This window comes from Phyllobates terribilis, unplaced genomic scaffold, assembly GCF_046119375.1.
Source record: "Phyllobates terribilis strain yellow unplaced genomic scaffold, ASM4611937v1 Scaffold_2__4_contigs__length_985480577, whole genome shotgun sequence".
Lineage (NCBI taxonomy): Eukaryota > Metazoa > Chordata > Amphibia > Anura > Dendrobatidae > Phyllobates > Phyllobates terribilis.
The window spans coordinates 300,522,800-300,771,393 of NW_027362762.1; the positions used below are offsets into that span (position 1 = coordinate 300,522,800).

General features: G+C 45.4%; 2 protein-coding genes across 4 annotated transcripts; one reads left to right on the forward strand and one right to left on the reverse strand.

Annotated features, from left to right (window-relative positions):
- The first annotated feature begins 207 nt into the window (after window positions 1-207).
- RMP64 (ribonuclease MRP subunit p64) lies at window positions 208-35,306 on the forward strand. 2 transcript variants are annotated; one of them, XM_073664232.1, is made up of 9 exons: window positions 208-466; window positions 17,502-17,656; window positions 23,659-23,735; window positions 24,748-24,879; window positions 27,348-27,425; window positions 28,028-28,374; window positions 30,305-30,366; window positions 31,097-31,347; window positions 32,732-35,306. In XM_073664232.1, the coding sequence occupies exons 1-9, from the start codon at window positions 382-384 to the stop codon at window positions 33,069-33,071; spliced, it is 1,527 nt and encodes a 508-aa protein (XP_073520333.1). In that variant the 5' UTR covers window positions 208-381; the 3' UTR covers window positions 33,072-35,306. The 2 variants fall into 2 exon arrangements, with proteins under 2 accessions (XP_073520333.1, XP_073520334.1); XM_073664233.1 differs by lacking the exon at window positions 208-466 and adding an exon at window positions 543-669.
- A 1,573-nt stretch (window positions 35,307-36,879) lies between these two features.
- Window positions 36,880-121,293, reverse strand: LOC141206697 (ileal sodium/bile acid cotransporter-like). Of its 2 annotated transcripts, XM_073664234.1 has the most exons (6): window positions 120,797-121,291; window positions 91,595-91,713; window positions 52,543-52,631; window positions 49,437-49,612; window positions 42,148-42,305; window positions 36,884-40,426 (listed from the first exon to the last, which is right to left on the reverse strand). In XM_073664234.1, exons 1-6 carry the CDS (start codon window positions 121,192-121,194, stop codon window positions 40,293-40,295), a joined length of 1,074 nt encoding a protein of 357 aa, XP_073520335.1. In that variant the 5' UTR covers window positions 121,195-121,291; the 3' UTR covers window positions 36,884-40,292. The 2 variants fall into 2 exon arrangements, with proteins under 2 accessions (XP_073520336.1, XP_073520335.1); XM_073664235.1 differs by lacking the exon at window positions 52,543-52,631 and having other exon boundaries at window positions 36,880-40,426; window positions 120,797-121,293.
- Between the last annotated feature and the right edge of the window lie 127,301 nt (window positions 121,294-248,594).

Consider the following 248,594-nt stretch of genomic DNA (forward strand, 5'->3'; position numbering starts at 1 on the left):
TTTCTGTGAAAGCCGCAGCCCCATAAGCAGCCTTATACAAGTAGCAGAACCATTTCCCTGTGCAACCCTCCAACATGCAGCCCCCATACAGTACTATCATCCATACTTGTTTGCATCCAAAATTCCTCCTCAGCCCGGCACTCACACAGCCCTGTGTCCTCATTCCCATCTGCACACAGCTCCATGGTACAGCCTCTCCGGCCTCTTCAACCTCTTCCCTTCTGCAGCCTCAGCAAAACGCTGTTTCCTACTATGGGGTCTTCACTGGACTGAAGGAGGCCCCGCCCCTTCCGGTGACATCTTTCCCTCAAAAAAAAAAAAAATCAACTCCGATCTAGTCGCTACCCTGTAGCCAGTGCCGGGAGGCTTCGGTCTTGCAGTATGGCTGCTGAGCCCTGGAATCTGCTCCATATCCCCCGACCTGCCATTCAGTGCCAGCTCTCCGTGCCCCTCGGAGACAACACAGGTGAGAGAAGAAGTCACACTGGCTGGGCCGGGTTGCAGAGGGGCAAAGGCCCCCCAGGCAGGTCGTCCAGCAGAGGTTTTGGGCCTCCGGGCCGTCAGCCATTGCCTCAATACAGCCGCGGCCACGCTACTCTGCACGCGCCCTGACGTCAGAGAAGAGAGGCCGCGGCGCTAGTGAAAGGGGGATGGCCGGTGGGCCCACAGGTAAATAGGGATCAGTACGGAGCGCTCTGCGGGGGGCCGTGTATACAGTGCGGAGCGCTCTGCGGGGGGCCGTGTATACAGTACGGAGCGCTGTGCGGGGCCGTGTATACAGTGCGGAGCGCTGTGCGGGGCCGTGTATACAGTGCGGAGCGCTGTGCGGGGCCGTGTATACAGTATGGAGCGCTGTGCGGGGCCGTGTACATAGTATGGAGCGCCGTGCGCGGCCGTGTATATAGTACGGAGCGCTATGCGGGGCCGTGTATATAGTACGGAGCACTATGGGGGCCGTGTATATAGTACGGAGCGCTATGCGGGGCCGTGTATATAGTACGGAGCGCTATGCGGGGCCGTGTATATAGTACGGAGCGCTATGCGGGGCCGTGTATACAGTACGGAGCGCTATGCGGGGCCGTGTATATAGTACGGAGCGCTATGCGGGGCCGTGTATATAGTACGGAGCGCTATGCGGGGCCGTGTATATAGTACGGAGCGCTATGCGGGGCCGTGTATATAGTACGGAGCGCTGTGCGGGGCCGTGTATACAGTATGGAGCGCCGTGCGGGGCCGTGTATATAGTATGGAGCGCCGTGCGCGGCCGTGTATATAGTACGGAGCGCTATGCGGGGCCGTGTATATAGTACAGAGCACTATGGGGGCCGTGTATATAGTACGGAGCGCTATGCGGGGCCGTGTATATAGTACGGAGCGCTATGCGGGGCCGTGTATATAGTACGGAGCGCTATGCGGGGCCGTGTATATAGTACGGAGCGCTATGCGGGGCCGTGTATACAGTACGGAGCGCTATGCGGGGCCGTGTATATAGTACGGAGCGCTATGCGGGGCCGTGTATATAGTACGGAGCGCTATGCGGGGCCGTGTATATAGTACGGAGCGCTATGCGGGGCCGTGTATATAGTACGGAGCGCTGTGCGGGGCCGTGTATATAGTATGGAGCGCCGTGCGGGGCCGTGTATATAGTATGGAGCGCCGTGCGCGGCCGTGTATATAGTACGGAGCGCTATGCGGGGCCGTGTATATAGTACAGAGCACTATGGGGGCCGTGTATATAGTACGGAGCGCTATGCGGGGCCGTGTATATAGTACGGAGCGCTATGCGGGGCCGTGTATATAGTACGGAGCGCTATGCGGGGCCGTGTATATAGTACGGAGCGCTATGCGGGGCCGTGTATATAGTACGGAGCGCTATGCGGGGCCGTGTATATAGTACGGAGCGCTATGCGGGGCCGTGTATATAGTACGGAGCGCTATGCGGGGCCGTGTATACAGTACGGAGCGCTATGCGGGGCCGTGTATACAGTACGGAGCGCTATGCGGGGCCGTGTATACAGTACGGAGCGCTATGCGGGGCCGTGTATACAGTACGGAGCGCTATGCGGGGCCGTGTATACAGTACGGAGCGCTATGCGGGGCCGTGTATACAGTACGGAGCGCTATGCGGGGCCGTGTATACAGTACGGAGCGCTATGCGGGGCCGTGTATACAGTACGGAGCGCTATGCGGGGCCGTGTATACAGTACGGAGCGCTATGCGGGGCCGTGTATACAGTACGGAGCGCTATGCGGGGCCGTGTATACAGTACGGAGCGGGGGGCCGTGCGGAGGGCCATTGTACGCAGTGCGGGGCCCATTGTACTGTATGGAGGACTCTTTGTGGCCCATTATACTGTATGGAGGGCTGTGTGGGGCATCCAGTTGAAGAATCATACTGTGATGGGGGTCACCATTCTTTCTTGGGGGATTGAGGGAGACGGGTACAGTAGGGTCATCATACTGTGAGTGTGGAGGAATTCACTGTGGGGGTATCATACTGTGTTTGGGGGCACTTTTTTTTCATCATACATTATCTGTTTCATTCAAGGATTTTTATCCTCTGTTAAATTACATACTTAAGCCATTGGGCCATATGCTTTTTACATAACATTATAATCCACTATAATTTTTAATTTAAATATTTGATAAAGAAAAACTTCAATTGTAGACATTTTTTTAAGAAGTATCAAGGTTGGCCTGTGACTTTGTCCAAGCTTTGACCTTTGGCCCTCTGTGTATTGGAGTTTGACATTCCTGGCTTTAAAGGGAACCTGTCACGGCCTATCTACTATCTACACTGCTCCCATTGCGGCGTTAGTGGAGCAATGTGCATCACTAACACGCTTTTTTCATTAAAATTGGTGGTAGTATAATGATTTTTATAACTTTATATACATTTTGTCCTATCTGCTCGTATTCAGTCTTAGGGGTGTAATCCTGCTATTCAGTCAGGGGCGGGCGCTGCATTCAGTCACTGCTGGCGTCACCCAGCTGATATTGTGGGGCACATGCACATTTCTACATGTCCCACGCGTGCACAGTGAGGCTGTGACGCTGTTCATGGGCCACTGCTGTATGCTTGCCCCCTAGGCCAAAATTTGCCAGCCCCTGACTAGCAATATGGTAGTGATGGTTAGTCCGGCTCTTTTTGGTGATCTGGCTCATTCGGTACTTCTCACCAAAAAAGAGCCCGCTCTTTTTGGCTCAAAAAGCGTCTCTTCTTGAAAATAGTGCTACTTTTCCCACTGTTATCACTTCCAGTCCTTTGATTGTAAAGTCGTGCCTCATTACACACCTGTATGGCATGTATTGAATCTGTACAGACTGCTTTTCGCCATGTCCTCAGGGTCAGCTACTGCACAGGTTATTGCTGACCTGTGTTACTGTTTAGTGTCTGATATTGTTTGTACACGTCTTTTCTGCATCAGTCAGTACTGTGATAGCTGCTGGCGCTGGAGAAGATTCTGATTCTTAAGAATAAATTCTTGGAGACGCGTTACAGGCTCTTACAGAGTAACTGTGATCTGTGCACCACACACGCAGTGTAAGGCCACGGCCCCATTATCAGTATTTTTTTCCTCAGGAGTGGGAGCTGAAACCAGTAGTGGGTGATAAATGCAGAATTGGTGACTTGTCTCTATTATACCTTTTCTCTGATTGTTCCTCACCTGGTTTTGGCACCCACTCCTGAGAAAAAATACTGATAGTGGGGCCATGGCCTAAGGCCAGTTTCACACGTCCGGATATTTTCGGTACCGGAGATATCCTTGTCAGTGTGCACCTGTGTGGCATGCGTGTGCCGCATCAGGATCACACATACCAGCGCTTGGAAATCAGTGTAGAGTTAGTGCTGTTCCCAAGCGCTGGGTGCTGAACCCTGCTTTCATCATTGTCCCCTGGTTGCGCTGCGATCAGCACAGGAAAGGGACAGTGATGAGTAGTAGTCTGCTCCCGCTGTGTCCTGGTGTAAAAATAAGAATAAAATAAAAAAAAAAATTATACTCGCCTGTCTGAAGATGTCCCTCACTGTAACCCATCTGACACGCCAGGGAGAATGCACCAGCAAGCGGGCTCTGATGCTGCGCTCAGCGAGTGGTGTCCTGTCACTCACTGAACTCAGCGCATGTCACACTGACACTGCGTACAGGAGGTCAGGGGCCTAAGCTGACCCTAAGCTGGGGCCCTGACTAATCCCTCTACCTGAAGGTACTGTTAAAGGTACAGAGGTCCAGGCCGCCAGCTTATCCCCTACCTCCTGAGGATCCCTGCACCTCAGTAATCTAGTCCTGAGAAGGACCCCGATCACAACAATAGGGGACAGGAAATAATATGCCAACACACAGTACTTAGACCAGGGGTCTCAAACTCGGCTGGGTATATGGGCCGCACATGGAAAAAATTTGAATTTGGGGGGCCGCATTCTTTGTTCAATGTGACATTTTTAGTGATACCATTTTTTTTGTATACACCTTTTGAACATTTTTTCCGTGTTTATTTTTTTATGGCTTGGGTCGTTATGGATGTGGCGATAATAAACGTGCACTTTTTTGTGTTTACTTTAGTTTACATATAAAACAGCATTTTTAGCGCCCAATATTTTTTCATGCTTTATTTTTATTTTTTTGATTTTTACAATTTTGTTTCCCCCAATTGGCCACATTCAGTAATATTGTCTTACAATTAGCATCATATAGTAATAATGGCAAACATCTTGTAGTAATGTTCCCCATCCAAGTCCCCATCTTGTACTAATGTGCCCCATCCAGGTCCCCATCCTGTGGCTATGTGCCCCATCCAGGTCCCCATCCTGTGGCTATGTGCCCCATCCAGGTCCCCATCCTGTGGCTATGTGCCCCATCCAGGTCCCCATCCTGTGGCTATGTGCCCCATCCAGGTCCCCATCCTGTGGCTATGTGCCCCATCCAGGTCCCCATCCTGTGGCTATGTGCCCCATCCAGGTCCCCATCTTGTGGCTATGTGCCCCATCCAGGTCCCCATCCTGTGGCTATGTACCCCATCCAGGTCCCCATCCTGTGGCTATGTGCCCCATCCAGGTCCCCATCCTGTGGCTATGTGCCCCATCCAGGTCCCCATCCTGTGGCTATGTGCCCCATCCAGGTCCCCATCTTGTGGCTATGTGCCCCATCCAGGTCCCCATCTTGTGGCTATGTGCCCCATCCAGGTCCCCATCTTGTGGCTATGTGCCCCATCCAGGTCCCCATCCTGTGGCTATGTACCCCATCCAGGTCCCCTCTTGTGGCTATGTACCCCATCCAGGTCCCCTCTTGTGGCTCTGTGCCCCATCCAGGTCCCCATCCTGTGGCTATGTGCCCCATCCAGGTCCCCATCCTGTGGCTATGTACCCCATCCAGGTCCCCTCTTGTGGCTATGTACCCCATCCAGGTCCCCTCTTGTGGCTATGTACCCCATCCAGGTCCCCATCTTGTGGCTATGTGCCCCATCCAGGTCCCCATCTTGTGGCTATGTGCCCCATCCAGGTCCCCATCCTGTGGCTATGTACCCCATCCAGGTCCCCATCCTGTGGCTATGTACCCCATCCAGGTCCCCATCCTGTGGCTATGTGCCCCATCCAGGTCCCCATCCTGTGGCTATGTGCCCCATCCAGGTCCCCATCCTGTGGCTATGTGCCCCATCCAGGTCCCCATCCTGTGGCTATGTGCCCCATCCAGGTCCCCATCCTGTGGCTATGTGCCCCATCCAGGTCCCCATCCTGTGGCTATGTGCCCCATCCAGGTCCCCATCCTGTGGCTATGTACCCCATCCAGGTCCCCTCTTGTGGCTATGTACCCCATCCAGGTCCCCTCTTGTGGCTCTGTGCCCCATCCAGGTCCCCATCCTGTGGCTCTGTGCCCCATCCAGGTCCCCATCCTGTGGCTATGTACCCCATCCAGGTCCCCTCTTGTGGCTATGTACCCCATCCAGGTCCCCTCTTGTGGCTATGTACCCCATCCAGGTCCCCATCTTGTGGCTATGTGCCCCATCCAGGTCCCCATCTTGTGGCTATGTGCCCCATCCAGGTCCCCTCTTGTGGCTATGTGCTCCATCCAGGTCCCCTCTTGTGGCTATGTGCTCCATCCAGGTCCCCATCCTGTGGCTATGTACCCCATCCAGGTCCCCTCTTGTGGCTATGTGCTCCATCCAGGTCCCCTCTTGTGGCTATGTGCTCCATCCAGGTCCCCTCTTGTGGCTATGTGCCCCATCCAGGTCCCCATCCTGTGGCTATGTGCCCCATCCAGGTCCCCTCTTGTGGCTATGTGCCCCATCCAGGTCCCCTCTTGTGGCTATGTGCCCCATCCAGGTCCCCTCTTGTGGCTATGTGCCCCATCCAGGTCCCCTCTTGTGGCTATGTGCCCCATCCAGGTCCCCTCTTGTGGCTATGTGCCCCATCCAGGTCCCCTCTTGTGGCTATGTGCCCCATCCAGGTCCCCTCTTGTGGCTATGTGCCCCATCCAGGTCCCCTCTTGTGGCTATGTGCCCCATCCAGGTCCCCATCCTGTGGCTATGTGCCCCATCCAGGTCCCCATCCTGTGGCTATGCTTTCCCTGTGCTGTTCTTCACACACATAAAAAAAAAAAGATGATTCTCACCTGTCCTCCGTTCCCTCGGCGTCCTTCCTGCAGATGTGGCCCGCAGGCACCACAGAGTCAGACCCCTTGACGATCCCGACCTGGTCCAGGAGGAGCCGCCGACAGCAGCGCTGCATTGCCGCACAGAGACTGTCTCCCAGCATAGCATTTTCAATGTCAGCCGCCGGCCAATCAGAGGCCAGCAGCTGACATCTGCATATGGCAATGACGTCATACTCGCTGCGCCGACACGCAGATATCAGCTGCTGGCCTCTGATTGGCCGGCGGCTGGCATTGGAAATGCAGTGCTGGGAAACAGTCTCTGTGCGGCAATGCAGCGCTGCTGTCGGCGGCTCCTCCTGGACCTGGTCGGGATCATCAAGGGGTCTGTGCCTGCGGGCCGCATAAAGCAGCCTCAGGGGCCGCATGCGGCCCGCGGGCCGCGTGTTTGAGACCCCTGACTTAGACGAACGAGACAGTACAAGGGTCAAACCAAAAACCACCTTGCATACAAAAACTACACCACAACTACAGAGGGAACACCAACGGGAAAGGAGATAAATGATAAAGCGAGGAAGGGAAAAACCACACCAAATACACTTAGCTCAGAACTCCAAAATACCATGATCCGCTCTGTTTGTATGAAATGCTTTCACCGACACTTCCCTAACAGACCGGCAGGCATTTGAAGGAGTCCCACTACTGCAGCATTGATTGCAGCTGGGCGAGGTGTCTAGCACAGAGAGAGTTAACTCCCTCACTGCCGAAAAACACCAAAAACTCAGCTGCGAGAAGTCAGGCTGTGTAATCGTGATGATCTTCGTGGCGACACACCCGTGACAGTACCCCCCGTTCTACGAGGGGCCTCCGGACCCTCAGGGCCAGGTTTATCCGGGTGAGTCGTGTGGAAGGCCCGAACTAATCGGTCTGCGTTAATATCCGAAGCAGGAACCCACATCCTCTCCTCAGGACCATACCCCTTCCAATGAACCAGGTACTGAAGGGACCGGCGATTAAAGCGTGAATCGATGACCTTCGATACCTGGAACTCCAAGTTACCATTGACCACCACTGGAGGGGGAGGTAAAGGTGACGGTATCACCGGCGCCACATACCTCTTAAGCAACGATCTGTGGAACACGTTGTGAATTTTAAACGTAGGGGGGAGGTCAAGACGGAATGCCACCGGATTAATTATAGAACTGATCCTGTACGGCCCGATGAACCTGGGACCCAGTTTTCAGGAGGGAACCTTAAGTTTTATATTCCTGGTAGACAACCATACCCGATCGTTCACACTTAGGTCCGGACCAGACACTCTCCTCCTATCAGCCATACGTTTGTATCGGTTCCCCATAGTATTCAGATTCTTCAGCACCCCACTCCATACTGAAGCGAGTGATGACGAAAATCGTTCCTCCTCAGGAACCCCCGAAGAGCCCCCTCTACTGAAAGTACAAAACTGGGGGTGAAAACCATATGCCCCAAAAAACGGGGACTTATCAGTGGATTCGCTGGTCTGAGGATGAAAAGCCAATGAGAACGATAAATGCATCCCCCGCCGTGTACAAAATGCCTTCCAGAATTTGGACACAAACTGAGACCCCCGATCTGACACCACATCGGAGGGTACCCCGTGAAGCCTCACAATCTCCCCAATGAACACCTGCGCAAGAGTTTTAGCATTAGGAAGAGCGATAAAATGTGCCATCTTGCTGAACCTGTCCACTACAACGAGTATGACAGTTTTACCCGAAGACGGCGGGAGGTGCGTAATAAAGTCCATAGACAGATGAGTCCAAGGACGCTCCGGGATCTTCAAAGGTAAGAGGGCCCCAGACGGACGGGTATGTGAGGTCTTAGAGCGCGCACAAACCCCACAGGACGCGACAAAAGTTACCACCTCCCTATGTAAGTTAGGCCACCAAAACCGACGCGAGAGGAGATCCACCGTTGCTTTACTCCCCGGGTGTCCTGCAAAAACTGAGTTATGGTGTGCCTCGATCACCTTTTGTCACAACTGATCTGGAACAAACAGTCTCCCTGGAGGTCCAACAGGGGCGTCCCCCTGAGCCTCCAATACCTCCTCCTCAAGCTCAGAGCATACTGCCGAAACCACCACCCCCTCCTGAAGGATAGGAACCGGGTCGTCCGTATTCCCGGCCCCAGGGAAACTACGAGATAAGGCATCCGCCTTTACATTTTTTGACCCAGGACTATATGTAACGACAAAATTAAACCTGGTGAAAAACAATGACCACCTAGCTTGTCTGGGATTCAGACGTTTAGCGGACTCCAGATATAGCAGGTTCTTGTGATCGGTGATGACGGTGACCGGATGGACTGCCCCCTCTAAAAAATGGCGCCACTCCTCAAAAGCTAACTTAATGGCCAAGAGTTCCCTATTGCCGACATCGTAATTCCTCTCAGCGGACGACAATTTTTTAGAGAAAAAGGCGCACGGATGCCACTTACCAGGGGACGAACCTTGTGACAATACTGCTCCCACCCCTACCTCGGAAGCGTCTACCTCTACAATGAATGGCTGTGACGCATCAGGTTGAATGAGCATGGGTGCCGAGGCAAAACATTTTTTCAAGGAGGAGAAAGCTTGACAAGCCTTGTCAGACCACCTAGAAAAATCAGTCCCCTTTTTTGTCATGTCTGTGAGAGGTTTAACCATGGACGAGAAATTACGAATGAACTTCCGGTAATAATTAGCAAACCCCAGGAAACGTTGTAGTGCCTTAAGATTCTCTGGCAGATCCCACTGAAGAACTGCCCGCACTTTCCCAGGGTCCATACGAAAACCGGACGCTGAAACCAGGAAGCCTAAAAACTGGAGTTCCTGTACGGCGAACACACACACTTTTCCCATTTGGCATACAGTTTATTATCCCGCAAGATCTGTAACACCTGCCTAACATGCTCCTGATAAGACACCAGATCCGGCGAGTAAATTAAGATATCATCCAGATATATGACAACAAACTGTCCCACCAGGCGGCGAAAAATGTCATTAACAAAGTGTTGGAACACCGCCGGGGCATTAGTCAGACCGAATGGCATGACAAGGTTCTCATAATGCCCCTCCGGAGTGTTAAACGCCGTCTTCCACTCATCCCCCTCCTTCATCCTAATCAGATTGTACGCCCCCCTGAGATCCAATTTAGAGAACCATTTGGCGCCCACGATCTGATTAAAGAGATCGGGAATAAGTGGGAGCGGATACGGATCTCGGACCGTTATCCGATTAAGTTCACGGAAATCCAGGCAAGGGCGTAGGCCTCCATCTTTCTTCTTCACAAAGAAGAACCCCGCGGCCACCGGTGAAGATGAAGGTCTAATATGCCCCTTAGCCAGACTTTCAGAAATATAATCCTTCATGGCCTGCCTCTCAGGACCAGAAAGGTTATACAACCTAGCTTTAGGTAACTTGGCCTCAGGGAGCAGTTTTACAGAACAGTCATACTCGCGATGAGGAGGTAGTTCCTGACACCCTTTCTCCGAGAATACATCCTCAAAGTCCGCCAGAAATGGAGGTAAGACCCTAGGAGTAACCGCACCGATGACCGTATTCATGCAGTTTTTATTACAGAATTTACTCCATTGGCTTATCTCTCTAGATTGCCAATTAATAACCGGGTTATGCTTAGTTAACCAAGGAAGGCCCAACACTATAGGAGTGGGAAGACCCTCCAACACGTAGCAAGACAACAGTTCCTTATGTATCGCCCCCACTTGAAGTTTTACGTTATGCACAGCTTGCAAAAAACTTCCCTGACCGAGGGGCCTGGCATCGATCGAGAATATGGGGATGGGTTTAGCCAACTCACTCAATCGCATACCTTGAACCCGGGCAAACCGAGCGTCCACCAGATTAGCCCCGGCCCCACTATCCAGAAGAACAGATATCCTCTCAGTTCTCGTACCCACCACCACCTCCGCCGGTACGAGAAACTGAGATGAACCTAGGGACGAAATACCTACTCCCAGATTGCCGTCCACCACACAACCTGGGATCAACAGTTTTCCGATGACTCTTCACTCTGCAAGGGACGGGATGGACAGCCCCCAATAAAATGTCCCTTTCTCCCACAGAAGAAACACCTTCCTGTCTTATGGCGCACCACCGGTCCCCTCCCCCGAAATGATGTCCCTCCTAATTGCATAGGCTCCTCTGGACTGACCAGGGGACCCTCCATATAAGGAACCCTTGTAGAAGGTGGAGTCATCACAGGGGGCGGAGTTGCCCCGCACCTCTCCCGAAGCCGTCTGTCAATGCGAATAGCAAGGGCCATAGCGGCTTCCAGTGACGCGGGAGGGTCATACTGAGCCAACACATCCTTTAATTTGTCGGATAAACCTTGACAAAACTGGCTCCTAAGAGCCGGGTCATTCCACTGGGTGTCCGTGGCCCACCTACGGAACTCCGAACAGAATTCCTCCGCCGGACGATCTCCCTGCTGGATCCTACGTAACTTAGATTCAGCAAGGGAGATCCGATCCGGGTCATCATATACGAGACCCAGAGCTGCAAAAAAACCTATCCACTGACTGGAGAGCCGGGGAGCCTGGGGGAAGACAGAACGCCCAAGATTGTGGGTCCCCTTGTAGGAGCGAGATGACAATTCCCACCCTTTGTTCTTCACTCCCCGACAACCGAGGCCGCAGCCGAAAGTACAACTTGCATGCCTCCCGGAAAACAAAAAACTTGTCCCGCCCCCCAGTGAACCTGTCAGGGAGAGCTACTTTAGGTTCTGGTCCGGCTTGCTCCTGGGGATACAAAACCTTGGACCTAACGTCCGCCAGCTCCATGGACAAACTCTGCAACTGCCGAGCAAGACTGGCTACTGGATCCATGGTAGCTGGAGAGAATCTTAGTGGGTCGGTGAAAATGTCACACTGACACTGCGTACAGGAGGTCAGGGGCCTAAGCTGACCCTAAGCTGGGGCCCTGACTAATCCCTCTACCTGGAGGTACTGTTAAAGGTACAGAGGTCCAGGCCGCCAGCGTAACCCCTACCTCCTGAGGATCCCTGCACCTCAGTAATCTAGTCCTGAGAAGGACCCCGATCACAACAATAGGGGACAGGAAATAATATGCCAACACACAGTACTTAGACGAACGAGACAGTACAAGGGTCAAACCAAAAACCACCTTGCATACAAAAACTACACCACAACTACAGAGGGAACACCAACGGGAAAGGAGATAAATGATAAAGCGAGGAAGGGGAAAAACCACACCAAATACACTTAGCTCAGAACTCCAAAATACCACGATCCGCTCTGTTTGTCTGTATGAAATGCTTTCACCGACACTTCCCTAACAGACCGGCAGGCATTTGAAGGAGTCCCACTACTGCAGCATTGATTGCAGCTGGGCGAGGCTGGACCTCGTCTAGCACAGAGAGAGAGAGAGTTAACTCCCTCACTGCCGAAAAACACAAAACACCAAAAACTCAGCTGCGAGAAGTCAGGCTGTGTAATCGTGACGATCTTCGTGGCGACACACCCGTGACAGCGCAACTCCGGGGTCGCTCGCTGGAGTGAGTCATTCTCCCCAGCTGTTCGGCTTGAGCGGTCAGATGTGTTACAGTGGGGGACATCTTCGGATAGGTGAATATAAGGATTTTTTTATTTTATTCTTATTTTTACACCAGGTCACAGCGGGAGCAAACACTACTACTCTCAGCATTGTCCCCTGCTGGTGCTGATCGCAGCACAACCAGGAGACAATGATGAGGGCAGCGTTCAGCATCCGGCGCTTGGGAACAGCGCTAACTGTACACTGATTCTCAGGTGCCGGTACGTGTCAACCTGACACACAAATGTCATCCGTGTGTCATCAGTGCAGGACGTTTTTTGGTCTGTGCAGCGGGTAAAAAACTTACATGTCAGCGTGTGTTGCCCACGGACACACGATCTGTGGAAACACACTGACATGTGCGCAGACCCATTCACTGGCAGGGGAGTGAGGTTTAAAGCGCCACTCCAGCAGTGAAATAAAAAAAAAACTGCAGGAGTGGAGCTTTAACTACACTATCTAACAGCTTTTCTCTTTTTCTGCTTCCTTTTGATGACACTTCATTTGAGAATCCCTTTGCTTACTGCGATGCTCAAACCAAGCATCATCAGATAAAAATTGGAATCACTCCCACCTCTACCCTAGTGAACAATAAAGAAATACCATTTGGTATCGACGTGTCCACAAAAGTACGATCTATAAAAACTATAGGGGATCGCTCACACCAGGGCTGTGGAGTTGGTAAGCCAAACCTCCAACTCCTACTCCCGCATACATGGCTCATGTATAAGTGATAAATTTACGGTAACACACATTTTTCTCAGCTAAAAGTCTAGACCCTTAGATCAGGAATAGGGCGAACATTTCATAACTTTCCCAGATTCTTCAGAAAAAATATTCCACACAAACTGCATTGAACTACTGTACCCAATTTATTATATATTTTAGGAGTTGGAGTCAGTCCATTTTATACAGACTCCGAATAAATCGGATAAGTGTAATACGATAAAAAAATAGGATTGTACTTGGCCAGTGTAAGACTATGGGGCAGTGCACATCTGCGATAATTTTCTCACGCCGATTAGGCATGCGAAAACAATGGCGGCGAGAATCGGATCACATGCATCTATACAAGTCTATGGGTGCGTGTGAAACATTGCACTGCACTCAGATGTCACCTGAGTGCAGTGCGATTCCTGCGGACACCTGCAATGGAGAAATTACTTCCTCCATCCCCTCTGCAGATGTGCTGTGATTCTGTCATGTGAGAAGATCAGAGCACTGACACTCGGCTCACACTCGCAGCACAGCAGGAGCCGAGTGTCATTAGCATATTGCATCTGATGCTCTACGCTCTTGTGTCTCCGGCCTAAAAGAGGGAAAAAAATGATTGAGGCTGTGTGCCCACGATGCTTTTTTAATGCGTTTCCGCAGCGTTTTTGAAGCTGCGGAAACTCATTAAAAACGCATGGTAGAAGGGCAGCAATGTTCCCCAATGATAATCCGCATGTACTGTGCCCATGCTGCGGATTTTTCCGCAGCGTTTATGCTTCGCTCAAAAATCCGCAGCATGTCCATTAATTTTGCAGAAACGTGGCGTTTTCGCCGCCATTGACTTGCATTAGAACGCGCCAATACCGCAAGACTGTATTTGTACTTGCGTTATTGCCGCGTTCTAATGTGCGGATGGTACCCGGGTGTGGAGAAGATGAGACTCTCCTCCACACCCAGGTATCATTAAAAGCTGTAAAAACAAGAATAAAATAAAAAATAAAGATTATATTCACCTTCCGACGGCCCCCGGTCTCTTTCCCTCTGCTCGTGTGCAAGACTGAAGGACCTGAGGTGACTTCACAGTCATGTGACCGCAGGCCCTTCAGCGCAGTGTCTCGCGATATCCCGGCAGCCAGGAACAAGCCAGGAACGGATGCGGCAGCACACGCCGGGCCATCGGTGGGTAAGTATAGCTTTATTTTTTTATTTTTAAACCTTCTTTTACGGTCACACTATATAAATTCATGCCGGTTGCATGGATTTATATAGTGTGACCTAGTTGTCAAGCACTTTCCAAGTGATGCTAAAATCGCCTGGAAAGCGCTTGTCAATCCGCATGCGGAAATGCAAGTGAATCCGCATGTATTCTGCAGGAAAAACGCATGTACAATCCGCATGCGTCTTTTCTGCCAGGGAGATGCAGAAATTTTCTGCTTCATTTCTGCATCGTGGGCACATAAGCCTGAATGGCAGAATTGTGGGTATTTGGTCGCCACAATTCCACAAATAAATGCATTAAGAAGCAATTAAAGCATCTTATGTACCCAAAATAGTATACATTTTTTTTTTAAAAATCCCTCACACAGCTCCGTCCACCTAAACTGAAAGATGTTCTGGGTTTTGGAAAATTGCAACTCAAGTAATTTTTTTTTTTTGTTATGAATGCTGGAGAGAAAAAAAAAAAAAAAACACTGTGGAACTCCTTTTTTTTTTTTTTTTTTTTTTTTTTTTTTATTGCACATTTTCTAGTAAACCGTATAAAACGGATGGTGTCAATCAAAAGTATCGCTGGTTCCCCAAAAAAAAGGGAACTCGTGGCTTTGTCATCGGGAAAATATAAAGTTACCGCTCTTGGAGGAAAGAAGGGCCGTGTGTGACGCTCAGTGCCGAATATATATTTAGTACAGACCAAAAGTTTGGACACCCCTCATTTATAGATTTTTCTGTATTTTCATGACTATGAAAATTGTACATTCACACTGAAGTCATCAAAACTATGGATTAACACATGTGGAATTATATACTTAACAAAAAAGTGTGAAACAACTGAAAATATGTCTTATATTCTAGGTTCTTCAAAGTAGCCACCTTTTGCTTTGATGGCTGGTTTGCACACTCTTGGCATTCTCTTGATGAGCTTCAAGAGGTAGTCACCGGAGATGGTCTTCCAACAATCCTTGAAGGAGTTCCCAGAGATGCTTAGCACTTGTTGGCCCTTTTTGCCTTCACTCTGCGGTCCAGCTCACCCCAAACCTTCTCGATTGGGTTCAGGTCTGGTGACTGTGGAGGCCAGGTCATCTGGCCTAGCACCCCATCACTCTCCTTCTTGGTCAAATAGCCCTTACACAGCCTGGAGGTGTGTTTGGCGTCATTGTCCTGTTGAAAAATAAATGATGGTCCAACTAAACGCAAACCGAATGGAATAGCATGCCGCTGCAAGATGCTGTGGTAGCCATGCTTGTTTAGTATGCCTTCAATTTTGAATAAATATGCAGCAGATTCTTGGTATATCCTACGTGACGTGTATGCAGCGGGGTCTTGCATGTGTTATACACGTTTATTTCCTTTTTGTGTATTGGAACAACAGTGTCACCAGCAAAGCACCATCACACCACCTCCTCCATGCTTCACGGTGGGAACCAGGCATGTAGAGTCCATCCGTTCATCTTTTCTGCGTTGCACAAAGACACGGTGGTTGGAGCCAAAGATCTCAAATTTGGACTCATCAGACCAAAGCACAGATTTCCACTGGTCTAATGTCCATTCCTTGTGTTCTTTAGCCCAAACAAGTCTCTTCTGCTTGTTGCCTGTCTTAGCAGTGGTTTCCTAGCAGCTATTTTACCATGAAGGCCTTCTGCACAAAGTCTCCTCTTAACAGTTGTTGAAGAGATGTGTCTGCTGCTAGAACTCTGTGTGGCATTGACCTGCTCTCTAATCTGAGCTGCTGTTAACCTGCGATTTCTGAGGCTGGTGACTCGGATAAACTTATCCTCAGAAGCAGAGGTGACTCTTGGTCTTCCTTTTCTGGGGCGGTCCTCATGTGAGCCAGTTTCTTTGTAGCGCTTGATGGTTTTTCAACTGCACTTGGGGACACTTTCAAAGTTTGCCCAATTTTTTTCGCACGGACTGACCTTCATTTCCTAAAGTAATGATGGCACTCGTTTTTCTTTACTTAGCTGCTTTTTTCTTGCCATAATACAAATTCTAACAGTCTATTCAGTAGGACTATCAGCTGTGTATCCACCAGACTTCTGCACAACTGATGGTCCCAATCCCATCTAGCAGGCGTCCAGCCGTTACAGGTAAGAAGAGGTGTGTGACACTGAACGCATACCGCGATCTCCTGCGCCATACTTGCCTGACCGGGAGGAGCGTTGCCCCGGCACCTCTCTTCACCGGAGACCGGGGCAGGAGTGAGGTGTCGGATCAGCGCATGCGCATAGCGCTATCCAGCGCCATTTTTCTGAAGACACATTTACAGCGTGTCTTCAGAAAAATGGCGCTGGACAGCGCGGTGCTCTGGCGCCGCACTCCTTCCCCGGCCTCCGGCAGAACGGGACGCAGCAGCGCTGGAGTACAGAGAAGAAAGGTGAGTATAACTGTTTATTTTTTTTTGTATGTGTGTACAGTGTGAAAGTGATGAGGGGGCCACACATACCAGGATTGTGGGGTGAGGGGACCATGCATATACCAGGATTGGGGGGGATGAGGGGTGCCACGCGTAACCGGGATTGGGGGGGCCATGATGGGGGCAGCATGGGAGACCATATACCAATAAAAATGCTTGCCACCCGGGCGTAGAACGAGTTCAATAGCTAGTGTGTGTGTGTGATATATAATCTATCTCGTCTGACTGTGGAATATAACACTACGGTCAGTGTCTCCAGGCTCCTGCACTTTATATATTATACAGCAATTTCACCAAACATACTTCAGGACCTTAATGATGTCACTGATCATGTGTGCAGTAAGCAGCCAATCACAATCAGTGTAAGTGTTCATGTTCTGTCATCCCACATGGTCACACTCCCTGCTCTCCTGCGTCTACTCCCAGCCCCCAGTCAGGCCAAAATAAGCCGGCAGCCTGGGAAAAAAAAATGTGGCTCATCTCTCAGTGGTGAGCCGGCCGGCTCTTAGTCTCGGATCATTCACTAAAGACACCTCACTACCTTGTAGCAGCATGCTGCTGTAGCCAGTGCCGGGAGGCTTCGGTCTTGCAGTATGGCTGCTGAGCCCTGGAATCTGCTCCATATCCCCCGACCTGCCATTCAGTGCCAGCTCTCCGTGCCCCTCGAGAGACAACACAGGTGACAGAAGAATCCACATTGCCTCGTGTCTACCGGTCACTAGCATTATGGCTGCAGTGTGCTCTGTATAGTAAGCTCTGTGCTGGGGAATTGCATATGTGACCATTCCCTAATGTTCTGCCATGTTGTATTTTCTGGTCTGCTGACTACTATCTACAGGCATGCTTTCTGTGATCCCCTATGCCTGTCACCTACTTTTGTCTTGTTGGCAGCAATGTTTCTGATATTCTATTTTCCTGCTGTAGAAATGATTGTTTTGGATGCGCTGAAGACGCTACTACTTTTCTTTTTGTTTCTGTTTCAGGAAAATGCACGAAGACCCTTATTGACCAGTGTTCTGCCACTTACTCCTTTCTGAAGAGCAAGATATTAAATACAGAAGCAACAACACTAGATACAATACTCTATGCGTATCACCATCAGCTGGGCTGTCATAAGCCTTATCTGGCCCTAAAACAGGTAAGAAGCTCATATTAAAATGGCTTGCTAAAGGGTGTGTAACATCTATAGCCGGGGTTGGGCTATTTACAGCATATCACTTATGTCCTGCCCTCAAGCAGATTGCCGATGGGCCGCAGTGCTTGATTCTTTGACCTTATTTATTGTTCCGCTGGCCCTTTAAACCTTTCTGTGAAGGGCCGGCACCATTGGAATACATCTGTTAGTCAGTGTCAGGATGTTCTTTGTGAGCGGATTTAATGCGCTCTGCTTTCCTGTCCCACTCCTGCCTTTGCGATATATGCAGCAGATTCTTGGTATATCCTACGTGACGTGTATGCAGCGGGGTCTTGCATGTGTTATACACGTTTATTTCCTTTTTGTGTATTGGAACAACACAAAAAACAGAGGAAAAAGGCAAATTGAACATAGTTTCACACAAACCCCCAAAATGGGCCAGACAAAATTGTTGGCATCCTCAGCTTAATATTTGGTTACATACTCTTGGAATAAATAACTTATCATTTACTTCCTATAACCATCAACAAGCTTCTTTCAACTCTCAACTGGAATTTTGAACCACTCTTCTTTTGCAAGCTGCTCCAGGTCTCTCATATTTGAAGGGGGGCCTTCTCCCAACAGCAATTTTAAGATCTCTCCACAGGTGTTCAATGGGATTTAGATCTGGACTCATTGCTTGCTGCTTCAGAACTTTCCACCGCTTTGTTTCCATTCATTTCTGGGTGCTTCTAGAAGTATGTTTGGGGTCTTTGTCATGCTGGAAGACCCATGACCTAGGACGCAAACTCCGCTTTCTGACACTGGCCTCTACATTATGACTCAAAATCCTTTTATGATCAGATTTCATGCTGCCTTGCATACAGTCAAGTGACCCAGTACCAGAGGCAGCAAAACAACCCAAAAACATCTTTAAACCTCCACCATATTTGACTGTAGGTACTGTGTTCTTTTCTTTGTAAACCTCATTCCATTTTCAGTAAACAGAATGATGTGCTTTACTAAAAAGCCCATCTTGCTCTCATCTGTCCACAAGACACTTTCCCAGAAGGATTTTAGATTTTGGCAAGCTGCAGTCTGTCTTTTTTATGTTTGTGTCAGCAGTGGGTCCTCCTGGGTCTCCTGCCATAGCATTTCATTTAAATGTCGACAGTTTTACGCTGACACTGATGCACCCTGAGCCTGCTTGAATTTCTTTGGAACTTTATTGAGGCTGCTTATCCACCATGTGGACTATCATGTGTTGCAACCTTTCATGAATTTTTCTTTGCCGTCCAGGGTGATTAGCTACAGTGACATGGGTTGTAAACTTCCTATGTTGCACATTGTGGACAAAGGAACATCAAGATCTCTGGACATGGACTTGTAGCCTTGAGATTGTCATTTTATATATATAAAAAAATTTTTTCCTCAATGTTCTCCATGCTTAGTGTGGGACACACAGTGCAAAGATTGGGTCAACTTCTCCCCTTTTTATCTGGTTTCAGGTGTGATTTTCATATTGCCCACGCCTGTTACTTGCCACAGGTGAATTTGAACGCGCATCACATGCATGAAACAAGGTTGTTTATCCACAATTTTGGAAAGGTGCCAACAATTTTGTCCGACCCATTTTTGGTGTTTTGTGTGAAATTATGTCAAATTTGCCTTTTTTGTGTTCTAATACACACAAAGGAAATGAACATGTAATTTCAATAATTTTCTGGGAGAAATACTTGAGTTAGAGCGAATCGATTTTGTTTTACCCAATCCATTAGCTAGGTCAGTATCTTTGGCCACTGGACAGGAGCCCTGAGAGCCGCCTTTGACCTGCTAACATCCGTGGCTCTTCTTTTTATTACCTTTCTAATAAAAAAGAAGAGCCGCGTATGCCAATAAGTGGCGGTTCTCAGGGCTTCAGTCCAGTGACTACAGATTACTGACGATACCAACGGACCAGTTACTGTGAACTGATTTGCACCAATTCTAGTATTGAGGTAAAAACACATGCACCCTAACGGAAACAAAAGCCAAAAGTATATTCAAAAAAAGATGCAAAGTAATATGTCCTTTTTATAATTTTACTCCTCAATATCTTTTATGCTTTTACTACCTAGTGGCTAAAAAATCCTAGTGTGTTAAGCCCCCGTCTCACATAGCGAGATCGCGGTTTTGGTGACGCAACAGCGACCTCACCAGCGATGTCGCTATGTGTGACACTTTGTAGCGATCAGGCCCCTGCTGTGAGGTCGCTGATCGCTGCAAAGTGTCCTGGACCATTTTTTGGTCGTTGCCCTCCCGCTGGTCAGCACACATCGCTGTGTGTGACCAGCGGGAGCAGTGATCAGGCTGGTAACCATGATAAACATCGGGTTACTAGGGGCACACGCGCACCTAGTAACCCGTTGTTTATCATGGTTACGAGCCTGCTAAAGTGAGCTGTAACCTCCCGCTCACCGTAGCAGAGTGGTAACCATGATAAACAACGGGTTACTAGGTGCGCGTGTGCCCCTAGTAACCCGATGTTTATCATGGTTACAAGCCTGCTAAAGTGAGCTGTAACCTCCCGCTCACCGTAGCAGAGTGGTAACCGTGATAAACAACGGGTTACTAGGTGCGCGTGTGCCCCTAGTAACCCGATGTTTATCATGGTTACGAGCCTGCTAAAGTGAGCGGTAACCTCCCGCTCATCGTAGCAGAGTGGTAACCATGATAAACAACGGGTTACTAGGTGCGCGTGTGCCCCTAGTAATCCGATGTTTACCATAGTTACCAGCCTGCTCCTGCTTCAGCAGGCTCGTAACCAGGAGCAGGACATCGTGGAAAGATTCTTTCCACGATGTCGCTGCTCCCCTGATCGTTGGTGAGCCTGCCTGTTTGACAGCTCACCAGCGACCACATAGCGACGCAGCAACGATCCCTGACAGGTCGTATCGTTGTCGGGATCGTTGCAGCGTCGCTAAGTGTGACGGGGCCTTTAATTGCTTAATGGATTTCAAAGCGCGTTAGAGAAGCGGCCACAAAATGTTTGAAAAACCGCTAACTAAACGTTTGCATGAAATGCTTCAGGTCGAAAGAATAAAGCCACATAGAAGTCGTTTACTGAAATGGTTTCCGCTTGAAAAACGCTTTGTTTATGACTGCCTCATAAAACTTACACTGTAAGTGTACTTTCTTCCTATTCTCACATTTTATGGCGTTTTATACCTATGGTCACGTGACCGCCCACTCGCACTGGCAATAGTGACCATGTGCGCATTGAAGACTTTAAAGATTCTGTAATCTGCGCTCGCATAGTGACTACAAAAATTTCTCTTGAACCCCGAAACCCACTTTAACGTAAAGGTGAAATTCTGCTTTGTGTGTAAAGATACCATACTGGTGCCTGTTATAAGAAGTCTGTAGTGAGCTGGCACTTGGAATTTAATTTATTGGATATTGCAGTTCTCATATTCTCTTTGCAAAAGGAGACATTTCTTGTAAATATTTGACTTACCGTATTTTTCGGACTATAAGACGCACCTAGGTTTTAGAGGAGGAAAATAAAAATTTAAGCAAAAAATGTGGTCATGATGCACTTTTAAGGGGGAGAGGGTCTTCTGCTGACACTGGTATAGGGGAAATGTCCCCCAATTCTGACAATATCCCCCATCCTGGTATATATGCCGCCCCTCTTCCTTTTATATGTGGTCCTCATCCCCATCCTGGTATGCCTGGCATCCCTCCATCCTGGTATGCATGGCACCTCTCATACCTATCCTGGTATGCATGGCACCCCTCATCCCCAATCCTGGTATGCATGGCACCCCTCCATCCTGGTATGCAGGTCTCCTCTCATACCTATCCTGATATGCAGGTCTCCCTCATCCCCAATCCTGGTATGCATGGCACCCCTCATCCCCAATCCTGGTATGCATGGCACCCCTCATCCCCATCAGGATGCACATTAAAAAAAAAAAAAAAAAATACTCCTACTCACCTCTCTTCTCTCCTCCAGCGCTGCGTCCTGTCTGCCTGCACTGATCTCTCCGTGTGAGCCGCGCATGACGTCACTGCCATGCGCGGCTCACATGGAGATATCAGCTGCCGGAAGTCACTGCTCCCCATGCCGGGTCTGTGTGCGCAGGGAGCAGTGACTTCACTCTCCTTCATAGCTGGCACACAGCGGAGCCGAGCTGCGGCTGCTGCTGCTGCCGGCTATCTCCTGTGCCCGCTCATTAAAGGGCATGAATATTCACCCCCTCCCCACGCCCATAGGCTTTGCGAGAGGTTGAATATTCATGGGCGTGGGGAGCAGTGAATATTCATTTTCTTTAGCAGCGGGGACAGTGTAGGCTGCAGCAGGCTGCTGCTGCCTCCTGTGCCCCGCTCCTCCGCGGCTACCGCTCCCCCCACACCACACACAAATATACACCCCCCCCCCCCAACATTCGGACTATAAGACGCACCCCCCATTTTCCTCCAAAATTTTGGAGGAAAAAGTGCATCTTATGGTCCGAAAAATACGGTAAATGGGCAAAATTGCAAAGTTATCGTAAAAACAACTTTTGCAATTAACCTTTATTAAAAATCCTCTGTTTTTCAAGAACGTAGGGACTTTTAATTGTTTTGTGTAATGCTTGTTGCCTAGGTTACTGTCCATACAGCATCACCAATGTGGCTCGTGATTGGCTGCAGCGGACATGTCAACTTTGCACGTGATCTAATCACTGCATGATCAGTGAGGTGGCTGGTTTCGTAGGCAAGGAGCATGCTCACCTGCTTTTTGCTTTAAATCTTGCAAGCATTATACTGAAGCTGGCCAGTTTGTTGGGTCTGGTAAGTTTTCAGGGCCTCTATACATCTACCTACCATGCCGCAAATGCAAAATTTCCTCTGCTTGCAGGATGGAAAACTGCACAGTTCAGGTCTGCGGCATTAATTGCCTCGGTTCGAAGCTGTCCACTACTTTCACACTACCCGTAGGATAGGGCACCAATGTATGATCGTCCGGGGTCCTGCACCTGGCACCCCCGCTGATCAGCTGTTGGCGGCCGCCGGCTGGAAGTGCTTGGCTGTCCATCTGTAGTGGCCGCCGCGGGGTACTTCACATCCACCTTCCAATGAATTGAATAGAAGGAGGATGTGTAATTACAAGCGCCGGCCACGCAACTTGACAGCTAAGCACCACAGATAAGTACTTCCTGCCAGCACCAATAACAGCTGATCGGCAGGGATGCCGGATGCGAGACTCCGGCCGATTATACATTGATGCCCTATTCTACGGAAATGTGAAAGTAGTGGACAACCCCTTTAAAGGTGTGGTCCAAAGTAGTTTTTCTCCTAAATCCCTATCTATTTATTGCCATAATGTAAACTATTTTCTAATATGCTTGTATTAAAAATTCCCTATTTTTTTCCCCTACTTCCTCAGAGTACGCTTTGCTTGAGAATTCCAGTGCATGCTGGGATACTCAAACAAAGCGTCATCAGGGGCCAGAGGCTGTGGTCGCTGCCCCCTCATTGAAACAAAGCATCAGTGACTCTGGGCTAGTCACTGTACGATGTGCACAATGATAGCGCTCACTCTGTTGCCGGAGCCGATCAGCACTAACAAACAGGCAACAGCTCGTGTTGTCTTACAACACACATTATCAGAGTGCTCTGGTGCCGGCCCGTTACTGCTGATCAGAGCAAGTGACAGAGAGAACAGTGTTACTATTCACATCGCACCGTTATAGAGCAAGGAATAGCCCAGCCCCTGAAACAGTCACTGATGATTCTTTCTTTGTTCGAGTGTTCCAGCATGCACTGGGATACTGAAACGAAACGTTAACAAAAAGGAACTAGTGAAAAAAAAAATGGAAAAGCAGTTAGTGTAGTTAGGGAAGGATAGGGCATTTTTAAAGGGGTTTTAAAGTGAGTTATGGTTTGAACATTGCCCGTTAATTTAGTAAAATACCAGAAAACCCTTTTATGCTTTTTTTTCACTGAATTCATTGCATTATGAAAAACAAATCCTAACCTTTTTTACATTCTTCCTTCAGGTGCAACAATGTACAAAGCGGATAAGGTCAATGGGCTTAGAAGGTTCCTTAAAAGAGATGATAGATTTGTGCCCAAAGTAAGTTATTACTAGTTTATAGCATGAATCTGTTCTGGCAGAAAAAATGTTTAATCAGGCTTTTATGAGTTTCTACCTTGGTTACAGCTGGCTAGTTGCTGAGAACTTTGTTTCCAAGAAATTAGCTTGATTTATTATCCTTTTTGATTACCCTGTTACTGCCTATACCTATAGCGTTTTACCTCTAGGCATCTGGATACCCATAAATAAAATAATAAAATTGGGGTGTAGTGCAGCTAGCAGACCATCTGAAATTGAGGTGTGACCTACATTGGCGCTATTACCTTTAATCTACATGGACAAACATTAGCAGTAGAATAGGTCACAATGACTTAAAGAGAACCTGACATCTGATATATGCTGTCCAATCCATGAGCAGCATGGATCAGACAATGGCTGGTATGTTTGACTTTGAAACTCTGCGGACAGGTGGGTCCCCAGCGACTTTTCCCCACCTGCTGACAGGTCTCTGACGCACACACACGCAGAGTCCTATGAGGCTTTCGAGTTCAGGTCATGATACCCGAGAACAGTCCATGCATTGACGTCAATACTCAGACTGCAAAACACTGATACACTGATGTATGAATCCGGCCTAAACTGTGGGGCACTGAACGCAGTCAGCTGGAAGCCAGGCCCTTATCGTTGAACGTCACTAATGTCTATGGGACTGAAGGGACACACATTCTCACAGGACTGTTTGGAAAACTATTTGAAAGTTATAGATACTGTGTGTGTGTGTATAATATATATATATATATAGATATAGATATAGATATATATATATATATATATATAGATATAGATATAGATATAGATATATATAGATAGATAGATAGATAGATATAGATTCATAAAGCCATTAGATATTCTGGTATCGATACTATCAGGTTCTATATAAGCTTTGTTTTTATGCTATGAGATGTTATATTAATTTTATCATTGTGCTGGCTTGTCTGTTTGGTAAGGACAGTTCAATGTGACATCTAACCTTCAGCTTTAATTTGTTTAGGGAAACCGAGCTTGAAAATGCACAGTATTGCTCTGTCCCAAGTCAGCCGATTTTGGAGCTGGTGTCTATGAAAATTCTGGGTTCCTGCAAGTTATTAGTTCGTCTCATGGATTGCTGCTGCAAGGCATTTCAGTATCCTTTGTGCTCCGTTACTAAAAGCTAATGGAAGAGTGGTATGATATACGATGTGATGATGCACATTTTTCTTTTGATTTTATGTCCCGGTATAAGTGGATTGACACATCCATTAAATGGACAGCCATTGACCTTCACAGATTGCTTCCGTAAGTGATAACTGCTGATTGCTGGGGGTTAGAGAAGCTGGAGCTGCAGTCATCATCTGATGGCTGCATGGCTTCCATAGAACCCCTCTGAAGAGATGTCAGAAGCCCCTATTGGTGTACATGGTCCCCTATTGGAGTCCACCGTTGGCTAATCAACAATGTGTTTTTTGTTTTTTTTTCTGCTACATGTGGCTTAGATTTCATAATTCATCCACCATTCTTCCTTTCATGTCATATACCACACTGATATGTTAAAATTTGCTGCAAGTGCATCACATGTAAACCAGCTTTAAGGAAAAATAATAGTTGCCACTTGTCCTTTTCTGCTTGTGCCCATTGTCTGGTGGTTGTTCACAGCTTTATAAAAGATGGCTGTCCACATAAAGTTTATAAAAATGACAAAAGTTACTAAACCTAGATGAAAATCACTAAATGCTTTTTATTATAAAGTTGAAAACCTCAAAGATGTGTCTCCATCTCAGAAGGACTTGGAAGAACCATGTGACACACAGTTGCTGGGGAAAAAAGTGTGTGTGTGTGTGTGTGTGTGTGTGTGTGTGTGTGTTTCTATAACACATGTATGCACACCAGATTTACATGGATACAGCATGATTTACAGTAATTACAGCTTTGCCTTTCATCAGATACTCATACTTTCGGCTTCTGTGTACAAAGGTCAAGGTCCTCTTACCTAGCACCAATAAGCCAAAAGAATGCCTCCCGTTGCTTAAGGGGGCATGAATGACAGTAATAAACGCAGGTGACGTGAACATTTGATTTAATGTACCTATAAAGTAACATTCTTCTCCCATCCCATTGTGTAACATTTTATTACATTAATGCTGTAACTGAATGTGAACACCCATCTAGATTTTGATGCAGCTTTCCTTTAAACCAACGCCAAGAGTGGATCCAGCAAGATGTTTTAGTCCTTCACTTTATCTCCAACTCCTATTGAGTTATTTCCTGGCTTTATCTTAAAGCAGCACTCTGGTGGTGGTGGTCCAGGTGGTGGTGGTCCAGGTGGTGGTGGTCCAGGTGGTGGTCCAAAAATTACCACTAGTGCTATAAAAACAGCATCCAAAACGGCATGTCTGATTCCAATCTCAAAGTGCAACAGGGAGGAAAAACTGGCACTCTTGCTCCAATACAAGGTGCTCTGTCTACCTCAAAAGTTTTACTCTGCTGTCTGCTGCAGAACATAGTTTCCCTGATGTCCACTAGGAGGTCTTTTCTGAAGCCTGCTCTTACTGGAAAGTTAGGTAATAGTGGGTCTTATTAGCCCTCTAGGAACATGTACTATACGTTTTGGGCTTGAAAGGGGTTGTCTGGTTCAAATTGATAAGTCTGCACTCACTGTAGACCTTCAGACTTATGAATTCCCCCAGCGTGCGCTGTGGGGATTCGCCTGGTTTCTGAGGTGGGACCAGAGGGTATGTGTGCGTTATACATACTCCTGGCCAGAGTTTGTTTAGTGGGTGCCGCCTCACTCCATACACTTGTATTGAGAGTTTGTAACATATCTTCTGACTTCCGGACAGTCAGAAGCTACTGTCACAAGAGGGCGCCGCGGGAATGGACACTGGAGGGCAAGTATGACCAGGGACAGGGGGCTTAGATTTAAAGCGCCACTCCAGCGCTAAAAAAACAAAATAAAAAAAAAAACAAAACGGCTCAATGGTTAGCACTGTTGCTTTGCAGCTCTGGGGTCCTGGGTTCAAATCCCACCAATGACAACATCTTCAAGGAGTTTGTATGTTCTCCCCGTGTTTGCGTGGGTTTCCTCTGTGTTCTCCGGTTTCCTCCCACACTCCAAAGACATACTGATAGGGAATATAGATTGTGAGCCCCAATAAGGACAGCGATGATAATGTAAAGTGCTGCAGAATATGTTGGCGCTATATAAAAATAAAGATTATTACGATTCTTAAAACGCTGGAGTGGTGCTTTAAGATATGGTATATGGCAAAGGTGGCATCCTGTATATGACATTTGCCCCTGTGAAACGTAAGCTACACTTTTATGAAGTGGAAGTTTCTATAGAGAACCGCTTGGCCAAGAATCAGAACACCTCGCAAATTTAAAGAGCGAAGCTGCTGAGTGGAATATATGGTTCCAAAAAATCGCATTCCCTCTGTTGTATCACTCATAACAGTGTTCACACAGTCCTGTAAATGACATCCGCACAGGAATATCATTTTCCCATGGCTTGCATAAATCTGTCAAGTTCCGTGTGACCTGTGACTGCGCCATCACGCATTTGAACTTAAAATAAGTTTGCTATTCTGCAAGATTTTCCTTTACTACCTTAAACAGTTTATGCTTACAGAACCTGAAGCTGAGTGAATTTGTCGTCATGTACATTGTGCTGCTGGGACTGTTGAGCCGCTTATGGTCTGTATACATGTCACTTTACTGTGTGGTGACGTTCATGTTGTGCTGTGCATCATGCACTTGAGTGTCTGTAGCCGCTCAGAAAATAGCAAAGGAATGCATTAATATAAACTCTATAGAGCTTTAATTGTCCCAAATGTATACTACTCCGTGTGTGTGTGTATAACTATATACACCCATCTGTATCGTATATGTCTACAGCTAATTAACCATTCGCATGGCTAGTATTTTGTTGCCTTCTGGAGGGCAGGAAACTTGACAGACACAATATAAGGTGGATTTGTTTTAAAATGTATTGAAATGGGTGCCATGATTAGAAATGTTCCTAATATTGTACAATGAATAAAGTAGATGTAATGTGACCGTATGCAATAGCCTAAAATCTGTGTTATCAGAAGGAGTCCCTATACACAATCCTCAGGGGTCCGTCAGCATGACAGAATGCTGACATTCTGTCTGTGGCATGGCCGGTCTGCTGATGGGCTCCATGGAAGGCATGGCACCATTCCAGGCCTAATACCAGTTATTGCCTCACTCACGAACTGATTGCACTGTCTGTTATGTAGAAATCATTCAGTAATACGTTTATTTTTTTCATTTAGGGTTCTGTACAGAGGACTATTAAAACGCCTCATTGCCTTATACAGCACACACCTACGACTGCAGAAAGAGGTGTCAGACTTTCAGAAAATGCCTTACTTTAAAGACTTTGTGTATCCTGCTAATATTCAAGACCACCTGGGCTGTGTTTTCAGTGACTTCATTACATGTAAAGTACCAAACCTGTTTTCCCAAAAAGTCAAAGCACAGTTTGTAAACAATATGTTTGATGCCAGTAACATGACTAAAGGGGAAAAGAGGAGAAAAATCCGAGATGTTGAGGCCAAAGAACCAAAAAGGACACTTGTTGATTTGGGGCAGCCAATTCAATTGCCAAGATTGAATAGAGGTGAGAAAATGGGGGGTTTTATTTCACATGATGTGATTTATTATAATAGTTTTCAAGGGGGTTATCCCCTTAGAGAGTGTCAGCAAGATCCCCCTTTCCCCAAACACCCGAAACCTACAGTATATTTACGTTAATATGTAAATTAGTCGTTACTTGCTCTGGGCTTGATAATTTTACATTTCAGAGACCTGCATGTCCATAAATGCAGTTTAGGGAGGAGAAGATGGGCTTTTGCCTGTCCAAGCAAAGTGTATGAGATTTCTGATATCTCACACATGTTGCTTATTTTTTTTTCTTCCCTGGAGCCATTCAGCAAACAAATTAAAGCTGCACTCTGTAGTGCTATAGTACCTAAACATTGAATATATGAAATTGGAGCTGCATTACAGCTGTAGAAAACATGTTAAAGAATGAAGGTACTTGGCACACAAATTGGCCAACTCATGTGAGCCCAACAGCCGACGACAAGGTGCAACTTTGTAACGTTTCAGAGTGCAACTTTAATTTGTTAGTTGTATAGAGTGGCTCTCCTAACTTGCACCTGTTCACACTTTTGTTTTTCTGTTTGGAAGTGCCGGGCAGTTTTTTTTGATATTTGCAGTACACTCCCTCTGACTAAGCATGCCTCCCATCAGCCTAAGGCGATTTTAAATAGAGCTTGATCCTACCTGCCCTGTAGGTTTTTAGCCCAGTAGAGGCATCCTGTTAGGTTTAGGGTCCCAACAAAGAGGTACGCCTCTTCGCTGGCTATTGTGCTCTCACAAATTGGTCAATTTGTGCACTAAGTACCTTCATTCTTTAATATGTTTTCCACAGCAGTAATACAGGTCAAAGTTTACATAATGTATTGTTTCAGAGTGCAGCTTTAATTTATTTGCTGAACGGCTCCTGGGGAAAAAAAAGCAACTTGTATATGAGATTTCAGAAATCTCATTCACTGTGCTCGGACAGGCAAAAACGCATGGGAAAAAGGCAACGTGTAAACATGGTCTTACCCTGTGAGCAGTGATCCCTGGTAAAGCCCATATCTCTGGAAACCATATTGTGGATTTAAAAAAAAAAAAAAACCTGTATACTTGGGAGCAGTAGGAATAAAATAAGAGCGGAAACTGCATATTTTGGACCTTGTGATACGTCCTCTTTTACAAGGGGTTGCTATTAGGTCTCCTTTAAAACTGAGCTCCTGAAGATATTATTTGTGACGAGTACGGTGCAGAACATACCACGGGCAATAGTCTTAGACTGTATTTTACATGGTATAAGCCAGGAAAAACTAAGTAGTTGCTTATGTCACATATTCTTCCAGTTTTATATTTGCTGCTGTGCTGTTTTCTGCACAGACCGGCTGATAATGGATTCACTGAGAACAAATTCAGATACTGAACAGTATAACAGCGGTGTATATAGATTGTTTTTAACTCCTTTCGAAATAGTGATACAGCTTCCCATTTATCCTAATAACCACCGAGTGATTGGGATACTGGTAGTAATATTGCATTGTAATAATACAGGAGGTATTAAAGGCGTTGATCAGTCTAAAACTACAAGTCTGCAGTCATTTTATGTGACTGCAGACTATTTTGAACCCTCACATCGTGCGCGCTGTGAAGATTCTCCTGTGCCGGCGCTGGGTACGGCAATATGCATGCTCCCTGCCTCATTCTGTCTGGATGGGTGCTGCCTAGCTTAATGCAAGTGTATTGAGCGAGGCTGTGAACAGTCTAGTCGTAATGTGACCCGGAGTATGTATAGCACTTACTTGCGGTCACGCACCTGTTCCTACCGGTACTGGAGAATTCTCACAGCACTCACGATGTGAGGATTCACAAGTCTGCAATCACAGTGGTTGCAGACTTGTAGTTTTAGACTGGACAACCCCTTTAAGCTTATGTTGGTACAGAAATAATCTAAACTATTCTTTGTTGTGCAGGCATCCTGAAGACGTTTGATGTTAAATCCTTGTTTCAGCCAGTAAAAGCAAGCGGGCTACAAGTAAGTTTCACCTGGCATAAAAGGACTGGCTGGTTGACAACCAGTCTCAAATAATAATTTATCAAAAAATGCGTACCAGTCATTCAAAAGTGCTTTCTTACTGCCTTGTTCCCTTGCACAGTGTCATTCTCAAGTTTTAGCTGCCGACAGGGATTTTGAAGAACGTTTAGTTGTTACATGAGCCTGCCCTTATATTAGTGTTGGCCATTGATGCCATGCTCATGGGCAATGGCTTGGTTGTTGACAAGGGTGACCATCTGTTGTAGCAGATGACGTTCTGCAGTCCTTTTTATACTCTGCTTAACCTTTTATATTCTCCTTAAGTGTCTCAAGGTACAACAACATTAAGAATATTTTCACACTAGAAGTATTTGTAAGGGATCTGTGGCAGAAATACAGGGCTGCCAACTTAGATTGTTGTGGTTTTGCACCAAATGTTCTGGTGCAGCTGCTGAAGGATTTGGCCTCATTGGGATTTTTCGTGGTCTGTTCATGTGGAATCCACTAAAACAACATACTCAATTGTTCTGAGACTTGTTTTCTTGCTGCATAGTAATGGGATATTGTTTATTCCATGTACTTTGGCTGCAGGATGTAAGCGGATTTAATGATTATTGTAGTATGGAAACCCTGTACAGACACTGAAACATTGTTACAGGTACAACTACCTTTTTAATTCTTTTATTTTATATTAAAATATTGTTTGTTTTTGTTTTTTTTTTGGCTGCAGGGTCTTGACAGTAAGAAGTCAAATGAATCCAATAAAAGGGAGTGTCTATCAAAACACAAGAGAAAAAAGAAATGTGTGAAGCACTTGGTGCCTAAAATTCAGGAAGCAGAGGATTTTAAAAGTCTTTCTAAACAACTGCATTATGCAGTACAATGGTGTAAAGAAAGGGAACTGAAAACAGAGATGATGTTCTTCAGGAATAGACATCTGCGATGCCACAGACTCCAATATGCTGAAGCCTTAGGATACAGGTATGTTTGCTTGGCTAAAAGCTGTGCAGATATATGCATTAAAGGGAACCTGTCACGTCCTAGCTACTATCTACACTGCCCCCATAGCATTGTTAGTGATGCAATGTGCATCACTAACAAGCTTTTTTCATTAAAATTGGTGCAACTATAATGATTTTATAACTTTTAATATACTTGGGTCCTACCTGCTCGTTTTCAGTCAAAGGGGTGTGATCCTCATATTCGGTAATGGGCGGGAGCCGCATTAAGCCACTGCTGGCGCCGCCTATGTATTTGAATATTGTACATGTCCTGCCACTGGTCCCGTGCCTGCGCAGTGAGGCTGTGTAGTTCACAGCTTCACTGCGCAACCGCGGGGAACAGAGCGTCATAGCGCATGCACAGTGAAGTTGCGAACTACACAGCTTCACTGCGCACGCGTGGGTACATAGTGCGTTCGCATTGAAGCTGGTAATCTCACAGCCTCACTCTACAGGCGTGGGACCAGCGGCCGGACATGTATAAATGCGCATGCGCCCCACAATAATACCGCTTGCCAGGAGCAATATTCAAATACATGGGCGGCACCAGCAGGGACTGAATGTGAGAATCACACCCCTATGAGTGAACAAGCAAGTAGGATCTAAGTATATTAAAGGTTATAAAATCATTATAGTTGCACCAGTTTTAATGAAAAAAGCATGTTAGTGATGCACATTGCATCACTAACAACGCTATGGGGGCTGTGTAGATAGTAGATAGGACGTGACAGGTTCCCTTTAAATCACAATTCTGTAGTACTGTTAGTACTTGCATGTATACTGATAAAAAAATGTATTTTTGGAAGGAGAGATATATGCAGAGACCCCGTGGTTGATACAAAGGGGTCCTCTACACATCTGCATTGGAAAGGTCTAGCAATGAGGGTGCGCCATACAAGTTCATGGGATGTTTGCAATCAAGCCAAGGTGGGCCAAACTTCTCCTGAGGACAAGTGAGAAATGTTAATTACTCTGTGTCCATAAGTGAGCACTTGGCTAGCACCTCGATTGCCAATGTCTTCCCTATATTTTGGATTGCTTACCTTCCATGCCCCCATGATGGTCTGATTGGCATGTTTTGGCTGATTTTGTCCTTTAGGGCGCAGTCAGATGGCTATAATACTCACGTGAGGATTGTATTGCAATCCTCGGACTGGCAGTCTGCTCTCCTGACCGGAGTGTGGCAGCATGTGTTTCTATGCAGCTGTCACTCAGGTCAGGAGAGCAGACTGCCAGTGTGACTATTGCAATATGATCCTCGCATGAGTATTATGGCCGTCTGTCTGCGCCCTTACTTGCATCCTTTCCTCACTGATATCTGGCTATCTTACTGCATTTCTTTTCTCTTCAATTTTTTTTGTTAGTTTAAAAAAGAAGCTGCGATGTTGGAAAAAGTCCATGTGTCAGAGCTTGCGTGAGCAGACCCTGAGAAGTGATTATCTAAAGAAAAGAATACAAAGGTTTCAACGAACTTGGAAACACACGGTCCCTGGCTCACAAAGGCACAGAAGAGTTAAACGGAAGAGTTTAAGATCTCCGCAGTGTCTGGAGTCGTTTCCTGGAGAGCAGGCGCCTTCCACAGCTGCTGATGCTGCTCTGAAGCCTCCGACATCCAAGCTTCAGCTGTCCAGCACTAAAGGAACAGACCAATGTCTTTCTGACACAGACGACATTGATGATATATTCTCATCGATTGGAATCTAGCAGAAGATGGGATGGATTGTTATGGGAAGCAATAAATGCACAGTATACTTTAATGTTTTTTTGGCAGTGGTTATTGAATGTTGTGTAGACTGATAAATAAGCTTTAAGTCTCCAGTGTTCCTTTTTTATATGCTGCCATTCTGCATATTAGCCTCTGGCTGTATTGATCTAGTGTATAATAATTGTAAACGCACCAAAAACAAATATTGTTTGTTACTAAAGGTGTGCAATTAGTTAAAAATCAATACACAGAGTGGTTTGCTGCATCATAATAACAATTCTTCTCCTGGACAATGTAAATGTAAACTGGTGGAGTTATCTGGTGTAAAATATTACATCATTTCATTATCCACAGCTGCTTCCTTTAGGCAAAGTAAAGCCACTGTAAATAGCAGACTATACTTGTCTGACAATCTCCAAAGGCAACTATAGTAATTTATTTGTTCTTGCCTTCCCGTGATGATCATTGCAAAAGACCAGTTCAAACTAGATAGACGTACATCATTCTCAACCTTCTCGTAACCTCCTAACTTTATATATACATCTATATCTTATCCTAAAGCCACAAGCAATTATTGAGCTGCTACTCTTTTGCTGCTGTCTATGTTCACACAGTTTGTGTTGACTTCCTAGTTATTTCTGTCGAGTTTGCTTTTCATTTGAGGTGGTTTTGGAGCATCCCCCCCACTCACTTTTTGAAGAGGTTTTAAAAAAAAAAAAAAGTATGATGGGCGAGTGCATGTCACTTCTTTGAAGCAGATGCTCAAGAGATCTGCTCCAAGCTAGACACTGTGCGATCAAAGGGCTGCAAAGAACTCTTAGCAAAAGCATCTCTTCCAAAAGTCTTCAGAACTACTTCAGGAAAACAAAAACTCCTAAAGGTGGAGAGTTTTTGTAACTGGTTTCTGCTTCAAAAATTGTTTTTGAACACCTTTAAGAAGCCTTTTATTCTACCTCTACTGGGAAACATATGTAATCCCATGGATTGCCATCTTGCAGCCAGGGAAGAACAGAATCAGTAGCTAGGTGATTGTTTATATAGGCCTGAATATATCTTTAAAGGACATCATCACCAAGTTTTTCCTATATAAACTATATCCACCAACTTCCAGTCATCTCTCAAAGCACTTCTGCAGCTACTTCATAGTATAATTGTTTCATGCCATGTGCTTAACCTGGGCCAAGCGGTCTGATGAGTGTCTCTGGATTGTCCTCAGCACCTTCTCTATCCCTGCAGCCACAGTCTTTCCTAACTTGTGTGACATGGCTGATATCACCTTGGTCATTCACTCTTAGTTCTTGCACCTGCACATTAGGGAACAGGAGCTCGCAGGCACAACAGCCTGTATGGATGAAGTCAATTCAGACAGGAAAGACTATGTTTGTGCGGACAGAGGAGAGGTGCTGATCAGTCTGAAGACACATATTGTACTGAACAATGCCAATTGGCATACAGAGAGGAACAATTATAAGTGGCATCAGTATGAGGTGCAGCTTGTCTCTTATAAACAAGTTACAGAAGTGCTTTTAAAGTTATGCTTCCTGGCAATAAATATGTAAAATTTCCCTTTAACCAACTGGGTGTGTACCACAGCACTTATCTGTGGGTGTGACTGTGTTGATTGGCTAGCATCAGGAGAAAAAGCAAATGCCCACAGAAGTTCTGTGGTGCACGCCCAGTTGGTTGAAGGGAAAATCTGCACCATTGTTACCAAGGGGCATAACTTTGGAAGAGAGTGGCACAGAAGAGAAAGAAACACTAGATAAGCGGTAATTTGAAGGAGGTACTCGGTTTAATTAAAAAAAAAAAATCCAGTGAATGTAAACCAAGTTCAGGCCTGCACAGCATACATCCTGCGGGCTGTATGCTTCCAATGAAGGATGTTGGGTGGGCCACACAGCTTCTTCCCATATTCAAATGTATTTTGTGTCTTTCAGACATGAAAACATTTGAACACTGTGGCGCCTGGACACATAAGCGCTCCTCATCCCTCGCTCCCAACGTGCAGCGATGTGATAGCGTCATCACACTACTGCCAGGCCTGCAGAGGCCGAGGAGAAGTTGGGCACTGGTAAGTCCTCCATGGATTAGCCAAAGATTAAATGTTATGTTATTTTAGATGAGGGGTGGAAGGGTTGTGTTACTACAAGGACACACAATGTATCAATTTGGGACATTAGGGGGTATTTTGAAATGGAACAAGGTATAGCAAGGGGCAGTGGGGTGACTTGTAAAGGGGTGGTTTTGGAGGGGATGTGGGGGAGGATATTTTGGGGGGGGGGTTGTGGGGGAGGATATTTTGGGGGAGGGGATGTGTGGGAGGATATTTTGGGGGGGGGGGGGGATGTGTGGGAAGATATTTTGGGGGGGGGGATGTGTGGGAGGATATTTTGGGGAGGGATTTAACACGGTCAGGGAGTGTGGTGGGTGGGTTTGGAGAGGGACTGTGTGGAGGGGGTTTTGGAGAGGGGCAGTGAGTGTGGGGGGGGGGGGAAGTTATTTTGGAGAGGGGCAGTGTGTGTGTGGGGGGGGAGGGGTTATTTTGGAGAGGGGCAGTGTGTGTGTGTGTGGGGGGAGGGGTTATTTTGGAGAGGGGCAGTGAGTGTGTGGGGGTGGGAGGGGTTATTTTGGAGAGGGGCAGTGAGTGTGTGGGGGTGGGAGGGGTTATTTTGGAGAGGGGCAGTGAGTGTGTGTGGGGGGGAGGGGTTATTTTGGAGAGGGGCAGTGAGTGTGTGGGGGAGGGGGTATTTTGGAGTTTGTGGTTATGTGCAGAAATCACAGTGAGGGACAATTATTTATTCAGGGGCAGAGCATAGGAGATATTTTTATTTAGTGGGCAGTATAATGATGCTTTTATTTTTAAGGGCACCGTGTCTGGATGTGCAGCTGAAGACTGAGAACAGGGAAGTCTGGTGAAAGGAGCATTAAGCGTGGAATCTCATCATGGTGTCTGTGCTTCATAGAGACAAAAGGTATGGGAAGCTGTGACCGATAAGGTACCTGGATGCAAATTTTTTTAATTTGTAAATTGTGAGCCCTCGCGGGCAGGGTCCTCGCTCCTCCTGTACCAGTCGCTGTCACATTGTGTTCAATATTGTAATTGTTTTTGTATGTATACCTCTTTTTCACATGTAAAGTGCCATGGAATAAATGACGCTATAACAATATAACAATAATTTGTGATCCTGCCCGCGTCTCATCAGGGCTGTGGTTCCTGTATGGTTCGCAGGTTGACGATGGCTGGTAACAGCTCCCACCATCTCACCATTTTTAAGGACATACTGATGATTGTAGGTTCATGCAATACAAATGTATATGTAACTGAGCTGACATTACAATTGATCACTGTACTAAGCTTGGTGCTGCAATCATGTACTGATATCAGTTCTGGCTCTGCATTCATGTACTGACTGTGATTCTGATCTTGTACACGTGTAGCAATTCATAATGTGTTTCGTGGCTATATTAAAACTTAAAAAGTGTCAAAACTTAGAGATTTGAGATTATGAGGAGGATTTGGCAAGTGTCTGCTCCAGGGAACTCTGTTTAAGTTGGCATGTCTTCACACTGATTTTTTTTTTTTGGAACAGAAACTGAGCAGAAACTCTGAATCCTCCAATACTCAAAATTTGGTTCTGGTAATAATGCACTGATTGTGGTTCTGGTAATGTATTCATGTGACTACCCCTTTAAAAAAAATAAAATAAAATATGCGGCCCTTGGGATTTGTTTAGTATGGCAGTGTGGCTCTTGGCCCAAAAAATGTGCACTCCTGACAAAGTTAGACATGTTTTTCAACTTTTTTTTTATTTTAGTCATTTGTATATATTTTTTCAAGAGTAGCAAACCTTAGTGGTTTTCACTTTACACTATTTCTTACCGCTTTCTGGAAGAGTAGAGGTAGGCCCATGACACATTACCAAACTATGTACATGAGCATACAGCAGTAAATGTTTACGACAAACTATATACATGTTATTTATACTGTACCTGAAAAGATTGCGATAAATATAAATTTTATTTCAGGAATATGGTTTGTAAGCTACTTTTGTTTGCTGGTTAATGTTTCACGTGCATTTAAATTGTTTGTAGGCATTTTCTGGAATGTTTTTTTCATTATCATAAAAATACCAGTACAAGATTTATGTTGTCTAATGAAAATCTCCCAGCACTCGACTTGTGACATCTTGGTGCTGGAGGAGACTCTTCTGGTCTAAATCAGTACAGTAAGTTAGTGTACCCCTTTCTGTTGTTTTAGTGGTATTTGCAAAATGCTTGGTGATAGTTGATATTTTTGTATCAAATAGTATTGCAAATATGACCCCTTTTTGGCAAAAATATGTTCCACCTTATATATTTCATAGTAGTCTCATTACAAAAAAGGTAACACTAATTTAATCTTTCCATAAGTACATGTAGACATGTTCTTCCTTAAACTAGCATCTGAAACAACGGATACCAGAAGTCTGTGCTAGCATTTCTTCTGCGGTGTTGCTATCAGTGTGTCAAGAATGGGAGAAGAGAGTTGCATTGACAATCCAACACAATGGGCAGCACTTTCAACACATTTTATAAGTGGTCATAAACTTGTAAAAAACTAATGAAAGAATAAAGTTACGTTAAAACCAAGCACACCATTGTTTTTCTCAATAAGTTTGATGTGTCACATGACCCTCTTCCCATTGAAAAAAATAAAGTTGGATCCAAAATGGCCGACTTCAAAATGGCCACCATGGTCACCCATCTGGAAAAGTTTTCCCCTTTCCATATACTAATGTGCCACAGACAGGAAGTTGATATCACCAACCATTCCCATTTAATTTAGGTGTATCCATATAAATGGCCCACCCTGTATAATGGCTGCTCACTGCAGAGCTGTGTGTGATTATAACTAACACATCTGCAGGTGTCCTCTGAGTGCTTCCGCTTCCATCTCACAGGCAGACAGGGTTGCAATACAGCAGAGCTGTGAGAGCTGCAGCAAATGTGGTTGTAAGGAGAGAAAGTTGAGTTATACTGGGCTGTGTTAGTTACATGTCTCACACTGGTAACGCCTCCTTTAATTTATAATAAGCTCTGGATGCAGATTCTCGTGCAGATCAGTGTCAGGTCCATAGTCCTGAACAACTCATTTAAATATCAGAAAAACATGGATTTTTCTGGAGTAAGACATTTGATCACATATCAAGGTATTTTATTCAGCTTCATGTGACCTACATGCCCATATACATGGCTTTGGAGGCTTGATCCTACTGACAGATTCCCTTTAATAGCTGGGCTCCCCATCTATTCTCCTGATTGGAGAGTGGTTACACTCTGTCCTGTCATCCTATCCTGGCCTGCATTACACAGACAAGCCACTGATATAAGTGGGCAATGAGCACTTATGACTGCCAGTGTGGTGACACTGTGGGTAGATTGAACATTTACTGTCTGGTTCTGCACAGATTATAGCTGTTTTTGGGGGATATTTGCAGGGGGCCACTTTGATCAGTGGAGAACCCTCTTATTGCCTATATATATCATGATCAGATGCTGGTTCCTATATAAAGACTTACATTTTCATCATTACAGTCAGTGCACCCGCAAGATCAGCAGCAGGAGTGAGACTACAATGCTAGTTTCAATCCTAGTAGTTTAATCCCTTAGATGCTGCGATCAAAATGCCCATAACCTCTAAGTGGTTGGGAAGAGGGAGGGGACTCTCGCTACCTCATAGACTCTCCTGCGACTGGATTGGGACTTAATGGTAGGTTGCTATGGAAGGTGGGGGTCTAACATTGAAACGCAAGTCTGTGACCTTAGTACACCTAATTGATTGCCTGTCCGTTTTGCACTGATAGGTACAATACACTGCAATACACCCATATTGCAGTGTATTATATGAGTAATCAGGCTCATGTGCGTACAAGTACAAAAGTGAGGCTGAAAAAGAAGTTTGAAAATATAAAATGGAAATCAACATTTCCTCTATACAGATTGCATTATTATATAAAAAGTAAGAGCAAAGTTTACACAGTTGGTAGAGTTGGTGCTAATCGCTTTGCAGGACCCTATCCATCGGCCATGTCGGTAACCTGTGGCTGACGGAGCCCTGAGAACGGCCTCCTACCTCTTGGCATCCGTGGCTCTTCTAATTAGCTGGAGTGGCTTGATATTAAGTGTGTGCCAGTCCTGCTATTCAAAAGAAAAACTGTGCAACATAAAGCAATCAAAATCCTTATGTACTCCAAAATGATGCCAATAAAACATCAGCTCTTCCTGCAAAAGACAAAGTCTATCCACGGATAATCGTAATCATTTTTTAATGTGCAAAAGAAATAAATGTACAAAAAAAAAAAAAACTATATAAATTTTGGTATCTCCTTAATTGTGCTGACCTGAAGAATAAATGTAATGCCTTGAAGCCAAAATAATCCTAAAAATTGCTGGTAAATTTTTCTTCGTAATCCCCACCCTCCTCCAAAAATTGTATTAAAGCTAATCAAGAAATTATATGTACCCCAAATTGGCACCATTAAAAAAAATACCTGTGCCACAAAAAAAACAAACCCTTATATAGCTTCAGTGACAGAAAAATAAAAATGTTATAGCTCTTGGAACAAGATGAAAAAAATTGCCTGGTCCATAAAGTGCAAATTAGGTGGGCTCTTAAAGGGGTTACACACTGAGCTCTGCTACATATATGACTTAAAAAATAGCGGATGGAGAAACTAGAAGTTCCTTCCTAGGATAAATCATTCAGCTAAAGAATAGAGGAGATCCTGAGAGATGATTAGGGACAGCAAACCTCTACTTTTGGGTGGTGGCAGAGTTCCAGTATAATAGCAAGCGAGTATTGAAGTTCTTCTTCCTGTCGTCTTCAGCAGTGAAAATGTGCTCTTTCCTCGATGACTGTAACTTGAAAGTCATGTGTATTATTATGTTCCAGTATAAAGAAAGTAGTTGCACAGAATATTGTGAGAAAGACTAGTTTACCAATATAATACATTTCAATATTTCCCATTATAATAAGACACCATGACATCTTATAGTTATATATGGAGCCCAATTCATTACATAAGTAGCTCAGTTATTTGGGTTTTTCTGTGGTCTTGGTGTTGGATTTTGCTTGTAGATCCCAATCCCAAGTGAAGGATCTCTTTCAGAAACCAATTTTATTCAAAATCCTGAATGAATTTTTGCGTCCTGAATGCAGTCCATGATGTGCATGCTGAGTATCAGATCTTTGTTTTTTCATCAAGATTTGGTTTTTCATCCAGAATAAAGCCATCATTTGTCTTTTCATAGGGCGACACGAGGGAATCGTCCACTGTCAGCTTTTTGCCACATGTCTTTTTATAAATTTGGTAACCTGGGAGAATAAAGCAAATAAATTGGTGATAAAATACCTCATTCACACATCTGTCTTTTATGGTCCGTCTTTGTGCCTCAATTCCTGAACCGGAGGTCAGGACATGAGACCTCCAGTGAGGCTAGAAATTGTGGCCCGGATAAATTGGACCTAACAATCAGAAATGGTTCAGTTCTGCACTGTCTGGTGTCCAGTGGTGCAAATTATTGTATTTATTAGTTCATATAAGAAAAACTAACAAAAGAAACTATTGCCAAAAGGAGCATTAAAGCGATAGAAATCAATTGAAAATGATTTCTTTGTTGTGTTTTTGCCAAATTCATTGGTAAAATGGCATAAAAATGGTAAAACGATCCCTTCCTTTCCATTTAACATATCAAGAGAATATGTCCGGTCATTTTTGTATACCATACTAATAGTATCCTGAAATAGGGCTTGAGTCTTTCAGGATATGTAACTTTTATTTCTGTACGTGGCCCCCTTGTGCTGCTATAAGCCCCGGAATATCTATAGTCGCGCGTCGGCTAGCCCAATGTATATAAACGCGTAATGAATATTCACCCCTTCCCCCGCCCATAATCCCACCCACTCCTCTGCATCAGCTTTAGTGTTTCAGTCAGAGGGCCGTATTACTCTCCAGAGGATCACATTACAATCCTCGGACTGGTCATCGACAATCCTCGGACTGGCCATCGGCTCTCCTGACCTGAGCATGACAGCATGTATTTTTATGCAGCTGTCATGCTCAGGTCAGGAGAACAGATGGCCAGTCCGAGGATTGCCAATGGCCAGTCCAAGGATTGCCAATAACCAGTCCCAGGATTGCAATATGATCCTCGGGCAAGTAATAAGGCAGTCTGACTGAAACACTGATGCCAGCACAGAGGGGTGGGTGGGATTATGGGAGGGGGAAGGGGTGAATATTTATTACGCATTTACATATGTTTTACTACCCGGCATGCGACTATAAATTTTACGGGGCTTACAGCAACACAACAGGGCAATGTACAAAAATAAAAGTTACATACCCTTAAAGGGCTGCACAAGCCCTATTTCAGGATACTATTAGTGGGGTAGGCAAAAACGACCTGACAGATTCCCTTTAAGATAACATTTACAGAGTAACCAGTAACCATCATATTTATTTGCATTTTAGGAATCAATAGTACATAGTAAAATAAGCAACTTTGTCATATATATTATTATAGAAATGTGCTTCTTTCTCCTAGATTATTTCACTCTTAATTCATGGGTAAAATTTATAAACTGTCGTCAGTGAAGACAGACTTTCCCATTACTGAGATAGGTGACAGTTAGTGCTTTTAAAGTTCTATGGACAGTGGAGGAGGGAGGAGCTGGTGGCAGACACAGATATTCTGCTGCAAGTTCTCCTGAAATGACATCTATTTAGCTCAGTAATGAGAAATTCTGTATTCCCTGAAGACAGATGTTACCCATCAATTGAGAATTTTCGGTCGAATGATCAGTTCAGGAGGAGAAAGAAATGGATTTTTGTAATAAAATATTGCTAAGATTGTCATTTTTATGTGTATTTTTGATTTATGAAGAATTAAAAATCAAAAAGAAGGTGTAACTTTTATATAAACCATTAGATTGTTAATAATTGATATTTTAGTGTCAGTGTGGTTGTCATTCTCTATTTCTACTTCTGTATCTCATATCTCGCTCTAAGATCAATAAAAAATAAGCGGTAGACTTACATATCAGGAAAAGGATGGCAATCAGGATTTGGAAAATACTGTATATTAATGGGAATGTGAAGATCAGTCCCAGCTGCTGAGGTGTGAATGAGAGCTGCACAATAGTAGAACATAGCTGTGTGTTCTGCAGGCCGGTCTCTAGCGCCACAGTGCGACACCTAAATAGATTATTTACTATTATTTTATTATTTAGAAATGAGGCACAAGTAATACATAAGTGAAATACATAATACACAGTATAAAATTCACTGTACAGAGGGGAATACATAATCATAAAAAAAAAGATTGTAGATCATCTTTAATGTATGATGCAGTAAAGGAAGAGGGAATAATATCTTTAAGCACTAGACCCCTACTTAATAATATTTGATGGGTCCTTAAAGGGGTTTTCCCAAGAACAAAAGTTCATTTTAATCAATAGATCTTGGAATGATAATAATTTCCACAATTGGATGTGTTTAAATAAAATGTTCCTGTGCTGAGATAATCTTATAAATGTGCCCCTGCTGTGTACTGTGTAATGGCTGTGTCTGACCGTGCAGGAACATGGTCTGATCATACCACATCTCCTGGACAGGGGAGGAAGAAAAAGACTATACAGACATTACAGCAGGGGATTACAAATGATTCTTTCTTTGAAGTAAAACATTGTTTTAAAAATAGGCAGTGAAATGTTTTACCTCACAAAAAGAATCAGCTGTGATCCCCTGCTGTAATATCTGTATACTCCTTTCCTTCCTCCCCTGCCCAGGAGATGTACAGTGGTGGCCAAAAGTATTGGCACCCCTGCAATTCTGTCAGATAATACTCCATTTCTTCCTGAAAATGATTGCAATCACAAATTCTTTGGTATTATTATGTTCATTTAATTTGTCTTCAATGAAAAAACACAAAAAGAATTGTCCTAAAGCCAAATTGGAAATAATATCACATCAAACCTAAAAAAGGGGGTGGACAAAAGTATTGGCACTGTTTGAAAAATCATGTGATGCTTCTCTAATTCGTGTAATTAACAGCACCTGTAACTTACCTGTGGCACCTAACAGGTGTTGGCAATAACTAAATCACACTTGCAGCCAGTTAACATGGATTAAAGTTGACTCAACCTCTGTCCTGTGTCCTTGTGTGTACCACATTGAGCATGGAGAAAAGAAAGAAGACCAAAGAACTGTCTGAGGACTTGAGAATCCAAATTGTGAGGAAGCATGAGCAATCTCAAGGCTACAAGTCCATCTCCAAAGACCTGAATGTTCCTGTGTCTTCCGAGCGCAGTGTCATCAAGAAGTTTAAAGCCCATGGCACTGTGGCTAACCTCCCTAGATGTGGACGGAAAAGAAAAATTGACGAGAGATTTCAACGCAAGATTGTGCGGATGGTGTATAAAGAACCTCGACTAACATCCAAACAAGTTCAAGCTGCCCTGCAGTCCGAGGGTACAACAGTGTCAACCCGTACTATCCGTCGGCATCTGAATGAAAAGGGACTGTATGGTAGGATACCCAGGAAGACCCCACTTCTTACCCAGAGACATAAAAAAGCCAGGCTGGAGTTTGCCAAAACTTACCTGAGAAAGCCTAAAACGTTTTGGAAGAATGTTCTCTGGTCAGATGAGACAAAAGTAGAGCTTTTTGGGAAAAAGCATCAACATAGAGTGTACAGGAAACAAAAAGAGGCATTCAAAGAAAAGAACACGGTCCCTACAGTCAAACATGGCGGAGGTTCCCTGAAGTTTTGGGGTTGCTTTGCTGCCTCTGGCACTGGACTGCTTGACCGTGTGCATGGCATTATGAAGTCTGAAGACTACCAACAAATTTTGCAGCATAATGTAGGGCCCAGTGTGAGAAAGCTGGGTCTCCCTCAGAGGTCATGGGTCTTCCAGCAGGACAATGACCCAAAACACACTTCCAAAAGCACTATAAAATGGTTTGAGAGAAAGCACTGGAGACTTCTAAGGTGGCCAGCAATGAGTCCAGACCTGAATCCCATAGAACACCTGTGGAGAGATCTCAAAATGGCAGTTTGGAGAAGGCACCCTTCAAATATCAGGGACCTGGAGCAGTTTGCCAAAGAAGAATGGTCTACAATTCCAGCAGAGCATTGTAAGACACTCATTGATGGTTACCGGAAGCGGTTGTTCGCAGTTATTTTGGCTAAAGGTTGTGCAACCAAGTATTAGGCTGAGGGTGCCAATACTTTTGTCTGGCCCATTTTTGAAGTTTTGTGTGAAATGATCAATGATTTGATTTTTGCTTCATTCTCTTTTGTGTTTTTTCCTTGCAAGCAAATTAAATGAAGATAATAATACCAAAGAATTTGTGATTGCAATCATTTTCAGGAAGAAACTGAGCATTATCTGACAGAATTGCAGGGGTGCCAATAGTTTTGGCCACCACAGTAGTATGATCAGACCGGGTTCTGTACGGTCAGATCAGCCATTACACAGGACACAGCAGGGGAACATTTATAAGATTATCTCAGCACAGGAACATTTTATTTAAACACATCTAATTGTGTAAGTTATTATAATTCCAAGATCTATTGATTAAAATTAACTTTTGTTTGCAAGAAAACCTCTTTAAGAAGGGTGAAAGTTGACTAATTGAGACTTGTGCAATTAGTGGACCCCATGTTTGCATATTTTGCTTTAGTATGAAGATGCTTATACACATTAGAGCAAACAGGCTGAACGCACTGACTCTTTTATGTGTGTGGGGAAGTTCTGGCTCATTTGTTTGGGGGAAGAAAGTATTGGACATGTTGGATTTCAGTGCAGGATATTTTTGTTCGTAGGCCGAATTCACACATCTGACCCAAACTCTGCAGCCTCATGAACCTATGACGACCTATTAAGCTGTCAAGTTTGGGTCAGGAGACCAACAGCTGGTCTGTACATCACGATCCGAGATTGGGCATTAGGTGTAATAAGCTATTATCAGATATGTCTAGCAAGTAGAGTCGGTGGGAATATATTCGCAGATCCTATTCCATCAGCCAGGGCTGTGGTCTGTGGCTGCAGCATGGGACCAGGACCAGGAGTACAGTCTCTTACCTGCATCATGCAGCAATGATAACATCGCCAAAGAAGGCTAAGCAAAAGAAGAGTCGGGAATAATGACAGGTAAGAGGCGTACTCCTGCTCCTGTGTTGCGGCCACAGACCACTTCGCACCACCTCTACTAGCAAGAGCTTATTCTCCTTTATCCATTGAAAACACAGGTCTGTTGAACCCAACTAGGCGTATTTGTAATTGAAGTTGGTGGGTTGGGGGGAATAGTTGTAAGGGTATCTTCACTCTACTATGGGCACCTTCCTATGCAGTGGCAGATAGTAACTTATTTGCCAGATTACAGCACTGTCTACACTGCATCGATTGCCACCCTGAACACCTCCTTACATCTTCTGTAACTATTCAGGTGTTATGTATTAGAATGACATCGGTAACAAAATGTAAGATTTGCCTGTGTTTATACCATTATCTTATTTATAAGAACATCGTGACTTTTAACAAACTTTGAAATTCATTTACTTTACTTTCTTTTCACTGTTACCAAGCTTTACCTCTGTCATCTTTTCATAAAGGGCTATAAAAAGGAGTAACACTCAGATCAGGATAGTAAAGGAAGATCACAGCAACTTCTTAACTACTGTGTCAATCTGTTAAAGGGAATCTGTCAGCAGGTTTTTGCTATGTAATCTGACAGCAGCATAAGAGACCCTGATTCCAGTGATGTATCACATAGTTTACTGGGTGCAGCAGTTATGATAGAATCACAGTTTTTTCTGCTGTAGGTCTAGCAGAGCTCAGTTGTTGAGCTGTGCATAACCTCACCTGTACCACAGCTTTCTGTGGAAAAATTAAGAGTGAGGGTCTCATGATGATCCTCTAAAAATTAAGAGCGAGGTCCGCCTGATGACCCTCTAAAAATTATGAGCGAGGCCGCCTGAAGACCCTCTAAAAATTATGAGTGAGGGCAGCCTGATGACCCTCTAAAAAATTATGAGTAAGGGCCACCTGATGACCCTCTACAAATTATGAATGAGGGCCACCTGTTTACCCTCTTAAAATTATGAGTGAGGGCCGCCTGATAACCCTCTAAAAATTATGAGCAAGGCCCGCCTGTTTACCCTCTTAAAATTATGAGTGAGGGCCGCCTGATGACCCTCTAAAACTTCAAAAACTATGAGTTAGGGCCGCCTGATGACCCTCTAAAAATTATGAGTGAGGGCTGGCCTGATGACCCTCTAAAAAATTATGAGTAAGGGCCACCTGATGACCCTCTACAAATTATGAATGAGGGCCGCCTGTTTACCCTCTTAAAATTATGAGTGAGGGCCGCATGATGACCCTCTAAAACAGAGGTCCCCAACCGCCGGTCCGCGGACCAGGACCGGGCCGTTGGGGTTTTTCAGCCGGTCCGCGGGGAGAGGGGGCCCCTCCAGCCTCCAGCAGGGCCGCCATCAGGGCATGACTGCCCTGACTCCAGTATGGGGCCCGGCCGGTAGGAGCCCCCTCGGAGCCCCCCTCTTGTGCGTTTCTCTCCTCATGGGGCCCCCGGCCGCATGCTAAGCGCCGGGTCCGGGACATCTTAGCGCTGCGCTGCTGCGGCAGCACCTTCATGATTCCCCTGACTTCCGGTCATGTGACGGCGCCGTCACATGGCCGGAAGTCAGGAGAACCTGGTGTCAGCGATTTGGACGAGCGCCAGGATTCTGCAGGGATCGCATGGGGGTAAGTATAACAAGTTTTATTTTTTTTTAAATACAATTAACTAGGAGTGGGGGGAATGGGAGATGCACATGGGGGGAGGGGAGAGATGAGAGATGCACATGGGGGAGGGGAGAGATGAGAGATCCACATGGGGGGAGGGGAGAGATGAGAGATGCACATGGGGGGAGGGGAGAGATGAGAGATGCACATGGGAGGGAGGGGAGAGATGAGAGATGCACGGGGGGGTGAGAGATGCACGGGGGGGATGAGAGATGCACGGGGGGTGGATGAGAGATGCACGGGGGGGGTGAGAGATGCACGGGGGGGATGAGAGATGCACGGGGGGTGGATGAGAGATGCACGGGGGGGATGAGAGATGCACGGAGGGGATGAGAGATGCACGGGGGGGATGAGAGATGCACGGAGGGGATGAGAGATGCACGGGGGGGATGAGAGATGCACGGGGGGATGAGAGATGCACGGGGGGTGGATGAGAGATACACGGGGGGGATGAGAGATGCACGGAGGGGATGAGAGATGCACGGGGGGGATGAGAGATGCACGGAGGGGATGAGAGATGCACGGAGGGGATGAGAGATGCACGGGGGGTGGATGAGAGATGCACGGAGGGGGATGAGAGATGCACGGAGGGGGATGAGAGATGCACGGAGGGGGATGAGAGATGCACGGAGGGGGATGAGAGATGCACGGGGGTGAGCTGCACATGGGGGGGTGAGAGATGCACATGGGGGGGTTATGTTTACATAACTTTGTTGCCTTATGAAGGGCGGGGGGGCCCCCAAAAATTTCTTGCACAGGGGCCCACTACAGTCTGTGTCCGCCCCTGGGATGAAGTAAATGCAGCTGAACAGCAGCTGTCAGGACAGCTGCCCTGTCCTGCTGCAGGGCGTGATGGGGCCTCAGTGATGCGGCTCCTGGCACAGCACATTATGTGGGGCTCCTGGCATAGCTCCTGGCGGGGACCTGGTTTACACTATATGATAAGTATGCACTAAACTCCAAATCCCTCCATTACCCCGCCCCCATATGACCAAAGCCCTGCCCACCCCACCCCCTCCTTGCTGGGCCATGGAAAAATGATCTTGCTTCAAGCCGGTCCCTGGTGCAAAAAAGGTTGGGGACCACTGCTCTAAAAAGTATGAGTGAGGGAAGCCTGATGACTCTCTAAAAATTATGTAAAGCGAGACAGGAAGCTAGGTCTCGTGGATGAGCGTGTTTTTGTGCCCCCACAGCAGGCACAGTTTCATTTGGCTCATGGTCTCGGCCTCTGCATACACCATCAGCAGCACATCCACTTCACCATCCCTTACCTTCTGCATTTTAAATTAGGTACATAATATATGCCTGTAAACTTTCCGGTACTAATAGGGAAAATAAAATATGTAGCCCTGAAAAGGACTTTTGGTTTTAGGTTGCAGCAGCAGTATACCTACTGTAAGGCAATAAACCCTCCTTATATGCCTCTATCCCTCCTCCACCAGCTATCCCTACACTGAATGCAGGTAACAATGTTTTTTTCTAGAATAAGGACAGTATGTAGCCCTTTTGTTTTAATGGTGTAGCAGTATACAAGTACTGCAACAGCAATTAAACACTGCCTATATGTCCGCTGTAATCTAAGCTCTCCCTCCTAGATCAACTCTCCCTGAACTGCTTCCAGAGGAGAGTGTGCCGAGCATCTTATATAAGACTTGGTGATGCGATGCGGCCGGCCAATCACAGTAATGCCAGTAGCCAACATGGCTACAGCATTATCATATATAGCAGTCAATCCAGGTATGTTTATGTTCATCGATTAACGAGAATGAGCGTACCCGAGTATCGAGCAATGGTGAGCACGCTCGCTCATCACTACTGCTAATCAGTGCTAGGGGCGTGGTTTCACTAGGATACACGAGGCCAGTTATCCTGTAGTGATAGTCTACTGCTGATGAAACTGATTGTATTGAAACAGCAAAACACAGAATAGTAAGTAACCCATCACTGTAATCAGTGTCTCTGCTCCTACATTATGGTGCTATCAGATTGATTGCATAGCAAAAAACTGATGAATCTGTCAGGAGGTTTTTGTTATGTAATCAGAATGCAGCATGATGTAGGGGTTGAGACACTGATTCCAGTGATGTGTTACTAGGCTGTGCGCTGTTTCAATGAAATCATTGTTTCATCAGAAGGAGCTTATCACTACAGGACTGGGTGTCTTGTGCTTTCTAGTAAAACCACAGCACCCTAGCACTGATTAGCAGCTTTCTATCAATGTACAGTGTACACAGAAAGTTACCAATCAGTGGTGTGGGCGAGGTTATACAGAGCTCAGCATTTAGAGCAGGGCTTCATGTCCAGCAGAAAAAACTGTGATTTTATCACAACTAGTGCACTAAGTGATACATCGCTGGAATCAGGGTCTCTGCCCTTATATCATGCTGCCATCAGATTACATAGCAAAAAACTGCTGACAGATTCCCATTAATATCACTGTTCAACATCATTCTCTAAAATACTGATGTCCAATTACACATGAACCGATTCTATTTATTACACATAAGAGAGGAATACATACCTTTGCCATGATAAATTTGCCATCGTCGCTAGTAAAAAGCCCATTGTGAATCCTATAGCAGGGAATATGGTTCCTACAATCCACAATTTTGGATCGATGACCCAGGATCCTTTGTACAATACTCCTCCAATCACCGCTACAGTGACAATGAGAATGCCTCCTGTTATTGATCCCACCTAGAACAAAAAAAAGCAGTTCCCATTTCGGAATTTTATTCAGTGGATATGTATCAATGGTTACACAAAAGATTAACCCAAAGTTCACTGAAAAATGTCAAGTGCTAGTGATCTCATAAAATATGACGACAGTGTTACTTGGGAGGTAGATGTGGCTTGCAGGCCTCTGTCACCAACAAAATTGGCTTAGCCACTGCAGTTTAGCACTGAAGGGATTGACATAGTTCAAAAGTATGGACAGCCGATTAATGCATCATATATAGATACTCTGAGTATAATTGAGATCTATATATAGATTATTCCTTGTATTTTGTGCATTTAATAGTCAGAAAAGTTGAAAACTTACTGCTCAATAGGTTGTGGTTTGTTTCAATTATAATATTTTGAATTATTAATATTTTTTCTATGCATTAGTAAAATTATATAAATTTTCATTACAGCTGCACTTCCAGTGAGAATGCTTGACTTTAGCCCATCCTGGATTTTTGTGGGATTTTTGTTGTGTTTAGTTGAGTATCGAACCTCTGCTCCTGATTTCTTTGCTTGTTGCAGGGTTTTGACACCTGTCTTGGTTCTTCGTAGCCTCCTTTAGTCATGTTGAATCCCATGTGACTGCTACAGCCAAATAGGAGCGGAGAAATCAGCAGCAGACAAGAGTATTATGTTTTTTTCTGTTTTATTTTTTCTGAACTTTTCTGAATTTTTCTGAAATTTTTTTTTTTTTTATAAATTCAGACGTTCGGATTTTGTTGTGGACATGCAAGAAATCCTTAGCAAAATCCCCCCAAAATATGGATTATTTCAGGTTTTCACGTCACAATTTTTCTGCAACATAAATTGACATTCTGTGGATATAAAAATCTGCACTATAGGTAAATTCCTGCGTGGAAATTCCTATCTAATTTGCTGCTACTGTAAAATGCTGCTTATTTTTTGCCAAAAACTAGAGATGGAAAATCCACAGCATTTTAGTAATATGTGAACACAGCTTAATAGAATTCTCCTGGAATAGATTGACTTGGTATTTCATGTTGTCAAAGGCCCATGGGCAACGGACAAAAATTCAGCTCCGGCCCCTATCCTATCCCAGTATAAGAGTAAGGGACCATGCCTATAGATAAATTAGGCTTTGTTCACATTTGGATTGTTGTTTCTATTTATAATGTAAGTTCTAATGATATGTCACGGAATGGACACCAGTGCTCCCAAAGGATTAAACTGAGTTATAATGGGGTTCGTCATTTTGCAAGTCCAAACTGAAACACCAATAAAGATGTGAACATCAAGTTGTACAATAATAATAAAGCTTCAAATGCATCTTATGAGGCCCTATTATACCTTCAGATACCACAGTTTTCATAGGGAGGCATACAGAGCATTTTTCTACCTAATGATTTATAAATCTAGCAATAAAAATAAATTATATAAATTTATAAAATGATAGTGTGGGTATTCTATTGGAAAATTCCCCTATAATATAAAGTAATACCTTGACTTACGAGTTTAATTTGTTCTGTGACCAAGCTCTTAACTCAATTTTCTCTTATATCAAATTACATTTCCCCATTAAAATGAATTGAAATGCTATTAATCTATTCAAGTCCCCCAAAAACTACACCAATTTTTTTTGTTAGGTGTTTTTAAATAAGAAAAATTACTTTATTAACAAATACAATAATGTACAGTACGAGAAATTATTAAACATGTTATAAACTACTGTACTTTTTATTTTTTTTTCATTTATTTTTATTAATTTTTTTAATAACTTCACTTAGTCATCTTCACTTTAATCATCTTTACATATAAATATAGCAAATATTGAACCCTACACCCAACACTCCAAAGAGTCAGAGAGTGCACATAATAGTGCAGTATACTGTACCTTGCTGCACATGTGAAATAACATATGGTACTGCCACAGAAAAAAACAGAAGCATAAAGAAAAAAAATAACAATTATCCTATATACAGTCCCTTGTCAAATGCATGCGAAATGCAGTGCTAAAAATAGAGTCTACCCCAGGAAAATGATTCACAAGAAAAGGTCAAAAGTGCAACTGCAAAGACAGAGATTCTTGCACAGCAGGATAACCACATTGCTCGTAACTCAGATCTCGGCTCGCATCATAAAACAATAAATCAACCGAGCGAAGGCTCGTATCTTGGAAAATTCATAAATAGATGCACTCGTTAGTCAAGTTATCACTATAATGTCATAGATAGCAGCAATTATAAGGGTGAACATATACCCTGCTGTAAGTAAGTAAAAAGCAATAGTGCATATAAATGACATAGGGTACTTAATAAACACTGTTTATGATAAAAAAAAAAAGCGTAAAAGCCATCCCACCAGCGCCAAGGTGTAGCCAATCGGGAAGATCCCAAAATTAATCTGAAACCCAGACCAGCCAACAAACTTTATCCAAATTTGATCCTGAAACATAATTTAGACTGTCAACTAAATCGAGACCCAATCTCTTTCATAAATCCACCCCTTAATATATCCTGTATATAAAATGAAAGACCCATAAATTAATAGAAACCCCAAATCCAAAACCTCCATTTAATTTTACATTCAAGTGTCTTAACTTTAAATGGTATAAATATCTAGTGAATGGACCCTACCCCACAATTACATGGAGGAATTTCTGTAGTCTCGTCTAATGGAAACCATACGCTCCCAGGTAATTCAGTTACTCCAGTCACGGATTTGGTATTGGGGTCTGTGGGCCTCAGTAATTTGGGCTTGTTGGAATTATGATGGATGTGACTCCGATATCTACACCACTGCTAATGGGCATTTTCATGCAATGCTCATGCCTCTATCAAGGGGCCTTGTTCCAGCTGAACATCTTAACTCATGTAGGGTCCACAATATGTGGTGTACAGTATGTGTATGCATCAATTTTAATTCAGAATTGATTTCCATACCTTTAATATTATCTTTGCTTGTTTGGGCCACTTATAGTTTACAAACATTCCAATTGCAACAGGACCTACTAGCGTTGCCAAAGAAATACCTAATATAAAGAGAAAAGCATGTTATAAGTATTAATAGTCAGAGAGTCATACTACCTGCCAGGCATTAGTCATGATATTCTATAAGTAATGTAGTCATTTTCTCTCTGGTACCATTGGTCAACTTTTAATATTGATGATTGTTAAAAATGCCTGATTAACAGACAAAAATTGTAGAAATAACTAAATAATAAACAGAAAAGAGTTTAACTCAATGAAATATAATCTATAAATGGCAGAAAGTGATGTTAACCCCTTCACCCCGAGCCTGTTTTCACCTTCTTGACCAGGCCAAATTTTACAATTCTGACCAGTGTCAATTCATGAGGTATTAACTCCTGAACGCTTCAACGTATCACATTCTGAGATTGTTTTTTCGTGACACATTGTACGTTATGGTAGTGGTAAATTTAGGCAGATTTTTTTGCATTTATTTGTCAAAAAATATCATAATTTTGGCAGAAATTAAAAAAAATTGGCAATTTTCAAACTTTCAATTTTTATGACAAAAACCCCTCTACTCTTGGAGCGGAGACCCCTCAACGTCATCGAGGGGTCCCGATCATTGCCCTGGTGACCCGATGTCATCATGACGACAAGCGGGTCACCGGGCACTAGAAAGAGTTTTATAATGCGCAATGCATGATCAAACTGTCTTGTGTCTGCAGGGCTGACAAGTTATAAGGTATAGCAGTGATTCTACACTGCTATACCTTATAACTGCGATCAGACTGCAGAAAGTGAAAGTCCCATAGTGGGACTAAGTAAAAAAGTGAAAAAAAAAGGTGGTAAAAATATTTAAAAAAAAATAAATAATAATAATATATATTGTGGTAGGACGCCTCGCTCGGCCACTTCCGGAAGTAGATTTAGGAACCCGGGTTTTCTTTGCAGGCTTTATTAACAGCATAAAGCTCTGCACTCCAGCAAAATAAATACAGCCTTACTTGGCAAAACAACAAAACAAAAGATGAATGTAGCACAGGCCATATATGGGTGTGCGGGTCGCTCACACGGGTTATGTCCAGCTTCAGCTCCCTCCTGAGCTATGGCTGTCCAGTCTGGAAACCTTGCCTCTCCAACCATAACATGCTGGCAGAAAGTTCTGGTTTCAGTTCACACAGGCTAGCAACCTGTGCGACACATACCTCCCCTCATAAATCATACCAGTGACTCTATCACATATTCCCCCCCTCTGCCCAAAGCCGAGGGTTTGGGCACCTTCCGATACCAGACAGGGAATTCTAGAAAGGGCATCAGCGTTTCCGGGCCTATGCTCTACGTGAAAGTTAAAGTCCTGAAGAGCTAGGAACCATCTAGTTACCCTGACATTTTTACCCCTCTTTTCCCTCAACCATCTCAACGGGGCATGGTCTGACACCAACTTAAACTTCCGGCCTAGTAGGTAGTATCTCAGTGTATCTACGGCCCACTTTATGGCTAAACACTCTTTTTCTACTATTGCGTAATTTTTCTCACAGGACGAAAGCTTCCGGCTCAGATAGAGAATGGGATGCTCTTCCCCATTTATCTCTTGGACATCGATTTCTCTCCAGGCTAAATGGTCTCCCAATAATCGACAATACAGTTAAATATAGGAAAATATTATATCCTGTTCAATTTTTATTTCACCATACAACGCATTTAGCCTGGAGAGAAATCGATGTCCATTACATTCCTATGACAACGCTGAAGGGGTTCTCAATAGCTACCAGGAACGTGCAGCAGACCAGCAGTGAAGGAAAGCTCACTATTGTGATCCTTAAGGATCAATATGCAAGACTGCAAGATCCATAAATAGGTGAGTACAATATTGATTTGTATGCACCCATCTTAGCGAAGCCACTACATTTAGATCTGTGCGCTCTCTGTTTCTTTCTCCTTTTTCTACGGTGACCATTTATCTCTTGAGAGAGTACGGCTCCTAGACCAACCTCTGAAGCATCTGTCGGACCACAAACTCTTTCTTGAAGTTTGGTGCGACCAGGACCGGCTGTTTAGATAGTGCTGACTTCAACAGTTGAAACACAGTCTCTGTTTCCTCCGTCCACTTCACCATGGCTGATCTGGTGCCTTTTAGGAGATCTGTCAGTGGCGTGGCCATCATGGCAAAATTTGGGATAAACCACTGGTAATATCCCACCATTCCCAGGAACGCTCTCACTTGTTTCTTGGAGAGCGGTTTCGGCCAGGTCTGGATTGCCTCCACTTTATTTAGTTGTGGCTTTATTTCGCCTCTTCCAACAACATAGCCCAAGTACTTGGCCTCCTCTTTTCCGATGGCACATTTTTTCAGATTTATAGTAAGTCCCACCTTCCTTACAACATCCAGAACAGCCTGTAGCTTAGGTAGATGACTAGCCCAGTATGGGCTAAAGATTACAATGTCGTCAAGATAGGCTGCGGCATACTTCTTATGTGGGGCTAGGATCCGATCCATAGCCCTCTGGAAGGTGGCTGGGGCCCCCTGTAGTCCGAACGGCATCCGAGTATATTGAAAGTACCCATCAGGTGTCGAGAAAGCCATCTTCTCTTTGGCCGTCTGGGACATGGGGATCTGCCAGTAGCCCTTCGTCAGGTCCAGAGTGGTGATGTACCTTGCCAGTCCAAGCCTCTCAATGAGTTCGTCGACGCAGGGCATCGGGTACCCATCACACTTGGATACCTCATTCAGCCGGCAGTAGTCATTACAAAACCTTCACTGTCCGTTGGGTTCTGGAACGGGGACGATTGAGCTCGACCACCCACTCTTTGACTCCTCTATCACCCCGAGGTCTAGCATCCTCTTTACCTCGTCGGAGATCACCTTCCGGCGTGCTTTTGGAATCCAGTACAGCTTCAGATTCACTCTTACATGTGGCTCTGTCAGTACGTCATGCTCTGCCACATGAGTATGCCCCAGAAACTCTGAGAACAACTCTCCATTTCGCTGTAGTAGCTCTCGACATTGTTGCTTCTGGGCCGGCGATAGAGTCGCTGCTATAGTGACCGCTTCCACCTTGCCCTCAGGAGCGGCTTCCAGGCAAGGAGTTTCCACCAGTTCCCGGTCCCGCCACAGCTTGAGCACATTCACATGGTATACTTGGTGTGGCTTTCTTCGGCTAGGCTGGTGGACTCGGTAGTTCACTTCACTGAGTTTCTCCACCACCTCATACGGGCCTTGCCACTTGGCCAGGAATTTACTTTCGACAGTGGGAACGAGAACCAGAACGCGATCCCCAGGCTGTAACTGTCTCAGCCTTGCTGACCGGTTATACACCCTAGCCTGGGCTTCCTGCGCCCGAAGGAGATGTTCCTTCACAATGGGTAGCAGGTAGTCCCAGTCTCGACCATCCTTATCGACGACCTTTTTGCTTTCAGAGTCTTATTAAAGCGCTCCACCAGGCCATTGGTCTGCAGATGGTAAACGGAGGTTCGCAGCTGAGTAATTCAAAGCACTTTACACAGCTCCTTCATCACCTTGCTCATGATTGGGGTTCCTTGGTCCATCAGGATTTCCTTCCGTAGGCCGGTCCTGGCAAAGATGTGGACAAGTTCCCGAGCTATGCTCCTACTGGACGAGTTCCTTAAGGACACTGCTTCGGGGTACCGGGTCGCATAGCTCATGATGACCTAGATATATTAGTGGCCCCGGGCCTATTTAACTAAGGGGCCCATGAGGTCCATGGCAATCCTCTCAAAGGGAACTGCTATCACAGGTAGTAGAACTAAGGGGCTACAGAAGTGGGAGGAGGATGCGGTTACCTGGCAGGTGGGCCAGGACCTACAATAGTTTAAGATCTCCCGACAACAACCTGGCCAATAAAACCTCCTCACTTTTCTCTCCTGAGTTTTTTCCACCCCTAGGTGTCCCCCCAGAATATATGAGTGTGCTATATCCAGTACCCTCCGTCGGCATGGTCCCGGCACTAACAGCTGTTCCACTGTATCACCGCCCCTTAGTTTAGCCACCCGATATAGCAACTCCCCCTGAACTGCAAAGTGGGGGAACCTGGTATCGACCCCCAACTTTTGGGAAACCCCATTACATACAGTAACCTGGTCAAACGCCCTCTTTAAGGTCAGGTCCCGAACTTGCGCAGTCCCAAAGTTTTCTTCCAACACATCTAACTCAGGGAGGTCGGACTACTCGGTCACCGTCTCGCCCTCATCGCCAGCAAGGACGCACAATGGGAACTCATCCACAGAAGACTTCATCGGGGGTTCTTTTCCAGGGACCTGGCTTTTCCCCATGCTACTTAGTCCGGTTCCCTTCCCCCACAAGTCCCAAAATAAAGAAAAATCAAAGCCCAGTATGACGGGATGTATCAGGTCCTTAACCACCACAGTCTGTTCCCACTGTCACTGTGGCCACGGGATAGTCCTTGGCGTCACCATGGATGCACTGAACGCCCACAGTTTTGGAAGGTATCAACTGGTGGGGAAAGGTAGCTCTGATTAAGGTCACCAGACTCCCAGAGTCCAACAGTCCAAGCACCTTTACCCCATTAATGGCTACGGCACATGCCTGCGGCCTCTCGCCTCGTCGACAGTCCACACTGCAGACTGGATAAGCATAATAGGAACCCCGTCTTCCTAGGCTGCAGTCCATGGGCTCAGGGGACATATGAGATCAGACAGCTACGTGTCCAGGGTTGTGACACCGCCAACAGACTATATCTTTAACAACAGTCCTTGTGGCACCTTCAGTGAGAGTAGGACCCCCCCCAGTGGTATCCCAGTACGGAGAATTGACTATATCCGGTTTCCTGAGGGATTTCTTAACCATCTGATACCTCTCTACCAGGCCGATGAAGTCATCTGTGTTCTGGGGATCGCCCTGGGCAACACAAGTCTGTACCGACTTGGGAAGCGAGTGCACGAATCTATCAATCACCACCTGCTCAACCATCTGGGCCGAAGTGGAGGACTCTGGCTGCAACCACTTCTGAACGAGATCCAGTAGGCCAAACATCTGCGAGTGAGAAGGTTTGTCGCTGACATACGCCCAGTGGTGGACTCGTTGGGCTCTCACCGTTATTCACTCCCAGGCGTGCTAAGATCTCTGTCTTTAGCTTGGCATATTCCTTGGCATCCTGCAGTTCCAATTCGTAATATGCCTTTTGGGGTTCACCAATGCTTTCTGGTTGATGTTTTGGTCACTTTTGAATGTTGGTTGTGCTTTCACACTCGTGGTAGCATGAGACGGACTCTACAACTCACAGAAGTTGCTCAGGTAGTGCAGCTCATCCAGGATGGCACATCAATGCGAGCTGTGGCAAGAAGGTTTGCTGTCTGCCAGCGTAGTGTCCAGAGGCTGGAGGCGCTACCAGGAGACAGGCCAGTACACCAGGAGACGTGGAGGGGGCCGTAGGAGGGAAACAACCCAGCAGCAGGATCGCTACCTCCGCCTTTGTGCAAGGAGGAACAGGAAGAGCCCTGCCAGAGCCCTGCAAAATGACCTCCAGCAGGCCACAAATGTGCATGTGTCTGCACAAATGGTTAGAAACCAACTCCATGAGGGTGATATGAGGGCCCGATGTCCACATTTGGTGGTTGTGCTCACAGCCCAACACCGTGCAGGACGCTTGGCATTTGCCACAGAACACCAGGATTGGCAAAGTCGCCACAGGCACTCTGTGCTCTTCACAGATGAAAGCAGGTTCACACTGAGCACATGTGACAGATGTGACAGAATCTGGAGATGCCGTGGAGAGTGATCTGCTGCCTGCAACATCCTTCAGCATGACCGGTTTGGCAGTGGGTCAGTAATGGTGTGGGGTGGCATTTCTTTGGAGGGCCGCACATCCCTCCATGTGCTCGCCAGAGGTAGCCTGACTGCCATTAGGTACTGAGATGAGATCCTCAGACCCCTTGTGAGACCATATGCTGGTGCTGTTGGCCCTGTGTTTCTCCTAATGCTGGACAATGCCAGACCTCATGTGGCTGGAGTGTATCAGCAGTTCCTGCAAGATGAAGACATTGAAGCTATGGACTGGCCCGCCCATTCCCCAGACCTGAATCCGATTGAGCCCATCTGGTACATCATGTCTCGCTCCATCCACCAACGTCACGTTGCACCACAGACTGTCCATGAGTTGGCGGATGCTTTAGTCCAGGTCAGGGAGGAGATCCCACAGGAGACCATCCGCAACCTCATCAGGAGCATGCCCAGGCATTGTAGGGAGGTCATACAGGCACGTGGAGGCCACACACAATACTGAGCCTCATTTTGACTTGTTTTAAGGACATTACATCAAAGTTGGATCAGCCTGTAGTGTGTTTTCCACTTTAATTTTGGGGGTGACTCCAAAACCAAACCTCCATTGGTTAATAAATTTGATTTCCATTGATGATTTTTGTGTGATTTTGTTGTCAGCTCATTCAACTTTGTACAGAACAAAGTATTCAATGAGAATATTTAATTCATTCAGATCTAGGATGTGTTATTTGAGTGTTCCCTTTATTTTTTTGAGCAGTGTATATTGTACCCATAAATAAATATTACTATGAAAAAAATAAATAAATAAAAGTACACATATTTGGTATTGGCGCGTCCGGAACATACTGATCTATAAAAGTGTCCCACTAGTTAACACCTTTAGTGAACACAGTAAAAAAAAACAAACAAGCAGAAAACGGTGCTTTATCATCATACCGCCGAACAAAAAGTGGAATAAAACGCGATCAAAAAGACGAATGTAAATGAAGATGGTAACGCTGAAAATGTCATCTTGTCCCGCAAAAAACAAGCCACCATATAGCTCTATCAGCAGAAAAATAAAAAAGTTATAGCTCTCAGAATAAAGCAATGCAAAAAAATTTTTTTTTCTATAAAATAGTTTTTATTGTGTAAAAGCGCCAAAACATAAAAAAACTCTATAAATGTAGTATCACTGTAAACATACTGACCAGAAGAATAAAGCTGCCTTATCAATTTCACCACAAGCGGAACGGCATAAACCCCCCCCAAAAAAAATTCCTGAATTGTTGATTTTTGTTTATTCTGCATCCCAAAAATCGGAATAGAAAGCGATCAAAAAATATCACATGCCCAAAAATAGTATCAATAAAAATGTCAACTTGTCCCACAAAAAACAAGCCCTCACATACCTCTGTCGTCCGAAATATGGAAAAATTATAGCTCTCACAATATGGCGATGCAAAAACTAGTCTTTTAAAAAACAAACATTTTTTAGTGTGTGAAATCCGATATAAATCTGGTATTGCTGTAATCGCATCGACCCATCTAATCACTTATACCATACGAGAAACGGCATAAAAAAATAAATAAAACCAATTCTTTACCTGCTGCTGATTTGTTCATTCTGCTTTCCAAAGATCACAGTAAGGCTCGGCTCACATTTATCCACTCTGCACTGAGCGCTTACACTGGGGTTTCCGTGTAATTCTCTGAAATCCGTGATTCAGACAGAACCCCTGGCAGAAGATTCCCTATAATGAAGCAGATGGAGGCACCATGGACACCGTCTGGTCTGTGATCCCACGGTGTCCGTCTTTTTATTAGGCGTGCATAAAAGTCCCATCGGCCACAGTTTTGTGAACCTCTGAAAAATAAGGACACCGCTAAACAGAGGCCAGACAGAGTCCAGAGTAAGGCCGGTTTCATACCTCCTGATATTGCCGGTACCGGAAAAAACAGTACCGGAGATATTCATGTCTGTGTGTCCCTGTGAACCCGTGTGGCATACGTGTGGCAACCGTGTGCCGCATCAGGAGCACACGTATCGGCACCTGGGAATCAGCGGGACAGTTAGTGCTGTTCCCAAGCTCCGGGTGCTGAACGCTGCCCTCATCATTGTCCCCTACAGGCGCTGCAATTAGTGTGAGCAAGGGACAATGTTGAGAGTAGTATTCTGCTCCCATTGTGTCCTGGTGTAAAAATAAGAATAAAATAAAAAAATCCTTATACTCACCTGTCCGAAGATGTCCCCCCATCTGACTGCTCACACCGAGGAGCCAGGAAAAAGTGCTCGCTCCAGCGAGTGGGCCCCGGAGCTGCCCTTTAACGAGCAGTGTCCTGTCACTTACTGAGCTTACTGAGGGTTCGGTCTCCGGTATGTGTGGAAACTGTCACCACACATACCGGACACACTGTTGTGTGAAAGAGGCCTGACTCTGCTGCCTCATTATAGTGAATGGATCCCTTGGGAATTTCATCTGAATTTTCGTCACTCAGAGATTTAAATGGAACCCCAATATCAGTGCTCAGCTTAGAGAACAGGATAAATGGAAATATTTTACATAACATTTTGGATCACAATAAAAGCTTTGACGCAATCCACAAAAAAAGCAAGTCCTCACTCAGGTCTGTGATCTGTTATCGGATATATAGGGGGCTTCCACATTACTAGTAGCACAAAGGCTCTGGAAAAGTGAAATGACGTTGCCCCCCAAAAGAAATTCAGCAAATTCTGTGCTCCCAAATACAAATGCCCACCTCCCTTTTGAGCCCCACAGTGTGCCTAAACCGCAGTTAGCGTCCACATGTTTGACATTTCTGTAGCGATATGAGCCCACCTAATTGACAGGTGCATGTCTCCAGAAGCACGAGCTGGGCATAATGTATTGGTCACTACAATGGCAGTTTGCAATTTTCACTCAGCAGCCTCCACTACTGCTTGTTTCTGGAAAATATCCATGTAGTTAAAATCCTCACCACACCTGTGGATAAATTCTCAAAGAGGTATAATTTCCAAAATTGGGTCACTTGAGGGGGGATTCTGCTCTTCTAGCACTTAGGAGCTCTGGGTATGGACTCTGCATACTATTCTAGGAATATTTGCGTTCCAGGAGGCAAATAGTGCTCTGTCTCTCCAGAGTCTTGCAGTGTGGCTAAGCAGTACAGTACAGCCACATATGGGGTATTTCTACGTTCAGCAAAAATTGTGTGACAAATTTTGGTGTCATTTTTACCCATTTCCCAGTGTGAAAATGTAAAAAATGGGGCTAAAATTTAAATCAAAGCTTTGGTGGTAAAAATGTAAGTATTCTTTCATCACCGTCCAATGGTGTAAAATTCTGTGAGGCACATGTCGTGTCAACATGCTCATTGCACCCCTAGATGAATTCATTGAGAGGTATAGTTTGTAAAATGGGGTCTCTTATGGGGGTTCTGTTGTTCTGGCACCTTTGGGGCTCTGCCAATGTGACATGACACCGTCAAACCAGCCTAGCAAAATATGAACTCAATTATGGCGCTTCGTCCCTTCTGAGCTTTGTACTGTGCCTCAAAAGTAGTTTTTGAACACATATGGGGTATCTGCGTGCTCAGGAGAAATAGCGCCACAAATTTTGGGGTCCATTTTCTCCTGTTACCCTTGTGAAAATAATTTTTAGCTAAAATAATAATATATTTTTGTGGAAAAAATTTGATTTTTTTTATTGTCACAAGTCAATGTTATAATTTTCTGTGAAGCACTTGGGGGTTCAAGGTGCTCACCACACATCTAGATAAATTCCTTGAATTCCTTGAGGGGTCTTAATTTCCAAAAAGGGGGCACTTGTTGGGCATTTCCACCATTTAGGCACATCAGTGGCTCTGCAACCATGACATGATGCCCGCAGACCATTCCATCAAAGTCTGCATTCAAAAACATCACTCTTTCCCTTTTGAGCCCTGACATGCACCAAAACAGTAGTTTTCGCCCATATATGGGGTATCAGCATACTCAGGAAAAATTGCACAACTTTTGTGTGTCTAATTTCTCCTGTTACCCTTGTGAAAATAAAAAAAATGGGGCTAAAAGATAATTTTTGTGAAAAAAGTGATTTTTTATTTTCACTGCTCTACATTATAAACTTTTGTGAAACACTTAGGGGTTCAAAGTGCTCACCACACATCTAGATAAGTTCAATAAGGGGTCTAATTTCCAAAATGGGGTCACTTGTGGGGATTTCCACTGGTTAGGCACATCAGGGACTCTCCAAATGTGACATGGCATTTACTCTAAATTCCAGCGAGTTTTGTGTTGAAAAAGTCAAATGGTGCTCATGCCCTTCCGAGCCCTGCCGTGCGCCCAAACAATGGTTTTCCCCACATATGGGGTATCATCATACACAGTAGAAATTGCACAACAACTTTTGGGGTCTAATTTCTCCTGTTACCCTTGTGAAAATAAAAAATTGGGGCTAAAAATAATTTTTGTGGAAAAAAAGTGATTTTTATATTTTCCAGGCTCTACGTTATAAACTTTTGTGAAACACTTGGGGATTCAAAGTGCTTACCACATGTCTAGATACGTTTTTTAAAGGGTCTAGTTTACAAAATGGTGTCACTTGTGGGGGGTTTCTACTGTTTAGGCACATCAGGGGCTCCCCAAACGCAACATGGCATCCGCTAATTATTCAAGCAAATTTTACAATCAAAAAGTCAAATGGCATTCCTTCCCTTGTGAACCCTGCCGTGCGACCAAACAGTGGTTTTCCCCCACATATGGGGTACTCAGGAGAAAGTGCACACCAAATGGTATGGTGCAATTTCTCCTGTTACCCTTATGAAAATGCTAAATTTGGGGCTGAAAAACATTTTTGTGGGGAAAATGTGAAAATTGTATTTTTACAGCTCAGTGTTATAAATTTCTGTGAAGCACCTAGGGGCTCAAGGTGCTCACCACACATCTAGATAAGTTACCCGAGGGGGCTAGTTTCCAAATTAGTGGCACTTGTGGGGGGTTTCCACTATTTTGGCACATCAGGGGCTCTCCAAACTCTACATGACATCTGCTAATTATTCAAGCATTCAAAAAGTCAAATGACGCTCCTTCCCTTCCAAGCCATGCTGTGCGCTCAAACAGTGGTTTTCCCCCACATATGGAGTATTGGCCTACTCAAGAGAAATTGTGCAACAAATAGTATGGTGCAATTTCTCCTATTACCCTTATAAAAATGTAAAATTTGGGACTAAAAAACATTTTTTGGGGAAAAATTTGAAAAATTAATTTTTATGGCTCAATGTTATAAACTTCTGTGAAGCTCCAGGGGGTTCAAGGTGCTTACCACACATCTAGATAAGATACCTGAGGGGTCTAGTTGACAAAATGGTGTCACTTGTGTGGGGTTTCCACTGTTTAGGCACATCAGGGGCTCTCTAAACGCAACATGGTATCCGCTAGTTATTCAAGCAAATTTTACATTCAAAAAGTCAAATGGCTTTCCTTCCCTTCCGAGCCATGCTGTGCGCCCAAACAGTGGGGTATCGGCATGCTCAGGAGAAATTGCACAACAAATTTTGGGGTCCATTTTTTCCTGTTACCTTTGCAAACATAAAAAAATTGGGTCTAAAGTAAAATTTTTGTGAAAAAAGTTAAATGTTCATTGTTTTCTTCCACATTTCAAAAATTCCTGTGAAGCACCTGAAGGGTTAATAAACTTCTTGAATGTAGTTTTAAGTACCTTGAGGGGTGTAGTTTTTAGAATGGTGTCACTTTTGGGTATTTTCTGTCATAAAGGCCCCTCAAAGTGACTTCAAATGTGATGTGGTCCCTAGAAAAATGGTTTTGTAAATTTTGTTGGAAAAATGAGATATCGCTGGTCGACTTTTAACCCTTAACTTAAATAAAACTGAACTAACTTCTAAGAAAAATACATTTTGGTTCCAAATTTGTGCTGATGTAAATGAGAAATGTGGGAAATTTTATTTATTAACTATTTTGTGTGACATATCTCTCTGATTTAAGGGCATGAAAATTCAACGTTAGAAAAGTGCGAAATTTTTACCAAATTTCCGATTTTTTCAGAAATAAACGCCGGCCATATGAAATACATTTTTATCACTAGCATGAAGTACAATATGTCACGAAAAAAACTATCTCAGAATCAGTGGGATCCGATGAAGCGTTCCAGAGTTATTACCTCATAAAGTGACACTGGACAGAATTGTAAAAGCTGGCCTGGTCATTAACGTGCAAACAGCTTTCAGGTTTAAAAGGGTTAAACCAGATAATATATCACACAAAATAGTTAATAAATAACATTTACCACATGTCTACTTTACATCAGTGTCATTTCTGAAACATTTTTTCTAATAGAAAGTTAGAAGGGTTAAAATGTATCAACAGTTTCAACAAAATTTACAAAACCAATTTTTTTAGCGACCACATCACATTTCAAGTGACTTTGAGGGGCTTATATGACAGAAAATACCCAAAAGTGACACCATTTTAAAAACTGCACCCCTCAATCTGCTCAATACCACATTCAAGAAGTTTATTAACCATGCATGTGCTTCACAGGTATTAAAGCAATGTGGAAGAAAAAAAAAAAGAATATTTAACCTTTTCTTTTTCCCCATGATTTCTCACCTGGAAGTGGTAACTTCACTTCTGGGGGGTTCGGAGGATGCGTCCATGTGGGAGGAGATGCTGTGACCGGTCCCTCATTTAAAATGGGGTCTGACTGCCAAAGAGTGAGTCTGCTCCGGCTCTTCTTTCCACTGTGATTATGGAGGAGCAGCAGCAGCAACAACGGCAGCACTAGTGTCAGAGTGGGCACAGCAGTGGCAGTCGCACGATTGACAGAGGAAGCGACAGTAAGGTCAGCCAGAAAAGTAGAGTGGATTGTGGATCCACTGCCTCCGGGGGAGATCGTGTGATTTTATCCAGCCACCAAATTCGGTACCCTTACTAATCAACTGAGGGGTGAGTGTTCTTCGTGAAAGTTCACCATAATAATTAGGTCCTTTTTCTTGTTTAATAACTAGGAAAGGCCTAAGAAATGTAGCGCAAAGCTTAAAAATAAGGAGAGTGCTCTTTGCAGGAATACGTTACCCAGCTCATGGCAGAAGAAGCTCTGCTCAGCATTTATCCAGAAAACTATTTTTGAGGAATCCAAAATTTCGCCATGGATTGAAAGTCAGTTATTAGGGCAAAAGTTAAAGATTCCCTTAAGACTCCAATCCATAAAGAAAGTGATAAGAAGGGGAGAAAGAAAACCAGAATGTTATCATCGGATGAATCAGTGAAGTCAGAAGGTGAATGTGGATCTGATTCTTCTTCCTCTTCATCCTCTGATGGTGTTACAGTGGGTACAAGACACAGACCGATTGGTCAAGGATTAGGCTGTAAGAGCTACTATAGGCATCATAGATGCTAAATCCCCTCAAATCATTACAGAAAATTATGTTTGGGGGGTTAGATCAGAAGAAGAGGCGTACATTTCAAATACATGAGAAAATTCAAGCTCTCATTAAAAAAGAATGGAAAAAACGGGAAAGAAAGGTTCGCTACCCTCATCTTCAAAGAGAAGGTACCCCTTTGATGAGGAGGAGATAGCCCTGTGGGATAAAGTTCCAAAGATAGACGTAGCCGTGTCCAAATCATCCAGAAAATCTATGTTGCCCTTAGGAAATATGGGTATCTTGAAAGACCCTCTGGATAAGAACGCTGATGGATACCTAATGTATACCTGGGAATCCTCAGCGGGAGCCCTGAAACCGGCTATCTCGGCGACCTGTACAGCCATATCTATGACGATCTGGATGGAAAAACTGGAATGTCAACTAAGAAATAATGCTCCGAGAGAAAATATCCTGACCAATCTACCATTGATGCTAGGAGCAGCAGTCTTTCTTGCAGATGCCTCAGCAGTCTCGGTGATGCTGGCGGCCAGCGGGTCTCTCTAATGCCGCTCGTAGGGTGCTATGGCTCAAATGGTAACTGGGAATGTACAGTCTAAAACCAAGCTACGTTTCATTCTGTGGGTTGGAGAGTATCTTTTGGGTCAGGTTCTGGATGACATTCTGGACAAAGCTGGAGATAGAAAGAAGGGATTTCCCAGTTTGTCAATCCCATAGTATGAAAGGTCCTTTCGGAGGAAAATGTATGGCCGGAAAAGACCTCCCAGGGATCAAGAAAAATGGGAAGACAAAAGAGGAAAAAATAGAAGATTCTTGTTTGGGGGTCCCTCCTCAGGGGGAAGCAAGTCTTCCCAGTGACGCCATTCCCCCGGTAGAGGGAAGGCTTTCCTTCTTCCTCCCTCCCGGGGCAAGAATTTCATCCAATGGCTGGATTCTAGGTATATTATAATCAGCAACCTAAGAAGAAACATAGGACCTACGGCAAACATTCAAGTTAAATGAATAATTTTATTGAAGCAGAAACAAACACATAAAACCAGGACCAACAGGCAAAAACGAAGAACTGAACAGAAATGTGTCAGAGTGTATGTGGTATGGCCAACGGAAAACAATCTATAAAACACCTGAGAATATCCAATGTTACATAACATATATGTACCTTGTACCTGATTAAATTAGACTGGTGTGGTCTTTTTAGTAAACAGATGAATAGAATATAACTATATCTCTCATAACAGGTGATAATCACATTTGACCTTTACTGAGATAACATCTCTGAATTAGTCATGTGATTCCAATGAAATTTATCAGATAAATAATTAATAAATAAAGTAGTTGCTGATGTGCAATGATGATTAAATATCATAAGAATACACAACCGCAGTATATTATTACAAGGTGCAAAGATTAGTCAGATGAGGTAGTTAATTATAAGGTGTAAAATTTGGTCAAATGAGGTAGATTATTCCAAGGTGCAAAATTTGTAAGGATAGGATAATAAACACAGTCAATGTGCTGGCCAAATCTTGCAGTAATACACTACAGTGAGCTCATGCATGTGGCAGTATAAGAAAAATGAGGTGAGGAGCAAAACTATACCCACTTTTAATATAAATAGGTCATACCATAAATTAAAAACAATATCATAGAATGAGTGTTAAATGATGTTGGAATACCTCATGGATGTTACCTGCATAGAAAACGGAGGTCCCATTGATTATTTATATTAAAGTGCTTTATGTTAATTAATTTTGACAACCAAGATAATCAAAACAACGTATGCAGGCATCCATTGTTAGTTACAACCATGCAAAAAAGCCACATGAACCACAATATTTAGATAAGTCTAATAAATTACCCAGGACGCAAGTCACGTCAATGTAACCCCCTTGACGCGCATTTTGTCAAATCTTCTTCAGAACACACACACCTTAGGTTGCTGTATTGATTATGGGCTTTATAGGTTTATTACAGTGGAATCAAGCCTGGCGTTGTAGTTTTGGACTGTTCCTCTGAGAACATTCGCAGTAACATTCCCCTGGAAATCTTGAAAGGAACAGTTAGCCCTGGAGGCAGAAGTTTTGATTCTAGTTCAGAAACAGCTTCTCATAGAGGTACCAGTGGAAAAGAAAAAAAAGGGATTTTATACCGTCTTTTCTTGGTAAAAAAGCCAGATGGTACCTTCAGAACCATCGTCAATTTGAAGAGTCTGAACAAAATCCTGGTATATCGACCTTTCAAAATGGAGTCAATAAAATTGTCTATAAAACTTCTGTTTCCAGATTGTTGCATGAGTGTGCTGGACCTGAAAGATGCATGATACCATTTTCCGATCCATGCAAGAGACCAGAAATTCCTAAGGGTGGCCTTATTCTTAAATAAAAAGATCAGGCATTTTCAGTTTAGGGCCTTGCCTTTGGTCTGTACATGGCCCCAAGAGTATTTATGAAATGACAGCGCATCTTCGAGAGCAGGATACTCAAATAATTCCATACTTGGACAATTTCCTGATTGTTGGCAGATCGGTAGAACACTGCAACTTACAGTTAGCAAGGGTCAGAGACATCTTGGGGGAATTGGGTTAGCTCCTGAACCTAAAAAAATCTAAACTAATTCAGTCTTTTTTAGGTCTTATCTTAGATTCATTGAGTCAGACTTATTTAATACCTGAAGAGAAAATGCACAAAGTGTCAGCCTTGGTATCAGTGGCACTAAACAATCCTGCCATGATATACTCAGAAAGGCAATGTTATTTTTGGAGACCTTGACCTCATGTATTCCAGCAGTACTATGGACCCAATTGCATACCAGATAATTGCAGCAAGGTATACTAATAGGCGAAAGACATCTTAGAGGGTGTTTGGAAGGAAAACTAAGTCTTTCTCCAGTGACAACCAATGCTCTCTTAGGGTGATTTTACACTGTGTTGGGGCTTGTCCGAATCCCCATAAAACGGGATTCAGATATATGAGCTGAGGGGGTCCAGTCTGGCATCCACAAGTAGCGGGTCTTCATTTGACAGCCTGGAATTTGGAAGATCACTATTAATCCAGAGAGGGTTTTCTCAAAGTTTAGTATCTACTTTACTTAATAGCAGGGAATTGGTAAGGACAAAAATATAAGGTAGGACTTGACAAAAGTTTCTGTCTAGTTCAGGGCAAGGTTTGGAGGTGGAAATTCCGATTAAATGTATGCTAGAGTTTCTCTAGAAAGGATTAGAGCTTGAGCTATCCACTAGCACAATTAAAGTGCAGATCTTGGCTTTAAGGGCGTTATATAACTGTGACTTGGCAGGAAATATATGGATAGCTAGGTTTATTAAAGCATGTGATTGGTCTAGGCCAATCCCTAGTCCAAAGATTCCTCCTTGGGATCTGAACTTGGTGCAGGTGGAGTTAACAAACACCCCCCTTTGAACCTTTAGAGGTGTCATATGTTAAAATCTTACATTAAAGATGGTAATTCTGATAGCGCTGACTTCAGCCAGTAGGGTCAGTGATATTCAGGCCTTATCAGTTAGTTCCCCCTTTACACAGATTTTGGAAGATAGGGTTAATTTAAAACCAGATCCAGCCTACCTTCCGAAAGTAGCCATGAAATTTTATAGGAGTCAGGAGATTATTCTTGCCTCTTTTTGTAATCCTAGGAGCCCAAAGGAGGAAAAACTCCACACACTGGATGCTAGGATGTCTTTAATAAATTACATGTCAGTAACAAAACAATGGAGGAAGAGCCAGTCTTTGTTTGTTTCATTCCAGGGCTCTAGGAAAGGTTTTAAAGTCTCAAGGGGTACCATAGCAATAAGGATTAGGGAAGCCATTAGGTTAGCCTACTCCTTTAGTGGTGTATCAGTCCCAGAGAGTATAAAAGCTTATTCTACTCGAGCTGTCGTGACTTCTTGGGCAAAGAAGGCGGAGGTGTCTATCGACCAGATATGTAAAGCTGCAACATTGACCTCTCCTTCAACCTTCTATAAGCACTATGGGCTTGATCTGACCTTCTCTGCTGATCTATGGGAGAAGGGTTCTACAAGCGTTGGTCCCTCCCTAAGGTAGATTTGGTTTCTCTGTAAATATCTTGTGTGGTCCTGTCATGGGGAAAAGGAAAAGACTAAATTACTTACTGGTAATAGCATGACAGCACCCTTATATTCCTTCCCTGTCACTGGTTTTAGTGTGCATTAATAAAGATTTAGGTGTATAGTCTAGAAGGTGTTATAGTTATTGTCTGATGATGTACATATCATTGTCTTGGAGGTCTTCTCATGCTCTGTAACCCAACTGATGTGGGGGAGAAGTTACACCCTTTTATTCGGTAGGTTCCTGTCTTTGATGGGAGGATCCCCACTCTCCTGTAGTTCTGTCATGAGCTGTGGAAATTTAATCTAATTTAATCTTTTCTCACAAAAATGTTACTTTAACCTCAAATTTGGAATTTTCACAAGGGTAACAGGAGAAAATGGATCTTACAATTTGTTGTGCAATTTCTCCTGAGTACGCTGATATCCCATGTGTGGTGGAAAGCTACTGTTTGGGCGCACAGCAGGGCTTGGAAGGGAAGGAGCACCATTTGACTTTTGGAGTGGAAAAATTGGCTGGAATCGATAGAGGACATCATGTCGTGTTTTCAGGAGCGTCTGATGTTCCTAATCAGAGGAAACCCCCCCACAAGTGACCCTATTTTGGAAACTATACCCCTCAAGGAACTAATTTAGAGCTGTGATGAGCACCTTTAACCAACAGGTGCTAAACAGAATTTTATAACGTTGAGCCGTGAAAAAAGAAAAAATATATTTTTCGCACAAAATGGAAGTATATTCTCTTATGTGTGGACAATGTTGTGATTATGGTTCATCAAGAGGAAACAGAAATCGCAAAGATGACTAAAATTCTGAATCAGCATTTTGAAACAAAAGACCTTTGAAATGTGACATATTATCTAGGAATCCAGGTCCGAAGAGAAGAAGATGGAAGTTTTCTTCTAAACCAAAGTGCAAAAATCAACTCAGTTCTGAATCAGTTTGGAATGTCAGAAGCCAAATGTATATCAATCCCAATGGAACAATGCTACTTAAACTGGGAAGGAGATGATGATCTGTTACGTATGAATGAGAAACACAGAATGGCAGTGGGGGCACTTCTATACATAGTAACTATGACTCGACAGGTTATTGCTGCAGCAATTGGAATTCTCCACAGTCATGTGGAAAAACAGCGCCAAAAAGACTGGGATGCCGTTCAGAGAGTTCTTCGATATTTGAAAGAGACTCAAGACATACAGTACAGACCAAAAGTTTGGACACACCTTCTCATTTAAAGTTTTTTCTGCATTTTCTTGACTATGAAAATTGTACATTCACACTGAAGGCATCAAAACTATGAATTAACACATGTGGAATTATATACTTAACAAATAAGTGTGAAACAACTGAAAATATGTCTTATATTCTAGGTTCTTCAAAGTAGCCACCTTTTGCTTTAATGACTGCTTTGCACACTCTTGATATTCTCTTGATGAGCTTCAAGAGGTAGTTCTCCCAGAACTTTGACAGTGCTCCCCTGCCTCTGCTGGATTGAAGTTGTGTCTCTCTCACCTGTACTCCTTGGTTGTCCAATGAAGTGTACCCTCTGCCGCCAGCGTTTTCAGATGGGAATTTTTTTAATAGTTCGGCAACAAGGGTCTTTTGGTACAGCCCCATTTTTGTAGACCTGTCCTCCTCAGGAATAAGAAATATAAAGTTCTCCTTGTCGCGTGGGTCTAGAAGTGTCACCAACCAGTAATGACTGTCACCCAAAATTTTGAGAACGCGAGGGTCATGGGAAAAGCAGCGTAACATAAACTTAGCCATGCGTGCCAGACTACGAACAAGCAAGACTTCCGTGTCCTCACCAAGAGGATGACTGACCATGCTCTCCTCCTCCTCCTCTCTGTCCTCTGGCCATCCGCACTGAACAGACGGTATGACAGCTGTGCAGGTAGTACTGTCTATAGCGCATGAAACAAGCTCCTGTTCTTCCTCCTCCTCTTCCTCATTGTCATGAAATCCACATTGGGATGAGATGAGGCTGGGCTGTGGGGAATCACCCTGTATAATTCCTTGCTCCATCTCATCGTGCTCCGCCTGCAATGCATCCTATTTGATTGTGAGCAGAGAGAGTTTCAGAAGACAGAGAAGCGGGATGGTGATGCTAATTATGGCATCATCGCCGCTCACCATCTTGGCGGAGTCCTCAAAGTTTTGCAGGATGGTACATATGTCTGACATCCATGTCCACTCCTGAGGTCTTATGTGTGGAGTCTGAACTGAATACCGACGGCCTTGTTGATGCTGGTACTCAACAACTGCCCTCTTCTGCTCACAAATCCTTCCCAACATCTGCAGTGTAGAGCTCCAATGCGTGGAGACATCACACACCAGTCTGTGAGCCAGAAGCTGCAAACGCTGCTGAAACACGGCAAGGGTGGCGGAAGCTGTAGGTGACTTTCTAAAATGGGCACAAAGGCGGCGTACTTTAACAAGCTGATCTGCAGATCCGGGTAGGATTTGAGAAACTTCTGAACCATGAGGTTAAGCACATGGTCCAGGCATGGAACGTGTGTGAGCTTGCCTCGCCTCAGAGCCACCACCAGGTTCCGGCCATTGTCACACACGACCATGCCTGGCTGTAGGTTCAGCTGAGTGAGCCACAGATCTGCCTGCTCTTTCAGAGCTGTCCACAACTCTTCAGCATTGTGCAGTTTGTCACCTAAGCATATTAGCTTCAGCACAGCCTGTTGCCACTTGGCCGAGGCAGTGCTGCAGTGCTTCCAGCTTGTGACTGATGTGGTCGTTTCGGAGATGGAGGCTGAAGAGGAGGAGGAGGCTGAGGAGGATGAGGTGCAGGAGCTGTAGACCGTGTGGGGCAACCCTGATTGACCTAGGGCCCGCAATCCTTGGCGTCGGGAGGACGTGTTCCGTCCCAAGGTCCGACTGGGTCCCGGTTTCCACTATGTTAACCCAGTGTGCCGTCAGCGAGATGTACCATCCCTACCCACAAGCACTTGTCCACGTGTCCGTGGTTAGGTGGACTTTCCCGGTAACTACGTTGTTGAGGGCACGGCTAATGTTTTGGGACACGTGCTTGTGTAATACGGGGACGTCACACCGGGAGAAATAGTGGCGGTTGGGGACTGAGTATCGAGGGATGGCTGCCGCCATCAGGTTGCGGAATGCTTCTGTCTCCATGAGCCTAAAAGGCAACATTTTGAGTGCAAGCAGTCGTGAAATGTGAGAATTTAGTAGTGTGGCCTGTGGGGCGTTGGCTGCATATTTGCGATTGCGTTCCAAGGACTGGGATATGGACAACTGAACGCTGTGCTGGGACAAGGACGTGAATGTGCTTCCTGATGTTGCTACTTGAGAGTGTGCAACGACAGGTGCAGGGCAGGAGGCATCTTTGCATGCACCATGGACAGGGGATTGGCTTGCATGCACAACAGCGGAAGAAGCAATGGTGCCATCCGCAGACACTGTTCCTGGACCCTGGGGTTCGGCCCACAAAGTCGGGTGCTTTGCTGCCAAGTGCCTGATCATGCTGGTGGTGGTCAGGCTGGTCGTTTTTCCACCCCTGCTGATGCTGGCCTGGCAGATGGTGCAAATGGCCTTTTTGGGGTTATCGGCAGAGTCTTTTAAAAACAACCAGACTCGGGAAGACCTAACAGTTGTACTGGCAACTTCCTTTGTGTCGGTGTTACGGGGAACGGTTGCCTGCCTTCTGTCTGCGGCCACCACACTGCTTCTTCCTGCCTGTTGTGGTGCTCTGCCTCCCTCCCCCTGTGTGCTGCTGTCCTAGCTCTGCATGTCCTCCTGCCAGGTTGGGTCAGTTACTATATCATCCACCACCTTGTCTTCCACTTCCGCACCCTGGTCCTTCTACTGACTTTCTGGCAATTGTGTCTCATCATCGTCCACCTCTTGTGACACTTTCCCACCGTCGCCTTTGTGTGACCGTGGCTGCTCAAATATTTGGGCATCGCTACATGCGATCTCCTCTTGCCCCGCTTCAAGTGGACCGGGCGAGAGGCCCGAATCTATAAATGGAAAAGTGAACAGCTCTTCAGAGTTTCCAAGTGTGGGATCAGTTGTCTCTGGGCACTCGGCATGGTGGGAGGAAGGAGGATCAGGGTGAGGAATATGCGGTCCAGACTCACGGCTACTGAAACTTGACCGTGTGGAAGACAGGGTGGTGGTTGTGGTGGCTAAGTGACTGGAAGCATTATCCGCTATCCAACCAACAACCTTTTGACACTGCTCTGGGTTCAATAGTGGTGTGCTGCGGTCCCTTAGGAATTGGGACAAGAAGGTCGGGCGAGAAGAGGTGGGTGTTTGTTGTGGCACAATTTCAGCTTGCCCACGGCCTTGTACTCGGCCTCTGCATGCACCATCACCATCACGTCCAGTTCCCCGTCCCTTGCCACGTGCCTTGCCCATTTTAAATGAAGGACAATATCTTCCACGTTCACTGCAAATTACTAAATTTGGAGTGAACTTATATGTGATCCGTGTGACGGAGAAAACACAGTTTTAAATACCTGGCCTGTAGGTAACTATTTGGAACAGCAAACTGGTGTCAATTGCTTCACTGACACACTGAAACAAATTTTTAATGGAGGCCAGAAATGGCAGTATTTTCTGAAAACGTATATGTGATCAGTGTGACGGAGAAAACATGGTTTTAAATACCTGGCCTGTAGGTAACTATTTTGAACAGCAAACCGGTGTCAAAACTTCGCTGACACAGTGAAAAAAAATTTGAATGGAGGCCAAAAATGGCAGTATTTTCTGAAAACGTATATGTGATCCGTGTGACGGACAAAACACGGTTTTAAATAGCTGGATTTTTAGCGCTGTAATATAGAAAGTACCTGGCCGTATTCTGCAGTGCCAACAAGCAAATGGCGCCGAAAAACGGTGTTCTCTGGATTACTTTTTAAGCAAATAATGAGGATTCTAGATCCAAAAAAGTGTCCTGGCCCCTGAGACCTGGGCCAGGAAATATCTGGGTCTAGAAATACTGTATCTAACAGCAGCAGAAGGCAGAATTGGAATGGAGCCTCTTGTGATATATGCACTGCAGTTTGCTATATACCCTGCCTGCCTTTATACACTGCCTGCCTGATATCTCTGCAGATGGATTAGTCCTCAGAAGGACTGTTTGTTAATATGGATATGTGTAATGTACGTTTTTTCTCCCTACATTACCTAATTCACAAGCAAATCTCTCCCTGACGCAGCTGCACCTCTCCCTACTCTGCCTGATTCCGGAGTGACTGTGACGAGCACAGCGGCGCCAGGTCTGATATAGACCTGATGATGCTGTGCGGCCAGCCAATCACTGTAATCCCCCCAACCAACATGGGTGCGGCATTACAATGAGTGGCAGGCAATCCCTGCATGTTGATTGGCGCTCTAAAGAGCTCCAAACATGCAGGGAGGGGACCCGAGCATCCGCCCGAGCATTTCGAGTACTAAGATGTTCGGGCAAGTACCGAGTACTTGCGAGTATGCTCGCTCATCACTAGTAACGAGAGAAAAATTCAAAATGACAGTATTACGTTTTCGTTGGTCGCCGCAACATTGCAATAAAATTCAATAATGGATGATCAAAACATTGGCTCTACCCCCAAAATGGTTTCAATAAAAACATCAGCTCGGCACACAAAAAATAAGCCCTCGCCTGGCCCCAGATCACGAAAAATGGAGTCGTTTAGGGATCCTGGAAAATGGCGCCTTTTTAATTTTTTTTTTAGCAAACTTTGGATTTTTTTTTCACCACTTACATAAATAAGAACCTATACATGTTTGGTGTTTACGTACTCATAATGACCTGGAGAATAATACTGGCAGGTCAGTTTTAGCATTCAGTGAACGTGGTAAAAAAAACAAAAAAAAAACAACTGTGGAATTGCACGTTTTTTACAATTTCACCCCACTTGGAATTTTTTTCCCATTCTCCAGTACACTATATGGTAAAACCAGCAATGTCATTCAAAATTACAATACGTCCCGCAAAAAATAAGCCCTCACATAGCCATATTGACATAAAAATAAAAAAGTTATGGCTCTGGGAACAAGGGGAGTAAAAAAGGAAAACGCAAAAACGGAAAATGCTCCGATCATTAAGGGGTTAAACATGATCACCTGCGTGGTTCGATAAAACGTGGCGTAATTGAGTTTTTTTATTGCGAGACTGACCAGATGATAGCTGATGTTATGACAAAGCCACTTCCAAGAGCCAAATTTGAAGAATTCAGAACCACTATGGGACTAACAGGATAAGTAGTTGTTGAGTGGGGGTGTTGTAATAATGCTTATTATTGTATATATTGCAACAACTACTATTTACCGCTGTTTAATAGTGCATGAGTTTCTGTCTCCAGCAATAGTGTTATATTGCAAGTAAAGCACTGTTAAAGCAAAACAAAAAAAGCAAACCAGTTGTTTCTGCTCACTCACTGTAGAGAACATTTTACTTTCTCTTGCAAGATGTCAGACAAGATGCTAAAATCCTTCCTAAGCTATAAAAACTACCACTTTTAAGCTGTATTATCTTTGTTCCTGAATAAATGTATGTTCACTGTTGAACGGCTGGACAGTACAGCAATTAATCTGCTGCCAATAGAACCCCCCCCATCAGTGATCCCATTTTACAAACCCCACCTCTCAATTCGTCTAGGGGTGCAGGGATCATATTGACACCACGGGTGTATCACAAAATTTATACCATTGGGCAGTGAAGAAAAAATAATTACATTTTTACCACAAAAAAATAGTTTTAGCCCCAGATTTTACATTTTCACAAGGAAAAATGGGTAAAAATGGCACCAAAATTTGTCCCACAATTTCTACTGAATGTAGAAATATTCCATATGTTGCTGTACAGTACTGCTTAGCCATACGGCAAGACTCAAAATGGAAGGAGCGCTATTTGCCTCCTGGAGCGCAGATTTTCCAAGAATAGTTTGCGGACTCCATATACCGAGCCTCTAAGTGCTAGAAGAGCAGAATACTCCCTCAAGTGACCCTATTTTGGAAATTATACCCCTTTGGGAATTTATCTACTGGTGTAGTGATGATTTGATTCCATGGATATTTTCCAGAAACAAGCAGCAGTGGATGTTACTGAGTGAAAATTGCAAATCTGCCATTGTAGTGCCCAGTACGTTGTAGTGTCCATATGTTATATTGCCCAGTACGTTATAGTGATCAGTACATTGTAGTGACCAGTACATTTTGCCTAGCTCATGCTTCTGGAGACACAAACCCGTAAATTAAGTGTGCTGTCATTGCTACAGAAATGCCATACATGTGGACGCTAAATGTGGTTTAGACACACTGTGGGGCTGAGAAGGGAGGCGGGCATTTGGATTTGGGAGCACAGAATCTGCTGAATTTTTTGGGGGAGAGACATTTCACTTTTCCAGAGCCTTTGTGTTACCAGGAACAGATGATGGACCTGAATGGGGACTTGCTTTTCTTGTGGATTGAGTTGAAGCTTTTATTAGGAACATTTTACATAACATTTTGAATCATATTTATCCTTACATAAGGATTTCCATCTAAATCTCCGAATGACATGATTCAGATGAAACCCCTGATGGATCCTATCACTGATGAACCATAGAAAGCTCTCATGTACTGTATATAAAGGATCCATAATAATAGAAAAACTGATAAGAAGAAGGACAATATATATAATAATGGTAGACAAAACTTTATTAAACAACCAAATTTCATAAAATCATGAAAAATGGGAAACTGTGACATGATAAGAGGATAAAAAGATAATCTGACGAAAAATAGTCTGGAATATTTTATCAAATTAAAACATATATTTAGACAAATTATACCTAGTGTGTAAGCCTGTGTTGGGTAGGAGGACAAATGGAGTACAAAGGTTTGAAAAATCTGAAAAAATTATTTTATTAAATACAATAAAGCTATAAAGTTAATAGCTGAATTGCAATATATAAGAATGAAAGACAGTGCTTCCACAACACATACAGCCATAAAATCATTAGTGAGGCTAGTGCCCATCAGGCCGACTATCTGTCCCTAAATTCTCCAATATGCCGATAGATAAGGTATCACGTGCAAAGGAGAGTCCTAATTGAGTCAAAAAATAGCACTGGAGACAAGGGGGGGAGAGGAGTCTTATTCGTAGGTAGCTGCCGCTGGTGAAGTGGAGCGTGGAGGAAGGACCAAAAAGTAAATAAAACGTGATCAAAAAGACGAATGTAAATGAAAATGGTATAACTGAAAACGACATCTTGTCCAGAAAAAAACAAGCTGCAATACATCTCCATCAATAAAAAAGTAATAAACCTATAGCTCTCAGAATGCAAAAAAACCAATTCTTTTTTCTATAAAATAGTTTTTATTGTGTAAAAGTCGCAAAACATAAAAAAGTGGTACCGCTGTAATCGTACTGACCCGAAGAATAAAGCTGTCTTATCAATTTTACCACAAGCGGAACTGCATTAAAAAAAAACAAAAAAAAACAATTCCTAAATTGCTGTTTTTTGTTTATTCTGCCTCCCAAAAATCAGAATAGATAGTGAGTAAAAAACTATTAGTGACCAAAAATTGTTATGTGCCCGAAAAATAGTACCACTAAAAACATCAACTTGTCCTGCAAAAAACAAACCCTCACATTAGTCTGTCGGCAGAAATATAAAAAAATTATAGTTTTCAAAATGTGGCAATGAAAAAACTTTGTTTTTTAAAAAATATGTTTTTTTTAGTGTGTGATAGCAGCCAAACATAAACCGATATAAGGCTGCGTGCACACATGCTTTTTTTATGTGTTTCTGTAGCGACAATTCCGCTGTGGAAATGCTTAAAAAACACTTGGTAGAAGGTCTGCAATGTTCCCCAATGATAATCCGCATGTGTTGTGCACATGCTGCGTAAATTTCCACTGCGGATTATCATTACGGAAAATCTGCAGCACTACCATTAGTTTTGCGTAATCGCTGCGTTTTCGCCGCCATTGACTTGCATTGAATCGCTTGATATCCGCATGACTACATGTGCACATGCGGATATTCTGCGATTCAATGTGCGGATGGTACCCGGGTCTGGAGAAGAGGAGACTCTCCTCCAGACCCGGGAACCATAGTACCTGTTAAAAAAAAGAATTTAAAATAAAAAAATAAACATTATACTTACCTTCTGATGGCCCCTGGTCTTTTCTCCAGTGTGTCCTGGCTCCCCAGAGGCTCGCGATGGTGTAAAAGGACATTCCATGACGTCATTTAGTCATGTGACAGGTCACGTGACTGCTGACGTCTGCGGTCGCGTGACCTGTCACATGACTAAACGACGTCATGGAAGGTCCTTTTACACCACCGTGAGCCGCCCAAGATACAGGACGCACCGGAGAAGGAGACCGGGGGCCATCGGAAGGTGAGTATAATGTTTATTTTTATTTTTTTTACCATATTTATTCTTTTTTTAACTATTAACTTGTTCACACTATATAAATCCATGCCGGTTGCATGGATTTATATAGTGTGACCAAGTTGTCAAGCACTTTTCCAAGTGATGCTAAAATCGCTTGGAAAAGCGCTTGACAACCCACATACGAAATCGCATGTGCAAAACGCTTCACAATCGCTTGTCCCTGGCAGAAAAAACGCATGTAAAATCCGCATGCGTTTTTTCTGCCAGGGAGATGCAGAAATGCTAAGGAAAAATCCGGAGCATTTCTGCATCGTGGGCACATAGCCTTAATCTACTATCTCTGTAATCGCACCAACCGAAGAATAAAGTAATCTAATTACTTATACTGCACGAAGAACGGTGCAAAAATAAATAGAACAAATTCTTGACCTGCTGTTGATTTGCTCACTCTGCCTCTCAAACATTGCAGTAAGGCTCAGCTCACATTTATCCTACACTCTATCCTGGGCACTTACACCGGGGTTTCCGTGTAAATCTCTAAAATACGCGATTCAGATGGAATTCCCGGCGGAAGATTCCCTATAATAAGGCAGATGGAGACACTGGACACTGCCTGGCCTATGATCCGGCATTGCCTGTCTTTTTAAGCGTGCATAAAAGCACGGTCGGGCCACAGTTTTGTGCACTTCTGAAAAGGACACCACTGAGCAGATGACAGACGGAGTCCAGAGCAACCTCATTATAGTGAATGGGTCTATCAGGGGTTTCATCTGAATCACGTCATTCGGAGATTTAGATGGAAACCCCGATGTAAGTGCTCAGCGTAGAGCACAGGATAAACGTGATCCAAAATGTTATGTCAAATGTACCCAATTAAAGCTTCAACTCAATTCACAAGAAAAACAGGTCCCCACTAAGGTCTGACATCTATTAACGGAAATATAGGAGGCTTCCACGTTACTGGTATTACAAAGGTAGTGGAAAAGTAAAATGGCTCCTCGCCCCACCCAAAAGAAATACAATGAATTCTACGCTCTTAAATCCAAATACCTCTCTCCCACAGTGTGCCTAAACCACATTTAACGTCCACATGTTTACCATTTCTCTAGTGATGAGCCCACCTTATTTACTGGAGTATGTCTCCAGAAGCACAAGCTGGGCATAATGTACCGGACACTACTACCTACCGGGCACTAGAATATATGAGCACTACAATGTACTGGGCACTACAATAGCAAATTTGCAATTTTCACTCAGCAACATTCACTACTACTTGTTACTGGAAAACACCCATGGAGCCAAATCGTCACTGCGCCTGTAGATAAATTCCTAAAGGAGTAAAATTTCCAAAATAGGGTCACTTGAGGAGGATATTCTGCTCTTCTAGCACTTAGGGGCTCTGTATGTGGAGTCTGCAAACTATTCTAGGAAAATCTGTGCTCCAGGAGGCAAATAGCTCTTCGTTCCTCCCGAGTCTTGCCGTGTGGCTAAGCAGTACTGTACAGCCACATATGGGGTATTTCCACATTCAGCAGAAATTGTGTGACAAATTTTGGTGCCATTTTACCCATTTCCCTTGTATAAATGTACAATCTGGGGCTAAAATTTTTTTTTTGTGGTTAAAATGTAATTATTTTTTCTTCACTGCCCAATGGTATAAGATTCTGTGATACACCCGTGGTGTCAATATGATCACTGCACCCTTAGATGAATTCATTGAGAGGTGCAGTTTGTAAAATGGGGTCACTCATGGGGGCAGTCTGCTGTTCTGGCACCTCAGGGGCCTTTCCAGTGGGTCATGGCACCCGCAAACCATAATAGTAAAATCTACATTATGATATGGCGCTTCTTCCATTCTGAGCTTTCCACTGTGCCTGAAAAGTATTTCCCGATTACATATAGGGTATTGGCGCACTCTGGAGAAATTGGACAACAAACTATGAGATCTATTTATTCCTATTAGACCTTATAAAAATTTTAAATTTGGGGCTAAAACAACATTTTAGTGGTAAAAATATAATTTTTTTTTTCACCGCCCAATGGTATCAAATTCTGGGAGGCTCATGTGTTGTCACCATGCTCACTGCACCCCTAAATGAATTCACTGGAGAGTGTAGTTTGTAAAATGAGGTAATTTATTGAGGGTTCCGCTGTTCTGGTACCGCTGGGCTCTGCCAGTGTGACATGGCACCCTAACACCATTCCAGCAAAATGTAAACACCAATACAGCGCTCCTTCCCTTCTGAGCTTTGTACTGTGCCTTAAAAGTAGTTTTCGACCACATATGGAGTATTGGCATACTCAGGAGAAATTGCGTAACAAAGTGGATCATTAATTTTCTTCTATTATCCGTTTTGAAAGATAAAAAGTTGGGGTCAAAGCCATATTTTAGTGGAAAAATGGTAATTTTCCATTTACTCAGCCAAATGTCATACAATTCTGTGAATCGCCTGAAGGATAAAATGCTCACTACACCCCTTGAAGGGTTTAGTTTCCAAAACAGGGTCACTTTTGGGGGGTTTACACTGTTTAGCCACATGAAGGGCTCTGCAAACATGACATGGCATCCACTAACGATTCCAGACAATTTTGTATTCAAAAAGTCAAATAGTGCTCCTTCCTTTCCAAGCCCTGCCGTTTGCCCAAAAGTAGTTTTCCCCCACATATGGGGTATCAGTGTACTCAGGGGAAATTGAGCAACAAATTGTACAGTGCATTTTCTCCTGTTACCCTTGTGAAAAGCAAAAATTGAGGCTACATCAACACTATCGTGATAAAAATATGATTTTTTATTTTCTTGGTTCAACATTATAAAATTCTGTGAAGCAAATTGGGGGTTCAAGGTGCTCACTAGTGATGAGCAAGCACTAAAATGCTCGGGTACCCGTTGTTTGAGTCGAGCAAATTGGAATGCTCGAGTGCTCGGTCCGAGTAACAAGCCCAATGTAAGTCTATGGGAAACTCAAACATTTATCCGGCTGCTCCCCTCAGTGGTCTGCAGAGGGCCTAAAAATTGCCAAAATCGATGGGAACAGTGCTCAAATGACATGGGAACAACATGGGGAAGACCCGTGGAAGCATTTCGGACGCCCAGATCAATGCTGTCAACAATGTTGTCAGAGGTATTATGCCACTTTTTCGGACTCACAATAACACATGCAAAAACGAAACCAAAATGGATTTTCCTGGGAAAAATGTTAAGGAACATCCTTTCCAGGGTATTGACTTGTATATAAGGCACAATAAATATGCAAAAACAAAAATGCTCCTCCACACCTAGGGCTATGTTCACATGTAGCGTTTTTGATGCGTTTTTGTACTTTTGCATTGCTTTCAACCAAGACAAATGCATTCACCAGGAAATGTCATTTTGACATTTTACAACCTTATTTGGCCATGTGGTATGTGACACATCATCAGACACATCCGGTTTCATTTATGAAGGAGGGACTCTGAAAGTCACAAAGCCTATTTTTATAGGACCATCAGGCGGTCCTTACTATTCTTAAAGGGCCAGCAGTCGGCCCTCCCTATTGTTAGAGAGCCATCAGCCGGCTATGCTTTGTTGTTCCCATTATTAACGAGTGTGTCTCCTATACTGTTATTGCGTGTGCAGTGACTGCAAGGGCTGCCAAAAATTTGAACGCAACCCAATACTCCTTTGAAGAGACATAGGGGAGGGTCTCAGTAAGAAAAATGTTCCCATTATAAAGGAGCGGGTCTCCTATAGTGGTAATGCCCATGCTGTGACTGCAAGGGCTGCCAAAATTTGTGAAAAACCCTACTAACAATTTAAAGACACAGAGAGCTGGGCCACAGTAACGACATGTTCCCATTAGAAAGGAGAGGGTCTGCTATTCAGATATAGGGTATGCAGTGAGTCCAACGGCTGCCAAAATTTAGGAAAAACACCACTAACAATTTAAAGACACATAGAGCTGGGCCACAGTAATAAGTACGACATGTTCCCATTAGAAAGGAGAGGGTCTGCTATTCAGTTATAGGGTATGCAGTGAGTGCAACGGCTGCCAAAATTTAGGAAAACCCACACTAACAATTTAAAGACACATAGAGCTGGGCCACAGTAACGAGTACGACATGTTCCCATTAGAAAGGAGAGGGTCTGCTATACACTTATAGGGTATGCAGTGAGTCCAACGGCTGCCAAAATTTAGGAAAAACCCCACTAACAATTTAAAGACACATAGAGCTGGGCCACAGTAACGACATGTTCCCATTAGAAAGGAGCGGGTCTGCTATACAGTTATGGGGTATGCAGTGAGTCTAACGGCTGTCAAAATTTAGGAAAAACCCCACTAACAATTTAAAGACACATAGAACTGGGTCACAGTAATGACATGTTCCCATTAGAAAGGAGAGGGTTTGCTATTCAGTTATAGGGTTTGCGGGTATACAGTGAAGCAACGGCTGTCAAACATTTGGAAGAACTCCAATGTCCCTTGCAAGAGACGTAGATATGTTGATATGGTGCATATGGTAGTGATATGGTGGTGGAGGATGAGGATGCAGAGAAGGAGGAGGACAAGAGCAAATAGACTAAATCAGGAAGCGTATACCCATGTCTGGGTGTGAAGACAGAGGTGCATGGGAATAGAGTTAGACCTCCCAAAAAAATACACTGTATTTAAGTTTATGTTATGCTGCTATTATTCGGTGGTGTTGAGAAGTCCAGCCCAATCTAGCCCTTGTTCATTTATATAAGAGTCAGGCTGTCATCATTTTCAGTTGACAGGCGGATGTGCCTATCGGTTATAATTCCACCAGCAGCACTAAAAACTTGCTGTGACAAAACACTAGAGGCAGTTCATGCCACATGTCTAGCTTGGATACCCAATAATTTTAAGGCACAGAGGAATCATGGAGGACATTGGTACGGACAGCAAGGTACTCCCTCAGCATCTTCTGAAACTGCCTGCAGTCTTTGGTTGTCCAACGACCTGTGACCTCTGCCGCCAGCGTTTTCAGATGGGATTTTTTTAATAATTCCGCAACAAGTGCCTTCTCATACTGCCCCATTTTATTAGGCCTGTCCTGCACAGGAATAAGAGACAGAAAGTTCTCCTTGTAGCGTGGGTCTAGAAGAGTCACCAACCAATAATGACTGTCACCCAAAATTTGGACAACGTGAGGGTCACGGGAAAGGCAGCGTAACATAAACTGAGCCATGTGTGCCAGACTGCAAAGAGGTAAGACTTCCATGTCCTCACCAAGAGGACGACTGACCATGCTCTCCTCCTCATCCTCCCTGTCCTCGCGCCATCCACGCTGAACAGAACGTATGACAGTTGTGCAGGTAGTACCATCTATAGCACAGGAAACTAGCTCCTGTTCTTCCTCCTCCTCCTCTTCCTCATTGTCACCCAATCCACATTGGGATGTGATGAGGCTGGGCTGTGTGGAAGCACCCTGTATGGTTCCTTGCTCCATATCATCGTGCTCCACCTGCAATGCATCCTCTTTAATTGTGAGCAGAAAGCATTTCAGAAGACAGAGAAGCGGGATGGTGACGCTAATTATGGCGTCATCGCCGCGCACCATCTTGGTGGAGTCCTCAAAGTTTTGGAGGATGATACATATGTCTGACATTCATGTCCACTCCTGAGGTCTTATGTGTGGAGTCTGAACTGAATACCGACGGCCTTGTTGATGCTGGTACTCAACAACTGCCCTCTTCTGCTCACAAATCCTTCCCAACATCTGCAATGTAGAGTTCCAACGTGTGGGGATATCGCAGATCAGTCGGTGAGCTGAAAGCTGCAAACTCTGCTGAAGCACAGCAAAGGCGGTGGAAGCTGTAGCTGACTTTCTAAAATGGGCACACAGGTGGCGTACTTTGACAATCAGATCCGGCAGATCCGAGTAGGTTTTGAGAAACCGCTGAACCACGAGGTTAAGCACATGGGCCAGGCATCGTACATGTGTGAGCTTGCCTCTCCTTAGAGCCATCTCCAGGTTCCAGCCATTGTCACACATGACCATGCCTGGCTGTAGGGTCAGCGGTGTCAGCCTCAGATCTGCCTGCTCTTTCAGAGCTGTCCACAACTCTTCAGCATTGTGCAGTTTGTCACCTAAGCATATTAGCTTCAGCACAGCCTGTTGCCACTTGGCCCGACTGATGTGGTCATTTTTGAGTTGGAGGCTGAAGAGGAGGAGGAGAAGGAGGAGCAGGAGCTGTAGAATGTGGGGGCAACCCTGATTGACCTAGGGCCTGAAATCCTTGGCGTCGGGAGGACATGTTCCATCCCAAGGTCTGACTGGGTCCCGGCTTCCACTATATTAACCCAGTGTGCCATCAGCGAGATGTACCGTCCCTGCCCACAAGCACTTGTCCACATGTCCGTGGTTAGGTGGACTTTCCCGGTAACTGCGTTGTTGAGGTCACGTCTAATGTTGTGGGACACGTGCTCATGTAATGCGGGGACGGCACACTGGGAGAAATAGTGGCAGCTAGGGATGGCTGCTGCCATCAGGTTGTGGAAAGCTTCCATCTCCTCAAGCCTAAAAGGCAACATTTCGAGTGCAAGCATTCGCGAAATGTGTGAATTTAGTAGTGTGGCCTGTGGGCTGTTGGCTGCGTATTTGCGCTCGCGTTCCAAGGAGTGGGGTAGGGACAACTGAATGCTGCACTGGAACAAGGACATGGACGTGCTTGCTGATGGTGCTAGTTGAGAGTGTTCAATGACAGGTGCAGGGCGGGAAGCATCTTGGCATGCGCCATGGACAAGGGATTGGCATGCACGCACAACAGCGGAAGAAGCAGTGGTATCACCCGCAGACACTGTTGCTGGACCCTGGAGTTCTGCCCACTTAGTCGGGTGCTTTGCTGCCATGTGCCTAATCATGCTGGTGGTGGTCAGGCTGCTAGCTTTGCTACCCCTGATGATGCTGGCCTGGCAGGTGGTGCAAATGGCCTTTTTGGGGTTATCTGCAGAGTCTTAAAAAAATAAGCAGACTCGGGAAGACCTAACAGTTGTACTGGCAACTTCCTTCGTGTTGGCGTTACGAGGAACGCTTTCCCGCCTTGTGTCTGCGACCACCACACTGCTTCTTCCTGCCTGTTGTGGTGCTACGCCTCCCTCCCCCTGTGTGCTGCTGTCCTCGCTCTGTATGTGCCCCTGCCAGGTTGGGTCAGTTACTATATCATCCACCACCTCGGCCAATATTTTCCACGTTTAGTTTAAATTTCTGGATTTTTATCGCTGAAATATGGAACAGATCTGGCTTTATTCTGCAGTGACAACAAGCGAATGGAGCAGAAAAATGGTGTACTTTGGATTGCTTTTTAAGCAAATAACCAGGACTAAGATAAGCAAAGCATTTGCCCTGGCCCCTGATATCACGGGCTATATCTACAAATATCTGTAATTATTACAGCAGCAGCAGACAGGACGTTCAATGGACCCTCTTGTGTTGTATCATACACTGCAGTCAGCCACATAAACTGCCTGTCTGCCTAGCACTAATTATATGCAACTGGATTAGTCCTCAGAAGGACTGTTAGTTCAAATGGATATATATATATATATGTTGTGGACTACCTATAGTAACATTACGTTTAATGGACCCTCTTGCACTATATGCACTGCAGTTTGCCACATACCCTGCCTGCCTGCCTAACTCCTGTTATCACCACTGAATTCATGCAGCTGTATTAGTCCTCATAAGGACTGTTAGTTCAGTTAGATATATATATATATATATATATATATATATATATATATATATATATATATATATATATATATATATATATATATATGTTGTGGAATACCTATACTAACTATAAAGAAGCAAATCTTTGCCTGATGCAGCAGCACCTCTCCCTACTCAGCCTGATTCCGGGGTAGACTGTGACGAGCATAGCGGCGCCAGGTCTTATATAGACCTGATGACACTGTGCGGCCAGCCAATCACTGTAATGCCCACAACCAACATGGCTATGGCATTACAGTGAGTGGCAGGCAATCCCTGCATGTTCATTGGCTCTCTAAAGAGCGCCAAACATGCAGGGAGGGGACCCGAGTTCCCGCTGAGCGCCGAGCTTGTCGAGCACAGTGATGCTCGGGCGAGTACCGAGCAGTGGCGAGCACGTTCGCTCATCACTAGTGCTCACCACACCGCTAGATAAACTCCTTGAGGGGTCAAGTTTGCAAAATGGGGAACTTGTGTTTTTTTTTAACTGTTTAGGAACATCTGGGGTTCAGCAAACACAACATGACTTCCGCTATCTATTCTAGACAATTTTGTGCTCAAGAATTCAATTGGCGCTTTTTCCCTTCCGAGCCTTGCCGTGCGCTCAAACAGTAGTTTTCCTCCACATATGGGGTATTAGTGTACTCAGGAGAATTTGCGCAAAAAATTGTATGGTGCATTTTCTACTGTTACCCTTACGAAAATGCAAAATTTGGTGCTAAAGTAAATTATTTTGTGGGAATAAGTAACATTTTCATTTTTTCTTACCACATTGCTTTAGTCCCTGTGAAACACCTGAAGGGTGAATAAACTTCTTGAATATGGTTTTGAGCATATTGAGGGTCGAAGTTTTTATAATGGGGTCACTTTTGGGTATTTTTGTATCTTATAGGCCCCCTAAAGTCACTTCAAATGTGATGTGGTCCCTAAATAAATGGTTTTGTAAATTTATTTGGAAAAATGAGAAATTGCTGATAAATATTTAACCCTTTTAACTCCCTAACAAAAAAAATTATGTTTCAAAAATTGTGCTGCTGTAAAGTAGACATGTGATAAATGTTATTTATTAACTATTTTTGTGACATAACTTTCTGGCTTAAGGGCGGGTTGCAATGATGACGATTTGGCCCTCATGATGATGTCGCTATGAGAGGCTTCTCTCTCTCCCAGCCTCCTAAATGTTGCAATGAATATCGATTGCGGCATTTAGGGAAGTAAACAGAATGGTGCGATTCTGACACAGCTCCTGGCTGTGAAAACCGGGGTTCGGCTATCACATATGGCAAGTTTCCAGCAGTGATCATGTGACGCGCACGATCGCCATGACGTACTTATACGTCATTGGTCTGGAACCCCTATCCAACCATGACATATGGGTACATCAAATGTCATGAAGGGGTTAAATGTGTCTCTCTTGCAACACTTAATAGGGTATTTGGACATCATTGAGTTTACTTTGGTTATCACGACCCATTGCCAGGGATTTCTTAATCTGAATAGGTGTTGACCAGCAACTGGCCAGCAATCTGAAAATAAGTTGTCTTTTTAAGACAATTACTTTATGACCTAGGTCTTTATTCAACCTATGTTACTATTTATTATACTTGGATTACTACAAATGCTGTCCTTTAAGACAATGTGCACCCACTTGTAAACATAATTGAAGTGTGGGTCCACCATTACCTAATCCAAGGGAAATCTGTGCTTGAATGTATCCAACAACAAAAAAGTAAAAATTTGATCTTTATTTGCACTAACTATATGCACTAAATATACCGTAAGTGTAGAAATGAATATGCCGTATATCCTTACAAAAATGGTCAGTACCATCTGACTCTCCAGCTTTTATTAAGCAACAGGGGCCAATATGCCATGAAAGCATGTTGGAAAATTAAGACTCATAGCTTCAAAACATTTGGAAAGTCCCACATTGCACAGCAATGTAAATGTACATATGCAATTAAAATCTAAAAAGACACCACGGTGGACAGGCAGTTTGTTCGCATTATAGTTCAGAGATTACATCATCAGTGGGATAGTTATTGCATGCTTGGCTTAAAGTGGTTATACACATTAAGATGGTTATGCACATTAGATAAAATGTTCAGCTGAGTTCTCCTGTGTTCACTATGAGAGGGCCACTGCCAGACTCATCTATCCACCTTCAGACTCTTCTGTCCTCCTAGAGACTCCTCTGTCCACCTAGAGACTCCTCTGTTCTCCTCCAGGCTCCTCTGTCCTCCTCCAAGCTCCTCTGTCCTTGAAATTTCTCAGTCCTCCTAGAGATAGTGATCCTCCTCCAGGCTCCTTTGTCCTCCAGACTCTTCTATCCTAATAAAGACTTCTCTGTCCTGCTCCAGACTCCCCTGTACTCCTCCAGATTCCTCTGACCTCCTCTAGACTCCTTTGTCCTTCAGACCCCTCGGTCTTCTTAGAGAATCCTATGTCCTCTTCCAGGCTTCTCTGTCCTCCTACAGATTCCTCTACCTCCGATTTTTTGTCCTTCACACTCCTTTTTCCTCCTCCAGACTACGCTGGCGTCCAGACTCTTCTGTCCTTCTTCACCCTCCCCTGTCCTCCTTCAGATCTCTGGCAGCAGCTTACCTCTATTTCAAACAAAAGGGTCAGCCTTTATATTTCCAAATGCTATTTCTTTCTCTCTCTACTAATATCATGTCAGGGGACAGTCAGGAGGCTGTTAGAATCTATTTTATTTTACTATCGGCCATCTTGTTGTGGTTTGCTGACTTCTAGTCTTTTCCTCTGGTGCTGGGTTTCTTGGTCACGTGATCTCTGCACTCTTTATTACTCAGCACCTGGTTCCCATTCCCCGCTGGACATCAGTGTTGTTACGCTTGTCTTCTGGCTAAGTAGCCTTGTTTAGCTCTTTGTGCTTTGGACAATTGTTATCCTGGGACTTCTTGTTCCACCAGTTTTGTTCCCTTTAATCTTCATTTCTGCAACTAACTTTTCTGTTAGGAGGTCTCCTGCTTTTGCTCCCAGTCCTTAGATCTTTTAGGGACCCCTTTCCACTTCCTACAGGTCTTCATTTGAGTTCAGTGCAGGAGTTTCGGTGGGGCTATTCATAAGGAATAGTGCAGCCACCCCAGCGTAGGGTTAAGCTGAGTCTCAGTGCAGGGAAAGCTTTTCCCACCTATTCCTTAGTTCTAAGTTGCAGAACATAAAAGAGGCCACCATACACATACAAGGGTCAGCCAATTCCATAAAAATTGGTGGATTTTAAAGGGAATGTGTCACCCCCCTGGGCGATATCAGACTTCTACTATGGCCATACAGTGTATAGAAAAGTAAATCTATACTTACCTGTATGGCCCATAGCAGATGTCTGATTGCAGAGGAATCTGGTTTTATAAAGTCTGTTTTCCATAGGCTTGGCATCTGGGGGATGCCAAGCAAACACCTCCTATCTGCTTACTATTCCCCTAAATCGCTGCTTCCATGCTAAATTACCATAATCCCTCCCTCCCCTGCACGTCACAGGGCCCTGTGACAAGCCCTGTGACGTTCCCTGCTCTGCCTCGCCTCCAAATGGGGCTGGAGGGAAACAAAGCTCGCTCCATGGGAGCGGCTCTCTTTGCATGCGCGGGAGGGGAGGCCCTGTGACATGCGGGGGAGGGGGGAATATGGTAATTTAGCACAGAGGCGGCGATTTAGGGGAATAGTAAGCAGATAGGAGGAGTTTGCTTGGCGTCCCCCGGACACCAATCCTCTGGAAAACAGACTTTATAAAACCAGATTTCTCTTCAATCAGGCCTCTGTTATGGGCCATACAGGTAAGTATAGATTTACTTTTCTATACCCTGCATGGCCATAGTAGAGGTCTGATATCGCCCAGGGGGTGACATATTCCCTTTAACACATTTGATAAAAATGAATACGGTACATTATGCATGTTATATTGGTAGGTTTGGTTTAACATTTTTTTAAATGAAAGTGATCAGTATGCTGAGAAAGTATCCTCACCTCTCAACTCACTTAATTTTCCTTGTCCAATAACCTCAAGCAGGCGTTAATCAGTTGTAATAATACATACCTTTATCTATTCTATTTATCACCTGAGCTTGATTTGCTTCTACTATTTCCTAAAGTCAATATCCCAGTGCCCTCAAAAATCACTGCGTGAATAATGTAAGTGTGTTATGTGATTACTCTGCACTTTTCAAGGAAAGACTTCCAAATAATAAATTCCAAGCCAATGAGTTTATGAGTCAAAGAAAAGATAAAACAGTAAGGAATGAATTAGTAAATATTTTACTGCTCCCTCTGCTGATTCTGCAACCCCTGGTACATTTCTGATAGATTCATGAAATGGAAGTAATTGTCTGGTTTAGAAAACTAATTTTCAAATACTACATTAGGATAATTGATAGAGGATTTCCCATTGTACCTTAATGCATTACCTAGAACTGAGATCAGTTACCAAAGTATCTCTGCTCTGGACCAATGGTTAATGTGTAATGCATCATTTGTCCTCTGGTGGCGCTGCAGGAAAAAATAACACTTTTTGCCTGGACCTCACCCACAGGAAAACCTGTATTCAGGTTTTAATTGGGCAACTCTTCTAACGAATTTGATTGTTGAAATAATAAAATTTTAACTGTGCAATAGGCTTTGTTCACATATGTAAGTTACAGTTTTGCATGCAATTTTGAAGAATAAATCAAAAGTAGCTGAAAAATAAAAAAAGAGTTAATATTGATGTTCTTACTTACCTATGGTATCGTATGGTATAACAATTGAATTGGAATCAACCCATTTTTTGGTGTATATAAATAGGCATAATGGCATCATACCAAGTGCAAATATTGTCGAACAAGTAGTCATGGTCAAACTGCAAAAATAAAAATACCAGGTAAGATAGTAAGTATAATAGTAATAGGAAGTAAAATATACTAGCTTTAAAACTTTCCTATTTCTTCAAACAGTACAAAATGTTTTGGAAAAAATAAACTATTGTTAGTTTCACGATAATGTAATTGTCAATGTTTATTAAAAGATTAATACAATAAAATTATATTACCCTTACAAAACTGTATGCCACACATATATTCGTTTTTTTGGCTCTAAACATTGTCAATGCTGAAGGGACACACTGCTGCCTGTCGCAGCATTACAATATTAGTTTTTAAGTGAGCAGTCAACAGATAAATGTACTAGTCTCTGTTGTCAGTACCGTTGTAAAACAATAAATATATCAATTATTAATGATATTTTAAACATTTTTTAACTTTTTTAAATATTTTGTTCTATTTTTTTAAATTGTAGAAAATGTGGAAAGTTAAATAATTTTTTATATTTCATATATCCACGGTTAGCCACTAGTTGGAGCAGCTACTCACTTTTGCCTAGAAAAGCAATATTAATGGAAACTAGAATTATGATTGCTGCAAAGATGGGCAGGAGCAGATCCCTCAGGGACCCTGTAAACTGTGTAGTTGCACAGGGGAGCAAGAGGTAAGGGGGCCCAATTCCATCTCCAAAGCAACAGGGGACTGCAAAGAGCCAAAATATTGTTCTTGCAGAGACCCTCTACTGTTTATGTCTGCCCCTGAGCTCCCTAAATTATTCTTCTCGACTACTGGCTGTGCAAAAAGAAGGGGTAGGATATGGTTGGACTCAAAGTGCGCCATTTTGTTGTTGAATGGACTGGCCATGATTTCCCCTACATTGTAGATAGAGACATTGCTCTTTGAAGCTTGGGAGAAACCTAGTGCTCAGTTGTGGCTTCATGGAACAACCACTTTGAGTTCCGCTGGATTTCTATACCACCATGGCCTTTGTTAGTGTACAGACACGAGACATTTCCTTCAGATGGTCAGTTTTCTCGCAAGTTCCTTTGAGCAGCAATATGATCCACTGTTACTACCACATCCGCGCCAACCAAGACCCATATTGCTGGAGGCTGGCGCTATCAAAATATATTCCTATTACCGATCCTTGCCACCATAGGGTCAGCAAGATCAGGCTTTCATTCCTTTAAAGTAAAAGCTGTGAACTGCTCATGCCAGTGAGTGTGCGCAGTGCACAGCTATTATGGCCACAGTATGGGTGACCGCACCTACTCTCCTATGCCCTTTGTACTCCTTATTTGCTTTTTTATGTGTTGTCTGAGACCTTATAAAGAATCAAATACAAATGGCAGCATCCAGTGGAAGAAGAAAAAAATGATTTAAAAAAAATCTGTAATGACAGTCATTCTTAGTATTTAATAAAAAAACCCCCGTAGAATAAATACATTTTATTAACCCCTGTCCGACGTGGTACGTAATAGTATGCACCACGTTTGAACCCCCGGTTCAGCGCGAGCTCCGGCACTAAGCCCGCACTGAACCGGGCACATGTCAGCTGATTGTGCCCGCAACAGCCGCGGATTGAATCACCCGGCCCCAGATCATGAAAAATGGACACGCTAGAGGTCTCTGAAAATGGCGACTTTTTTTTTTTTTAACAAATTTTGGATTTTTTTTCACCTCTTAAATAAAAAAGAAACTATACATGTTTGGCGTCTACAAACTCATAATAACCTGGAGAAGAATAATGTCTGGTCAGTTTTAGCATTCAGTGAACGTGGTAAAAAAAAAACTTAAAAAACAACTGCAGTATTGCACTTTTTTTGCAATTTCACCGCACTTGGAATTTTTTTCCCATTTTCCAGTACAGAATATGGTAAAACCAGTGATGGCATTCAAAAGTACAAATTGTCCCGCAAAAAATAAGCCCTTACACGGCCATATTGACTGAAAAATAAAAAAGTTATGGCTCTGGGAACAATGGGAGCGAAAAACTAAAACGCAAAAAAGGAAAATGCTCCTGTCATGAAGGGGTTAATTAAAAAAATAACACATTCAATTTATGGCAGCAAGTGTCTGGTACTGCTATAGAGTAAGTGGCTGGGTACAGTATGTAATAGGTGCACTGTGGCTGTTATTTACAGTTGAAACCAGAAGTTTACATACACTATATAAAAAGACACATATATATGTTATTCTCAATATCTGACATGAAATGAGAATAAACCTTTCCCATTTTAGGTAAATTAGGATTACTATAATTTTAATATTTCCCAAATTCTAGAATAATGAGAGAGAGAGAATGTTTAAGGGATTTTTATTACTTACTGCAAAGTCAAAAGTTTCCATACACTAAGATTACTTTGCCTTTAAATAATTCTGGACTGCCCATATGATGATGTCATGTGTTTAGAAGCTTCTGATAGTTTAATTTGGCAAAATCTGAGTTAATTAGAAACACATCTGTGAATGTATTTTAATGCACACTTGAAACACACTGCTTCTTTGTGTAGCATTGTGGGAAAGTCTAAAGAAATCAGCCAAGATATCAGGAAAAGAATTGTGGACTTGCACAAGTCGGACTCATCCTTGGGTACAATTTCAAGATACCTGAAGGTATCTCGTTCATCAGTACAAACAATTATACACAAGTACAAACAAGATGGTAATGTCCAGCCATTATACCGCTCAGGAAGGAGACGGGTTCTGTGTCCAACGTGCTTTGGTCCGACATGTGCATATCAACTCAAGGACAAAAGCAAAATACCTTGTGAAGATGATGGCGGAAGCTGGTAAGATTGTGTCAATATCCACAGTGAAATGAGTATTGAATCAACATGGGCTGAAAGGCCACTCTGCCAGGAAGAAGCCATTACTCCAAAAGAAATATAAAAAAGCCAGATTAATGTTCACAAATGCACACAGAATCAAAGACCTTAATTTTTGGAGACATGTCCTGTAGTCTGATGAAATTAAAATTTAACTTTTTGGGCTTAATAATGGCCATCGGTGCGTTTGGAGGAAAAAGGGAGAAGCTTGAAAGCCTAAGAACACCAATCCAACTGTGAAACACGGGGATGGCAGCATCATGTTGTGGGGTTGTTTTGCTGCAGGAGGGACTGGTGCACGTCACAAAATAGATGGCATCATGAGAAAAGAAGATTATGTGGCAATACTGAAGCAACATCTCAAGACATCAGCCAGGAAGTTAAAGCTTGGGCAGAAATGGGTCTTCCAAATGGACAATGACCCGAAGCATATTGCCAAAATGGTAACAAAGTAGCTTAAGGATTAAAAAGTCAATATTTTGGAGTGGCCATCACAAAACCCTGATCTCAATCCTATCGAAAATTTATGGGCAAAGCTGAAAAGGCAGGTGCGAGCAAGGCGACCTACAAACCTGGATAAGTTACACCTGTTTTGTCAGGAGAAATGGGCCCAAATTCCAACAAACTGTTGTGAGAAGCTTGTGGAAGGATATCCCAAACGTTTGACCCAAGTCATTCAGTTTAAGGGCAATGGTACCAAATACTAATGAAATGTATGTAAACTTTTGACTTTGCAGTAAGTAATAAAAATGCCTTAAAATATTCTCTCTCTTGTTATTATGGTATTTGGCAAATATTAAAAATTATGGTAATCCTAATTGATCTAAAAAGTTTATTCTGATTTCATGTCAGATATTGAAAAAAACATGCATATGTATCTTTTTATATAATGTATGTAAACTTCTGGTTTCAATCGTATATAAAAGCACTCTATATTGCTTTTTATGTGGGTTTACAAATTAAGTCACTGGAGTATATATGTTGTGCCTGTATATCTGCATGACTGCTCATACACCTCCGTGTGCATCTACATTATATGGATTTGGATGCTTACACAGGAGCTCCCATGATGTCCCATTCTAAATCCATAGGCATTAATGTGGAGGTGGTTCCCCATTTGCAGATAAAACAGCTTCCAGTCTTCTGAGAATGATTTCAATAAGATTTTGGAATGCGCACTTGGGAATTTTTACCTATTTGTCCAGAAGAGCATTTGTGAGGTCAGACGATGATGATGACTTGGCTTGTGCACTTTGTGAGCGAGTTGCTGTGGCCCCTAAATACTTCCACGTTTCAATAAAACGACTCATAGTTCATCATGGAATATTTAGGAGGGGAGACATTTCACCGTCTATCTTGTAATGGTGGCTTGCTATTACTCAAGGAGCTCTCTTGATTGACCGAGTCCAAGCTTTGGTACATATGTATATTCTTGGTACATATGTGGACCTGGATAGCAAGGACTTTTTATGTTCTCACTGTTTTTGTGGGTAGTGTTGAGCCACCCCCGTAGTGTTCGAGTTCGGTTCGGTTCGTCGAACACCCGTGTGTTCGCCGAACTGTTCGTCGAACTGTTCGTCGAACACCTTCGAACACCGTTAAAACCAATGGCAGGCAAACAAAAACACATAGAAACACATAGAAAACACCTTCAAAGGTGTCCAAAAGATGACAAACTGCTCAGAAGACACAACTAACACATGGAAAAGTGACAAGTACATATAGTCATGCGAAAAGAAAAGAGGTGGAGGAGTAAAAGGAGGGGGAGACACAGATATAGGCATGTCATGCCCTTCTAAAATCCAAAAAGTGAGAAGCCGACACGTTCAGTCCGCTCCTGCCCGTGCCACCTCCGCATCGCCGGGTTTGTGCCAGAGCCGCGGTGAACCCTGACGGCCAGCCCCCCTCTCCCAATACTGGTGCCTGTCCGCTGGTGGGTCGAGCGAGCCCCCCTGTGGTGGAGGCAGCTCTAAGCTTTTTAATTTAAATTGTCTCTCTAATTTGAATGAATACACTTTAAATCCATTTACAAGGATCTATTGGAGGGCAAGTCTCATGCCAGCAGCCGCGTAATTCCAGCTCCAGTAGCGTCCACTAAAGCTGCTGCAGTTAAAAAGCTTTTATAAGGATCGAGCTCGGCTGTCCACCGCAAGGCATCCTACTGCCAGTCCCAGCCCCTATGCCTTGGGGTGCCTCCTGATGCTCTTCACTGAGTATCCCGTGGTCCCAAAGCATTTCCTTTGAAAAAATTAAGTGTCCAAACTACAGGTGGTGTAGCTTGCTTAACAGCCGGGATAATCCGCTGACTAGCAGACACTGCTACTAGGCACAAAGTATTTCCTGGGCTAGATGCAGTTAAAAATTTGTAATTAGATACTCTCGTTGGATGCTGAGAAAGCATTCCATAGAGTCTCCTGGCACGCCATATATGATTCTCTTAAAAAGCTTGGGGTAGGGGTCTAGGGGACCCTTTTATAGCCAAAATCACGGCCCTGTATCGCAATACGTCACCTAGGCTAAAGATAAATGGAACTGTAGCACCATGAGGGCTCGGTTGCTACAGAGGTATTGCACCTCACCCAGAGGTGTGATATCTCACTCTCAGGTAAGGATGTAGTGTGGATCAGGACCCGACACCTGCATGCATTACACCACATTGCCGTGGGGCAGGGCGACCAATATGCCCCTGAGATGGGCAAGACAGTCCCTGTCCCTGGCTGGAGTGGGGGGAGGGAACACTGAGGAACAGGAACCCTGTAGTGCAGGAGCAGGGAGGAAGCAGTTCCTGGGTGCATTGAGAAGGGAGTATAAAAGGTGGGCACCATCTTAGTTCAGTGCAGAGAAGTCTGAGCAGAAGTGGCAGGAAGCAGGGGCTCTGCATGAGCTCTGCTCCGGAGGCGGGCCTAGTAACAGAGGCCCAGGCCTGGAAGAGGGAGAAGGAAGGAAGAGGAGCGGAGAAGGCTCCAGGAACGAGGAACGAAGGGATCCCAGGGGTGCGGACGGGCGAGTCGCCACCGCACGCCCGAATCCACCTGCGTGGAGGGGTCAGGCCAAAGGGGGAGACCGGTCCCCGAAACTAGTGGAGGCAGGAAACGACCCTCAGCTAGAAACAGAGAGGCTGTGACATTTTATGTGGCGCAGCCCCTCGCTACACCCGCTAGGAAGGCACCACATAGGGTCAGGGAAACTGGCGCCAAGTTTACCAAGAGGAGGCCCGAGGCAGCCGGACAGAAGGGTTGGTAAGAAAGGCCAGACAAAGGACACACAAAGGGGGTCCTGTGAAGCGCTCCAAAGTTATCTGGGAGTTGTCTGAGCCCCTCACCTGGTGAGCACAGTACGACGTGGGCAGCCGTTACCTGCAGACGTGGTCTGGATAAGAACTGTGAGTAAAGGCCCTGGACTGCATCACTGACTCCGTGTCGTTACTGCTGCTGCCCTGCACCATCACCCCCATCCTCCGCATACACTGCCCTGAGGCTATACTCCTCCCGTGGGGAGTTATGCTACGCTCTGCTGCACCCACAACACCAGCCTCAGCGGTCTGCCCTGGAGCGGCGGTTCACTCTGACCGCAATCCACGGGTGGCGTAGTCGGATATTTAAACATCAAAACCACATAAATAGTTCGGCCACTGGTTTGACCGCCCTGAGCCACGGAACCGGGTCGCCGCCACGGAGACTACAACCACCAGCATCCACCAAAAAGGGTCCGGCTCCGGGTGTCCCAAGGCCCAGGGGGCGCGTCAGAACATTTTCATCACCTTTCACAATCACCAATGGGACAAGGCAGGGATGTTCTCTGTCCCCTCTCTTATACATCCTAGTGACGGAGCACCTGCTCTCATCAATTCGCCATAACCCCAATATTAGGTGGATTGAGGTGGGAGGCACCGAGTACAAGTGCTCTCTATTTGCTGATGATGTCCTAGTATAAATCACTCAATCACATATATCCATCCATGCTGTTATGGCTGAAATAGATCACTTTGTTACATGGTCAAATTTTAAAATCAATGCAGCGAAGTCTGAGGCCCTCGATGTCTCCCTCCCCAAATCCATATAGGATTCCATCCAGTCCAACTTTCCCTTTGCCTGGCCCTCACAGGGTATCAAATACTTAGGAATTCCTATTCATAGAGACCTCTCCCATCTATGTTATCTTAATTTTGGGCCCTTTATTGAACAACTCCATACAGACCACGGTTGGCAAGTTAGAACTGTAAGATTCACTACGTGAACCACTGGTGTTTTGTGGAAAAGCACATGTACACTGTGTTCCAAATTATTATGCAAAAAGTGTTTAGGAGTGATAAGGGAAGAATTTGTTTGTTTGTCAGTTAAACTCATTGATGGTGATGTGTGTCAGGGCTCTTTATATCACTGTAAGCAATTGCAGACACCTGTGCTAATTAGTTTGGCAGGTGTGTCCAATGAAAGGCAAGAGTACTTAAGAAGGCTGTCTCACATTATTAAGCAGCCTACATTTTCTGCCAAAATGGGAAGGAAAAAGGATGTGTCGGCTGCTGAGAAGCAACAAATTGTGGAGTGTTTAGGTCAAGGCATGACTACAATCAACATTGTGCGATGATCAGGATGAAGTGTCTTGGCAATCAAGAAGTATGTAGCTGATTCACAGTACACACGTGTGCGTGCTGATAAGGGCAAATTGAGGACTCTTTCCTACAAGCAATTACGTCAGGTTAAAAGAGTAGCGGCAAAAAAGCCTTGTCATAGCAGCAGACAAGTTTTTGAAGCTGCTGGTGCCTCCAACGTCCCCCGAACAACAAGATGCAGGGTCCTTCAGAGGTTTGCAGCTGTGCATACGCCATCCTGTCGACCTCCTCTATCCACTTCACACAAGCAGAAACGGCTCCAGTGGGCCAAACATTACATGAAGACTGATTTCAAAACTGTTTTGTTCACGGATGAGTGCCGTGCAGCGCTCGATGGTCCAGATGGATGGAGTGGAGGATGGCTGGTTGATGGACACCCCACGCAAACACGGCTACAGCGCCAACAAGGAGGAGGTGGAGTAATGTTTTGGGCTGAAATCATGGGGAGAGAGATTGTCGGCCCCTTTAGGATCCCTGAAGGCGCTAAAGATGAACTCCATAATGTATGTGGATTTTCTCAAACAGCACTTCCTGCCATGGTTCAAGAAGAAGAACCGTGTATTTCACAGCAAGATCATTTTTTTGCATGATAATGCACCATCTCATGCTGCACATAAAACATCTGCATCTCTGGCTGATATGGGCATAAAAGGGGACAAACTTATGGTGTGACCCCCATGCTCCCCTGACCTCTACCCCATTCAGAACCTTTGGAGCATCATTAAAAGGAGTGTCTATGATGGCGGGAGGCAGTTCACATCTAAGCAACAGCTCTGGGAGGGTATTCTGTCCTCATGCAAAACAATTGAAGCAGAAACCATCCAAAACCTGACAAATTCAATGGACGAGAGAGTTCAGAAGCTCCTTTCGAACAAGGGGTCCTATGTGAAAATGTAACATCACCTAGAATAAAGTTTTGAGTTGAAAACTGTTTGATTTCAGTTTCTAACAACCTGCTAATGCTTATAATTTCAAAAATGACCATTTTTTTGGTCTTTATTAAAATGAAAAGGTTGATCGAAAAGTTTGGGGGATCTAAGAGTGTGGCAACCCAGTAGTCATGATTACTTCGAATTCTGACAATATGAGGGTCATGCTGCAGGTAGTGCAGCAAGAAGGCACTTATGTGTCTTGCGCATCTCGGAGCCCCAAAATTATTTTCCGGGCTAGATGCAGCTAAAAATTATTATTAATTTTAAATCTGGTGAAGCTTTAGTATAGATGGCCTAATAGGATCAGTGCTGCACACTGCTACAAAGCCCAAATTATTTTCCAGTCAAGATACAGATAAACATGATTAGTAATTTTAAATCTGGTGGAGCTTATTATAGATGGCCTAATAGAATCAGTGCTGCACACTGCTACAAAGCCCAAATTATTTTCCAGCCAAGATACAGATAAACATGATTAGTAATTTGAAAGCTTAAAACGGTTGGTAGGGTGATTTTAACCAATCATCAAGCTTTTACTCTCCCCAGGATGACACAGGGGTAGAAAAGTCGTTTCGGATCCATGATTTGTTCATCTTTATGAACGTGAGTCTGTCTACATTATCAGTGGAGAGCCGCGTGCGCTTATCTGTCAGCACACCACCAGCAGCGCTGAACACACGTTCAGACAGAACGCTGGCTGCGGGGCATGACAAGATCTCCAAGGCGTAAGTGGCTAGCTCCGGCCATTTATCCAGATTGGAAGCCCAAAAAGAGCAAGGGTCCAGTGACACAGTCATGGCTTCAATGTTTACTTGGAGATACTCCTGTATCATCGTCTCTAGGCATTGACTATGTGTCAGACTTCTTGTCTCCTGTGGCCTTGCAAAGGATGGGCTAAAAAAGTGGTGAAATGATTCCGCAAAATTGATGTTACCAGCAGATACTGTGGTTCTGTTACGGTTTGAGTGCTGAACACTTGACGGTCCCACGGTTGGCAAGTTGGAACTGTGAGATTCACTACGTGCACCACTGGTATTTTGTGGAAAAGCACATGTAAGATTCTGCAACAGTCTCTGCTGATACTCCTGCATGCGTGCATCCCTTTCTATGTCAGGAATAATTTCTGCAAATTTACTTTTGTACCGGGGATCTAACAGTGTGGCAATCCAGTAGTCAGGATTATTTCTAATTCTCACAATTCGAGGGTCATGTTGCAGGTAGTGCAGCAAGAAGGCACTCATGTGTGTTGCGCATCCAGGAGCACCAAGTCCCTATTGTGTTGGTGGCGAGGTAACAATCATGCTTCCTTCCTCTGTCCTCTCCCCCCAACCTCGCACAACAGAAATGTGATCAAGGTCTCCCTCATCTGATGAGTCTTCCATCAGTTCGTCCTCCACTTCTTCCTGGGCTCCTGCACCTTCCTCACTACTTTGGCTGCTACCATGCGCCCTGGTAAAACCATCTCCCCCACCCTCACATGCCTGCCGCCTTGGTGCTGCCGACCGTCTGGACCTTGCAGATGTTAGCCCTTCCGCATACAACTCCTCCTCCTCTACTTCCTCCACCTCCTCTTGTGCCACCACCTGACTCCGAATTCTGTTTAACATGTGCTCCAGCATGTAAATCACCGGAATAGTCATGCTGATAATGGCATCGTCAGCACTAAACATCTTCGTCGCCATTTCAAAACTGTGCAGAAGGGTGCATAGGTCCCTGATCTGAGACCACTCCTCCAGCGTGATTTGCCCCACCTCTGGATCTCGTTGGCCCAGGCTATACGTCAGAATGTATTGCACCAGGGCTTGTCGGTGCTGCCACAGTCGCTGCAACATGTGCAGAGTTGAATTCCACCGGGTAGGCACATCGCATTTTAGCCGGTGAAGTGGCAGGCCCAACGACTTCTGTAGAGATGTAAGTCGCTGAGCTGCGGGATGCGAACGGCGGAAGTGAGCACACAGCGACCGTGCCCTCTGCAGAAGGCCATTGTTATGTTCTGCTACCAAAGCTAAGGAAAGAGAGGAGATCTGTCCCTACTATAAGACTCAGCTGAATCCCTACGATGTAACAGGGAACCTGATCCTGCGATCAGACCTGCTAAAGTCCTAATCTAGTCTGTACGGAGACCTATAGATTTGGGGAGGGAATCCCTACAAGTACTAAGGACTGGGAGGAATATGGGACACCTCCTAACAGAAATAGTAGCAGACAGACGAACAAACAAAATAGATAGAACCTAGAGGTCCGTAGACCAAGCAAACTAACAGAGTTAGATACAGAGCACAGGCTAGCTAGAAAGTAGATATACAATGAAGTCCAGCAAAGCCAGAAGGGCGGAGCAGGATTAAATAGGCCAACAAGGTCATGTGACCAGCAAAGGAAAAAAAACCTAACAGCAAGGTTCTAACAGTACCCCCCCTTCTAAGAGGATCCTCCGGATCCCCTAGGACCAGGCTTATCAGGAAATCTCCTGTGAAACGCTCTGATAAGTCTGGACGCGGAAACATCATCTGACCTCACCCAAGAGTTATCCTCGGGTCCGAAACCTTTCCAGGCCACAAGATACTGCAAACTACCTCTATACCGTCTAGAGTCAAGGATGCGAGAAATTTCATATTCCCCGTCCTCCACCACCGGAGGAACAGAGGCAGAGGCGTCACCATCCGACACAACAGCTTTTTTTAACAGAGAGACATGAAAGACCGGATTAATTCTCCAGGAGGTAGGAACCTCCAACCTAACAGCAGATTGGTTGACAACCTGAAGCACCTTAAAGGGCCCTACAAACTTGGGACCCAATTTCTTAGAAGGAATCCTCAACCGCAGATTCCTAGAGGACAACCAAACCATGTCACCAACAGCGAACAAAACCTCCTGTCGTTTCCTATCAAAGTAGTCTTTAGATTTTCTGTTGGCCTCCTGAAGATTACCACGCACATCCGTCCAAACTCTTTCCAAATCACCGGAAAAATTCTCCTCCTCAGGCACGGCAGATCCCAACTTGGAGAACGACCCAAACGACGGATGTCTCCCAGAACAACAAAAAAAAGGCGAACAACCAGCAGAAGAAGATGTATGATTGTTCAGAGCAAATTCGGCAAGTGGCAGAAACTCAGACCACCCCTCTTGATTGTCTGCCACAAAACAACGCAAGAACTGCTCAACATCCTGGTTTTTCCTTTCTGTCTGGCCATTAGATTCAGGATGATATCCGGACGAAAACGACAAATGAATTCCCAACCTGTCACAAAAGGCACGCCAAAAACGAGCCACGAACTGAGGACCCCTATCAGAAACAATGTCAGTAGGAACGCCATGAAGTCTGACAATTTCCTTGACAAAGGCCTTAGCGAGAGTTTTAGCGCAGGGCAGTTTGACGAAGGGAACCAAGTGACACATCTTGCTAAAACGGTCCACGACCACCCAGATGACAGTAAAACCCTCAGAGGGGGGAAGGTCAGTTATAAAGTCCATAGCCAAATGTGTCCAAGGAGCACTGGGGACCTCCAAAGGACAAAGCAACCCCGCAGCAGGAGTATGTGAGGACTTAGATCTAGCACATATAGTACATTGGCGCACCCACTTAATGACTTCCTTCTGCCATCCAGGCCACCAAAAACTGCGACCCACCAGTCTCTTGGTCTCAGAGATTCCGGGATGACCTGCCAACCGAGATTCGTGACACTCAACAAACAAATCTCTCCTAAAGGTCCCAGGCACAAACAACCTCCCATGAGGAGTGTTAGATGGGGCATTCTCCTGAGCTTTAAGAATCTCATCTTCCAAAACGGAGTCTAAAGCAGCTATCACAACACCTTCTTGTAAAATGTTTTCCTCTTTCTCAGCACCGACTATGGGAGAAAAACTGCGAGACAAGGCATCCGCCTTAACATTCTTAGTACCAGGGATGTAAGTAACGGAGAAATTAAACCGCGAGAAAAACAGTGCCCACCTAGCCTGACGGGCATTCAGGCGCTTGGCAGCGTCAAGATATATCAGATTTTTATGATCCGTAAGAACCTGAACGGGAAATTCCGCACCTTCCAAGAAGTGGCGCCAGTGTTCAAATGCGAGTTTAATAGCCAATAATTCCCGATTACCAATATCGTAATTCAATTCAGTCTCCGAAAATTTTTTTGAAAAAAAAGCACAGGGATGTAATCCATCCCCGTTATCCTGAGACAATACTGCGCCAACCCCCACAGAGGAAGCATCAACCTCAACCAAAAACGGCCTAGTAACATCAGGCTGCATAAGGATGGGAGCAGAGGTGAACCTCTCCTTGAGATACACAAAAGCTTCAATGGCCTCAGAAGACCACTGAACCGCATCAGCACCTTTCCTGGTGAGATCAGTCAGAGGTTTGACAATACTAGAAAAATTTTTTATGAATTTTCTATAGTAATTGGCGAAACCCAAAAACCTCTGTATTGATTTCAAACCAATAGGTCTAGGCCATTCCTGCACAGCCTGAACCTTAACCGGATCCATCTCAAAACCTTTGCTGGAGATAATGTAGCCCAAAAAACTAATTCTCTGTACAGCGAACTCACATTTCTCCAGCTTAGCAAAAAGCGAATTGTCCATTAATAACTGTAATACCTCACGCACGCTCCGCCAATGAGACTCCAGATCTGGCGAATAAATCAAAATGTCATCCAAATACACAACCACATTTTTACCGATCAAAGGTCTAAGGATGTCATTAATCAGATTCTGAAAAAATGCAGGAGCATTAGTAAGACCAAAAGGCATAACCAGATTCTCAAAATGACCCACAGGAGTGTTAAAAGCAGTCTTCCATTCATCACCCTCCTTCATGCGCAACAGATTGTATGCCCCCTTAAGGTCAATTTTAGAGAACCACTTGGCCCCCAATAACTGGTTAAACAGATCAGGAATCAATGGCAGTGGGTAAGGATTGCGTACCGTAATTTTGTTAATCTCACGAAAATCCAGACAAGGACGTAAACCGCCGTCCTTTTTTTTTACAAAAAAAAATCCAACCGCCACAGGAGACTTAGAGGGCCTAATGTGACCGGCGGCCAAACTTGTCTGTATGTATTCCTCCAAAGCCTTCCTCTCAGGAATAGTAAGGTTAAATAAACGACTTTTAGGAAGAGTCGCTCCAGGGACAAATTCAATAGAACAATCATAGTCTCTATGGGGAGGCAAAACCTGCGATTCTTTCTCAGAAAAAAGTCTCCAAAAATCCTGAATAGGAACAGGCAATTCTCCCCTATCCAAAGCTGCAATACGCCCGTTACAACACTTGTCATAACATTTATGGCTCCAGGATTTAATTTCACTGGTAGACCAATCCAGTACAGGATTGTGAAATTTTAACCAGGGCAAACCCAATATTACTGGAGAAGGCAAGTTATTCAACACTACCAAATCCAATTTCTCATGGTGAACACCATTAATAGTGAGAGGAAATTCACTGACCTTGAGAGTAATATTCTTCAAAGGGGAGCCATCCACAGAAACCACAGCAATGGGGGATGATAAAGGTTCAGGTTTTAAATTGAGTTTTTCCACGAATCCCCCATCAATAACATTCAGTGTAGACCCGCAATCAACAAACACCCGAAATTCCATTAATTTTTCCTGAGCAATCGTGGAAGCAGCTAAAAATATACCCTTGGAATTTAAACAGGCAATACGGGCGTGACTGACCATTTTTTTTTCTTTCTTCATACGAAGCTCACAGCCTTTAATCAAATGACCAGATTTCCCGCAATAGAAACACAAGCCTTCTGAAAAACGACGGTGTTTTTCTTGAGAGCGAGGTGCCACCGATCCAATCTCCATCGGTTCACCACTGTTAGTACACACATTATCATAACCAGAAACTGACATAGCAGAGGATTTGCTCTCATTAACCCTAGCACGCAGTCTTCTGTCCACCCGTATAGCTAATTGCATAGCCTGTTGCAAATCCTCAGGTGTAGGATAAGCAATTAGCAGGTCTTTAACCTTTTCACTGAGCCCAGCAAGAAATAGACTTTTCAGAGCAGAATCGTTCCACCCTGTTTGAGTGGACCAACGACGAAAATGTGTACAATATTTTTCCATATTACCTGATCCTTGTTTTAAACGTCTCAACTCAGTCTCAGCTGATGCCACACGGTCAGGATCATCATATAATAGTCCTAAAGCAGAAAAAAAACTATCCACTGATCTGAAGCATGTATCACTAGGTTGCAAAGAAAAGGCCCACTCCTGAGGCTCTTTGCGCAAAAATGACATTATGAACCCTACGCGCTGGGATTCATCCCCAGAGGACTTGGGTCTCAAACGAAAATACAATAAGCAAGCATTTTTAAATGAAAAAAATTCTCGATGTTCACCAAAAAATAAATCCGGCAGACATACCTTAGGCTCCAAGAAATATGCTCCAGGACAGTTACTCACGTGCTGACGAAGCTCAGCCACTTCCAGAGAGAGTCCCTGCAGGTGTTTAGCCAAATCCTGAACCGACACCATGATGGAACAAAAAAAAAATCTTTCCTTAGAGAATTTACAGGCTGGACTTACTGTTATGTTCTGCTACCAAAGCTAAGGAAAGAGAGGAGATCTGTCCCTACTATAAGACTCAGCTGAATCCCTACGATGTAACAGGGAACCTGATCCTGCGATCAGACCTGCTAAAGTCCTAATCTAGTCTGTACGGAGACCTATAGATTTGGGGAGGGAATCCCTACAAGTACTAAGGACTGGGAGGAATATGGGACACCTCCTAACAGAAATAGTAGCAGACAGACGAACAAACAAAATAGATAGAACCTAGAGGTCCGTAGACCAAGCAAACTAACAGAGTTAGATACAGAGCACAGGCTAGCTAGAAAGTAGATATACAATGAAGTCCAGCAAAGCCAGAAGGGCGGAGCAGGATTAAATAGGCCAACAAGGTCATGTGACCAGCAAAGGAAAAAAAACCTAACAGCAAGGTTCTAACAGCCATCTAGTCTGGGATAGTGGGCTAAAAATTGCTGGACAACCAGGTTCAACATGTGAGCCATACAAGGCACGTGTGTGACATTGCCCCGGCGAAGGGCCGCACCCAGGTTTGCAGCATTGTCGCACACGGCCTTCCCTGGTTTCAGGTCCAGTGGAGACAACCATTCATGAAATTGGTTCTCCAGAGCTGACCACAACTCCTCAGCTGTGTGACTCACATTTCCCAGACATTTCAATGTAAAAACCGCCTGATGACGTTGAGCCCTACTGCCAGCATAGTAAGGAGGTGTGCAGGATCCCTTCTGCGCAGTTAGAAAGCTTGTGGCATGACCAGACAGGCTTTGGGTGCAGGTGGAAGACCGAGAGGAGGTTGAGGAGGCAGAAGCAGTGGAGGAACTTTGACATAAAGAGGATTGACGCACAACTCGTGGGGACGGCAAGACTTGGACAGCAGCCCCTTGTAACGCCCCTGTCCATGCCTACTCGTCCAAGTGTCTGTGGTGAAATGCACCCTGTCACACACAGAGTTTCTCAAAGAAGCGGTGATGTTGTGTGCGACATGCTGGTGGAGCGCAGGCACACCTTTCTTTGAGAAGTAGTGCCGACTGGGCATCTGGTACTGGGGCACTGCGACGGACATAAGGTCTCGAAAATCCTCTGTGTCCACCAGGCGGAAAGGCAGCATTTCTGTAGCCAAGAGCTTGCAGATGGTGAAATTCAACCTCTTAGCTTTCTCATGGCTAGGAGGAAATGGTCTTTTACTTGTCCACATCTGAGGGACCGATGGCTGGCTATTGTGCTTAGACGGGGTTGATAAGGGTGTCCCCGGCAAACTGCTGGTCTGTGAGGAAGATGCAGGCGGACATGTTAGGTTGCCTTGATCCAAAGGTGGTGCTATCGTTGTCGGACAGCGCTCAACACCAGCTGGTGTTACCACCTCCAAAGAAAATGATGACCTGCCAATCACGCTGGCTGTTGCGGGTAAAGAGGTGGCAGGTCTGCGCCCCAAAACAGGTGTGACTGCTGTCCCCCCAGTCACAGAGGATGAAGAGGCCGCGGATGCACAAGATATGGCAGACGGTGGTTGGCCCGGCCGGCTAGGCCGCATTGTAGCACACTGAGCTTCCCACTGCAACTTATGCTTCATGTCCATGTGCCGGTTCATGCATGAAGTACTCAAACTATGTATTTTTTGGCCTCTACTTAGCTTTTGCTGACAAATGTTACAGATAACACGAGTTGGGTCATCTTTATCGATCTGAAAAAATGCCCAGGCTATGCAAGGCTTAGCACCCATGCGACCTGAAGAGCCACCACGACTTGTGGTGAGAGGCAGAGTTGTGTTTGAGGATGCAGTTGTTGACGTGCTTCCAGTACTACGTCTCTGTCCAGGAAGGCGCAACCTGACCTCGTCGTCACTAGCATCTTCCTCCACCTCCTCTGCTGACCTCATCTCTTGGCTGACTGTGGGTTGACAGTAAGTGGGATCTCCAACCTCATCATCATCACCCTGTGCGTTATCACACCCGTCGTCCTCAGAGCCAACCTGTTCCTGCCCTGACAAAAAACTAAAGTTGTTGCTCCAATCAGGTATTTGAGTCTTATCATCGTCTTCCTCATTGTCTCCACCAACAGGAGTTACAGTTTGGGAATGAGGGTCTACATTATGGTCAGAACCTTCTGCATCTGGTCCTGGATCCGACTCATAAAGATTCTGGGCATCAGTGCAGATCATTTCCTCGTCTGGATTCACAGAAGCGCTGGAGTCGACCTCTGATTCCCAGGCTATAGTATGAGTAAACTGCTCTGCAGACTCAACCATCTGTTCTACCTCATACTCAGACGGGCAGCTGGAGATTTGGGAGCTGTGAGGAAGCAAGTGCGATTGGGGTGACACCTTTGAGGATTGGAGTATTTGTGATGTTGAAGTTGATGTGGAGGAGAGCCCACTTAAAGGAGCACTTGATATCCGTTGAAGCACCTGCTGTTTTTGTGCCTCATCTGGAATTTGTAGCGATTGGCGTGGCCGTAAGAAAGGGATCTTATCACATTGTCCGCTAAAAGAAGTAGACATTTTAGTTTGGCTGGAAGATGGTCTTTCTTCTGCAGATGTTACTGTTGCTTTAACACCTACCCCACGGACACAACCTTTTTTCCCCTTCCCAACACGCCTATTCCCCTTTCCACCAGCAGCAGGCCTTTTTCCACTCATTTTGGTGGTTAACTAATTCACAACTCTGGAGTTGTTTGCACAAAAAAACAATGGATGGGAACCGAGCAGAGCTGAGTGGCCAAACTGTGGTATTAGGCCAAAACTATTGGCTGGGTTAGATGCAGAAAAAAATTATATTCAATTTGCAACCTGATGGAGGTCAGTATAGATGGACTAATAGAACAAGTCCCACACACAGCTAGAAGCCCAAATATTTTTTCAGAGGTAGATGCAGAAAATTTTTTTATTCAGTTTGCAACCTGATGGAGGTCTGTATAGATGGATTAATAGAACAAGTCCCACACACAGCTACAAGCCCAATATTTTTTCAGAGGTAGATGCAGAAAAAAAATATATTCAGTTTGCAACCTGATGGAGGTCAGTATAGATGGACTAATAGAGAAAGTCCCACACACTGCTAGAAGGCCAAATATTTTTTCAGAGCTAGATGCAGACAAAAAATTATTTTGAATTTGCAACCTGATGGAGGTCAGTATAGGTGGACTAATAGAACAAGTCCCACACACTGCTAGAAGGCCAAATATTTTTTCAGAGCTAGATGCAGAAAAAAATTATATTCAGTTTGCAACCTGATGGAGGTCTGTATAGATGGATTAATAGAACAAGTCCCACACACAGCTAGAAGCCCAAATATTTTTTCAGAGGTAGATGCAGATAAAAATTATTTTTAATTTGCAACCTGATGGAGGTCAGTATAGATGGACTAATAGAGAAAGTCCCACACACTGCTAGAAGGCCAAATATTTTTTCAGAGCTAGATGCAGATAAAAATTATTTTTAATTTGCAACCTGATGGAGGTCAGTATAGATGGACTAATAGAGAAAGTCCCACACACTGCTAGAAGGCCAAATATTTTTTCAGAGCTAGATGCAGATAAAAATTATATTCAATTTGCAACCTGATGGAGGTCAGTATAGATGGACTAATAGAACAAGTCCCACACACAGCTAGAAGCCCAAATATTTTTTCAGAGGTACTGTAGATGCAGATAAAAATTATTTTTAATTTGCAACCTGATGGAGGTCAGTATAGATGAACTAATAGAGAAAGTCCCACACACTGCTAGAAGGCCAAATATTTTTTCAGAGCTAGATGCAGAAAAATATTATATTCAGTTTGCAACCTGATGGAGGTCAGTATAGATGGATTAATAGAACAAGTCCCACACACAGCTAGAAGCCCAATATTTTTTCAGAGGTAGATGCAGAAAAAAATATATTCAGTTTGCAACCTGATGGAGGTCTGTATAGATGGATTAATAGAACAAGTCCCACACACAGCTAGAAGCCCAATATTTTTTCAGAGGTAGATGCAGAAAAAAATATATTCAGTTTGCAACCTGATGGAGGTCAGTATAGATGGACTAATACAACAAGTCCCACACACAGCTAGAAGCCCAATATTTTTTCAGAGGTAGATACAGAAAACAATATATTCAGTTTGCAACCTGATGGAGGTCTGTATAGATGGATTAATAGAACAAGTCCCACACACAGCTAGAAGCCCAATATTTTTTCAGAGGTAGATGCAGAAAAAAATATATTCAGTTTGCAACCTGATGGAGGTCAGTATAGATGGACTAATACAGCAAGTCCCACACACAGCTAGAAGCCCAATATTTTTTCAGAGCTAGATGCAGAAAAAAATTATATTCAATTTGCAACCTGATGGAGGTCAGTATAGATGGACTAATAGAATGATGCTATGCCCAAAAGATTTTACTTCACTAGGTGCAGTAAAAAAATTGGTATTCTATACACAGGTGGTATATCTTGCAACACAGATAGGCTACTCCACTGACTAACACACTCTGCAATAGGCCAAAAAGGATTAGCTTTGCTAGATTCAGCCAAATGCTGTGAAAAAAACTTGCACAGCACTGGCACAGACCTGCCTGGCAAAAACTGATAGGAACTGATGTAACCTAGTCCTGAAAAGGACTCCAATTACAATTAGTCTTTACTCCCACAAGCTATCTATTTAAGAGCACAGACCTGCCTGATAAAAGTCGTAGGAAATGCTGTAACCTAGTCCTTAACCCCTTAATAACATCTGACGTACTAATATGCGTCTGTGCCCTGGGACTTAAGAGCCAGACCCGTATTAGTACGTCATCGCGATCGCGCGCGCACACAGGCTGTGCGGGCGCGATCGCCGCCGGGTGTCAGCTGATTGTCACAGCTGACACCCGGTACTATGTGCAGGGAGCGGTCCTGCACCGCTCCCAGCACATTAACCCCCGCGATGCTGCGATCGAAGTCGATCGAAGTCGATCGCGGCATTGCGGGGGCAAGGGGAGGTGATCGGCGATACTCACCTCCTCTTCCGGCTTCCAGCGCAGTCTGCAAAGGCTTCCCGGGTGTTGCCATGACGACCCGATGTCGTCATGACAACATCCGGGTCACCAGAGAGCAGGAAGATTGCTTGGACATGCGCAGTGCATCTCCAAGCAATCTTCACACTGTGCACTTCTGACAGCCTTCATGGCATAGGGATGGTGCTCCATTCCTGTGCCATGCAGGCGATCAGAAAAAAAAAAGTGAAAGTCCCAGAGTGGGACAAAGTAATAAAGTGTATAAACTGTGTGAAAGTGGAAAAAAAAAAAAAAATGTGCAAAAATATTATAAAAAAATAAAAAAAATAATACACCAAAAATAAAAATATAATGTACCCATCAATAAATATTATTATAAAAAAAATAAAAAAAAAACAATAAAAGTACACATATTTGGTATCGCCGCGTCCGGAACAACCTGACCTATAAAACTGTCCCACTAGTTAACCCCTTCAGTGAACACGGTAAAAAAAAAAAAAAAAAAAACGAAGCAAAAAACAATGCTTTATCACCATACCGCCAAACAAAAAGTGGAATAACACGCGATCAAAAAGACACATATAAATAAAAATGATACCCCTGAAAACGTCATCTCATCCCGCAAAAAACAAGCTGCAATACAGCTCCATCAGCCGAAAAATAAAAAAGTTATAGCTCTCAGAATAAAGCGATACTAAAAAATATTTTTTTCTATAAAATAGCTTTTATTGTGTATAAGCGCCAAAACATAGAAAAATTATACAAATGTGGTACCGCTGTAAACGTTCTGACCCGAAGAATAAAGCTACCTCATCAATTTTACCACACGCGGAACAGAATAAAAAAAAAAAAAAAAAAACAATTCCTGAATTGTTGTTTTTTGTTTATTCTGCCTCCCAAAATCGGAATAGAAAGCGATCAAAAAATGTCACGTGCCTGAAAATGGCACCAATAACAACGTCAAGTCATCCCGCAAAAAACGAGCCGTCACATGACTGTCTGCCAAAATCTGGAAAAATTATAGCTCTCAAAATATGGCGATGCAAAAACTAGATTTTACAAAAAATGCGTCTTTTAGTGTGTGACAGCTGTCAGTCATAAAAACCCCATATGATTCTGGCATTGCTGTAATCACACCGACCCGAAGAATAAAGTCGTCTAATCACTTATACCGCACAAGGAACGGCGTCAAAAATAAACTCTTGGGTTAGGATTGGGCTAGGGTTAGGGCTGGGTTTGGGGCTAGGGTTGTGCTGGGGCTAGGGTTGTGCTGGGGCTAGGGTTGTGCTGGGGCTAGGGTTGTGCTAGGGTTAGGGCTGGGGTTGGGATTTTTTTCAAAAGTAAGAAAAAAAGATGACGATATGGCGACTGGTGTTGAGAGCAAGTGCTCGCTACTTGAGTTTGCATCGGGTGCTCTGGTATGCATTGAGTATCGTGGGTATTTGAGCGACATACTCGAGTCTCTGCCCCATATGCTTCGCGGCCAAAAAACTTTACGGGGATTGCCTGCCATGCACGAGCGATCCCCGCATGTTTTTTTTTGGGTGTCTAATAACCGTGAAACATGCGGAGCAGGGACTCGAGCATGTCACTCGAGCACACGCTGTACATGGTGCATACCTGAGTACCCGATGCAAACTCAAGTAGCGAGCACTTGCGCTCAAGAATAATGACAACTTATTCAATATGATGACCTAATGTAAACAAATAATGTGCCGTACCTCTGGGTTCAAAATGTTCACTATACACCTTAATAAAATCCTTGAGGGGTATAGTTTCCAAAATGGGGACACTTGTGGGGGAGCTCCACTGTTTAAGCACATCACGGGCTCTCCAAACGCGACATGGTGTCCGCTAACAAATTGAATGGAAAATCGGCTCAAATTGTTAGCGGACGCCATGTTGCGTTTGGAGAGCCCCTGTGTGCCCAAACATTGGAGCTCCCCCACAAGTGACCCCATTTTGGAAACTAGACCCCCCAAGGCACCTATCTAGATGCATAGTGAGCACTTGGAACCCCAGGTGCTTCACAAATTGATTCATAAAAATGAAAAAGTGTTTTTTTTTTCACTTTTTCATTTTTACGAATCAATTTGTGAAGCACCTGGGGGTTCCAAGTGCTCACTATGCATCTAGATAGGTGCCTTGGGGGGTCTAGTTTCCAAAATGGGGTCACTTGTGGGGGAGCTCCAATGTTTGGGCACACAGGGACTCTCTAAATGCAACATGGTATCCGCTAACAAATTGAATGGAAAATCGGCTCAAATTGTTAGCGGACACCACATTGCGTTTGGAGAGCCCCTCTGTGCCCAAACTTTGGAGCTCCCCCACAAGTGACCCCATTTTGGAAACTAGACCCCCCAAGGCACCTTACTAGATGCATAGTGAGCACTTGGAACCCCCAGGTGCTTCACAAATTGATTCGTAAAAATGAAAAAGTGAAAAAAAAAACACTTTTTCATTTTTATGAATCAATTTGTGAAGCACCTGGGGTTCCAAGTGCTCACTATGAATCTAGATAGGTGCCTTGGGGGGTCTAGTTTCCAAAATGGGGTCACTTGTGGGGGAGCTCCAAAGTTTGGGCACAGAGGGGCTCTCCAAATGCAATGTGGCGTCCGCTAACAATTTGAGCCAATTTTCCATTCAATTTGTTAGCGGATACCATGTTGCATTTAGAGAGTCCCTGTGTGCCCAAACATTGGAGCTCCCCCACAAGTGACCCCATTTTGGAAACTAGAGCCCCCAAGGCACCTATCTAGATGCATAGTGAGCACTTGGAACCCCTAGGTGCTTCACAAATTGATTCGTAAAAATGAAAAAGTGTTTTTTTTTTCACTTTTTCATTATTACGAATCAATTTGTGAAGCACCTTGGGGTTCCAAGTGCTCACTATGCATCTAGATAGGTGCCTTGGGGGGTCTAGTTTCCAAAATGGGGTCACTTGTGGGGGAGCTCCAATGTTTGGGCACACAGCGGCTCTCCAAACGCAACATGGTGTCGCTAACAATTTGAGCCAATTTTGCGTTAAATTTGTTAGCGGACACCATGTTGCATTTAGAGAGCCGCTGTGTGCCCAAATATTGGAGCTCCCCCACAAGTGACCCCATTTTGGAAACTAGACCACCCAAGGCACCTATCTAGATGCATAGTGAGCACTTGGAACCCTCAGGTGCTTCACAAATTGATTCATAAAAATGAAAAAGTGTTTTTTTTTTCACTTTTTCATTGTTACGAATCAATTTGTGAAGCACCTGGGGGTTCCAAGTGCTCACTATGCATCTAGATAGGTGCCTTGGGGGGTCTAGTTTCCAAAATGGGGTCACTTGTGGGGGAGCTCCAATGTTTGGGCACACAGGGACTCTCTAAATGCAACATGGTGTCCTCTAACAAATTTAACGGAAAATCGGCTCAAATTGTTAGCGACACCATGTTGCGTTTGGAGAGCCGCTGTGTGCCCAAACATTGGAGCTCCCCCACAAGTGACCCCATTTTGGAAACTAGACCCCCCAAGGCACCTATCTAGATGCATTGTGAGCACTTGGAACCCTCAGGTGCTTCACAAATTGATTCATAAAAATGAAAAAGTGTTTTTTTTTTTCACTTTTTCATTGTTACGAATCAATTTGTGAAGCACCTGGGGGTTCCAAGTGCTCACTATGCATCTAGAAAGGTGCCTTGGGGGGTCTAGTTTCCAAAATGGGGTCACTTGTGGGGGAGCTCCAAAGTTTGGGCACACATGGGCTCTCCAAACACAACATGGCGTCCGCTAATTATTCAAGCAAATTTTACAATCAAAAAGTCAAATGGCGCTCCTTCCCTTCCGAGCCCTGCCGTGCGCCCAAACAGTGTTTTTTCCCCAAATATTGGGTATCTGCGTGCCCAGGGGAAATTGCACAACAAATTTTGGGGTCCAATTTTTCTTGTTACCCCTGTGAAAATAAAAAAAATTGGGTCTAAAGTAACATTTTTGTGAAAAAAGTTAAATGTTCATTTTTTTCTTCCACATTCAAAAAATTCCTGTGAAGCACCTGAAGGGTTAATAAAGTTCTTGAATGTGGTTTTGAGCACCTTGAGGGGTGCAGTTTTTAGAATGGTGTCACTTTTGGGTATTTTCTGTCATAAAGACCTCTCAAAGTGACTTCAAATGTGATGTGGTCCCTAAAAAAATGGTTTTGTAAATTTTGTTGGAAAAATGAGAAATCGCTGGTCAACTTTTAACCCTTATAGCTCCCTAACAAAAAAAAATTTTGGTTCCAAAATTGTGCTGATGTAAAGTAGACATGTGGGAAATGTTATTTATTAACTCTTTTGTGTGACATATCGCTCTGATTTCAGGGCTTAAAAATTCAAATTTTGAAAATTGCTAAATTTTCAAAATTTTCGCCAAATTTCCGTTTTTTTCACAAATAAACGCAAGTGATATCGAAGAAATTTTTCCACAAACATGAAGTACAATATGTCACGAAAAAACAATCTCAGAATCAGGGGGATCCGTTGAAGCATTCCAGAGTAATTACCTCATAAAGTGACAGTGGTCAGAATTGTAAAAATTGGCCCGGTCATTAACGTGCAAACCACCCGCGGGGCTTAAGGGGTTAAAAGGACTGCAATCACAACTATTCCCTACTCCCAAGCTATCTGTAGATTTGTGCGAAAATTGGCTTGAAATTAACAAGGTATAGCGCACACAGCAACAGCGGTGCCGTCTAACACGCAGCTGCAGCAGTGAGAAAATGGTGGCGACGGGGAAAATGGCTTGGTCTTATAGGGCAAGGACATGTGACATACACTGCCAATGACACATGCCCTTGCTTGTGTGAAAAAAAGCACTTCGCTCCGTGTGTGCGCTGCTGATAGGCTGACAGATTGCACCTCCCCACTGTAAATGCGGGAAAGAGAAAAAAAAATGGAGATCTTCATTGTTCCTGCAGAGATCCATCCCCTGCCCCTCCCCCCACCCCGCTGTACACTCAAACTGCGTATTAACATTAATTTTCATCATTACTGAGAAAAAATCCAGTTATGATTTTGGTGCACGAACAGTTATCGAACATAACCTCGAACAGCCGAATTTTTCTCAAATTGTTCGTGTTCGCCGAACGGCTCGAACACCGCCCAAAACAGCTCGAATTTGAGATTGGCGAACAGTTCGAGTAGAACAACGCTCATCTCTATTTGTGGGTTTATTCACAGATCTCCCCAAAAAAAGAAATACTGACAGGATTTTTAGATTGGAAAGCCTCAAAGGGACAGTTAGCAATTACAATGTCTGTAGGGTGCTGTGAGATATGTTGCCACTATATAAGCAGGCATAATGTTAATTCTTTTACAAATGTTTGTAAAGGCAGCCTGCATGGCTAGGTGCTTTTATAGAGCTGTAACAATGGGACTGAATGAAAAAACCTGAATTCAAGAGATGTGTCCCAATCATTTTGGCCACATAGTGGATGTCAATGGCTCTGACCTTCCCCCACTGTTTACACCATTGCTCTCAGTTGAATTCACCACAGATAGAAAAAGAAAAGCTTCCTGCGCACGTATCTCCATATCTGCTGAGATATGAGCATATGTAAATGTATGCAGTAGATAAGGTGAAATGGACTTATCTCAAACCTTATCTCATATCAGTTAAGGAGATTCTTGCACTGATAAGATCTTGTCTCAGAAATGCTTAAGGCTTTGTGCCCACGATGCGTTTTTTAAGCGTTTCCGCAGCGGCGAAAACGCTGCAGAAACGCTTTAAAAACGCATGGAAGAAGGCCTGCCATGTTCCCCAATGATAATCCGCATGTGCTGTGCACATGCTGCGGAAATTTCCGCTGCGGATTATCATTGCGGAAAAAAACGCAGCACTACCAATTATTTTGCGGAAGTGCTGCGTTTTCGCTGCCATTGACTTGCATTACACCGCATGGATTACGCATCACTGTATATGTAGATGCGCATTTCATGCGTTCTAATGTGCGGATGGTACCCAGGTCTAGAGGACAGGAGACTCTCCTCCGGACCCGCGTACCACTGAAAACTGTAAAAAAAAGAATAAAATAAAAAAAATATATATCCTTACTGGCAGCCCCCGATGCACTCCTCCTTGCTTGGCAGCAGTTTGCGAAGGAATGAAGGACCGGCGCTGACGTCAGAGTCATGTGACGGGTCACGCGACGCTGACGTCGGCTGGTCCTTCACTCTACCGCTGCCGGTAGCCGGGACGGAGGGAATCAAGACAGCGCGGGCCATCGGAGGGTAAGTATACATTTATTTATTTATTTTTTTACATTCTCTCGGGTCATACTATATAAATCCATGCTGTTTACATGGATTTATATAGTGTGACCAAGTTGTCAAGCACTTTAAAAGTGATGCTAAAATCGTTTGGAAAGAGCTTGTCAACCCGCATGCGGAAATGCATGTGAAGAACGCTTCACTTCCGCATGTCCCTGGCAGGAAAACGCATGTACAATCCGCATGTACAATCCGCATGTACAATCCGCATGTACAATCCGCATGCGTTTTTTTTCTGCCCGGGAGATGCAGAAACGCTCAGGAAAAAATCCGGAGCATTTCTGCATCGTGGGCACATAGCCTAATGCTAGTTTTCAGAGAAAAAAATGTTCTTTTACTAAAATAGAAACATATTAGCATTTGTAATGCTTCCATTTTTCCATTGATGTCTATAAATGAATGATTAGGCTTCTAATCCAAATTAGTAAACCGAGTAATATATAGAGCGGTTCTACATTACTGTTTGGACAACTACACTGTTGTATCTTCCGAACACGTCTGTTTATTGGCCAAGAAACTGGTTCTATCGAAATCTGTGAAGTGCAAAATCTCAAAAGCAAAGTGTATTAATGTTGGCAAATGTTGAAAGAACTGTTAATGGTTCTGCGTTGTAAATGTGTAAGCTTAAGGTGTTAAACATTTACTCCTAACAAGGATTGTATCCTTAAATCAGTAATCTAGGCACAATTCCCAGTTTCGTTTGATAGATACATTCCTCTAAAAATCTTAAACTTCTTTATGTCTGAGTTGATTTTTTATTTTTTTCATATTAAAATTGAGATTTCGCTTCAAATCTTTCAATATATTGGTTTTATATAAATGCAACTCTTTTTAGGGGAAAGCATAAATGGGAAAAAAGAAGTTAATGAAAAATAAGCTTTTCTTTATATTTCTCTACAATGTAATCTCTGTTTTATCTAGTGGTCACCATTTTTCGCCTTTATTAGCTATGAGTTTGGGCAGACGGGATGAGTATAAATGAATGCCATGGGCAGTGTCAGACTGCTGTGTGGTGTGTGGTGCCACCAGCGACATTGATTCTAGGGGCTCACTTTTCAGCTGCATGGTTACTTTACCCTTGTTCAGATATTTGGCTATGCTTCTATAAAATAATAAACTGGGTAGTGTGTTAAATGAATGATGAGATGCTACCCTTGTCTGTACATGATGCATTAAGTGTACTGTGGCAAATCCTGCTCACGTAGGGACGTGGTGGGCTTACTTCTGCACAGGGGCCTCCCGGGGAATTCACCAGTTATCCCGTGGGCCAGTCCAACCCTGGATATGGGGTAAGGGCAGATGCTGTAGTGAAATATATATCACAACCCCTACATCTAAATCTACAACCATTTACATGCAGATTTTGCTTTTATAACTGATTTCACCCATTACTCTACTGTGGGTGGAATTGTGTAAATGGGATGTAAAAAACACAAAACAATTTTCATAGAATAGCATGTAGCATGCAAACTCATCCTTGTTTTTCCACCTTTTTTGATATATTTATAATTTTGGCATGAAAAACAACAAGCTGTACTCAAAACCAGCACACATGCCAGTATGATACTTCATGAAGAGTTACATTGTAAATTGTGCGACATGAATATTCTGAGTATTCTGTATTCTCTTCCTTACTTTGTTAAAGTGAATGCAAATCACTGAAAGGCACTCTCACCTTCTATAATCTACAGCTACTATAGTCTTCCTTAATTTCTTGGATTCCTAGCAGCTACTATTCCTACTATCCTGATCGTTATACCCACATTTATGAGCTTTTAATTCCTTTTTCAATCAAATCAAAAGTCTTTTGTTTGTGCAAACTTTAAATAATGGAGTGAGACTTTTTTTTTTCGGTACTTGACATCATGTGAGAATCTGCTGCAGAAGCATAAGGGCCTGTGCACACGTTGCAGATTTGTCGCATTTTTGTCACATTTCTATCTCCGCAGATTGGTAAAAAACCTGAAGGGTTCGCTGATGCCAGCAAAGTGAATGAGTATCCTAAAAATTTCATTCACACGTTGCTTATTTGTGACTTGCAGATTTGGTGCAGAATTAAATCTGTTGTATGTCAATTCTTTCAGCGTTTTTGTTGCAGATTTTACCCATACTAGTACAAATGAGTGGGGAAAAATCTGCATCAAAAACGCATGTAAAAAATGCCTAAAAAACTCAGCAAAAATGCGCCAATTTTATGCTGCGTTTTTTTTGCCAAGAAACGCAGAAGTGGTGCAGAAATTTCTGCACCAAATACTTAACCTTGTTAAAACAATCACAGGTTATCTATTTTGCTTATTCAGGAATTCACAATATTGGTCATATAGGAGTGGCTGCAGGATGGCTTTAACTCTGGAGGACAGATGGATTCTATGTATTCATTGAATGTTCACCGATTTCAATGAAAAACAAGAAAAATGCAATTTTGCAAAAGAAATTTTCAACTTGTCAGTTACTTCCCAGCAAAACACTAAGGGTTAATAACAGCAATACCATCAGTAGACCCCTTCATAATAAGCTACCTACAGGGGGACATGCTTAAAATTAGCTGTACAAAAAGATAACCTCTTTAAACATGCGTACCATTAGATTTACAGTAGTTCTAAAGAATACTGCAATGTGGACATGCTTGTGTAAAAAAATTACAGTGCTCCATTGATTACTTTGATCTCAAGTTGAGATTTACATTTTCACAGGAAAAATATTGTAGCATTGCAGAAAGAAGAGAAAAAGAAAACATTAAGTATTTATTATTATAATGTTTTTTTTTTTACCTCTCTAACTAACTTTAATGACCTTATTCTCTAACAAGCATTTTATTTTCCTAGTTTTACAGCCCAGATTCCCCTATAAAATACATTTTCACTTATCTCAGCGAAAACAAATATATAATACAGGTTAAAAAAGAAAGAATAAAAAAAATACATACAAAAATAGTTACATATATTAGATAATGCAATCTTACCTTAAATCCATGTCCCCATCCACCCAGTAAGACAAGATATTGGAACCAGTGCCTCCTGGACAACATCCCATGATGAGAATAACAATAGCTTGAAGTGGAAGGACATTAAATACAAGTGATAGCACAAAGCCAGCAATTGGCATAATTCCAAACTGACAAAGAAAACCCACTATGATACCCCATGGCCATCTAATATGGCCCCAAAACTTCTTAAATTCCACACTGCAGCCCAGGGAGAACATGACAAGAGCCAACAATGTTGTGATTGTTGCAGACAAAATAGTGTTAAGAAGCTTATTAAAGTTGTCAGGGGGCATCAGACAGCTGGTGCCATTGCAAATGGTAGCATTTTCTGGACAATATGGCATATTGCGGTAGTCTGGTATTAGGAGATCCATGGCTTTTTTGTTCAGTCTCCACCTATTGAACAAGAAAACAGCTCAACCACAGCTCAACATATCTAAATTCTGAGCAATGTTGTACATGATCACCTGTATATATACATATAACAGCCAATAAAATGTGACAAAAATGTATTATGAGGTCAGCTCTCCACAGGACATCAGGAAGAACAGGAAAGACCAGAGCCAAGAGGTAAGGTTCTTGAGATATATTTAGTGTAAAATTTTACAAGAAACCTCAAGCTTAATTATTTATGAAACCTTTGCTGGTTACAGGGTTGAACCGCTTAGAAGGGTAAATTCAAGCTAATGTTTTGTCACAGACTCATTCCATTTCCACAAAGTTTTTCTTATCAGCTGTCTATGTTTTACCAATAAGCCCATGAGGGCTGCTGAAATTGAATGTTAGGGCCCATTCAGACGTCCATTTTTCGTGTATGAGTTCTATAGATAACCCTCGTGCCTATGATAATCTATGGGGCTGTTCACATGTCTGATTTTTTTTGTGGACCAAGCAGTCCTTGAAAAATCATGGACACATGTCCAAAATTGATCCAAATGGCGGCCAAAAATCGGCAATACAAATCTATGGGCTTGTGAATTTTTTTTCACATATCTGCTACATATGAGAAGGTAGAGAAGCTTTTTTCTCTCCTCCGAATAAAATTTATGAAACTGACTAAATTTGGATGAAACGCAGATTATACCCTGATGAAAATGTAATGAAGCTCTGATCAAAATCACTGATGAAACTAGGACCATTTTCTCATATGTGAAAAAACAAACGTCTGAATGAGACTTTAAAGGGAACCTGTCACCAGTTTTTGAGCCTATGGACAAATGGAACCTTCTTTAACCCCTTCGCAACCTTGGGTTTTGTCGTTTTTGCTTTTTCGTTTTTTGCTCCCCTTGTTCCCAGAGCCATAGCGTCTTTATTTTTTGGACAATATGGCCGTGTGAGGGCTTATTTTTTGCGGGACAAGTTGTACTTTTCAACGCCATTACTAGTTTTACCATATCGTGTAGGGGAAAACGGGAAAAAAATTCCAAGTGCGGTAAAATTGCAAAAAAAGTGCAATACCACAGTTGTTTTTTTTTTTTTTTTTTTTTTACCACGTTCACTGAATCCTAAAACTGACTTGCCATTCTTATTCTTCAGGTCATTACGAGTTCGTAGACACCAAACATGTATAGGTTATTTTATATTTAAGTGGTGAAAAAAAATTCCAAAATTTGGTAAAAAAAACTAAAAAAAAATAGCGCCATTTTCCGAGACCTGTAGTGTTTCCATTTTTCGGGATCTGGGGCTGGGTGAGGGCTTATTTTTTGCGCGCCGGGCTGACGTTTTTATTGACAACATTTTGGGGTAGATCCGATGTTTTGATCGCCCGTTATTGCATTTTATTGCAATTTTGCAGCGACCAAAAAACGTAATTCTGGCGTTTGGAATTTTTTTCTCGTTACACCGTTTACCGATCGGATTAATTCTTTTTTTATATTGATAGATGGGGCGATTCTGAACGCGGCGATACCAAATATGTGTATGTGGTTTTTTTTTTTTTTATATATTTTATTTTGAATGGGGCGAAAGGGGGGTGATTTAAACTTTTATATTTTTTTTATATTTTTAAAAACATTTTTTTTCACTTACTGCATGCTTCAATAGTCTCCATAGGAGACTAGAAGCAGCAGTTGTCTGATCGTCTCTGCTACATACAGGGGACGAGCAGATCCCCTCCATATAGCAGAAATGGTCCTGTGCTATGAGCGCCGACCACTAGGTGGCGCTCATAGCGACGAGATCATGACAACCACAGGCGTCTGCTGCAGACCCTGGGTTGTCATGCACGCCCATCGGTGACCCGCGATCACGTGACGGGGTCGCCGGTGGGCGTGGCTTATGACGCGCAACCCGGAAGCGCACGTTAAATGTCGCTGTCGGAGATTGACAGCGGCATTTAACATGTTAACAGCCGCGGGTGGATCGCGATTCCACCCGCGGCTGTTGCGGGCACATGTCAGCTGTAAGAATCAGCTGACATGTGCTCGGTTCAGTGAGGGCTCAGCGCAGCAGCCCTCACTGAACGGGGGGTACGCAAATGTGCGTACTAATACGGCATGGGCTCTAAAGGGGTTAATTGCTCCTGTGCTGCATCCCACAAACCTATCTATCAGCTCTCAACTCCCCCTGTAAACCCCCCAAAATATCATTTGATATGATCCCACACTGTATGTAAATAAAGGAGGTCCAGTTTGAGGGGCGTCCTCGCTGCAGCGTCTGTCCCTCCTCTCTGCTTCCTAATTGCGTCCTCCTGCTTTGATTGATATGGATGCGTCATTCACATTGCGAACTGCGATATCGCACCTGCGCAGTTGCCTTACTGGACTGTGCAGGTGCATTCTGTTCTGCCATACTGTGAGCAGAGCATAAAACAGCACTGGCTTTGATGAATGTGAATGACGCCGATGACATTGCTATGCTCTTGCGCAGTGCTACTTTATTCTCTGCTCACAGTATGGCAGAGCAGAATGAGTTAGGAGCTGATAGACACTTTTGTGGGATGCAACACAGGAGCAGTTAAAAGTGGTGCCATTTGTTCATAGCCTCAAAAACTGATGACAGGTTCCCTTTAAGGTGAATAGGAACAATCACACTAGCAATTTGAACTGGATCACAATTAGATAATTTAACACTGGCCTAAAATATATTCTTATATGACTCGTTAGCTATCTTATATGTTAAGGTAAAAAAGGATCTAGAACAGTGTTTCCTAAACTTCAGTCCTCACGGCCCCCCACAAGTCATTCTTTCAGGATTTCCATAGTGTTGCAGGAATGAAAGAATTGCTGATGCCTTCATAATACTTCCACCACTTGTGTAATACTAAGGAAATCCTGAAAACATGACCTGCTGGGGTCCAGAGTTTGGGAAACACTGATCTAGAACAAATATCTGACAGATGGGTCTTATGTTTGGGACTCCCCCAAGCTTATCTCATCAACAGGCCTTGCTCAATTCAACTATGAATAGAGAGGAAATACCAGAAATTGTCCCTGAAAACACTCTTGGTCGACAATTTCTGGTACTCCCACAGAAATGAAAAGAGACATGCATGCGCAGCCACCTCCACATTCACAATGGTGCAAGATAGGGCATTGATCCAGGGAACTAGTCTGATTGTCGTATGGAGTCGGGAAGGAATTTTTTTCCCCAATGTGGAGCTTAGTGTTTGCCACATGTTTTTTTCTTGCCTTCCTCTGGATCAACATGATAGGCAATGGGTTGAACTAGACGGACTTAGTCTTCCTTCAATCTTAAAAAACTATGTAAGATCACATTTTCCTGTGATAGTTGAATGTCCCAGGGATGACATAAAAACCATAGAAAATACAAGTAACTGGTGGCAACTCCAAAATTACAAACAAATGTATCAATATTTTATTAGATTATCAACCTAGATATAAAGATAAAACATGTAAAAACAATTTGTTGGGCGAGATAACATTTTCAATGGCACCATTTTGGGGTGAATACGACTTTTTGCTTAAAGGGGTTGTCCACTAATAGGGCAACCACTTATTGATCTAAATGTTTGGAACCAATAAAATAAAAAAGCCTTTACTCACCTCCCGTGCCAGCACCATTTCAGTGGTGTCAGCACTCGCGGTCCTGGGGCTCCTGTGAGGATGTTGTGACATGTGACCCTGGCGCCCAATCAGTGCTGGCATCACTGTCTCCGCCTTCAGACGATTTGAACATGAAGAGGAAGTCAGAGATCAGCTGCAGCCCGGACTACCTCTTCATGTTCAAAACGTCTGAAGACGGAGCAAATGCCGACAACGCTGGAACGACGCCAGTACGGAAGGTGAGAAAAGGCTTTTTTATTTTATCGGCCCCAAACATTTAGATCAAGAAGGGATTGTCCTTTTAAAGACAAAAAAAATGGAAAACATATAGAAACAATTAAATCCCCATATAATTGCTCTGGTTATGATATAGTCAAAGGACTCCCCAGCAACACAAGTGCCATAATGATGAATCAAGCAGAATTCAATATCACAGTGCTGAAAAAAGCCAACCCCTTATTATTTTATGGTGTTTATATGAAGGGTATTTTTTGTGGTATGAGTATTATTTTTTGGTAACACCATTTTGGGATCCATATAATGAATTGCATAATACTTATTCATTTTTCAAGAGACAAGGCTAAATTACAGCAATCATGACAACGTTTTTTAGCCTGTGCTGTGCGGTAAAAAATGCAATGTATACTTTATTTTCCAGGTTGCTACAATTATGGCAATACCAAATTCATGGGATTTTTTATTTGTTTTCTATTTTCGTACAATAAAAACATCTGTTGCTAAGTAGTTTGTCTTTACAAGATGGCAATACTAGATGAATAATTTATTTTATTGTTTCTGTTGTTGGATCTTCATTGTAGCTAACTTTTGTTGTTGGGCGAGTTAACATTTTCAATGGTACTATTTTGGGGTGAATACGACTGTTTGCTTAATCTTAATAAACAAGTAAAGACAAAAAATAGCACTAAATAAAAAGGCCCATATCTCTGGAACCATATGGTGGATTTTAAAAAAGAATAAAGTTAAATACTCAGGGAAGCAGTGGGAATAAAGCAATAGGAAAAAATGGACACTTTTGACCTGCGAATACAGTGGTGGCCAAAAGTATTGGCACCCCTGCAATTCTGTCAGATAATACTCAGTTTCTTCCTGAAAATGATTGCAATCACAAATTCTTTGGTATTATTATCTTCATTTAATTTGTCTTCAATGAAAAAACACAAAAAGAATTGTTCTAAAGCCAAATTGGAAATAATTCCACACCAAACCTAAAAAAGGGGGTGAGCATGGAGAAAAGAAAGAAGACCAAAGAACTGTCTGAGGACTTGAGAAACCAAATTGTGAGGAAGCATGAGCAATCTCAAGGCTACAAGTCCATCTCCAAAGACCTGAATGTTCCTGTGTCTTCCGAGCACAGTGTCATCAAGAAGTTTAAAGCCCATGGCACTGTGGCTAACCTCCCTAGATGTGGACGAAAAAGAAAAATTGACGAGAGATTTCAACGCAAGATTGTGCGGATGGTGGATAAAGAACCTCGACTAACATCCACTCAAGTTCAAGCTGCCCTGCAATCCGAGGGTACAACAGTGTCAACCCGTACTATCCGTCGGCATCTGAATGAAAAGGGACTGTATGGTAGGATACCCAGGAAGACCCCACTTCTTACCCCGAGACATAAAAAAGCCAGGCTGGAGTTTGCCAAAACTTACCTGAGAAAGCCTAAAACATTTTGGAAGAATGTTCTCTGGTCAGATGAGACAAAAGTAGAGCTTTTTGGGAAAAAGCATCAACATAGAGTGTACAGGGAAAAAAAAGAGGCATTCAAAGAAAAGAACACGATCCCTACAGTCAAACATGGCGGAGGTTCCCTGATGTTTTGGGGTTGCTTTGCTGCCTCTGGCACTGGACTGCTTGACTGTGTGCATGGCATTATGAAGTCTGAAGACTACCAACAAATTTTGCAGCATAATGTAGAGCCCAGTGTGAGAAAGCTGGGTCTCCCTCAGAGGTCATGGGTCTTCCAGCAGGACAATGACCCAAAACACACTTCCAAAAGCACTATAAAATGGTTTGAGAGAAAGCACTGGAGACTTCTAAGGTGGCCAGCAATGAGTCCAGACCTGAATCCCATAGAACACCTGTGGAGAGATCTCAAAATGGCAGTTTGGAGAAGGCACCCTTCAAATATCAGGGACCTGGAGCAGTTTGCCAAAGAAGAATGGTCTACAATTCCAGCAGAGCATTGTAAGAAACTCATTGATGGTTACCGGAAGCGGTTGTTCGCAGTTATTTTGGCTAAAGGTTGTGCAACCAAGTATTAGGCTGAGGGTGCCAATACTTTTGTCTGGCCCATTTTTGGAGTTTTGTGTGAAATGATCAATGATTTGATTTTTGCTTCATTCTCTTGTGTTTTTTCCTTGCAAGCAAATTAAATGAAGATAATAATACCAAAGAATTTGTGATTGCAATCATTTTCAGGAAGAAACTGAGTATTATCTGACAGAATTGCAGGGGTGCCAATACTTTTGGCCACCACTGTAGGTCCTCTTGAAGTATGACTGAAAATACACGATTAGTGTTGAGCATTCCGATACTGAAATATCGGGTATCGGCCGATATTCACTGTATCGGAATTCCGATACTTAATTCCGATACTTTTATAATATCGAATACCGGAATCGGAAGTTCCCATAATGCCTGCGCTCTGCAGTGTCTCTGAAGGATGACAAGCTGGATGGCAGCGCTCAGCTGCGATCCAGCTTGTCATCAGAATGCCATCCCAGCGTGGGAGAATTCTCCTGATTGTTTAAAAGCCGGCGCGCGGTAAAAAGCCGCCGGCTTTTAAACAATCACGCAGCCCCATACTGCTTCCCCGCAGCCTCCCACCCCGATCCTCCGCTCCCCTCGCCACCTCCCATCCCGATCGTAAATTAGGACCGGGCGGGGAGCGCAGCACCAAGGAGCGAAGGACCCGGGCGGGGAAGCCGGCAGTGAAAAGACTTCACCGCCGGCTTTCCCGTTCTGTGCTGCGCTTTCCCGCCGGTTATTTCAAATGAACAGCTGAGGTATCAGGTGATGCCGATCAGCTGTTCATTTGAAGTAGCCGCGGTGCCCTCAGAGGGTTCATGTGAGTTCATGCTTGACTGCATGAACTCACATCAACTTTCCCACGGCCGCACAGGTCAGCCTCACCTCCCGGACCCGTCATGATTAGTGTGTGCGGGGTGTGTGTGTGTGCGGGGTGTGTGTGCGGGGTGTGTGTGTGTGCGGGTGTGTGTGCGGGGTGTGTGTGTGCGGGTGTGTGTGCGGGTGTGTGTGCGGGCAGACATAGGCCGATGTGACACTACTACTCCCATCGGCCTATGTCTGTCCCCCGTCCACTCCTGCCAGCAGGATCAGCTCGATGGGAGCAGTAATTCCCATCAGCCTGATCCTGCTATTTAAATTGCCCTACTGTGTCCCCAATAAATGTTAAATACATGTCATTGGTGGCCAGTGGTTACCTAAAAGAAATTAGTTCATACATTACCTGTCCCCGCCGATCGCCACCTAAAATAAAGTAAAAAATAAAAAACTACACCTATACTCACCAAGACACCTAATTCCCCGAAGCCATCGATCTCCTGTAATAAAATATAAAATAATAAACCACAACCTTATCCTTACCCCTCCGTAGTAGTCCACGAGTGTCCCACGAAGATCTCCAGTTCAGAGCAGCCACATAGAATGTGACCGCTCTGAACCGCTGCCGCCGCTAGAATGACGGGGCCGTAAGGGTTCACCGGAGTTCAGGCAGCGCTGCTCCGGTTAGCTCCTTTACGGCACTGCTGTATCGTGAGAAATTCCCACGGTACAGCACTGCCGTAAAGGAGGTCTCCGGAGCTGCGCTGCCTGAATGCACTCCGGTGACCTCAGTCAGTGGCTCCCGCTGCCGGGAGCGGACGTGTTCCCGGCAGCGTGAGCTTACAGCAGCCATGCACAGCTGTCACCATCTCCAGATGTGACAGCTGTGCATGGGAGATCAGCGCAGGAACGTGGACAGGTAACTATTTTTTTTTTAGTAAACTAAGAATTAAATAAAATGGTGTTTTATTTCAAATAAATTATTTTTTTCTGGGTGTAGTGTGTTTTTTCTTTTTAACACTTTGTAGGTTAGTAATGGGGGTGTCATATAGACGGCCATCATTACTAACCTGGGCTTCATGGCAGCTGGCGCTGACATGAACCCCACCACTATTACCCCCTGCCACCGCACCAGGGCAGCGTGGAAGAGCGAGGCTAAGTGCCAGAATTGGCGCATCCTATGGATGCGCCATTTCTGGGGCGGCTGACGGCTGGTGTTTCTAGCCTGGGAGGGGGCCAATATTCATGGCACCCTTCCTGAGCTATTAATATCAGCCCCCAGCTGTCTGCCTAGCCTTTGCTAGCTATTAAAATAGAGGGGACCCCACGTCATTTTTTTTTGGGGGGTCCCCCATTTTAATAGCTAGTAAAGGCTAGGTATTCAGCTGGGGGCTGATATTAGTAGCCTGGGAAGCTCCGTGGGTTTTACCCCCTTCCCAGGCTTCAAACATCTGCCCCAGCCGTCTGCTTAACCTCCGCTAGAGACTAAAATTATGGGGGATCCCACGCCATTTTTTTTTTAAATAAATCCTTTATTTTAACACTAAATGACATTTGAGGACTTAATAAAGATGCAGTCCCTAAATTATTATTTATTTTTTAATAAATTTTTCCCAAAACTTTTGACGTGGGCTTCGCCATATTTTTGTATGCCAGCCAGGTACAGCATCCAGCTTCTATGAACGCGCCATTTTCCGGGGCGGCCGCGGACTGCAATTTTCAGCGGGGGGGGGGAGGGCAAAAAGCTTGGGCCTCCCTGCGCTGCAGATTCCATCCCCCAGCTGCCTAGTTGTACCTGGCTGGACACAAAAATAGGGAGAAGCTCCACGTTTTTTTTTTTTTAATTATTTCATGAAATTCATGGAATAATTAAGAAAAAAAGGGCTTCCCTATATTGTTGTGTCCGGCTAGGTACAAATAGGCAGCTGGTGGTTGGGGGCAGCCCGTTCCTGCCTGCTGTACCTGGCTGGACACAAATATAGTGTGAAGCCCCACGTCAATTTTTTTTTAATTATTTCAGGAAATTCATGAAATAATTAAAAAAAAATTATGTGGGGCTTCGCCCTATAATTGTGTCCAGCCAGGTACAGCAGGCAGGAACGGGCTGCCCCCAACCACCAGCTGCCTATTTGTACCTAGCCGGACACAACAATATAGGGAAGCCCTTTTTTTCTTAATTATTCCATGAATTTCATGAAATAATTAAAAAAAAAAATGTGTGGCGCTTCGCCCTATTTTTGTGTCCAGCCAGGTACAACTAGGCAGCTGGGGGCTGGAATCTGCAGCGCAGGGAGACCCAAGCTTTCTGGGTCCCACCCGCTGCAAATTGCAGTCCGCAGCCGCCCCGGAAAATGGCGCGTTCATAGAAGCGCCATCTTCTGGCGCTGTACCCAACTCATCCAGGGCCCTGGTGCGGTGGCTCACTGGGTAATAAAGGGGTTAAGGCCAGCTTGGCATTATCAGCTGGCCCTAAGCCCGAAATTCATGGGGTCACGCCAATATTAGACATGACCGCCATGAATTTCTAGTAAAGTATTTAAAAAAAACACAAACACCCAGAAAAAAGTCCTTTAATTGAAATAAAGACACAATTCTTTATTGTTCTAAATTAAACCATACTTACCGCCACACCCATTCCAGCTGAAGCCAACATCTCCTGCAATAAAAGTAAAATAATAAAGCAACCTCATCCTTACCTTTCCATGGTTCCCAGGACAGCTTCAGCTCTGCTACATCGAGATGACAGGCTGGACCGCAGCAGAACGCTGCCATCCAGCCTGTCATCCCGCGGACACTGAGAAGCGCAGGCATGCTTGCGCTCCTCAGTGTCTTTCTGTGACGTCATCCAGATGAGCCGAGGTCATGTCCAATGAACTCAGCTCACCTCATGCACGTCACTGACAGCGTGGGAAAATTCTCCTGCACTCAGCGCTTCAGCGTGAGAATTCTCCCACGCTGTCAGTGACGTGCATGAGGTGCGCCGAGTTCATGGGACATGACCTCACCTCATCCACGTCACTGACAGCGTGGGAAAATTCTCACGCTGAAGCGCTGAGTGCAGGAGAATTCTCCCACGCTGTCAGTGACGTACATGAGGTGAGCCGAGTTCATTGTCGGCTCATCTGGATGCCGTCACAGCCAGACACTGAGGAGTGGAAGTATGCCTGCGCTTCTCAGTGTCTGCGGGATGACAGGCTGGATGGCAGCGTTCTGCTGCGGTCCAGCCTGTCATCTCGATGTAGCAGAGCTGGAGCCGTCGTGGGAGCCATGGAAAGGTAAGGATGAGGTTGCTTTATTATTTTTCTTTTATTGCAGGAGATCGTTGGCTTCAGCTGGAATGGGCGTGATGGTAAGTATGGTTTAATTTAGAACAATAAAGAATTGTGTGTTTATTTCAATTAAAGGACTTTTTTCTGGGTGTTTGTGTTTTTTTTAAATACTTTACTAGAAATTCATGGTGGTCATGTCTAATATTGGCGTGACCCCATGAATTTCGGGCTTAGGGCCAGCTGATAATGCCAAGCTGGCCTTAACCCCTTTATTACCCAGTGAGCCACCGCATCAGGGCCCTGGATGAGTTGGGTACAGCGCCAGAAGATGGCGCTTCTATGAACGCGCCATTTTCCGGGGCGGCTGCGGACTGCAATTTGCAGCGGGTGGGGCCCAGAAAGCTTGGGCCTCCCTGCGCTGCAGATTCCAGCCCCCAGCTGCCTAGTTGTACCTGGCTGGACACAAAAATAGGGCGAAGCTCCACGTTTTTTTTTTTTTAAATTCATGAAATTCATGGAATAATTCAGAAAAAAAGGGTTTCCCTATATTGTTGTGTCCGGCTAGGTACAAATAGGCTGCTGGTGGTTGGGGGCAGCCCGTTCCTGCCTGCTGTACCTGACTGGACACAAATATAGGGCGAAGCCCCACATCAATTTTTTTAAATTATTTCATGAATTTCCTGAAATGATTTAAAAAAAATTGACGTGGGGCTTCGCACTATATTTGTGTCCAGCCAGGTACAGCAGGCAGGAACGGGCTGCCCCCAACCACCAGCTGCCTATTTGTACCTGGTTGGACACAACAATATAGGGAAGCCCTTTTTTTCTTAATTATTTCATGAATTTCATGAAATAATTAAAAAAAAAAAATACGTGAAGCTTCTCCCTATTTTTGTGTCCAGCCAGGTACAACTAGGCAGCTGGGGGATGGAATCTGCAGCGCAGGGAGGCCCAAGCTTTCTGCCCCCCCCCCTCCCCCCGCTGAAAATTGCAGTGCGCAGCCACCCCGGAAAATGGCGCGTTCATAGAAGCTGGATGCTGTACCTGGCTGGCATACAAAAATATGGCGAAGCCCACGTCAAAAGTTTTGGGAAAAATTAATTAAAAAATAAATAATAATTTAGGGACTGCATCTTTATTAACTCCTCAAATGTCATTTAGTGTTAAAATAAAGGACTTATTTTAAAAAAAATTGACGTGGGGCTTCGCCCTATATTTGTGTCCAGCCAGGTACAGCAGGCAGGAACAGGCTGCCCCCAACCACCAGCTGCCTATTTGTACCTGGCCGGACACAACAATATAGGGAAGCCCTTTTTTAAAAAAATTATTTCATGAAATAATTAAAAAAAAATTGACGTGGGGCTTCGCACTATATTTGTGTCCAGCCAGGTACAGCAGGCAGGAATGGGCTGCCCCCAACCACCAGCTGCCTATTTGTACCTGGTTGGACACAACAATATAGGGAAGCCCTTTTTTTCTTAATTATTCCATGAATTTCATGAAATAATTTAAAAAAAAAATGCGTGGGGCTTCGCCCTATTTTTGTGCCCAGCCAGATACAACTAGGCAGCTGGGGGCTGGAATCCGCAGCGCAGGGAGACCCAAGCTTTCTGGGCCACCCCCGCTGCAAATTGCAGTCCGCAGCCGCCCCAGAAAATGGCGCGTTCATAGAAGCGCCATCTTCTGGCGCTGTACCCAACTCATCCAGGGCCCTGGTGCGGTGGCTCACTGGGTAATAAAGGGGTTAAGGCCAGCTTGGCATTATCAGCTGGCCCTAAGCCCAAAATTCATGGGGTCACGCCAATATTAGACATGACCACCATGAATTTCTAGTAAAGTATTTAAAAAAACACAACACCCAGAAAAAAGTCCTTTAATTGAAATAAACACACAATTCTTTATTGTTCTAAATTAAACCATACTTACCACCACGCCCATTCCAGCTGAAGCCAACGATCTCCTGCAATAAAAGTAAAATAATAAAGCAACCTCATCCTTACCTTTCCATGGCTCCCACGACAGCTTCAGCTCTGCTACATCGAGATGACAGGCTGGACCGCAGCAGAACGCTGCCATCCATCCTGTCATCCCGCAGACACTGAGAAGCGCAGGCATACTTCCACTCCTCAGTGTCTGGCTGTGACGGCATCCAGATGAGCCGAGGTCATGTCCAATGAACTCCGCTCACTTCATGTACGTCACTGACAGCGTGGGAAAATTCTCCTGCACTCAGCACTTCAGCGTGAGAATTTTCCCACGCTGTCAGTGACGTGCATGAGGTGAGCTGAGTTCATTGGACATGACCTCACCTCATGTATGTCACTGACAGCGTGGGAGAATTCTCACGCTGAAGCGCTGAGTGCAGGAGAATTTTCCCACGCTGTCAGTGACGTGCATGAGGTGAGCTGAGTTCATTGGACATGAACTCGGCTCATCTGGATGACGTCACAGAGAGACACTGAGGAGCGCAAGCATGCCTGCGCTTCTCAGTGTCTGCGGGATGACAGGCTGGATGGCAGCTTTCTGCTGCGGTCCAGCCTGTCATCTCGATGTAGCAGAGCTGGAGCTGTCCTGGGAACCATCGAAAGGTAAGGATGAGGTTGCTTTATTATTTTTCTTTTATTGCAGGAGATCGTTGGCTTCAGCTGGAATGGGCGTGATGGTAAGTATGGTTTAATTTAGAACAATAAAGAATTGTGTCTTTATTTCAATTAAAGGACTTTACTCTGGGTGTTTGTGTTTTCTTTTAACTTTGACTATGGGGTTAGTAATGGGGGTGTCTTATAGACGCCTCTCCATTACTAACCTGGGCTTGATGTCAGCTGGCATTATAAGCTGACATCAACCCCAACCCTATTACCCCCTGCCACCGCACCAGGGCAGCGTGGAAGAGCGAGGCTAAGTGCCAGAATTGGCGCATCCTATGGATGCGCCATTTCTGGGGCGGCTGACGGCTGGTGTTTCTAGCCTGGGAGGGGGCCAATATTCATGGCACCCTTCCTGGGCTATTAATATCAGCCCCCAGCTGTCTGCCTAGCCTGTGCTAGCTATTAAATTAGGGGGGACCCCACGTCATTTTTTTGGGGGGGTCCCCCATTTTAATAGCTAGTAAAGGCTAGGTATTCAGCTGGGGGCTGATATTAGTAGCCTGGGAAGCTCCGTGGGTATTACCCCCTTCCCAGGCTTCAAACATTTGCCCCAGCTGTCTGCTTAACCTCCGCTAGAGCCTAAAATTAAGGGGAACCCCACGCCAATTTTTTTTTAAATAAATCCTTTATTTTAACACTAAATGACAAGTACAGTAATCAACACTGTCACTGTACTTCATATATATGTGACTGACATGTTTCTATCTATCTAATCTATGTGTGATTCTCTATTCCTTCTATTCTAAATTGTCGGGTACAGATGCTGAATTGCCGGCCGGCTTTCTTAAAGAGACGGTGCATGAAAACACTATTATTTTTTTAAATAAATCCTTTACACTAAATGACAAGTTCTGTAAGCAACACTGTCACTGTACTTCTTATATATGTGACTGACATGTTTCTATCTATCTAATCTATGTGTGAAGCTCTATTCTGTCTGTTATAAATTGTCGGGTACAGATGCTGAATTGCCGGCCGGCTTTTTTAAAGAGACGGTGCACGAAAACACTAATATTTTTTTTAATAAATCCTTTACACTAAATGACAAGTACAGTAAGCAACACTGTCACTGTACTTCATATATATGTGACTGACATGTTTCTATCTATCTAATCTATGTGTGAAGCTCTATTCTTTCTGTTGTAAATTGTCGGGTACCGGTGAATGCCGCTGATGAATTGCCGGCTTTTCATGTCATTCTACATTATTCTTAGTTGTTTTACTTCATGTAGAATTAACCTACAAGGAAAGAAAGGGTTTATTTTCATTCCGATATTTGTGTCCCATTGACTTGCATTGGTTTCCGGTATCGGAATCGGCGATATCCGATACTTTTTGGGTATCGGCCCGATCCAATCCGATACGATATTTCCTGATATCGGAAGGTATCGCTCAACACTATACACGATACATTCCCTTTGCGGAAAGCTGACCAAGAATTATGAGGACTGACTCATCCCAGTTTACCCCATAAGAAAAGGTTTACCCAATTTTACATGTTGTTTTCAATAGAGGAAGAAGATAAGCATCTGTTATGTATCTTTGATGCTGCTTCCAGAGACATATAAGATCAAAAAGATTCAAGTAAAGCCTGTTTGCTCCTGTTGGGAAATGCCGACATAATATAGTTTTTTATTTGGTCCAATCAAAATCGAATGTGTATGACCTGCTTCCCACATTATCCTATTTTTGTAAAATGTGTTACTTGTGCATTTTACATTTTGCCAATTAAATGTAATAGTAAAATCAATAAGTTTATGTCCGTAGCTATAAAAAAATGTCTTACTATATTTCTTCCAATGGGCCAGGGCAAGAATAGCTCGTAAATTATGAACCAACATTCTTTAAATACATTACTATCAAATAGCATGGTCATCTCTAAATCATAACCCAGTGTAGCAGGAAATCTTATTTCTATGGATACACCGGATGTTTTATTGCCAGGTAGCTGCTCTTTTTCCTTCTCAATGTCTCAAAGCGTAATAGGAAACATCAAGGCCAACTAGAAATGGATTAGAAATTTATTGAAAGCCAACTGTGTTAAACATTTTTTTAGAAATACTTACAAAATCCAAATCCCCGCAGAGTTGATTGACTTCAACTTTAGCCAAATATATACCAGTAATCATTTTAACAACATGATTCTTGGATTTTAGAAAGTTTTTTTTTCTTAATTTCGTCTTCTTTGGGCAGAAAAAAACAGTAGGTGGCAGCAGCACAACTGTATAAACCGTGCTCTGCGGCTCTGCCTCTTCTATGTGTTTCAGCTGTAATGTTGCCATGGAAAGAATCCAAAGTAACAGAGATAGATTATTTGTCATTCTGTTTTCTTCTCGACATTCAGGACAATCTATTTTTTTAATAGAAGGCGCTCTCCAAGAGAATTATTATACTGTCTTCATGACAATGTAATACAGGAGTAAACATTAGATTATTGACTTGATAAAGGACCATCTGGGGCCCATTCTGCTTTTCTTCTAGCAGGAGAAAAAATAACTGACTACTTACTCACCTGCTACTTATTTTCCAGCTGATCTACTTTTCTAACTTACCTGCTTTATTACAAGGATAACATATACTGCATATATATATATATATATATGCATACATATACAGTACAGACCAAAAGTTTGGACACACCTCATTTAAAGATTTCTCTGTATTTTCACTGTACATTCACACTGAAGGCATCAAAACTATGAATTAACACATGTGGAATTATATACTTAACAAAAAAGAGAATGCCAAGAGTGTGCAAAGCAGTCATCAAAGCAAAAGGTGGCTACTTTGAAGAACCTAGAATATAAGACATATTTTCAGTTGTTTCACACTTTTTTGTTAAGTATTAGTGTTGAGCGAGCATGCTCGACACTGCTCGGTACTCGCCCGAGCATCTCACTGCTCGGGATGTTCAGCGAGCACCGAGCATTTCCGGGTTACTCGGGCGGGAGCTCGGGTCTCCGCCCTGCATGTTTGGCGCTCTTTACAGAGCCAATGAACATGCAGGGATTGCCAGCCAGTCACTGCAATGCCGCAGCCATGTTGTTTGTGGGGATTACAGTGATTGGCTGGCCGCACAGCGTCACCTCGAGTATTTAAAACCAAGCGCTGCCATCTTGGACACTGTCGCTCCGGATCAGACAGTGTAGGGAGAGTGCTGCTGAGCTAGGGAGAGATTTACACTACGAAATAGGTAGTGTAGGGTCTCTAAAGCCTGCAAAATCAAACAAACAGTCCTTCTCAGGAATAATATCCATCCCAGATATCAGGCAGGCAGGCTGCATAGGAGACGCAGTGGTTATACCAACAAACATTGCATTACAGTCCTGTGTGCTCCTGTTTGTCAACTTGCTCGACTTATCCCCAGGTCTCAGGGGCCAGAAAAAAATCCTTTTTTTTTCATCTAAATCCTGTTTTTGTTTTTTTTTTCTCAGTCAGACTGTACAAATATACATCTTATTAACCTTTTGGCATTCCCCCCCACCCAAAAAAAAAATTGAGTGTGTCTGTGACTGTTCAGACACCAATATATCTAATTTAAAAAGTCTGGTGTACACCAGGAAATTATAACTGTGGTTTTGCAGTTCCACAGTTCAAATCTCTGTATTATCCACTTTTTTGTCTTTTTTCCATAAAAAAAAACATTTTCAGTGTCTCGCTGACTGTTCAGACACCAATATATCTGTTTAAAAGATTCTGGTGTAGGCCAGAGAAATAGAACTGTGTTTTTCCTCTTCCACGGTTCAAATCTGGGTGTTATCAACCTGCTTGCCTTTTTTCCATAAAGAAAAAGTTTGAGTGTGTCGCTGACTGTTCAGACACAAATATATCTATTTTAACAAGTCTGGTATACACCAGGAAATTATAACTGTGGTTTTGCAGTTCCATGGTTCAAATCTCTGTATTATCCACTTTTTTGTATTTTTTCCATAAAAAAAAACATTTTCAGTGTCTCGCTGACTGTTCAGACACCAATATATCTGTATAAAAGATTCTGGTGTAGGCCAGAGAAATAGAACTTTGGTTTTCCTCTTCCACGGTTCAAATCTGGGTGTTATCAACCTGCTTGCCTTTTTTCCATAAAAAAACCCAGTTTGAGTGTGTCGCTGACTGTTCAGACACAAATATATCTGTTTAAAAGATTCTGGTGAAGGCCAGAGAAATAGAACTGTGTTTTTCCTCTTCCACGGTTCCAATCTGGGTGTTATCAACCTGCTTGCCTTTTTCCATAAAAAAAAACAGTTTGAGTGTGTCGCTGACTGTTCAGACACAAATATATCTATTTTAACAAGTCTGGTATACACCAGGAAATTATAACTGTGGTTTTGCAGTTCCACGGTTCAAATCTCTGTATTATCTACTTTTTTGTCTTTTTTGCATAAAAAAAAAACATTTTCAGTGTCTCGCTGACTGTTCAGACACCAATATATCTGTTTAAAAGATTCTGGTGTAGGCCAGAGAAATAGAACTGTGGTTTTCCTCTTCCACGGTTCTAATCTCCTTTTTATTACCCTTTTGCCAAGAGAATTATTATACTGTCTTCATGACAATGTAATACAGGAGTAAACATTAGATTATTGACTTGATAAAGGACCATCTGGGGCCCATTCTGCTTTTCTTCTAGCAGGAGAAAAAATAACTGACTACTTACTCACCTGCTACTTATTTTCCAGCTGATCTACTTTTCTAACTTACCTGCTTTATTACAAGGATAACATATACTGCATATATATATATATATATATATATATATATATATATATGACGCGCCCCTGGGCCTTCTGTGTCGTGCGGCATCGCGTGCACGGGGGCTTACCCGGAGCCGGATCAGATGGGGGTAGTAGTCTCGTGGCGGTGACCCGGTCCGTGCCCAGGGAGTCAAACTAAGTGGCGAGTCTATTAGCAGTAGATGTTGGATGACTACGCCACCCGTTGAATGCAGCTTTGGAGCTGCCGCTGCAGGGCAGACCGCTGAGGCCGGTGGAAGGATGGTGCAGCGGGGATGGTATAACCCCCAACGGGAGGGGTATGGCCTCAGGGCAGCCGACGTGGATGATGGGGGTAGCAGGAACCACTCGGAGACGGTACGGTGTAGTTCAGGGTCTTTACTGGTGACAAAGATAGACCCTCCCGGAGTACTGCTAGCGATTGGGGCCTGGTCAGTCCTTGAGCAGATGGGATCTCCCCTGGCCAGACGGAGTTGTAGGCCTCCCAAACTAACTGTACTCTTCTGGCTACCTTGCTAGAGGCGGGTATAAGTAGCCCACGTCCCTGAGTGTACCGTGTGGTGCTCACCCGTATGGCCGGTGACTCGGGGCCTTCTAGTTGCGTCCGCTCCACGACGGCGGTGCTGGTCCCACGCGTGTGACCGTGCCTTCGGGTTTCTTGGCCAGAGGACCTGAAATCCCCTGCCGGTCGGTTTCTGCTGCTGGATAGGAGTTAGTCCCCACAGCCTCGGACTCCGGGTCCGGTGATAGCTTCTCAGTCAGGGCGAGCTCTGCAGCTGCCAGCCCCTGACTCCTTGTAGCACTGCGCCCACAGAGCTCCTGATGTTATTTTCCTATATCTGCTTCTCTTCTCTGTCTCTACTTCTTCTCTACTCACTAACCCTGCCTCAGCCCTAGGTTTATATAGGGGAAGTTCTTCCCCTCCCAGGACTGGGCAGGAGGTGTGGCATGCACAGGATCCCTGACCAAGAGACCTCCCACCTGCTCTCAGACATAACATTGCCGTTACTGTGGAAACCAGACCCCTGGGGTGCCACATTCCCCCCTAGTGAAATTTAGTACTCCGGGACTAAACATATTTTTAGAAAAACATAACAAGGTATAAACAATAATAATACAATAAGAAAAACACATAAAGATGGTTACGGCATGTCTGCAACCGGGTGCAGTCTTTGAAGAAAAGCAAGGTGTCCATTTCACCAAAACAGGGAGACGTAACCAGGTAGGGGTCTGTCCTGCCCCGAGTCCTTAACAGTCTTTAGTCCATTCCTAGGTTACGCTCCAACCATGTACAAGGATTCCCGGTAAATCCACCAAGGACTCCTATAAATAACTAGAAACACATAATTATACACAAGCAACAAGAAAAACAGGTAACCACAAATAAAACAATTTATACACTTCAAATCCTCCAACGTGCGGGTAACTGGCCTCTAGTGGCCCTAGTGGACCTACGGAGCTGACTGTCTAGCCCTGAACTACAGGGTGTAGGAGCTGTCAAGGGTAAACTGGGCAGCTGTCTACCGGCTCTTTGGCTCACTAGGGGTACGGCAGACTCACTATAAGCAGAGGGTTGATCCTCCTGTTCTGCTTGTGTGGAGTCTTCTGCCTCCTGGACCGGCTGCTCTTCCAGCTCTACCTGTTGCTCCGTAGGCACTTGGGATGCTGGTTGGAGGAACGTGAGGACGGGTACCACAACTGCACCATTGACTTGAGTCCAGGACCGAGGGAAGTCTCCGAGCACAGTACTAACCATATCTTCCCTTTCCTCTACGGGTCGATGGTCTTCTTGTTCCTCTTCAGGGTTCCGTAGCTGTTCAGGACACTTCTTCAGGTGATCCCGGGATACAATGGCTATGGTCTCCCCTCCGTCTTTACTGATGGTACAGACTTTCGGGTTCTCGTGGCTTGAGGGCAGTACGGTGTACGGGTCCTTCTCCCACTGGTCGTCCAACTTGTGGAGCCGTCTTTTCCTCTTCAAGACCTGCTCTCCGGGTACCAGGGGAACAGCGGGAGCATACTGGTTGTAAGTTTTCTCTTGTCTTTCCCTAGCCTGACAGAGACTTCGCTCCACGCTCTCCTGTACTTTCCGGTACTGCTGCTGCCTCTCTGTGTCCCAGTCTGCTTCTGGTGAAGTGTCCTCGGGTGTCAGGACTCCCATTTCCAGGTCAACAGGTAACTTACCAGGTCTCGCCCTCATTAGGTAAGCCGGGGTACAGTTGGTGGAACCTACCGGGATGTGGTTGTATAGGTCCACTAGATCGGGCAGCTTCTCAGGCCACAGACTGCGTTCTTCCAGGGGCAACGTTTTCAGGAGATCCATTACCACCTGGTTCATTTTCTCACAAAGTCCATTAGTTTGCGGATGATAGGGTGTCGTCCTTATCTTCCGGCAGCCATACAGATTGCAGAATTCCTGGAAGACCTCCGCTTCAAAGGCAGGTCCCTGGTCCGTCAACACTTGGTCCGGGTACCCGTGTGGACGGCAGAAATGCTGCTGGAAGGCTCTAGCTGCTGTTCGAGCTGTTAAGTCCTTGACGGGGACGACAACCAAGAACCGGGAGTAGTGATCCACGATGGTTAGTGCGTAGACGTAGCCACTTCTGCTTGGGGTCAGTTTTACATGATCCAAGGCTACCAGTTCCAACGACTGCCGGGTGACGATGGACTGCAGGGGAGTCTTCTGGCTGGCACGGTCCTTCCTTCTTAGGTTGCACGGGCCACAGTCTCTGCACCACCTCTCGATGGTTCCTCTCATGCCCACCCAATGGAACCGCCCGCGCAGCAAGAACTCCAGCTTCTTCCATCCGAAGTGCCCAGCTCCGTCGTGGTATGCCTCCATCACCATAGCTGCGTCTCTTCTTGGCACCACTACTTGCCAGATTAATTCATGCGTCCGGGAGTTAACCATTCTGCGGCACAACTTCCCCTTGTAAAGGAACAGTCGACTCTTCTCAGCCCACAGTTGCTTGGCTTCCTCTGGAGCGTCTGGGTCAAGACGTGCATCTGGCCGAGTCAGCATCTCCTTTACCAGACGGACGGCAGGGTCACTGTCTTGCGTCTCCACCTAGTTGTAATGAGGTAAGGGGTTGAACGTAGCGGTTTGCTTACTTCTTACACGGTGGGAATACTGGATAGTCCCATGACGGTGGAACGCGGGGAGCTCAACTTCTTCCAGTTCCTCTGAATCTTCCCCTACGTCCGGTAGGTTTGGCATCCTGGACAGGGCGTCTGCGTTGGTATTGGAGCGTCCTGCCCGGTATTTGATTGTAAACTCATAGTTGGACAAGCGGGCCATCCATCTCTGCTCTAGGGCACCGAGTCTTGCAGTGTCCAGGTGTGTCAACGGGTTGTTATCCGTGTACACGGTGAACCGGGAAGAAGCGAGGTAGTGCTTAAAGCGTTCGGTGACTGCCCACACCACTGCCAGGAACTCTAGCTTAAATGAGCTGTAATTCTCAGGGTTTCTTTCGGTGGGTCGCAGTTTTCGGCTGGCGTAAGCAATTACCCGTTCTTTCCCCTGCTGGATCTGGGACAGTACGGCTCCTAGCCCGATGTTACTGGCGTCGGTGTAGAGGATAAAGGGCTGGCTATAATCCGGGTACGCCAGGATTTCATCCCCCGTGAGGGCCATCTTCAGCTGGCGGAAGGACTCTTCTTCCAGCTTCTCCCATCTGAAGGGTGGCTTCTGGTTCTTGGCCTTCCTGGACTGGCCTATCAGGAGGTCCTGCATAGGAGCTGCCTTTCTGGTGAAACCGGGAATAAACCTTCGGTAGTAGCCTACCAACCCGAGGAACTGCCTCACTTCCTTTACGCTGGAGGGGCTTGGCCATTCCTTAATTGCGGTGATCTTATCAGGGTCGGGAGCCACTCCGTCAGCACTCACCACGTGTCCCAGGTACTGCACCTTTGGCTTCAGGAGGTGACACTTAGAGGGTTTCACCTTCAGGCCATAACTTGCCAGGGCTTCGAACACTTCCGCCAGGTGTTTCAGGTGGTCCTCGTAGGTCTTGGAATAGACGATGACATCGTCCAGGTATAACAGGACCGTCTCAAAGTTTCGGTGTCCCAGACAGCATTCCATCAATCGCTGGAAGGTTCCTGGTGCGTTGCAGAGTCCGAACGGCATGCAGGTAAACTCGCTAAGTCCCATCGGGGTGGTGAATGCGGTCTTCTCCCGGTCCGCCTCTGCTACAGGAACCTGCCAGTACCCGCTAGTGAGATCCAAGGTGGAGAAGAAGTTAGCAGATTTTAAAGCAGCCAAAGACTCCTCTATCCTTGGTAAGGGGTACGCATCCTTGTGTGTGATTCGGTTGATTTTCCGGTAATCTACACACATTCTCATGGTGTTGTCTTTCTTTTTGACTAAGACTAGTGGGGCTGCCCAGGGGCTACAGCTATCCTTGATTACCCCAGCCTCCTTCATGTCTCTAAGCATCCCCTTGGCGTGTTGGTAGTGCGCAGGGGGTACGGGTCGATACCTCTCTTTTATGGGAAGATGGTCTCCCGTGGGGATGTGGTGTTCTACCCCTTTGACTCGCCCGAAGTCTAGCGGGTGTTTACTAAACACTCTCTCGTACTCTTGAACCACCCGATAGACTCCCTGTTTCTGGTGTGAGGGAGTGGAGTCAGTACCCAAATGTAGTTGCTGACACCAGTCCTCCATTGTTTCCTTAGAGCCGTTACCTTCCTCCGGGGAAGATGGAGGCAAGGGTTCTACGGACTGTATGGAATTTTGATTGATGGTATACAATTTGGCTAGCGTGGCATACCGGGGCAGGTACACTTCCCTCTTCCCGATATTTATTATGCGAACGGGCACCCTCCCATGGCGTACATTGACCACCCCCCGTGCTGTCAAAATGGTGGGCCTACTGTCTGAGTAAACTGGTTCTACCATTGCCTGGTAATCTCTACCTCTCAGACCAATAGCTGCCCGGCACCAAATCATCATTTCACTTTTTGGGGGCATGGCAATAGGGAAAGGGTCACACATTCTTACGCTACCAATCTCACCACCGGAGAGTTCTATCTGTTGCCGTCGCATCAGTGCCCGGATCTCTTTCTGGAGCACTCGCTGCTGGCCGGAGCTGGCGTTCTTGGCAACCTGTTGTAAAAGGAAAATCACCTCTGCAAGACAATTTTCAATTACATTAGTTCCTAGAGTTATCTTTGGGTGACTCTCGTGTTTGTCAATGTCTACAATGATCAGTCCCTGTGCTGCCAGTTCGACTCTACCGATTTTAATGGTCACCTCTTTAAATCCAATCTGTGGCACGGGCTGACCATTGCTGGCGATGATACTCAAGTCGTCGTCAGGGTAGCGGGTGATATCCGAGTCATTCCAGTACTGCTTGAAGAGCACGTACGGGATAGTGGTGACCTGTGACCCGGTGTCCAATAGGGCACTCATAGGGATGCCATCCAGTACCACAGGCAAGACTGGACGTCCTCCCACATATCTGTTGCGCCAGTTCGATGGGCCTGATGATCTTTTTCCTGGGGGTTGGCCCTCTACCCCAGGTTGTGCCAGTTTAAAGGACAGTACCTTGCCATATGTCCGGGTTGATTGCAGCGGCGGCAGATGGGTTGTCCGTCCTCGTTGTATCGGTCGCTGGGTCTTCCTCTGGCCAGTGGGGTCCTCCTTGGTCGACGCCACGGGATGTCCTCTGGTCCGGATGCCAGCTGGATCTTCCCTGGAGTGGAAACCTGTAAAGACTGCACAGTTCGGGTTAGCGCAGCAACGCTTTTAGCTAGCTCTTGGACCTGATGGTGCAGGTCTGGAGCCGGGTCATTGTTCAAAGCCTGCGCATCAGCTCCCACAGGCCCTGCCGACAAGGGCGCCGCCTCCTGGTGGTAAGTGGTAGTGGGGCGTCTGTGGGTCACAACGCCACCTGGTGCTGGTTCTCGGAGCACCCTGATGGCTCTGTCCTTGAACTGTGCAAATCCCAGATGAGGGTCCTGTAAGGCCATTGCCCGCAACTGGGTTCGGTGGGCATTGCAATATAAACCCTCAATAAATTGTTCAGTCAACAGCCTGTCCTCGTCTCCCACGCCGTCAGGGTCGGTCTGCTTAATGGCTCTCAGGGCCTCTTGTAGGTTCAGGGCATAGTCCCTTATACTCTCATGTGCCCGCTGTTTGCACCCGTAGAATCTAAGCTTGATCTCGGCTGAGGTGCGGGTATCAAAGGTGTCCCTCAGCCGGGTTAGTATCTCTGCGACAGTCCTCCTCCCAGGTGGCCAGGACTTTACCTCCCTATGGGCTGCCCCGGTTAATTGGGCCACCAGGATGCTCACTTTTTGCTCCTCTGTGAGGGGATACACCTGGAAGAGGCTATCCAGCTTTTCTCTAAAGTCATGCAGGGTATGTGACACCCCTGAGTACTGGGGTAGCCAGGCTGCCCCCGGGATATAGGGCATGGTGAAAGGCATGACCGCAACAGCGGCGGCGCTGGCGGGGGTTGAAGCGGTGAAGCTCTCCTCCGTATCCGACATCCTTCTCCCCCCTAGTGGACCGTGGCCTACCTTGCGATGATCCTCTTCCGTAGGCCGCGGCTCCGCAGTGGATCGTCAGGGTTGAGGACCTTCCGTCGCGCTCCTGTGACGTCGGCGTCTGCTGGGCTCCTTCCAGGACCTTACGCAACGTCCGGACGTGAGGCGGGGCTTCAGTTCTCGCACGCTTTCGGAGTCCACGCCCCTCTTCTTCCCGCGCGGCGTCCTCAAGATGGCGTCCAATGGCGGGAAAACTCCACGGCTGGCGGGAAGAAGGCCGAAGATGACGCCGAATGGCGGGAAAACTCCACCGATGGCGGGAAGGAAGCGGAAGATGGCACCGGATGGCGGGAATCTTCACCACAGGTAAGTTTGAACAGTCTTTTTCAGGCACGCAGTACCCGGTGGTTGCGGGCACGAGATCCTGCCGACTACGCCAAAAGTTGACGCGCCCCTGGGCCTTCTGTGTCGTGCGGCATCGCGTGCACGGGGGCTTACCCGGAGCCGGATCAGATGGGGGTAGTAGTCTCGTGGCGGTGACCCGGTCCGTGCCCAGGGAGTCAAACTAAGTGGCGAGTCTATTAGCAGTAGATGTTGGATGACTACACCACCCGTTGAATGCAGCTTTGGAGCTGCCGCTGCAGGGCAGACCGCTGAGGCCGGTGGAAGGATGGTGCAGCGGGGATGGTATAACCCCCAACGGGAGGGGTATGGCCTCAGGGCAGCCGACGTGGATGATGGGGGTAGCAGGAACCACTCGGAGACGGTACGGTGTAGTTCAGGGTCTTTACTGGTGACAAAGATAGACCCTCTCGGAGTACTGCTAGCGATTGGGGCCTGATCAGTCCTTGAGCAGATGGGATCTCCCCTGGCCAGGCGGAGTTGTAGGCCTCCCAAACTAACTGTACTCTTCTGGCTACCTTGCTAGAGGCGGGTATAAGTAGCCCACGTCCCTGAGTGTACCGTGTGGTGCTCACCCGTATGGCCGGTGACTCGGGGCCTTCTAGTTGCGTCCGCTCCACGACGGCGGTGCTGGTCCCACGCGTGTGACCGTGCCTTCGGGTTTCTTGGCCAGAGGACCTGAAATCCCCTGCCGGTCGGTTTCTGCTGCTGGATAGGAGTTAGTCCCCACAGCCTCGGACTCCGGGTCCGGTGATAGCTTCTCAGTGAGGGCGAGCTCTGCAGCTGCCAGCCCCTGACTCCTTGTAGCACTGCGCCCACAGAGCTCCTGATGTTCTTTTCCTATATCTGCTTCTCTTCTCTGTCTCTACTTCTTCTCTACTCACTAACCCTGCCTCAGCCCTAGGTTTATATAGGGGAAGTTCTTCCCCTCCCAGGACTGGGCAGGAGGTGTGGCATGCACAGGATCCCTGACCAAGAGACCTCCCACCTGCTCTCAGACATAACATTGCCGTTACTGTGGAAACCAGACCCCTGGGGTGCCATATATATATATATATATATATATATATATATATATGCATACATATACAGTACAGACCAAAAGTTTGGACACACCTCATTTAAAGATTTCTCTGTATTTTCACTGTACATTCACACTGAAGGCATCAAAACTATGAATTAACACATGTGGAATTATATACTTAACAAAAAAGAGAATGCCAAGAGTGTGCAAAGCAGTCATCAAAGCAAAAGGTGGCTACTTTGAAGAACCTAGAATATAAGACATATTTTCAGTTGTTTCACACTTTTTTGTTAAGTATTAGTGTTGAGCGAGCATGCTCGACACTGCTCGGTACTCGCCCGAGCATCTCACTGCTCGGGATGTTCAGCGAGCACCGAGCATTTCCGGGTTACTCGGGCGGGAGCTCGGGTCTCCGCCCTGCATGTTTGGCTCTCTTTACAGAGCCAATGAACATGCAGGGATTGCCAGCCAGTCACTGCAATGCCGCAGCCATGTTGTTTGTGGGGATTACAGTGATTGGCTGGCCGCACAGCGTCACCTCGAGTATTTAAAACCAAGCGCTGCCATCTTGGACACTGTCGCTCCGGATCAGACAGTGTAGGGAGAGTGCTGCTGAGCTAGGGAGAGATTTACACTACGAAATAGGTAGTGTAGGGTCTCTAAAGCCTGCAAAATCAAACAAACAGTCCTTCTCAGGAATAATATCCATCCCAGATATCAGGCAGGCAGGCTGCATAGGAGACGCAGTGGTTATACCAACAAACATTGCATTACAGTCCTGTGTGCTCCTGTTTGTCAACTTGCTCGACTTATCCCCAGGTCTCAGGGGCCAGAAAAAAATCCTTTTTTTTTCATCTAAATCCTGTTTTTGTTTTTTTTTTCTCAGTCAGACTGTACAAATATACATCTTATTAACCTTTTGGCATTCCCCCCCACCCAAAAAAAAAATTGAGTGTGTCTGTGACTGTTCAGACACCAATATATCTAATTTAAAAAGTCTGGTGTACACCAGGAAATTATAACTGTGGTTTTGCAGTTCCACGGTTCAAATCTCTGTATTATCCACTTTTTTTGTCTTTTTTTCCATAAAAAAAAACATTTTCAGTGTCTCGCTGACTGTTCAGACACCAATATATCTGTTTAAAAGATTCTGGTGTAGGCCAGAGAAATAGAACTGTGTTTTTCCTCTTCCACGGTTCAAATCTGGGTGTTATCAACCTGCTTGCCTTTTTTCCATAAAGAAAAAGTTTGAGTGTGTCGCTGACTGTTCAGACACAAATATATCTATTTTAACAAGTCTGGTATACACCAGGAAATTATAACTGTGGTTTTGCAGTTCCATGGTTCAAATCTCTGTATTATCCACTTTTTTGTATTTTTTCCATAAAAAAAAACATTTTCAGTGTCTCGCTGACTGTTCAGACACCAATTTATCTGTATAAAAGATTCTGGTGTAGGCCAAAGAAATAGAAGTTTGGTTTTCCTCTTCCACGATTCAAATCTGGGTGTTATCAACCTGCTTGCCTTTTTTTCCATGAAAAAACCCAGTTTGAGTGTGTCGCTGACTGTTCAGACACAAATATATCTGTTTAAAAGATTCTGGTGAAGGCCAGAGAAATAGAACTGTGTTTTTCCTCTTCCACGGTTCCAATCTGGGTGTTATCAACCTGCTTGCCTTTTTCCATAAAAAAAAAACAGTTTGAGTGTGTCGCTGACTGTTCAGACACAAATATATCTATTTTAACAAGTCTGGTATACACCAGGAAATTATAACTGTGGTTTTGCAGTTCCACGGTTCAAATCTCTGTATTATCTACTTTTTTGTCTTTTTTGCATAAAAAAAAAACATTTTCAGTGTCTCGCTGACTGTTCAGACACCAATATATCTGTTTAAAAGATTCTAGTGTAGGCCAGAGAAATAGAACTGTGTTTTTCCTCTTCCACGGTTCAAATCTGGGTGTTATCAACCTGCTTGCCTTTTTTCCATAAAAAAACCAGTTTGAGTGTGTTGCTGACTGTTCAGACACAAATATATCTGTTTAAAAGATTCTGGTGTAGGCCAGAGAAATAGAACTGTGGTTTTCCTCTTCCACGGTTCAAATCTGGGTGCTATCAACTTGCTTGCCTTTTTTCCATAAAAAAAAACAGTTTGAGTGTGTTGCTGACTGTTCAGACACAAATATATCTATTTTAAAAAGTCTAGTATACACCAGGAAATTATAATTGTGGTTTTGCAGTTCCACGGTTCAAATCTCTGTATTATCCACTTTTTTGTCTTTTTTCCATAAAAATAAAACATTTTCAGTGTCTCGCTGACTGTTCAGACACCAATATATCTATTTAAAAGATTCTGGTGTAGGCCAGAGAAATAGAACTGTGGTTTTCCTCTTCCATGGTTCAAATCTGGGTGTTATCAACCTGCTTGCCTTTTTTCCTTAAAAAAAAACAGCTTGAGTGTGTCGCTGACTGTTCAGACACAAACATATCTATTTTAAAAAGTCTGGTATACCCCAGGAAATTATAACTGTGGTTTTGCAGTTCCACGGTTCAAATCTCTGTATTATCCACTTTTTGGTATTTTTTCCATAAATAAAAACATTTTCAGTGTCTTGCTGACTGTTCAGACACCAACATATCTGTATAAAAAATTCTGGTGTAGGCCAGAGAAATAGAACTGTGTTTTTCCTCTTCCACGGTTCAAATCTGGGTGTTATCAACCTGCTTGCCTTTTTTCCATAATAAAAAACAGTTTGAGTGTGTCGCTGACTGTTCAGACACAAATATATCTATTTTAAAAAGTCTGGTATACACCAGGAAATTATAACTGTGGTTTTGCAGTTCCAGGGTTCAAATTTCTCTATTATCTACTTTTTTGTCTTTTTTCAATAAAAAAAAGCATTTTCAGTGTCTCGCTGACAGCTCAGACACCAATATATCTGTTTTAAAGATTCTGGTGTAGGCCAGAGAAATAGAACTGTGTTTTTCCTCTTCCACGGTTCAAATCTGGGTGTTATCAACCTGCTTGCCTTTTTTCCATAAAATAAAAACAGTTTGAGTGTGTCGCTGACTGTTCAGACACAAATATATCTATTTCAAGGCTGCGTGCACACGATGCGTTTTTCATGCGTTTATGCTGCGGCAGCGGAAACGCATCAAAAACGCATGGTAATCCGCACCCCATGGTCCCCAATGGCATTCCGCAATGTCAATGCACATGCTGTGGATTTTTCCACAGCGTTTCTGCAGCGCAAATAAATCAGCAGCATGTTCATTAATTTTGCGGAAGCGCAGCGGAAGCGCCGACATTGACTTGCATTGAGACGCATAATATCCGCGTCTGTACATTTGTACAAGCGGATTTTTTGCGTCTCTATGTGCGGATGGTACCCAGTTCTGGAGGAGAGGAGGCTCTCATCCAGACCTGGATACCATTGTACCTGTGAAAAAAGAATAAAATAAAAAATAAAGTTATATTCACCTGTCCGGCGGCTTCTCTCTGCTTGCCGGCAGCGCTTCTCCTTCCAGAACCTGAGATGACGTCGTGGTTATGTGACCGCAGGCTGTCTCGCGATGTGCCGGCAACCTGGAAGAAGCCAGGACGAGCGCTGCAGCACACGCGGCGGCATCAGAGGTAAGTGTAGCTTTTATTTTTTTTATTTTTACGGTCACACTGTATAAATCCATGCCGTTTGCATGGATTTATACAGTGTGACCTAGTTGTCAAGCACTTTCCAAGTGATGCTATCGCCTGGAAAGTGCTTGTCAGTCCGCATGCGGAAACACATGCGTTAACGCATGTGGATAAGCATGTGAATCCGCATGTATTCTGCAGGAAAAATGCATGCACAATCTGCATGCGTTTTTTCTGCCAGGGAGATGCAGAAATGCTGCAGAAATTTTCTGCTTCATTTCTGCATCGTGGGCACATAGCCTAACAAGTCTGGTATACACCAGGAAATTATAACTGTGGTTTTGCAGTTCCACGGTTCAAATCTCTGTATTGTCCACTTTTTTTGTCTTTTTTCCATAAAAAAAAACATTTTCAGTGTCTCGCTGACTATTCAGACACCAATATATCTGTTTAAAAGATTCTGGTGTAGGCCAGAGAAATAGAACTGTGGTTTTCCTCTTCCACGGTTCTAATCTCCTTTTTATTACCCTTTTGCCATTGATAGTGCGAATGTAAGGTATTTTACTTCATTTACAATGGGCAAGGTGCATGGCAAGGGACGTGTAACTGGACGTTCTGGTGATGGTGCATGCAGAGGACGGGGCCGTGGCCAAGGTGCAAATGTGCCACAACCAACAGCCATATCTTCTCGCTCCCAGTTCTTGACTAGAGATGAGGGTTGTTCTACTCGAACTGTTCGCCAATCTCAAATTCGAGCTGTTTTGGGCGGTGTTCGAGCCGTTCGGCGAACACGAACGATTTGAGAAAAATTCGGCTGTTCGAGGTTATGTTCGATAACTGTTCGTGCACCAAAATCATAACTGGATTTTTTCTCAGTAACGATGAAAATTAATGTTAATACGCAGTTTGAGTGTACAGCGGGGTGGGGGGAGGGGCAGGGGATGGATCTCTGCAGGAATAATGAAGATCTCCATTTTTTTTTCTCTTTCCCGCATTTACAGTGAGGAGGTGCAATCTGTCAGCCTATCAGCAGCGCACACACGGAGCGAAGTGCTTTTTTCACACAAGCAAGGGCATGTGCCATTGGCAGTGTATGTCACATGTCCTTGCCCTATAAGACCAAGCCATTTTCCCCGTCGCCACCATTTTCTCACTGCTGCAGCTGCGTGTTAGACGGCACCGCTGTTGCTGTGTGCGCTATACCTTGTTAATTTCAAGCCAATTTTCGCACAAATCTACAGATAGCTTGGGAGTAGGGAATAGTTGTGATTGCAGTCCTTTTAAGGACTAGGTTACAGCATTTCCTACGACTTTTATCAGGCAGGTCTGTGCTCTTAAATAGATAGATTGTGGGAGTAAAGACTAATTGTAATTGCAGTCCTTTTCAGGACTAGGTTACATCAGTTCCTATCAGTTTTTGCCAGGCAGGTCTGTGCCAGTGCTGTGCAAGTTTTTTTCACAGCATTTGGCTGAATCTAGCAAAGCTAATCCTTTTTGGCCTATTGCAGAGTGTGTTAGTCAGTGGAGTAGCCTAGCTGTGTGTGGGACTTGTTCTATTAATCCATCTATACAGACCTCCATCAGGTTGCAAACTGAATATAATTTTTTTATGCATCTACCTCTGAAAAAATATTTGGGCTTCTAGCTGTGTGTGGGACTTGTTCTATTAGTCCATCTATACTGACCTCCATCAGGTTGCAAATTAAAAATAATTTTTATCTGCATCTAGCTCTGAAAAAAATATTTGGGCTTCTAGCTGTGTGTGGGACTTGTTCTATTAGTCCATCTATACTGACCTCCATCAGGTTGCAAACTGAATATAATTTTTTTCTGCATCTAGCTCTGAAAAAATATTTGGCCTTCTAGCAGTGTGTGGGACTTGCTCTATTAATCCATCTATACAGACCTCCATCAGGTTGCAAACTGAATATAATTTTTTTCTGCATCTACCTCTGAAAAAATATTTGGGCTTCTAGCTGTGTGTGGGACTTTCTCTATTAGTCCATCTATACTGACCTCCATCAGGTTGCAAATTAAAAATAATTTTTTGTCTGCATCTAGCTCTGAAAAAATATTTGGCCTTCTAGCAGTGTGTGGGACTTTCTCTATTAGTCCATCTATACTGACCTCCATCAGGTTGCAAACTGAATATATTTTTTTTCTGCATCTACCTCTGAAAAAATATTGGGCTTCTAGCTGTGTGTGGGACTTGTTCTATTAATCCATCTATACAGACCTCCATCAGGTTGCAAACTGAATATAATTTTTTTCTGCATCTACCTCTGAAAAAATATTTGGGCTTCTAGCTGTGTGTGGGACTTGTTCTATTAGTCCATCTATACTGACCTCCATCAGGTTGCAAACTGAAAATAATTTATTGTCTGCATCTAGCTCTGAAAAAATATTTGGCCTTCTAGCAGTGTGTGGGACTTTCTCTATTAGTCCATCTATACTGACCTCCATTAGGTTGCAAATTAAAAATAATTTTTATCTGCATCTACCTCTGAAAAAATATTTGGGCTTCTAGCTGTGTGTGGGACTTGTTCTATTAGTCCATCTATACTGACCTCCATCAGGTTGCAAACTGAATATAATTTTTTTCTGCATCTACCTCTGAAAAAATATTTGGGCTTCTAGCTGTGTGTGGGACTTTCTCTATTAGTCCATCTATACTGACCTCCATCAGGTTGCAAATTAAAAATAATTTTTTGTCTGCATCTAGCTCTGAAAAAATATTTGGCCTTCTAGCAGTGTGTGGGACTTTCTCTATTAGTCCATCTATACTGACCTCCATCAGGTTGCAAACTGAATATATTTTTTTTCTGCATCTACCTCTGAAAAAATATTGGGCTTCTAGCTGTGTGTGGGACTTGTTCTATTAATCCATCTATACAGACCTCCATCAGGTTGCAAACTGAATATAATTTTTTTCTGCATCTACCTCTGAAAAAATATTTGGGCTTCTAGCTGTGTGTGGGACTTGTTCTATTAGTCCATCTATACTGACCTCCATCAGGTTGCAAACTGAAAATAATTTTTTGTCTGCATCTAGCTCTGAAAAAATATTTGGCCTTCTAGCAGTGTGTGGGACTTTCTCTATTAGTCCATCTATACTGACCTCCATTAGGTTGCAAATTAAAAATAATTTTTATCTGCATCTACCTCTGAAAAAATATTTGGGCTTCTAGCTGTGTGTGGGACATGTTCTATTAGTCCATCTATACTGACCTCCATCAGGTTGCAAACTGAATATAATTTTTTTCTGCATCTAGCTCTGAAAAAATATTTGGCCTTCTAGCAGTGTGTGGGACTTTCTCTATTAGTCCATCTATACTGACCTCCATCAGGTTGCAAATTAAAAATAATTTTTATCTGCATCCAGCTCTGAAAAAATATTTGGCCTTCTAGCAGTGTGTGGGACTTTCTCTATTAGTCCATCTATACTGACCTCCATCAGGTTTCAAATTAAAAATAATTTTTATCTGCATCCAGCTCTGAAAAAATATTTGGCCTTCTAGCAGTGTGTGGGACTTTCTCTATTAGTCCATCTATACTGACCTCCATCAGGTTGCAAATTCAAAATAATTTTTTGTCTGCATCTAGCTCTGAAAAAATATTTGGCCTTCTAGCAGTGTGTGGGACTTTCTCTATTACTCCATCTATACTGACCGCCATCAGGTTGCAAATTAAAAATAATTTTTATCTGCATCTAGCTCTGAAAAAATATTTGGCCTTCTAGCTGTGTGTGGGACTTGGTCTATTAGTCCATCTATACTGACCTCCATCAGGTTGCAAATGAAAAATAATTTTTATCTGCATCTAGCTCTGAAAAAATATTTGGCCTTCTAGCAGTGTGTGGGACTCATTGTATTAGTCCATCTATACCAAGCTCCACCAGCTTTTAAATTAATAATAATTTTTAGCTGCATCTAGCCCTGAAAATAATTTTTCTTCCCAATAGTGGTAGCAATAGAAATATGGGGCGCGCGCCTAGCTTACAAAAATATACGCTTCATAACAAAAAACACCAGCCTAGCGCACTGCATTAATAAGATGGCATCATCGTCTCCCCCAGTGCTAGGCCTACTACCCAGGCTAGCATTCCTGTGCCTAAAACACAATGCATGGGTCCGCGCTAGCCACTATGCTGAGGGGTCTAAAGCTGCTGCTAACGCTTTATAACAATTCAATTGGCAGATTTTCACAGAGCTCTTCCACAACGCCCACCCATCGGGCAACAGTTGCCCACCTTCCCTATGGGATCTAGTGGCGAATAGTTGATGCCATTAATCAGAGCGTCAGTTGCCCCGTCGACGTGGCAAGCATACGGTAAGGCATGGGAAGAGTGGACACGACTAGTAGCAGGCAGACGGGTTGACCAATGTGAACAAGCCAGATCACAAGTCACCATAGAATTTCTCCACCAGCTAATTATGAGGGGCATATCAGGGGCGTCAGCGCAGCGGTGTCTGACCGGAGTAGCATTTCACTTCCAACTACTGAATTGGGGAGATGTGACAAAGGTTCATCATCAGACAATCCATAAAAGGGTGGAAAAGGGGTCAGCCAAGTCAGGAGTGTAGACGTCCCGTCCCGTGTCACTAAAACTGATTTCTCACATCATATCCCTAACACCATTAACATGACACTCACAATTTGAAGCAACACTACTGTCTACTGCATTTGTGATCGCCTTCTTCGGGGCGCTATGCATAAGCGAATTAGTCCCTCAATCCAAAATTACCACCAGTGGAGGCTTATTACACCAGGACGTAGTCATAGCCAATAATGCAATACGTCTACGCATACACAAATCGAAAACGGTTCCAGCGGGCAGGGGCACTTGGGTACTTCTACAACCCACAAACGGTACACTGAGTTGGGTAACAATAGTAAAAACATATCTAACCATCAGATCACAAAGTAATTTCTTCCTATCACACATTGATGGAATGCCATTATCAAGATACCAGTTCCAAGCTATATTTAATAAATGCATAACATCGGCAGGGAACCACCCCAAAGATTATGGGACACACTCATTCCGCATAGGCGCGGCCACGGAAGCAGCAAGAGCAGGACTGTCAGAAACGGAAGTTCAGAGGATAGGGAGATGGCGATCCACGTGTTTGGCAAGATACATAAGACCGGACTTGTTATCCTAACGTGGTTTGTTTCTTTTACAGGTGACGCTAAGCCAACAGTGTGGGTGATAGGCCACTCGTATATGTATTGGGCAGAAAAAAGGGCGAAAGTCTGCCCAGGCGGGAGGAAATTAGAGTTTCATAACACATATTTCAACTAGAGAGGTATTAGAGGCCTGCTATGGCCACAGGTACTAATGGAGGTAATCAAGGTAGGGAGAGAGGCAAGATGTCCGGTCATCTTAGTTATACAGGCCGGGGGAAACAACCTAGGTCATCATAACAGCGCATAACTAATGGCAATAATGAAACTAGACACTGAGCGCTTCAGAGAATTTTTCACAAAACTAGCGATAGTATGGTCAGAGATTGTGCCGATAGCGGTATGGCAAGGTGCGCGAGACATCACGGCCATCGAACGGACAAGGCGGGTAATAAATATTCGGATGGCAAAATTTAGAAGAGACAGAGGCGGTGTAGTGGTACGACACCGACAACTGGAAGGAGATAAAGCAGGCCTCATACGGCCCGACGTTGTTCACTTAATGAATATTGAACTGGACATATTCTTGTCAGGACTCCAGGACGGAGTGGAACAAGTGTTAAGAGTGATGGGTGGGGGTCAGAGTCCTGCATACGAGTATGCAGGATCCTCCGTGGCGTGGAAATAGAAAGGACATGTTGGAGAGTTACACTTGTTGGCCAACTTGCCGGAGTGGAGACCCAGGGCATGCTGCAACAAGCTGAATTATTTTAGAAATAAAATGCCTTTCTAATGGAATGAGTATAAAGAGTTAATAAAGCTGTGACCGATCCTCACCCATCCAGTTGTAAGAGTTACATTATTGTATTGTCAAGGAAAGGGGGGCGGTAGGGGGGCTGAGCGTCTGGGTTTGGTTGGGGGTCCCCACAGTCTGCCTAGGCTAGATGCATTTAAAAATTCTTATTAGATACACAGGCGGTGCAGCTTGCTTCGCAGCTGGGCTACTACGCCCAAAGTATTGCCTAGGCTAGATGCAGTTAAAAATTCTACGCTGACTAGCAGACACTGAAGATTTGGAGCAGACCTCTGAGCTCTTCAGACTCAACCATCTGTGTTACCCCAAGCCATAGTGTATCTAGTTTCTTACAGTTAAAAAGGGGGGGGAGCGACCCAACCCACCTGGAATTGACGATGCCAACGTCACGTAAGACACAGCAAGGGGACTCCAAAAAGAGTCTCCATTTTTTCCCAAAATTGTGGCACAGACACCACTTAACCCTAGAACGCATACCTGGGGCCTCGCAGGCCCGCCCTGTTAATTGTTTTCTATTTTCTGCAAGATTACTTTAGTTAGAATTTTGAAACTCTAGGTATTCTTCATGTATATAGTTGTTTGTCATTTGAGTTTGAGTTATTCCATGTTATTTGCACACGAGCCTAAAAGGCCCCAGGTATATGAAAGTGTAGATTTTTATGGTCATGCGTTCTAGGGTTAAGTGGCATCAATTGCCCCACAGTTGCTTAAAACGGTTGGTGAGGTGATTTTACCAAATCCTCAAGGTTTTAGTCTCCCAAGGATAACACAGGGGTAGAAAAGTCCTTGTGAATCCATGATTTGTTCATCTTTATGAACGTGAGTCTGTCTACATTCTCAGTGGACAGACGCGTGCGCTTATCTGTCAGCACACCACCAGCAGCGCTGAACACACGTTCAGAGAGAACACTGGCTGCAGGGCATGACAAGATCTCCAAGGCGTGAGTGGCGAGCTCCGGACATTTTTCCAGATTGGAATACCAAAATGAGCAAGGGTCCAGTGACACAGTCATGGCTTCGATGTTCACTTGGAGATACTCCTGCACCATCCTCTCTAGGCGTTGACTATGTGTCAGACTTCTTGTCTCCTGTGGCCTTGCAAAGGATGGTCTAAAAAAGTGGTGAAACGATTCCACAAAATTGCTGTTACCAGCAGATACAGTGTTACTGTTACGGTTTGAGTGATGAAGACTCGACAGTCCCACGGTTGGCAAGTTAGAACTGTGAGATTCACTACGTGCACCACTGGTGTTTTGTGGAAAAGCACATGTAAGATTCTGCAACAGCGTCTGCAGATACTCCTGCATGCGTCAATCCCTTTTTATGGCAGGAATTATTTCGGCAAATTTACTTTTGTACCGGGGATCTAAGAGTGTGGCAACCCAGTAGTCGGGATTACTTCGAATTCTGACAATCTGAGGGTCATGTTGCAGGTAGTGCAGCAAGAAGGCACTCATGAGTCTTGCGCATCCAGGAGGACCAAGTCCTTGTTGTGTTGGTAGCGAGGTAAGAATCATGCTTCCTTCCTCTGCCCTCTCCCCTCAACCTCGCACAACAGAAATGTGATCAAGGTCTCCCTCATCTGATGAGTCTTCCATGCCCATCGCCAGTTCGTCCTCCACTTCTTCCTCGGCTCCTGCACCTTCCTCAACAGTTTGGCTGCTACCATGCGCCCTGGTTAATCCCTCTCCCCCACCCTCCCATGCCTGCCACCTTGGTGCTGCCAACCGTCTGGACCTTGGAGATGTTATCCCTTCCGCATACGACTCCTCCTCTACTTCCTCCACCTCCTCTTGTCCCACCACCTGACTCTGAATTCTGTTTAGTGTGTGCTCCAGCATGTAAATCACCGGAATAGTCATGCCGATAATGGCATCGTCGTCAGCACTAAACATCTTCGTCGCCATTTCAAAACTGTGCAGAAGGGTGTGTGGCGCCCCTGAGGGTTCAGTCGCCACAGAGTTACTGCATCTCACCCAGAGGTGTGGTATCTCACCCTCAGGTATGGAAGGCATATGGCTCGGGACCCTAACACCTGCATCCAACACATACCCGCAGTGGGGGTAGGGCAAGATTGCTCCTAAGGGAGAGCACAGTCCCAGGTCCCTAGCTGGTGGAAGGGTCCTATGTAGTGGGTGCTTAGGGGAGCAGCTTAGCGGAGCACATGACAGGGAGAGTATAAATAGGAAGCTATCTTAGAAAGAGCAAGCCAGTCAGAGGAGGAAAAGTGACAGGAGCAGAGGCTCGGCATGAGCTCTGCTCCAGAGGCGGGCCTAGCCTGGGAGGCCCAGGACTGAAGGAGAGAAGAGAGGAGTAGGAGCAGGAAGGCTCCAGGAACCGAAGGGACCCTAGGGCTATGGACCGTGCAGAAGGCCACCAGTACTCCTGCTGCTACCAGGAGGTAGAGGGGTCAGACCAGATAAGGGGAACCGGTCCCTCAACTAGCGGAGAAACAGCAAGGCTCAACTAGAAACCGGAGGCTGCAGCATTTCATGTACTGCAGGTAAAAGTCCACACCAGTCTCACTAAGAAGGTAGCCACATAGGACCCAGGGGATGGAACACAAGTCGCCCGCCAAGGCCCGAGGATACCGGATAGAAGTGTCACTGGGTGTGAGGTGCAGGTAGAAGGCCAGAGAAAGGACACACAGAAGGGGGTCCTGCTAAGTACTCTGGAGCTATCTGGGGGTGGACTGAGCCCCTCACTGAGTACGCACAGCACGACGGGTGAGATTGCTCTGGTACCTGTAATCTGGACTGCAACAACTGTGAGTAAAGATCTTGGGACTGCATCACACGGACTCTGTGTTCATTACTGACTCCCTGCACTACAACCACCATCATCCACCCACACTGCCCTCAAGCTACACTCTTCCTGTGGTGAGTAATAATACCATTGCTGCAAAACCACCAGCTTCAGAGGACTGTTCCGCAGCGGCGGCCCCTTTTGCCCCACTCCAGAGGTGGCGTAGTCGGACATTATAAAACCCATATATACAAATTACCCTTGGATTGACCGCCCTGGATCACGGACCGGGTCACCGCCACAGTGACTACAACCCCCAGCGTCTACCGGCCCGGCTCAGTGTACCCCACGGCCCAGGGGGCGCGTCAACTTCATAGGTCCCTGATCTGAGACCACTCCTTGCCCCACCTCTGGATCTCGTTGGCCCAGGCTATACGTCAGAACGTATTGCACCAGGGCTTGTCGGTGCTGCCACAGTCGCTGCAACATGGTCAGAGTTGAATTCCACCGTGTCGGCACATCGCATTTCAGCCGGTGAACTGGCAGGCCCAACGACTTCTGTAGAGATGTAAGTCATTGAGCTGCGGGATGCGAACGGCGGAAGTGAGCACACAGCGACCGTGCCCCCTGCAGAAGGCCATCTAGTCCGGGATAGTGGGCTAACAATTTATGGACAACCAGATTCAACACGTGAGCCATACAAGGCACGTGTGTGACATTGCCCCGGCGATGCAGCATTGTCGCACACGGCCTTCCCTGGTTGCAGCTCAAGTGGAGACAACCATTCATGAAACTGGGTCTCCAGAGCTGACCACAACTCCTCAGCTGTGTGACTCACATTTCCCAGACATTTCAAAGTAAACACTGATGCCTTGAGCCCTGCTGCCAGCATAGTAAGGAGGTGTGCAGGATTCCTTCTGCGCAGTTAGAATGCAGGTGGCATTACCAGACAGGCTTTGGGTGCAGGTGGAGGACCGAGAGGAGGTTGAGGAGGCAGAAGCAGTGGAGGAACTTCGAGATAAAGAGGATTGACGCACAACTCGTGGGGACGGTAAGACTTGGACAGCAGCCCCTTGTCCTGCTGTCACCATAGTTACCCAGTGCCCAGTCAGCGACATGTAACGCCCCTGTCCATGCCTACTCGTCCAAGTGTCTGTGGTGAAATGCACCCTGTCACACACAGAGTTTCTCAAAAAAGCGGTGATGTTGTGTGCGACATGCTGGTGGAGCGCAGGCACACCTTTCTTTGAGAAGTAGTGCCGACTGAGCATCTGGTACTGGGGCACTGAGACGGACATAAGGTCTCGAAAATCCACTGTGTCCTCCAGGCGGAAAGGCAGCATTTCTGTAGCCAAGAGCTTGCAGATGGTGAAATTCAACCTCTTAGCTTTCTCATGGCTAGGAGGAAATGGTCTTTTACTTTTCCACATCTGAGGGACCGAGGGCTGGCTGTTGTGCTTAGACGGGGCTGAGTAGGATGTCCCCGGCAAACTGCCGGTCTGTGAGGAAGATGCAGGCGGACATGTTAGATTGCCTTGATCCAAAGCTGGTGCTCTCGATGTCAGAGAGCGCTCAACACCAGCAGGTGTTTCCACTTCCCAATGAACTGATGACCTGCCAATCACACTGGCTGTTGCAGGTAAAGAGGTGGCAGGTCTGCGTCCAAAAACATGTGTGACTGCTGTCCCCCCAGTCACAGAGGATGAAGAGGCCGCGGATGCACAAGATGGGGCAGACCGTGGTTGGCCCAGCCTGCTAGGCCGCATTGTAGCACAGTGAGCTTCCCACTGCAACTTATGCTTCATATCCATGTGCCGGTTCATGCATGAAGTACTCAAACTATGGATTTTTTGGCCTCTACTTATGTTTTGGTTACAAATATTACAGATAACACGAGTTGGGTCATCCTTATCATTCTGAATAAATGCCCAGGCTATGCAAGGCTTAGAGCCCATGCGACCTGAAGAGCCACTACGACTTGTGGTCAGAGGCAGAGTTGTGGTTGAGGATGCAGTTGTTGACGTGCTTCCAGTACTCCATCTGTGTCCAGGAAGGTGCAACCTAACCTCGTCGTCAATAGCATCTGTGACGCCCCGCTGTGCTTGGTATCACATATCCTAGAAGAGTGTATTGATGGAATCCTCCACAAGAGGCCCCCATAAACATTCACACATCTCCACCTTCCACCTCAGACCAGCAGAGGGAGCCCGTTAGGGATATAAATAGGGAAGGTCGAGCTAGGCAGTTCAGTTCCTCTGAAGAGTTCCTGCAGTAGAGAAGCCTAAGAGAGGTCAGTCTGCAGTGGAGCTCAGTCTAGTCTAGAGAACTCAGTTAATAGTTCAGCAGTGGAGCACGAGGCTCCTGCTAACTAGATTCAGTAAGGCATAACCGGAATCCCTGGAGAACTACAAGTCCCAGGATGGCTAAGGTGCTGATACGTAACAGAGCCAGGAGACGCTTAGGCCCCGCATAGTGGGAGCGTGAACCCCAAGAGAAGGCCCTACCACAAGGTCAGCCAGCGCAGGACAGAGACAAAGTTAGGCCTAGCTCCAGGCAGGTCAGAAACTTACTACGCAGAGGCAAGAAACAGGAGGCCCTACACCCGCTCATTGGGGAGAATCCTGATATTCACCCTTCACCCTACAGTGCTCCGGGATGTGCCTGAATTTCCTCCAGTAAAAGGTACTGAAGTGACTACCGTGTCCGTTCCCGTTCTTGCTCTGACCCAGCTGGGTCTCGCCTGTCCTGCATTCCCCCTGCATACGCTGCCCTGAGACCTAGCTCCACCTGTGGGGAGCTATACCATCAAGCAGCCTTATCACGGGTCTCACGACTGCTGCAGCGCTGGTGCTTCTCACCAGATACCACAGGTGGCGTCACAAACTCTTATAAAATTAACAATTATCCACTCTTTTAAAGAGTGACCCCAGGGTACGGGCCAGGGAGCCGACCACCGCGACATCCCCAAGGCCAGGCAAAGGCCCGGGTACCGAGTCATCCCCATCCCCTGGGCTAGTCACATCCTCCTCCACCTCCTCCGTTGACCTCATCGACTGGCTGACTGTGGGTTGACAGTAAGTGGGATCTCCAACCTCGTCATCATCACCCTGTGTGTTATCACACCCGTCGTCCTCAAAGCCAACCTCTTCCTGCCCTGACCGAAAAGTCAAGTTGTCGCTCCAATCAGGTATTTGAGTCTCATCATTGTCTCCACCAACAGGAGTGACAGTTTGGGAACGAGGGTCTACATTATGCTCAGAACCTTCTTCATCTGGTCCTGGATCTGACTTATAAAGATTCTGGGCATCAGTGCAGATCATTTCCTCGTCTGGATTAACAGAAGCTCTGGAGCAGACTTACGTTTCCCAGGCTATAGTATGAGTAAACAGCTCTGCAGACTCAACCATCTGTGTTACCCCATACTCAGACGGGCAGCTGGAGACTTGGGAGCTGTGAGGAAGCAAGTGCGATTGGGGTGACACCTCTGAGGACTGGAATATTTGTGATGTTGAAATTGAGGTGGAGGAGAGCCCACTTGAAGGAGCACTTGATATCCGCTGAAGCACCTGCTGTTTTTGTGCCTCATCTGGAATTTGTAGCGATGGGCGTGTCCGTAAGAAAGGGATCGTATCACATTGTCCACGAAAAGAAGTCGACATCTTAGCTTGGCTGGAAGATGGTCTTTCTTCTGCAGATGTTACCCCCCCCCCCACTGCGGGGGGACTCGACCCACCAGCGGACAGGCACCAGTATTGGGAGAGGGGGGCTGGCCATCAGGGTCCACCGCGGCTCTGGCACAAACCCGGCGACACGGAGGTGGCACGGGCAGGAACGAACTGGCCGTGTCGGCTTCTCACTTTTTGGATTTTAGAAGGGCATGACATGCCTATATCTGTGTCTCCCCCTCCTTTTACTCCTCCACCTCTTTTCTTTTCGCATGACTATATGTACTTGTCACTTTTCCATGTGTTAGTTATGTCTTCTGAGCAGTTTGTCAGCTTTTGGACACCTTTGAAGGTGTTTTCTATGTGTTTCTATGTGTTTTTGTTTGCCTGCCATTGGTTTTAACGGTGTTCGAAGGTGTTCGACGAACAGTTCGGCGAACACACGGGTGTTCGACGAACCGAACCGAACTCGAACACTACGGGGGTGGCTCAACACTATTCTTGACCGAGTTACTAGGGAAGCACACAACAACAAGACCACTATTGCGAACTGATCAGTGTGAACAGGTTATTAATTGAATAGCAGATAATACTTCCAGTCACCTGGGCACCACCACCTCCGGTCTGTCTTCAACACGGTCAAGTGTTAGTAGCCGTGAGTCTCGACCGCATACTCCTCCTCACCCTGATGCTCCTTCCTCCCACCATGCCGAGTGTCGTCAGACAGCAACTGATCCCACAGTTGGACACTCTGAAGAGCTGTTCACTGGTCCTTTTCCATATTTAGGCCCCTCGCCTGCTCCGCTTGTAGTGGTGGAAGAGGAGATCCCATGTAACGATGGCCAAATATTTGAACAGCCACGGCCACAGGAAGGCGACGCTGGCAAATTGTCTCAAGAGGTGGACGATGACGAGACACAATTGCCACAAAGCGAGGAGGAGGACCGTGGTGCGGAAGTGGAAGAGGAGGAGGTGGTGGTGATCTAGTAACTGACCCAACGTGGCAGGAGCACACGCAGAGCGAGGCCAGCAGCACACAGGGGTAGGGAGGCAGAGTACCCCAACAGGCAGGAAGAAGCAGTGTGGGCCTGCAGACAGAAGGTGGGCAACCTCTCCCCGTAACACCAACACGAGGGACGTTGCCAGTACAACTGGTAGGTCTTCCAGAGTCTGGAATTTTTTTAAAGACTCTGCTGATAACCACAAAAAGGCCATTTGTACAACCTGCCAGGCCAGCATCAGCAGGGGTGACAAAACTACCAGCCTGACCACCACCAGCATGATCAGGCACATGGCAGCAAAGCACCCGACTTTGTGGGGCGAAACCCAGGGTCCACGACCAGTGTCAGTGGGTGTCACCACTGCTTCTTCCACTGTTGTGCGTGCAATAGAACCCCCTGTTGTGTGTGCAAGGCAATCCCCTGTCCATACTGCATGTAAAGATGCCCCCTCCTCTCAGTCTTCACTTGTTATGGCAGTTTCTCCAGAAACAGCATCAACGTCCACGTCCACGTCCCACGGCAGCGTTCAATTGTCCATATCCCAGACCTTTGAACGAAAGCGCAAATTCGCAGCCAACGCTCCACAGGCCACAGTCCTAAATTCGCACATTTCACGACTGCTTGCATTGGAAATTCTGCCTTTTAGGCTGGTGGAGACAGAATCCTTCCCTAACCTTATGGCGGTGGCCGTCCCTTGGTACTCGGTCCCCAGCCGACACTATTTTGCCCAGTGTGCCATCCCCGCACTACACAAGCACGTGTCCCAAAACATCTGCCGTGCCCTCAACAACGCAGTTACTGGAAGAGTCCACCTGACAACGGACACGTGGACAAGTGCTTGTGGCCAGGGACGGTACATCTCCCTGACGGCACACTGGGTAAACATATTGCAAGCCAGGACCCAGTCGGACCTTGGGACGGAACATATCTTCCCCACACTGAGGATTGTGTGCCCTATGTCAGTCAGAGTTGCCCCCACAGTGTACAGCTCCTGCGCATCCTCCTCCTCCTCCTCATGTTCAGCCTCCATCTCAGATATCACTACATCAGTTACAAGCTGGAAGCACTGCAGTACTGCCTCAGCCAAGTGGCAACAGGCTGTGCTGAAACTCATAAGCTTAGGTGATAAACCTCACACTGCTTGTGAGTTATGGACAGCTGTGAAAGAGCAGGCAGATCTGTGGCTGAGACCGCTGAACCTACATTCAGGCATGGTCATGTGTGACAATGGCCGTAACCTGGTGGCGGTTCTGAGGCGAGGCGAGATCACACACGTACCATGCCTGGCTCATGTGCTTAACCTCGTGGTTCAGTCGTTTCTTAAATAGTACCCTGAGTTGCCAGATCTGCTCGTCAAAGTACGGCGCCTGTCAGCTCATTTTCGCAAGTCAGCTACAGCTTCCGCCGCCTTTGCTGTGTTGCAGCAGCGTTTGCAGCTTCCGGCACACCGACTGGTGTGTGATGTCCCCACACGTTGGAACTCTACCCTCCACATGTTGCCAAGGATTTGTGAGCAGAAGAGAGCAGTTGTGGAGTACCAGCTGCAACAAGGCCGTCGATATTCAGGTCAGACTCCACACATAAGACCTCAGGAGTGGACCTGGATGTCTGACATATGTACCATCCTGACAAACTTTGAGGAGTCCACCAAGATAATGAGTGGCGATGACGCCGTCATTAGCGTCAGCATCCCACTTGTCAGTCTTTTGCAACGCTCTCTGCAGAGAATTAAAGAGGAGGCATTGCAGCCAGAGTATGATGAGATGGATCAAGAAGTCATAGCGGGCGATTACACACAGCCCAGCCTCATGTCATCCCAATGTGCATTGGGGGACAATGAGGGAGAGGAGGAGGAGGAGGAGGAAGAACAGGAGCTGGTATCATGCGCTGTAGATGGTAGTACCTGTACAACTGTCATATCGCCGGTTTAGCATGGGTGGCCTGAGGACAGGGAGGAGGAGGAGGAGAGCATAGTCAGTCGTCATCTTGGTGAGAACACGGAAGTCTTGCCCGTTACCAGTCTGGCACGCATGGCTGACTTTATGTTACGCTGCCTTAACCGTGACACTCGTGTTGTCAAAATGTTGGGTGACAGTCATTACTGGTTGGTGACACTTTTAGACCCCTGCTACGAGGAGAACTTTCACTCTCTTATCCCTGAGGTGGAGAGGTCTACAAAAATGGGGCAGTACCAGAAGGCCCTTGCTGCAGAACTCTTAAAAAATTTCCCATCTGAACACGCTAGCGGCAGAGGTCACAGTTCGTTGACCAACCAAGGCATACAGGAGAGAGAGACGCAACTCCAATCTAGCAGAGGCAGGGGAACACTGTCAACGTTCTGGGACAGTTTTCTGAGACTCACCCAGCTTACAGGCCCTGAGGCGCGGGGTACTCTCACAAGGAGTGGAAAGTTTCAAAAGATGGTGAGGGAGTACCTTGTCAACCGTACCAGCGTCCTCCGTGATTCCTCTGTGCCTTTTAATTATTGGGTATCCAAGCTGGACACTTGGAATGAACTCACTCTGTACGCCTTGGAGGTCGTGGTCTGCCCTGCCGCTAGCGTGTTATCAGAGCGTGTTTTTAGTGCCGCTGGGGGAATTATAACTGATAAGCGCACTCACCTGTCAACTGACAACGCTGACAAGCTGACCCTTATCAAAATGAACAAGGGCTGGATTGGGCCAGACTTCTCATCACCACCAAATGACAGCAGAGTAACATAAAGTCAAATCCACTGTGTTATTTCGGGAGGTGAATTCCTGCACAGCTTCACACCCACACATGGGTATACGCTTCCTCATTTCGGCTGTTTTTAGCTCTTCTCCTTATCCTCAGCCTCCACCACCACTATACCACCAGGGTGACCGTGGTTCGTGTTGCCAGCATTGCAAGTTCCTCCGTCCTAATTTTTGGCAGCTTTTGCTTGGAAGGCATAGGCAAAGACTATGGGAGACCCACTCCCATATAATGGGAATAATGTTTTTAATATGCTGTACTGCATGGCTCTTGTACGGGGCATTGCAAGTTCCTCCGTCCTAATTTTTGGCAGCTTTTGCTTGGAAGGCATAGGCAAAGACTATGGGAGACCGACTCCCCAGTAATGGGAATAATGTTTTTAAGATGCTGTACTGTATGGCTCTTGTAAGGGGCATTAAAACCGTCTTGTTAAGCTACTGGGACCTCCACTTCTCTTCCAAGGGGCATTCAAACCGTCTTGTTAAGCTACTGTGACCTCCACGTCTGTTCTGAGGGGCATTTCTGAGACCCACTGTACTGCATGGCTCTTTTAAGGGGCATTAAAATCGTCTTGTTAAGCTACTGTGACCTCCACGTCTCTTCCACGGGGCACTGATATTGTCTTTTTATTCCACTGCGACCTCCATCACTCTTCCAAGGGGCATTGATATTGTCTTTTTATTCCACTGCGACCTCCACCACTCCTCCAAGGGGCATTAAAACCGTCTTGTTAAGCTACTGTGACCTCCACGTCTCTTCCATGGGGCATTGATATTGTCTTTTTATTCCACTGCGACCTCCACCACTCTTCCAAGGGGCATTAAAACCGTCTTGTTAAGCTACTGTGACCTCCACGTCTCTTCCACGGGGCATTGATATTGTCTTTTTATTACACTGCGACCTCCACCTCTCTTCCAAGGGGCATTGATATTGTCTTTTTATTCCACTGCGACCTCCACCACTCTTCCAAGGCGCTTTAAAACGGTCTTGTTAAGCTACTGTGACCTCCACGTCTCTTCCACGGGGCATTGATATTTTCTTTTTATTCCACTGCGATCACCACCACTCTTTCAAGGGGCATTGATATTGTCTTTTTATTCCACTGCGACCTCCAGCACTCTTCCCAGGGTCATTAAAACGGTCTTGTTAAGCTACTGTGACCTCCACGTCTCTTCCAAGGGGCATTAAAACCGTCTTGTTAAACCACTCTGAACTCCACGTCTCTTCCAAGGGGCATTAAAACGGTCTTGTTATGCTACTGTGACCTCCACGTCTCTTGCACGGGGCATTGATATTGTCTTTTTATTCCACTGTAACCTCCACCACTCTTCCAAGGGGCATTGATATTGTCTTTTTATTCTACTGTGACCTCCACGTCTCTTCCAAGGGGCATTAAAACCATCTTGTTAAACCACTCTGAACTCCACAGCTCTTCCAAGGGGCATTGAAATGTTGTTTTTAATTACCTCTAACCTCCACGACTCTTCCAACGGGCATTTCATTTCCTCCTAATTTTATTCAGCTTTTTCTTTTCAATGCATAGGCGAACACTAAGGGAGACCCACTCCCCAATAATGGGTAGAAGGTTTTTAGTATGCTGTAATCTGTTTCAAGGGGCATTGCAGTTCCTCATAATTTTTGGAAAGCCTTCCATTCACTGCTTAGGCCAACAGTGTACAGGAGACCCAGTTGCTATAAATGGAAAAAACAGTTTAGTTAAGGCCCTCTGACCTCCATGTCACTTCCAAGGGGCATTGGAGTGCTTCGAAATTATTGGTAGGCATTGCACTCACTGTATGCCTTATAATTGTGTAGCCGAACCGCTCCTTTTGGTACAGAAACATATTCTACAAGACATGTGTGGTTGACTGGCCTGATATTGATGTGAATGGTCCCTGTTCCTCTTGCTCTTTCTCCTTTGCCAATAACTCATCCATCATTCATCACCTGAAGCTTTGTTTTAACGGGAGTCATAGAACTGGGATAGTAGCAGGAAAACATCCAGCAATCCTCAGAGGAGGTAGGATATGCGCCAAAACGCTGACCACCTCAGGCCTAGCCGCTAGAAAGCTATGGAGATGGATGGCCTCATGATCATGAATAATTTACTCATTGTGTAGGAGGCCGACCACTGCTGCTGTCTACCTTCTGAACTTTGTGTTGAAGCCTGATTGACCCAGGACCTGCAATCCTCTATGTGTGGAGGACGTGTTGCATCCCAGTGTCCAACTGTGTCCCGGCTTCCACAATATTAACCCAGTGTGAAGGCGTTAGTGAGATGGACCATCCCTGGCCACATTCACTTGTCCACGTGTTTGTGGTTAAGCTGTCCTTCTCACTAAATGCACTAGGGAGGGCACAGGTAATGTTTTGGTATGCTCACTTGTGTATAAGGTGCACCGGGACAAATAGGGGCAGCTGGGGACCGTTTATGGACACCCGGCCGCCCCTAGGCGGCTGGGAACCGTGTGTGGGCACCCGGCCGCGGGGCGGCTAGGGACCGAGTATGGACACCTGGCCGCCCCCTGGCGGCTGGGGACCAAGTGTGGACACCCAGCCGCCGGGCGGCTGGGGACTGAGTATGGATACCAGGCCACCGACGCAGCCATGACATGGTGGCCGGTGTCTGCCTCCACAAGCCTAAAAGGCCTCATTTCAAGTGCAAGAAAGCTAGCAGTATGGTATTGCAGCCTGGGGGTGGGTGGGTGGCAGGCTGCACACTTACGCTTGCATTCCAAGAAAACAAAGCAGATGCTAACTTCTATCATCATCATCTTGCCCCTCACCTTGGCACTCTCAACTCCTCTTATGGAGAAGCCAGGGCCCACCAGAGGAGTCTGGTTGTCTGGTGGGCTCGGCCAATGCTGCCCTAAAGCAGGCCAGGCTAAGAAAAGTGTGGGGAAGGTTATGGGGACAAATAGGGGTGGCTAGGGACCAAGTATGGACACCCGGCCGCCCCCTGGCGCTGGGGACTGAGTGTGGACACCCGGCCGCCGGGCGGCTGGGGATTGAGTATGGATACCAGGCCGCCGACGCAGCCATGACATGATGGCCGGCGTCTGCCTCCACAAGCCTAAAAGGCCTCATTTCAAGTGCAAGCAAGCTAGCAGTATGGTATTGCAGCCTGGGGGTGGGTGGGTGACAGGCTGCACACTTACGCTTGCATTCCAAGAAAACAAAGCAGATGCTAACTTCTATCATCATCATCTTGCCCCTCACCTTGGCACTCTCAACTCCTCTTATGGAGAAGCCAGGGCCCACCAGAGGAGTCTGATTGTCTGGTGGGCTCGGCCAATGCTGCCCTAAAGCAGGCCAGGCTAAGAAAAGTGTGGGGAAGGTTACGGGGACAAATAGTGGTGGCTAGGGACCAAGTATGGACACCCGGCCGCCCCCTGGCGCTGGGGACCGAGTGTGGACACCCGGCCGCCGGGCGGCTGGGGACTGAGTATGGATACCAGGCCGCCGACGCAGCCATGACATGATGGCCGGCGTCTGCCTCCACAAGCCTAAAAGGCCTCATTTCAAGTGCAAGCAAGCTAGCAGTATGGTATTGCAGCCTGGGGGTGGGTGGGTGGCAGGCTGCACACTTACGCTTGCATTCCAAGAAAACAAAGCAGATGCTAACTTCTATCATCATCATCTTGCCCCTCACCTTGGCACTCTCAACTCCTCTTATGGAGAAGCCAGGGCCCACCAGAGGAGTCTGGGTGTCTGGTGGGCTTGGCCAATGCTGCCCTAAAGCAGGCCAGGCTAAGAAAAGTGTGGGGAAGGTTACAGGGACAAATAGGGGTGGCTAGGGACCAAGTATGGACACCCGGCCGCCCCCTGGCACTGGGGACCGAGTGTGGACACTCGGCCGGGCGGCTGGGGACTGAGTATGGATACCAGGCCGCCGACGCAGCCATGACATGATGGCCGGCGTCTGCCTCCACAAGCCTAAAAGGCCTCATTTCAAGTGCAAGCAAGCTAGCAGTATGGTATTGCAGCCTGGAGGTGGGTGGGTGTCAGGCTGCACACTTACGCTTGCATTCCAAGAAAACAAAGCAGATGCTAACTTCTATCATCATCATGCTCCTCACCTTGGCACTCTCAACTCCCCTGATGGAGAAGCCAGGGCCCACCGGAGGAGTCTGGTTTTCTTGTGGGCTCGGCCAATGCTGCCCTAAAGCAGGCCAGGCTAAGAAAAGTGTGGGGAAGGTTACCGGGACAAATAGTGGTGGCTGGGGACCGAGTATAGACAACCGGCCGCCCCCTGGTGGCTGGGGACCGAGTGTGGACACCCAGCCGCCGGACGGCTGGGGACTGAGAATGGATGCCAGGCCGCCAACGCAGCCATGACATGGTGGCCGGCGTCTGCCTCCACAAGCCTAAAAGGCCTCATTTCAAGTGCAAGCAAGCTAGCAGTATGGTATTGAAGCCTTGGGGGTGGGTGGGTGGCAGGCTGCACACTTACGCTTGCATTCCAAGAAAACAAAGCCGATGCTAACTTCTATCATCATCATCATCATTCTCCTCACCTTGGCACTCTCAACTCCCCTGATGGAGAAGCCAGGGCCCACTGGAGGAGTCTGGGTGTCTGGTGGGCTTGGCAAATGCTGCCCTAAAGAAGGCCAAGCTAAGAAAAGTGTGGGGAAGGTTACCGGGACAAATAGGGGCGGCTGGGGACTGAGTATGGACACCCGGCCGCCCCCTGGCGGCTGGGGACCGAATGTGGACACCGGGCCACCGGGCAGCTGGGGACTGAGTATGGTTACCAGGCCTCCAATGCAGCCATGACATGGTGGCCGGTGTCTGCCTCCTCAAGCCTAAAAGGCCTCATTTCAAGTGCAAGCAAGCTAGCAGTATGGTATTGCAGCCTGGGGGTGGGTGGGTGGCAGGCTGCACACTTACGCTTGCATTCCAAGAAAACAAAGCAGATGCTAACTTCTATCATCATGCTCCTCACCTTGGCACTCTCAACTCCCCTGATGGAGAAGCCAGGGCCCACCCGAGGAGTCTGGTTGTCTGGTGGGCTCGGCCAATGCTGCCCTAAAGAAGGCCAGGCTAAGAAAAGTGTGGGGAAGGTTACCGGGACAAATAGGGGCGGCTGGGGACTGAGTATGGATACCAGGTCGCCGACGCAGCCATGACGTGGTGGCCAGATTCCGCCTCCACATGCCTAAAAGGCCCAATTTCAAGTGCAAACAAGCAAGCAGTATGGTATTGCAGCCTGGGGGTGGGTGGGTGGCAGGCTGCATACTTGCGCTTGCATTGCATGGAATGGGGGAGGTACAATTGAACACTGCCCTGGGACAAGGACTTGCACGGGGATAGTTGCAAGTCTGCATCTTCTGATGCGGCAAGGATCACTTCTGATGAGCACACTTTTAGGCAGTGAACTGGGTGTCAGAGATGCTTCAAGGGGTCTTCCCCATGCTGTTCCCATGTCTTTTCAGCACTGTATGCATGTGTCACACAGCACATGGCCAGATAAGGTTGTAAAATGTTAATATGACATTTCCCAATGAATGCATTTGTCACGGTTGAAAGCAATATAAAAGTGCAAAAACACATAAAAAATGCTACTTGTGAACATAGCCCAAGGTGTGGAGGAGTATTTTTGTTTTTGGTTATTTATTTTACCTTATACACAAGTTTTTGCCCTGGAAAGGATGTTCCTTAACATATTTCACAGGAAAGCAGTTTCAGTTTCGTTTTTGAACGTTTTATTGTGAGCCCATAAAAGTGGCTTAATGCCTCTGACCACGTTGTTGACAGCAGTGACCTGGGGGTCAGAAATGCTTCCTGGGGCGATCCTCATGCTGTTCCCATGTCATTTTAGCACTGTCACTATCGTTTTGGGCACTTTTTAGGCTTTCTACAGACTGCCGGGGGTGCCGCCGCAAAAATGCTCGGGTCTCCCATAGACTAACATTGGGCTTGTTGCTCGGGTCGAGCACCCGAGTATCATGGTGAGCTCGGCCCGAGCTTCGAGCACCCGAGCATTTTAGTGCTCGCTCAACACTATTAAGTATATAATTCCACACGTGTTAATTCATAGTTTTGATGCCTTCAGTGTGAATGTACAATTTTCAAAGTCATGAAAATACAGAAAAATCTTTAAATGAGAAGGTGTGTCCAAACTTTTGGTCTGTACTGTATATATATATATATATATATATATATATATATATATATATATATATATAGTTATACAGTGGGGAAAATAATTATTTGATACACTGCTGATTTTGCAAGTTTTCCCACCTACAAAGAATGGAGACGTCTGTAATTTTTATTGTAGGTACACTACAACTGTGAGATACAGAATCTAACAATAAAAAAAAGAAAATCACATTGTATGATTTTTAAATGGTTAAATTGCATTTTATTGCATGAAATAAGTATCTGATCACCTACCAACCAGCAAGAATTCTGGCTCTCACAGAACTGTTAGTTTTTCTCTAAGAAGCCCTCCTGCTCTGCACTCATTACCTGTGTTAATTGCACCTGTTTGAACTCTTTACCTGTATAAAAGACACCTGTCCACACAATCAATCACACTCCAACATCCAAGACCAAAGAGCTGTCTAAGGACACCAGAGACAAAATTGTAGACCTGCACAAGGCTGGGATGGGCTACTGGACAATAGGCAAGCAGCTTGTTGAGAAGGCAACAATTGGTGGCACTGGTGGCACAATGGAAGAAACACAATCTTCCTCGGTCTGGGGCTCCATGCAAGATCTCGCCTTGTTGGGTAAGGATGATTCTGAGAAAGGTCAAGAATCAGCCCAGAACTACACAGGAGGACCTGGTCAATGACCTGAAAAGAGCTGGGACCAGTCTCAAACATTATCGTTAGTAACACACTACGCTATCATGGATTAAAATCCTGAAGGGATCCTCCAGGCCCTTTTGAAGTTCGTCAATGACCATTTGGATGATGCAGAGGAGGCATGGGAGAAGGTCATGTGGTCAGATGAGCCGAAAATGTAATTTTTTGATATCAACTCCACTTGCCATCTTTGGAGGAAGAAGAAGGATGAGTACAACCCTAAGAACACTGTCCCACCCATGAAGCATGGTGGGGGAAACATCATACTTTGGGGGTACTTTTCGGCAAAGGGGACAGGATGACCTCACCGTATTGAAGGGAGGATGATCGCGAGATTTTGGCCAACAACCTCCTTCCCTCAGTAAGAGCATAGAAGATGGGTCGTGGCTGGGTCTTCCAGCTTGACAATGATATGAAACACACAGCCAGGGCAACTAAGAAGTGCCTCCATAAGAAGCATTTCAAGGTCCTGGAATGGCCTAGCCAGTCTCCACACCTGAACCCAATAGAAAATCTTTGGAGGGAGCTGAAACTCAATGTTGCCCAGCGACAACCTCAAAACCTGAAAGATCTGGAGAAGCTCTGTATGGAGGAGTGGGCCAAAATCCCTGTTGCAATGACCTCTATCATGGGCGTACCCACCGTGGGGCAGGGGGGGGCAGCTGCCCCACCCCCCCTAGAAGCAGGGACGCACACCACACACACACTTGACCATGTGGGATGATTGACAATATCTGTGACTGGGCTCCTCCCTAATGAACACTTACTCTGATTGTGATTGGCTGCTTACTGCACACATGGTCAGGGACATCATTAAGGTCCTGAAGTAAGTTTGCTGAAATTGCTGGCAAGCCTGGCATAATATATAAAGTACAGGAGACTGGAGTCACTGACAACAGTGTGACACTTCTATTATTTCAGCATCAGACAGGACAGGGGGTGGATGTGCGGCAGGAGATGAGGAAGCAGCTCAGGGTAATAAATGGAGGTATATATATAAAATAGAGTATAATAAGCAGCACTGAGTGTCACACGGCCCTACCTGACATGGCCGAGCATTTAACCCCATAAGCAGTGGGCTATGTTATTATAATAATGTTATTTTTTTTCTTTTTAATTTCTGCGCTTTCGTCTTTCCCAACCTTCTTCCTTTTTTTTTTGGAACCAGTGATACTTTTGACTGACACCATCCATTTTATACGGTTTACTAAAATATGTGCAATACAAAAAAAAACACGAGCATAGAGCATCGGATGCGATATGCTAATGACACTAGGCTCCTGTTCTGCTGCGAGTGTGATCCGAGTGTCAGTGCTCTGTGCTCCGATTCTCTCACATGACAGAATTGCAACACAGCTGTGGAGGAGACGGAGAAAGTAATTTCTCCATCTCCTCCATTGCCAGTGTCCGTGGGAATTGCACTGCACTCAGGTGACATTTGAGTGCACTGCCCCATAGTGTCACACTGCCCCATAGTGTTACACTGCTCAAGTACAATCCTATTTTTTTATCGTATTGCACTTGTCCGATTTATTTGCTCGTGTGTCTGCGAGCCCTTGTAGTTTTTAGAGATCGTACTTTTGTGGACACGTTGATACCAAATGTGATTTTATTTTTTTGAACACTTCTTTATTGTTCACTAGGGTAAAGGTGGGAATGATTACAATTTTTATCTGATGATCACCGTTTGAGCATCCCAGTAGACAATGGGATTCTCAAATGAAGCGTCATCAAAAGAAGCAGAAAAAGAAAAAAGCTGTTAGATAGTGTAGTTAAAGCTCCACTCCTGCAGTTTTTTATTTTGCTGCTGGAGTGGCGCTTTAAACCTCAGTCCCCTGCCAGTGAATGGGTCTGCGCACATGACAGTGTGTTTCGACAGACGGTGTGTCATGGGCAAAACACGCTGACATATCAGTTTTTTACACGCTGCACGGGCCACAAAACATCCCATACTGATGACACATGGTTGACATCCGTGTGTCATCAGTGTGACACGTACCGGTGCCTGGGAATCAGTGTACAGTTAGCGCTGTTCCCAAGCGCCAGGTGCTGAACGCTGCCCTCATTATTGTCCCCTGCCGGCGCTGTGATCAGCACCAGCAAGGGATAATGATGAGTAGTATTCTACTCCAGCTGTGTCCTGGTGTAAGAATAAAATAAAAAAATTATTATACTCACCTGTTCGAAGATGTCCCCCACTGTAACCCATCTGACCATTCAAGCTGAGGAGCCGGAGAGAATGACTCACTCCAGCGGTGAGCCCCGAACCTCTGCTGCGCTCAGTGAGTGACAGGACACCGCTTACTGAGCACAGCATCAGTGCTGCAGAAGTCATTCTTCCTGGCTCCTTGGCGTGAATGGTCAGATGGCTTACAGTGGAGGACATCTTTGGACAGGTGAGTATAATGATTTTTTTTATCTTATTCTTATTTTTACACCAGGACACAGCAGGAGCAGAATACTACTCATCACTCATTGTCCCTTGCGTGTGCTGATTTCAGCACCGGCAGGGGACAATGATGAGGGCAGCATTCAGCACCCGACACTTGGGAACAGCGTTAACTGATGCGGCACGGATGCCCCACAAGTACACACGGATATCTCCGGTCCTGTTTTTTTCCAGTACCGGAAATATCAGGACATGTGAAACTGGCCTAACACTGCATGTGTGGTGCACAGATCATAGTTAGTCTGTAAGAGCTTGTAAGGGTATGTGCACACGATCAGCAATTGCTGTGGATTGGACGCAGTGCAAACCGCAGCGGCCAGATGTTAGAGCATAGTGGATGGGATTTCTTGAAATCCCATCCACTATGCGTCTCCGTGCATCTGCGGATTACCCGCAGACACGTACATGTGGCGCGTCTTCACAGACCGCAGCATGTCAATTTCTCTTGCGGAGACTAGCGACTCCGCAAGAGAAATTAGATCACTGTAATGTTTAGGATGCAGTAAATCCGCATGGTTCAATGGATTCACATGCGTGCAGTGCTTTGGACGCAGCATTCACCTTTTTCGTTTTAAAATTTTACAACCTGAACAACCATGGCTTGCCCCCCCCTAGTTTTGATCCTGGGTACGCCCATGACCTTTATAATTGCAAACAAAGGGTTCTGTAGCAAATATTAAGTTCTGTTTTTCTATTGTATCAAATTCATTGATGCAAATTAATTATGTAAAAATCATACAATGTGATTTTCTGGATATTTTTTAAGATTCTGTCTCTCACAGTTGAAGTGTACCTGCGATAAAAATTACATAACTCTCCATTCTTTGTAAGTGGGAAAACTTGCAAAATCAGTGTATCAAATACTTATTTTCCCCACTGTATATATACACAGTGCTGTTCAAAAATGTGGCAAAGAATGCTTTCTTTATGCAGAAGATAGTTCCTACTGATATTGGCTATATGTTTGGAGTTATAGTTCTGCTGCAGAATAAATTTAGAGTTAATCAGATGCCTCCCTGACCAAATTCATTTTTGCATCACTGTTGCCTGCATACACTGGTTAAAGATACACTTCAATTAAAGTTTTTATTTTTTTTACTATAGTGCAATCATCATATTCTATACCACCGTTTACTGACAATTGCTCATTTTGCCTTTCTACCCAGTTAATTCTTCTGTTTTCCATTAGGTCTGTGACATCCTATGATTAAAAACTGACTAGCTGAATCTTTCTAAACTCTATGTAGAAACAGGAAGTCAATTTTCCCTGCCTGAGTCATGAGTTAGGCTGTGTGCCCACGTAGCATTTTTCAAGCGTATATGCTGCGGAATTTCCGCAGCGTAAACGCTTGAAAAACGCATGTAGATCCGCACCCCATGGTCCCCAATGGCATTCCGCAATGTCAATGCCCATGCTGCGGATTTTTCCGCAGCGTATATGCTGCAGTCAAAAATCCGCAGCATGTTCATTAATTTTGCGGAAGCGCAGCGGAATCAATGTGCGGATGGTACCCAAGTCTGGAGGAGAGGAGACTCTCATCCAGACCTGGGTACCAAAGAACCTGTAAAAAAAAGAATAAAATAAAGTTTATACTTATCTTCTGATGTTTTCCCTCCGTCGCGCTGTTGTCTGAAGGACCTGCCACGTCATTGAGTCATGTGACCCACCACATGACTCAATGACGTCACCGCAGGTCCTGCACACAACAGCGTGAGCCGCTCAAGACTCCGGACGGGGCAGAGAATGCATCAGAAGGTGAGTATAAAGTTTATTTTTTTATTTTTTACCATTCTGAACAAGTTGTCAAGCACTTTTCCAAGTGATGCTTGGAGAAGTGCTTGATAACCCGCATGCGGAAATGCATGCAAAGACGCCTCACAAACGCTTCTACCTGGCGGGAAAACCGCATGTAATATCCGCATGCGATTTTCCCGCCAGGGAGAAGCGTAAAAAATATGCTTCAGGTCCGCAACGTGGGCACATAGCCTTACTGCTAAAGTCTCTGGCAGGGGGAGGAGCAATCAACTTTGTCAGAAGTGAAGGGGAATGAATTTTGCAGGGAAAAGAGACTTTCTGTTTCTTCATATAGCATAGAAAATAGAATTTACTGGTTAGAAAGGCAAAATGAGCAATTGTAAGTACACAGTGCTATATAATATGATGATTGCAATATATTAAGAGGATAAAAACTTTGATGGGAGCGCTTCTTTCATTTACCGCTCTCCAGCCCTTCGGCAAACAAACTGCCTTCTGTTACAGTCAAATATGTCACATTTTAACTCATCAGTCCAGTGCACCTGCTTTCATTTTTCTGCTACCTGTTTACAAAATTTTCATGCTTAGATGAGGATGTTGGCCTTTTTTCATGCTGTAGGTATGACTTTTTCGCTGAAATTCTTCCATAAAGACCATTTTTGACCAGACTTTTTCGAAGAGTAAGATGGTGTAGCTGGGTCTTACTGGTTGCTGCCAGTTCTGAGCTGATGGCACTACAGGACATATTCCGATTTCAAAGGTAAGTAAGCATGATGTATATTTCCTCTGCTGTATTATGTTTATTTTGCCTCTCATTGCAGCTATGGTCTTCAATGTTGCCCATTTCTTGGTGACCAGAGAAATAAAGGCAGATACTTAACCGTCAAGCAGTACCATCGGGGAGGCATCTGAAATTTATTCTGCAGCAGAACAACAACTCAAAACATACAGCCAATGGCACTAAGAATTATCTTCAGCGTAAAGAAGAACAAGGAGTCCTGATCTAAACATCATCGAGGATGATTTCTACTTTTTAAAGTTTTCATGCCTTGCAACATTTTGGTATGGTGCAAGTTGCAGGCAAGTGTGGAAAAAATGCTGCGAAGTAAGAATGAGAGCAATGATGAGGGTGATGGGAGAGCAGCGATGAGGATGATGGGGGAGAGCAATGATGAGGGTGATGGGAGAGAGCAATGATGAGGATGGTGGGGGGAGAGCGATGATGAGGGTAATGGGGGAGAGCAATGATGAGGGTGATGGGGAGAGCAATGATGAGGGTGATGGGGGGAGAGCAATGATGAAGGTGATGGGGAGAGCAATGATGAGGGTGATAGGGAAGAGCAATGATGAGAATGATGGGGCAGAGCAATGATGAGGATGATGGGGCAGAGCAATGATGAGGATGGTGGGGCAGAGCAATGATGAGGATGGTGGGGGGAGAGCAATGATGAGGATGGTGGGGGTAGAGCAATGATGAGGATGATGGGGGGAGAGTAATGATGGGGAGAGGAATGATGAGGATGGTGGGGAGAGAGCAATGATGAGGGTGATGGGGAGAGCAATGATGAGGGTGATGGGGAGAGTAATGATGAGGATGATTGGGAGAGAGCAATGATGAGGGTGATGGGGAAAGCAATGATGAGGATGGTGGGGAAAGCAATGATGAGGATGGCGGGGGAGAGCAATGATGAGGATGGTTGGGGGAGAGCGATGATGGGGGAAAGAAATGATAATGGTGATGGGGAGAGCAATGATGGGGGAGAGCAATGATGAGGCTGATGAGGGGAGAGCAATGATTAGGGTGATGGGGGAGAGAAATAATGAGCATGATAGGGGAGAGCAATGATGAGGATGGTGGGGGGGAGACCAATGATGAAGGTGAATGGGGGAGAGCAATGATGGGGGTGGTGGAAGAGAGCAATGATGGGGTGATGTGGAAGAGCAATGATGGGGGGTGGTGTGGGACAGCAATCAGCAATGATGGGGTGGTGTGCGACATCAATGATAGGGGAAGTGTGTGACCGCAATGATGGGGTGGTGTGCGACAGCAGTGATGGGGGTTGTGTGCGACAGCAATGATGGGGTGGTGTGCGACAGCAATGATGGGGTGGTACGCGACAGCAATGATGGGGTGGTGTGCGACAGCAATGATGGGGGAGGTGTGGGACAGCAAAGATGGGGGTGGTGTGGGAGAGCAATGATGAGGGTGGTGTGGGAGAGCAATGATTTGGGTGGTGTGGGGCAGCAATGATAAGGGTGGTGTGGGAGACCAATGATGGGGGTGGTGTGGGAGAATAATGATGTAGGTGGTGTGGCAGAACAATGATGAGGGTGGGGGAGAGGACACTGAGTGTCAAGTATATACTCCTAAGGCTATGGAGACCGATGGCATGGATCAGAGTGAAAACTGTTACAGATCCGGGTGGTGGAACCTCTGTGCTGTAATGCTAGGAGGGACCAGAGGGGCGTTACTAAGTATCAACTCGGCCTGACCAAGGTCGCACGGCGGCTCAGTCGACTCCGTGAACCAGGGAGGGACCGATGGCATGGATCAGAGTGAAAACTGTTACGGATCCGGGTGGTGGAACCTCTGTGCTGCGATGCTAGGAGGGACCAGAGGGGCGTTACTAAGTATCAACTCGGCCTGACCAAGGTCGCACGGCGGCTCAGTCGACTCCGTGAACCAGGGAGGGACCGTACTCTGGGACCGACCTTGTATGAGAGCAGGTGATTCCCACGGGTCAGAAGGCAGGAGCTGACTGGTACAGCGGAAGGGTACGGCAGGCAGGCTGACGGGTGGTCCGGGTAGATAGGCACTCCGGATAGGCAAGCTGGCGGGCACAACAGGCAACAGGCAGGTGCTTCCAGGTAAGCAGGCAGGCAGGACCCATAGACAGACTGATGGGCAGGACTGTAGGCAGACTGTAGGGCTGGAAAGTAGTCCAAAGATCCGGAGCCCGGACTGGGCTCCTTGCGGTGAGCAAGCCGCAATGGGGATGGATGCAGAGCAGATCAGAACGAGTTGAATCTTCAGATGAACGGTAGATAAGTTGCAGACGGGGAACCCCTATGAAGAGAAGAGGCAAGTACAATACAAGTCCTCCAAGCTTGGCAACAGGTGAAGCACGAGATACACAAGCAAAGGCATAGTGGACGGAGTCCCTTTATATATCCAGCAAACAGGAAGCAGGAAATGTCAGACAGGAAACAAGATGGCCCCCGTGAATCTGTCAACTCCATCTTAGATAAGGGCAAAACCAGGCAGAACAGGTATATGGTTCAGATCCTTACATTACTCCCCCCTTAAAAGATGTCCTCCGGACGACCTTAGAACCGGTTTATTGGGGTATCTGTGGTGGAACTGTTCGATCAGGCTGGTAGCGTGAATATTCTCCTGAGGCTCCCAGGAATTCTCCTCTGATGGGTACCCTTGCTATTTTACCAAATACTGCAGCCGTCTCCTATGGATCCGAGAATCGATGATCCCCTCCGCAACAAATTTTTCTTGCCCGTCAATAAGAACCGGATCAGGTCGAACAGGTGTACGTCCGGGAAAGGGATTTGGTACTACCGGTTTAAACAGGGAGACATGAAAAACAGGGTGTATTTTCAGAGATCTCGGCAACTTGAGTCGGCAGGCTACAGAACTTACTACGCTGCTGATTTTGTATGGCCCAACATACTTCTGCCCCAGTTTAGACGTTGGAACCCTTATGTCACAAACCGATCGGAGCCACGTGCCCCTGATCCTTCCTCACAACTTCCGTGAGTCCGGGTTTAGGATAGGGTACAGTATCATACACACGCTTTCACTGTATACTATGTCTGATCTACTAACTAGCACCGAGCTCAGTTCACAGATATCCTAATCCCACCCGCTGCCACCAATTGTCACAAACCGATCGGAGCCACGTGCCCCTGATCCTTCCTCACAACTTCTGTGAGTCCATGTTTAGGATAATGTGAAGCGAGCTTATAAATTTTATATATTTATTTACTCAAAAGAGCGATGCTAGGTACAATATATACAAGCGGTTACAAGATATACAGTATATATACAGTAGTCAGACAAATACAGTAAGGAAGCAGTAATACGATACAGTAAAATTAAAATGAATAAAAGTGAATATACCACACTTTCATCAAAGGTCTCTGGACACGGCAGGAAGGGTGCTGTCATGAATCCAGGGCGGTTCCGTGTGTCATTATGCCCATCTGTAGCGACAGGTGACCCTCAACAGAAGACCCCTCCTCTCTCACAGAGGGACACACTTATACGTAACTTGGGCAGGGCAGAAAATAGGCGATTTACATGTAATCTCCTCTTCCCTTCTATCAGACAATTCATAATCCATTTCCCAGCAATATTCTCATTGTAAGGTGCGCATGGTAATTGATCTAACACAGGAGCTTCCCCTGACTTCAGAGGTAATTCAATTAGCTATTCCTCATTGCCATGATTCAATTAGCTCCCCCATACTCTTGTCAGGAATAGGCGTTTGCACTACAAAGGTATATATTCTAGCTGACCTGTATTCAATTCTCTCCTGGCTTGTCACCCTGGTGTGAACGGAGGCTCCCAGGGGTTGATGTATAGAAGGGAAACAAATGCTGATGTAAATACTTTGTCCTCTCTGAGGTGAGACTGCAGGCCCAGGTACCCATTGTGTTAATGCTGATTAACTGGAAGCAGCAGGAAGAAGGGGGTCCTTTGAAGTCAGACAGACTAGCATTCCTGCTGAGACCTTCATAACTGGGAATATGAATTTCCAGTCCCTGGCCTCACCACACCTTAGTTTTAAGTTTTTTGTTGAAAGCCAAACCATGTCTCCCACCTTGTATGTCGGTGCTGGCTTACGGAACCTGTTAGCCGCCCTCTTGTATCTCTCTTGAGCTGTAGCCAGCGTTTGTATCAAAACCTCCAAATTCTGTTGAAGAAGCGTAATCCGGGTGGCTACTGTGGGTACGGACGTGTCTATCGGGAATCGAGGGAGAATGCTGGGATGGTACCCCTTGTTAGCAAAGAATGGAGATTGTTTGGTGGACGCACTCTGTGAATTGTTATACGTGAATTCGGCCAACGGGAGTAAATTCACCCAATCATCCTGTAAGTGGCATACGTAACAACGCAGGTACTGCTCCAAGGTCTGATTTGTCCGTTCAGTTTGGCCGTTAGACTGTGGATGGAAAGCAGATGACTAATTTACCTTGATGTCCAGAGCAGCACAAAAGTTTCGCCAAAATCTTGAGGTAAATTGAACGCCTCGATCCGATACAACTTCATCAGGAACTCCATGTAGCTGAAAAACATTTTGTACGATAAGATCCGCTGTCTCGCTGTTGGTAAACCGGTACAGGGAATGAAATGAGCAGCCTTGGTTAACCAGTCAACTACTACTAGAATAGTGTTCTTTCCTTTTGACGTAGGCAACTCTACCATAAAATCCATTGAAATAGACCCCCAGGGACGAAATGGAATAGAAAGGGGTTGTAACAATCCAGTAGGTGAGGAGCGGGGAACTTTTGTTCTTGCACATACCTCACATGATGAAATATAATGCTGAACGTCTTTCCGATAGGTCGGCCACCAAAAGAAGCGAGACATGAATTCCTGAATCTTCTGGACACCTCTATGGCCAGCAATCTTAGAGTCATGCATTAATTTTAGTACACTTAATCTAACCGTTTCCGGGATATACAGGCGCTGTCCCTGGAACCAAAGTCTGTTTTTCAAGGTTAGATTTACCTGACAGGGTGGTTGAATCAGAAACGGATCTGTAGCGTATGCCTCCTTAATATTCGTTAGTAGATCTTGATTGTGTAACACGCCTATAAAGTTACTTTCCGAGAGTATGGTTCTCGGAGGTGAAGCCGGAGTTACGTCAACCGAGTGAATTCTAGACAATGCATAGGCTTTCCCATTGCGAGAGCCTGGCCTATAGGAAATAATAAAATTAAACTGATGGAGAAAGAGATTCCACTGGGCCTGTCTGGGTTTTATACACCTTGCCGATCTCATGAATTCAAGATTACGGTGGTCTGTAAGTACGACAATCTGTTGAGATGCTCCCTGTAACAGGTGTCTCCATTCTTTGAATGCAGTTATAATGGCTAACAGCTCTTTGTTACCAACATCATAATTCCTTTCCGCAGATGATAATTTCTGCAAAAGAAAAGCACAATGATGTAAAAGCTCTTTCTCACCTGTTCTTTGCGAGAGTATGGCCCCTATAGCACAGTCTGAGGCGTCCACTTCCACTATGAAGGCCCGATCCAGGTCCGGGTGTATGAGAATAGGAGCTGTTGTAAATTTAGATTTCAACCTGGAAAATGCTGTCTGCGCTTGTGGCGACCAGACAAACGGCATCTTCTTCCGAGTCAGTTGAGTAATGGGTGCGACGATCTCCAAAAAATTTTTAATGAACCGTCTGTAAAAATTGGCGAATCCAATAAATTGTTGCACCTCCTTCACTGTCTTGGGAATTGGCCACTCCTGAATGGCTTGAGTCTTGCTTGCATCCATGCTGAGACCCTGGGGAGAGCTAACATACCCCAAAAATTGGATTTCTGTCTTGTGGAACTCGCATTTCTCCAACTTGATGTACAATTGATTTTGCTGTAAACGATCCAAGACTATTCTCACATGCTGCTGATGGTCCTCGATGTTGCTGGAAAAAATTAAAATGTCATCCAAATAAACCACAACAAAAATATTGAGTATGTCTCTGAAAATATCGTTCGCCAAGTGTTGAAACGTAGCTGGTGCATAACGAGATACTCAAAATGTCCATAACGTGACCGGAAGGCTGTATTGCATTCGTCACAAGGGCGAATCCGTACTAGGTTATATGCTCCACGGAGGTCTAACTTAGTGAAAATCTTAATATGTCGTACCCTCTCAAGTAATTCGGGAATTAGTGGAAGCGGATAAGAGTTTCTAATCGTAATTTTGTTGAGCTCTCGGTAATCAATACATGGTCGGAGTGAACCGCCCTTCTTCTTCACGAAGAAGATTGGGGCACCTACTGGGGAGGAGGATGGTCGTATAAATCCTTTGGTTAAGTTCTCATCGATATACTCTTTGAGGGCTTTTAATTCAGGTCCGGCCAAAGGATAAATGTTACCGAACGGAATCGTGGCGCCAGGTAGCAGTTAAACGGGACAGTTGTACGGCCGATGTGGTGGCAGCTTGTCCGCGTTCTTCTTGCTGCATACAATACATCTACGAAATCTTGGTATTCTACAGGTAGATTTAAGTCAACTGTGCGCTGACCTGATTAAAGCTTGCTCTCCGGGTGGTATCTGTCTTGTCTTCCTGGAAACTGTAATTCCTTTGTCTCCCAGTTGATAGTAGGGTTTTGCAGTTGTAGCCACGGTAACCCTAAGATTATGGGAAAGTGAGGAGAAGAAATCAACAAAAACGACAGTCTTTCTGAATGATCCGCCCCCATACGGACCTTCAATGATGTTGTTTCAAGATCTAACGGCCCGGATGCTAACGGGGACCCATCCACGATCTCCATTAATACCGGTGAGATTCTCTTCTGTGAACGTATACCGTGTTTTTTAGCGAATGTAATGTCCATTAAATTACCACTGGCTCCAGAATCAACCATAGCGGAACTAGTAACCCAGCAGGATTGAATCCATATCTTGATGTGGATATAACAATGTGAATCCTTCTTTGACCCATCCGAGACCGAAGTAGTGGAACATACTGAAAAAACGTCTGCATTCACAGGTGAGGATGCTTCTGAAGTACAGTCGGAGAAGTCGTGATTCGTGTCGGTTACTTTATTCCTGGGAGAAATTGATTGAGAAATTACTGAAGATACCGCAGCTGTAGTCCTGTGATTCTTACTGGGACAATTCGAAATATAGTGACCAGATTTTCCGCAGTAGAAACATAGATTTTCTCTGAAACGATGTTCCTTGCGTGCGTCTGGGGGAGTTCTCCGAATTACATCAACCTGCATAAGTTGTTACGGTTAGAAACTTGCCCATCTTTCTTGCCGACGTTCTGCGAGATGGATATCTATCCGGATACAATGATTTATAAAGTCACCCAGGGCAACAGGTGACTCTCCTCGAGCCAGTTCATCCTTAATTGCAGCGGATAAACCCCTCCTAAACACTGCGTACCTTGCCGAGTCGCACCATGTAGTGTCCAGCACCCACCTCCGAAATTCCATTGCGTATTCCACGACAGGACGCTTTGTCTGCTGGAGTGACGGTAACGCGGTTTCTGCCGTGACATTTAGATTGGGATCATCGAACATCTGACTCATTGCATCAATAAAGTATTTTAGGCTATGTGCCCACGTAGCATTTTTGTAGCGTTTTTGCGGCATTTTTACGGCAGCAAAAACGCCGCAAAAACGCTTGTAAAACAGTCTGCCATGCAAAGCAATGTGAGTTCGGATGTGCTGTGCACATGATGCGCTAATTTGCGCACCAAATTCGCATTGCTTTGCAAAACGCAGCATGACCATTTCTACCGCGATTACGCTGCAGCGTAATCGCGGTGCGTGTGGTACCTAGGATGAAGATGAGACTACAACTCCTCTTCATCCCGGCTACCAGGCGGTGATAAAAAGAAATAAAAAAGTTAAAAAGTTAAAAATAAACAAAACCTGTATATTCACCTCTCTGGCAGCCCCCGGTCTGCTCTCCGGTCTCCTCCGGTCTGCTCCCGGCCGCGTCTTCTCTCTTCAGCGGTGTACTGTCAGGACCTGCGGTGACGTCATTTAGTCAAATGATGGTCACGCGACCGCTGACGTCGGCGGTCAGGTGATGGTGGTGGAACCTCTGTGCTGTGGTGCTAGGAGGGACCAGAGGGGCGTGACTAAGTATCAACTCGGCCTGACCAAGGTCGCACGGCGGCTCAGTCAACTCCGTGAACCAGGGAGGGACAGAGCAGAGGGACAGAGCAGAGGGACCGGGTGCCACTCTGGGACCGACCTTGTATGAGAGCAGGTGATTCCCATGGGTCAGAAGGCAGGAGCTGACTGGTACAGCGGAAGGGTACGGCAGGCAGGCTGACGGGTGGTCCGGGTAGACAGGCACTCCGAGTAGGCAAGCACAACAGGCAACAGGTGGGTGCTTCCATGTAAGCAGGCGGGAAGGGCCCATAGACAGACTGGGGGCAGGACTGTAGGCAGACTGTCGGGCTGGAAAGTAGTCCAAAGATCCAGAGCCCAGACTGGGCTCCTTGCGGGGAGCAAGCCGCAATGGGGATGGATGCAGAGCAGATCAGAACGAGTTGAATCTTCAGATGAACGGTAGATAAGTTGCAGACGGGGAACCCCTATGAAGAGAAGAGGCAAGTACAATACAAGTCCTCCAAGCTTGGCAACAGGTGAAGCACGAGATACACAAGCAAAGGTATAGTGGACGGAGTCCCTTTATATATCCAGCAAACAGGAAGCAGGAAATGTCAGACAGGAAACAAGACGGCCCCCATGAAGCTGTCAACTCCATCTTAGATAAGGACAAAACCAGGCAGAACAGGTATATGGTTCAGATCCTTACACTGAGGTGTGGTGTGGGAGAACAAAGATGGGAGGAGAGCAATGATGGGGTAAGGTGTATAGGACAATTTATAATTAACTTAAAGGTGGGAGAAGATGCTGTCAGGGACTTGCAATGAATTGGGAGGTGGTGGAGGATGCTCAATAGCTGATAATATCTTCTCCCACCTCCAAATTCATTATGATGCTATCAAGGACTTATAATGAATGGGGGGGGGCACATGGCAGGGACTAGGGCTATGTGCACACATTCAGGATTTGCAGGAGAAAATTCTGCTGCATGTCCTAATGTGTTGGCAGGAAGAACGGTGCGTAAAATAAATTTTTTGCCACTTTTTTACATGCTTTTATTTTGCATTTTCCCCCACTCATTAGTGCGGGTGAAATACGCTGCAAGAATTGACATTATGCAGATTTTAAGGTGTGCATAAGACTTCAGGAATCTCATTCACTTTGCTTGTACTGTAAAGCCGTGTATATTTTCCATGTGCACAGAGCCTTACAGTTAATTGGGGAGAGTCACAGAGACTGAATAATTTATATTATTGGGAGGCCGAGATTATAGTTAATGGGGGGCACAGTGCTGCTTATCACTTTATATTTTTATTGGTGCGTGGCTAATAGTATATTAATGGTGGGGTACATATCTGTATTTAGGGGCACAGTGCGGGTGAAACGCATGGTTATATACAATATATGTGACCTTGTTATTTTTTAGGCTGGAGATCATCGTGACAAGACGAGTCATGGCTGGGAGATATCGACATGAAGGTCTGACCAGATGGAGAAGAAACAGCAGAAAATGACTCTAATCAGATGAGACGTTAGCGGTAAGTGCCTGGATGTACATATTATTTTGTATCTGCACTGTATGACTTGGAGTGAAAATGTTATCTGTAAAATCCCTTAGGCTGCATTCTCACATTAGTGTAATGTTCGTGTGCTGCCAGATTTTTTTATTGGACAGCACAAGGACTTGTAAAGTTTTATAGATTCATTCACACATCCGTGAAAATCACGGATCTGAGAATGAGATCTGTGAGGGTCAGAGAATGTTCTGTTCTGATCTGATTTTGATTATCAGACTAGGACATGCTCAATGCGTCTGTAAAAGCGGGCAGCACACCGACACTGCCCACCGATACAGGAATGTAGCCTTATTATGTATAGCACAGTCCCTTGGTATATAGTGTACTCATTTATTATGTAGAGCGCCATCCTTAGTTACATAGTTTCCTCTTTTATTATGTATAACACCCTCCCTTATTACCTTCCATCCTCTCTAGTTGTATATGGTGCCGTCTCTTATTATATAGCTTCCTCTGCTGTTATGTACAGTGCTGTCCCTTACATAGCATATTCTTATTATTTTTGTAAGTCACAGTGCCCTTTTTTACTACATAGTCGTCTCTTGTTAGATATAAGATGACTGCTGATGGAGCAGCCGGTGACCAGAAGACCAGTCCAACAGCTCCTCCATCAGAAAAGAAGCTTTCCCATGCTCCATCAGCCGTCATTGCATTATATATCTAAAAAGAGATGACGGTATGTAATAAAGACAGGGGGCTATAAATAATCTAATAAGTAAGGGACGGTGTTGTACTGTCACGGATGTGTCAGAAGTGACAGACAGCCGCCCTGCAGTTGGATGCAGGAGATCTCTACGTTTGGTATTACAGACATCTTCTTAGAGGCTGCCTCTAGGACCCAGTGGCTACCTTCCTCTTGCTAATTAACTCTCTGGTCTGGGTGTATAAATACCTGTTGTGTATCAGAGGGAGGTGCCGACGATATTCATTACTACTTGTGAAGGTTTTAGGAAGAGCAGTACTTCGTCCTCTCTGGAGTTTGAGGACTAGTGCGTATTTGTCTGGAGTTGTCTAAAGCTATGCAATTTCCCCCTGTTTGTGTAACCTTGTTGTCTATAGTGTTTAGTGGAGATTGACTAGTGCTCATCTCCTCACTTCCCTAGCCATATGCCAGGGAAAGACAGGGCGAGGCACGCGTGTGGCGATTGGTGAAGAGCTAATACAGGGACGTTAGGGGAGACAGGGTGATCAACCTAGGAGGTCTCCACCTACCCCTTTCCCTAGAGTCTGGGCTCCCTTTCCTTCTTCCCTTTGTGTTGCACTAAGTCTTTCCCACACCTTGCGTGACATGTACATGCAAGAGAGAGCACTGTGTAATAAGGGACAGCAATATACATAATAAAGGAGGCTATGTAAGAGGTAAATATGTGTGTGTGGCTATATATATATATCTGTAGCTTTGTCGCAATAAAAGGAGGGGGCCCATACACATTTCTTGCAAAAGGGCCCCAAGCTGTCAGTATCCACCCCTGTGACAGGCTGTGATCACCTCTCCCCGCTGCAGATACTCACCTCACCCAGGACCTCCGCTCCCTGGCACCCCCCTGCAGGCTTCTGTCATTGCACGCACTGACTGAGCAGTGCGTGTGATGATAAGGGGAAAAAGGAGCCTGCAACATACACTATGGGCTACAAAAAGATTGCAGCAATCTCCTCCCACAGCTGTCACATAGACGGCCCAGCGGGCTTGCCAAGGTCACAGCTAAGGCAGTCACAATACAAGAGATGCGGTCACCGTCCGACCGCAGTCTCTTATGCCCAGGGGCTGCTTGTATGTAAGGTGTGTAAGTGCTAAAGTAAAATATTAATAAATTAAAAACTATTAAAGCCGTACATTTAATTTTGTTTTAAAAATAATTGATTGTATAATCAATAATTATTGATACAAAATTAAAAATAGCGGCACCTTCCCTTTAGGGTACAGTGCATTGTGAAAATATTTGGCCCCCTTGAACTTTTCTACCTTTTGCCACATTTCTGGCTTCAAACATAAAGATATAAAATTCTATTTTTTTGGGGAAGAATCAACAAGTGGGACACAATTGTGAAGTGGAACGAAATTTATTGGATATTTTAAACTTTTTTAAAAAAATACAAAATGAAAAGTGGGGCATGCAATATTATTTGGCCCCTTTACTTTCAGTGCAGCAAACTCACTCCAGAAGTTCAGTGAGGATCTTTGAATGATCCAATGTTATCCTAAATGACTGGTAATGATACATAGAATCCACCTGTGTGTAATCAAGTCTCTGTATAAATGAACCTGCTCTGTGATAGTCTCAGGGTTCTGTTTCAAGTGCAGAGAGCATCATGAAGACCAAGGAACACACCAGGCAGGTCCGAGATACTGTTGTGGCGAAGTTTAAAGCCGGATTTGGATACAAAATGATTTCCCAAGTTTTAAACATCTCAAGGAGCACTGTGCAAGCGATCATATTGAAATGGAAGGAGTATCAGACCACTGCAAATCTACCAAGACCTGGCCATCCCTCTAAACTTTCATCTTGAACAAGGAGAAGACTGATCAGAGATGCAGCCAAAAGGCCCATGATCACTCTGGATGAACTGCAGAGATCTACAGCTGAGGTGGGAGAGTCTGTCCATAGGACAACAATCAGTCGTACACTGCACAAATCTGGCCTTTATGGAAGAGTGGCAAGAATAAAGCCATTTCTCAAAGATATCCATAAAAAGTCTCATTTGAAGTTTGCCACAAGCCACCTGGGAGACACACCAAACATGTGGAATAAGGGGCTCTGGTCAGATAAAACCAAAATCGAACTTTTTGGCCACAATGCAAAACGATATGTTTGGCGGAAAAGCAACACAGCTTATCACCCTCAAAACACCATCCCCACTGTCAAACATGGTGGTGGCAGCATCATGGCTTGGGCCTGCTTTTCTTGAGCAGGGACAGGGAAGATGGTTAAAATTGATGGGAAGATGGACGGAGCCAAATACAGGACCATTCTGGAAGAAAACCTGTTGGAGTCTGCAAAAGACCTGAGACTGGGACGGAGATTTATCTTCCAACAAGACAATAATCCCAAACATAAAGCAAAATCTACAATGGAATGGTTCAAAAATAAACGTATCCAGGTGTTAGAATGGCCAAGTCAAAGTCCAGACCTGAATCCAATCGAGAATCTGTGGAAAGAGCTGAAAACTGCTGTTCACAAACGCTCTCCATCCAACCTCAATGAGCTCGAGCTGTTTTGCAAGGAAGAATGGGCAAGAATTTCAGCCTCTCAAAACTGATAGAGACATACCCCAAGTGACTTGCAGCTGTAATCGCAGCTAAAGGTGGCGCTGCTATGTATTAACTCAAGGGGGCCGAATAATATTGCACGCCCCACTTTTCAGTTTTTAATTTGTTAAAAAAGTTTAAAATATCCAATAAATTTCGTCCCACTTCACGATTGTGTCCCACTTATTGTTGATTCTTCCCCAAAAAATTAGAATTTTATATCTTTATGTTTGATGCCAGAAATGTGGCAAAAGGTAGAAAAGTTCAAGGTGGCCAAATACATGCACAATGCACTGCACGTGCCCACGATCAGGAATAGCAGCATTTTGGATGCAGCGTGTTTTCGCTGCGTCCAAAATGCTGCATTCTAGATTGCAAACACAAAGAAGGCAGGAGCCAACAACGCTTGGGATGGAGCGCCGGCGGTCAAAGCGTGGCAGTGGCTGTTACTAATTACAGGTAAAGGACCAAATAATAATATATAAATATGGTATAGTGCTCTATTATGTAGGTGATGGTTCTCCCTGTACATTGCCCATGGAGACTTTTTGACCAACATCGGTACTTTGACATCATAATGGCTTTATGTATCATTGATTCTCTCATTATAGAGATATAATTGATGCCTATTAGTGTTGATCGAGCACTGAAATGCTCGGGTGCTCAAAGCTCGGCCCGAGCTCGCCGTGATACTCGGGTGCTCTACCCGAGCAACGAGCCCAATGTTAGCCTATGGGAGACCCGAGCATTTTTGGCGCGGCACCCCCGGCAGTCTTTTAAAAGCCTAACAAGCGCCCAAATGATAGTGACAGTGCTCAAATGACATGGGGACAGCATGGGGATCGCCCCAGGAAGCATTTCTGATGCCCAGGTCACTGCTGTCAACAACGTGGTCAGAGGTATTAAGCCACTTTTAAGGGCTCACAATAAAACGGTCAAAAACGAAACTGAAACTGCTTTCCTGTGAAATATGTTAAGGAACTTCCTTTCCAGGGTAAAGAAAACTTGTGCATAAGGTAAAATAAATACCCCCCCAAAAAAATACTCCTCCACACCTTGGGCTATGTTCACAAGTAGCATTTTTTATGCGTTTTTGCACATTTGTATTGCTTTCAACCATGACAAATGCATTCACCGGGAAATGTCATTTTAACATTTTACAACCTTATCTGGCCATGTGCTGTGTGACACATGCATACAGTGCTGAAAATACATGGGAACAGCACGGGGAAGACCCCTTGAAGCATCTCTGACACCCAGGTCACTGCCTAAAAGTGTGCCCATCAGAAGTCATCCTTGCCGCATCAGAAGACGCAGACTTGCAACTATCCCCGTGCAAGCTCTTGTCCCAGGGCACTGTTCAATTGTACCTCTCCCATTCCTTGCAATGCAAGCGCAAATATGCAGCCAACCACGCACCCACCCCCAGGCTGCAATACCATACTGCTTGCTTGCATTTGAAATTGGGCCTTTTAGGCATGTGGAGGCGGAATCTGGCCACCACATCATGGCTGCGTTGGCGGCCTGGAATCCATACTCAATCCCCAGCCGCCCATCGGCCGGGTGTCCACACTCGGTCCCCAGCCGCCAGGGGGCGGCCGGGTGTCCATACTCGGTCCCCAGCCGCCCCGTGGCCGGGTATCCACACACGGTCCCCAGCCGCCTGGGGGCAGCCGGGTGTCCATAAACGGTCCCCAGCCGCCCCTATCTCTCCTGTCAACTTCCCCCCACACACTTTTCTTAGCCCGGCCTGCTTTAGGGCAGCATTGGATGAGACCACCAGAGAACCAGACTCCTCTGGTGGGCCCTGGCTTCTCCATCAGGGGAGTTGAGAGTGCCAAGGTGAGGAGCATGATGATGATGATAGAAGTTAGCATCTGCTTTGTTTTCTTTTAATGCAAGCATAAGTGTGCAGCCTGCCACCCACCCACCCCCAGGCTGCAATGCCATACTGCTAGCTTGCACTTGAAATGGGGCCTTTTAGTTTGGAGGAGGCCGAAGTTGGCCACTACCTCATGGCTGCTTCGGCAGCGAGGTATCCATACTCAGTCCCCAGCCGCCCCTATTTGTCCCGGTGTGCCTTATACATAAGATTAAGCGCATATACCAAAACATTACCTGTGCCCTCCCCAGTGCATTTAGTGGGAAGGACAGCCTATTCCGCTGTAGAGTGTGCATGCCAAACCCATGTTCATGGTACATGCGAAGATGCCTCCCACCCTGCACCTGTCGTTGCAGACTTGCAACTATCCCCGTTCAAGTCCTTGTCCCAGGGCAGTGTTCAATTGTACCTCTCCCATTCCTTGCAATGCAAGCGCAAGTATGCAGCCTGCCACCCACCGACCCACAGGCTGCAATACCATACTGCTTGCTTACTTGCACTTGAAATTGGGCCTTTTAGGCATGTGGAGGCGGAATCTGGCCACCACGTCATGGCTGTGTTGGCGGCCTGGAATCCATACTCTGTCCCCAGCCGCCTGGTGGCCGGGTTTCCACACTCGGTCCCCAGACGCCAGGGGGCGGCCGGGTGTCCATACACAATCCAGAGCCGCCTGGGGGCAGCCGGGTGTCCATAAATGGTCCCCAGCCGCCCCTATTTCTCATTGGAACATCCCCCCACACACTTTTCTTAGCCCGGCCTGCTTTAGGGCAGTATTGGACGAGCCCACCAGAGAACCAGACTCCTCCGGTGGGCCCTGGCTTCTCCATCAGGGGAGTTGAGAGTGCCAAGGTGAGGACCATGATGATTATGATACAAGTTAGCATCTGCTTTGTTTTCTTGGAATGCAAGCGCATGTATGTAGTAGCGGCTCGGCCTGAGGTGGTCAGCGTTTTGGCGCATATCCTACTTCCTCCGAGGATTGCTGCATGTTTTCCTGCTACTACTCCAGTTCTATGACTCCCGTTAAGGATATGTTTCTGTAACAAAAGGAGTCATTCGGCTACACAGTTATAGGGCATACAGTGAGTGCAATGCCTACCAAAAATTTTGAGGCACTCCAATGCCCCTTGGAAATGACATGGAGGTCAGAGCGCCTTAATTAAACCATTTTTTCCATTTATAGCAACTGGGTCTCCTGTACACTGTTAGCCTAAGCAGTGAATGGAAGGCTTTCCAAAAATTATGAGGAACTGCAATGCCCCTTGAAACAGACGTGTATTACAGCGTACTAAAAACCTTCTACCCATTATTGGGGAGTGGGTCTCCCTTAGTTTTCGCCTTTGCATTGAAAAGCAAAAGCTGACTAAAATTAGGAGAAAATGCAATGCCCGTTGGAAGAGTCGTGGAGGTTAGAGGTAATTAAAAACAACATTTCAATGCCCCTTGGAAGAGCTGTGGAGTTCAGAGTGGCTTAAGGAGATGCTTTTAATGCCCCTTTGAAGAGACGTGGAGGTCACAGTAGCTTAACAAGATGGTTTTAATGCCCCTCGGAAAAGACGTGGAGGTCCCAGTAGCTTAACAAGATGGTTTGAATGCCCCTTGGAAGAGACATGGAGGTCACAGTAGCTTAACAAGACCGTTTTAATGCCCCTCGGAAAAGTGGTGGAGGTCGCAGTAGCTTAACAAGACGGTTTTAATGCCCCTCGGAAAAGTGGTGGAGGTCGCAGTAGCTTAACCAGATGGTTTTAATGCCCCTCGGAAAAGTGGTGGAGGTCGCAGTAGCTTAACAAGACGGTTTTAATGCCCCTCGGAAAAGACGTGGAGGTCCCAGTAGCTTAACAAGACGGTTTAAATGCCCCTTGGAACAGACGTGTAGGTCACAGTAGCTTAACAAGACGCTTTTAATGCCTCTTACAAGAGCCATACAGTACAGCATCTTAAAAATATTATTCACGTTATTGGGGAGTGGGTCTCCCATAATATTTGCTTATGCCTTCCAAGGAAAAGCTTTCTAAAATTAGGACGGAGCAACTTGCAATGCCCCTTACAAGAGCCATGCAGTACAGCATATTACAAACATTATTCCCACTATTGGGGAGTGGGTCTCCCTTAGTATTTGCTTATGCCTTCCAAGCAAAAGCTTCCAAAAATTAGGACGGAGCAACTTGCAATGTCCATTACAAGAGCCATGCAGTACAGCATATTACAAACATTATTCCCATTATTGGGGAGTGGGTATCCCATAGTATTTGCTTATGCCTTACAAGCAAAAGCTTCCAAAAATTAAGACGGAGCAACTTGCAATGCCCCTTACAAGAGCCATGCAGTACAGCATATTACAAACATAAGTCCCATTATTGGGGAGTGGGTCTCCCATAGTATTTGCTTATGCTTTTCAAGCAAAAGTTTCCAAAAATTAGGAGGAAATGCAATGCCCGTTCGAAGACTCGTGGAGGTCCCAGTAGCTTAACAAGATGGTTTTAATGCCCCTTACAAGAGACGTGGAGGTCAGAGTGGTATAACAAGACGCTTTTAATGCCCCTTACAAGAGACGTGAAGGTCAGAGTGGTATAACAAGACACTTTTAATGCCCCTCAGAAGAGACGTGGAGGTCAGAGTGGTATAACAAGACATTTTTATTGCCCCTCAGAAGAGACGTGGAGGTCAGAGCGGTATAACAAAACGGTTTTAATGCCCCTCAGAAGAGACGTGGAGGTCAGAGTGGTATAAAAAGACACTTTTAATACCCCTCAGAAGAGACGTGGAGGTCAGAGTGGTATAGCAAGACGCTTTTAATGCCCCTTACAAGAGACGTGGAGGTTAGAGTGGTATAACAAAATGCTTTTAATGCCCCTCAGAAGAGACGTGGAGGTCAGAGTGGTGTAACAAGATGCTTTTATTTGCCCCTTACAAGAGACGTGGATGTCAGAGTGGTATAACAAGACTTTTTTAATGCCCCTTACAAGAGACGTGGAGGTCAGAGTGGTATAACAAGACGCTTTTAATGCCCCTTACAAGAGCCATACAGTACAGCATCTTAAAAATATTATTCCCATTATTGGGGATTGGGTCTCAAACAGTCTTTGCTTATGCCTTCCAAGCAAAAGCTGACAAAAATAAGGACGGAGGAACTTTCAATAATGGCAACAAGGACCACCATCACCCTGGTGGTATAGTGGTGGTGGAGGCTGAGGATAAGGAGAAGAACATAAAACAGCCGAAATGAGGAAGCGTATACCCATGTGTGGGTGTAAAGCGGTGCAGGTGAATACACCTCCCGAAATAACACAGTGAATTTGACTTTATGTTACTCTGCTATCATTTGGTGGTGATGAGAAGTCTGGCCCAATCCAGCCCTTGTTCATTTTGATAAGGGTCAGCTTGTCAGCATTGTCAGTTGACAGGCAATTGCGCTTATCAGTTATAATTCCCCCAGCGGCACTAAAAACACGCTCTGATAACACGCTAGCGGCTGGGCAGGCCAGGACCTCCAAGGCATACAGAGCGAGTTCATTCCAAGTGTCCAGCTTGGATACCCAATAATTAAAAGGCACAGAGCAATCACGGAGGACGCTGGTACGGTCGGCAAGGTACTCCCTCACCATCTTTTGAAACTTTCCACTCCTTGTGAGAGTACCCCGCGCCTCAGGGCCTGTAAGCTGGGCGGGTGTCAGAAAACTGTCCCAGAACGTTGACAGTGTTCCCCTGCCTCTGCTGGATTGGAGTTGCATCTCTCTCGCCTGTACGCCTTGGTTGGGCAACGAACTGTGACCTCTGCCGCTAGCGTGTTCAGATGGGAATTTTTTTAAGAGTTCTGCAGCAAGGGCTTTCTGGTACTGCCCCATTTTTGTAGACCTCTCCACCTCAGGAATAAGAGAGTGAAAGTTCTCCTTGTAGCGGGGGTCTACAAGTGTCACCAACCAGTAATGACTGTCACCCAACATTTTGATAACGCGAGGGTCACAGTTAAGGCAGCGTAACATAAAGTCAGCCATGCGTGCCAGACTGGTAACGGGCAAGATTTCCGTGTCCTCACCAAGATGACGACTGACCATGCTCTCCTCCTCCTCCACCTCCTCCTCTTCCTCCTCCCCCCTGTCCTCAGGCTACCCACGCTGAACCGACGGTATGACACATGTACAGGTACTACCGTCTACAACGCATGATAGCAGCTCCTGTTCTTCCTCCTCCTCCTCCTCTCCCTCATTGTCCCCCAATGCACGTTGGGATGAGATGAGGCTGGGCTGTGTGTAATCGCCCGCTACGGCTTCTTGATCCATCTCATCATACTCTGGCTGCAATCCTCTTTAATTCTCTGCAGAGAGCGTTGCAAAAGATAGACAAGTGGGATGCTGACACTAATGATGGCGTCATCGCCACTCACCATCTTGGTGGCCTCCTCAAAGTTTGTCAGGATGGTACATATGTCAGACATCCAGGTCCACTCCTGAGGTCTTATGTGTGGAGTCTGACCTGAATATCGACGGCCTTGTTGCAGCTGGTACTCCACAACTGCTCTCTTCTGATCACAAATCCTTTGCAACATGTGGAGGGTAGAGTTCCAATGTGTGGGGATATCACACACCAGTCGGTGTGCCGGAAGCTGCAAACGCTGCTGCAACACAGCAAGGGCGGCGGAAGCTGTAGCCGACTTGTGAAAATGAGCTGTCAGGCGGCGTACTTTCACGAGCAGATCTGGCAACTCGGGGTACGATTTAAGAAACCGCTGAACCACGAGGTTAAGCACATGAGCCAGGCATGGTACGTGTATGATCTCACCTCGCCTCAGAGCCGCCACCAGGTTACGGCCATTGTCACACACGACCATGCCGGGATGTAGGTTCAGCGGTCTCAGCCACAGATCTGCCTGCTCTTTCACAGCTGTCCACAACTCACAAGCAGTGTGAGGTTTATCACCTAAGCTTATGAGTTTCAGCACAGCCTGTTGCCGCTTGGCGGAGGCAGTACTGCAATGCTTCCAACTTGTAACTGATGTGGTGATATCTGAGATGGAGGCTGAACATGAGGAGGAGGAGGAGGAGGAGGATGGGCAGGAGCTGTACACTGTGGGGGCAACTCTGACTGACTTAGGGCCCGTAATCCTCGGTGTGGGGAGGATTTGTTCCGTCCCAAGGTCCAACTGGGTCCCGGCTTCCACTATGTTTACCCGGTGTGCCGTCAGAGAGATGTACCGTCCCTGGCCACAAGCACTTGTCCACGTGTCCGTTGTCAGGTGGACTCTCCCAGTAACTGCGTTGTTGAGGGCACGGCAGATGCTTTGGGACACGTGCTTGTGTAGTGCGGGGATGGCACACCGGGCAAAATAGTGTCGGCTGGGGACCGAGTACGGCCACCGCCATAAGATTGCGGAAGGATTCCGTCTCCACCAGCCTAAAAGGCAGCATTTCCAACGCAAGCAGTCGTGAAATGTGTGAATTTAGGACTGTGGCTTGTGGGGCGTTAGCTGCGAATTTCCACTTTAGTTCAAAGGTCTGGGATATGGACAATTGAACGCTGCGTTGGGACGTGGACGTGGACGTTGATGCTGTTTCTGGAGAAACTGCCATAACAAGTGAAGACTGAGAGGAGGGGGCATCTTTACATGCAGTATGAACAGGGGATTGCCTTGCACACACAACAGGGGGTTCTATTGCATGCACAACAGTGGAAGAAGCAGTGGTGACACCCACTGACACTGGTCGTGGACCCTGGGTTTCGCCCCACAAAGTCGGGTGCTTTGCTGCCATGTGCCTGATCATGCTGGTGGTGGTCAGGCTGGTAGTTTTGTCACCCCTGCTGATGCTGGCATGGCAGGTGGAACATATGGGGTTATCAGCAGAGTCTTTAAAAAAATTCCTGACTCTGGAAGACCTACCGCTTGTACTGGCAACGTCCCTCGTGTTGGTGTTACGGGGAACGGTTGCCTCCCTTCTGTCTGCGGCCGCCACACTGCTTCTTCCTGCCTGTTGGGGTACTCTGCCTCCCTCCCCCTGTGTGCTGCTGGCCTCACTCTGCATGTCCTCCTTCCACGTTGGGTCAGTTACTAGATCATCCACCACCTCCTCCTCTTCCACTTGCGCACCACGATCCTCCTCCTCACTTCCTGGCAATTGTGTCTCGTCACCGTCCACCTCTTGTGACAGATTGCCAACGTCGACTTCCTGTGGCCGTGGCTGTTCAAATATTTGGGCATCGCAACATGGGATCTCCTCTTCCACCACTTCAAGCGTATCAGGCGAGGGGCCCAAATATGGAAATGGGCCAGTGAACACCTCTTCAGAGTGTCCAAGTGTGGGATCACTTGCTGTCTGACGACACTCGGCATGGTGGGAGGAAGGAGCATCATGGTGAGGAGGAGTATGCGGTCGAGACTCACGGCTACTAAGAGTTGACCGTGTGGAAGACAGACCCAAGGGGGTGGTGCCCAGGTAACTGGAAGTATTATCTGCTATCCAATTAATAACCTGTTCACACTGATCAGTTCTCAATACTGGTGTTGTTCTGTGCTTCCCTAGTAATTCGGTTAAGAAGTGGGAGCGAGAAGATGTGGCTGTTGGTTGTGGCACATTTTCACCTTGGCCACGGCCCCGTCCTCTGCACGAACCATCACCAGAACGTCCACTTCCACGTCCCTTGCCACGCGCCTTGCCCATTGTAAATGAAGTAAAATAGCTTACACTTGCACTATCAATGGAAAAAGGGTAATAAAGAGTAGATTAGAACCGTGGAAGAGGAAAACCACAGTTATTGTTTACTGAGGTATACAACACTTTTTTAAATAGAGATATTTGCAGCTGAACAGTGAGCGACACACTCAAACTGCTTTTTTTTTTAGATACCAAAGGCCCAAAACTAGATAGTACAGCGATTTGACCCGTGGAACTGCGAAACCACACTGGGATGTCGGGCCTACACAAGACTATTTTCAACAGATATATTTTTGTGTCACAACAGTCAGGAGACACTACTGTTTTTCTTTACGGAAAAAACTACCAAAAGCTGAATAATAGAGATTTTTTACCGTGGGATGGCAAAACCACAGTTATTGTTTACTAGGGTATACCACACTTTTTTAAATAGAGATATTTGCGGCTGAACAGTGAGCGACACACTCAAACTGTTTTTTTTTTAGATACAAATGGCCCAAAATGGATAATACAGAGGTTTTAACCGTGGAAGTGCAAAACAACACTTCTGTTTCTCTAGCCTACACCAGACTATTTTCAACAGTTATATTTTTGTCTAAAAAATCATAGACACGCTTTTTTTTGGGGGGGGGGGGGGACACACCAAAAGGTTAATAAGACGGGTATTTGTACAGTGTGAAGGAGGAAAAAAAAAGGAGGATTTAGATGAAAAAAAAAGGATTTTTCCTGGCCCCCGACACCTGGTGCTAAGTCCAGCAATTTCAGCAACAGGAGCACACAGGACTGTAATGCAGCGTTTGCTGGTATAACCACTGTGTCTCCTATACAGCCTGCCTGCCTGGTATCTGGGATGGATATTAGTCCTGAAAAGGACTGTTTGTTTGTTCTGGCAGCCTTTACAGACCCTACACTAACTATTTTGCAGTTTATATCTCTCCCTAAATCAGCAGCGCTGTCCCTACACTGTCTAATCCAGAGCGACTGTGTCCAAGATTGCGGCGCCCAGTTTTAAATACTCGGTGTGACGCTGTGCGGCCAGCCAATCACTGTAATGCCCACAACCAACATGGCTGCAGCATTACAGTGACTGTCTGCCAATCCCTGCATGTTCATTGGTTCTGTAAAGAGCGCCAAACATGCAGGGCGGAGACCCGAGCTTCCGCCCGAGTAACCCGGAAATGCTCGGTGCTCGCCGAACATCCCGAGTAGCGTGATGCTCGGGCGAGTACCGAGCAGTGTCGAGCATGCTCGCTCAATACTAATGCCTATGAGTATGTCAAGCGCGGCCAGGTGCTTCATTATTTGCACTAGTTGTATGTTTGTATGTATCTTGTATCCCCTGCACTTGTTGAAGATTTTTTATGAATAAACATTTTCTACATTTATAATATCCATATGCCTTTGATTCATCAATTGTTGGCTCCTGCCTTCTTTGTGTTTGTAATTTGATATGATGATATGGCTTCTTTGGATCTTATATAGGCAGTATTAATTATGGATTATACCAATTTATATTTACATATTATTGGTATACTGCTTGTTTCTGTAAGTAATCCTTATATTCTAGATTGCAAGCACAGTGGATGGGATTTATAGAAATCCTATGCCCACTGTGCTTCTATTTAACGCTGCGTAAACTCACCCGCGGGTTTACGAGCTGTAGTGTTCAGTTGTCCATACCCCAGTCCTTGGAACACAAGCGCAAATATGCAGCCAACGCCGCACAGGGTACACTACTAAATTCTCACATTTCACGACTGCTTGCACTCGAAATGTTGCCTTTTATGCTCGTGGAGACGGAAGCATTCCGCAACCTGATGGCGGCGGCCGTCCCTTGGTACTCGGTCCCCAGCCACCACTATTTCTCCCGGTGTGCCGTCCCTGCATTACACAAGCACGTGTCCCAAAACATTAGCCGTGCCCTCAACAACGCAGTTACCGGGAAAGTCCACCTAACCACAGTCACTTGGACAAGTGCTTGTGGGCAGGGATGGTACATCTCGCTGAAGGGACACTCGGTTAACATAGTGGAAGCCAGGGACCCAGTCGGACCTTGGGACGGAACACATCCTCCCGACGCCAAGGATTGTGGGCTCTAGGTCGATCAGGGTTGCCCCCACGGTCTACAGCTCCTGCACCTCATCCTCCTCAGCCTCCTCCTCCTCTTCAGCATCCATCTCCGAAATGACCACATCAGTCACAAGCTGGAAGCACTGCAGCACTGCCTCGGCCAAGCGACAACAGGCTGTGCTGAAGCTAATATGCTTAGGTGACAAACTGCACAATGCTGAAGAGTTGTGGACTGCTCTGAAAGATCAGGCAGATCTGTGGCTCACACTGCTGAACCTACAGCCAGGCATGGTCGTGTGTGACTATGGCCGGAACCTGGTGGCGGCTCTGAGGTGAGGCGAGCTCCCACACGTACCATGCCTGGCCCATGTGCTTAACCTCGTTGTTCAGCGGTTTCTCAAATCCTACCCGGAGCTGCCGGATCTGCTTGTTAAAGTACGCCGCCTGTGTGCCCAATTTAGAAAGTCACCTACAGCTTCCGCCGCCCTTGCCATGTTTCAGCAGCGTTTGCAGCTTCCAGCTCACAGACTGGTGTGATGTCCCCATGCATTGGAACTCTACACTGCAGATGTTGGGAAGGATTTGTGAGCAGAAGAGGGCAGTTGTTGAGTACCAGCATCAACAAGGCCGTTGGTATTCTTTTCAGACTCCACACATAAGACCTCTGGAGTGGACATGGATGTCAGACATATGTACTATTCTCCAAAACTTTGAGGACTCCACCAAGATGGTGCGCGGCGATGACGCCATAATTAGCATCACCATCCCGCTTCTCTGTCTTCTGAAACGCTGTCTGCTCACAATCAAAGAGGATGCACATCTGTCATACCGTCTGTTCAGCGTGGATGGCCAGAGGACAGAGAGGAGGAGGAGGAGGAGAGCATGGTCAGTCATCCTCTTGGTGAGGACACAGAAGTCTTGCGTGTTAGTAGTCTGGCACGTATGGCTGAGTTTATGTTACGCTGCCTTTCCCATGACCCTCGCGTTCTCAAAATTTTGGGTGACAGTCATTACTGGTTGGTGACACTTCTAGACCCACGCTACAAGGAGAACTTTAAAGCTCTTATTCCTGAGGCAGACATGTCTACAAAAATGGGGCTGTACCAGAAGGCCCTTGTTGCGGAACTATTAAAAAAATCCCCATCTGAAAACACTGGCGGCAGAGGTCACACTTAGTTGGACAACCAAGGAGTACAGGCGAGAGAGACACAACTTCAATCCAGCAGAGGCAGGGGAACACTGTCAAAGTTCTGGGAGAATTTTCTCAGCCCCTGCCATCGCACAAGCCCTGAGGCGTGGGGTACTCTCACAAGGAGTGCAAAATTTGGGAAGATGCTGAGGAAGTACCTTGCCGACCGTACCAACGTCCTCCGTGATTCCTCTGTGCCTTATAATTATTGGGTATCCAAGCTGGATACGTGGAATGAACTGGCTCTCTATGCCTTGGAGGTCCTGGCCTGCCCTGCCGCCAGCGTTTTATCAGAGTGGGTTTTTAGTGCCGCTGGTGGAATTATGACTGATAAGCGCATCCGCCTGTCAACTGAAAATGCTGACAGGCTGACTCTTATAAAAATGAACGAGGGCTGGATTGGGCCAGACTTCTCAACACCACCGAATGATAGCAGCGTAACATAAACTCAAATCCAGTGTTTTCTCTTGGGAGGTGTATTCCCATGCACCTTTTCACACCCAGACATGGGTATACGCTTCCTGATTTTGGCTCTTGTCCTCCTCCTTCTCCTCATCCTCCACCACCATATCACCAGGGTGACTGTGGTCCGTGATGCAATACCCACATCATTTTTTTAAAGGGTTTTTATGATGCCCGTAAAAATTTTTTTAAAATACAGTATGTTCATGTATACCCCCCAGCGGTAAATGTTTGTCAGCCCATACACTTAGTGCATGGGCATTACAAGTATAGGAGGCCCGCTCCTGTCTAATGGGACCATTGTTTTATGAGGCCCTCCTCCACGTCTCTTCCAAGGGGCATTGGAGTGCCTCCAAATTTTTGGCAACCCTTGCATTCACTGCATAGGAAAACACAATGGGAGACCCACTTCCTAATAATGGGAACATTGTTTTCAGGAGGCCCTCTGAACTCCACGTCTCTTCCAAGGGGCATTAGAGTGCCTCCAAATTTCTGGCAACCCTTGCATTCACTGCATAGGCAAACACAATGGGAGACCTACTTCCTAATAATGTGAACGTTGTTTTCAGGAGGCCCTCCTCTAAGTCTCTTCAAAGGGGTATTGGGGTGCATCCAAATTTTCAAAGTGGTATTGGGGTGCGTCCAAATTTTGGGCAGCCCTGGTACTCACTGCATATGCAATAACAGTATAGGAGACCCACTCTTTAGTAATGGGAACAATGAAACATAGCCGGCTGATGACTCTCTAAGAATAGTGAGGGCCGACTGCTGGCTCTTTAAGAATAGTAAAGGCCACCTGATGGCCCTATAAAAATAGGCTTTGTGACTTTCAGAGTCCATCCTTCATAAATGAAACACAATGTGTCTGATGATATCTCACACACCACATGGCCAGATAAGGTTCTAAAATGTTAAAATGACATTTCCTGGTGAATGCATTTGTCACAGTTGAAAGCAATGCAAAAGTGAAAAAACGCATCAAAAACGCTACGTGTGAACATATCCCAAGGTGTGGAGGAGCATTTTTGTTTTTGGTTATTTATTTTGCTTTATATACAAGTCATTACCCTGGAAAGGATGTTCCTTAACATATTTCCCAGGAAAATCCATTTTTGTTTCGTTTTGGTATGTTTTATTGTGAGTCCGTAAAAGTGGCGTAATACCTCTGACCAGGGGCGGAACTACCGCCCGTGCAGCCCGTTCATTGAACGGGGGCCCCGAGGGAGAGGGGGCCCCTCCAGCCTCCAGCAGGGCCGCCATCAGGGCATGACTGCCCTGACTCCAGTATGGGGCCCAGCCGGTAGGGGCCCCCTCGTGTGCGTCTCTCTCCTCATGGGGCCCCCGGCCTCATGCTAAGCGCCGGGTCCGGGACATCTCAGAGCTGCGCTGCGCTGCTGCGGCAGCGCCTTCATGACTCCCCTGACTTCCGGTCATGTGACGGCGCCGTCACATGGCCGGAAGTCAGGAGAACCTGGTGTCAGCGATTTGGACGAGCGCCAGGATTCTGCAGGGATCGCATGGGGGTAAGTATAACAAGTTTTATTTTTTTTTTAAATGCAATTAACTAGAAGTGGGGGGAGATGAGAGATGCACATGTGGGGGGGGGAGATGAGAGATGCACATGTGGGGGGGGAGATGAAAGATGCACATGTGGGGGGGGGAGATGAGAGATGCACATGTGGGGGGTGGGAGATGAGAGATGCACATGTGGGGGGGAGATGAGAGATGCACATGTGGGGGGGGATGAGAGATGCACATGTGTCGGGGGGAGATGAGAGATGCACATGTGTGGGGGGGAGATGAGAGATGCACATGTGTGGGGGGGGAGATGAGAGGTGCACATGTGTGGGTGGGAGATGAGAGATGCACATGTGTGGGGGGGGAGATGAGAGATGCACATGTGGGGGGGAGATGAGAGATGCACATGTGGGGGGGAGATGAGAGATGCACATGTGGGGGGGTGAGAGATGCACATGTGGGGGGGATGATAGATGCACATGTGGGGGGGAATGAGAGATGCACATGTGGGGGGGGATGAGAGATGCACATGTGGGGGGGGTGAGAGATGCACATGTGGGGGGGTGAGAGATGCACATGTGATGAGGGGGATGAGAGATGCACATGTGGTGGAGGGGGATGAGAGAGGTGCACATGTGGTGGAGGGGGATGAGAGAGGTGCACATGTGGTGGAGGGGGATGAGAGAGGTGCACATGTGGTGGAGGGGGATGAGAGAGGTGCACATGTGGTGGAGGGGGATGAGAGAGGTGCACATCTGGGGGAGGGGGATGAGAGAGGTGCACATGTGGGGGAGGGGGATGAGAGAAGTGCACATGTGGGGGAGGGGGATGAGAGAGGTGCACATGTGGGGGAGGGGGATGAGAGATGTGCACATGTGGGGGAGGGGGATAAGAGATGTGCACATGTGGGGGAGGGGGATAAGAGATGTGCACATGTGGGGGAGGGGGATGAGAGCTGTGTACATGTGGGGGGGTGAGAGATGTGCACATGGGGGGGATGAGAGATGTGCACATGGGGGGGTGAGAGATGTGCACATGGGGGGGGTGAGAGATGTGCACATGGGGGGGGGATGAGAGATGTGCACATGGGGGGATGAGAAATGTGCACATGGGGGGGATGAGAGATGTGCACATGGGGGGATGAGAGATGTGCACATGTGGGGGAGTGGGATGAGTGATGTGCACATGGGGGGATGAGAGATGTGCACATGGGGGGAGATGAGAGCTGCACATGGAGGGGTGAGAGCTGCACATGGAGGGATGAGAGCTGCACATGGGGGGGTGAGAGCTGCACATGGGGGGGTTTGAGAGCTGCACATGGGGGGATGAGAGCTGCACATGGGGGAATTGGGAGAAAATGAGCTACACATGGGGGAATTGGGAGTAGGGGGATAATGAGCTGCACATAATGAATGTGGGGTGGGGGAGAGTAAATGATGATGGGGTGGGGAGAGCACAGACATGATATAATGAATTGGGGCAGGGGGTGCATGTAAATAATGAATGCGGGGAGCAGGAAGTATAGAGTAGGGGGCGTTGCGGATGCAGGAGTGTAACTGGTAACAAATTGGCGGAAAGAGTAGAGGTTCTAATTAAATTATATATTAAGTGCCTATTTACAGTTAATGGGGGCACCGTGGTGGATTACAATTTATATTTGGAATGGTAGGTTGTATAATAACTAACCATATATTGATGGTGAATGCACGTCTGTATTCAGCTGCGTAATGTAGAAGTTGGGGAATGTGCTCTAGATAACTGTGTTATTTTATGCAGAGACGAGTCCTGGCTGGAAGACGTGATGGCGGTCTGTGCTGGATGAAGGAGAAAAGCGTAGCTGAAGGACTTCACCTAGAGACGTCACCAGTGAGTCAGTGTATTACATGTACACTTACACTATATACTATGTACCGGGCTCCTGTGTATAATGTCACTGGTGATCACTGTATTACCTGTACACTATATACAGAGCTCCTGTGTATAATGTCACTGGTGATCACTGTATTACCTGTACACTATATACAGAGCTCCTGTGTATAATGTCACTGGTGATCACTGTATTACCTGTACACTGACACTGTATACAGAGCTCCTGTGTATAATGTCACTGGTGATCACTAGATTACCTGGACATTTACATTATACATACCATGTATAGAGCTCCCGTGTATAATGACACTTATGGTAATATTAGTAATGTGGTGGTAATATTAGTACTGTGGTGGTAATATGTGGTCTGGTCATGGTGTGGTAGTTTTTCTCCCTTCTGTGTGGCATTATTCGGTCACTATGTTGTGGTAATATGTGGTCTGGTCATAGTGTGGCGGTATTCCCTGTATGTGGTATTATTGGTCATTTTAAAAAAAAATGTATATGACACATTCCCTTAAAGAAAACTAAATAAAAATATATCTAAAAAGAGTATTGGATATTTTAAGAAAATTTTAATAGGTTAGAGTAGGGCCCGGCCAGAAGAGTCTACCTTATCGTGGTGGCGGCTTTAAAAATCTTTTGGCCAAAACAAAAGCTGCTGGCTATGCATGTGGCGCCGTCACATGGCCGAACGTCAGGAGAACCTGGTGGCAGCGACGTGGACGAGCGCCAGGATTCTGCAGGGATCGCATGGGGGTAAGTATAACAAGTTTTATTTTATTTAAATACAATTAATTAACTAGGAGTGGGGGGAATCAGACATGCACAGGGGGGATGAGAGATGCACAGGGGGATGAGAGATGCATGGGGGGGGATGAGAGATGCACAGGGGGATGAGAGATGCACATGGGGGGTGAGAGATGCACATGGGGGGGATGAGAGATGCACATGGGGGGATGAGAGATGCACATGGGGGGGATGAGAGATGCACATGGGGGGGTGATGAGAGATGCACATGGGGGGGATGAGAGATGCACATGGGGGGGGATGAGAGATGCATATGGGGGGGATGAGAGATGCACATGGGGGGGATGAGAGATGCACATGGGGGGGATGAGAGATGCACATGGGGGGGATGAGAGATGCACGGGGGGTGAGCTGCACATGGGGGGGATGAGAGATGCACGGGGGGGAGATGAGAGATGCACGGGGGGGATGAGAGATGCACGGGGGGGATGAGAGCTGCACATGGGGGGGATGAGAGCTGCACATGGGGGGGATGAGAGCTGCACATGGGGGGGTGAGAGATGCACATGGGGGGGGTTATGTTTACATAACTTTGTTGCCTTATGAAGGGCAGGGGGGGGCCCCCAAAAATTTCTTGCACAGGGGCCCACTACAGTCTGTGTCCGCCCCTGCCTCTGACAACGTTGTTGACAGAAGTGACCTGGGAGTCAGAAATGCTTCCAGGGGTTGAGCACCCGAGTATTCCAATGTGCTCGACCCGAGCATCGAGAACCCGAGCATTTTAGTGCTCGCTCATCACTAGTGCTGACCTCAATCCCATTGAAAATCTTTGGGGTCAGCTGAAATCTGCCATGGGGAAAAATAACCCTGCAAACATTCAAGAGCTTGAACAAACTGCAAAGGAAGAATGGGAGAAAATTCCAGCTGAGAAGTACAGGAAGCTTATAGATGGCTACAAGAAACGTTTGGAGGCTGTCAGCAATGCCAAGGGGTCTGCAACCAAGTATTCATTAGGGGTGCCTATATTGCTGCACATGCGGTTTATTCTATTTCTTCATTGAAATTGCAACATGGAAGTTGAAAAGCAATGTGTTATTATTGTATTACTTTGGACTAATAAAAAAATCCTGAGGATATAACTTTCGTTCATTTCCATTTATTTCAGAAGATATTGTACAGTCTATGAAAAAAAAAAAATGAAGGGGTGCCAATAATGGTGATCAGCACTGTATGTCACAATAGCTGTATGTTTTTCAAGAACTGCGTTCACTTAGAAGATCTCTTGTCTTTCTTGCATTCCTCTGGTTTGCAGTCCTTATGATGACTACAGATGTCTGGTTACACAAGTGGCTATTATGCATCCCTATCAGTTAGTGAACCTTTGAACTGATGCATTCTTGAATACCTTATCATAGTAGATGTTTAGGCTATGAGTATCTGTATATGATACTTGGTGATGAAGTGCTATCTGTGACTTGATGTTTTATATTCTTATCTTTTGAGTTCACTGATTCTTTACTTATTTTTATATTCATCTCAAGCATGAAATTCATCATAGTGTATCTCATATGTACATGCTGAGCATGTGGAGCATTACAATGTAGGTTCATCCAACATGGGCATAAAAATTGATCGTGAGGGCAGTTTGTTTCAATGGTCATTTGCCTCCCCCTCCTGTGGTATACTTTCCATTATTATCAGCTGCACATCACCTCCTTACCTGAGGTTACATGCTACCGACAAGCAGTAGTTTTCAATCCATCATAAAAGATGTGATCGGCCAAGGCGACAAGTAATCATGTTGTCATTTGACCCCTGTGCCGGTTTACACTGGGCAATTATCAGGAATGAATAATTTATAAGAATAGTTTGTTCTGGCCATTATGGCTGCATTTGAATTGCCCTTTACATATATATACCTGCTTATAGTTTCTGAACCCTGTCCTACTGAACTATGGCTTCATAGAACATATTGTATATTTTTTAGTGACATGGGAATGCCTAAATGCCTATAATTGTGCCCCAATACAGTTAAAGTCACTGCTCTTCAGACTATCCAATTCACTCTATGCTCTATGAGTGAGTGTAAAGTCTCTTTTACAATGTAAGTCTATAACTTGTTCTGTCGCTCATTGACCTACATTGTAAAAGCCACCTCTGGGTTACACGGAGTGCAGCGTGACCCGGTGAGTCTGAAGAGCGGTGACGTCACTCAGAAGAGGACTAGAACTGGATACTGGAGAAGATGGGCGGTAGGTGAGTATATTACTCCACACACCATACTACGTACTCATATACACAGATTTAGAGAAAGAAAAGTTAATGGGAGGACTTCTTTAATAAAAAGCTGGGCTGAATAACAGCCCATGATTAGTGTTGAGCGAGCATGCTCGACACTGCTCGGTACTTGCCCGAGCATCACGCTACTCGGGATGTTCGGCGAGCACCGAGCATTTCCGGGCTACTCGGGCGGGAGCTCGGGTCTCCGCCCTGCATGTTTGGCGCTCTTTACAGAGCCAATGAACATGCAGGGATTGCCAGCCAGTCACTGTAATGCTGCAGCCATGTTGGTTGTGGGCATTACAGTGATTGGCTGGCCGCACAGCGTCACCTCGAGTATTTAAAACCGGGCGCCGCCATCTTGGACACAGTCACTCCGGATTAGACAGTGTAGGGACAGCGCTGCTGATTTAGGGAGAGATATAAACTGCGAAATAGTTAGTGTAGGGTCTGTAAAGGCTGGCAGAACAAACAAACAGTCCTTTTCAGGACTAATATCCATCCCAGATACCAGGCAGGCAGGCTGTATAGGAGACACAGTGGTTATACCAGCAAACGCTGCATTACAGTCCTGTGTGCTCCTGTTGCTGAAATTGCTGGACTTAGCACCAGGTGTCGGGGGCCAGGAAAAATCCTTTTTTTTTCATCTAAATCCTCCTTTTTTTTTCCTCCTTCACACTGTACAAATACCCGTCTTATTAACCTTTTGGTGTGTCCCCCCCCACCCAAAAAAAGCGTGTCTCTGATTTTTCAGACACAAATATAACTGTTGAAAATAGTCTGGTGTAGGCTAGAGAAACAGAAGTGTTGTTTTGCACTTCCATGGTTCAAACCTCTGTATTATCCATTTTGGGCCATTTGTATCTAAAAAAAAAAACAGTTTGAGTGTGTAGATCACTGTTCAGCCGCAAATCTATTTATTTAAAAAAGTGTGGTATACCCCAGTAAACAATAACTGTGGTTTTGCCATCCCACGGTAAAAATCTCTATTATTCAGCTTTTGGACGTTTTTTCCGTAAAGAAAAACAGTAGTGTCTCCTGACTGTTGTGACACAAAAATATATCTGTTGAAAATAGTCTTGTGTAGGCCCGACATCCCAGTGTGGTTTCGCAGTTCCACGGGTCAAATCGCTGTACTATCCAGCTTTGGGCCTTTGGTATCTAAAAAAAAAGCAGTTTGAGTGTGTCACTCACTGTTCAGCCGCAAATATCTCTATTTAAAAAAGTGTGGTATACCCCAGTAAACAATAACTGTGGTTTTGCTATCCCACGGTAAAAAATCTCTATTATTCAGCTTTTGGTCGTTTTTTCCGTAAAGAAAAACAGTAGTGTCTCCTGACTGTTGTGACACAAAAATATATCTGTTGAAAATAGTCTTGTGTAGGCCCGACATCCCAGTGTGGTTTCGTTATTCCACGGGTCAAATCGCTGTACTATCGAGTTTTGGGCCTTTGGTATCTAAAAAAAAAGCAGTTTGAGTGTGTCGCTCACTGTTCAGCCGCAAATATCTCTATTTAAAAAAGTGTGGTATACCCCAGTAAACAATAACTGTGGTTTTACCATCCCACGGTAAAAAATCTCTGTTATTCAGCTTTTGGTAGTTTTTTCCGTAAAGAAAAACAGTAGTGTCTCCTGACTGTTGTGACACAAAAATATATCTCTTGAAAATAGTCTTGTGTAGGCCCGACATCCCAGTGTGGTTTCGCAGTTCCACTGGTCAAATCGCTGTACTATCCAGTTTTGGGCCTTTGGTATCTAAAAAAAAAGCAGTTTGAGTGTGTCGCTCACTGTTCAGCCGCAAATATCTCTATTTTAAAAAGTGTGGTATACCCCAGTAAACAATAACTGTGGTTTTGCCATCCCACGGTAAAAAATCTCTATTATTCAGCTTTTGGTAGTTTTTTCCGCAAAGAAAAACAGTAGTGTCTCCTGACTGTTGTGACACAAAAATATATCTGTTGAAAATAGTCTTGTGTAGGCCCGACATCCCAGTGTGGTTTCGCAGTTCCACGGATCAAATCGCTGTACTATCCAGTTTTGGGCCTTTGGTATCTAAAAAAAAAGCAGTTTGAGTGTGTCGCTCACTGTTAAGCCGCAAATATCTCTATTTAAAAAAGTGTGGTATACCCTAGTAAACAATAACTGTGGTTTTGCCATCCCACGGTAAAAAATCTCTATTATTCAGCTTTTAGTAGTTTTTTCCGTAAAGAAAAACAGTAGTGTCTCCTGACTGTGGTGACACAAAAATATATCTGTTGAAAATAGTCTTGTGTAGGCCCGACATCCCAGTGTGGTTTCGCAGTTCCATGGGTCAAATCGCTGTACTATCCAGTTTTGGGCCTTTGGTATCTAAAAAAAAAGCAGTTAGAGTGTGTCGCTCACTGTTCAGCCGCAAATATCTCTATTTAAAAAAGCGTGGTATACCCCAGTAAACAATAACTGTGGTTTTACCATCCCACGGTAAAAAATCTCTGTTATTCAGCTTTTGGTAGTTTTTTCCGTAAAGAAAAACAGTAGTGTCTCCTGACTGTTGTGACACAAAAATATATCTCTTGAAAATAGTCTTGTGTAGGCCCGACATCCCAGTGTGGTTTCGCAGTTCCACTGGTCAAATCGCTGTACTATCCAGTTTTGGGCCTTTGGTATCTAAAAAAAAAAGCAGTTTGAGTGTGTCGCTCACTGTTCAGCCGCAAATATCTCTATTTTAAAAAGTGTGGTATACCCCAGTAAACAATAACTGTGGTTTTGCCATCCCACGGTAAAAAATCTCTATTATTCAGCTTTTGGTAGTTTTTTCCGTAAAGAAAAACAGTAGTGTCTCCTGACTGTTGTGACACAAAAATATATCTGTTGAAAATAGTCTTGTGTAGGCCCAACATCCCAGTGTGGTTTCGCAGTTCCACGGATCAAATCGCTGTACTATCCAGTTTTGGGCCTTTGGTATCTAAAAAAAAAGCAGTTTGAGTGTGTCGCTCACTGTTCAGCCGCAAATATCTCTATTTAAAAAAGTGTGGTATACCCTAGTAAACAATAACTGTGGTTTTGCCATCCCACGGTAAAAAATCTCTATTATTCAGCTTTTAGTAGTTTTTTCCGTAAAGAAAAACAGTAGTGTCTCCTGACTGTGGTGACACAAAAATATATCTGTTGAAAATAGTCTTGTGTAGGCCCGATATCCCAGTGTGGTTTCGCAGTTCCATGGGTCAAATCGCTGTACTATCCAGTTTTGGGCCTTTGGTATCTAAAAAAAAAGCAGTTAGAGTGTGTCGCTCACTGTTCAGCCGCAAATATCTCTATTTAAAAAAGTGTGGTATACCCCAGTAAACAATAACTGTGGTTTTCCTCTTCCACGGTTCTAATCTACTCTTTATTACCCTTTTTCCATTGATAGTGCAAGTGTAAGCTATTTTACTTCATTTACAATGGGCAAGGTGCGTGGCAAGGGACGTGGAAGTGGACGTTCTGGTGATGGTTCGTGCAGAGGACGGGGCCGTGGCCAAGGTGAAAATGTGCCACAACCAACAGCCACATCTTCTCGCTCCCACTTCTTGACCGAATTACTAGGGAAGCACAGAACAACACCAGTATTGAGAACTGATCAGTGTGAACAGGTTATTAATTGGATAGCAGATAATACTTCCAGTTACCTGGGCACCACCAACTCCGGTCTGTCTTCCACATGGTCAACTCTTAGAAGCCGTGAGTCTCGACCGCATACTCCTCCTCACCCTGATGCTCCTTCCTCCCACCATGCCGAGTGTCGTCAGACAGCAAGTGATCCCACACTTGGACACTCTGAAGAGCTCTTCACTGGTCCATTTCTGTATTTGGGCCCCTCGTCTGATACGCTTGAAGTGGTGGAAGAGGAGATCCCATGTTGCGATGCCCAAATATTTGAACAGCCACGGCCACAGGAAGTCGACGTTGGCAATCTGTCACAAGAGGTGGACGATGACGAGACACAATTGCCAGGAAGTGAGGAGGAGGATCGTGGTGCGCAAGTGGAAGAGGAGGAAGTGGTGGATGATCTAGTAACTGACCCAACGTGGAAGGAGGACATGCAGAGTGAGGCCAGCAGCACACAGGGGGAGGGAGGCAGAGTACCCCAACAGGCAGGAAGAAGCAGTGTGGTGGCCGCAGACAGAAGGCAGACAACCGTTCCCCGTAACACCAACACGAGGGACGTTGCCAGTACAAGCGGTAGGTCTTCCAGAGTCTGGAATTTTTTTAAAGACTCTGCTGATAACCCCAAAAAGGCCATATGTTCCACCTGCCATGCCAGCATCAGCAGGGGTGACAAAATTACCAGCCTGACCACCACCAGCATGATCAGGCAAAGCACCCGACTTTGTGGGGCGAAACCCAGGGTCCACGACCAGTGTCAGCGGGTGTCACCACTGCTTCTTCCACTGTTGTGCGTGCAATAGAACCCCCTGTTGTGTGCGCAAGGCAATCCCCTGTCCATACTGCATGTAAAGATGCCCCCTCCTCTCAGTCTTCACTTGTTATGGCAGTTTCTCAAGAAACAGCATCAACGTCCACGTCCACGTCTCACCGCAGCGTTCAATTGTCCATATCCCAGACCTTTGAACGAAAGCGGAAATTCGCAGCTAACGCCCCACAGGCCACAGTCCTAAATTCGCACATTTCACGACTGCTTGCGTTGGAAATGCTGCCTTTTAGGTTGGTGGAGACGGAATCCTTCCGCAATCTTATGGCGGTGGCCGTCCCTCGGTACTCGGTCCCCAGCCGACACTATTTTGCCCGGTGTGTCATCCCCGCACTACACAAGCACGTGTCCCAAAGCATCTGCCGTGCCCTCAACAATGCAGTTACTGGGAGAGTCCACCTGACAACGGACACGTGGACAAGTGCTTGTGGCCAGGGACGGTACATCTCTCTGACGGCACACTGGGTAAACATAGTGGAAGCCGGGACCCAGTCGGACCTTGGGACGGAACACATGCTTCCCACACCGAGGATTGCGGGCCCTATGTCAGTCAGAGTTGCCCCCACAGTGTACAGCTCCTGCGCATCCTCCTCCTCCTCCTCCTCATGTTCAGCCTCCATCTCAGATATCACCACATCAGTTACAAGCTGGAAGCATTGCAGTACTGCCTCCGCCAAGCGGCAACAGGCTGTGCTGAAACTCATAAGCTTAGGTGATAAACCTCACACTGCTTGTGAGTTGTGGACAGCTGTGAAAGAGCAGGCAGATCTGTGGCTGAGACCGCTGAACCTACATCCCGGCATGGTCGTGTGTGACAATGGCCGTAACCTGGTGGCGGCTCTGAGGCGAGGTGAGATCACACACGTACCATGCCTGGCTCATGTGCTTAACCTCGTGGTTCAGCAGTTTCTTAAATCGTACCCCGAGTTGCCAGATTTGCTCGTGAAAGTACGCCGCCTGTCAGCTCATTTTTGCAAGTCGGCTACAGCTTCCGCCGCCCTTGCTGTGTTGCAGCAGCGTTTGCAGCTTCCGGCACACCGACTGGTGTGTGATGTCCCCACACGTTGGAACTCTACCCTCCACATGCTGCAAAGGATTTGTGAGCAGAAGAGAGCAGCTGTGGAGTACCAGCTGCAACAAGGCCGTCGATATTCAGGTCAGACTCCACACATAAGACCTCAGGAGTGGACCTGGATGTCTGACATATGTACCATCCTGACAAACTTTGAGGAGGCCACCAAGATGGTGAGTGGCGATGACGCCATCATTAGTGTCAGCATCCCACTTGTCTGTCTTTTGCAACGCTCTCTGCAGAGAATTAAAGAGGAGGCATTGCAGCCAGAGTATGATGAGATGGATCAAGAAGCCGTAGCGGGCGATTACACACAGCCCAGCCTCATCTCATCCCATCGTGCATTGGGGGACAATGAGGGAGAGGAGGAGAAGGAGGAGGAGGAGGAGGAAGAACAGGAGCTGCTATCATGCGTTGTAGAAGGTAGTACCTGTACAAGTGTCATACCGTCGGTTCAGCGTGGGTGGCCTGAGGACAGGGGGGAGGAGGAAGACGAGGAGGAGGAGTAGGAGAGCATGGTCATTCGTCATCTTGGTGAGGACACGGAAATCTTGCCCGTTACCAGTCTGGCACGCATGGCTGACTTTATGTTACGCTGCCTTAACCGTGACCCTCGCGTTGTCAAAATGTTGGGTGACAGTCATTACTTGTTGGTGACACTTGTAGACCCCCGCTACAAGGAGAACTTTCACTCTCTTATTCCTGAGGTGGAGAGGTCTACAAAAATGGAGCAGTGCCAGAAGGCCCTTGCTGCAGAACTCTTAAAAAAATTTCCATCTGAACACGCTAGCGGCAGAGGTCACAGTTCGTTGCCCAACCAAGGCGTACAGGCAAGAGAGATGCAACTCCAATCCAGCAGAGGCAGGGGAACACTGTCAACGTTCTGGGACAGTTTTCTGACACCCGTCCAGCTTACAGGCCCTGAGGCGCGGGGTACTCTCACAAGGAGTGGAAAGTTTCAAAAGATGGTGAGGGAGTACCTTGCCGACCGTACCAGCGTCCTCCGTGATTCCTCTGTGCCTTTTAATTATTGGGTATCCAAGCTCGACACTTGGAATGAACTCGCTCTGTACGCCTTGGAGGTCCTGGCCTGCCCTGCCGCTAGCGTGTTATCGGAGCGTGTTTTTAGTGCCTCTGGGGGAATTATAACTGATAAGGGCACTCGCCTGTCAACTGACAATGCTGACAAGCTGACCCTTATCAAAATGAAGAAGGGCTGGAATGGGCCAGACTTCTCATCACCACCAAATGACAGCAGAGTAACATAAAGTCAAATCCACTGTGTTATTTCGGGAGGTGTATTCACATGCACCGCTTCACATCCACACATGGGTATACGCTTCCTTGTTTCAGCTGTTTTATCTTCTTCTCCTTATCCTCAGCCTCCACCACCACTATACCACCAGGGTGCCAGCATTGCAAGTTCCTCCGTCCTAATTTTTGGCAGCTTTTGCTTGCAAGGCATAAGCAAATACTATGGGAGACCCACTCCCCAATAATGGGACTTATGTTTGTAATATGCTGTACTGCATGGCTCTTGTAAGGGGCATTGCAAGTTGCTCCGTCCTAATTTTTGGCAGCTTTTGCTTGCAAGGCATAAGCAAATACTATGGGAGACCCACTCCCCAATAATGGGACTTATGTTTGTAATATGCTGTACTGCATGGCTCTTGTAAGCAGCATTGCAAGTTGCTCAGTCCTAATTTTTGGCAGCTTTTGCTTGCAAGGCATAAACAAATACTATGGGACACCCACTCCCCAATAATGGGACTTATGTTTGTAATATGCTGTACTGCATGTGACGCGCCCCCTGGGCCGTGTGTACACGTGTGTGGCATACCCAGTGCCGGGTCTCTGGGGTCTGTAGTCTCCGTGGCGGTGACCCGGTCCCGTGACTCAGGCTGGTCAAACCAGTGGCAGTCTTTCTTAGGTTTTGAGGTTAATTGTCCAACTGCGCCACCCGTGGATTGCGGTCAGGGAGTACCACCGCTGCGAGGCAGACCGCTGAGGCTGGTGTTGTGTGCGCAGCAGAGAATGGGATAACTCCCCACGGGAGGAGTATAGCCTCAGGGCAGTGAGTGTGGATGATGGGGGTGATGGTGCACGAGCGCAGCAGGAATGACTCAGAGTCTTTGCAGTGCAGTTCAGGGTCTTTACTGATGATTATAAGGTAGACCCTCCCGGGAGTACTGGCTAGCATAAGAGGCCTGGTCAGTCTGTGAGCAAGCAGGAGTTCCCCTGGCCAGGTGGAGTTGTAGGCCTCCCCGTCTGTCTGCACTCTTCCTGGCTACCTTGCTGTAAGCGGGTAGAAGTAGCCCACGTCCCTGAGTGTACCGTGTAGTGCTCACCCGTATGGCTGGTGACTTGGGGCCTTCTGTTAGCCTCCGCTCCACGACGGCGGTGCTGGTCCCTTGCTTGTGACTGAGCCTCCGGGCTTCTATGGCCAGAGGACCTGAAATCCCCTGCCGGCTGGTTTCTGCTGCTGGATATATAAGTCCTCACAGCCTCGGACTCCTGTGTCCGGTTCCTATTGTCTTCTGCCAGGGCGAGCTCTGCTCAGCTTCCAGCCCCTGGTCTTTAGCTCCTACAGAGCTCCTTGCTGTTACTTTCCCTTGCTCTCACTCTGACTCTGACTGTTCTCTGTTCTCTGACTCACTCAACCCCGCCCCAGATCCAGTTTATAAGGGCAGAATTCTCCCCTCCCAGGACTGGGGCAGGAGGATGTTGCATGTTTAAGGGATCCTGACCAGGAAACCTCCCACTTGCTCTCCGACGTAATATCTCTATTACTGTGGTGACCAGACCCCTGGTGTGCCACACATGGCTCTTGTAAGGGGCATTGCAGTTCCTCATAATTTTTGGAAAGCCTTCCATTCACTGCTTAGGCCAACAGTGCACAGGAGACCCAGTTGCCATAAATGGAAAAAAAGGTTTAGTTAACGCCCTCTGACCTCCATGTCATTTCCAAGGGGCATTGGAGTGCCTCGAAATTTTTGGTAGGCATTGCACTCACTGTATGCCCTATAACTGTGTAGCCAAACCGCTCCTTTTGTTACAGAAACATATCCTACAAGACATATCTGGTTGACTGGCCTGATATTGATGCGAATGGTCCCTGTTCCTCCTGCTCTTTCTCCTTTGCCACTACCTCATCCATCATTTATCACCTGAAGCTTTGTTTTAACGGGAGTCATAGTACTTGGATAGTAGCAGGAAAACATCTAGCAATCCTCGGAGGAGGTAGGATATGCGCCAAAACGCTGACCACCTCAGGCCTAGCCGCTACTACATACATGCGCTTGCATTCCAACAAAACAAAGCAGATGCTAACTTCTATCATCCTCATCATGCTCCTCACCTTGGCACTCTCAACTCCCCTGATGGAGAAGCCAGGGCCCACTGGAGGAGTCTGATAATCCGGTGGGCTCGGCCAATGCTGCCCTAAAGCAGGCCAGGCTAAGAAAAGTGTGGGAAAGGTTACCGGGACATATAGGGGTGGCTGGGGACCGAGTATGGACACCAGGCCACCCCCTGGAGGCTGGGGAGCAAGTGGGGACACCCGGCCACCAGGCGGCTGGGGACTGAGTATGGATACCAGGCTGCCGACACAGCCATGGCGTGGTGGCCAGATTCCGCCTCCACATGCCTAAAAGGCCCAATTTAAAGTGCAAGCAAGCAAGCAGTATGGTATTGCAGCCTGGGGGTGGGTGGGTGGCAGGCTGCATACTTGCGCTTGCATTACAAATAATGGGAGAGGTACAATTGAACACTGCCCTGGGACTAGAACTTGCATGGGGATAGTTGCAAGCATCACTTATGATGGGCACACTTTTAGACAGTGACCTGGGAGTCAGAGATGCTTCCAGGGGTCTTCCCCATGCTGTTCCCATGTCTTTTCAGCACTTTATGCATGTGTCACACAGCACATGGCCAGATAAGGTTGTAAAATGTTAAAATGTAATTTCCCGGTGAATGCATTTGTCGTAGTTGAAACCAATACAAAAGTGCAAAAACGCATAAAAAATGCTATTTGTGAACATAGCCGAAGGTGTGGAGGAGTATTTTTGTTTTTGGTCATTTATTTTAACTTATACACAAGTCTTTTCCCTGGAAAGGATGTTCCTTAACATATTTCACAGGAAAAAAGTTTCACTTTCGTTTTAGAAATTTTTATTGTGAGCCCGTAAAAGTGGCTTAATACCTCTGACCACGTTGTTGACAGCAGTGACCTGGGGGTCAGAAATGCTTCCTGGGGCGATCCCCATGCTGTCCCCATGTCATTTGAGCACTGTCACTGTCGTTTTGGGCACTTGTTAGGCTTTTAAAAGACTGCCGGGGGTGCCACCGCAAAAATGCTCGAGCCTCCAATGGACTAACATTGGGCTCGTTGCTCGGGTCGAGCACCCGAGTGTCAACACTACCCATGATACATAGTGATAATTTACAGTAAAATTGTGTGGGGGACCAACATCTGCTACAAGACTATAAGGAGGCAGAGAATAAAATATCTAACCTCTTTTACTTACCGGATATCTGGGATATTACCAGATATTTACATTCCTTTTTTCTGTGTTTAATTTAAAAAAAGCCCCAAAACAAATGTAAACAGAAATCAAACCTGATGAGTATAACTGAAGAGGCTTCAGGCATAGAAATAAGAATAGAGCGGCCGAGGCACATGTGCAGATGTTTACGTATATATATATTTCTGTAATCTTCTCCCGATACAGAGGAGATGACAATCATCCGGTGTAAGCAAAAGGTAAATATAATATTGTGATTCACCTTTCAACTGAATGTCAGGTGGATTCCATTTATTTACACTGACTTCCGCATCACATAACTTTTCACTTTATCCCTTTAATCCATACACCTTTGCAGGCATTTCTAGCCATAAAATGTTTACAGATCTTATTGGATGACATTTGCACTTACTTTGTTTGCATATTGTTTCTAATTTATTATCTTTGTGGTAAGGTTACCACCTAAAGAATAAGCCTAACAGCTATAATACTGGTTCTGTGTTTTATATCCATCGATTCTAATATATGATCTCACAATCTCTGACGTATACAGGTATACAGAGGGCACTGTCTTTGAGATGTAAACCGAGAATTCAAACCTTTGACTTCCCAGTAATCCATCTTATATGTCATATAGTACGTGTACAAACACCTGAAATATCAGCAGGTTTCGTAAATGTCCACCTTTTAACACCATCCCATATTTAGGTCTACAGTTCTGTGCTGATTAATATCTTGACAGTGGCTGGATGTCTGATTTTCTGAAAATTTCTTCAGAGCTGCATATCTACATTACGTTAGAGGTCTTATAAAACTTAAAAGAAAACTTGGCTGCAGCAGGAAACATGAGGCTCTGATCAGAAAATATAGCTCAGTATAAATAAGTACACCCTATTTGAAAATTAAAAATGTAATCAATATCTCACTGAATTCGAGAACAATTTCCAAAATTTTGACAAGACTGCGTTTCATAGAACATTTTTTAACCTATTGCATGAAAGTAAGGTTAATAATATAACTTTTGTTACAAAATCTTCAGTTTTACTCAAATTAGTTGATGCAAAAATGAATACATCAAAAACTACTACATCTAGCATTTTGTATGACCTCCATAATTTTTAAGGACAGCTCAAAGTCTTCTAGTCATAGAAAGAACAAGGTGAGGACATAGCGCAACTTAAACACATGCTAAAAAGAAAGAAAAAAATGTTTATTAAATGGAAAGAGGGAGGCATATCTAAAGAAGATTATAATGCAGTCTGCAGATCCTGCAGGGCACGTATCAGGTTAGCTAAAGCTGACAATGAATTAAGGCTTGCAAGAGATGTCAAAAGCAATAAAAAAGGATTTTGGGGGTATGTCAAAAGTAAAAGAAAAGTCAAAGATGCTATAGGATTTCTACAGGATGAAAATGGAGAAATGGTAAGAGAGGATGTTGAGAAGGCCGAACTTTTTAATTCCTATTTTGCATCTGTTTTCTCTCAGAAAGAAAATGTAACATCAACTGATCTTCATTGTCCTTTTAAAGGAATAGAGGAATCCAAGTTATCTGTAAACAGAAAGATTGTGAGGGAATATTTAGCTAACATAAATGAGTTCAAGTCTCCAGGTCCAGATGAATTACACCCCAGAGTACTGAAGGAGATCGTAGAAGAAATTTTAGAACCACTCTCCATAATCTTTGAAAATTCTTGGAGAACAGGAGAAGTCCCAGAAGACTGGAGAAGAGCAAATGTTGTTCCTATCTTCAAAAAGGGGAAGAAGGTGGACCCAGGGAACTATAGGCCGGTGAGTCTGACTTCTATACCAGGAAAGATCTTTGAACAAATTATTAAACAACATGTATGTAAGTACATGGATAAGAATGAAGTGATTAACCAGAGTCAGCATGGGTTTGTAACTAACAAGTCATGTCAGACTAACTTAATTTCCTTCTATGACAGAATCACTGACTGGGTGGATCAGGGAAATGCTGTAGATATAGTATATCTTGACTTCAGCAAAGCATTTGACAAAGTATCTCACACCATCCTTATTGAAAAAATGACCAAGTATGCAATGGACCAGGCAACTGTTAGGTGGATTCATAACTGGCTTAGTGATCGGACTCAAAGGGTGGTTGTAAATGGCTTCACATCCAGCTGGATGAATGTCTCAAGTGGGGTACCACAGGGCTCCGTCCTGGGACCTGTATTGTTCAACATCTTTATCAATGATTTAGATGAAGGAATTGAGGGTAAACTGATTAAATTTGCTGATGACACAAAGCTAGGAGGGATAGCTAATACTAGAGAAGAGAGAGAGAGGATTCAAAAAGACCTAAATAAACTGGAGCAGTGGGCAGCAACCAACAGAATGGTTTTTAACAGGGAAAAATGCAAAGTACTACATCTGGGCAATAAAAATGAAAAAAGCATATACAGAATGGGAGGAATAGAGCTAAGCAACAGTACATGTGAAAAAGACTTAGGTATACTAATAGATCATAGACTGAACATGAGTCAACAGTGTGATGCAGCAGCAAAAAAGGCAAATACAATTCTGGGATGTATTAACAGAAGCATACAGTCTAGATCACGTGAAGTCATTATCGGTCTTTACTCCTCTTTGGTCAGACCTCATCTGGAATACTGTGTACAGTTTTGGGCACCACATTTTAAAAAAGACATAGACAAACTGGAGCAAGTTCAGAGAAGAGCGACCAGAATGGTGACTGGTCTGCAAACCATGTCCTATGAGAAACGGTTGCAGGATTTGGGAATGTTTAGCTTGCAAAAAAGAAGACTGAGAGGAGACTTAATAGCTGTCTACAAATATGTCAAGGGCTGTCACATTGTAGAAGGATCATCTTTATTCTCATTTGCACAAGGAAAGACTAGAAGCAATGGGATGAAACTAAATGGGAGGAGACACAGATTAGATATTAGAAAAAACTTTTTGACAGTTAGGGTGATTAATGAGTGGAACAGGCTGCCACGAGAGGTGGTGAGTTCCCCTTCAATGGACGTCTTCAAACAGAGGCTGGACAGACATCTGTCTGAGATGATCTAGGGAATCCTGCTTTGAGCAGGGGGTTGGACCAGATGACCCAGGAGGTCCCTTCCAACTCTACCATTCTATGATTCTATGATTCTATGATATTTTTTCCAATCTTCAAGAATGACTTCTTATAGAGCGTTGGGTGCTGATTGGAGAGTGAGACTCAATTTGTCTCTTCAGAATTCTTCATAGGTTTTTTGATTGGGTCCACATCAGGAGACATACTTGGCCACTAAATCACTTTCATCCTGTTTTTCTTCAGAAATGTAACAGTGGCTTAGATGTGTGTTTTGGATCGATGTCATGTTGGAAAAGTGCATGTCTATCAGTGGCATGGACTAATGGTAGCATCTTGTCTTACTATATAGAGCAGTACACGTGTGAATTCATGATACCATCAGTGAAATGTAGCTTCTCGACACCAGGTGCACTCATGCAGCCCCAGATAAGGACAATCCCACCATTAATTTTTCTAAATTAATTTTTCTAAATGCATTGTATCTACAGTGAAACATAGTAGTGGTAGTGTCCTTATGTTAGACTGCATGAGTGCTGCTGGTGTCGGAGAGCAACATTTCATTGATGGTATCATGAATTCACAGATATACTGCTTGATATTGAAAGAGAAGTTCATACAAAATACTAGATGTAATATTTTTTGATGCGGGTTGTTTTCATTTTTGCATCCACTCATTTTTAGTAAAATTGAAGATTTTTGTAATAAAAGTTACATTATTAAGCTTACTTTCATGTTATGGGTTAAAAAAGCATTCTATGAAACTCAGTCTTATCAAGATTTTAGAAATTGGTCTTTTATTTAGTGAGATATTAATTCAAATTTACTCATTTATACTACAGTGCTCAGCCTGAATGCATACACACCATTTGAAAAGTAAGATATACAGTACAGACCAAAAGTTTGGACACACCTTCTCATTTAAAGATTTTTCTGTATTTTCATGACTTTGAAAATTGTACATTCACACTGAAGGCATCAAAACTATGAATTAAGACATGTGGAATTATATACTTAACAAAAAAGTGTGAAACAGCTGAAAATATGTCTTATATTCTAGGTTCTTCAAAGTAGCCACCTTTTGCTTTGATGACTGCTTTGCACACTCTTGGCATTCTCTTGATGAGCTTCAAGAAGTAGTCACCGGAAATGGTTTTCACTTCACAGGTGGGCCCTGTCAGGTTTAATAAGTGTGATTTCTTGCCTTATAAATGGTGTTGGGACCATCAGTTGTGTTGTGCAGAAGTCAGGTGGATACACAGCTGATAGTCCTACTGAATAGACTGTTAGAATTTGTATTATGGCAAGAAAAAAGCAGCTAAGTAAAGAAAAACGAGTGGCCATCATTACTTTAAGAAATGAAGGTCAGTTAGTCCAAAAAATTGGGCAAAATTTGAAAGTGTCCCCAAGTGCAGTTGCAAAAACCATCAAGTGCTACAAAGAAACTGGCTCACATGAGGATCGCCCCAGGAAAGGAAGACCAAGAGTCACCTCTGCTTCTGAGAATAAGTTTATCCGAGTCACCAGCCTCAGAAATCGCAGGTTAACAGCAGCTCAGATTAGAGACCAAGTCAATGCCACACAGAGTTCTAGCAGCAGACACATCTCTACAACTGTTAAGAGGAGACTTTGTGCAGCCGGCCTTCATGGTAAAATAGCTGCTAGGAAACCACTGCTAAGGACAGGCAACAAGCAAAAGAGACTTGTTTGGGCTAAAGAACACAAGGAATGGACATTAGACCAGTGGAAATCTGTACTTTGGTCTGATGAGTCCAAATTTGAGATCTTTGGTTCCAACCACCGTGTCTTTGTGCTATGCAGAAAAGGTGAACGGATGGACTCTACATGCCTAGTTCCCACCGTGAAGCATGGAGGAGGAGGTGTGATGGTGTGGGGGTGCTTTGCTGGTGACACTGTTGGGGATTTATTCAAAATTGAAGGCATACTGAACCAGCATGGCTACCACAGCATCTTGCAGCGGCATGCTATTCCATCCGGTTTGCGTTTAGTTGGACCATCATTTATTTTTCAACAGGACAATGACCCCAAACACACCTCCAGGCTGTGTAAGGGCTATTTGACCAAGAAGAAGAGTGATGGGGTGCTACGCCAGATGACCTGGCCTCCACAGTCACCAGACCTGAACCCAATCGAGATGGTTTGGGGTGAGCTGGACCGCAGAGTGAAGGCAAAAGGGCCAAGAAGTGCTAAGCATCTCTGGGAACTCCTTCAAGATTGTTGGAAGACCATTTCCGGTGACTACCTCTTGGAGCTCATCAAGAGAATGCCAAGAGTGTGCAAAGCAGTCATTAAAGCAAAAGGTGGCTACATTGAAGAACCTAGAATATAAGACATATTTTCAGTTGTTTCACACTTTTTCGTTAAGTATATAATTCCACATGTGTTAATTCATAGTTTTGATGCCTTCAGTGTGAATGTACAATTTTCAAAGTCATGAAAATACAGAAAAATCTTTAAATGAGAAGGTGTGTCCAAACTTTTGGTCTGTACTATATATGTATATATATATATATATATATATATACACAGTGCCTACAAGTAGTATTCAACCCCCTGCAGATTTAGCTGCTTGACACATGCGGAATTAACTTGGCATTGTGACATTTGTACTGTAGATCAGCCTGGAAGTGGGAAATGCACTGCAGCAAATTTTGTTTTTGTTTTGTTTTTTTAAAACGTAAAAAGTTAATTCAGAGTGTCATTTATTATTCAACCCCTCAAACCACAAGAATTCTGTTTGGTCCCCCCAAAGTATTAAGAAGTAGTTCAGGCACCAAGAATAATGAGCTTCACATGTGTGGATTAAAGATCTCTTTTGCCAGCCTTTTCTGACTATTTAAGACCCTCCCCAAACTTGTGAACAGCACTCAGACATGGTCAATATGGGAAAGACAAAGGAGCATTCCAAGGCCATCAGAGACAAGATCGTGGAGGGTCACAAGGCTGGCAAGGGGTACAAAACCCTTTCCAAGGAGTTGGGCCTACCTGTCTCCACTGTTGGGAGCATCATCCGTAAGTGGAAGGCTTATGGAACTACTGTTAGCCTTCCACGGCCAGGACAGCCTTTGAAAGTGTCCTCCCGTGCCGAGGCCAGGCTTGTCCGAAGAGTCAAGGCTAACCCAAGGACAACAAGGAAGGAGCTCCGGGAAGATCTCATGGCAGTGGGGACATTGGTTTCAGTCAATACCATAAGTAACGTACTCCACCGCAATGGTCTCCGTTCCAGACGAGCCCGTAAGGTACCTTTACTTTCAAAGCGTCATGTCAAGGCTCGTCTACAGTTTGCTCATGATCACTTGGAGGACTCTGAGACAGACTGGTTCAAGGTTCTATGGTCTGATGAGACCAAGATCGAGATCTTTGGTGCCAACCACACACGTGACGTTTGGAGACTGGATGGCACTGCATACGACCCCAAGAATACCACCCCTACAGTCAAGCATGGTGGTGGCAGCATCATGCTGTGGGGCTGTTTCTCTGCCAAGGGGCCTGGTCATCTGGTCCGCATCCATGGGAAGATGGATAGCACGGCCTACCTGGAGATTTTGGCCAAGAACCTCCGCTCCTCCATCAAGGATCTTAAGATGGGTCGTAATTTCATCTTCCAACAAGACAACGACCCAAAGCACACAGTCAAGAAAACCAAGGCCTGGTTCAATAGGGAAAAAGTCAAGGTGTTGGAGTGGCCTAGTCAGTCTCCTGACCTTAACCCAATTGAAAACTTGTGGAAGGAGCTCAAGAATAAAGTCCACATGAGACACCCAAAGAACCTAGATAACTTGGAGAAGATCTGTATGGAGGAGTGGGCCAAGATAACTCCACAGACCTGTGCCGGCCTGATCAGGTCTTATAAAAGACGATTATTAGCTGTAATTGCAAACAAGGGTTATTCCACAAAATATTAAACATAGGGGTTGTATAATAATTGACCCACACTTTTATGTTTAAAATTTAATAAAATTCAACTGAGCAACATAACTTTTTGGTTTGTAAGATTTATTCTTCTGTTCATAAAACCTACTCTCGTTTGCAGTTTGAAGGCTCTAACTTATTTGCATCTTATCAAACCAGCTAAATCTGCAGGGGGTTGAATACTACTTGTAGGCACTGTATATTAAGTGCAACATCTTATAAACATTTATAAAATCAAAATGGTATTCAAGGGGTGGACATTCGCTTCTCACACTGAGGCATTTCATCTTGAGCTATATATTAATGGGATGAAATACAATAATGGGAAAGCAACAAATCCTCTCTGTAACAAATTTAGGAAACGTTTTTTGGCATTCCCACAATCTGATCAAGTTACCATTTTGGTGATAAATATAGAGTTCTCCCACACAGCCAAAATAGGGCAATATGAATGCAGACAGAGGCATGAGAAATATGAAGAGAACCCAGCAAATCAAATAACAGAAAAATGTATACGTTCCATTCTTTACTAATCAAATGATTCAGCATTTAAAACTTTTAACGTATGTGAAGCAATGCTTTCTGTAGGGGGTGTGACCTCTTCCGGCATTAATTATTGCAAGCAAGAATTATGTTAACTTTAACTATTCCCATTAAATTACCACTTTAAAATTTAGAACTACTACTACTTATGGATGGTTGTGTGGTTTCTTGCACGAACACCTCACAGCTTCAGATTCAGAGCAGCTAAGACACGTCATCAGGTTCAACTATTTTTGATAAAATGACTTGGGTATTTTACGTCTTCTCTGTTTAGAGTTGTTGTTTTGCTGCAAGACCAATATTTTGTTGATCTTCAGTTTGCAGAAAAGCTGCCATTGTTTGATACAATTTACTGGTGCAATTCAGAATATATACAGTACATAGAGCAATAATAGGAAGTCACTTTTGTGTTAATCCACTATTGTTTTAATTTTTGACTATTTTTTAACAATGATCATCATTTTTATTCCTGAGGAACATCCTACGAAGATTAAGGGTTCAATCTACTTACTTCCTCCAGATAATCAATGACTCTATAAGTCAAAATTCCCCCAATTCTCTGTATAAATATTCCTTTTTCAGGATCTTGCAATACATAGTCAAGTGGACTGGGTAATACCACACTGCATAATTTTTTTATACATGTAACCAAGAAAAACAGTTATGGAGAAAATATAATTTCTTCTGTAAGCCCAGGGCATTTTAGAAAAGAAATGGGTCCAGTATAAAATTTATAGAAGTTGTGAAATTGCGACTTTTTGAAGCCAAAGGGTTTGTGATGAATTTGCTTCCATTTGTGTGGGCTAGGGGTATGTCATGGTACAAGGGAAGAAGACTGAGAGAAAGGGAATAAAGAAAAAATAGACATGAAAGTAATTAAGTAAGGGGGAAGGTCAGCAATAGTGAAAGAAAAGGTACAAGAAAAGAACTCAGGAAAGAAAGCTGTAAAATAAAGAAACAAATACCCAAAATTGGGAACAAGCAAAACGCTGGTTATTAGTAAAGAATAATATTTCTGCTGTTGAGTAAATATATAGAGAGTTTATAAAATGTATATACAGTGGCGTAACTAGAGTCCGATGGGCCACGGTGCACAATTTGTACCTGCCTCCCACTACATGTTGGTCAGATATATGGGTCCGTGTAGTGTTCTAAATCCTATAAGAAAATACGTGTTGTTCCTCATTATGTAGTAATGTCCCCCATGCTGGGCCCCTTTCTGGTATATATGTCCCACATTCTAGGTCCCTTTCTAGTATATATGTTCCCCATCCTGGGCCTATCCCAATATATATGTTACCAATCCTGGTATATATGTGCCCCATCCTGGGTCCTCCATGGTAAAACATCCCCCATCATGGTATATATGTCCCCATCCTGGTATATAAATGTCCCCCATCCTGGTATATATATCTCCCATCTTGGGCCCCTACCTGTTACTTTCTGGTATGTATGTCCTCCATCCTGGGTCCATCCTGGTATATATATCCCCCATCCTGGGCCTCTTCCTGGTACTTGCTGGTATATATGTTCCCCTCCCTGGAATATACAGTGTGGAAAATAAGTATTTGATACACTGCCGATTTTGCAAGTTTTACCAGCTACAAAAAATGGAGAGGTCTGTAATTTTTATCGTAGGTACACTTCAACTGTGAGAGACAGAATCTGAAGAAAAAATTCCAGAAAATCACATTGTAAGATTTCTACATAATTAATTGGCATTTTATTGCATGAAATAAGTATTTGATACAATAGAAAAACAGAACTTAATATTTAGCACAGAAACCTTTGTTTGCAATTACAGAAGTCAGACGTTTCATGTTCTTCTTGACCAAGATCTTTCAGGCTTCAGGGCTGTCGCTGGGTCACATTGAGTTTCAGCTCCCTCCAAAGATTTTCTATTGAGTTCAGATCTGGAGACTGACTAGGAAACTCCAGGACCTTGAAATGCTTCTTACGGAACCACTCCTTAGCTGCCCTGGCTGAGTGTTTCGGGTCATTGTCATGCTGGAAGGCCCAGCCACGACCGATCTTCAATGCTCTTACTGATGGAAGGAGGTAGTTGGCCAAAATCTCGCAAAAATGACCCCTTCCATCCTCATTTCAATACGGTGCAGTCTTCCTGTCCTCTTTGCAGAAAAGCACCCCCAAAGTATGATGTTTCCCCCACCATGCTTCACGGTTGGGACAGTGTTTTAGGGTTGTACTAACCCTTCTTCTTCTTCCAAACACGGCGAGTGAAGTTGATACCAAAAAGTTCTATTTTGGTCTCATCTGACCACTTGACCTTTTCCCATGTCTCCTCTGGCTCATCCAGATGATCATTGGTGAACTTCAAATGGTCCTGGACATGTGTTGACGTGAGCCGAGGGACCTTGCGTGCCCTGCAGGATTTTAATTCATGACGCCGTAGTGTTACTGATGGTAATGTTTGAGTTTGTGGTCCCAGCTCTTTTCAGGTCATTGACCAGGTTCTCCCATGTAGTTCTGGACTGATTCCTGACTTTTCTCAGAATCATCCTTATCCCACGAGGTGAGATCTTGCACAGAGCCCCAGACCGAGGAAGATTGACAGTCATCTTGTTTTTCTTCCATTTTCTAATAATTGTGCCAACAGTTGTTGCCTTCTCAACAATCTGCTTGCCTATTGTCCTGCAGCCTATCTCAGCCTTGTGCAGGTCTACAATTTTGTCCCTGTGTCCTTAGGCAGTTCTTTGGTCTTGGCCATGGTGAATAAGTTGGAGTGTGATTGATTGTTTGTACAGGTGTCTTTTATACAGGTAACGAGTTCAAACTGGTGCAATTAATACAGGTATTGAGTGCAGAGTTAGAAAAACTAACAGGTCTGTGAAAGCCAGAATTGTTGATGGTTGGTAGGTGATCAAATACTTATTTCATGCAATAAAATGCAATTTAATTATTTAAAAATCATACAATGTGATTTCCTGGATTTTTTTAGATTCTGTCTCTCACAGTTGAAGTGTACCTATGATAAAAATTAAAGAACGCTCCATCCTTTATAGGTTGGAAACCTTGCAAAGTCGGCAGTGTATCAAATACTTATATTTCCCACTGTATGTCCCACATCCTAAGCCCATCCTGGTATATATATTCTCCATCCTTGGCCCATCCTGGTATATATGTCCCCATCCTAAGCCAATCCTGGTATATGTGTCTACCATCCTGGTATATATGTCTCCCATCCTGGTATATATGTTCCCCATTCTGGCATATATGTCCCCCATCCTGGGCCCATACTAGTATATATGTCCCCATCCTGGGTCCATACTGGTATATATGTCCCCATCCTGGGCCCATACACGTATATATGTCCCCATCCTGTTTTATATGTTTCTCATCCTTGTCCCATCCTGGTCTATATGCCCCCTTCCTGGTATATATGTCTCCTATCCTGGGCTATCCTGGTATATATGTCCCCCTTCCTGGTATATACAGTATGTCCCTCAGCCTATTATGAAAAGAAAAGAAAGGGCGCATGTGTAGACTCACAGGGCTATTTGCTGAATTTAAAAAGTGCCAGTACACTCACCTGTGAAGGTTGTGTACGTCTACACAACCAAGATTAAGCGTGTAATTAATGAGGCTCCGGGTCACCTCTATTTGTAGTACCGTCCTGTCGGTGTTTGCCTCGCAACTCCGTGCTCCTCAAGTGGTCACACGATCCTGCTGGACCAGATACCACATCACCGCAGGTCCTCAGTAGTTTAACCCGGTGGTTGGATACCGCAGGTCCTCAAACATCCAAATAGACCAGGCCGCTCCTGCCGCTTTAGCTCCGCATGGAGATATCTCACAAGTAAACAATGGTGCAGCGGTCTCAGGGAGCGCCAAAGGAATACTGGACAATTTAGTAGATGTCAACCGACTTTTATTCTTCCTCCAATACCACTGCCACAACGCGTTTCAACGGTCTAAGCCGTCTTCATCAGGTGGGGTCTGATGAACCTGATGAAGACGGCTTAGACCGTTGAAACGCGTTGTGGCAGTGGTATTGGAGGAAGAATAAAAGTCGGTTGACATCTACTAAATTGTCCAGTATTCCTTTGGCGCTCCCTGAGACCGCTGCACCATTGTTTACTCCTCAGCCTATTATGTCTATCCCCCACCCTGGGCCAATACTGGTATATATGTCCCCGATCCTGATATATATGTTCCCCATATTGGGATATACAGTGGGGGAAATAAGCATTGAACACGTCACCAATTTTCTGAGTAAATATATTTCTAAAGGTGCTATTGACTTGAAATTCTCACCAGATGTTGGTAAAACCCATCCAATTCACACAGGCAAAGAAATCAAATCATAGATGCCCATACATTAAGTAGTGTGTAATAATGAGAAATGACACAGGGAAAAAGTATTGAACACATGAAGAAAGAGAGGTGAAAAAGCCATGGAAAGTCATGACATCAGATGAAATCTATCAGTAGTTAGAAAGCAACCCTGCCACTTACTGAAAAATAATATCAGCTGCTTCAACCGATGGCCTATAAAAAGGTGTCTCATTACCAAGGTGCAACACAAGAAGCATCTCATAATGGGTAAAACCAGTGAGCTGTCTCTAGACCTTTGCCACCTTATTGTTGCAAAACATACTGATGGCATTGGTTACAGAAGAATTTCTAAACTACTTTTTAGTGAGCACTGTTGGGTCCATAATCTAGAAATGGAAAGAACATAATTTCACTATAAACCGGACACGACCAGGTGCTCCCTGCAGGATTTCAGACAGAGAAGTCAAAACAATTATTAGAAGAGCTGTCCAAGAGCCAATGACCACTTATGGAGAGCTACAGAAAGACCTGAAATCAGCAGATACAATTGTCGCTAGAAAATTATAAGTAATGCACTTAACATCAATGGCCGGAATGCACACTCACCGTGCAAGACTATATTGCTGAATAAAAAGCATGTTCAAGCATGTTTAAAGTTTGCTCAACAACATTTAGACAAGCATGTGGAATGATGGTAGAATATAGTCTGGTCAGATGAGACCAAAATTGAACAGGCTGGACAGACACTTGTCTGAGATGGTTTAGTGAATCCTGCATTGAGCAGGGGGTTGGACAAGATGACCTTGGAGGTTCCTTTCAACTCAAACATTCTATGATTCTATGATTCTTTGGATGTCATAATACACACCATGTTTGGAGGCCCACAGACACTGCATATCACCCCACAATCCCATACCAACAGTGGAGTTTTGAGGTGGGAACATCGTCGGCACTAGCAAAAGGATGATTGGACAAATGTACAGAGACATTCTTGAAAACAATCTGCTGCTACCCACCAGGATGATGAAGATGAAATGAGGGTAGACATTTCAGCAAGACAATGATCCTAAACATACGGCCAAGGAAGTTCTCAATTGGTTTCAGAGAAAGAAAATAAAGCTGCTAGAACGAGCCAGCCAATCACCTGACTTGAATCCAATAGAATATTAATGAAAGAAACTAAAGCTCAGAGTTCATAGAAGGAGCCCATGGAACCTTCAGGACCTTTCGAAATACAGTGGTGTGAAAAAATGTTTGCCCGCTTTCTAATTTCTTATTCTTTTGCATATTTGTCACACTTAATCTAAGTGGCCTAGTCAAAGTCCTGACCATAATCCAATTGAGATGCTGTGCCATGACCTTAAAAAGGCGGTTCATGCTCAGAAACCCTCCAATGTAGCTGAATTACAACAATTTTGCAAAGATGATTGGGCCAAAATTCCTCCAGAGCGTTGTAAAAGACTCATTGCCAGTTATCGCAAACGTTTGATTGCACTTGTTGCTGCTAAGGGTGGCCCAACCTGTTATTAGGTTTAGGGGGCAATCACTTTTTTATACAGGGCCCTGTAGGTTTGAATTCCTTTTTCCCTTAATAATAAAGACCTTCATTTAAAATCTGTATTTTGTGTTTACTTGTGTTATCTTTGTCTAATATTTACATTTTTTTGTGATCTGGAACATTTAAGTGTGGCAAACATGCAAAAGAATAAGAAATCAGGAAGGGGGCTAACACTTTTTCACACCACTGTATATTTACTTAGAAAATTGGTGATATGTTCAATACTTATTTCACCCGCTGTATGTTCCCATATAGGACCCATCCTGGTATATACAGTACAAACCAAAAGTTTGGACACACCTTCTCATTTAAAGATTTTTCTGTATTTTCATGACTATGAAAATTGTACATTCACACTGAAGGCATCAAAACTATGAATTAACACATGTGGAATTATATACTTAATAAAAAAGTGTGAAACAACGGAAAATATGTCTTATATTCTAGGTTCTTCAAAGTAGCCACCTTTTGCTTTGATGACTGCTTTGCACACTCTTGGCATTCTCTTGATGAGCTTCAAGAGGTAGTCACCGGAAATGGTCTTACAACAATCTTGAAGGAGTTCCCAGAGATGCTTAGCACTTGTTGGCCCTTTTGCCTTCACTCTGTGGTCCAACTCACCCCAAACCATCTCGATTGGGTTCAGGTCTGGTGACTGTGCAGGCCAGGTCATCTGGTGTAGCACCCAATCACTCTCCCTCTTGGTCAAATAGCCCTTACACAGCCTGGAGGTGTGTTTAGGGTCATTGTCCTGTTGAAAAATAAATGATGGTCCAACTAAACGCAAACCGGATGGAATAGCATGCCGCTGCAAGATGCTGTGGTAGCCATGCCGGTTCAGTATGCCTTCAATTTTGAATAAATTCCCAACAGTGTCACCAGCAAAGCACCCCCACACCATCACACCTCCTCCTCCATGTTTCACGGTGGGAACCAGGCATGTAGAGTCCATCCGTTCACCTTTTCTGCGTCGCACAAAGACACGGTGGTTGAAACCAAAGATCTCAAATTTGGACTCATCAGACCAAAGCACAGATTTCCACTGGTCTAATGTCCATTCCTTGTGTTCTTTAGACCAAACAAGTCTCTTCTGCTTGTTGTCTGTTCTTAGCAGTGGTTTCCTAGTAGCTATTTTACCATGAAGGCCTGCTGCACAAAGTCTCCTCTTAACAGTTGTTGTAGAGATGCGTCTGCTGCTAGAACTCTGTGTGGCATTGACCTGGTCTCTAATCTGAGCTGCTGTTAACCTGCGATTTCTGAGGCTGGTGACTCGGATAAACTTATCCTCAGAAGCAGAGGTGACTCTTGGTCTTCCTTTCCTGGGGTGGTCCTCATGTGAGCCAGTTTCTTTGTAGCGCTTGATGGTTTTTGCAACTGCACTTGGGGACACTTTCAAAGTTTTCCCAATTTTTCGGACTGACTGACCTTCATTTCTTAAAGTAATGATGGCCACTCGTTTTTCTTTACTTAGCTGCTTTTTTCTTGCCATAATACAAATTCTAACAGTCTATTCAGTAGGACTATCAGCTGTGTATCCATCAGACTTCTGCACAACACAACTGATGGTCCCAGCCCCATTTATAAGGCAAGAAATCCCACTTATTAAACCTGACAGGGCACACCTGTGAAGTGAAAACCATTTCCGGTGACTACCTCTTGAAACTCATCAAGAGAATGCCAAGAGTGTGCAAAGCAGTCATCAAAGCAAAAGGTGCCTACTTTGAAGAACCTAGAATATAAGACATATTTTCAGTTGTTTCACACTTTTTTGTTAAGTATATAATTCCACATGTGTTAATTCATAGTTTTGATGCCTTCAGTGTGAATGTACAATTTTCATAATCATGAAAAGACAGAAAAATCTTTAAATGAGAAGGTGTGTCCAAACTTTTGGTCTGTACTGTATGTCTCCCATCTTGGTATATCTGTTCTTCATTCTGGTATATATGTCCCTCATCCTGGACTCATGCTAGTATGTATGACCCCATACTGGTATATATGTCCCCCATCCTGGTACCATCCTGTTATATACTGTATATTCCCCATTCTGGTATTTATGTGCCCCATCTTGGGCCCCTTCCTGGTATATATGTCTCCCATCCTGGTTTATATGTCTCCCATCCTGGTATACATGTTCCACATTCTGCTCTGTTCTTTAATCCCTTAGTGACTGAGCTATTTTAAAATGGCCAAATTTTAGAAATCTTACTAGTGTCAATTTGTGAGGTAACAGCTCTGGAACGCGTCAACGGATCTCAGTGATTCTGAGATTTTTTTTTTGCGACATATCATATTTCATGATAATGGTAAAATTGGTTCGATATGACTGGCATTTATTTGTGCACAAGTTGCAATTTTGACAAAAAATTTTGAAAAATAAATTGCAATTTTCAAACTTTCAATCTTTATATCCTTAAACCAGTTAGTCATGCTGTACAAAATATTTAATAAATAACATTTCCTATATGTTTACTTTCCATCTGCATCATTTTTCAAACATTTTATTTTGTTAGGATGTTAGAGGGGTTAAAAATTTAGCAGCAATTTCTCATTTTTTCAACAAATTTCCAAAACCTGTTTTTTTAGGGATCTATTCAGATTTCAATGAACTTTGAGGGGCCTATATATTGGAAACTCCCTAAAAGTGATACCATTTTAAAAAACGCACCCCTCAAATACTTCAAAGCTGTTGTCAGGAAATTTTTTAACCTTCACGTGCTACACAGGAATTAATGCAACGTGGAATGATAAAAAAAAAATAATTAAATTTTACCTCTAAAATGTTGATTTAGCCCCAATTTTTTCACTTTTACAAGAGGTAACTCCAAAAAGTGGACCCCACAGTTTGTTAGTTACTTGCCTTTGAGCGCAGCAATATGCCACATGTAGTCAGAAAGTTCTGTTTGGCCAAAGAGCAGGGCTAGGAACGGAAGGAGCAATATTTGAATGTTTGTAGCACAAATTGGCTGAAATAGATTGCGTGTGACATGTCACATTTGAAGGGCCACTAAGGTGCCTAAACAGCTGAAACCCCCCAAAACTGACACAATTTTGGAAACTACACCCCTCAAGGATTTTATCCACGGGTATAGTGAGGATTTTGAACCAAAAATTACTAGACAGAATTTTATAACATTAGGTAGTCATATTGAATATGTCGTTATTAGTGTTGAGCGCAAGTGCTCGCTACTCGAGTTTGCATCGGATGCTCGGGTATTTACCAAGTATCACGGGTGCTTGAGGAACATGATTGAGTCCCCTCCCCGCATGTTTCACGTCTGTTAGACACCCAAAAAATGCGGGGATTGCCCATGTATAGCAGGAAACATGAGAAACATGCAGGGCGGGGTTTCGTGCATGCCACTCGAGCACCCGCGATACTCGGTGTGTACCCAAGCACCTGTTGCAAACTTGAATAGCGAGCACTTATGCTCAACACTAGTCATCATATCATCATTTTTTTTTTAACTTTTGAAAAAACTCTAACCTTAACCCTAAGCCCAACTCTAACTCCAATCCTAACCCTAACCCCAACCTCAACCCTATCCCTAAACCCACCCAAACCCTAAGTCCAACACTAACACCAACGCTAACCCTAAGCGCAACCCTAACCCTAATGGCAAAGAATGAAAAAAATAAAAATTATAAAATAGAAAAAAATGTAATCCGACTATGCAGATGATACGGGGGGGATGATTTACTAATTGGGTTTTTGATCTATCGTAGTGATCAAAAGTCAGGAACCGATAGGAAAATTCCCTGCTGACTAGTGCTCACCTGCCCCCTCCCTATCTAGGGCCTATCGCTAGGGGCAGTCAGAGATTAGGTTTCCTTTTGGTGATAGGTGCTGAACCTATTTAGTGGTGTTAGGGCAGTCAGTGTGTTGTCAGAATTGCCTAGGGGTCTCCACTCCCCCTTTCCCTAGTGTTTGTGCTTCCTCCCCCTCTTTCCGTCGATGTGCACTTAATCTTTCCCTCACCTTTCGTGACAGTGAATTTCTGTGCTGCAATACATTTCAGCTGAATATGCGCTGGCATGAGCGGGCTCCCCTCCAGCATGGGCCTGGTCACGGTCGCACACTCTGCGACTGTAATTGTTATGTCCCTGTGTATACGGCCCCCGATGGACTTTTCACTTGTGTAAAAACATTTTTATTATTTAATATGCTCTTTAAATAGAAAGTGTTTGCTTTCTTGATAGTTCTGTTTTTTTCCAGGAGGAAAAGACAAATTAATGTCACAATAGATAGTTGTATAAAAAAATCCTCCAACATTATTATTTCATGGGGGATAAAAATAATTGCAGCAACAGATGTCAAGAGCAGTGACATGTCATCTTTAATGTCAAAATGAAAACAGAACTGTACAAAACAATCTAAATTCATTACAATTATTAAAGGAAATTTGTCACCAGGTTTATTCCACCTAATTTGAGAGCAACAAAATGTAGATACAGAGACCCTGATTCCACGGATATGTCACTTACTGGGCTGCTTTCTGTAGTCTTGAAAAAAATCACTGTTTCATCAGCATGAGATTATGATTACAAGACTTGTAAACCTGCAACCATGTAGTCCTCCAGAATCATAAGCTCTATATAACCCCATCCCCATCACTGATTAGCAGCTTTCTGCCTTTGCACAGTGTACACAGAAAGCTGCCAATCAGTGGTGTGGGTAGGGTTATACAGAGCTCAACATTCACAGATCTGCAAAGAAAACAGTAATTTTATCAAAAGTGCTGCAGGCAGCCAAGTAAGTGATATATTGCTGGAATCAGGGTCTCTATGTCATTCAGCTCTCAGATGGGGTAACAAATATATACAGCCCTGGCAAAAATTAAGATACCACTGCACAGTTTTCTAAAAATCACCATCTGCATGTCTGACAGCCATTCCATTCCAGCGTCAGTTCAATGCCAACCACAGTCCACCTCATTCTACTTAATGTGCTTCTGATTAGGTGATCACCTGAACCAAATCTTATGTAACGAGGGAAAGTATAAAAAACACTGCTGTCGTCTTCATAATCCTCTTGCAATAGGACATGCTGGATGGCAAAACAAGTGCTAGGAATAGCCCAAAAGTAATTTGAATGAAAAAATAACTTTTAACCATGCCAAAGGAGTTGAAAAGAAAAGTATTGAGTGAGGAAAAGAAGGGCTCAATTTTGGCTTTACTAGCAGAGAGATACAGTGAGTGTCATGTTGCCTCCATCCTTAAAATTTCGAAGACAGCAGTCCATTACACCTGGGGTGGTGCACATGGAAAATAATGTTTCTAACAAAAGCAAATCCCGGCACTCACGTGTTGGTGGTTAATTCGTTTATTCCACAACTGTGAGTTGTGAAATAAACAAATTAACCACCAACACGTGAGTGCCGGGATTTGCTTTTCTTTAAAGTTTGCCAAAAACCATAAGGATTGGACCATAGAGGACTGGAGTAAGGTAATCTTCTCTGATGAGTCTAATTTTCAGCTTTGCCCAACACCCGGTCGTCTAATGGTTAGACGGAGACCTGGAGAGGCATACAAGCCACAGTGTCTTGCACCTGACTCGCCCCCTAGGCCAGTGCTGTAGTGCGGCGCGCGTGCGCGTGGGGGATACCCGGAGCCGGATCCGATGGGGGTAGTAGTCTTCGTGTGGCGGTGACCCGGTCCGCGCCCAGGGTGGTCAAACTAAGTGGCAGTTATTGGTATGATGGTATTAGTGTCCGACTACGCCACCCGTTGAATGCGGTTATCAAACCGCCGCTGCAGGGCAGAGCGCTGAGGCCGGTGGTATAGGTGTGCAGCAATGTTGATATAACCCCCAACGGGAGAGGTATGGCCTCAGGGCAGCGGATGTGGGTGATGTTGGGAGTGATGGTGTGGATGTCCCAGCACTAACGGTGCGACAAGAAAGCACGGAGACGCGAGGGTACAGTTCAGGGCCTTTACTGATGGTACAAGGCAAATTCCCCCGGGAGTACTGGCTAATAGTTGGGGCCTGGTTAGTCTGCGAGTAAGCCGGAGTTCCCCTGGCCAGGTGGAGTTGTAGGCCTTCCCGTTAGTCTGTACCCTTCCTGGCTACCCTGCTTTCAGCGGTTACAAGTAGCCCACGTCCCTGGGTATACCGTGTGGTGCTCACCCGTATGGCTGGTGACCTGGGGCCTCCTGTTAGCCTCCGCTCCGGGATGGCGGTGCTGGTCTCTTCGTTGTGACTGAGCCTCCGGGCTTTTATGGCCAGAGGACCTGGAATCCCCTGCCGGATGGATTCTGCTGCTGGGTATATCTTAGTCCCCACAGCCTCGGACTCCTGTGTCCGGTTTTAGTACCTTCTCCCAGGGCGAGCTCTGCACAGCTCCAGCCCCTGGCGCTTCTCCTTGGCTCCTACAGAGCTCCTGATGTCTCTCTGTCCCTGTTTCTGCGTGTCCAGACCAGACTCCGTCTCTGTCTGGAACTCCTCTCTCTAACCCTGCCTCAGCCCCAGTTTATGTAGGGGAAGTTCTTCCCCTCCCAGGACTGAGCAGGAGGTGTGGCATGCTTAGGATTCCTGCCCAGGAGACCTCCCACCTGCTCACAGACGTAATACTGCTATTACTGTGGAAACCAGACCCCTGGGGTGCCACATTCCCCCCTAGTGAAATTTAGTACTCCCGGACTAAACATATATATATATATATATTTTTTTTTTTAAAACATAACAGGGTATAAACAATAACAATTAAATACATGAGATGGTCACGGCGTGTCCGTAACCGGGAAGCAATAAGGGTGTCCATTTCACCAAAGAACAGGGAGCCGTAACCAGGTAGGGGTCTGTCCTGCCCCGAGTCTTCAACAGTCTTTAGTCCATTCCTGGGTTACGCTCCAAACATATTTACAACAGAGTTCCGGTTACTCACTGTCCATAACCTGTCAGTCCATATAAAGAAATCTGTAACTGAAAAACATAATTAGCAACGGCTACAACAAAACAGGTAAACATAAAATAGTTAAAGCAACTAGCCAACTTAGATTCTCCAACGTACGGGCATCTGGCCTCTGGTAACCCTAGTGGACCTACGGAGCTCACTAACTGGTCCTGCACTACAGGGTGTAGGAGGTGTTATGGGCAGGCTGGGCAGCTTTCTGCGCACTCTTTGGCTCACTAGGGGCACGGCAGGCTCACTACTAGCAGAGGGTTGATCCTCCTGTACTGCTGGCGTGGACTCTTCTGCCTCTTGGGCCGGCTGCTTTTCCAGCTCTACTGGTTCCTCTGTAGGCACTTGCGGGGCTGGCTGGAGAAAGGTGAGGACGGGTACCACGACAGCACCGTTTACTTGTGTCCAAGACCGGGGGAAGTCTCCGAGTACAGTCCTGATCATTTCTTCCCTTTCCTCTGCGGGTCGAGGGTTTTCTTGATCTTCTTCTTCAGGGCTTTGCAGCTGCTCGGGACACTTCTTCAGGTGGTCTCTGGAGACAACGGCTGTGGTTTCTCCTCTATCCTTACTGATCACGCAAATCTTTGGGCTCTCATGGCTTGATGGCAGTACGGTGTACGGGTCCTTCTCCCACTGGTCGTCCAACTTGTGGAGCCGTCTTTTCCTCTTCAAGACCTGCTCTCCAGGTACCAGGGGAACAGCGGGAGCATACTGATTATAAGCCTTCTCTTGCCTTTCTCTAGCTTGAGACAGACTTCGCTCCACGCTCTCCTGCACTTTCCGATACTGCTGCTGCCATCCTGTATCCCAGTCTGCCTCTGGCGAGGTGTCCTCGGGCGTCAGGACTCCCATATCCAGGTCGATAGGCAGCTTACCAGGCCTCGCTCTCATTAGGTAAGCCAGGGTACAGTTGGTAGAACCTACAGGGATGTGGTTGTATAGGTCCACCAGATCATGCAGCTTCTCAGGCCACAGACTGCGTTCTTCCAGGGGCAATGTTTTCAGGAGGTCTATCACCACCTGGTTCATCTTCTCGCAGAGTCCATTAGTTTGTGGGTGATAGGGCGTTGTTCTTATCTTCGTGCAGCCATACAGGTTGCAGAACTCCTGGAAGACTTCCGCTTCGAAGGCTGGCCCTTGGTCTGTCAGCACTTGGTCCGGGTACCCGTGTGGACGGCAGAAGTGCTGCTGGAAGGCTCTAGCTGCTGTTTGAGCCGTTAAGTCCTTGACCGGGACCACCACCAGGAACCGGGAGTAATGATCTACGATTGTGAGGGCGTAGACATACCCAGATCTGCTTGGAGCCAGTTTCACATGGTCCAGGGCTACCAGTTCCAGTGGCTGTCGGGTGATGATGGGCTGCAAGGGAGTCTTCTGGCTGGCACGGTCCTTCCTTCTTAGGTGGCACGGTCCACAGTCTCTGCACCACCTCTCGATGGCTCCTCTCATGCCTACCCAGTAGAACCGCTCACGCAATAAGAACTCCAGCTTCTTCCACCCGAAATGTCCTGCTCCGTTGTGGTACGCCTCCAGAATCATAGCGGCGTCTCGTCTGGGGACCACTACCTGCCAGGTCAACTCATGTGTTCGAGAGTTAACCATTCTCCGGCACAACTTCTCCCTGTAGAGGAACAGCCTACTTTTCTCCTTCCACAGTTGCTTAGTCTCCTCTGGGGCATCTGGGTCCAGACTGGCATTGGCTTGGGTCAGCATTTCCTTCACCAGACGGACTGCAGGATCACTGTCTTGCGTCTCCGCCCAGTTGTAGTGGGGCAAGGGATTGAACGTCGCGGAGCGCCTGTCCTTCACACGGTGGGAATACAGGGTAATCCCATGACGGTGGAACGCAGGGAGCTCAACTTCTTCCAGATCTTCTGGATCTTCCCCTACGTCCGGTAAGTTCGGCATTCTAGACAGGGCATCCGCGTTGGCATTTGAGCATCCTGCCCGGTATTTGATGGTGAATTCAAAGTTGGACAGGCGAGCCATCCATCTCTGTTCCAGAGCACCGAGCCTTGCAGTGTCCAGGTGTGTCAACGGGTTGTTATCCGTGTACACGATGAATTTGGAGGAGGCAAGGTAATGCTTGAAACGTTCGGTCACTGCCCACACTACTGCCAGGAACTCCAGCTTGAATGAGCTATAATTCTCAGGGTTCCTCTCGGTGGGTCGTAGCTTTCGGCTAGCGTAAGCGATTACTCGTTCTTTTCCTTGCTGGATCTGGGACAGCACGGCTCCTAGCCCGATGTTACTTGCGTCCGTGTGCAGGATAAAGGGCTGGCTGTAGTCTGGATATGCCAGGATTTCATCCCCCGTGAGGGCCATCTTCAGCTGGCAAAAGGACTCCTCTTCCAGCTTTTCCCACCTGAAGGGCGGCTTCTGGTTTTTGGCTTTTCGAGATTGACCTATCAGGAGGTCCTGCATAGGGGCTGCCATTTTGGTGAAACCGGGAATGAATCTTCGGTAGTAGCCTACCAACCCGAGGAACTGCCGCACTTCTTTTATGCTGGAGGGTCTTGGCCAGTCCTTAATCACGGTGATCTTATCAGGGTCAGGAGCCACTCCATCAGCACTCACCACGTGTCCCAGGTATTGCACCTTTGGTTTCAGGAGGTGACACTTGGAGGGTTTCACCTTTAGGCCGTAGTTTGCCAGAGCTTCGAACACTTCTGCCAGGTGTTTCAGGTGGTCCTCGTAGGTCTTGGAATAGACGATGACATCGTCCAGGTATAACAGGACCGTCTCGAAGTTCCGGTGTCCCAGACAGCATTCCATCATCCGTTGGAAGGTTCCTGGTGCGTTGCAGAGCCCGAACGGCATGCAGTTAAATTCGCTGAGACCCATCGGGGTGGTGAATGCGGTCTTCTCTCGGTCTGCCTCTGCTACAGGAACCTGCCAGTACCCGCTAGTGAGATCCAAAGTAGAGAAGAAATTAGCAGATTTTAATGCAGCTAAGGACTCTTCTATCCTTGGTAACGGGTACGCATCTTTGTGTGTGATACGGTTGACCTTCCTGTAGTCTACACACATTCTCATAGTGTTGTCCTTCTTTTTCACTAAGACTAGTGGAGCTGCCCAGGGGCTACAGCTGTCCCTGATTACCCCAGCCTCCTTCATGTCTCTAAGCATCCCCTTGGCGTGTTGGTAGTGTGCAGGGGGTACGGGTCGGTATCTCTCCTTTATGGGAGGATGGTCTCCCGTGGGGATGTGGTGTTCTACCCCCTTTACTCGCCCGAAGTCTAACGGGTGTTTACTAAACACTCTCTCGTACTCTTGAACCACCCGATAGACTCCTTGTTTCTGGTGTGAGGGAGTGGATTCGGTACCCAGATGTAGTTGCTGACACCAGTCCCCCACTGGTTTCTTAGAGCCGTTACCTTCCTCTGGTTGAGATGGAGGCAAGGGTTCCACGGCCTGTACAGAATTCTGGTTTATGGTGAACAATTTAGCTAGCGTGGCATACCGGGGCAGGTGTACTTCTCTCTCACCGATATTTATGATGCGAACGGGCACCCTCCCATGGCGTACATCGACCACCCCCCGTGCTGTCAAAATGGTGGGCCTACTGTCTGAGTAGACGGGTTCTACCATTGCTTGGTAGTCTCTACCTCTTAGACCAATAGCTGCCCGGCACCAAATCATCATCTCACTTTTTGGGGGCATGGCAATAGGGAACGGGTCACACATTCTCACGCTACCTATCTCACCACCAGATAGTTCCACCTGTTGCCGCTTCATCAGTGCCCGGATCTCTTTTTGGAGCACACGCTGCTGGCCGGAACTGGCGTTCTTGGCCACCTGCTGTAAAATGAGAATCACCTCTGCAAGACAATTTTCAATTACATTGGTTCCCAGGGTGATTCTAGGGTGACTCTCATGACGGTCTATGTCCACTATAATCAGTCCTTGTGCCGCCAGTTCGACTTTACCGATTTTAATGGTCACCTCCTTGAATCCCACCTGCGGCACGGGCTGACCATTGCTGGCGATGATACTCAGGTCATCGTCTGGGTAGCGGGTTATGTCCGAATCATTCCAGTACTGCTTGAAGAGCACGTACGGGATGGTGGTGACCTGTGACCCAGTGTCTAGTAGGGCACTCATAGGAATGCCATCCAGTACCACAGGCAAGATTGGACGTCCCCCTACGTATTTATCGCGCCAGTTTGATGGGCCTGATGGTCTTATGCCTGGGGGTTGGCCCTCTACCCCAGGTTGTGCCCGTTTAAATGACAGTACCTTGCCACATGTCCGGGTTGATTGCAGCGGCGGCAAATAGGTCGTCCGTCCTCGTTGTATCGATCGCTGGGTCTTCCTCTGGCTGGTGGGGTCCTCCTTGGTCGGCGCCACGGGACGTCCTCCGGTCCGGATGCCAGCTGGATCTTTCCTGGAGAAGAGACCTGTAAAGACTGCACAGTTCGGGTTAGCGCGGCAACGCTTTTAGTTAGCTCTTGGACCTGATGGTGCAGGTCTGTAGCCGGGTCACTGTTTAAAGCCTGCGCATCAGCTCCCACAGGCCCTGCAGACAAGGGCGCTGTCTCCTGGTGATAAGTGATAGCAGGGCGCCTGTGGGTCACAGCGCCACCTGGTGCCGGTTCTCGGAGCACCCGGATGGCTCTGTCCTTGAACTGTGCAAAGTCCAGGTCAGGGTCCTGTAAGGCCATTGCCCGCAACTGGGTTCGGTGGGCATTGCACAGTAGACCCTCAATGAATTGTTCAGTCAACAGCTTATCTTCATTTCCCACGCTGTCAGGGTCTGCCTGCTTAATGGCTCTCAGGGCCTCTTGTAGGTTTAGAGCATAGTCTCTTATACTCTCATGTGCCCGTTGTTTGCACCCATAAAATCTTAGTTTTATTTCGGCTGAGGTGCGGGTGTCAAATGTGTCTTTCAGCCGGGTTAGTATGTCTCTGACAGTCCTCTTCCTCCCAGGTGGCCAGGACTTTACCTCCCTTTGGGCTGCCCCGATTAATTGGGCCACCAGGATGCTCACTTTTTGCGCCTCCGTGAGGGGATACACCTGGAAGAGGCTATCCAGCCTTTCTCTGAAGTCATTTAGGGTATGTGACTCCCCTGAGTACTGGGGTAGCCAGGCTGCCCCCGGGATATAGGGCATGGTGAAAGGCATGACCGCAGCAGCGGTGGCGCTGGCGGCGGCTGTGGCGGTGAAGCTCTCCTCCGTATCCGACATCCTCCTCCCCCCTAGTGGACCGTGGCCTACCTTGCGATGATCCTCTTCCGTAGGCCGCGGCTCCGCAGTGGATCGTCAGGGTTGAGGACCTTCCGTCGCGCTCCTGTGACGTCGGCGTCTGCTGGGCTCCTTCCAGGACCTTACGCAACGTCCGGACGTGAGGCGGGGCTTCAGTTCTCGCGGGCTTTCGGAGTCCACGCCCCTCTTCTTCCCACGCGGCGCCCTCAGGATGGCGTCCAATGGCGGGAAAACTCCACGGATGGCGGGAAGAAGGCAGAAGATGGCGTCGGATGGCGGGAATCGGCTCCAGATGGCGGGAAACGACTCCGGACGGCGGGAAACTTCACCACAGGTAAGTATAAAAGTCTCTTTTTCCAGGCACGCAGTACCCGGTGGTTGCGGGCACGTAATCCTGCCGACTACGCCAAAGTTGACTCACCCCCTGGGCCAGTGCTGTAGTGCGGCGCGCGTGCGCGCGGGGGATACCCGGAGCCGGATCCGATGGGGGTAGTAGTCTTCGTGTGGCGGTGACTCGGTCCGCGCCCAGGGTGGTCAAACTAAGTGGCAGTTATTGGTATGATGGTATTAGTGTCCGACTATGCCACCCGTTGAATGCGGTTATCAAACTGCCGCTGCAGGGCAGACCGCTGAGGCCGGTGGTATAGGTGTGCAGCAATGTTGATATAACCCCCAACGGGAGAGGTATGGCCTCAGGGCAGCGGATGTGGGTGATGTTGGGAGTGATGGTGTGGATGTCCCAGCACTAACGGTGCGACAAGAAAGCACGGAGACGCGAGGGTACAGTTCAGGGCCTTTACTGATGGTACAAGGCAAATTCCCCCGGGAGTACTGGCTAGTAGTTGGGGCCTGGTTAGTCTGCGAGTAAGCCGGAGTTCCCCTGGCCAGGTGGAGTTGTAGGCCTTCCCGTTAGTCTGTACCCTTCCTGGCTACCCTGCTTTCAGCGGTTACAAGTAGCCCACGTCCCTGGGTATACCGTGTGGTGCTCACCCGTATGGCTGGTGACCTGGGGCCTCCTGTTAGCCTCCGCTCCGGGATGGCGGTGCTGGTCCCTTCGTTGTGACTGAGCCTCCGGGCTTTTATGGCCAGAGGACCTGGAATCCCCTGCCGGATGGATTCTGCTGCTGGGTATATCTTAGTCCCCACAGCCTCGGACTCCTGTGTCCGGTTTTAGTACCTTCTCCCAGGGCGAGCTCTGCACAGCTCCAGCCCCTGGCGCTTCTCCTTGGCTCCTACAGAGCTCCTGATGTCTCTCTGTCCCTGTTTCTGCGTGTCCAGACCAGACTCCGTCTCTGTCTGGAACTCCTCTCTCTAACCCTGCCTCAGCCCCAGTTTATGTAGGGGAAGTTCTTCCCCTCCCAGGACTGAGCAGGAGGTGTGGCATGCTTAGGATTCCTGCCCAGGAGACCTCCCACCTGCTCACAGACGTAATACTGCTATTACTGTGGAAACCAGACCCCTGGGGTGCCACACACCCACTGTGAAATTTGGTGGAGGATCGGTGATGATCTGGGGATGCTTCAGCAAGGCTGGAATTGGGCAGGTTAATCTTTGCAAAGGACGTATGAATCAAGCCGCATACAAGGTTACCCTTGAAAAACACTTGCTTCCTTCTGCTCAGGCAATGTTCCCCAACTCTGAGGACTGTTTTTTTCCAGCAGGACAATGCCCCATGCCACACAGCTAGGTCAATCAATGTGTGGATGATGGAGTACCACATCAAGACCCTGTCATGACAAGCCCAATCTCCAGAACTGAACCCCATTGAAAACCTTTGGAATGTAATCAAGAGGAAGATGGATAGTCACAACCCATCAAACAAAGAAGAACTGGTTCAATTTTTGTGCCAGGAGTGTCATAAGGTCACCCAAAAGCAGCGTGAAAAACTGGTGGAAAGCATGCCAAGATGCATGGAAGCTGTGATTAAAAATCATGGTTATTCCACCAAATATTGATTTCTGAACTCTTCCTGAGTTAAAACATGAGTATTGTTGTTTTTAAATGAATAAGAACTTGTCTTCTTTGCATTATTTGAGGTCTGAAAGCACTGTTTCCTTTTTATTATTTTGACAATTTCTCATTTGCTACAAATAAAATCAAAATTTTTAGCTTAGAATTTCGGAGACATGTTGCGTCAGTAGTTTATAGAATAAAACAACAATGTACATTTTACTCAAAAATCAGAGAAAATGAAAATTTTGCAGTGGTCTCTTAATTTTTGCCAGAGTTGTATATATATACACAGTGGGTACGGAAAGTATTCAGACCAATTTAAATTTTCACTTTTTGTTTCATTGCAGCCATTTGGTAATGTCTAAAAAGTTCATTTTTTTCTCATTAAAGTACAGTCTGCACCCTATCTTGACTGAAAAAACCTCACAAATGTAGAAATTTTTGCAAATTTATTAAAAAAGAAAAACTGAAATATCACATGGTCATAAGTATTCAGACCCTTTGCTCAGACACTCATATTTAAGTCACATGCTGTTCATTTCCTTCTGATCCTCCTTGAGATGGTTCTACCCCTTCATTGGAGTCCAGCTGTGTTTAATTAAACTGATAGGACTTGATTTGGAAAGGCACATACCTGTCTATATAAGACCTCACAGCTCACAGTGCATGTCAGACCAAATGAGAATCATGAGCGCAAAGGAACTGCCCAAGGAGCTCAGAGACAGAATTGTGGAAAGGCACAGATCTGGCCAAGGTTACAAAAGAATTTCTGCATTACTCAAGGTTCCTAAGAGCACAGTGGCCTCCATAATCCAATCCTTAAATGAAAGAAGTTTGGGACCACCAGAAGTCTTCCTAGACCTGGCCGTCCAGCCAAACTGAGCAATAGTGGGAGAAGAGCCTTGGTGAGAGAGATAAAGAAGAACCCCAAGATCACTGTGGCTGAGCTCCAGAGATGCAGTATGGAGATGGGAGAAAGTTCCACAAAGTCAACTATCACTGGAGCCCTCCACCAGTCGGGCCTTTATGGCAGAGTAGCCAGACGGAAGCCTCTCCTCAGTGCAAGACATATGAAAGCCCGCATAGAGTTTGCTCAAAAACACATGAAGGACTCCCAGACTATGAGAAATAAAATTCTCTGGTCTGATGAGACGAAGATAAAACTTTTTGGTGATAATTCTAAGCGATATGTGTGGAGAAAACCAGGCACTACTCATCACCTGTCCAATTCAATCCGAACAGTGAAACATGGTGGTAGCAGCATCATGCTATGGGGGTGTTTTCAGCTGTACGGACAGGGCGACTGGTTGCAATTGAAGGAAACATGAATGCGACCAAGTACTGAGATATCCTGGATGATAACCTCTTCCAGAGTGCTCTGGACCTCAGACTTGGCCTAAGGTTCACCTTCCAACAAGACAATGACCCTAAGCACACAGCTAAAATAACAAAGGGGTGGCTTCAGAACAACTCTGTGACCATTCTTGACTGGCCCAGCCAGAGCCCTGACCTAAACCCAATTGAGCATCTCTGGAGAGACCTGAAAATGGCTGTCCACCAACGTTCACCATCCAACCTGACGA

Bases quoted from the DNA above. Each gene is read 5' to 3' on its own strand.
- RMP64 (XM_073664232.1), top strand. From the start codon at position 382: ATGGCTGCTGAGCCCTGGAATCTGCTCCATATCCCCCGACCTGCCATT. The intron at 24,880-27,347 runs GTATCCTTTGTG...TACCTTAAACAG, and splicing joins TGCTGCTGCAAGGCATTTCA to TTTATGCTTACAGAACCTGA. The intron at 27,426-28,027 runs GTCTGTATACAT...TTTTTCATTTAG, and splicing joins GGACTGTTGAGCCGCTTATG to GGTTCTGTACAGAGGACTAT.
- LOC141206697 (XM_073664234.1), bottom strand. From the start codon at position 121,194: ATGGATCTCCTAATACCAGACTACCGCAATATGCCATATTGTCCAGAA. The intron at 91,714-120,796 runs GTAAGATTGCAT...TTATTTTTGCAG, and splicing joins GATGGGGACATGGATTTAAG to TTTGACCATGACTACTTGTT. The intron at 49,613-52,542 runs GTATGGAAATCA...TTTTTGTTCTAG, and splicing joins AAGCAAAGATAATATTAAAG to GTGGGATCAATAACAGGAGG.